The sequence below is a fragment of the Sus scrofa genome, chromosome 12 (assembly GCF_054392235.1).
Source record: "Sus scrofa isolate SSC_HxYL_T2T_F1_AM1 chromosome 12, Sscrofa_HxYL_maternal_Yorkshire_Landrace_v2.0, whole genome shotgun sequence".
In the NCBI taxonomy this organism is placed as follows: Eukaryota; Metazoa; Chordata; class Mammalia; order Artiodactyla; family Suidae; genus Sus; species Sus scrofa.
Genome location: NC_139394.1, coordinates 22,474,381 through 22,753,438, shown reverse-complemented (window position 1 = coordinate 22,753,438; position 279,058 = coordinate 22,474,381). Strand labels below are relative to the sequence as shown.

The 279,058-nt window shown below is 50.1% G+C and overlaps 13 protein-coding genes, 1 non-coding gene and 1 pseudogene across 89 annotated transcripts in view; 8 read left to right on the top strand and 7 right to left on the bottom strand.

Annotated features, from left to right (window-relative positions):
• IKZF3 (IKAROS family zinc finger 3) overlaps positions 1-10,692 on the bottom strand; it is a 96,241-nt gene extending 85,549 nt beyond the window's left edge. Inside the window, exon 1 of the mRNA XM_005653923.4 lies at positions 10,485-10,692. Coding sequence (XP_005653980.1) covers positions 10,485-10,491 — 7 coding nt within the window. The 5' untranslated portion in view covers positions 10,492-10,692. The remainder of the gene's footprint in view (positions 1-10,484) is intronic.
• A 3,547-nt stretch (positions 10,693-14,239) lies between these two features.
• On the top strand, positions 14,240-22,949 carry ZPBP2 (zona pellucida binding protein 2). Of its 8 annotated transcripts, none has more exons than XM_084982575.1 (8): positions 14,240-14,353; positions 14,568-14,633; positions 16,220-16,345; positions 17,392-17,553; positions 18,180-18,398; positions 18,968-19,050; positions 19,904-20,011; positions 21,706-22,949. In XM_084982575.1, exons 3-8 carry the CDS (start codon positions 16,267-16,269, stop codon positions 21,826-21,828), a joined length of 774 nt encoding a protein of 257 aa, XP_084838701.1. In that variant the 5' UTR covers positions 14,240-14,353; positions 14,568-14,633; positions 16,220-16,266; the 3' UTR covers positions 21,829-22,949.
• Positions 22,950-41,038: 18,089 nt separating this feature from the next.
• On the bottom strand, positions 41,039-58,433 carry GSDMB (gasdermin B). Of its 3 annotated transcripts, XM_005653922.4 has the most exons (11): positions 58,346-58,433; positions 56,667-56,939; positions 50,915-51,086; positions 48,432-48,603; positions 47,215-47,299; positions 46,807-46,842; positions 45,157-45,183; positions 44,235-44,395; positions 43,973-44,111; positions 43,532-43,602; positions 41,039-43,058 (listed from the first exon to the last, which is right to left on the bottom strand). In XM_005653922.4, the coding sequence occupies exons 2-11, from the start codon at positions 56,902-56,904 to the stop codon at positions 42,918-42,920; spliced, it is 1,242 nt and encodes a 413-aa protein (XP_005653979.3). In that variant the 5' UTR covers positions 56,905-56,939; positions 58,346-58,433; the 3' UTR covers positions 41,039-42,917. The 3 variants fall into 3 exon arrangements, with proteins under 3 accessions (XP_005653979.3, XP_084840802.1, XP_084840801.1); XM_084984676.1 differs by lacking the exon at positions 47,215-47,299; XM_084984675.1 differs by lacking the exons at positions 56,667-56,939; positions 58,346-58,433 and adding an exon at positions 51,695-51,795.
• A 965-nt stretch (positions 58,434-59,398) lies between these two features.
• On the bottom strand, positions 59,399-65,981 carry ORMDL3 (ORMDL sphingolipid biosynthesis regulator 3). Of its 4 annotated transcripts, none has more exons than XM_005653921.4 (4): positions 65,786-65,981; positions 62,411-62,610; positions 61,369-61,520; positions 59,399-60,963 (listed from the first exon to the last, which is right to left on the bottom strand). In XM_005653921.4, the coding sequence occupies exons 2-4, from the start codon at positions 62,582-62,584 to the stop codon at positions 60,828-60,830; spliced, it is 462 nt and encodes a 153-aa protein (XP_005653978.1). In that variant the 5' UTR covers positions 62,585-62,610; positions 65,786-65,981; the 3' UTR covers positions 59,399-60,827. The 4 variants fall into 4 exon arrangements, with proteins under 4 accessions (XP_005653978.1, XP_003131546.1, XP_084840815.1 ...); XM_003131498.7 differs by having other exon boundaries at positions 65,861-65,981; XM_084984689.1 differs by lacking the exon at positions 65,786-65,981 and adding an exon at positions 65,312-65,511.
• An 11,512-nt stretch (positions 65,982-77,493) lies between these two features.
• On the top strand, positions 77,494-78,333 carry LRRC3C (leucine rich repeat containing 3C). The gene has a single exon (XM_013979562.3). It carries the CDS (start codon positions 77,522-77,524, stop codon positions 78,284-78,286), a length of 765 nt encoding a protein of 254 aa, XP_013835016.2. The 5' UTR covers positions 77,494-77,521; the 3' UTR covers positions 78,287-78,333.
• Positions 78,334-98,070: 19,737 nt separating this feature from the next.
• GSDMA (gasdermin A) lies at positions 98,071-112,689 on the top strand. Of its 2 annotated transcripts, XM_003131497.4 has the most exons (12): positions 98,071-98,124; positions 100,271-100,489; positions 100,656-100,836; positions 103,404-103,569; positions 104,673-104,769; positions 105,803-105,850; positions 106,751-106,777; positions 108,122-108,142; positions 108,570-108,724; positions 109,472-109,586; positions 111,234-111,307; positions 112,128-112,689. In XM_003131497.4, exons 2-12 carry the CDS (start codon positions 100,276-100,278, stop codon positions 112,368-112,370), a joined length of 1,341 nt encoding a protein of 446 aa, XP_003131545.1. In that variant the 5' UTR covers positions 98,071-98,124; positions 100,271-100,275; the 3' UTR covers positions 112,371-112,689. The 2 variants fall into 2 exon arrangements, with proteins under 2 accessions (XP_003131545.1, XP_013835135.1); XM_013979681.3 differs by lacking the exon at positions 106,751-106,777.
• Positions 112,690-116,629: 3,940 nt separating this feature from the next.
• Positions 116,630-132,391, top strand: PSMD3 (proteasome 26S subunit, non-ATPase 3). Its single transcript, XM_003131496.6, has 12 exons — positions 116,630-116,991; positions 120,996-121,186; positions 122,861-122,998; positions 124,458-124,594; positions 125,684-125,874; positions 126,044-126,147; positions 129,834-129,948; positions 130,050-130,169; positions 130,312-130,415; positions 130,630-130,785; positions 131,674-131,724; positions 131,926-132,391. The coding sequence occupies exons 1-12, from the start codon at positions 116,772-116,774 to the stop codon at positions 132,001-132,003; spliced, it is 1,605 nt and encodes a 534-aa protein (XP_003131544.1). The 5' UTR covers positions 116,630-116,771; the 3' UTR covers positions 132,004-132,391.
• Positions 132,392-132,445: 54 nt separating this feature from the next.
• On the top strand, positions 132,446-143,703 carry CSF3 (colony stimulating factor 3). Of its 7 annotated transcripts, none has more exons than XM_084982897.1 (8): positions 132,446-132,725; positions 133,881-134,007; positions 134,236-134,461; positions 141,261-141,346; positions 141,472-141,626; positions 142,008-142,115; positions 142,202-142,348; positions 142,699-143,703. In XM_084982897.1, exons 4-8 carry the CDS (start codon positions 141,334-141,336, stop codon positions 142,861-142,863), a joined length of 588 nt encoding a protein of 195 aa, XP_084839023.1. In that variant the 5' UTR covers positions 132,446-132,725; positions 133,881-134,007; positions 134,236-134,461; positions 141,261-141,333; the 3' UTR covers positions 142,864-143,703.
• Positions 143,704-144,948: 1,245 nt separating this feature from the next.
• Positions 144,949-181,488, bottom strand: MED24 (mediator complex subunit 24). Of its 50 annotated transcripts, none has more exons than XM_084984571.1 (29): positions 181,328-181,488; positions 174,184-174,368; positions 168,735-168,843; positions 167,610-167,820; positions 167,435-167,517; positions 159,328-159,366; positions 158,916-158,989; positions 158,318-158,550; positions 158,118-158,174; positions 156,559-156,670; positions 156,280-156,430; positions 155,890-156,003; positions 155,533-155,580; positions 155,054-155,136; positions 154,678-154,764; positions 153,867-153,978; positions 153,265-153,407; positions 152,444-152,481; positions 151,923-152,005; positions 151,384-151,562; positions 151,169-151,268; positions 150,705-150,880; positions 148,019-148,283; positions 147,565-147,746; positions 147,290-147,380; positions 146,862-146,961; positions 145,955-146,035; positions 145,570-145,772; positions 144,949-145,482 (listed from the first exon to the last, which is right to left on the bottom strand). In XM_084984571.1, the coding sequence occupies exons 4-29, from the start codon at positions 167,737-167,739 to the stop codon at positions 145,366-145,368; spliced, it is 3,081 nt and encodes a 1,026-aa protein (XP_084840697.1). In that variant the 5' UTR covers positions 167,740-167,820; positions 168,735-168,843; positions 174,184-174,368; positions 181,328-181,488; the 3' UTR covers positions 144,949-145,365. The 50 variants fall into 50 exon arrangements, with proteins under 50 accessions (XP_084840697.1, XP_084840705.1, XP_084840700.1 ...); XM_084984579.1 differs by having other exon boundaries at positions 145,570-145,718; XM_084984574.1 differs by having other exon boundaries at positions 167,610-167,798.
• LOC146398137 (small nucleolar RNA SNORD124) lies at positions 152,085-152,188 on the bottom strand. The gene has a single exon (XR_014822190.1). It is a non-coding gene; the product is annotated as a small nucleolar RNA SNORD124 (small nucleolar RNA).
• On the top strand, positions 181,017-205,831 carry THRA (thyroid hormone receptor alpha). 6 transcript variants are annotated; one of them, XM_021066243.2, is made up of 9 exons: positions 181,017-181,145; positions 192,314-192,666; positions 195,042-195,109; positions 195,659-195,759; positions 197,943-198,090; positions 198,985-199,190; positions 200,114-200,260; positions 201,218-201,476; positions 202,316-205,831. In XM_021066243.2, exons 2-9 carry the CDS (start codon positions 192,614-192,616, stop codon positions 202,564-202,566), a joined length of 1,233 nt encoding a protein of 410 aa, XP_020921902.1. In that variant the 5' UTR covers positions 181,017-181,145; positions 192,314-192,613; the 3' UTR covers positions 202,567-205,831. The 6 variants fall into 6 exon arrangements, with proteins under 6 accessions (XP_020921902.1, XP_084839092.1, XP_084839093.1 ...); XM_084982966.1 differs by lacking the exon at positions 192,314-192,666; XM_084982967.1 differs by lacking the exon at positions 195,659-195,759.
• Positions 205,832-206,000: 169 nt separating this feature from the next.
• Positions 206,001-214,072, bottom strand: NR1D1 (nuclear receptor subfamily 1 group D member 1). 2 transcript variants are annotated; one of them, XM_021067027.2, is made up of 8 exons: positions 213,422-214,072; positions 209,988-210,332; positions 209,614-209,702; positions 209,366-209,510; positions 208,384-209,027; positions 207,927-208,112; positions 207,199-207,409; positions 206,001-206,505 (listed from the first exon to the last, which is right to left on the bottom strand). In XM_021067027.2, the coding sequence occupies exons 1-8, from the start codon at positions 213,450-213,452 to the stop codon at positions 206,306-206,308; spliced, it is 1,851 nt and encodes a 616-aa protein (XP_020922686.1). In that variant the 5' UTR covers positions 213,453-214,072; the 3' UTR covers positions 206,001-206,305. The 2 variants fall into 2 exon arrangements, with proteins under 2 accessions (XP_020922686.1, XP_020922687.1); XM_021067028.2 differs by lacking the exon at positions 209,614-209,702.
• A 26,328-nt stretch (positions 214,073-240,400) lies between these two features.
• On the top strand, positions 240,401-253,095 carry MSL1 (MSL complex subunit 1). 2 transcript variants are annotated; one of them, XM_003358056.5, is made up of 9 exons: positions 240,401-241,483; positions 244,010-244,233; positions 245,364-245,746; positions 247,650-247,697; positions 248,146-248,210; positions 249,008-249,075; positions 249,706-249,830; positions 249,996-250,068; positions 250,476-253,095. In XM_003358056.5, the coding sequence occupies exons 1-9, from the start codon at positions 240,716-240,718 to the stop codon at positions 250,564-250,566; spliced, it is 1,845 nt and encodes a 614-aa protein (XP_003358104.2). In that variant the 5' UTR covers positions 240,401-240,715; the 3' UTR covers positions 250,567-253,095. The 2 variants fall into 2 exon arrangements, with proteins under 2 accessions (XP_003358104.2, XP_005653965.1); XM_005653908.4 differs by lacking the exon at positions 247,650-247,697.
• A 3,055-nt stretch (positions 253,096-256,150) lies between these two features.
• CASC3 (CASC3 exon junction complex subunit) lies at positions 256,151-278,489 on the top strand. Its single transcript, XM_021067024.2, has 14 exons — positions 256,151-256,452; positions 256,829-256,856; positions 257,870-257,907; positions 269,212-269,370; positions 269,460-269,611; positions 270,150-270,326; positions 270,497-271,182; positions 273,277-273,341; positions 273,879-273,993; positions 274,236-274,334; positions 274,590-274,804; positions 275,424-275,546; positions 275,733-275,796; positions 276,769-278,489. The coding sequence occupies exons 1-13, from the start codon at positions 256,222-256,224 to the stop codon at positions 275,754-275,756; spliced, it is 2,112 nt and encodes a 703-aa protein (XP_020922683.2). The 5' UTR covers positions 256,151-256,221; the 3' UTR covers positions 275,757-275,796; positions 276,769-278,489.
• LOC146398136 (ATP synthase F(0) complex subunit f, mitochondrial pseudogene) lies at positions 264,279-264,562 on the bottom strand (annotated as a pseudogene).
• Positions 278,490-279,058: the final 569 nt, after the last annotated feature.

The following is a 279,058-nucleotide window of genomic DNA, read 5'->3' as shown; positions in this document are numbered from 1 at the left end:
GCTTTCTGGGAATATCCAGAATAAGCTGTTACTCAAAGGCTACCACTCAGTTCCCTAACCATGATGAGAGCTTTCTTCTGAATCTGGTTTTGTTTGCCTGTGGTCCTCCAAAAATGTGGCACCAAGCACTTAGCCCAGGAGAGTAAATGAGACTTCATATTATCTTATAGCATTTCTGGGAGACAAACAGGTGCAATGGCATTTATTAAGAAAATAAATTAGCAAATTACAGACTCAGAGAAAATAGCTGCAGTACACATATGGCAAAATACATGCTTCTAAAAAATTATTATTATTAGTTTTTGCTTTTTAGGGCCACATCCACAGCATATGGAGGTTCCCAGGCTAGGGGTCTACTGCTGCCAGCCTACACCACAGCCACAGCAATGCCAGATCTGAGCCTTGGCTGTGACCTACACCACAGCTCATAGCAACACTGGATCCTTAACCCACTGAGGGAGGCTGGGGATCGAACCCACAACCTCATGGTTCCTAGTTGGATTCGTTTCTGCTGCGCCACGACAGGAACTCCTAAAAGTTTTTTTTAATGCCTACAAAGTCAGTAAAAAAAAAACACAAACGATCCAACTTTTAAAAAAAAATGTATGGAAGATTTATAGTACTTCAGGAAAGAGAATATCTAAACAGCCAACAAACGTACAAAAATGTACTCAACAACATTACTCATCAGGAAAATGCAAATTAAAACCACAATGAAATACCACTATGCACTCACCAGAAAGGCTAAAATTAAAAAGACTGACTGACAATAGCAAGTGTTGGCAAGACGTGGAACAATTGGAACTCCCAGACATTGCCAGTGAGAGGGTCCAATGCTAGTCTTGGAAGTGTTTAAGCAGAGGCTTTAAAACCCAAAAGTAGAAACTTTTTGGCAGTATGTGTCAAAGCTAAATGTACACCTATTCTACGACCCAGAAATGCTAGTCCTAGATGTATACCCAAGAAAAATGAATGTATATGTCCACCAAAAGACCTGTATAAGAATGTTCACCATTTATACAACCACTGGAAACAAGCAAATGTCCATCAATAGTACAATGAATAAACAAGCTATGCTATGTTCATACAACTCAACAATAAAAGAGAATGAACTACTAGTAAATGTAACAATATGGATGGATCTCAAAGGTATGTTGAGCAAAAGAAGCCAGACACCAAAAAAAGTGCGTACTGTATGATTTACAAGACAATCAAGAAAATCTGAATGGTGTTTTACTTGGGCTAAAGCAAGGTATTATAAATGGGCACCAGGGCACCTTCTGGGGTGATGCAAATGTTCCATATCTTGACCTAGAAGGTGCGTACAGAGGTAAAAATTAATCGACCTATATATGTAAGGACGTATACTTCATTGTATAAGTTATTCCTTAATTTAAAAAATCTATTAAACTCATTTTCAAATATCTAAAATCCAAAACTTTAGAAACGCAATTATGGCAATAACTTCCCACTTTTTAAAAAAGTTTGAATTTCAAGCGTTTCTCATGATTCTTCTTTTTTCTTTTTTAGGGCCAGGAATCGAACTTCCACCTCATGGATACTAGTTGGGTTCATAGCTTGCTGAGTCACAATGGGAACTCCTCTCATAATTCTGCTATAGAGTCCTTATAGATTATAACTATACTAACACCCACTGAATAGGCATTATACAAAAATTCTCACAGTGAGGAAATTTATTTACATGTTACATGCCAAATAAATATGAAGATATTTTCAGTGATAGCAAATTCTCCAAATTTCCTGAGAATTGAGATTTCAAGATTTGTTTCAATTTTGATCTTTGATTTTTTTTTTTTCAGTGAACTTAGGCTACAGATAGTTTGTGTCTTTCATCTTTGGAAAACAAAAACAAACAAATAAAACCTCTGATCCACATTTCTCTCCAACAACAGCCCCGCTTATTTCTCCACTTCCCCTCCCAGCTAAACTTGGGGGGGGGGGGGAGAAATGGCTGGTATCAGTGTTTCTACTTCCCCTACTCCCATTCCTGCTGTAACTGTTTCCATCCCCACCACTTTGCAAAAAGCACTTTTGTGAAGGTCACTTGCAAGTTTCATGTTGTCAAAACCAACCCACACTTTTTGCCCTCACCTTATCTGATTTTCCAGCAACCTTCAGCAGGGCTGATCACTCACTCCTTCATGAAACCTTCTCTCTTGAATTCTGCTACACCCTACTTTCCTGGTTTTTCACCTGTCTTGCCACTGCTGTTTCTCTTATGCTGGCCCCTCCTCCTCTACCTGACCACCTAAATGAGATGCTTCTCAGGGTTCAATCTTGAGCCCCATTCTCACAATACATTTCCTCTATGACTCCAATTATTCCCATTGTGCTAAATATCATCTATGTGGAAGGATGACCAAATTTCTATCTCTAGCCAGATCTTTTTTTTCTGGAGGAGAGGTTCACCAGCGCTGCCCTTGACCATTACCCTTCATTTTAGGACTTTAATTTCCTTCATAATATTTAGCATAGTTTTAATTATTTCATTGGGGATTTATTTGTTTGGGAGCCTGTCTTCTTCTTGGACTGTAAATCCCATGAGGGCAAAAGCATTGTCTTGTTCATCATTGCATTGCCAATATTTTGCATATATGGCACATAAAGGACATTCAATAATTATTTTTTTTTGGCTGTGCACACGGCATGTGGAAGTTCTCGGGCCAGCAATCAAATCCATGTCACAGCAGCAAGCCAAGCTACTACAGTGACAACATCAGTTCCTTAATCCACTGCACCACAAGGAAACTCTTCAATGAATTTTTTTTGTTGCGAGCCACAGGGGAAGTCCAATCGATAAATATTTTTGCGAATGAAGAATGAATGAATAAAGATTTCTGACTTTTGGATTATACTGTGTTATAAAATGTATTATAAGGGAAGTCAAAATTAGATTTATAAAACTTTCATTGCCCAGCTATCTTTTAAAATCAGCATTTAAACAATAAAAAAATACATTCTAAGTCCATATATAAAGATGATCCAGGAGAGTTCCTGCTGTGGCGCAAATAGATCAGTGGCATCTTTGGAGCACTTGGATGCAGGTTCAATCCCTGGCCCAGCACAGAGGGTTAAGGATCCATGCTGCCACAGCTGCAGCATACATTACAAGTGTGGCTTGGATCCCTGGACCCATAGTCTCTGGGGTGGCCAAAAAAAAAAAAAAAAGGCAATCAACCACTAACCCAACTTGTGCTATGAAAATGGCAATAAGTTTCCCTGATACATTTCAAACTGTGGGCAATGCTTATCAGACTTCAGCACGAACAAGAATGTCCTAGAAATCCTGTTAAAATGCAGATTCTGATTCAGCAAGTCCCACCTGAGATTCCACAATGCTGCTGGTCCGCAGACCATACTTAGCAAGGATCTAAAGCATCCTTGCAAATGATTTACAAATTAAACTGAACTTTGCTGGACACTAACTTTGCATCTAGCAGAATGCAAGGTGATTTTCATACACATTTTCTTACACTGCGGCCGGTCTCTCGTAGTATAGGAAACTTAGAGTTCTCAACCTTAGCAAGACCAAGTCACTATATTTATTTTTCAATACGGCAAGAGAGATTTATTAAGGCATCTGAAGTGGATGGGCAGAGCTCAAGATGGTGCCAGCTGCCCCTCACTTTAGAAAAAATATTTTATAATACCTCTTTGTCATCGTAAATTAAATATAATCTCTCCACACATATGTTTTCTAAAATTAAAGCCCTAACTGTAACATAATAGTGAAATAAATAATAAATTAATTTTAACATGTAAATATAAAGCACAATTATTCTAGAAGACACAATAAGAAAGTAGTCAGGTGTGTTTATAGAATCACCATGAATGCAAAAGATAAAAAATGCAGGATACAAGGGCTGCATCAATAATGGCAAAAGTCTTGGCTCTCTAAACAAAGACTCATCTCTTAATTTACACAGCAGTTGCATTCTTAAACAATTTAGATGGCTTTAAAATCATGAGAGCACACTTTATGTTTATACATAAAATGGAGTTTGAGTCTAGAAGTCATTAGATAGATATAAAGTGTTACTAAGTTTCAGGAAAGGGAAAGATTCCACCTTAGAATGAGGAACAGCTTCCTAAAAGACAAGGGATTTCAGACAGACTATAATGGATGAGTGAGGATTTCAATTGGCACAGTTGTGGTGATATTAGTGTTGAGAAGTCAGAAGTTGGTTTGGGTTGGAGAGACAGTGAGTTCACTTTTGGACTTGCTGAGTTTGAAGAGCCTAGAATGGGGGTTAGGAAAAGCAATGTGCTCAGGGAACACTGAGCAGTCCAGAATAACAACTTTACAAGATAGGATGCCACTGACAAGGTATACTGAAGCCACACTGTGGATTATTTTAAATGCCCAACTAGGAAATACTTAAGATGTTTGTTGAGCAGGGGAATAACTTGATATTTCAGGAAGATCATTCTTGCAGCAACCCTCAAAATGAATTCAAAGAGGCAAGTCTAGATACAGGGTTACCAACAGGAAAAACATGTAACAGTCTGAATCAGTAGTTTTCAAAATGTGTTCTATGGAAACTCCAGAGTTCCAGAGGGCTGCCAGGGGCTGATCAGGGCAAGGAAAGCGGCAACAGCTAGGTAGGTCTAGCAGTAGTCTCTCTTTGATATTCTTATTTAAATAACTCTACATGAGCAAATTGGCACAGGAAAAAAAATACCAGTGTGGAACTACAATCTCACATCAAATTTTTAGTATTTTCAAGGAGTTGGTTCAAAAGTTTTATTTTGAGGTCGGAATGTAAATTTATATGTGGATAATCCTCAATGCATTAAAATTTTGGTAAATGATACACATAAAAGTCAAATGAAATTTAAATCAAGCCTCTGATGTACATTTGTGATACTATCTGCACTGTACTCAAGCATATAATCAATCAACTAATAGTGAGTATTAGTAAGTGATTATTTAACTACAGAGATAAATGGCAAAAATTAGTTGTTAAATGTTATAAAAATTAGTTCTTCAGACCAGACCTATTATAGTTTACATCCGCTATCATGTAACTCCATAGCTATAAAAAGTATTTATAGATTAGTGAGCATAATCTTTTTTTTCATATCCATAGAGTCTATATGATTACTACTACAGGAAATTGTTCTGATGTGCCAAATATTCTGATATGTTAATAGCTTCTCAAATAGATAACACTTTTCAGATAAACTGATCATGCTGTGATAGAGAGCTCAAATTAAGTAAAATATATTATTCGCAACTTTAAGAATCAGAACATAAACAATTTGGCTTATTATGGGGTATGCAGTACTACACTGAAACAAAGAATGTAGCAAAATTTTAAAACGAACCCAAGTTAGATTTCACTATATTATTTCCTCCATGGTAGAGGCAATATTGGATTAGAAAAAGGTAACAGCATTCATCGTGTTGGATTAAGCCAATATTCCAAACTTGTCTACCAAACCTTTAACGGCATCTCGACAAATTAACCAGCAAATTTAACTTGTTTCTATGTCACTATTTTCCTTACTCTCTTTACCATAAGAGCCGAACAAATAAATGGTCAAATTACCAAACACACTGGCAACTCATTCATTAATTTATTCTATGAATATGACTGCAGCCCTACTATGTGCTGGGGATCTGGCTGGGTACTAGCTATCACTGGAGATAAAAAGATCCCTACACTTTGGAACCTGACAGTCTAGATGGGGCTACAGGTGTAGTAATGACCAAAATAAGCAAGAAACCTGGTTAAGTAATCTTTGGGCAATTAAGAGTTATGAGTAGAAACATAGTTTGGCATTGTTTCATCAGTGATGCTATTGAAATGTTTTCTATTTCCCCTATTAAAAAAAAAAGTTTCCTTTATAAATGCATAAATAACCTGATGTGCCAAAAATGCTATCTCTAAGTATACTCATTAATAAATACAATGTGTGATATGTTGCCAATTCCATTGATATAAAAAGTTATAAGGCAAGCTGATTTTGACGATAAGTAAAAAGTACTGTTCCATAAATGTGTTTTATTCTGTTTCATATCCATTAATAAACACTTAGTTTGTCATCTCTCCTAAATGGGACATATATCCAATATAATATGATATCAGCTCCAAATTATTTTTATTTACCCTACACCACTTTGGATCCTACAAACTTTAATTTTGGATGCAGATTTAAATTAAGGATGAAAAAATTACCTCATTCAAAGTAATTATGGATTAAAGTAGTCTGATATTGAGTAATAATTACTGAGTTATATATAGACCACTTTTCAACTAATCCACATATATTAGAGATATAATTACTGTTTTATTATTTCATCTTTTTTAAAAAGTGGTTCAAAAAGCCTTGGGGTCATCCTTATGATTTCTAATTTTTATGAATGTACCAGTTAATGGGAGAGTTGTATTTTTAAAAGGCTTGAGAGCAGAGTGTACTCTATGTCCTTGTGATATTTAGAATCTCTTTTCGTAATAATTAATGAATCTTTAGCACACACACAGAAATATTTATTGAGCACTTACTATAGGCAGGTTTCAGTTAGTCACTCAGTTCTTCTCCTATCTGGTCTAGAACTACCGTTTGAGTCAGGAGCCAATTAATATTGGGTGTCTGATAAAGGATCTACCAATAATCTTTGAGTCCTAAGTAAGTATAAATATAGACATTTATACATTAACGACAAGTTTATAACTATGTATTAAAAAGGTATCATTGGAAAACGTACGCTAATTTTACGGCACCACCTATATATCTTACTGATTGACAAAACAAATTTCTGTTCATATTTGATCCATACGTTAATGGACTAATAAGACATGATCCTGAAATCGCAGATATAAAGTTAAAAGATAAGAGTTAGCAATAAATGATATTCTAGCCAAAAACCAATAATATTTTTTGGTTTTCTAAGTTTTCTTTTTCTGTTATATCAATGGTACCACTTAAAGGACTGTCTAAGTACTTTAAAATTTTTCTGAGACCTCTCTAACAAAGAATCACTAGCACCAATCCTTATTCACAAATATTAATTAAATAAAAGTCATCATAATAAACAGAATGAAAATTACATGCAGCATCATTTTTTAAACCGAATGCAACAAAGTCTGAGGGTCTTCTATGAACCACAAACTGTTCCTAACACAGAGCATAGAAAAATAAGGCACAGTTTCTGCCCTCAGAATCTTAAAGACCAATGGGAGAACACACTTAAATCAATAAATAATTTCAATATTGTTGGCAGAAATAGGCACAGTAAGGAAAGGCCCTTAGCCTAATTGGAGAGAGGCAAAAGACTGGGTAGAATGACCAACAGAAGGCACTAGGGAAATTCATGAGAGGGAGGTCCTTCATGGTGAGAATGCCTGAGAAAAGTCTGAAAGATGAGTAGGCATAACTAGGTAAAGAATGGGGTGAAAACTGTAGCACAGACATGCAAGTGTGAAGTAGCATCTCGGATTATAGGGAGCACAAAGAGGAATTTTCTAAAATTATGTTCTACTACGACCCCATGGTCTTTCTGTGGCTTTTGTTCCTTTGAACTTTACCATTTCAGTCTTCACATGTTCGTAATGGAGGGCTAGTCAACCCCACCACCTGGAGGCTTTATTTCTGTAAATCCCAACCATTCGGAGCATAGAGAAGGACCTAGAAATGAAAAATGGCTACCACAAAAGCTGTGTGGTGCGAAGGAGAAGCTGACATCAAGAAGGAGACAAAAATTACACAAGAACCTGTGATTATTTAGTGCAGGGACATTCAGTTTCACACAGTTCAACCCTCCCCCCGCCCCTCCCCCGGCTGCCGTGAGAATATACTATAGAACCACACATTACCTGATGGTCAGAATAGGGACCCTAGGTCACCAAGATAAAGTTTTTTTCCTACGTACCTTTTTAAATAAAGAAAAGGGCTGTGTAATAAATACTCTTAGATCTCTATCCAATATTGTTTAAATAAAACATTTTATATTAAATGACAACTATGCCAATACCTGTGAAATTCATATTTATGAACCACCCATTTCTCAACCATACCAGACAGAAAGGATATAATTAAGCACAGATAACAAACGTTAGTAACATAAAGAACCTCCGGATAGAAAATATTTAAGATCACAAATTGTGAAAAAAGAAAAAAATTACAGCTTTTGATTTATTAGGTGCCTTAACTCTTTTCATTTTTACATGACAAGCTTCCTCTTCAAAAGCTTATTCATTTGACATCTTCAGATATAGAAAGCCTCGATAAATGTCTGGTGATGATAAAAAAATGAATGAATTTTTTAAAAGAGTTTATATGCTGAAGGAATGATTGACTAAATAGCATCACATTTCACACTAAACTATAGCATATTAATTCAACCCCCAAATTAGGCAGAAAATAAAAGTATTCCATAAGGTAATAACATCACACTGTTCATTGATTTAGCATTTAGCATTCTACTTTCTTACATTGCCAAGAAATGAGAGGTATACACTACAGGTCAAATTCTAGATTGAGACCAAGATATCGAAATAATATAAAAGCACTTTATTTTAAATATCAAACACATGAGTCAGATTAGTCAATCTTGGGTGGCTATAATGAATCAGATATTTTACTACATCAAATACTCTGGTCCTCAGGGACCTGATGTTAAAATAGCCAAATTCACAGCAATAAACTTTTTGTCAATTTTATCTTTTGCTTTAAGTACTGAAGTATTTGCATTAAGCATACCACATAAATTCTATCTCTATGGACCTATGAATATAATCTACTTGCATAAATTTACAGCTTATCACTGATTCATATTCTATATTCTATCTCTTTCCTCTTACAGTCTGTACATTCCAAATCAAATCCTACCCAACTTTTCACTCCTTTCTTATTCAGGCTTATCTAAAAGTCAGGGCTTTAATATCCTAAATTATGCTATTTAGTTAATAATTTATTTCATCTTAAATAAGTGAACTCAGAAATATAAACATTTGCAGAGAAACATTCCAGTTTCCACTGTTTTACACTACTCTGTACGTTATTCCTGAGAAGTGAAATGATTAATACTAGGGAAAAAAAAGTGTTGGATTATTGATTTATAATTTCACAAAACAAATTCAGCAATTAATTTATAAGAACTAAAGCATGACAGTTTTTTAAATTACTTGTTCATAGTGTACAGCAACCTAATTTTTTTTCCTGTTCTTGGCCAATGAAATCTTTACATGTAAAAATTGCACATCATAAATCACTTTTCAAATATTCAAAGTGCAAATTTTTAGACTTGTATTTTCAAATGTAAAGCATAAAGAGTTTTTCATAAGAGAACTTTGAAGTATTATTCAATAGTCATTTAAATTTTTCTATACACATACTAAATACACACTGTTCATTGATTTAGCATTTAGCATTCTACTTAGACGGAAAAAAAATGTTTATAAAAGCCAAGTCAGTTTAAAAAAAATTGTAAACATATCCATGTACAAATTGAGGACTTAGTACCCCAGTATTGTACTCAATTACATTATGAAACAAAAATCTATCTTATATTCCAAAGTATTCAATTAGGTTTTAATAACTTCATATACTCTAGACCTAAGGCAGACAAAGATCAAGGTTCCCTGGCAATAAGAGAGCCTTAGATTACTATGAAGAAAATATCCATGCTATTCATAATATTTACCAAGTGAACATTTTATTTAGGTGTCAGTATCTCATTTATCAACAGAATGAATATATTCTCACAAATTCTGGTTTTCTGTCACTACCTCCCCCAATCTGAGATGCATCTGCCATTTTCAAACACTTGTTGAACAGACTATTGCAAAGTTTAGACTACCAAATAGTAGTGGGAAATTTTAGTTATCCCAAGGAAGTACATACTGAAACATTTTTGAGAAGCGAAGAGTTTTATGACTTTCAAAATTAATTCAAATGAAACTCAACGCGAGCTTGATTTTTGCTTTGAGTAAAGTTATCATTAGAAGATGGAGTTCCAAAGGAACCGCTAAGTGCCAATACTTTAACATTTACCTCCCCATATGACAGCATTTGCCTTTAGGAGGAAAAACAATCTCCTTTCATTCTAAAGAAGTCGCTCATATTAGCCTAATTCCAATGGACAGTAAGGCCATGGACGGAAAAAAAATCATCCAAAAGGATTAGTTATTCCAACTCAGGTTTGCTGCCAATTCAGGGACACCTCGTCCTAAGTACTCTTCCTCTGCAGACTCAAGAACTGACCCCTGACAACTCCTAAGAAATGAAATTGCGGAGAAGTTATCACTTTCCAAAGTTAAGTGCGGGGAGGGGGTAGGGAGCAAATGGGAGATGTATGAAAGCCGGCACACGCTTTGCCCTCTGAAATGCCTCATATTTACTTCTGACAAAAGAAATAAATAGAAGCAAAACCGAGATTCAGAAGGAACTCTCTCTGCTGCGTGCACCGGTCGAGCATTTCAAAGATCCCTTAGAAAAGAAGCGGGCTGGAGGCTCACCTTCCATCTCGCCGCCGGGCTGGGCTGGGCTGGGCTGGGCTGGAGCGGCGGCTCTGGCTGCCCAGTGGCTCCACGTGCTCCTGCCGTTGCCGGGACGCAGCGCGCAGCTGGCGGGAGATTCCCAGCTCGGGGAGTCCCCGGGAGCCGGCCGCCGCGTCGGCGCAGACTGAAGGGGGCAGGAGCCGGCGACCCGCCGGTGCGCGGGGTTACAGCGGCGCTGGCTGGCGGCGGCTTTAAAGGACGCTCACCGCGGAGCGCCCGGAGGTACCGCGCCTCCAGCACCCTTTTGAATGTCACAGCCCAGAAGCCGGATAGGATGGAAAGGCACCACAGTAAAATGGTCTCAAAATGTCTCTTGGCGAAGGATGTGAGTTGAGAGCGTGCTATCACGTGGAGGGGAGAGGAGGAATCTGGATAGCTCTCTTCCAAGTTTGAGTTCAGAGAGGTGTGGCAGGAATTGAGCAAAATCTGGAACTTTTGCTCTAGATTCGAGGATGAAAACCATGAAGATCATCAAGGAGCATTCACTTCACTCGATAGGTTTTTCTTCCTCACATTTTCGTTTCACGTAATAAAGTTTATTGGTCCAAGTTTTCAGAAAGTTCTAGGATAGCTTAAAAGAATTTTGGCACTTTTATCAACTCAACTTTTTCATTTTTGGAAGCAAGTCTCTCACTTTTATTTTCCCTCCTGGGAACTGCTTGCTGTATTTGTCACCACTCACAAAATACTACGTGATCTACGTATGTGTGTTTATTTTCTACTACCCTGCCTTCTTCCAAATAAGATGTGAGACAGCCTACAAAAACCTATGTATAATGTATTAGTGCTAAGTGGTGGTGGTGGTGGTGGTGGGGAGACACAATAAGATAATAACATTAACTCAAAGATGTTAACAAGCAGAGCTGTACCAGTCAATATCTATTTCCAACATCCTCCACACTTTATAGAGGTCAGCACACTTTTGACTACAGGGAGAAGAAAAGGGAAAGGACCACATAACAATTTTTCAAAAGCAGAATTTTTCTCCACACTAAGGTCTAAGGGACATTGTTCAAGTGAGTCCTTCCTTATAAAGTTACTAAATATGCTGAATTGGACAGCATGTAAATGATTTTCAAAAAGACCACTGTCACCCTTGTTAGAAACATATTGTTAGTATACAAATATATTTGAGACTTAAGGTTGGGGGTTTGTGCATCAACAAACCACATAAGAATAAACCCACACTTAAAGTGTGCATATTATAATTTTATGCATGTTTATTTTAAACATGCTTTGGTGTAGGAGATATATATGATTTTTAATGAATTAATAACTTGTATTGGCTTTGTTTTAAGATCATGGCACCATGAAAGCATCTCTATAGCTTGTTTGGGTTGGAGCTCTACAGGATAATATCAGTTTCAGAGAAATACTCTAAACACTAGGTCTAATTTTAGTATTGAAAGGGGAAATTTGTTGTTTGTTAGTTTCTAAAAGCAAAAATAGCACATCAAAAGTAGCAGAAGAGGAACTGTAAAATTACACAGGGATGGTATAAGGATGAGTAGTTATTTGATTAAAGAGTTATAGAAAACTTTTCTACTACAATGTTCTTTATACTTAACAATGGCATATGTCACTACTCTAAAGAATTTGTTCAGTATTGAGTATTTCGGACTCAAGAACGTGATACCTAAGGGGAAAGATAAAAAGTACATGGATAAAATAATTTATGCAGCTACTTCACCCTCAAGGAGGTGGTACATAAATCCCTACTCCATAAGTGGGATTCACATAGTGACTTCCTCCCAAAGAGTACACTATGAAAAGGGGGGAGAGAGTAACTTTACAGCAGAGAAACCAGACAAACACCACCACAGCCAGGTGATCAAGGGAACAGTGTGATGTTAAGGCATGTTGACAGTATGTACCCTTGATATGACGTGGTGAGAATGGCACTTCACCTCTGTAGTCTTCCACCCCAAAATCTATAGCCCCAGTCTAATAATGGAAAAAAAAAATGAGAAAAATTCCAATAGAGAGGCACTCTGCAAAGTATCTGACCAGTTCAAGTCAGGTCAATGTCATCAAAACTGTCACTAACTGTCAAGGTCATCAAACCCAATTTGTCACAGCCAAGAAGACCTGACGACTAAACGTAAGGTGGGATCCTGATTCGGATTTTGGAGCAGAAAAAGGACCTTTAGTAAAAACTAAGGAAATCTAAATAAAGAATGGACTTTATTATCAATATTGGTTCATTAATTTTGAGAAATGTACCATAATTAACGGAAAATGCTAACAGTAAGGAAGTAGGTGGAGGTACATGAGGACTTTCTGTACTATCTTCACAACTTTTCTGTAAATTTAAAACTTCTAAAATTAAGTTTATTTTAAAAGAGTGGACGATACTTTGAACAAATAACTACCACTCATTTGATTAAAGTCGCTTCTCAGTGTTCCAAGCTGATCACACAGGATTTACAAGGATCAGTTAGTTATGCCCGGGAAGCTATTAAAACGCTGTGGATTTACAATGTACTTGAACTAAAACTGGATGATAAACTTCCAGGGAAGCAGAGAGGATGCCTAAATTTATCTTCTTTATCCTCACTTTAAGAAGGAAACAACAGTTGAGACTGAACCATGAATCTAGACACCGTAACTGACATGGGTGGATCTGACTCACTGAATCACATTTCATGGCTTAGGCTATGTAGGTAAAATTAACAGTGACTAAAAATGAAATCACTGACAAAGGTTGCTCCTGGACCATCTGAGATAGTCCAAGTACTGACTCGGCTCAAAGGAAATAAAACTGAAAACTCTTGATCTCACCCCAAATAATCATTTTGCACCCTGTCTGAACCTTGGGCTCTCTACCCACCAGCCTACTCAAAACCACGACTGCGGGTGTCCCGCTGCTAAGAAACAGACAATACACAGGGCTTTCCAGGCCACCAAATTAGTAGCCAAGAAGGGACCCGTGAAAAACGCTGGCACGCTTTATTTTGGAGCTCGCTGATCTTGACCTAACCTCCCTTCCGACCGGAAAAGCCGATGTGGGGACCTTGCCTTTCAATTGGGCCCTTTTTCAAAGCAGGCTGACTTCTCAACCCTGGAGAAATTTGCAAGCGGGGCGGGGGGTCTCTCAACATCGCTGATACTCGAAGATGAAAATGAAGATGAAATGTTCCCATAAAGTGAAGGCCTGGAGACGCCTTGTTGGCGCAGTAGCGGTTCGCTGACTTCTTCGTTTTGTGGGTAGAATACAGTTCAGCAAAAAACGGGTGTTAAAGAGTTTGAAAAAGATTGTGCCCACAGTTTCAGCCAGTTCCTGAGAAGAAAGGCACAGAAGTTCCCACGTGGGGTTCTCTGCTTCCTATGAGGTGGAAATTTTCACAAGCTTCTCCCTCTTCGGTGCTAATTCAATCGCTTCCCCTACCCGCCCTACCCCATTAGAGCCATGGTGTTCCTCCTGTGGCTTTCTTGTCCCTAGACTAAGTAAGTGACAGAACACTCAAGGCCCTGGTTTCTTCTCCTGTACTCTTTTCTTCCCTCTGGGCCCTCGCAGAGAACTAAGCCGCCCAGAGCGCAGGGATATGGCGCCAGACGGAAGGCGCGAAGCATCCTAACGACGGCGGCCGCGTGCGCGCAAGGGTCCTGCCCTCTGCCCACGCCCCGCTCTAGCCCCGCCCACGTCCCTGCGCCCCGCCCACGTCCCTGCGCCCCGCCCTCGTCCCTGCGCCCCGCCCACGCGCGCGAGGCCCGGTAGCACGCACGCGCTGTCCGGCGCGTCCGCTCCTGCGGTAGCTACGGACGGGTAGGGAAGCTGCCTCTCGGCGGTTTGGTCAGCAATGAGGAGGCGTTGCGCAGGGGCTGAGGTAGGAAGGTGCCCGCCCCTCGACGCCTCCCGCGACGCTAGTCCCTGAGCCACGATGCGAGCTTGGGTCCTACTCTCCGCGGTGCTCTGGTACCTCACAGGAGGTGGGGCTCTTCCCGCCCGCCCCCCGGCCTCTCCCCTCTTCCCTGTCCTGCCCCACGCTGAGCCCTGGCTCCTTTTCTACGTGAAAAGTCAGTGGTTTCTTTTCTCCGCAGTTGGATGGCAGCGTTCCTCCGAACGCAATGAGAAAGGCTTCATTTATGGCAAGCCGGGACATCCAGGTAATAAGGACCTCGTCACCTGCAGAGTCGATCCGAAGAGCCAGGTGTGCCTGGCTCTGCTAAGGTGCTTCCCACGGTGGGAAACGGAGCGAACGTTTATGGAACATCTGCTGTGTGCTCCGCACTTCCCGAAGGTTTCGTCGTTTCATCCTTAGAGCGACGCCACTGAGCCTGTGTTGTATCACCTTGTCTAAAGCCGCACAGCTCGCGATGAGCTAGGATTCAATCCTGGTGTCTTTCTCCGAGGCCACCTCCCTGCCAGGGGTCCCTGCTTCTTTGCAACGTGCAAGGGCCACTCAGAGGAGTGATTTGCCGGGCTGGAAGTCCCTCTGTTCGGAATGCCCTTATCCCTTACCTTATTAACTAGAACTCCTTCAACATCCTTTACGGCCTCAATTCACATATCATTTGTCACTGCGATGAAACTTTCTCACACTCCCCAATGAAAGTTAGTCTCCTGGCTAACTTAGATAACTTTGGGCCAGTCCAAGGCCCAAAGGCTTTGGGCTTTGAGCTCCTCCCCCCACCGCCAAACTGTAGGACAGTGTTTTGTTTTTTTAGAAGGCAGAATTGAAATCCTTCTCTTTATTATTTTTTTAATAGCTATTTCCCCAATGCAATTTTTTTTCTATTGTACCGCATGGTGACTCAGTTCCACGTACATGTACACATTCTATTTTCACACATTATCATGCTCCATCATAAGTGACTAGGCATAGTTCCCAGTGCTACACAGTGTCATCTTTTTATGTTTAGAGCCTGGCATTCAGTAGGCTTTAAAATTAATATATTATGAAACAGTGTTGGTTCCAAGCACATTACTGCTGTTTCCATCAAATCTGAAACAGAATAGGTAATTTCAGAAAATCTTCCTTGAATGTGGCACATAGGCTTAGTTATTGTTCTAACAGAGGACATTTATAAATATCAAGTTTGCCTTGAAGGTGACAATGATTATCTTTAAAATAGTTTTGTAGCCAAAAATACTGACCTTCAAATTGATTCCACTAACCCTTCAGAATTTTTTTATTCTAGTTAGTTCTGCACATTAAAATGAACTTCTAAATGTATTATATACCTTTTTTATAAACAGCACTATAATATCACAGAAAAAAGAAAAAATACTGACTCTCCAGTAGAACAGTTTTTTAAATCTGCAAGAAGCTAAAACACTCTAAATGTTATAATCATATACTGATTTTTAAAATAGTGAAATCCAAAAACAACTAATTGAAGTAACTTTGGGGAGTTCCCACTGTGGCTCAGTGGGTTAAGACCCTGACATAGTGTCTGTGAGGACACGGGTTCAATCCCTGACCTCACTCAGTGAGTTAAGGATCCGATGTTGCCACAAGCTCTGGCATAGGTTGCAGATGCAATTGGGATCTGTTGTGGCTGTGGCTGTGGCATAGGCCTGCAGCTATGGCTCCAGTTTGACCCCTAGTGCAGGAACTTCCATATGCAGCAGGTACTGCTGTAAAAAGAAAAAAAAAAAAAAGTAACTTTGGCATAAAATGGTAGGAAGCATATTTCTTAATTTAATTTTGCTGTATAAAGTACTTATATATTGTTTGATTTTGTCACAGTGAAAGTATATGTAAAATTACATCACAGTAGCCCAATTCTTGTCTGTATGGATTTTAAACTTGCTGAAAAAGAAACAGTGGACCCCACTTACTTATGGATTGGACCCAATGAAAAGCCATTAACAGGTAAGTCATTTGATTTTAATATCTTTTTTAATGTTGAGGAATTTTTTTTTAGAAAGGCTCTGTCACTTATTGGAATGAACAACTTGAAATTTAATTTTAACTGCAGTTTCACTTACTCCATACTTAAACCATATTCTTGGTTTGTGCCTTATTTTCTCTTTATGCAAAAACTGAAGCAGTAAGTTTTGTACCCTACTTCCCAGAGCTATATTAGTTTAGTTTTTATGAAACCTAAAATTTATCCCTGCAACACCTGTGATAGGAGATGAGGTAACTAATATGTAATTTTCCAGGATGTTAGAAGGTGTCTTGGAATATAAACATTATTAATTTCTGTCTTATGTGAAGAAATTGCTATATTATAAGGCAGTATCATCTCCTTCACTGAATTACATAAATCAATCGAAACTAGATGCCAAGAAATGAATTAAAACCAAAAGAGGAGTTCTCTTGTGGTGCAGTGGGTTAAGTATTTGGAGTTATCATTGTGGCAGCTTGGGTCACTGCTGTGGCACAGGTTCAATCCCTGGACCAAGAACTTCCACATGCCCCAAGTGTGGCCAAAAGAAAATAAAAATAGGAGTTCCCGTCGTGGCTCAGTGGTTAACGAATCCAACTAGGAACCATGAGGTTGCGGGTTCGATCCCTGCCCTTGCTCAGTGGGTTAAGGATCTGGCATTGCCATGAGCTGTGGTGTAGGTTGCAGACGCGGCTGGGATGCCACGTTGCTATGGCTCTGGTGTAGGCCAGCAGCTGTAGCTCCGATTAGACCCCTAGCCTGGGTACCTCCATGTGCCGCAGGAGTGGCCCTAGAAAAGGCAAAAAGACAAAAAAAAAAAAAAAAAAATCAAAATATATTTCAGAAGTGCACTTATCGCCTGTGTTTTTCCATTGAGTAATATGACAGAATAAAAATTTTGTTGAATTCTTGAAGTTAAAAATATTCCATTAATTTTTAAATGTGTTTATTTGTAACCCTAGGTTTACCAAATAATATTTGAATTGTGACATGTTAAATAACCAAGTAACTTACTATTTCTCTTTAGGAAATGATCGAATAAATATAACTAAAACAGGAAAGCTGATGGTGAAAGACTTTCTGGAGCCTTTGTCTGGACTTTACACATGCACTCTTTCTTATAAGACTGTCAAAGCAGAAACCCAAGAAGAAAAGATGGTGAAGCAGAGATATGACTTTATGATCTTTGGTAAGAACATGGCCACACTTTAACTTACTCATTTAGTTTAGATCATAATTAAGTATATGGCTTCTTCATTTGGTGAAACTGTCTATTATATATAATAATTATGACTTATAGAGTATTTTGGGTGTATTTAACCAGGTAAACTCTTAAATTGATAATCAAAATAGTATATCCTCATTAATCCTTTTTCAGCCTCCCACTTCCCACTGCCTAGGTGTATAGGCATAATCTACTTTTTCAGTTTTTCCAACTAATTTAAAAACTGATGTTCAGTTCTCTAAAAGCAAATTAATGATCCTTTTCACTAGACTATGCTGACAACAACACTTCTGTAAATTAAGACTCTCGCTGTTGAAGTCTTGTTTTTTCCTTGATAGTTTTAACTTCTATATATGTAACCAGCTCACAGAAGCTGTATCTTTTCTTATACCGAGTAGATAATATAGCAGAGGAAAATAACCTCTTCTCACTATTGGTTTAAATCTTTTTGTGAGGACAAACTGTTAAAACGTTTTATTAGATAAATTAAGTTTCTGTGCCACTTTGCAAGATTTATGGGATTTAATATTACATGTTATTTGAAAATTAAGCTAGGCACAATTGTTTTTATTCTCATCTTTTTTTTAAAGCCTATAGGGAACCTGATTATTCATATCAGATGGCTGTACGTTTTACCACAAAGTCTTGTGTGGGAAAATATAATGATCTGCTTTTTAGAGTGCTGAAGAAAATCTTGGATAATTTAATCTCTGATTTGTCATGCCATGTCATAGCACCATCATATAAATGCCATTTTGTTAAACTTCCAAAACATGGCCTCGTTCATGAGCTGTTTATAGCCTTTCAAGGTAAACACATTTAACATATTTCTTTAATTTTATGAGTTTAATCTTGATTACAAAGTTAATTACCATATACCATATTAATATGAGACAGCTTACAAATAATAGGCCTTACATGTTTGTTAAGCACTAAAACATATTATTGTTCTTAGCCTGTTTGTGGCTTTAAAAATTAACACATTAATTATTTACCTTTAACTGTAATACATTGCTGCCTCTCTTTTAGAAGTCAGTATCATTTTATAAATCATTTTATGATGCACAGCTTTAACTGTGCAGCTATTATTTAACTTATAACTTCTTAAAGAACTTTAAATTGTATTTTTGAGAACTTAAAAGGGAGGCTCCAAATTTATTTTTATTCATTCTAAAGCCTTGTAGTTACCTCCATTAACCCCCAGATGGAGTGAAATCATAATGTATAAATTAGTCAAATTGTGCACCTCTATTACTAGGATTACATAGATTAAACATATGCACACACATGCATAATGAATTCAGCATTTGGAGCTTTATTGAAATGTTTGGAACTTTTTAGAATCCTTTTGTGAAGATGTCACTTTTTCCCCCTCCAGTTAACCCTTTTGCACCAGGGTGGAAAGGTACATGCAATGGGTCTGTTGACTGTGAAGATATCACTAATCATAATATCCTCCAGGTGAGAATTTCAGTGTAAGGGGCAATTATTTGAATAGTCAATAAAGCTATTTAAAAATTTAAATATGAAATATTATTGATTTTTGGTTTGTTTTATAAACCAAGATTGTAAAGTAAACATCTTCAGAATGTAAAGATGTTTTGTTTTGGAATAGTATATCTGAAATGTTATATAGCTCCCCCAGGCTAACATTATATGTTTTTCCTAAGACAGGAGGGTAGATCACTAGTCTTTGTTCTCCAAATGGTAACTAAGCAGCACCTTGAACAATTTTACAGTCATGTCATCCTAGATTAAACCAGTAGTTTTTCCAAAATTGTATCTATAGTGATCATAATAGTTGCTTTCTCCTCTGTCTCTTTAGAAGTTAAGGACATAGTCTAAAAAATTCCTTCGCTCTCCCAGTCTAGCCCCTGGGCCCAAATCCTTAATGGTATATATGGTTGATGGGAAGCACTCAGTTATTATTAGTTATTATTTAAACCCTATCCTCAAAAAATAAAATTCATCACATCATTAGTCTGTAGTGCTGATTAGAGAATAGTTTGGGTTTCCATTTTGCTTGGCTCTTTGGAATTAGAAATAATGAACTCTCGGTTATCTGCATATGGAATAGGCATAATTCAAGTGTTTTTTTAACCTCAATTTAATTTTTTTAACCATTGTACATAAAAATTGAAAATGATGGGTCAAGGTCAAGGCTAGACTAATTTTAGTATTAACATGCAACTTTTCGGGAGTTTGCTGTGTAAAGTATGGCATGCTTATACTACATTTCATTACCTCTGATACAGGAGGAGAAACAATTCTTAGATTAGTGATTGTACTTTTCTCTGGTGTTTTTAAATCTTAGGCAAGAGATCGAATAGAAGAATTTTTCCGGAGCCAAGCATATATCTTCAACCATGACTTCAATAAAACTCTACCAGCTATGCATTTTGTGGATCACAGTTTTCAAATAGTACGTATGGATAGCTGTCGTCCAGGCTTTGGAAAAAATGAAGGTCTACACAGCAATTGTGCTACCTGTTGTGGTAATTATAAAATATAAATATATCTAAATATTTAGATTGTATAGTGAGAATTCACTTCACATAATTGAATTGAATCTAATATATAGTGATTCTCTTGCCAAAAAACATATTTAAAGGGAAGTAAAAATTCAAAGCCCAAATTTCTAAATATAATTACCTTTATGTATTCTTTTGTTTTAAAAACATTTCTATAGTGTTCTGACTTAGGCTACTATACTATGAAAGAAAACAAAACGGTCCTACCTAGGAATTGGAAATTGTAATTAGACAACGAGAAATAGGAACTCATAAATGGAGCTCCATAGATGAGACTGTCAAATGCTTATACTAGAGGAAAAAATAGCAAAGATTCTAACTTTCTCCTACTTTTAAGATCATCAAATAAGCTTATACAACTCAACAGCAGCAACAACAAAAAAAAAACAAACAGCCCAACTGAAAAATGGGTAGAAGGCATAGACATTGCTGCAAACAAGACATACCCAATAAGCAAATGAAAAGATGCTTAACATCGCTGATTGTTAAAGAAATGGAAATCTGTGTACCACCTCACACTGGGCAGAATGGCTATCATTACAAGTCTATAGGAGTTCCTTTCTTAGCTCAGCAGTAACAAACCTGACTAGTATCCGTGAAGATGCGGGTTCAATCCCTGCCCTCACCTAGTGGGTTAAGGATCTGGTGTTGCTGTGAGCTGTGGTGTAGGTTGCAGATGTGGCTCAGACATTATGGAAAACAGTATGGAAGTTCCTCAGAAAACTAAATAACTACCTATGACCCAGCAACCCCACTCCTGGGCATATATCCAGAACAAACTATAATTCAAAAAAATACATGCACCCCTGTCTTCATAGCAGCACTATTCACAATAGCCAAGATATGGAAACAACCTACATGTCCATCAGCAGATGAATGGATACACAAAATGTGGTACATATATACAGTGGAATACTACTCAGCCATAAAAAGAATGAAATAATGCCATTTGTAGCAACATGGATGCAACTAGAGATTATTATACTAAGTGAAATCTGTCAGAAAAGAGAAGGAATACCATAGGATATCACTTATATGTGGAATCTAAAATAAGACACAAAAAGACCAAATAAATAAATAAATAAGACGCAAATGAGCCTAGCTACAAAGCAGAAATAGACTCACAGACAAACACAGACCTGTGGTTGCCAAGGGGGAGGGGATTGGGAGAGGGATGGAGTGAAGGTGGGGGTTGGCTGATGTCAACTATTATACATGAAGAGGGTAAACAACAAGGTCCTCCTGTACTGTACAGAGAATTATACTCAGTGTCCTGTACACACATACGTGTATGTGTAAGTGAGTCGCTTTATAGCAGAGCTTAACACATTGTAAAGCAACTGTACCTCAATAAAAAAATAAAAGCCTCATCCTAAGAAAAAGAAAAAGGTCATCAGATAACAAAGTTTTAAGCTCATAAATAATCTTCCACAGCTTAATTGGCTGAACTCAGTATAACGTAGATATAAAATAGATATAGAATTGGTGTGACATTGATGACAATTTCTATTATTGGTGGAAAATACCTCTAACTTACCTCTAACTGAAATTATAATAATCTATTCCATTGTGTTTTCCTCTGCAGTGGTTTGTGGTCCTGGGACTTTTAGTCCCGATGTTGATGTTACATGTCAGACCTGCGTTTCTATCCACATCTACGGAGCTAAATCTTGCCCATAAACTTCAGAAATCGCAACATGAAAACTAGAGGTGGAAGCATTGCTACTTGCTTGTGGAGGTGGTGGACATAAGATAATTTGTTCATATCCCAGAGCATCATAGATAGTTTCATTAAGTATGATCACTAAGACCAAAATATTGGAAACATACATTTTAGAAACCTTGAAACGATAGTCGACCTGGCATTTCTAAGAAGGCTTTTGATGTAATATCTCCAGTGTGCAAAAGAAAGTGTAAGTAGCAGTGGATGATTTTATGTTTGTTGTTTACAAACAGTCTCTTGCTCTGTACTTAAGACTATATTAAGGTCAAGAAGGTTAGCAAAGTATAATATAATAAAAGCTTTGTACTTTTCATGTATTATTTTGTTTGAAATCACTCTTGTATAATATAAAGGCGTATATATTACCTCTACAATTAGAACCAAAAAAAGTTATTCTTTCAGTTTCTTTGCTTTTAGTTTGTCTTTAGAATAGTAGACTTTATCTTTTAATGTAGTTTTAGGACTACAGAATAATTGAGCAGATATTACACACTCCAGCCCACACCCTCAGCTCTCCCCAGCTTCCCCTATTATTAACATCTTGCATTACTGTGATATGTTTGTTACAGTCAATGAACCAGTGTTGATACATGATTGTCAGCTGTAGTTTATAGTTTATATTAAGGTTTATTCTTTGTGTAGTACAGTTCCATTGTTTTGACAAATACTTAATGACGTGTCCACCCTTACACTTTCATACAGAATAGTTCCATACAGTTAGAATGCCCTGTGCTTCACCTGTTCATCTCCCCACCCCTGCCCCAGAGCCCTTGACAGCCGCTACCAACTTTTGGTGCTTGTAGTTTTTTGGAATTTGGTCATTCTAATAGATATATAGTGATATTTTATTATTTTAATTTTAAATTCCCTATAATGACATCTCTATAGTTTCACCTTTTCCAAAATGGCATATACTTGGAATCATACACTATGTAGACTTTCGAGACTGGCTTCTTTCATTTACCAATATGCGTTTAAGGTTCCTCCTTGTCTTTATGTGACTAGATCATTTTTTATTGCTGAACAATACTCCATCCTATGGGTGTATAAAGGTCATCTTCGTTAATTCTGGTTTTTGGTGGTTATGAATAAAGCTGCTATAAATATTTGTGTGCAGTTTTTTGCATGGACATAAGTTTTCAAATCAATTGTGTAAATATCTAAGAGCATGATTGCTGGATTGTATGATCAGATTATGTTTAGTTTGGGGTTTTTGTTTTATTTTTATTTTATTTTATTTTATTTTTTTGTCTTTTTGCCATTTCTTGGGCCGCTCCCACGGCATATGGAGGTTCCCAGGCTAGGGGTCTAATCGGAGCTGTAGCTGTCAGCCTACACCAGAGCCACAGCAATGCAGGATCCGAGCCATGTCTGCGACTTACACCACAGCTCACGGCAACGCCAGATCTTTAACCCACTGAGCAAGGCCAGGGATTGAACCCACAACCTCATGGTTCCTAGTCGGATTCGTTAACCACTGAGCCACGATGGGAACTCCTTGTTTTATTTTTTTTTTTGTCTTTTGTCTTTTTGGTTCCCAGGCTAGGGGTCTAATCGGAGCTACAGCGGCTGGCCTACACCACAGCCACAGCAATGTAGGATCCAAGCTGCATCTGCGACCTACACCACAGCTCATATGGCAACGCTGGATCCTTAACCCACTGAGCGAGGCCAGGTATCGAACCCACAACCTCATGGTTCCTAGTTGGATTCATTTCTACTGTGCCACAATGGGAACTCCATGTTTAGTTTTTTAAGAAGTTGCCAAACTATGTCCCAAATCGGTTTATTGTTGTACATTCCCACCAGCAATGGATTTGTTTCTTGTCATTCCTCATCCCCACCAACTTTTGGTACTTGTAGTTTTTTGGAATTTGGTCATTCTAATAGATATATAGTGATATCGTATTGTTTAATTTTAAATTCCCTATAATGACGTCTGATGTTGAGCATTTTTTGATAGGTTTATTTGTCAACTCTGTATCTTCTTTGGTGAGGTGTCTGTTCAGATCTTTCTCCATTTTTTATTGGATTGTTTATTCTTAGTTCTAAAATACAAGTATCTTGTATATTTTAGATACAGGCTCTTTATCAGGTATGTGTTTTGCAAATATTTTCTCCCATTTTGTAGTTTGTCTCTTCATTTTTCTAACAATGTCCTTCACTGAGCAAAAGTTTTCAATTTTAGTAAAATCCAGTTTATCAATTTTTTTCTTCCATGGGTCATGCTTTTGGTGTCATACCTAAAAATTCATCACCAAACCCAAAGTCATCTTGGTTTGCTCTTGTTGTATTCTAGAAGTTATGTAGTTTCATGTTTTACACTTAGTCTCAGATGAATTCGTTTTTGTGAAAAGTATGAGTTGCATGTCTAAATTCTTTTTTTCCCCGTATAGGAGTACAATGCCAGCACCATTTACTGAAAAGACTATCCTTTCTCCTTTGAATTGCCTTTGCTTCTTTGTCAAAGATCAGTTGACTTCATTTGTGTGGGTCTGTGTCTGGGTTCTCTGTTCTACTCCATTTGTCAAGTCATCTGTTTTTTCATCAATATAATGCTGTCTTGATTACTGTGTAGGAATATAGTAAATACTGTATAGTAAATATTAAATTTGGTTAGTATCAATCCCCTGAATTTTTCCTCTTCTTCAGTATTGTGTTAATTATCCTGGGTCTTTTGCCTCTTCATATAACATTTAGAATTAGTTTGTTGATAACCACAAAATAACTTACTGGAAGTTTGATTGGAATTGCATTGAATTTATAGGTCAAGTTGGGGAAAATTGACATCTTAATGATTTTGAGTCTTCCTATGTAGGAACATGGACTATCTCTCTGTTTATTTAGATTTTTCTTTGATTCATTTCATCCGAGTTTTGTAGTTGTCCTCATGTAGATCCTCTCCATGTTTCTTAGATTTATGCCTAAATATTTAATTTTTGGAGCAAATGTTAATGGTGTGTGTGTGTCTCTGTACACACTTGTGTGTATGTGTTTTGTTTTATGGTTGCACCTGTGGCATATGGAAGTTCCTGGGCTAGGGGTTAAGTTGGAGCTGCAGCTGCTGGCTTAATGCTACAGCCACAGCAACGTGGGATCCGAGCCAGATCTGCAGCCTACACCACAGCTTGCAGCAACACTGGATCCTTAACCCACTAAACGAGGCCAGGGATTGAACCTACATCCTCACAGAGAATGTCAAGTCCTTAGCCGGCTAAGCCACGGCAGGAACTCCCGGTCTTAGATTTTTAATTTCAAATTCCAAGTGTTTATTGCTGATATTTAGGAAGGCAATTAACTTTTGTATAGTAACTTTATATCCTGTGATTTACTATAACTGCTTATTAATTCCAGGAAGTTTTTTGTGGATTCTTTGGATTTTCTTCTCAGACAATCATGTCATCTGCCAACAAAATGGTCTTATTTCTTCCTTCCCAGTCTTATGTCTTTTATTTCCTTATCTCATCTCATTGCATTAGCTAGAACTTCCAGTATGATATTCAGTAGAAACAGTGAAAATCTCCTAGTCTTGTTCCTGATCTTAGAAAGCATTGTTTCTCATTATTGCATGTGATGTTAGCTGTAGGGTTTTTTTTTTTTAATAGATGTTTTTTGTTGAGAAAGTTCTCCATTTCTAGTTTGCTGCAAGTTTTTATCATGAATGAGTATTGGATTTTGTCCGATGCTTTTTCTGCATTTATTGATGAGATCATATGATTTTTCATCTTTAGTCTGTTGATGTGATGGATTACATTAGTTGATTTTCACATGTTGGAACCATCCATCTATATTCAAAACAAATCCCTTTTAGTTTAGCTGTAGTGTATGGTTTTTATGCATTGTTGGATTTGATTTGCTAATATTCTGTTGAGGATTTCTGTATTTATTTTAGGAGACATATTAGTCTCTAGCTCTCTTATGATATCGTTACCTGGTTTTAGTTTTAGGGTTATTTTAGTGTTAATATTAACATTGTAGGAATGTCAGTCAGGATCCAATCAGGAGACAGAAAACACAAGGTAATTGAATAGGGAAGGTTTAATATAAAAAATTATGGACCATAACGGGATTAGAATAACAAGGAATTGGAGAGTAAGATATAAAGAAAGCCCTAAGGAATATGGGAATAGCAGATAAAAAGAGCACCTCCTACTACTGGGGCTGAGATAGAATGAACAAGAAAGAGCCAGTGTTTCCCAGAGATCTAGACCTTATTGAAGAAGGCACAACCATGGGTCACTGGTTGACAGAAAAGTTTCTGATGCTGGAAATTTATTCTCTGGAACTTTCTAGAGATATACCCTCTACGGTGCCAAGGGAAGCTCTTCGTGGGGGAAATTTCTTACTCTGCTACAACAGGGGTTGTTGGTGACACTGCTGGCCACCATGCACTGCAGGGTATAGATGCTGGAGGCATTGCCCTTGGTGCAGGAGCCTGCCGAGGGAACAACCCAGGACTAAGGAGAAAATTCCTTTCCTTCTATAGTGTATTTCCTACATCATCTTCTGAAAAAATTTGACATTGGACCAGCTGGGGAAAGAGAATATTTACAAGGCCCAGATCCATTTTCACAAAGCAGGCAAAAAGGATGATTTGGAGCTGAGAAGCAATAAATTGATAACTGGCACAGTCCAAGCCTTTGACTGCCCAACTTTCGTATGTACCTTTCTTCATACATGTGAACTCTTGTACATTGACAAAGCAATTTTATATTTCTACAGAAGATATACCCATCCATCTTACAAAAACGTCTCCATTTCCCCAAAATACAGGCACACATAGCCCCGACAGTCATTGTTTCTATTGCTAACTCTATTAATTATTCCTCAAATTCAGTCACACTCTCATTTTATTACCCAAGGACTAACTTGTAAAAACTTAACTTCCAACAATTTGTATGTAAAATGAAAATGGAAGAGAGAAGATGAAGATGTGTCATGTGTTAGAACATATGAACAGAGTTCCCTGGTGGCTTAGCAGGATAAAGATTCATTTTCACTGCTGCAGCTCAGGTCACTGCTGTAGCTCAGGTCACTACTGTGGCATGGGTTCAATCCCTGGCCGAGGAATTTTCTGCATGCCACAGGTGCAGCCAAAACAAAAATGTATGAATGGAGTTCCCGTTATGGCTCAGCAGTAATGAACCCAACTAGTATCTGTGAGGATTGGGTTCGCTCTCTGGCCCCACTCAGTGGGTTAAGGATCTGGGGTTGCCATAAGCTGCAATGTAGGTCTCAGACTCAGCTCAGATCCCACGTTGCTGTGGCTATAGCATAGGCCGAAGGCTGCAGCTCTGATTTGACCCCTAGCCTGGGAACTTCCATATGCCACAGGTGCAGCCCTAAAAAGAAAAAAAAGGTATTAATATAACAAGCAAAATATGCAAAACTACTTTGTTTCTGTCATTGGTCATGAGGTTGTAATTGATACCAATGGCTTCCTTCTTGAGCTAATCATTTGATACTTTTCTTGCCCTCAGCCAATTGCTCTGGGTTTTTTATTTGGTGGAATAACCAAAACTTTCATTCCCCAAAGGTGTGAGTCTTTGTGGTTCTGCCCTTTTATATGTTGCTATGTGGTTTTCCTTTTATCTTTACTATTAGGCCTGGAGGAACTGAGAGGCCCTCCAGAGAATCTCCTGGGTTTCAGACACTGCCCTCCTTGATGCCTTTGTGTAGCGACCCACTTTCCCTTGGTAATCAGAATCAGTCACTTCCATCTGGTAGGTCAACACCCCTCCTTTTTTTTTTTTTTGCCCGTTGATTTAGTGGCATACGGAACCCAAAATGTTCAGGTGGCAGTCCATCTCTCAATTCAGGGAAGAACCACTTTCGTGTCCCCAGGTGGAAGCATCTCCCATTAGGAGACAATGATCTCCAGCCAGCAGAGCTCAAAACTATCAGGATAGGAAGCAAAGATTCTGCAAGTGTGTCTTAGGTGAGAGGATCCACTCCCACTTCCACCTTTGATTCCTGGATTATTCTGGCTCTGAGGGAGACAGCGCTGTATGTTGGTCTCTGATTCAAAACATATGTTGCATCCTGTAAAACAGAGTCCTCTCATTTTAGGGTGGTGCCTCCCAACTGACACTGTAACTGGGATTTTATTTTATTTTTTATTTTATTTACTTACTTATTTGCTTTTTAGGGCTGCCCCCGAGGCATATGGAGGTTCCCAAGCTAGGGGTTGAATCAGAGCTGTGGCTGCTGGCCCACGCTACAGCCACAGCAATGCAAGATCTGAGCCACGGTCTGTGACCTATACCACAGCTTATGGCAATGTCAGATCCTTAACACACTGAGCGAGGCCAGGGATCAAACCTGCCTCCTCATGGATGCCAGTCAGGTTGTTTCTGCTGAGCCAAGACAGGAACTCCTGTAACTGGGATTTTAGTAAGCCATTTCTTTCTTTCTTTCTTTTTTTTTTTTTTTAACTTTTTAGGGACTCACATGCAGCATATGGAGGTTCCCATGCTAGGGGTCCAATCAGAACCACAGCTGCCAGCCACAGCAACGCCAGATCCTAGCCACGTCTGCGACCTACACCACAGCTCACAGCAATACCGGATCCTTAACCCATTGAGAGAGGGCAGAGATCGAACCTGCAACCATGAGGTTGTTTCCACTGGGCCACAATGGGAACTCCAAGCAAGCCATTCACCTTTGAGTTAATGCCAGTTGCTTCCGGGTCACGAGGTTTGCGGTAAGACTATCTAACTCCATGGTTATGATCTTCACTTCCTTTGCTCTCAAGCGAGTTTCTTGATACAGAGTGCTGTGTACAACGACAGGATGTGGATACGGCATTCTGTGCGTCCACTGGTGACAGTGCTGCTGGAAGCATTCTCAGCGTGGAAGGCATATCCACGTCCAGAATATGTGTCTCTTCCAGTAAGGATGAATCTCATTGTTTGTACAGTTTTTTTCTGTTAGCATAAAAAATAGGCACACACGTGAATGAATGTAAGGTAATCCTGAGATAGACTAAAGCATTTAAAAAATTTTATTTACAATAGCGTGTCTCATTTTGAAACAGTGGAATTTTATAAACGTGAGAAACAGAATACAAACTATTTTTTTCTTTTTTGTCCACATCCATGGAAGTTCCCAGACTGGGGATCAAACCTGTGCCTCAGCAGCAACTCAGGCTGCCACAGAGAAAACAGCAGATCTTCAACTTACTGTGCCACAGTGGGAACTCCCCAGAATACAAACATTTTAATGATAGAATTTAAAGGGAAACTTTTGTCTCCTGAAGAATTAAATGTCTCGGAGTTCCCATCACGGCTCAGCCAGGTTTATGTATTCAGAACATAGATAAACTGACAGGTTAGTATGATTATCTTTGGCTCTTTGAGTGGTAATAGTTTTATAGTCAAAAACAAATACTAGTTAAGAACCTGACTAGTATCTGTAAGGATGTGGGTTTGACCCCTGGCCTCAATCAGTGAGTTAAAGGATCTGGCATTATTGTGGCTATGGCATAGGCCAGCAACTGCAGCTCTGATTTGACCCCTAGCCCAGGAACTTCCATATGCCACAGGTGCGGCCCTAAAAAAAGAAAAAGAAGGGGGAGTTCCTGTCGTGGCACAGCGGAAACGAATCCGACTGGGAACCATGAGGTTGCAGGTTCGATCCCTGGGCTCACTCAGTGGGTTAAGGATCTGGAGTTGCCATGAGCTGTGGGGTAGGTCACAGACACGGCTCAGATCTGGCATTGCTGTGGCTGTGGTGCAGGCGATTCAGCCCCTAGCCTGGGAAACCATATGCTGTGGGTGAAGCCCTCAAAAAGACAGAAAAAGTATATATTTTGGACGTATTTATTCTCTAGTTTTCATTTGTTATCACAGTAGGCAGATGCTCTAATTATTCACATTTTACAGTGTGCAGAGGCACATAATTGTACGTAATTTGCTCAAGGTTACACAGCAGGTAAGAGAGTTGGCATTGAAAGTCTCCAGGATCTAGGCTCTTAATTACTAATTCTGTCTTTCACAGTGAGTTTTACCTTAACAGGTAATAACTATTCTAACATTTTATATGAGCTCTTCAAACAAAACTGTTCAGTGGGAAAGTGCCCACTGGGCAAATAAAATACAGCAAAATACAAATTTTAACCCCAGTGAAGGAAAACTAATAGACTAGATTAAAGGGTGAACTAGTGATGAAACTGCTTTTTGATGACGCTGCCTCCGGTTTGACGTTTCCTCCCCCTGCTTAGAAAATCCCACAGGGTGTAGGCACTCCTCTTGAGTTGGTGGATTTCTTTTTTTCCCTAAGGCGGGAAGCTATTTTCTCCCTCTATGTTTTGTTTTTTACCCTCAGTGCCCTTAAACTCTTTAGGTTGCTGCCATATTTGCATCTTAACTGTGTTCGCCCTTGGCAAGCTTTCCTTACCCACACGCATCTGATAAATGTTTCTCAGGCCCCTCTTGACTTCCTCCTTCAGTTTCACAAGTTTCTTCAGTCCCTCGGAAGGAAGCACATAGATAAACTGACAGATTAGTATGATTACCTTTAGCTCTATGAGGGGTAATCGTTTTATAGTCAAAAACAAAACTGGATCTCAAGAAAAAAAGTAATTTTTAAGTTACAATCCCTGCTGGGTTTGTGCAGAGTCAGTGACATAGAGTGGAAATTATTTTCTTACGGTAGCAGGCTTTTTATTTCACCAATAATCCATTTCTCAGGATTGAAAATTTACATAGCCCAAGAACTGTTGTATTTCTTACTGAGCCAGAGATTGTAGCTATCAGGAAGGAATATAACTTCAGCAGCTATGGCACAATAATGAATTATGCAGATCCAGAGGACCTTTAAGGTTGCAGAAACATGACTGGTGCCAAGGTATAGATCCTTGCTAGATATGTGACCTGAAGTTTGGATGAACACATGTCATGCTATCACTTTGGATCATTCCTGGGTAACACGCTGATACCTAGCCGGGGAAACAAATGGAGCAGTGAGGGTGTTTGGAAAACAAAGATAAGAAACAGGAAGCAAAGAGAAAAGAAAGTGCTTCAAACCAGCCAGCTATTGACTAGAAAAAGTTGCATACAACTTAAGGCGTAGAGGAAGCACATCTCAGTCCAAACGAGCCTGAGGTCCCTTTCTTGGAGATGCAGGGCCCACAGCTTTGAAGAGTTCTCATGCAGGCTCCTGGACCCTGCCTCACCTCTGTGGAAGTTTTCTGGAATGTGGTTCACACAGACGGAAGTCAACCGGATTTTTTTAATGCAGAGGGAAGACTAAACTGGGGGTGGAGATAAGTGCATTGGACTCCCCCTTCTTTTTTATGGCCCAGCTGTTTGAGTCTAATATCCAGTGGTTTTCAAAGCATCTTGCAAGACGTGTCTCCCCTGAATGACAGAAAGCGAGTGAGGAAGACACCTGCAGTTTGCAATGGAAATGGCTTCCTATTCTAGTCCTGACTCTTTATCATTTTCTATCTTTGGCAAAGACAGTTTTGTCATCCCTGCTGTGGGGAAACTAATACCAGTTTCAGCCTCATTTATAATGTAACTCCATGTAATCATATAATTTGTATGAAAGAGCTGTGTAAACCATAAAACACCAACAATTCTAAGGCTCTGTATTAGCGTGTAGGGCCTGTGATAGACGTAGTGATCCTACACGGGCAGGAATCCATCGCTTTTCATGGTAATTTGTATACATTCAATTAATAAGTTTTTATTTCCTGCAGGTGCTATGCTCAGTAGTCTTGGTCTCTGTCACCAGGGAGGCACAGACAAATGTCTGAGACAGATAGGATACTCTGATGAAGTGCCATTGTGACCTAGGTAGCAGCTTAAGACCCTCTGTCCCTTGGGTATTTAGGTGGTAGATTTGACACAGATTTCAGAAGGTGGGTAGAGGAAAGATTTACACCAAAAAAGCTTACAATGAGGCAAACATCACTACTTTTTTCTTTTTTTTCACCGCTTTTATTGTGAAATATAACATACTTACAGAAAAGCACATTAACCACAAACTTACCTCTTAACAAATAATCATCACATAAACATCTGAGCAACCCACGACCCAGGTGAAGAAATAAAATATTTCTAGCATCCTAGAAATTGATTCCCTTCCCAGGTGCCTGTCCCTGATCAATATCATCCCTCCTCTAAAGAGGATGAATCACAATAATTATTTCCTCCCTTTTCTTGGAGTTTTACCACCAAAGTGCAGATCCCTAAGTCATATCCTTTCACTCTTTTTGAACATTACGGAGAGAATCATAATGAATATATCCTTTCATGCCTTCTTCCTAAAGATTAACCTCCTGTAGATCTAGTTTGTTTGTATCCACTGCTGTACAGTATTCCATCATATGATATACACAGTTTATCCATTCTGTTGTTGGCGAACTTTCAAGTTGTTTCCAGTTTTTGACTGTCACAACATCCTACCATAAAATTCTTTAAAGGATATCCCATGTGGAGTTCCCCGATGGCCTAGCAGTTAATGATCCCCTGTGTTGTCACTACGGTGGCTCAGGTCACTGCTGTGGCATGGGTTGATCCCTGGCCTGGGAACTTCCACATGTTGTGGGTGCAGCCAAAAAATAAAAGAAAGTATATCCAATGTGATGCACATGTGCACAAGTTTCTCTAGAGTTTATGCCTAGCAGTCACATTTCTAGATCATAGGGTAGGTAGGTAAATCTCCCACTTGTAATGTCCAAATGTTATTCAAAGTGATAGTACTAATTTACCTTCCCTTCTCATTGCTCAGATACTTACCAATATTTGATATTGTCAGACTTTTAACCTTTTGCCAGACTGGTAATGATATCTCACATAGAGTTTGTTGTTTTTTGGTTTTTTTCCGGTCTTTTTTTTAGGGCCGCACCAGTGGCATATGCAAGTTCCCAGGCTAGGGGTTGAACCAGAACTGCAGCTGCCGGCCTGTGCCAAAGCCACAGCAATGCCAGATCTGAGCCACATCTGCAACCTAGGCCACAGCTCACGGCAGTGCCGAATCCTTAACCCACTGAGCAAGGCCAGGGATCAAACCTGGGTCCTCATGGATTCTAGTCAGATTTGTTTCTGCTGAGCCACATTGGAACTCCATCATATAGGTTTTAATTTGTGTTTCTCTGATTACCAATCAGGTTAATCATCATTTCTTGTTTGTTAGCCATTAGGATTCTTCTTTTCCAAAATTTCTGTAGAAGACTTTTGTCTTTTTCTATTGAGTCATCATTTTTTTTTTTGTTTGGTTTGTACAAGCTCCCTATACTAGACATTATTGCTGTGTTAAGTTATATGTTTTAAATATCTTCTCCTATAATTTGTCTTTTTACCTCTTTATGTCTTTTGATGAACAGAAGTTTTTCATGTTATATGGACTTGCTTCTCACATCTAGATCTAAATTCTAATTGGAATTAATTTTGTCTATAAAGTGTGCTAGGCATCAAATATCATATTTTATCCATGTGGTTATTTGGTTGTCCTGGCGCCATTTATTGAAGTCTAGCCTTTACCCTGTAATCTGCAATGAGACTTCTCTCACATAGCAAGTGTTCATTTATGCATGAGAATCTTTGTCTGAGCTGCCTCTTCTATTTTTCTCTTTGTCTATCCCTGCTCTAATGCTGCACTAAGCTTTAATAATCCATTCTGATATCTGGCAAAGCAAGTTTTTCCACCTGTTCTTCAAGAGTATTATGGCTATTTTTGCCTCTGTGTACTTCTATATGTGTGTATGTATATATATATATATTTTTTTTTTCTATTTTCACAGCCACACCTTCAGCATATGTAAGTTCCTGGGCTAGGGGTCTAATTGGAGCTGCAACTGCTGAAATTAGCGTGTAATTTCACCACACCACAACCACAGCAACAGTTATGCCAAAGTCAGGCCTCATCTGCAGCAATACCTGATCCTTAACCCACTGAGTGAGGCCAAGGGATCAAACCTGCATCCTCATGGGTACTAGTCAGGTTCTTAAACCAATGAGCCACAACAGGAACTCCCATATAAGGTTTAGAATCAGCTTATTAAGTTATGTACACACAGAAATGTTAAGATTTTTGTTAGGATTGCATTGAATCCATAAATTAATTTGGGAAGATTTCATACTTTTACAATATTGTGTCTTCTAATCCTTCAGCATAGCATTCCTTCTTTTGTTTAACTCTTCTCAGGTCTCGCAGAGATTATAATTGGATGTATTGAACTCTTTCAGACCTTTTGTTAGATATATTCCTAGGTATTTTACATTTTTGGTGCTATTACAATTGGTATTTTTTAATGTAATTTTTTGTTTGTTGCTAATGTATTCAAAAATTAGCAACACTGGTTTATATTGATTTTGGCAAATTGCTAAATTATTTTAATAATTTATAGATTCTTTTGGACTTTCTATGTACAAATTAGATCACCTACAAATAATGCAATTTTCTTTTAAAAAATATCTTTCGGAGTTCCCGTCGTGGCGCAGTGGTTAACGAATCCGACTAGGAACCATGAGGTCGCGGGTTCGGTCCCTGCCCTTGCTCAGTGGGTTAATGATCCGGCGTTGCTGTGAGCTGTGGTGTAGGTCGCAGACGCGGCTTGGATCCCGAGTTGCTGTGGCTCTGTTGTAGGCCGGTGGCTACGGCGCTGATTAGACCCCTAGCCTGGGAATCCCCATATGCTGCGGAAGCGGCCCTAGAAAAGGCAAAAAGACAAAAAAAAAAAAAACTTTCTATATTTTGTTTCCCTTTTGGCTTACTATACTTGCTAGACCTTCTATATCATGTCAAATAGATAGAGGCAGTGACAGTAGGCATCCTTGTCTTGTTTCCGATTGAGTGAGAAAGCTTATAACATTTTACCATTAAATATGACGTTTACTATACATATTTTATATATGTGTGTATATCAGATTGAAGATGTTCTCTTTTACTCCTAGTTTTCTAGGAATTTTTTTAGCGTATTTTTTTTTGCTTCAAAACAGTCAACTTCTTTAAAAGTATAATTGATTTACAATATTGTATTTGTTTCAGGTGTATAGCAAAGTAATTCGGTTATATGCATACATATATCCTTTTTCAGATTATTTTCCACTATAGGTTATTACAAAATATTGACTATTGTTCCTTTTGCCATACAGGAGGTCCTTTTTGTTTATTTATTTTATATACAGTAATGTGTATCTGTTAATCCCAAACTCCTAATTTATCCCTCCCACACCCCCTTTCCCCTTTGGTAACAATAAGTTTGTTTTCTATGTGAGTCTATTTCTGTTTTGTAAATACATTCATTGGTATTTTTTTTTAGATTCCAGATATAAGTGATATATGAATTTTTCTTTCACTTACTTCATTTCATATGATAATCTCTAGGAATTTTTATCATGAATGGAATTTGAATTTTATCAAGTGCATTTTCTGTATCTATTGAGATAATCACATCATCTTTCTTCTTAAACTGTTAATGTGTTAAAATACATAAATTTATTTTTCACTTTTTTTTTTTTTTGGTCTTTTTAGGCCTACACCCATGGCATATGGAAGTTCCCAGGTTAGGGGTTGAATCTTTGAATCAGAGCTGTAGCCTCTGGCCTACACCACAGCTCACGGCAACGCCAGATCCTTAACCCGCTGAGCAAGGCCATGTATTGAATCTGCGTCCTCATGGATGCTAGTCCGATTCATTGCCACTGCGCTACCGACAGGAACTCCAATTTTTCACTGTTAAAGCAACCTTGAAATCCTAGATAAATCTAATTTAGTCAATGCATTATTTTTTTGGCCACACCCACAGCATGTGGAAGTTCCCAGGCCAGGGATCCAACCCAAGCCGCTGCAGTAATAACGAACTTATTCTTTACTCATTGCTTGATTTGGTTTGCTGTTTATTTTCCGGTTTTGCATCTAAGTTCATTGAGACTGGCCTGCATTTTTCCTTCTCCTGTTCTTGTTAGGTTTTGCTAGCATTATAAATGCTTTAGAAAGTGTTCCCTCTTTTTCTGTTCTCTGGAAGAGTTTGTATAAGGTTGGAACAAATGCTTAATTGAATTTATTGGAGAAACTATCTGGGCTTGGAATTTTCTTTGTGGGAAGGTATTTTACTGTTGATCTAATGTCCTTTGTGGTTATAGGATTTTTCGTATTTTCTATTTTTTTCTTGATTTATTTTTAGCAAGTTATACTTTTCAAGGCAGTGCTCATTTTATCTAAAATGTTAAATTTATTGGCATAATATTGTTCTAATATCCTTTTATCTTTTTAATGCCTGTAGCATCCATAGTATCGTCCCCTTTTCATTTTTGAATTTGATTGTATGTACTCTTTCTCCCGTTTTCTTTTTCTCACTCTTCTCAGAGTTTTGTCTGTTTTATTAATTGTTTCAAAGACTGAGTATCTGTCTTTATTTCACCTCTTTTTTTTTTTTTTTTTTTTTTGTCTTTTTGCCTTTTCTCGGGCTGCTCCCACAGCATATGGAGGTTCCCAGGCTAGGTGTCTAATTGGAGTTATAGCTACTGGCCTACGCCAGAGCCACAGCAACGTGAGATCCGAGCCGCGTCTGCAACCTACACTACAGCTCACGGCAACACTGGATCCTTAACCCGCTTAGCAAGGCCAAGGGTCGAACCCTCGACTTCATGGTTCCTAGTCAGATTCGTTAACCTCTGTGCCACGATGGGAACTCCTGGACCTCTTTATTATTTGTTTCCTATTTTATTGGCTGTGCCCTTTCTTTGTTTTATTTCCTTCCATTTATTTGGATTTATTTGGATGTGTTTGATTGTTTTTGCTCCCACAGCATGTGGAAGTTCCTGGGCCAGGGATCAAACCTATGCCGCCATTGTGATCTGTGCCACAGCTGCAGCAATGCCAGATCCTTAACCCACAGCACCACAGGGGAACCTCCTATTTGGATTTATTTTGCTAACATTTTTTTCTAGCTTCTTGACATAGATACTTAACTTTGATTTCATTTTCTTTAGCTTTCTTCTTTTCTAACATAAACAAGCTGATACATATTTTTTCTCTAAAAAATGGCTTTAGCTTAATCCCACAAGTTTGATATATACGTTTTTATTGCTAAATTTTTGTTCTCATTTCCATTAACATTTCTCCCTTAAGTCTTAATTTACTTTAAAATGTATGTCTTATTTCCCTAACATATGGTGATATTTAGCAATGTTTTTATTTATTGATTTCTAGCCTAATTTTACTGTGGTCAGAGAAGATGCCATATATGACTTCAATCCTTTAAATATGTTGAAATTTATTTTATGTCTCAACACATGAACAATATTTATACATGTTCTGGGAGTATAGTCTTCAGTTGCTGTGGGGTATAGCTTTCTAAATATGTATATCAGGTCAAGTTTGGTTCTTTTTTTTTTAGGATTTTTTTTTTTTTTTCGGTCTTTTTGCCATTTCTTGGGCCGCTCCTGTGGCATGTGGAGGTTCCCAGGCTAGGGGTCCAATTGGAGCCGTAGCCACCGGCCTACGCCAGAGCCACAGCAACGCAGGATCCAAGCCGTGTTTGCAACCTACACCACAGCTCACGGCAACGCCGGATCATTAACCCACTGAGCAAGGGCAGGGACCGAACCCGCAACCTCATGGTTCCTAGTCGGATTCGCTAACCACTGAGCCACGACGGGAACTCCTCAAGTTTGGTAATCATGCTATTCAAATCATCTGTATTACTGACATGTTTTAGCTGCTTATTCTATACATTATTAAGAAGAGTGCGTTAAAACCTTCACTATGGTTTTGTATTTGACTCTTTTGTCTTCTGATCTGTCAATGTTTGCTTTCTACATTTTGAGATTACATCATGTGCATAGCGATTCAGAATTACTGTATTTTCCTGGTGAATTCAAACTTTTAGTGTTGTGAAGTGACCTTCTTTGTCACTAATAATGCTTTATGCCTCAAGTTTATTTTGCCTGATATTAATATAACTATACCAGTTTGCTTTTGGTTAGTATTTACATAGCCAATACATTTTCATCCCTGTATTTTCAATATTTTATATCCACATATAATTTAGATTTGTCTCCTAAACCGTAATAGATAAATTTATCCAAATTTCTAATACATTTGGATTTCAGTGAACCATTTTCTTTTTTTTTTTTTTTTTTTTTTTTTTGTTGTCTTTTTGCCATTTCTTGGGCCACTCCCACGGCACATGGAGTTTCCCAGGCTAGGGGTCCAATCGGAGCTGCGGCCGCCAGCCTACACCAGAGCCACAGCAACGTGGGATCCGAGCCGCGTCTGCAACCTACACCACAGCTCACAGCAACGCCGGATCATTAACCCACTGAGCAAGGTCAGGGATTGAACCCGCAACCTCATGGTTCCTAGTCGGATTTGTTAACCACTGCGCCATGATGGGAACTCCTGAACCATTTTCTTTTGGGCTATTTGTTTCACCTGTTCTAGGTTTCTCTTTCTCTTTTTTCTTGTGTTCTTTCTGTTGATAATCTTTTTTATCACCTCATTTTTTCCCTCCACTAGTTTATTCCTACTCTTTCTGGTTACCTTAAAAATTATAGCATTTATACTAAATTATAAAAGTCTAAAATTAAGCAATATGTTTTTTCCCAGATAAAATATAGTCCTTTAGAACACTTTAAATTCATCATGTTATTTTATCTTATTATGTTATTGCTATCATGTATTTAACCCCACAAGATATTATTAATATTGTTTTATTTTTATATACAATTATTGTTCATTTAGATGTAACCATATATTTACCAGGATAATAAATAACCTAGCTCACTGTTACCAGAAACAAGATCAGCATCACCATTCTTTTCTTTCTTTCTTTCTTTTGTTTTTTTTTTTTTGTTTTGTTTTTTGGTCTTTTTAGGGCCGCACCCACGGCACATGGAGGTTCCCAGGCTAGGGGTTGAATCAGAGCTGCAGCTGACAGCCTACACCACAGCCATAGCAACGCAGGATCTAGGCCACGTCTGCCACCTACACCACAGCTCAGGGCAACGCGGGATCCTTAACCCACTGAGCAAGGCCAGGGATCGAACCTGCATCCTCATGGGTGCTAGTTGGGTTCGTTAACCGCTGAGCCACAACAGGAACTGCAGCATCACCATTCTTGAATATTCTTCAGCTATCTCATATCTAGAACTTTTTATTACCTCATCTAGTCTCAGCCTCCCTCCGTCTTGCTTGTGCTTCTCTCTATGCTCCCTCCTCTCAGTGTCCTTCTCCTCCATCTTCGGAGTAAAATCAATAAATTCCTCAATTTGTTGCCTGCACAGTAGTTTTCCCTCTTCTCTAAGACCTGTTAACATCTAGCCCTGTAGGATCTTATCTATCCCAGGGTAGCTAAGCTAGCTTTTCTCCAAAATGGTTTCCTTCTCAACAGGGTCTCTAACTCAGACTGGAAAGATAGAGACACTCTCCGAAGGGGGTATTGCTTGGGCTGAGAGTTCTAAAGAATGAGTAAGAGGTCGTGGAATCTCCCCCATCCCTCCAAGTTCACTCAGTGGTTGTCCCAACTATCCCCATTTCAAAGCCGTCTCCATCACCAGTTTCAGCTTCTGGAGAGGGCAGTTCCTTATAGACGTATACAATTACTGTATTGAACTTCACTCTGGAATCCGAAATGTGAGATGAAAAGGGAGAAATCAGCAAATCGAATATGAGCCTCAGGTTTCCGGGTTAGTTTAATCTCCCTTTAGACAAGTAGGCCCTTGCTGGCACTCTGAGAAGACAGAAAAAAAGGCAGCCTCATGAAATTCTGGATGTGTCTCCCAAACTCTCCCCGATTCAAAGGCATCTTTGAAGCAAACAATGTGTACTGGACCCTAGTAAAGTAAAACTTAGAGTAATCCCTCTTCTCCAGAAACTTTCACATCAATGGAACAGACATTTGCAACAATAACTTCAGTACAATATGATAAATGCCGTAACAGAAATGTATTCACATGCGATGGGCCACTCAGAGGAAGAAGGAACCAAATTTTTTTGGAAACTGGGATAACTTCTGAGGAACTGATATTTGAGCCACAGCTTAAAAGATGAACAAGATGAGGGGGAGGCAATCCAGTCAGAGAGAGAGTGCAACCTGTTTTTAAAAAGTACGTCATTGTAAAAGTACACGACATGTTTAAATGAAAAAATAAAAAATAGCAAATTCCCTCTGTGCCTCAGCAGTAGCAAGCCTGACTAATATCCATGAGGTTGCGGGTTTGATCCCTGGCTTCGCTCGGTGGGCTAAGGATCTGGCATTGCTGTGTGCTGTGGTGTAGGCTGCAGATGTGGCTCAGATCCCACGTTCCTGTGGCTGTGGTGTAGGCCGGAAGCTGTAGTTCAGATTTCACCACTAACCTGGGAACTTCCCATATGATGCAGGTGTGCCCCCAAAAAGCAAAATAATAATAATGATAAAGAAAATTTTAAAAAAAGAAAATCATTTTAATGAAAAACACAACAACAAAAGGACGTGACGTGTTCAAATAAAAGACCAATAGTTTGGCGTGGCTGGAAGCAGAGTTTAAAGAAAAGGAAAAGAGACAGTGTCGGAGGTGAGAGGGACCCACCCCGTTAACTTTTATTAACCACTCTTATAGCACCCTGTATTTTTATAGCACTCTTCCCACTTTGAACTTCTTGTTCAGTGTCTTTTTTTTCACAGTATTCATCCTTAATACTGAGGAGTCAATAAATACTATCTAAAATTGATAAATCAAGTTGTGGGAGTTCCTTTCATGGTTCAGTGGTTAACAAACCTGACTAGTATCCATGAGGATGTGGGTTCGATCCCTGGCCTTGCTCTGTGGGTTAAGAATCTGGCGTTGCCATGGGCCATGGTGTAGGTCGCAGATGTGGCTCAGATCTGGCATTGCTGTGGCTGTGGTGTAGGCCGGCAGCTGTAGCTAACACTTAAGATCAGTATATTTTACAGTAAGTATATTATACATCAATAAAAAAGGTTTTTGAAAAGGTACGTCGTATATAATTTCATGTAAATGAAGTGAAAAACAAGCAAAACTAAATGATGGTGGTAGAAGGTCCCTAGCCTGGGAACTTTCATATGCCATCGGTGTGGCCCTAAAAAACAAATAAGTTGTAATAGAAACAAAAAGAAAAACTAAAACGGTTAATGTGACTCTTGAGGAAGTGGGACTGCATTATAAGGTTAAGGGTTTGAGAGGAAACTTTTACTTAATTTGTTCATATTTCTCTGTGCTTTTCAAATATGTTTTCATATACATGTTTTTAAATTATTTTTATTGAGGTAAAAACTCACAGTAAAGTGTGCAGATCTTAATTGTTTAGCTTAATCAATATGTACACATATAAACATCCATGCAGCTATCATGCAGATCAAAATATAAAATATTTCCAGGGCCCCAGAACATTCCCTCAGGCCCCTTCCCAGGCACGACCGCCCCCACTGTGATAACCACTACTCTGACTTCTCACAGCTCAATGAATCTTTATATATTTCCATAAGATTCCCTCGTGCCGCTCCCTAATCAATACCGTCCCCCTAAGGTAACCACTCTTTGGACTTCCACCAGCATTGCTTAGGTTGGCCTGCTCTTGAGGCTCAGGTAGGTGGAACCACGCAGCATCCCGGTGGCCATGGAAGGTACCACCCACGTGTTCTTTAGGAGAACCTGCTGTGTGTGGGAAGCAGAATTGATGGAGAGCCTCTAGCCCGCCCCCTCCCCGGTGGCTCCGCCTCCTGCGCCGCAGCGCCCCTGGGCTGCTCCCACCCAAAGACTGAGCAGGAGACACTGGAGCCTGGCCATCCTGCCTGATGGGGAGGCCTCCGGCAGACCCCCTCTGCCCAGATGGGCTTGGCTGAGACCCCCCCACGCCGTGCTGCCATCGGAGACTCTTCCTCCTCAGTCTTTCCCTCCTTCCCTCCTCTCACAAGTTTTAGACCTGCATTGGGATTTGAAGGTTTGTCAAGCCTATTCCTACTCCCTCTCCCTTTCATCTTCCCAGGCTTTTCCCTTAATAAGTCTCTGGCCTGTCTGGTTGCATTTTGGCACCTACTTCTCAGAGGACCCAAATTAAATACATGGTTTTGTGTTGGCTTCGTTTGCTCAGCATTATGTCTGTGAGAACGATCCATGTTATGTTTGTTACATGTAGCAGTAATTTGCTCTCTTTTATTGCCTAAATATAACACAGTATATATATATCCATCCTAATGTTGGACATTTGAAGAGTTTTCAAGCTTGGGGCTCTTATTTTAGCATTTTTGTACATGCAAGTCTTGTGGTGAATATGCGGACTCATTTCTCTTGGGTATATCCTGAGGAAGTGGAGCTGCTGAGTCATAGGCATATGCTCAGCTTTGGAAAACCGTTTGACAGTATCCACCAAAGTGGTGGACCAATCTACACTCCAGCCGCCCATACGAGAGTTCCTGCTGCATATAATATTTCCACAGATTTAAAGGCAAAATCACCCTAATTCAAAAGTTAGAAACAAATGTTATATCATCCTGGCTTCATGTATAAATCTCCATTTTTAAAACTGCTCCATAGGAAAATGTTCACCTCCCCCCATACGTTAACAGCGTCTATATTAGAGGGAAAAGGGAGATCACAGGGTACCTTTACTTTCGACTTTGAGAAATATCTGAAATGCTTTACAAGCGTTTTTTCTTTTAATTACATCGTCTTAAGATATATGCATATTAACTAGAACTAAAAGGCTTATGATGGAAACCAGCAATCTCCTACCTCCTCCACACCCCTTCCCACGCCTCCTGGCTTGCACTCCTCTCATTGCTTTCTTGCTTCCAAAGATGTGTTGAAATCCCTTATCTGCTGCCTAATTCCCTTTATCCTTGTGGGTTTCTATATGTTCCATCGCTTTACTGTCACTTGGTGAGATGGCAAGAGGGAGAGGAAACTAATATGGTCAAACTGCCACTTTTAATCAGAAGGTCATGCATACAATCCAGGCTGATTTTTGGACATGATCTCAAAAAATGGGGTGTCTCAAAAACCAGCCAGCGGCTTGTTTTAAAGACATTGTTCTGGTGACTGGGAAGCGGGATGGCGAGGATAGACCGGGGCGAAGACCACCCAGGGGCTTGTGGGGAGCATGGTTAAAGAGCTACCAGCGTGTTAGGAAGACACAGAGGTAGGCTTCTCCAGCTGCAGCAGGATGGAGACAACCACGTAGAGGGCCCAGAGAGTTCGTGCCTCGGGGTCAAAGCCCTCATCACCCAGCTTCTCACCCAGGTTCTGCTCCAGGATAGACTCCATCTGGAAGGAAATCACCCAGACTGTAAAAGCTAGGGACAAGGAAATATGCCAGAAGTGGCAAATACCTGGCCACACTCCTGAATCCTGAGCCCATGGCAGATGCAGTAATCCATCATGGCGCCCTTTCAGCCCTTTCGTGCGGAGCCCGGAGAGCCTCATGCACCCCATGTATCAACAGGAGCTGCCAATCAGTGTTGGCCCTCTAGATGGGGGCCACTGACCTCCCAGGACTAACAATTTTCCACCCCCTCTCTTGCCCCATAGGCAAGCAACAGAACCTACAAAGCCCATCCCAAATTGTCCTGGAAACTGTATGTCCAGGGCATTGCAGCAAAGCAGCTGCATAGACCTGAGCTGACAGAGGACTATGAAGTAGGAAGGGACTGGTCCCCGGGACTTCTGGATCCCTCGAGAGCCTGGGCCTTCAATTCTATGGGCCTTGAGACCTGGGCCCTCAGCCCAGGCTATCTTACCTCGCCCTTCAGCAGGGGCAGGGTCCTGTTTTCTAGGGCCTCAGCCACAAACCGCCGCTCCTCAGACAACTCTGGGGGCAAAAAAGAGGGTGGTTGGCAGAGAGGAGGGGCACATAGTAGGACACGGTTTCACGGTGTGATCGGACCTGGGGCAAGCATCACAGAAGGTTCCGGAGAGCCCCCAGGCGTGCTGGATGGAGGTTATTCCAAATGGGCTCTCTCCTTCCTTGTAGCCTGCAGGAGGTCATGGACTGAGCCGCAGGGCAGAGGAGGCAGCCGCTCAGTCCCTGGACTGGGAAAGACAGCCGGTTTCTGGGATGCGAGGGTCTATGCCTCAGAAGATGTAAGAGACAACGTATACCCCTTTCCTCCCAAGATTTGATTCCACACAGGCCCCGCAGCATCTCCTCCACCCCAGCCGACGTCCAGAGCCCTCCTCACCCTCCAAGGCATCCAGGACATCCCACAGGGCTTCCACGCGCGCCTCTACCAAGATCCCAGCTGTGTTAAAAAGGCTGCTTATGAGAGGATCTGCTGGGCCCTCCATCCGTAGCTCTCCGGAGCACTGGACCTCAGACACCTGGAGCCAGAAGTCGAGGGAGATGAGCCCCGTCCCGCTGCAGCAGGTGATCTTCAGCGAGTCCGCTGCCCTCCCCACAGGCCGCCTTCCCTCTCTGCCCTGGGTCCTCCATGGGCCTCTTACTCTTTGCTGTAGATCCCGGAGCTGTTCATCCTCAGTGAGGCACTTAGTGAGGCAGCTCAGCACCCATTTTTGCTCCTTCTCCGTCAGATCCTGGAGGACCCTCACCAGGTCCTGCACCTTCTCCTTCATGCTTCTGGAACCCTCCAAACTCAAGGACTTCCCTGTAGAGGCAGAAATTAGGAACCCAACCTACCCAGCCCAGCAAGCTCCATTACCAAGGGCCCTGGAGACCCCATCCTTTGTCGGTCTTTCTTCTAGAGACCACCTCCCCGCATCTTCCCTTCGTTAGTCTTTTCCTGTAAAATGAAGCATCCTTCTTCCCAGACCCCCACCGTCATTGCCTCCCAATGACACCCTTCCACCCTCCCCCAGCCTAGCACCAACCCCCAATTCTTCTCTACCTCTAGGAAATCCAAGCTTACTTAGTCCTTGCCATTCAAAGTGCAGTCTTTGGACTGCAAAAGGAGTGGTGAGGGTTTGAAAGAAGTTAGAACAGTGGTTCACAGCCTTCACTGTGCATGCGATTCACCTGGGGAGGAATTAAAAATCCTGACGCCCACACCAGGCCACACCCTCAGATCAATTAAATCGGAAGTTTCTGGAGGTGGGATTCAGGAATCACTAATTTTAAAGTAAGCCCCAGGTGATGTCTATGTATGATCAATGAGAATCACTGTGTTTAAAGTCGGATGTAACCTCTAAATTTGAAATTTGCTGTGAGCGCTGCTCTATCCTCCTCCCAACACACCCCACTACCACACACACACACACAAACACACACACACACACACACACTCTCTCTCTCTCTCTCTCTCTCTCTCTCTCTCTCTCAGCTACCCCACCCGAGCTGCACACCTTGAGGCCAGAGGGCTCGAGGGTGAGGAGTGCAGCTACCCCGAACTCAGCTGCCTCCCATCCTTACCTAAGCAAGATGCACCACCATCTTTCTCTGCAAAGAGAGGAAGAATGATCTCAGAGAGCCTTCAGGTCCCTTCCACCCCACTGTGGACGTTCTTTCCCCAGTGGTGGAAGTTTTCATATCTGGACCCTGAGCCCTCACTGTCTATGCCAGGGAGCCTCCCTCCCCATCACTGTGTGTAAATGACAAAGCGCTCTATTTGCAGACCCTTCCTGCATCCTCAGAAACAGGCAGCCAGAGGATGGCGCCTACAGGATCGAAGGAGAAATGAAAGCCCAGAGAGGGTGCACTGAGCCCTCAGCCACTCCGCAAATTTGGATTGGGGCAGGAAGTGGAATCTATCCCCTGACTCCTCAGTTATGGCACTTTATTTTTATTTGCTTTTTTTTTTTTTTAAGGGCCACACCCGCGGCATATGGAGGTTCCCAGGCTAGAATCAGAGCTACAGCTGCCGGCCTACACCACAGCCACAGCAATGTAGGATCTGAGCCACATCTGCAACCTACGCCACAGCTCATGGCAACGCCAGATTCCCCGACCCACTGAGTGAGGCCAGGGATGGAACCCGAGTCTTCATGGGTACTAGTCGAATTCGTTTCCACTGCACCACAACGGGAACTCCTGTTACGGCACTTTACAGTGACAAGGAGTCTCTTTGGAGCTAGCAAGACTTTGCCAAGACTGAACCTGCAACTTCTACGACTTCCAGACATTTTCCTGGAATTTTCTACCCCATCTAGACCTCTCTCTACGCCTTCACAAGACCTCTTGGCAGTACAGCCGTTATAGGATTCAGGGAAAGACTCTGAAATTCCAGAGGAAGCCACATTCTGAATGATAGGGATCTTCTAGACTAATCCTAATTCATTTAATTTAAAAAAAATTTTTTTTTTTTTTGTCTTTTTAGGGCCGCACCCGTGGCATATGGAAGTTGCTAGTTCATTTTAAAGTTGGTATAATCATAGCTCAAAAGGCTATGGAGCTAGTGGATGGCAGGGCCAGGACTAGACCCTTAGACCATCTGAGTCCCAGTCCAGTGCTCCTTTCCCAGCTGGTGCTATTCTGTCAGAACTGGCTGAGCAGCTCCATTGTGCTTCCCAGGCCAACAAGCCTTCTTAGGGTTCTGAGCCCAGGATCCAGCACACTGACCTACATAGAGCAAGGAGCCTGGAAACCCTAGGCCAACATGCAATCCAACCCACTTCCATAGGCAGATTTTTCTCCTGCCCTTACCATAGTTCCCACGTGGGTGAGTTCCATTACATTCTCAGCACTAACAAGTCTGTAATTCCAGGCCATTTGATATCCTCTTTTTTAAAACTAGTACGCTTGGGAGTTCCTGTTGTGGCTCAGCAGATTAAGTATCCAACTAGTATCCATGAGGATGCAGGTTCGATCCCTGGCCTCGAACAGAGTTACGGATCCAGCGTTGCCGTGAGCTTTGGTGTGGATCACAGATGCAACTTGGATCCCACATTGCTGTGATTGTGGCTGTGGTGTGGGCCGGCAGCTGCAGCTCCAATTCAACCCGTAACCCAGGAACTTCCATATGCCGCGGGTGCAGCCCTAGAAAGCAAAATACAATAAATAAATGAATAAAAATAGTACCCTTGCCCATACTGGAATGAACAGAAGGCCCAGAAGCTCACTCACCGTGTGGAAAGGATTTTGTTTTTTCAGAAATAATATCTAAACCAGTTAAAGGAGAGAGGGAGAGAGAGAAAAAAAAAAAAAGCAGTTATCAGAAAGCTCAGTTCTCTCTCTGCAAGTTCCTCTTCTAGTTTCTCCCCAATCTTCCCACTCTTCCCCCTACCAAAAAAAAAAAAAAAAAATTTGTAAAAATACCGGGAGAGAGAGTTAATACCTCTAGGGAGAGTTAGTGTCAGGCTGGGGCCAATCCTGGGTTGGTGGCGTCTGAGCAAGGACCCTCCACCCTCCTTCCCAGGGGAACTCCCCCCAACCTTTGATCACACCAGGGCCCCTCCTGGTTGACACAGAGCCTGGCTAAAAGGACCCCCAGCCTCCAGCCCCAGCCCCACCGCCCCACCAGGCTTCCCTTACTCATGCTCTCCTCGTTGGGGAAGACGAGCTGCTTTAGGCGATAGCCCAGGACTGTCCCAGGGGGGACGGTCACCGCCTTTTGACGCTGGGAAAAAAGAGCTCATGTTGATTGATCCCTAGTTATCTCGCCTGACCCCCCAAACCATCCTGGGAGGTGCATGTTTTCATCCTCATTTTATGGATGAGAGAACCGAGGCTCCGAGAGGGTCGGTGGATGGGCCTGTTTCATAGCAGCAGGGCTGAAACTTGGACCTGAATTTAAGCCCAGAGCTCATGTCGTTTCCACTGCATTCAACAAATTTTTTTTTTTTTTTTTTTGTCTTTTGTCTTTTTGTTGTTGTTGTTGTTGCTATTTCTTGGGCCGCTCCCGCGGCATATGGAGGTTCCCAGGCTAGGGGTTGAGTCGGAGCTGTAGCCACCGGCCTACGCCTGAGCCACAGCAACGCAGGATCCGAGCCGCGTCTGCAACCTACACCACAGCTCACGGCAACGCCGGATCGTTAACCCACTGAGCAAGGGCAGGGACCGAACCCGCAACCTCATGGTTCCTAGTCGGATTCATTAACCACTGCGCCACGACGGGAACTCCTTTTTTTTGTCTTTTGAGGGCCGCACCCACAGCCTATGGAGGGTCCCAGGTTAGAGGTCTAATCGGAGCTGTTGCTGCCAGCCTACGCCAGAGCCACAGCAATGCCAGATCCGAGCCGCGTCTGCGACCTACACCACAGCTCACGGCAATGCCGGACCCTTAACCCACTGAGCGAGGCCAGGGATCGAACCGGCAACCTCATGGTTCCTAGTCGGATTCGTTTCCGCTGTGCCACGATGGGAACTCCTCATTCAATAAATATTTACTGAGGACAAAACATGGCTGTTTTGTTCCAAGCGTTGTGGCTCCTGCCCTCCCGCCTCCTAGAAAGGAAGGCAGATGAGGAACAAGCAAAAAACACCCGAGTAGTTATGAAGCATGGGAAGCGCCATGAAGCAAATGAAAACAGAACATCCCTAGAGAGTAACTAGGCAGAGAGTTAGTGATGCCACCTGCACTTTCCTTGGGGCAAGAAGAGAAGTTGTAAGAAGGCCAAGGAGCACGCAAACCGCTGGGAGAGGTGGAAAGAAAGGGCTGATGAGCCTGGCATCTGGGCTGGCATCCCCCCTATCCTGCAGCTCTGAGCCACGTGGGCTCTCCCAGAGTCCCCGCCTCCCAGGACCCCAACCTTGCGTCTGTATCGGAAACCCAAACAATCCACCAGGAGCTGAATAACACATCCTTGTTCGCTTTCCAGGGTTTCAGTCTTTGTCGTCGTCAGGGTTTCTGTCACCAGATACAGGTCTTCTCTCATTGCTCGGATCGATTGGAACGAATCGGGCAGTTTACGCTTCAGCTTCCTGGAGGGAGTCAAGGGGGAATGAGAAGCCCACTCCCTCCCAAGGACGCTCCTCCCTCTCCACCAGCGAGTTCCTATGTGAGATTAAGCATTTCTGAGGCTGGAAAACCGAGGAACACGGCAGCCCCAGCACAGTTCACTTCACCCACGGGGGCAGTGGGCAGGGAAATCTGCAGGTCTGGAAGATTCCAGTGTGCCAGTTCTATGAATATGTCACCTGTCATTTCACTTAACCCTCACCCCAACCCTAGGATGTAGGCGGGACTGCATCCATTTGTCATAAGAGGCTTAGAGAAAGGTCCTGAACGGTCGTAGTTCACGCAGCTACTGAGTACACAGCGGGGATGCAAACCCTGGTCTGTATGAGACCAAAGCTGATGCCCTTCCCGGGGCCCTGAGATAGGCATCCCCCCGGCCCACAACACCCTCTTCTCTGAGAAGGGGCTCCAGCTCCCCGCTTGGGTCTCTGGGGCCTGGCCGCAGGATCCACCCTTGCGGTGCAGGAGGCATCTCCGATTCCATAAGGAGGTTCAAGCTGCGACATAAAACAGCCTGATGCAACTTCGGTTATTGGTGACCCAAAGACCCGCAAGAAAGACCTACAGCCTTGGCAATTCTGACCTTCCTCTGCTTAGCCAGCAACCTCCCCACAACCTATAAACACCGCCACACAATGAGCATTCTAGAAAAAAATGATTTCCCTTAGAAAAACTCCAAAGGTCCCTCACCAGCTGTGCTATGGTAGCAGGGAGAGGCCAGAGGACCAGTAAAATTTCACCGTAAGCCTTTTGGGGATTGTTTGGTTATTTGTTTGTTTTTGTCTTTTTAGGGCCGCACCCACGGCATTTGGAAGTTCCCAGGCTAGGGGTCCAATCAGAGCTCCAGCTGCCGGCCTACACCACAGCCACAGCCACATCAGATCCGAGCCGCATCTGCAATGCCGGATCCTTAACCCCCTGAGTGAGGCCAGGGATTGAACCTGCGTCCTCATGGAAACTAATCAGGTTCGTTACCACTGAGCCACATCAGGAACGCCAGCCTTTTGGTTTTTAATTGAAAAGGAAAAAGTGAAGGCATTTCCCCCCCCCGCCCCCCGCCCCCAGCTCAGGAAGAGCCAGCCGGGCGGGCGGGGCCCCTCACCCTGAGCCATCCACACTGTCTAACACACCACCAGCTCAGGAAGAAAATCCAATACCAACAACAACAGGACTGGAGGGGGAAGGCTGGTGACATCCTCTAAGTCCCTTGGAAGGACCACGCCCTTCGCTATCAGAACCTCTGTGGCACTTGATTGGTGCCACCCTGGAGGGGAGGGGTGGTGGCACTTCCTGGGCAGGAAATGTTCCCTGTGCTTCACTGGAGCTCTCTTACTGAGTAGTGTGTGCTGGGAGAAACAGGTTAGTCAAGTCAGTTCCTGGGCACAAGCTGTCCTTGGTGCAGTGAGAGAGAGGGGACCGGGAAACCGCTGGCTTGCTGCAAGACGGAGTGCAAATACAGATTTGGGCAACGGTGTAGGAAAACAGGGGAGAGCGGCCTCTTGAAACCAGTTGGTTTGGGTCCAAGCCAGAGTAGCCAATCACCCTAGAGTCTAGCAAGGAAGTGAGTGAATTGGAGGCATCAGAAGAAGGGTTCCCAGAGGCTGATGCTGGAAAAATGAGAAGGCGAGGGAAGAGAGGAGGGCACTTACAATGGGCCTGAATGGTATTACCTAAACTTGTCAAAGCCATCGAAAACAAGGAAAGCGTAAGATATTGTCACAGCCAAGAGGAGCCTAAGGGGACATGACAACTAAAAGTAACATGGTGTCCTGGATGGGATCCTGGAACAGGAAAAAAAAAAAAAAAAGACACCAGATAAAAGACCTGGGAGTTCCCGCTGTAGCTCAGTGGTAATGAACCTGTCTAGCATCCACGAGGACATGGGTTTGATCCCTGGCCTTGCTCAGTGGGTTAAGGATCCAGCGTTGCCATGAGCTGTGGTGTAAGTTGCAGACATGGCTTGGATCCCATGTTGCCGGGGCTGTGGGGTAGGCCATCAGCTGTAGCTCCAATTCAGCCCCTAGCCTGGGAACTTCCATATGCCTCAGGTGTGGCCTTAAAAAGCAAAAAAAAAAAAAAAAAAAAAGCTTCAAAAAAAGACCTGAATATGGAGCAAGAAGGACATGCTTGAGTGAAAGGAATGGGCTGGGGAAGTGCTGGGTGTAGGGAGCAAGAGGCTGCACCAGCCGGGGACCCCCCACCTCAGATGCCCTTGGGGCCCCAAATGGGCTTCTCCTTCCCTCCTTCCCCACTGCTGCCCACATCCAGCCTCACGTGTTCTCAAGGGCAGCCAGGAGTTGCCTGGGTGTCCGGGACCCCGAGACCTCAGCGTTGCACTTCCTGGACCTGTAGGTGGCCACTTCAAACATCATGTTTTCAGGTAATTTCACTGTCAAACCTCCCTTTGAATCCACGTTGTCTGTAACTCGGAACGGAGCCTTATGGTCTAGAAAGAGAAGGGTAAACATCACACAGAGGCTGACCCAAGACCTCTCGGAAACCCTGCCTGGGGCGCCCTGTCCTGGGCTCCCCTCCGTGATCGCCGCCCCTTCTGAGGACGTCTTCCAGCTGTGGCTCCCCAGACAATACCCTTCTCACCAGGAGTCATTGTGGTTGGAACCCACTCTGCCACCTTCTTACCAAATGACCTTGAATAAGTCCCTAAACCTCTAAATCTGTTTCCTCCCCATAGGAGAATAGGAGCAGTACCTACTTCCTGTGCTTGTGGAAATTAACTAACAAGGCAGTGAAGCACTTAACAAGCGCCTGGGGAGTTCCCACTGTGGCTCAGCAGTAACAAACCCAACTGGCACCCATGAGGACCGGGGTTTGATCCCTGGCCTCGATCAGTGGGTTAAGGATCCAGTGATACCATGAGCTGTGGTGTAGATCACAGATGCAGCTCGGATCCTCTGTTGCTGTGGCTGTGGTATAGGCCAGCAGCTACAGCTCCAATTCTAGCCCGGGGAATTTCCATATGCTGTGGGTGCGGCCCTAAAAAGACAAAAACAAAAACAAAACAAAACAAACAAAAAAAGTGCCTGGTACACTTACAAAATGCTCAAAAGATGTAAGCTCATCCTATTTAATTCTCTGAGAGGCTAGAATGAGATAAGAAGTAAAGCGAAAGACTCAGTGCCCTCCCCCGCCCCCCGAAGATTGGGAAATAAAAATTATGCAGAGTTCAGTCTCTGGGTTTATGTGAACTGTGCCGGTGTAAAATGAGGCAACTCTGGAAAGTTGCCCACCCGTGTGGACTCTGCCTGGCCTTACATAAGGCCTTGCGTAAGGGCCTGGATCCCAACTCAGTTGCTGCCCCGGAGTTAGTGGAGCAGGTGTGGAGGTGCCGCCCGGCTGAGCGCCTTTCTCTCACACCTCCCAGGTCTGAACCTACAGAGGAGGGAGAGTTTCTACGGTTGGATTTTAGAGGCAGGGATGGATTTCCAGAGGAAAAAAAAATGCATTTCCAAACTCGTGGAAACATGTCAGCCCTAGAAAGAGTGCCTGAAACCCACTGTTTCTTTTTCTTTTTATTTATTCATTTTTTTTTTTGGTCTTTTCTAGGGCCGCCCCCATGGCATATGGAGATTCCCAGGCTGAGGTTCTAATGGCAGCTGTAGCTGCCGGCCTACACCACAGCCACAGCAACTCGGGATCCGAGCTGCGTCTGCAACCTACACCACAGCTCACGGCAATGCCGGATCCTCAACCCACTGAGCAAGGGCAGGAATCAAACCCACAACCTCATGGTTCCTAGTCGGATTCGTTAACCACTGAGCCACGATGGGAACTCCTGTGACCCACTGTTTCTTGAGAAACATACAAGTGTGTGTATATTTTATCAGAGAGAAAGAAATATCACAGCTTATGCATACGAAGACGACAGTGTGGAGAGGGGCAGGGGAAAAGAGTAACTCTACAGTGGAGGAAGCTGCCAGGCACTACCTCAGTCAGGAGACCAAGGTCAACTTCCATAGTGATAAGTCAAGTTCATAGTACGTAGCCTTGACATGATGCGATGTGAACGGCCCTTGACCTCTGCAGTCTTCCTCCCCCAAACCCATGACCTAGGTCTAACCACGAGAGGAAAGCATCAAATTCCAGTATAGGGGCAACCTCCAACGGGCTGAGCAGTATTACCTAAAACTGTCAAAGCCATCAAAAACAAGGATAGTCTGGAAGTTCCTGTTGTGGCTCAGCGGTAACCCATCCGACTAGTACCCATGAGGACACAGGTTTGATCCCTGGAGTTGCTCAGTGGGTCAAGGATCCGGTGTTGCCATGAGCTGTAGTGTAGGTCACAGACATGGCTCAGATCCAGCGTGGCTGGGGCTGTGGTGTAGGACAGCAGCTGTAGCTCCAATTCGACCCCTAGCCTGGGAACCTCCATATGCCAAGAGTGCAGCCCTAAAAAAAGACAAAAACAAATACAAAACGCACACATGCACACAAAGGAAAGTCTGAAATATTGTCACAGTCAAGAGGAGCCTAAGGGGACATGACAACGAAATGTAACAGGGTGTCCTGGATGGGATCCTGGAATAGAGGGAAAAAAAAAAAAAGACACTAGATAAAAACTAAGGAAATCTGGAGTTCCCCTCGTGGAGCAGCGGAAACAAATCTGACTAGGAACCATGAGGTTGGGGGTTCAACCCCTGGCCTTGCTCAGTGGGTTAAGGATCTGGCGTTGCCATGAGCTGTGGTGTAGGCCAGCGGCTACAGCTCCGATTAGACCCCTAGCCTGGGAACCTCCATATGCTGCGGGTGCGGCCCTAAAAAGACAAAAGATAAAAAAATAAAATAAATTAAAAAAATAAACTTAAGGGAATCTGAATAAAGGACTTCAGTTATAAAAAAAAAAAAAAAAAAAACAACAAAAAAAAAAACACCTATGTAGGAGTTCCTGCTGTGGCACAGCGGATAAAGGATCTGACTGCAGCAGCTCAGGTCACTGCAGAGGCACAGGTTGGATCCCTAGCCTGGCACAGTGGGTTAAGGTTCCCGTATTGCCACAGCTGTGATGTAGGTCACAGCTGAGGCTCAGATTCAGTCCTACCCAGGGAACTTCCATATGCTGCGGGTGCAGCCAAAAAGCAAAAACAAAAAGCAAACAAAAACACCTATGCACACCAAACTGAACATATAGTTGAAAAAATAATAATCCATTCGAAAAGAGAGCAGGCCAAGTTGCTGAAAATCAATTTAAATTACCAGTTCACCTCATTCTTAAGGATTTTTTTTTTCAAGTTTTTAAGTTTCACCTTTGCCTCTGAAGTTTTTATGCAAAGAAACTTTGCCTGAAAGGAAATTAACTGACTTAATCAAATTAGTTTTTCCATACCTAAACTTTGCCCCGGCCCCTGGGGAGTTATATGATCATTGCAAAACATCCTAGTGGGTTTAGAGTTTTTCTCTGTTTTCAGTGAACTTGTTTGGCCAACTGATTTTTTTTTTTTTTTTTTTTTTTTTGAGACCTGGCATTTAGTATTTTGACTCTGGGCAATTCTCTTTTTTAGAGAATTGACTCAGAGCCTGAAAAATGCTAAGCTGAAATTTTCCTAAAGGCCCTGCCTTGCTTAGTTAAACTCCACTTGTGGGGAGTTCCCACTGTGGCTCAGCAGAAACGAATCCAACTAGTAACCAGGAGGTTGCAGGTTTGATTCCTGGCCTGGCTCAGTGGGTTAAGGATCCAGCGTTGCCATGACCTGTGGTGACCGCTGTAGCTCCAATGTAACCCCCAGCCGGGGTACCTCCCTATGCCATGGGTGCGGCCCTAAAAAGCAAAAAATAAAATAAACTCCACTTGTGGAAAAGCCCCCACCTCTGGGTAATCTAGGCACCTTCTTGGCCATATTAACAGCAGCGCTTGGCACATGGCAGGAGCTGTAAACCTGTACAGTGGTGGTGGTAGAAGTGTTTTCCATCTCTGGGTGAGACCCAAAAGGACTTTGCCAGGGACGTCTGAGCTATAAAACTCCTCACCGGAGCGGGGGGTGGGTGGGGGGGGCATGAAATGCTGAAATAAGTCTCCAAGTGAGTGTTCATCAACACCTACCCTGGGGCTTCTGAAACCGCCAGAACCCCAGGAATCGCTGAGCTTGGATGCAGGGGGATGGAACAGACTCCTCTGCTAAGGAGCCCTGAGGGAGTTGTGCTCACCAGCAACTTCCCATTTCAGTCAAGATCTCCAGGGGACAGGAAGGAATAATAACCGCCAGCAGCAGAGTGACTGGGGCGAGCATCTATGAAAAGCTCCCTCTGTGCAGACACAGTGGTAAATGATTTACAAAATTTATATCATTTGATGTTTGCAACAGTCTTCTCCAGTTGATAGATGAGCAAACAAACTTAGATAAAGCAACTTGTCCAGAGGTCACACAAATGGTTAGAGGCAGAGCCAGGCTATGGAGTTCCCGTTGTGGCTCAGTGGCTAACGAATCCAACTGGGAACCATGAGGTTGCAGGTTTGATCCCTGGCCTTGATCAGTGGGTTAATGACCCAGCGATGCCGTGAGCTGTGGTGTAGGTTGCAGACGAGGCTCGGATCCCGTGTTGCTGTGGCTCTGGCGTAGGGCGGCGGCTGTAGCTCTGATTCAACCCCTAGCCTGGGAACCTCCATGTGCCGAGGGAGTGGCCCAAGAAATAGCAAAAAGACAAAAAAAAAAAAAAAAAAAAAAAAAAAAGAAGTGAGATGCCCCCAGCTCTAGCCTGAGTCCTTTCTTAGTCACTAAGCAAACAACCTCCCTTTATTTACCCATTTAAATGATAAACATAAACACATGAGAAGACTTCTGCTAATTTAAAAGAGAATTAAGGAGTTCCCACCATAGCACAGCACAAACAAATCTGACTAGCATCCATGAGGACATAGGTTCGATCCCTGGCCTTGCACAGTGGGTTAGAGATCCAGCGTTGACATGAACTGTGCTGTAGATCCCAGATGCGGCATGGATCCCACGTTGCTGTGGCTGTGGTGTAGGCCAGCAGCTATAGCTCTGATTCGACCCCTAGCCTGGGAACCTCCATATGCCTCGGGAGCGGCCCTAAAAAGACAATTAATAAATTAAGGTGAACTATTCACAAAGGGGAAAAACTACTAAAGAAGACTATTTAGGAAGCGTTTCCCATAAAAATGTTTCCCACTGTTGTGTCTCAGTGGGTTAAGAATCCAACTAGTATCCATGAGGATGAGGGGTCAGTCCCTGGCCTCGCTGGGATCAAGCTTCCCATAGTCTGGGAACGTCCATATGCTGCAGGTGCAGCCCTAAAAAAGAAAAAAAAAAAAAAGAAAAGAAATTTCCATGATTCCTTTTCCCTTTTCCTCATGCAGATCTTCCATACAGTTTTTTATCGTTTTTCTTTTTAGGGCTGCATCTATGGCATATGAAACTTCCCAGGCTGGGGGTCCAATTGGAGCTGCAGCTGCCCGCCTGCCACAGCCACAGCAATGCCGGATCTGAGCTGCACCTGTGACCGACACTGTAACTTGCAGCAGTGCCTGATCGAGGCCAGGGATCGAACCCACATCTTCATGGATACTTGTCAAATTCTTAACCCTTCTGAGCCACAATAGGAATTCCTCTTGTGCACATTGCTTAAATTGAGGTGTATGGACGCATACGTATGAACTCCACAGCGTCTTTTTTTTTTTTTTTTTTTTTTTGGTCTTTTTTATCTTTTTGCCTTTTCTAGGGCCGCTCCCTCGGCATATGGAGGTTCCCAGGCTAGGGGTCTAATCGGAGCTGTAGCCACCAGCCTATGCCAGAGCCATAGCAACATGGGATCCGAGCCATGTCTGCGACCTACACCACAGCTCACAGCAACGCCGGATCCTTAAGCCACTGAGCAAGGCCAGGGATCAAACCCGAAACCTCATGGTTCCTGGTCAGATTCATTAACTGCTGCACCACAACAGGAACTCCTCCACCGTTTCTTTGCTGACTAGTTGACTTAGTGGATCGCAATGGGGAGTTGAGAGTCGGGTTGGGTAGGAGTTGACAACGTCTCTCAGCCATTTGGTACTGACCTTGGAGCCCAGACACCAGCTTATCAAAGAGCTCGTCACCCTCCTGCACCTCCAGGATGTCCAGTAGGCTAAGGTCTGCCTTGTCGTACTGGTGGCCAAAGAACCGTTTCTTCTTCTTCACCAGGTAGAGGCAGTGGAATCTGTCAGCATCAGTGAGGCTTCGGACGGCAATCCAATCCCCCTGAGGATCCACCTCTCGGACTACAGCTCTTGTGGCTGCCTCAAACTCCTTGGGCATTGTGCCTGGGCCAACTGGGGAAAGGATGCCAATTTCTGTTGAGGGGAAGGGGATACAGGTTCAGGTTTTTTCACCTTCTATCTTTGGCAGCCTGGGGGTCAAGCATGAGCCAGAAGTTCTAGGACCACCCGAACTTGCAATGATTTGCCTTCCCTGTTTCTGGAGGGTGTGGTGTTCCCTACCCACTCAGGTTCCCCTCTGGCCCTCGTGGAACCCTTCTGGAGGAAAGACGGAGCGCTGATGGCCCCGTAGGAAACTGAGACCTGTTTTCTGCAGCTTCCACAGCAGAGATGCCCCCTTGCTCAGAGGGGCCTGACAGGTGGGGAGGCAGGCCCAGCAACCCCAGCCAGCCCCCAGCCAGTCTCTCTCCTAGGAAGAGGCAAGGGGCCTGGCTGCCAGACCTCACGTTATGGACCCCAACAGATCACTTCTCCCCTGGGTTCTGACTGCTGGGCTTCCCTCCCTTCCTTTTCTGCAAGGCAGCAGAATGGGTGGCCCCACCCACCATTTTCCAGTGATACATTGGCCTCAGAAGGAAAGAGAAAGTACAAGAGTGGCTTGGAGCTGGGCGCCCTGGAGAGTGCCCCCCACCCCCAAGTCCTGTCACCTCAGTTTCTAGTCACGTTCTGAAGGGTCTCCTCACACTTGGTAAAATAAAATGAACCCCAAAACCCCACCTGGGGCATCTCCTCCTACCCACTCACCCCTTCACCCTCTCCTGGTCTGCCTGTAGCCTCCACGGCACCTGCCCTGTGGGACCCTCTGTAGGCCCATCGCCAGTTCAATACCTCTAAGCAGCAGCTCTTTTTTTTTTTTTTTTCTTTTTTTTGTCTTTTTAGGGCCACACCTGAGGCATATGGAAGTTCCTAGGCTAGGAGTTGAAGCAGAGCTGTAACTGCTGGCCTACCTATGCCACAGCGACGTGGGATCCAAGCCATGTCTGCGACCTATACCACAGCTCACGGCAATGCTGGATCCTTAACCCACTGAGTGGGGCCAGGGATCGAACCCCCGTCCTCATGGATACTAGTCCGGTTCATTACTGCTGAGCCACGACAGGAGCTCCAGCAACAGCTATGTCCTCACCCCGCTGGACCCTCTGGGCTCTCTTTCCTCCAGCTCCTATTCTCTCTCCTTCCATCAATCACTCTACAACTCCTTCCTTTTGAGATCGCTTTCCCTTTCTTTAGACTCCTTTGCCTCACTCCTAGGGCCAGGCCACCCCTCACAAGCTTCCTGGCCGCCTCCCCCAAGTCCTTTCTGGCCAGCCCAGGCCCTTACTCACCCATGCTCCCCTCTCTGTCCCTGCCCCCATCATGGTGGCCGACTCCCAACTCACTCCCAACCTAGGAATTCTTCTGGGTGATGGAAAGGCAGGGCCCAGGACCCCCAGGTCCAGCTCAGGGGCCACCCAACCTCTTTTCTGTCCTCAGCAACTCACCAAAACTGGAGGTTGTCCGAATCCCCTCTGTGTCAGATCTCTCTGCACAGTTCCTGGCCACTGTCTCAGGAAGCTATAATGTGGAAATGAAAAAAAAAAAAAAAAACTGGAAAGCTAGGTGCCCCGCCTCTCAAGGTTTTTGATAAGCCAAATTGAGGCTGGGCTGGAGGCAGAGAGGCCAAAGGTAAGAAACCCAGCAGAAGGCGTTCTTGTTGTGGCTCAGCAGATTAAGAACCCAAAAGAGTGTCCGTGAGGTTGCAGGTTCGACCCCTGGCCTTGCTCAGTGGGTTGAGAATCCAGTGTTGCCTCAAGCTCAGCGTAGGTCACAGATGCGGCTCAGATCCCATATGGCAGTGGCTGTGGTGTAGGCCAGCAGCTGCAACTCTGATTCAACCCCCTAACCTGGGAACTTGCATATGCCACAGGTGCAGCCCTAAAAAGAAAAACAAAACCAAGGAGGGACCCAGGGAGCAGGTGCGAAGTAGACATATTCACACAGATGACAGTGCCCGGAACACACTGGAAGGACCCCTCCCTCTTCCAGCCATGTGAGACTGAGTAAGTCCTCTGCCCCTGGTACTCCTGCTTGGGGCGGGGAGGAGGAAGCAGGAAGATTCCTCTAAAGACACAAAGGCCAGGAGGAGATGCAGCCCTTATAGAAAGGAAGTGAGGCAGGGGAGGGATTCAGAGGAAAGGACTGGGCAGCCCTTGGGCCTCTGGCTTCTTAGTGAAGCCATTGCCGAACCGATGCCCTCCCAGGCCGTGGCACAAGCTATCCATCCCTCTGCCAGCCTGGCCTGGCTCAGCCAGCCGGTGGAGCCCAGAGACATCAGTTCTGTCTGGGGAACAGCCAGGCCAAGCCCCAAGCAGAACGCTGCTCGCTGGCTGGCTGGCTTGCTGCCTCTGCCAGTTTCCCCACAGCCCCTCCAGCTTGCTCTGCTGGGGGCAGCAGTCCCAGGTAGCCCCCTCCATCCACTGATGCACCCGCCCTGCCCTCACCCTTGCCCCCTCCCCCAGGGCCCTCCAGGAAGCAGAGGCCAGACTCTGGGGAAATAGGAACACACGGTCCTTTATTTGCGTTTCTCAGAATACTGTACAAAGGGAGTAAAAATCCTATTCACACTTTGCTTAGAAAGATTTTGAGGTGAAAGTTCCCTATGATACATGGGGTGGGGGTTGGGGGGACCAGGAGGCTGAAAATAGGGCCGGTGACCTCCCCCACTTCCCCCGAGGCCCTGGCACCCACACCTCAGAAGGAGCACAGACCCCAGTCAGAGCCCAGCCACCTCCTCAGCCTGAGCTGGGAGCACCGTGAGGTCGCTCCCATCACTCCCTGCTCCTCCAGGGACCGTGCAGGACTCTGCAGCCCAGCAACCCTGTCTGGGATGTGGCCTGATGGCCCCCGATGTGCATGTCACACGAGAGGCCCTGCCTCAGTCTGCACCAGGAGGTTACAAACGGGCCACCATTCATCGTTTCAGTCCCAGTGTCCCCACGCCCCACACACCACTGCAGAGACAGCGTCAAACTGGACCTGTGCTTTCATGACTCATGGGCCCTTCCCACCCATCTCCACCCCCTCACGCCAACCCAGGAGCTTCCAACCCACAGCAGCCTCCCTTCCTATTACCCGATCTGTGCTATGGGTACAGGACCCCTCCAGGCCTGCCCCCCTCCCAGACTGCTTCCCAAAGAATGAGGTTGAGTCTCTCCCCCACCCCTCCCACGCCAACCCCTGCTGCCATGTGGCCCCATTCCTCTAAGTCTAAATTCACCATGCCCACCCCGGCCCCAAAGCCCCTCCCCACCTCCACCAGGGCCAGGATGGCGGCAGCCCTGGCCCCCCCACCCCTGGGACCACGCGAGCCACACTCAGCCCTGCTCTCCTTCTCCTCACCCTCCCCACTCGCACCCAGTACCCGGGGTGGGCTGTACGGGAGCTCTTTGACCTGGCTTAGACGATTCGCTACCCAGAGGGATGAGGCGTGTCACACACCTGCTTTCATATATATATATACATAGAAGCACGCACTGAGTGTCGTTCTAAAGACTTAAGAATTAAAGTGAAACAAACTAGAAGCTGTACCGTCCCCTCTGCCCCCGTCACAGGGGGTAAAGTGCTTTAGCAGTCTGAGGATGAGCAAGGGAGCCGGGGCGTTCCCTGGCCTCTTGCCTCAACCTTGCAGGTCTGTGTCCAGCCCAGCGGCCCAGCCCATTCCAAGACCACCCTGCAGGGTCTCTATCCAAAAGGCAAAAGGAAAAGATCAAAAAAATCGCAGGGGTCAGAGCCCCAGCGGGGCCCGCCCCAACCCACTACAAGCTACTTCGAGTCTGCTAGCGGGGGAAGAGAGGGGGAAACTGGGGCCCCGAGGCGCCACCTCCATCCCTGGCGGTACCCAGAGGCTCCTTCCGTCATCGTCAGCCTCACGGCACAGGCTTCTGCCCCTCCCTGCCATCCCGGGCAGGGGAAGGGGCTGCACCCTCAGTACTTGTTGATTCCAAAAATCCGCACGCCGTGGAGCTGGGGCAGCTTGGGGATGAGCACGCTCATCAGGGACACAGTGTTGAGGATGAAGTGGATCTGGTCGTACTTGGTGTAGAAGCTGGTGAGGAAGTACCTGGGTGGGGAAGGGCAGGGAAAGACGTGAGACTGTCCGGACGACCCCCTTCTCCTGCACTCCCTGGCGGGGGCAGGGGGAGAGAATCCTGACAGCCGAGGAGGTATGGAAAAGACGCCCAGAACAGATGCAGGGTGGCCAGATCCCCCCTCCCCCGGCTCTAAAGAAGCCCCTGCTGACTCGGCCCCTGGCTCTCCCCCAGGCCTGTGGGCCCAGCGCACTGGGGGAAAGGAAGCCCCAACCAGGACCAGGGAAGCACAGGCCTGTACCCAGCAAAGGACCCAGGGATGCTCCCCCCCTGCCCCCTGCCCTCCTGCTCCTGGCGAGGGCTTAAGCCTAGCGGGCCCCAGGGTCCCCCAGGCCATGGCCTTCCTGCTGGCATCCTCCTCTACCCAAGCCACTCACAGCACGATGGGGGTGATGGTCAGGAATTTCCGAGACGCCGTGAACTGGACCCCATAGTCCATCTGCTCCCAGTGGGTCAGCAGCCTTGCCTTGCCCTGGTCCGGGGTCTCAAAGGGTGTCCCCTTCACCGTGTGCAGGAAGATGTACATGCCCTGGAGCGAAGGGTATTGTCAGAGGACACAAGAGGCCAAAGGCCCTCCAGCTCCGCTCCGCCCCCCGAGCCACACACGTAGGCTCCAGGGGATCTAGAGCCCCCTTTGCTGGGCAGGTCAGGCCGCAGGTCAGGCTGGAGCAGCCAGGAGCCTGGGTGGAGAATAAGGGGACCCACCAGGTAGAGGGCAGGCCTGGCATGAGGAGAACTCACGGGGAGGAGGCAGGCACACAACCAGCATGGCGGTGCCACCCCTCCAGCCCAGGGCCAGCCTCCCTGGGCCAGCTGGGAGGGGGCAGGCTGACAGGAAGGAACTGGTGCCCTGCTTGCCCACCAAGAGCACCAGGAAGCGAGCAGGCAGTGAGGGAGCAAAGAGGGGCAAGAGGGAAAGACGCTGTGAGATCCGAGCTTGGGAAAGGGGTACTTGTGCCCCGGGCTAGGCACCTGGGGCCTGCAGACTCTTTGGGGCTCTTAGTTCAGCTCTCAATGGCCCATCTTCCAGACCCACAAGCCACCCCATCCTCGAGGTGTGGACACATCTGCAGATCTTTTTTTTTTTTAGGGCCACACCTGTGGCAAATGGAGGTTCCCAGGCCAGGGGTCAAATCAGAGCTACGGCTGCCGGCCTACACCACAGCTCACGGCAATGCTGGATCCTTAACCCCCTGAGTGGGGCCAGGGATCGAACCTGCATCCTCATGGATACTAGTTGGGTTCATTACTGCTGAGCCACCACAGGAACTCCCAACATCTGAGTTCCAATAAGGGGGAGTGGGGCAGAGACAAGAAAGCTGGGTCTGGGGTCTAGTGATGGGTATGTTGTCACCCTGACATGTGGCCCCCGTCTGGGGGGCTCCTCCCCCTCCTTGGCACCCGAAGGCAGGCCCTCACCATGTTGTGGATGAGGTTGGTGAGGGTCCAGACAACGGGGACGCTCACAAAGGGGATGCTGAGCAGCACGACGTGCAGGAGCCCGATGGCCAGCACATAGGACAGCCAGATGCCGCGGCTGTTCATCACCCGCGTGTTGGGGTTCACCTCGCTGTGCGCCGTTCCCACATTCATCCTGCCGCCCCTCTCCTGCTGCTCTTCTGCGGCACAAGCGGCACAAGTGAGACAGGTCATACCACTTTCCCTGCCCCCTCATGCCCTCGGATCCTGCGGGGAGGGAGGCTCTACCCTCCCCACAAACTCTGAGCACGTCTACTGTTTTGATTCTCAAGCAAGTAGACGTAACTCTATTCAGGTCCCACTGCCGGGTTGAGATAAACACAGGCTGCTCCACACATCATCCAATCAGGACGGTGCCTTTCCAGGGACTGGGACTGCCTGGGTGGCCAGATCATCCGAAAGCATCCAGCCCCAGCGCGGGGAAGCCACTGCCCATCCCACAACCTCATCCTCCAGCGGGCCCTCTTCCCACAAAGCCCAAGGGACCAGAGAGGAGGCCTGTCCCCTGAGAATCACTCAGCATGTCCCCTGCTGGACCCATCTCGCCGCGGAGGGTCCAATGTGGGACACTGCCACCTCTGAGGCCCCCAGCCTCCCCATGAGCAGGAATCAAAGGAGGGGAGAGCAGGGAGTGATAGATGAAATATTTGGGGATCACGACTTCTGCCCATCTTCCCTAACGCTCCTATCCTGGGTCTCCCCCCGTCATGACCCAGCAGGACTGGTGGGTAGAAAGAAAGAGAAAAAGAGAAAACAGACTAGAGACAACCTTTGCCTAGACCTGGAAGCCGTCTTCTTGGTCATATGAAAACAACCCGTCCAGATGTTTTACCCATTTGGCAGCCACTCAGCTAACCCTCGTGATGACACCCACTTGGCTGCCACACCAGCAGGGCGCTTTTCTCCACCAGAGGAGACGCAAGGAGGGAGAACGCGGCCAATGGCTCCAGCTCCCACGGGTGGCTGGGGCCCACGTCAACACAGCTCTCCCAGGGACACAAAACCACACCTGTGGCCTCGCTCCTACCCCCTTTCCTCACTGCCCACCCGTCCTCGCCTTGGCCTCCTTGCCCAGCACCTGTTTCCAGGTGTGAGTTAGCACCATGCCTTCCCCTGCCCAGCTCCAAGGGCAGAAGCCCTGCAGCAGGAGGAATCAGGAGGGCTGCCCCTGATGCCCAGGAAACAATGCAGCCCAGCTGCATTCCTGGATGCAGGTAAGAAGGGGAACGAGCAGCCCCTTGTCCAGAGCTCAGCTGTCCCCGGATCCCTGTGACCAGCAGGAGGTTTGAACAGGTGGCACGTTTGTACTGGCTCACCTCCCTAGCTGAGGGAAGATCCTACCTGATAAAGACCCTAAGGTCACTGCCATGGTAACAGCCTCATCTTTCCTGGGGATACAGATGGGGGGATCCTGGAAGCACCCAGAAGGCCACCCCCCTCACCCTGCTGCAACCAACAGACCCACCCGCAGGCTCAGCTGCCCTCAATCTCTGGCTGGGATCAAAGAGCCTGCATGGGAGCTGGAATTCTCAAGGATCGGTTCCCTACTTCCGGGATAATGGGAACGATGTTCTCTTCTTAGGCGGCTCCAAACTTAGAGACCCCAGGGGAAACATGACCCACAACACACCTTGCCAGCATACAAACAGACAAACGACAGCTAGGACACACCCTAGCAGCAGTGATGCTCCTGCGGCCCATCAGCTCAACCCATTAAGCTGGATAATTGGGCCTCACAGAAACCCAAGGAACTAGAAAACCAGGACTGGCTCGGTTGTTTACCTCCCCAGGGCTTAGGGCTTCAGTTACCCTAACACAGCTCTTGGGACACCTACCATGCAAATGCTTCCACCAGGTGGAATGTTGGGGGGGGGAAGAGGGGGAAACTCGCTAAGAAGTAAGGGCTCTGAGGACTTAACTACTGACTAAGGAGAGAGAAAGAGTTCCCTGAGTCTGACCAGAAACCGCTGCCCTCCCCCACTTCTCCCTAACCTTGACCTACAAGGCTGTTAAAGTAGCGAGCAAGACCTCTAGCCCTCCCTGGTATTTTGCCCAGGAGCGCCAAGAGCCTTGCTGAGTCCCAGATCATCCCATACTCCTTCCTGGCTGTAACAGGGCATCCAACAAAGCCTGATGACTCTAGGAAGGACTCAGACCTATGACTTAACCGATTCCCAGGGAAGCTTCTTTCTGCAGCCTGAAACACTAGATGCCCTGAAAGCAGAATACCCCAGGAGACGCCCCCCCCCCACCCCCAACAGACAGATGAGGTCAATAAACTAAGAAAATGACAGGCAGCAAGAAGCACTCTTGAGGCTTCTGTGTGACTAAGGCTACATATCACTTCCATTAGTGAAATAACCAACTTCCCCCAGCCCAGACGGGAGAAGTGGGGAGAAGCTGGCAAAGACAGAAAAGTGTACATACAGCAGCTGAGGCTGAAAAGTTCTACTGCCATAGCTGGCAGGTGGCTGTTCGCGTCAGTCCCTGATGTGGTTTCATAACCTGCCTCAAACCAGAGCCTGCAGCAACTCTGTTCTGTTAACCACTTTCTCGCTGGTAGTTCTTTCCTACTCCTTCCCTCTCTTCCCCTCTTGCTCTGAACACAAATATCCCTGCCCAGCCTGTCAGACACCTAAGCCAAGGCCACAGTGCCAGCAGCCAGGTGAGCACTTTCGAGTCTCTCCCCCAAGTCAGGGCAGCAAATCTTTCTCTGGGTGAGGAGCACAAAGCATCCAAGCCTGCAACCTGGACCCCAGCGGGGAGTCCCTGGCAGCACGCCAGAATGCCATTCTCATTCTGCCCACCCCCTAACCCGGAGGGCTACCGTCGCTCGCTTACCTCTCAGCTCTGGCCCTGCCTCCGGGACTCTGGGGGGCAGTGGGAACGGAAAGATGTCGAGTACAGCAGCGAACCCCTAACTAGCAAGGGGAGAGGGCGAAGCGAGGAGGCGGAGTCCTTACTATTGTTGGGGTTTTTCTGAGTGAGACTGCAAGCCGAAATGGGGGGCCTCCGCTCCGTTCCCCAGCCTGGGACCTCTCACTCGGAGCCTGGCCCGGCCTGGAGCCCCACCCCCCGCGTTCACCCAGCCCTGGAAGCTGCCAAACCTTTATCCCCAAAGCCCAGCTGCTCCCCGCCCCCCACCCCCAGCCCGAGCGCTCCTCCTCGACGCTCCATCCCCGGCCTCCAGTCCCCACTTGCCCTTTTCCCCATCCCTTCGAGTGATGCACCCTTCTCGGCTGATGCACCCCCTCAACCTCCGCTCAGCCAGTCCGGGACCCCTCCAGTCCCAGACGCCTCCTTAACAGCCCCCACCTTCTTTCCCGTCCCGCCTGCTAGCCCCCGGAGGCTCCCGGTTAAGCCACTTGGAGGCCGCTCCTCCGGACTCACCGTGCGGGGCCGGACGTCGAGGGCCCGGGAGGGGTGCCCGGGGGCGGGGGCCGCTGCTGCTCCAGCAGCTGTAATAACCCGCGGCGGCAGCCACCCCGCTGGCAGCTCGGGCCGAATCAGCGCCCGGCGCCGGCCCCCATTACGTCACCGCTCAGCGCCTGCCCGCCCGACGCCTCCTGGGAGTTGTAGTTTTTCTCCCCTGCTCCAGCCCAGGCCGCTGGGGCCGCACGGAGGTTTTTAATAGTACGTGCGCGTCACAAAGTTCAGATGGTATCGCCTTGGCGCATAACAATTCCTGCCTTGGCATCCGCGCTCCTGTGGAAATCACTCTTGCCGGGTTTTGCAGATGAAGAAACTTGGAGTTTTAAGTAACTTGCCATAGGTCCCTGCTCGCCCCCAAGCTGGACCCGAACCCAGAAATTCTGACCCCAAGTCAGATATTTTCAATTCCACCTCTCTGCCTCTGCCCTGGCCCTCCGTCAAACGACTAGCCTAGCTGTTTGCCTTGCTGGGCCCTCCTGGAAGCGGGTTTTTTCACGATGTTTTTTAGGATAAGAGTCTGGCGGGTAGAGAACGCAGTCTGTGGGCAGACTGTCTCCTGCTCAGTTGCCTCTGACCCGGGCTGGCCTGGGACCGGCCACATCCTGGGCTTCACCACATTAGATGTGGGAAGAGGACATGTGACTTGGGAAGACTCCCTGCTGAATAACTACAACCCTGAGTCCCAGTCCCAAGTCAGCTGTGTGGTTTGGGGTGGGAGGGTCTCTAGTCTGTAGTTTTCACATCTGCAGGCTCTAAAGGCTAAAGCACAGGTTTCTCCTGGCACAGATTTACCAGGTAGACTTATCAGGCACTCCTCACCACCTGCATAACCCTAGGCCAATAACATCTCTTAATCTCTGATTCCACACCTGTGTAAACCTACCTCTGAGGTTGTGCAAATTCAAAAGAATGTATCTCAACAGAGTTCCTGTTGTGGCTCAGCGGCAACAAACCCAACTAGTATCCACGAGGACATGGGTTCGATCCCTGGCCTCGCTCAGTGGGTTAAGGATCCGGCATTGTGGTGAGCTGTGGTGTAGGCCGCAGACACGGCTTGGATCCCACGTTGCTGTGGTTCTGATGTAGGCCGGGCGGCTACGGCTCCTATTATACCCTGAGCCTGGGAACCTCCATATGCCCAGGGAGTGGCCCTAGAAAAGACCAAAAAAAAAAAAAAAAAAAGTCTTTCCCCCCTCCCCGAAGTGAGCCTGCTTAACTCCTTCACCTTTTCTCTGGGATTCTTCCAGCCTCTCTGAAGTTGATCAGGGCTCTGCTCTTTGCCAGTTTCCTTACTCTCTGTGAAGTTCAGTAACCCAGACTGGATCCACCTCACAAACAAGGGCCGACAAACACATAGTCTAACAGAAAGATTGCTGGATGTGCTGTGCGCTATTAACAGCTTTTGTTATCAGGTCAGTTTTTTTTGTTTGTTTGTTTGTTTGTTTGTTTTTTCACAATGGGAATGAACAGAGTAAATGACTCACACACTACATTCATGGTAAATAGTGGATCACTTTCTGCTTAATTTAGCCTGAGTCTCTGTCATCATCTTTCTTCTCTAGCTCTCTGCCCTCATAATTACTACATCTTCACCAAACATCCTTCAGCCTTTTTTTTTTTTTTTTTTTTTTTGGTCTTTTTAGGGCCACACCCAAGGCACATAGAGGTTCCCAGGCTAGGGGTCGAATCAGAGCTGTAGCCACCGGCCTATGCCACAGCCACAGCAACAGAGGATCCGAGCTGCGTCTGTGATCTACACCATAGCTCATGGCAACGCTGGATCCTTAACCCACTGATCGAGGCCAGGGATCGAATCCTAGTCCTCATGGGTGCCAGTTGGATTTGTTACTGCTGAGCCACAGTGGGAACTCCCCAGGCGCTTGTTAAGTGCTTCACTGCCTTGTTAGTTAATTTCCACAAGCACAGGAAGTAGGTACTGCTCCTATTCTCCTATGGGGAGGAAACAGATTTAGAGGTTTAGGGACTTATTCAAGGTCATTTGGTAAGAAGGTGGCAGAGTGGGTTCCGACCACAATGACTCCTGGTGAGAAGGGTATTGTCTGGGGAGCCACAGCTGGAAGACGTCCTCAGAAGGGGCGGCGATCACGGAGGGGAGCCCAGGACAGGGCGCCCCAGGCAGGGTTTCCGAGAGGTCTTGGGTCAGCCTCAGTGTGATGTTTACCCTTCTCTTTCTAGACCATAAGGCTCCGTTCCGAGTTACAGACAACGTGGATTCAAAGGGAGGTTTGACAGTGAAATTACCTGAAAACATGATGTTTGAAGTGGCCACCTACAGGTCCAGGAAGCACAGCGTCGAGGTCTTGGGGACCCGGATACCCAGGCAACTCCTGGCTGCCCTTGAGAACACGTGAGGCTGGATGTGGGCAGCAGTGGGGAAGGAGGGAAGGAGAAGCCCATTTGAGGCCCCAAGGGCATCTGAGGTGGGGGGACCCCGGCTGGTGCAGCCTCTTGCTCCCTACACCCAGCACTTCCCCAGCCCATTCCTTTCACCCAAGCATGTCCTCCTCGCTCCAACTCGGGCCTCTTTTTGAAGCTTTTGTTTGTTTGTTTGTTTTGTTTTGTTTTTAGGGCAGCACCTGTGGCATATAGAGGTTCCCAAGCTAGGGGTTGAATTGGAGCTATAGCCGCCAGCCTACCCCACAGCCACAGCAACTCCGGGTCTGAGCTGCATCTGCAACCTACACCACAGCTCACAGCAGCACTGGATCCTTAACCCACTGAGCAAGGCCAGGGATTGAACCCCCATCCTCATGGATGCTAGTCGGGTTTATTAACCACTGAGCCACGATGGGAACTCCAAACATCCTTCAGCCTTGAATTGGCCTAAGAATTGTTCAGAATGAGTAGGTACTCACTGACAGTGCTCTTATGTGGTGTGGGGACTGCATAACCCCTTGGACAAACAACTGTAACTGTGTGCCAAGAGGCTGAAAAATCGTTCAGGCCTCAGAGCCGTGATTACATTTCTGGTAGCATGTTCTGAGGAAGTACAGCCTATATATTGAGGGTGACGTTCCAACATCATTTATAGCAATGGAAACCCGAAAGCCACCTAAATACCCCAGAAAAAAACATTACAGTACTATCCATTGGATGGCAAAATGGGAAGCCACATAGTAAATGATTATGAGTACCATGCGGCAGTATGGGAAAATGTTTTCTAGGTTATATGAAAAGATCAGGGAGTTCCCATCGTGGCGCAGTGGTTAATGAATCCGACTAGGAACCATGAGGTTGCGGGTTCAATCCCTGGCCTTGCTCAGTGGGTTAAGGATCCGGCGTTGCCATGAGCTGTGGTGTTGGTTGCAGATGCCGCTCAGATCCCGAGTTGCTGTGGCTCTGGCGTAGGCCGGTGGCTACAGCTCCGATTGGACCCCTAGCCTGGGAACCTCCATATGCCGCGGGAGTGGCCCAAGATATGGCAAAAAGACAAAAAAAAAAAAAAAAGAAAGAAAGAAAGAAAGAAAAGAAAAGAAAGAAAAAGTCAGGATGTAAAATCTCATGAGCATTCCCCAGGGATGCAGTCAACCAAACAAACACCCCATTCCCTTAACAAATAAATTGGAGAAGCCTTCCTGTTGTGGCTCAGCGATTAACGAACCCGACTAGAATCCATGAGGACATGGGTTCAACCCCTCACCTCGATCAGTGGGTTAAGGATCCGGCGTTGCTGTGAGCTGTGGTGGAGGTTGCAGACACGGCTCAGATCCCACGTTGCTGTGGCTCTGGCGTAGGCCGGCAGCTATAGCTCCGATTCGACCCCTAGCCTGGGAACGTTCATATGCCACGAGTGCGGCCTTAAAAAGACAAAAAAGGAAAAGAAAAAAAAGAAATAAACAAACTGGAGGAGTTCCCTTGTGATGTGGCGGGTTGAACATCGGGTGTTGTCGCTGCAGTGGCTTGTGTTGATGCCGTGGTGTGGGTTGATCCCTGGCCCAGGAACTTCCATGTGCCTCAGGCAAAGCCAGAAAAAAAAAATTGGAAGAAAAAAAGGAGAGGGAGAGACTTAAAAGAAATTAAGACTCAGGAGTTCCCATCGTCACTCAGGGGTAACAAATCTGACTAGTATCCATGAGGATGGGGGTTCAATCCCTAGCCTTGCTCAGTGGTTTAAGGATCCAGCATTGCTGCAAGCTGTGGTACAGCTCGGATGTGGCATTGCTGTGGCTGTGATGTAGGCAAGCAGCTACACCTCCGATTCCACCCCTAGTCTGGGAACCTCCATATGCCTCGGTGTGGCCCTAAAACACACACACACACAAAAAAAATCTTCCTTATCTTTTGGAGGTGTCTGCTAAAATGTGGAGGAAATGATATGGTGACTGGATTTGCTTCAAAATAATCCGCACTAGGGATGGGGGACGGGAATAAAAGAAACAGGTCAGGCCCCGAGGAGATAATTATTGAAACTGGGAAATGGGGATATGAGATTCCTTACATCATTTTCTCTGCTTTTTTATGTTTGAACTTTCCATAATAAAATGTTCTTATAAACCTGCACATGCAATAAGCATTATGTTGAGACAAAAGAGAGCAACACTGGTAAGATCCTGGCACCAAGGTAAACTCCCAGCTCCTAGAGTTCCCAGCTGTGTGACCTTAGGCAAGTTACCGAACCTCTCTGTGCTGCACTTCCTAGAAATGAAGGATGTTGATGCTCACGCTAATGCCTACCTCATGTTGTTGTGAAGATTAAATGGGTCATTAAGCGTGAAGCACTTAGAACGATTCCTGGCATATAATACATGCTCCATATGTCTCACCTTATGTTAATCCATTCCACATTTGAATGATATCTGAGCATCTACTTTACCAGGCTGTGGAAATTCAGTAAAATAAAAACAGATCTTGTGTTAGGATGGAGGGGTTGGGGGTGATCTTTTTCATTCTCTAGTTTCAAACTTTGTGTAACATGAGATTATTAGTTTTAAATTTTTGATGGAAAGTGTTTGTGTTTTTAAAACCGAGTGAGCCACCTTCACAGACCCTCCCTGCCCTCTGAGAGCTCCTTAGTCTGCTCAAGTAGACGCGTTCCCCGCCTTGGGGTGTTTCCATCTCGCGGGGTGGCATGGCCTCTGCTTGCGGTAGATACACCCGTGTGGACCAAGATAGCAAACACGGGCGGAGTTTAAGCTGGGAACACATTCCTGGGGTGATGCCGTGGTGGGAAGGGAGGAGGTGGGGCATCGAGATTCAGAGCCCCTTCCCCTGACCACTGGGGCATGACTGGCACCCCTCCGCTCTTACCATCCCCTACTCCCCTCCAATTCATTCCTTCCACCCCCTGCTCCCTCCACCTCACCTCCCTCCTTCCCGAAGGGTTGGTATTGAGGTCACACCCAGAGCAAGTGCAAGGACGTAAAGAGCTGTTTATTTCTTTGGCAGTTATGTTTATTTTTTTGAGGGGGGGGGAGGGCATCCCAGACATGTGATGGCAGCGGAAGAGGGTGCAGTGATGCAAGCAGACAGAGCACTGGTGAGAAACAGGAGGAGGTGCCAGGCCAGGCAGCATGGCCAGTAGGCAGTCCGCTCTCCTCCCCTCGCCCAGCCCTGTGGTTCGCTATTTTGGGCTGCAGAGGGAAAGGGCTGAGCTGGCCAGGGCCTCTAGGATCAAAGCCAAGGCCAGGGAACCACAACCTCCGTCTGGGAGCCAAGAGCAGGCTCTTCTTTGGGAACCCCTCAATCTGCACACTCTTTGATACAGACAATTGAGATTTTCTCCCATGAAAAGAAGCAGTTTAGAAAACTGTAAATATTATAGATCAAAAAGTCAATCATTGGATATAAAAACAGTAGCTTTAAGAAAATCTCCCATAAAAAAATTTTTTTAATTAAAAAAAAATAATTAAAGGAGTTCCTGCTGTGGTGCCACAGGATCAGTGCCATCTCTGCAGCTCCAGGACACAGGTGCAGCCCCCTGGCCTGGCACAGTGTGTTAAAGGATCCTGTGTTGCCGCATCGGTTCCTATTCAATCCCTGGCCCAGGAACTTACGTAGGTTGCAGGTGCGGCCATAGTATATATATATAAATAAATGATTAAAAAAAATTTGTTTTAACTTGATAAATTTTATTACATTGATCGTTGTACAATGCTCATCACAACCCAATTTTACAGCATCTCCATCCCAAATCCCCAGCCGACCCCCCCCATTTTTTAAAATTAAATTTGTTTTAAAAAGAAAGGAAAGCTCTCCTAGCACCCTTCCAGTTGCATTACTACCCCAGGAGGCCCCACCTCGTTAGAAATTCTGGACGGCCACCTCTCCAGAGCACCTTCCTCCTTCCTCTCCTGACACCAGCTCCTCCTTCGGTAACAATCACAGCCAACATTTTTTAGCATTTGTTCCATTCCAGGCACTGAGCAAAGGATTTTACATGGATAAACTCTTTTAATCTTTAAAACAGACTGTTGTCCTATGATAAACCATAATGGAAAAACAATATTTTTTTAAAAGAGTACATACAGGAGTTCCCGTCGTGGCTCAGTGGTTAACGAATCCGATTAGGAACCATGAGGTTGCGGGTTCAATCCCTGGCCTTGCCCAGTGGGTTAAGGATCCAGCGTTGCCATGAGCTGTGGTGTAGGTTGCAGACGCAGCTCGGATCCTGTGTTGCTGTGGCAGTGGCGTAGGCTGGTGACTACAGCTCCAATTCAACCCCTAGCCTGGGAACCTCCATATGCCACGGGAGCGGCCCAAGAAATGGCAAAAAGACAAAAAAAAAAAAACAAAACAAAACAAAAAAAAGGGTACATACGTAAATGTAAAACTGAATCATTTTGCTGTATGGCAGAAATTAACACAATATAGTCTATCAACCATACTTCAATTTAAAAAAAGGAGTGGGATGGATGGGGAGTTTGGGGTTGGTAGATGCAAACTATTCCGTTTAGAATGGATAAGCAATAAGCAATGAGGTCCTACTGTACAGCACAGGGAACTACATCCAGTCTCTTGGGATAGACCATGATGGGAGATAATAGAAGAAAGGGAATGTATATATATATATACACACACATATATATGTATGTATGTATGGCTGGTTCACTTTGCTGTAAAGCAAAAATTGGCATGACGTTGTAATCGACTATAATGTTTTATTATTTATTTTTTTATTTTATTTTCCATGGCACATGCAAGTTCCCGGGCTAGGGTTTGGGTCACATCAGAGCTATAGCTGCCAGCCTATGCAACAGCCACAGCAATGAGGGATCCAAGCCTCGCCTGCGACCTACACCACAGCTCACGGCGACACCAGATCCTTAACCCACTGAGCAGGGCCAGGGATCAAACCCACACCCTCCTGGATACTAGTCTAGTTTGTTACCACTGAGCCGCCTTGAGAACTCCTTATACTTTAATTTTTAAAGTGCTATAAGAAAAAGAAATAAATAATCAAAGTGCTATAAGAAAAGGATGGATAGTTCACTAAGTAAAAATAAATAAAATAGGCCTGTGTAGATATTTTTACTGTCTCCTCTTTACAAATGAGCAAACTGTCATACAGAGAGTTTGAATAGCTTCCCAAGGTCACACAGCTAGGAAGTGGCATTTCTCCCAAAAGCCGTTCCTGCCACACATACCCCTCCGACCATATAGCCCTCATGCTTCCACAGGTGCTTGCAAAGACTCTGACCCTGTACTGAGGGCGCTGTATGCAAGTGATTTCTCACACATCTGCTTCCCCTGTAGGCTCTTTGCTCCATATTTGTCTTACTCCTGTTTGCATTTCCTAAATATAGCGGGTTCTCAGTAAATGTTAGCTGAAGGATATCACAGACCCACACAGGCCAAACTACAGCCACACCGAACCCCTCCCACTCTTAGGAGGCACCTTGCTTTTTTTTGCTCTTGTCTCCACCTATGATGCCTTTGTCCATCTGGGAGACCCCTATTTGTCCCACAAGGCCATCCCTCACCTGTTGCTTTCTCCAGCTGTCCAAGCAAAGTCCACTGCTTCAGCCTCTGGGCTCCTCTGACACCTGCAAACACCCAGGTGGCCTAGAGTCTGTCAGGCGGCCATATCCGTGTACATATCCATGTTCCCCCATTATCCGGGGGCTGCTCTACTTCTCTCTGCCTTCCCAATGCCTGAGAGGCCCAGAAGGTGTGTGTTGAACAAATGAGCACAACTGAGGCCAGGAGCACCAGGTGTGTACACCCTTTGTCAGTTTCCATAGGAACGAGAATAGCGAAGGCCTTTGGTGCCCTGCCCCTCTGCCCAGAGACTGGCATTAGATGGGTCTCTGGCTGATGTGATGGGTAAAGTAGCAAGCCCTCCTCCTTTCAATTTTGCTTTTTTTTTTTTTTAGGGCCACACCTGCGGCATATGGAAGTTCCCAGGCTAGCGGTCAAGTTGGAGCTGCACCTGCTGGCCTATGCCACAGCCACAGCAAAGCCACATCTGCGACCTATACCACAGTTCATGGCAACACTGGATCCTTACCCTGCTGAGCGAGGCCAGGGATCGAACCCATGCCCTCATGGACATTAGTCGGGTTCGTTACCACTGAGCCACCGTGGGAACTCCAGTATCAATGCTAATTTTAAAACTCTTCACTCCATTGCCCACGGAACCAAGTCCTAATTCTTCTGTGGTAGGAGTTGCCCTTGTGGCTCAGCAGGTTAAGAACCAGACTAGTATCTATGAGGATGCAGGTTCGATCCCTGGTCTTGCTCAATGGGTTAGAGATCCCATGTTGCTGGGAAATGTGGCACAGGTCAAAGATGCAATTTGGATCTGGTGTTGCTGTGGCTGTTATGTAGGCCAGCAGCTACAGCTCCAATTCAACTTCTAGCCTGGGAGCTTCCACATGCCACAGGTGTGGCGCTATAAAGAAAAAAGAAAAGAAAATTTCTATAGTACACACAGGGATCTGATCCCTTTCCACATTTTTTTTTTTTTTTTTTGTCTTTTTAGGACCGAACTCGCAGCATATGGAGGTTCGCAGGCTAGGGGTCCAATCGGAGCTACAGCTGCCAGCCTACACCACAGCCATAGCAACGCCAGATCTGCAACCTAGGAGAGCTCAAAGGATTGTTTTGGGCTAAAGGCACGTATAAAAAAATAAAGAAAAAGAAAAGAAAACAACAGGAGTTCCCGTTGTGGCAGCGGCTCTGCACTGCCAGGACATAGGTTTGATCCCCCGCCACCGCCACCTGGCACAGTGGGTTAAAGGATCTGGCATTGCTGCAGCTGCAGTGTAGGATCAGATCTGATCCCTGGTCCCGGGAACTCCATATGCCGAGGAGTGACCGAAAGAGAAAAGAAGAAAATGTGTCTTATCTCATTCCTTGGACAAATGTTGAGTCTGAGAAATGACTCTGTCAATGTCACCAGAATGAGTCAGTGATGAGCACCTCCCCAGAGATGACATCATCCAGTTACCTACCCTCTGATTCTCGCTTCCCTCACGCTTCTGAAATTGCTTGTTCAAAAGTCACCTTCAGGGGCATGCAACCTGTGCAGTCCCCAGGCCCACAGGCCCTGCATTCAGAAGGCCCTGCGCTTGGTTTTGTGACCTGCTGCTGTCGCCGTCTTGAAATTCGTAATGGTTTTGAACAAAGGAGCCCCCATTTTCATTTTACACTGGGCCCTGCAGTTGTGTCTGATCCTGGTCACCCATAGTCTCTTACAAAACCCAGCAAGGTTTTCCTTCTCAGAAATGTCTTCACAGCATGTGACCTCAGGGCCCTTTGTGCAAATCTCTGGGACATCCACTGGCCTCGCCCACCGGGTTAAAGATCTGGTGTTGCCACAACCTGCAGCATAGGTCACAGAGGCGGCTCAGATCCAGAGTTGCTGGGACTGTGGCGGAGACACAGTTCTGATTCAACCCCCAGCCCGGGAACCTCTATGTGCTGCAAGGGCGGCTGTAAAAATGAAATAAAAGAGTACCAACTTGGAGCTCAAAGCCTCGGGCAACCTAAGAGAGCCTGACTCAGCTCCAGGCCAGAACAGAATATCAGTGAGCAAACTTGTAGATGACCAGGTCAGTCGTCAGAAGCCTTGAAGAACCCCTTCCATCTCCTTAAGGGGCCATCTAGCAACAGAGTAGAGAAGTAACCACAGCTGAGCCACAGTGTCCCCCACCCCCAGGCAAGAAGGGAGCCAGGAGGCGAGATCCTCGGGAGAGATGTACGTTTTCCAAGGCGAAGTCTGAGGGAAGTTTATTCACCGAGGAAGAAGGGGCCACAGGGCACCCTAGGAGAGCAGAGGGCAGAAGAGGATGGGGGAGGTGGGAGGGGCAGGTTGCTGGAGGCAGTGGATGTACGATGGGGCTGCCCCTGCACGGTCTCCCCAGGCCTGCCACGCAGGGATCCTTCTGCTCAGCCAGGCTGTGGGCAAAGGGCAGAGGTTCTAGAAGGCAGTGTCTCAGCCTCAGCTGGGCGAGCCAGGAGGGAAGGTGGCAAAGTCAAGGCCTTGGAAGGGGAGCCTGGGGCAGGGAGTGGCACTGGGGCCTGGTCTGCCCATGGCCAAGTTCATCAGGGTCCAGGATCTGCCCTCTCCTGGCATCATCTGGCCAGGCCAGGGCTCAGGTATCCGACACCTGGGGCCCAGAGTCACATGCCAGGAAACCCAATACTTGGTCCCAGCCCCCAACTTCCAGCAGCTACGAGCGAGCAGGGCTTCTGGTGGAGGAAGCGGGTCTCCAGAGCCGAGCAGCAGGGAGGTGCTTCCGGGCAGAAGGCAGCACAGGAGAAGGCTCTCCCACCAACAGGGGTGAGAGGCTGGGAGGAAGAGGGAGAGGACGGGGGAGGAAGCGTGGGGTGGAGGGGACAAAGCTGGGATGGGCAGAGGGGCGGGTGTCCCAGGAAAAGGGGGCGAGGGGCACAGAAGGTGGGCCTGAGTCACCTAGCCTCGCTGGGTGCCATGAAGTCCAAGTGCTGATCTGTCCTCCTCAGCTCCTTCACACAAGTGCCATTCGGGCCCTCTGGGGGTACCTGGCCCGCCTGGCAGCCACCCAGGGAGGCTGGCAGGAAAAGCCTTTATTCCAATGAAGGAAATCAATATGTGAGCAGAGGCAAATGCTTAGCAGCCCCCAGATCCAGAAGGGCCAACAGGACCTTGGGCTGAGAGCCAATAGATCAGCCGTCCAGAATCAAAGAGACTCTAGAAGAATCTCAGGCCCAGGAGACCCTTTACCCAAAGGGCCCAGGAAGGAGTCTTACACCCCAAAGAAGCAAAAACATCACCCAAAGGAGAAGCCCCAGCAAGAGAGAGCTGGCTATAGGGAATAGCATTCTCTCTATCTTTTTTTCCTTCTTTTTTGTCTTTTTAGGGCTGCACCTGCGGCATATGGACGTTCCCAGGCTAAGGGTTGAATCAGAGCTGTAGACGCAGGCCTGTGCCAGAGCCACAGCCGTGCAGAATTGAGTCTGCAAGCTATACCACAGCTCACGACAATGCCAGATCCCTAACCCACTGAGTGAGGCCAGGAATCGAACCTGCATCCTCATGGTTTCTAGTAGGGTTCATTACCACTGAGATACAATGGGAACTCCTGGGAATGGCGTTCTCTTGACTCACTCTTCCTTTATGGGGCTTTATTCTTCCCCAGCTCCTGCTCCACTCCAGGACTATGCCAATCTGTGGCCATGCTCCCACCAGCTGGTCACCTCCTGTCCCTGCTGCTGGTGATAGGCACAGGGGGCAGTGTGCCCAGCCACCCAGCATCTCCCCAAGGCTGCTACGTGGCAGAGGAGGCTGGGGAGCGGACATTCCGCTGTAGCCAGGCGGGCCTGAGCGCCGTGCCCACCGGCATCCCCAACGACACCCGCAAGCTCTACCTGGATGCCAACCAGCTGGTGACAGTGCCCGCGGGCGCCTTTCAGCACCTTCCTGTCCTGGAGGAGCTGGATCTGTCCCATAACATCCTAGCCCACCTCTCGGGAGCCGCTTTCCAGGGCCTGGCAGGCACGCTGCGCCACCTCGACCTCTCTGCCAACCAGCTGGCCTCGGTGCCCGTGGAAGCCTTCATGGGGCTGCAGATCCAAGTGAACCTGTCTGCCAACCCATGGCGCTGTGACTGTGCCCTCCAGGAGGTGCTCAGGCAGGTGAGGCTGGCACCAGGCACTGGGACGGGCATCGTGTGTGGCCCAGGAGCCCGACCAGACCTCGTGGGCCAGGAGTTCCTGCCACTGGCAGGGGAGGAAGAGCTGTGTGGGGCGGGGCGGGGTGGGGCCCAGAGGAGCACCGACGTGGCCCTCCTGGTCACCATGGGGGGCTGGCTGGTGCTCGTGGTGGCTTATCTGGTCCACTACGTGTGGCAGAACCGAGATGAGAGCCGCCGTCCTCTCAAGCGGGTCCGCATGCTGCCTGTGCGCTCTGAGGACTCCTCCATCCTCAGCACAGTAGTCTGATGACCAAGGCCACCCCTCTGGCCCCGTGCCCTTTGCCCTCTCCTCCCTTCGACCCCTCCCCCCTCCTCTGCAGCCCCTTCCCATCCCCCAAGGCCATCCCTCTTCTCCCTCTGTCTCCTGGAAAGGTCTGCTCTCTCTCACACCACCAACACCATCTTTGGTGCCTACTCTGGGCTGGGATTGTGCTAGACTCAGATGCCCAGAGCCAAGTCGGGGGACAGGGGACGACAGAACAGAGAACGGCCGCAGGCAGGGTGTGTGCCAACTCAGAGGAGGAGCGGGCAGCTTGAGAGCGTAGCAGAGGTAATCTCAAAGCTCTACTTATGGATGTTTGATCTGACTCTTCAAGAATGAGGAGACCCAGGAGGTCCTGTCATGGCTCAGTGGTTAACGAATCCGACTAGAAACCATGAGGTTGCGGGTTCGATCCCCGGCCCCGCTCAGTGGGTTAAGGATCTGGCATTGCCGTGAGCTGTTGTGTAGGTTGCAGATGTGGCTCGGATTCGGTGTTGCTGTGGCTGTGGTGTAGGCCGGCGGCTGCAGCTCCAATTAGACCCCTAGCCTGGGAACCTCCATATGCTGTGGGAGCGGCCCTAGAACAGGCAAAAAAACAAACAAACAAACAAACAAAAAATAGAATGAGGAGACCTGGAGTTCCCATCGTGGCTCAGTGGTAATGAACAAAACTGGTACCCATGAGGATGCAGGTTCAATCCCCAGTCTCTCTCAGCGGGTTAAGGATCCGGCATTGCCGTGAGCCATGGTGTAGGTCACAGACACAGCTCAGATCTGGCGTTGCTGTGGCTGTGGTGTAGCCGGCAGCTCCAGCTCCGATTCGATCCCTAGCCTGGGCATTTCCATATGCCGTGGGAGTGGCCCTAAAAAGACCAAAAAAAGAAAAAGAACAAGGAAGATTTCCAGCAGAAGAAGGAAGAGAACAACAGTGAAGAAGATGGAAAAGAACTTGGACTGTCCAGGCAGCGGCAAGACCCGCCTGGGAGCTGGAGCAGAGGGTGCAGAGAGGCAAAGGAGATGGTGGGACTGCTTCTCGCCTCTCTCGTGGCCCCAGGCTTCTCTCCCTGTACCTTCTCTTGCAGAGCCCCTGGCTCAGGGTTCTCTGCTTCCTTTTCCAGACATACTCTATCTGTCTGCTCTCTCCTTTATGCACAGAAGGGCTTTCCCTTGGGAGAAAAGCGGTCTCGGCTACACCTGGGCTGGAGATGGGTCACTAGAAGCTGGAAGCAGGATGCAGGGGTTGTGGGGATAGGGGGTTTTCCACCCCCAGAATATCGCTGGACAATTCAATAAAGTCCCTTCATCAATACCCCTGATCTCTTTCTTGTTTTTTGTTTGTTTGTTGCTTTCTCTCTTTTTAGGGCCACACCCACAGCATATGGAGGTTCCCAGGCTAGGGGTTCAATCAGAGCTGCAGCCGCTGGCCTACAACAGAGCCCCAGCCATACCAGATCTGAGCTGCATCTGCGACCTCCGCCACAGCTCACGGCAATGCCAGATCCTTAACCATTGAGCGAGGCCAGGGATGGACACTAGTCGGGTCCTGTGGACACTAGTCTGGTTTGTTACTGCTGAGCCACAGCGGAAACTCCCCCAACCTCTCTCTTACTGTTCATTTCATTGAACACAGGTGGCCCTGCAGTGAGGAGAGGGAGGGGGCTGACTCCTTCACTGTCACCTCCACCACATCTTTGGTGAGAGAGGCTCCCGCTGGGCTGGGTGCAAACTGCTCTCTTCCCCACAACCTCCCGGCTCCTGAAACCAGAGTCTATGGCAGGGCTCATGCATTAATGATGAGAGACCAGGAAGGATGAGGGCTGGATGGAGACCTGGAGGGAGGGCAACCAGGGAGGAGAAAAGGAGGGCAAAGCCCGGGCATCAGCCTCTAGCCTGCCGGATGGGCCCCAGAGAGCAAAGCGAGAGGGAGCCGCTGCTCTCGTAGCCATCAGCTCCTCTGGGTGGGAGTTGGAGCAGGCAGTCCAAGTGGGCGGTAGGGAGAAACCAGAGGTGCTCAAAGTCACTAAAAGAATTCCTGGCGTTCCTGTTGTGGCGCGGCAGAAACAAATATGACTTGTATCCAAGAGGCTGTGGGATTGATCCCTGGCCCTGCTCAGTGGGTCAGAGATCCAGTGTTGCTGTGATCTGTGGTGTAGATCACAGACGCAGCTTAGATTCCACATTGCTAGCCTGGGAATTACGTGTGCTTGCTGTGGATGCAGCCCTAATAAGAAAAAAAAAAAAAAAAAAAAGTTCCTGGATAGAGGGGGAGGGGCGGTGTGAGAGATCCCTGTCTCCAAAGAGGTTTCTCAAGGGACCCAAAAGGGCCAAAACACCCTGTCCCTTGCCACCCCTATGGGGTGACTCACCCGTGTGGCTTCTATGGAGGAAACAGCCACTTTAAGGAAGCTCATGGGAGCCCCAGTAGGCACTGAAGATACGAACCACCGAACCAGGGTTCCCCCCAACTTGTGGCAGAGCCTGGGGCAGACTAGGAAGGAGCAGCAAAGGAGCAGCAAAGCGAAGAGGCGGGTCCTTCTGACCCATCCTGGCTTCCCTGTCTCCTCTCCAGCCCTGCCGCCGCCTCCCTCCTCCCATCACTCCAAGGCCGAAAAGCCCACATCATCCGGAAACCTCAGCTTAGCTTATCTCAGGAAAACCTGGGACACCCCGGCCCACACACTTCTATCTTCTTTTCTCAGGAGACCCGGGCCTCCCTCTCCAGAACTTGGATATGAGACGTTTGGGGTTGTACCTTTGATCATCCATCCCAGCCACATCCTGCCCTGGCCTTGGAATCCTGGCCCCATCCCTACCCAACCCTGCATCAGTCCCTCTCCTGCCACTCTCAGAATCTGTCCCACCCTTTCTGGAATCAGGCTGGGACACATCTCACCGGGTTCTGGGAAACAGACTGTGGCAACCTGTGGGGATAGAAGGTGGGTGACAGCTGGGGCCCCATGTCCCTTTCATTGGTGCCCATTCCTGGAGCCTCACTTAGCTCCCATCATCCTGAGCAGCAGAGATAGCATCTTTAAGGCCTGCAAAGAGTGGGCTCCCCTACCCTGACCCCAACCCCAATTCTCAAAGGTGAGTTCAGGATGGGAAAAATCCAGGAGGGACGCTTTGCCTGGAGCCCAGATCAGGTTGGGCCCTGGCTCCCTGGATAACAAATGTCCCACTAGTTGTCCCCATGGCTCCCATCTGGCTCAAATTCTGAGCTAGGACAAGAGGGAAGGGAAGAGGGAGGACAAATGGGGCAGAAGATCCAAGTTGCATCTGCAACTTACACCACAGCTCACAGCAACGCTGGATCCTTCACCCACTGAGCGGGGCCAGGGATGGAACCTATGTCCTCATGGATACTAGTTGGGTTTGTTACCACTGAGCCATGACAGGAATGCCCCCACCTGCTGCTTCGTAACTGCCTCCCTCAGCTCCCTCATACTCAGTTTGATCTCTATCCACCTTCTTTGGTAGATAACCAGGTTTTACAGGTGCTTGGTCTCTGGGTCTGAGAGGCATCTTGGTCTCACCAGCATCAGAGCTCCCCAAAGAGAAAGGACCTGCTTCCTTCCATTAGTCCAAGAGTTCCCTGAGAATTAGGGTCCTCACTCTCCTCTGTAGACTGAGGCTTCCCTGAGGGCAGCATCTGCTTTCTCTGCTGCTCCAGGCTTGGCTCCACAGGGCCGGAAGAAGCTGGTGGCGGAAGGGCTGAGGGAAGGGCTCTCCTCTCCTGCCTCCCCACCCCACCCCAAGCCTGCTGGCTACAGGAGCCATGCTGCCAATGGTGCCAAGGCAGGGTCAAGCCTTCCTGGGTTCTTGCTTCAGAGCTGGACTGGGCACATGGCTGGGATCTCTTGGTACCTGGCCGCTTTGCTCCTGGCTCCAGGATATGCCGCCGGGACAAGTTAGTCTTGACATGGTGTGTCCCCCTCTTCCTCAGCACCAGGCAGGAGGTCCAGGAGCAGGCAACAAAAATGAGGCCACCCAGCTGCCTTGCCTGGGCCAAGGTGGCGTCTCGGAACACTATCCTATGGCCACGGGTCTCTGGCAGAAATAAGGATGGAGGTAAAACTAGGAACACCACTCCTTCCTGCCTGCCCAGTGAACAAGCACAACCTGGATGCCAGGGTGCCGAGGGAAGGTCTCAGGAGACTGTCACTGCAGCAGGAGCTTCTTTGAGTCTGTGAGGCTCCCACTTTGTCCAGTCTCCTGTGACAAGCTGAGCTGAAGCTACAGCTTCTGACATCCCAGCCCCCAACTGAGTTCTAACTCAGTTGGCTCAGATGAAGGGGTTTCTCTGCATCCTGGTGCTGCAGAGATGCTGCCGAGCCCATTGGGCCACAGCAGAAACTCCTATTTTACCCATTTTTATTTTTACTCTTTATGGCCACACCTGTAGCATATGGAAGTCCCTGGGCCAGAGGTCAAATCAGAGCTGCAGCTGCAGCCTATGCCACAGCTTGTGGCAATGCTGGATCCTTAACCCACTGAATGAGGCCAGGGATTAAACCCACATCCTCACAGAAATAATATCCAGTAAGCCAGAACAGAAACTCCATATTCATTTTTAAAGTCTTATTTTACGTAGAGTTCTAATCATTTTGGAACTATGGTGTCCTGTATACGACAGGTTAGAAGAAGTATATTTGAAGGAGGTAAAAGTTCATTACAGACAGAATAACAGCTGTGAGGGACAACAGCCGGGAGGGACATTATTAAACGTATTTATAGGAGTCCCCATCATGGCTCAGTCATAACGAACCTGACTAGGGTCCACGAGGAGGCAGGTTCGATCCCTGTCCTCACTCAGTGGGTTAAGGATCCAGCATTACCATGAGCTGTGGTGTAGGTCACAGATGCAACTCAGATCCTACATTGCTGTGGCTGTGGTGTAGGCCGGTTGCTGCAGCTCTGATTTGACCCGTAGCCTGGAAATTTCCATATGCTGCGGGTGCCCTAAAAAGACCAAAAAAAAAAATGTATATATATATATAACTCAAAAAGCAGTGCATTCAGGCCCTGGAGGGTCTTCTAAATGGCCCTGTGTGGACAAAGGGGCCTATGGACACTGGCAAAGTGCACAATCTTTTTTTTATTACTCAATGAATTTATCACTTCTGTAGTTGTATAATGATCATCACAATCCAATTTCACAGGATTTCCATCCCACACCCCAAGCACATCCCCCCACCCCCCAAACTATCTCCTTCGGAGACCATAAGTTTTTCAAAGTCTGAGAGTCAGCATCTGTTCTGCAAAGAAGTTCCGTCTGTCCTTTTTTCAGATTCCACACATCAGTGAAAGCATTGGATGTTGGCATCTCATTGTATGGCTGGCTTCACTTAGCATGATAATTTCTAGGTCCATCCATGTTGCTAAAAATGCTAGTATTTCATTCCTTTTAATGGCTGAGTGATATTCCATTGTGTATAGATACCACATCTTCTTGAGCCACTCCTCTGGCGATGGACATTTAGGTTGTTTCCATGTCTTGGCTATTGCAAATAGAAAGCACACAATCTTTTTTTTTTTTTTTTTTTTTTTTTTTTTAACTACAAGAGAACTCAGTAACAGATTAGATGTATACATTGCCTAAGGTTCCCAGGCACTTGTCCACAAACTGGCCTGCACATATCATGGGGAAGGAAAGATAGAAGAAAGAGGTAGACCACTCCAGATTGGCAGGTGGTAGTTTTTTTGTTTTTTTGTCTTTTTGCTATTTCTTGGGCTGCTCCCGCGGCATATGGAGGTTCCCAGACTAGGGGTCCAATCGGAGCTGTAGCCACCGGCCTACGCCAGAGCCACAGCAACGCGGGATCCGAGCCACGTCTGCAACCTACACCACAGCTCACGGCAACGCCGGATCGTTAACCCACTGAGCAAGGGCAGGGACCGAACCCGCAACCTCATGGTTCCTAGTCGGATTCGTTAACCACTGCGCCACGACGGGAACTCCAGAAAGCACACAATCTTAATCTCATTGACTTACCTGCCAGAAAGGTCAAATCTCGGAGTGTCTACTCTCAGGGACAGGGAACAGGTGATACATTTGAGAAAGTTTCCTTCCTGTCAGGGCAGGAGAAAAGAATGCAGAGCGACTGTTGGAAAATGCTCATTCTGCCTGGCTGCCTCCCTGTTCCTTCCTCCCACCGGACGGGAATGTGCCCTGGGGCTGTGCCGAGTAGCCCAGTCTCCCTGGGACACAAGGGCCCTTTGGATGAGTGAAGATGGCTCTGGAGTCTCCAGCCCCTGAGTCAGCACATCACTGTCCTTCTCTGTCCTCATCTCTGAGTCCCTGAAGAATGTCCCATGACCACCGTCACACCCACGCACATGCCTCGGGTTCCTGGAATCCAGTTTATCTCCTCCAGGTCACAATACTCATGTCTGCACTTCGGATGATCATTGTCCTCCTCTTTTAGAATGTTAAAAAAAATAGGAGTTCCCGTCGTGGCACAATGGTTAACGAATCCGACTAGGAACCATGAGGTTGCGGGTTCGATCCCTGGCCTCGCTCAGTGGGTTAAGGATCCGGCGTTGCCATGAGCTGTGGTGTAGGTTACAGACGCAGCTCAGATCCCACGTTGCTGTGGCTGTGGTGTAGGCCGTCGGCTACAGCTCCGATTCAACCCCTAGCCCAGGAACCTCCATATGCCCTGGGAGCGGCAGAAAAGGCAGAAAGACAAAAAAAAAAAAAAAAAAAAAGAATGTTAAAAAAAATAATTAATTAAATACAATACCAAAAAAAGAAAAAAACTTCTCAAGTCTTCATACTAAAATTAACGTCTGAGGTCAGCCGTCAATTCTCATTCACTTTTGGGGTCAGGGCCATTTATCTTTTTTTTTTTTTTTTTTTTTTTTTTTTTGTCTTTTGTCTTTTTTGTTGTTGTTGTTGTTATTGTTGCTATTTCTTGGCCCGCTCCCTCGGCATATGGAGGTTCCCAGGCTAGGGGCTGAATCGGAGCTGTATCCACCGGCCTACGCCAGAGCCACAGCAACGCGGGATCCGAGCCGCATCTGCAACCTACACCACAGCTCACAGCAACGCCGGATCCTTAACCCACTGAGCAAGGGCAGGGACCGAACCCGCAACCTCATGGTTCCTAGTCGGATTCGTTAACCACTGCGCCACGACGGGAATTCCCCAGGGCCATTTATGATGCAGAGTCAAACCATTAGGGAAAATTCCCTCAAGGGATGTGTGGGAAGAAGCACCAGGGCAGGGTGTCTGTCCAGGAGAACAAAGAAATTCTCTGAGATTACCAAGACTGCAGTCCTAGGGCTCCTGCTAAAAATCTCTGTCACAGTCAACAGCAAATGTCAGAACTCCCTGGATATCCCACACTTTAGCCTTGCGAATGATCTGGAAAATCTAAGAACAGGTGAGCTGCAGAGCAGGGAGGGGAGAGGCAGGTTGAGGATTCCAGACCAGCCAAGGATGCTGACACCAAGGGCCACGTCTCCATCCAGAACAGAGCTGGCAGGGATCTTCAGTTTACAAAATGGCCCAGAGGAGTTCCCATTGTGGCTCAGGGGGTTACAAACCCTACTAGTATCCGTGAGGATATAGGTGCGATCCCTGGCTTTGCTCAGTGGGTTAAGGATCCCAAGTTCCCGTGAGCTGTGCCCTAGGTCGAAGAGGCAGCTCTGATCTGGTGGTGCTTGGGCTATAGACAACCCCTTGCCTGGGAACTCCCATATGCCGTAGGTGCAGCCCTAAAAAGCCACAAAAAAAAAAAAAACAAAAAACAAAAACAAGGCCCAGAGAGGGATGGTGAGTCATCCAAGGTCACAGAGGGAGTCACGGAAGAACCAAGAGGAGCAGCCACAGGCTGCCTGTCCCCCTGAGATACACACACACACACTCTTCTCTGCCAAGGGTGGACCCAGGGGTGCCACAGAGGGAGCTGGACACAGACAGGAAAAGAGCCCCGCCCACTCAGAGCCAGCTCTGCCCCAACCAGCACAAAAAGCTAAAGAAGCTCCAGGAGCATGGGGTGAGCCCGACTATATGTGGTGACCGAGCTGGGAGATGCTGAAGGGAGCCACCCTGGAGAAGGGAAGCAAGACTGCAGGGGCCATTCCACCCCCCCCTCACCGCTGCCGGGTTCAGAGTTGCAAGTCTCCAAGATGCTTTCTCGGCCCCACCCCACCCACACCCACGCTTGCTCCTGGCTCCTTCCCTCCCACAGCCCTTGAGTCTCCCTGCAACCTCGCCTGTCATTAGGGCATGCTAACGGACCTCTCCCTTCTATGCCAGCCTCTCATCCAGTTCCCCTAATAATGGCATTTTCTTTCTTTTCTTTTTTTTCCTGTATTTTTAGGGTCGCACCCATGGCACATGGAGGTTCCCAGGCTAGGGGTCTAATCAGAGCTGCAGCTGCCAGCCTACACCACAGACACAGCAATGCCAGATCCAAACCGCATGTGCGACCTACACCACAGCTCACTGCTACGCTGGATCCTTAACCCATGGAGCAAGGCCAGGGATCGAACCCGCAACCTCATGGTTCCTAGTCAGATTCGTCTCTGCTGCGCCAAATGGAAACTCCTTTTTTTGTCCTTTATTTTTATTTTCATTTTTTTTGCATTTTCTTCTTTTATGAAAATACCACTCTTCTCTTTTCTAAGGACTTTTTTTTTCATTACTATGTTGTTATTCAAAAACATTTGTATTGGTACCGTGAAACCAAATTTTAGAGACAGTGGATGTCGTTAGTATGGATATCATTAATTTATTATAAAAGAGAGACAAAAATAAAAGAGAGGCATAAAAATTAATTACATGATGAAAAGATCTCAGAACTTCAGTGGAATGGGCAGCTTCAGGTGATGCCATTTCAATCGTGGCTTATTTCAGCCTACATACTTTCCGAGGACATCACCAGCTCTAAGTAAGAAATAATCCTTGTCGTCCAGAACTGCTTTGGAGCCTCCATGTTCTGACAGAAGAACTTTATTTCCAAGTTTCACACAACTTGTTGACTCTCTCCACCCTTTCCTTCAGAGCCTGATCCAACAGCTACTGCTGTTCCTTGCAGTACTTTTCCTTGAGATTTTTCTGGGTACAGAATGCATCCTTTGATTACAGTTTCAGCTGCACTTCTTTCAACTAAGACCCGGTCAAAGAGAGAAAGAAACTTTCTTTTTTTTTTTTTTTTTTGATCTTTTTGCCATGTCTTGGGCCGCTCTCTCGGCATATGGAGGTTCCCAGGCTAGAGGTCGAATCGGAGCTGTAGGCACCATCCTACGCCAGAACCACAGCAATAAAGGATCCGAGCCGCATCTGCCACCTACATCACAGCTCACGGCAACGCCAGATCCTTCACCCACTGAGCAAGGCCAGGGATCGAACCCGCAACCTCATGGTTCCTAGTCAGATTCGTTAACGACGACGAAACTTTCTAAATGCCTGCCCTGCCATGACTCCAGCCGCCGCAGTCCGTACTCGGCTCTCATCCTGAAGTTGCAAGGAGAGACCTGCAGTCTGGACCTCCAGACACGTGAACTTGGGGAAAAAAGCTCTAAGGACTTTTCCATCTATTCCCTCCCATGACCTGTGACGTAGGCTACATGGCTGTGGCAATCCGCCTCTTAAGTGTTTGGGAAATTACCCTGGAAAAGTCCAGTGGCTGGCCAGCTCCTGCCAGCAACTTGGTGGTGAATACTGTCAGCAAAACCCAGGCTTTGAGACTCCAGCAGGTGCTTTCCCTGCACAGCTCCTCCCCCTGCCAGAGTTCTCACCCCCTCTGCCAAGTTCCCCCCTCTTCATTTCTCTCCCATCTTCCCCCCACCCCCACCTGCCCTTTGATGGCCTGTCTTTCCCCAGGGCTCTCTCAGTTCCAACACGACCATCAGCCTGCCCCAAGCAACAATTACTGGGGAGAACAGCTGGGCTGCCAGCAGTGTGAATGTGAGGGAGAGGGAGGGAGGCGGGTGGCCCATATTTCTAGCCTTGGGGCTGAAATCTAGGAGGTGGGGATCTTCCATTCCTCTTTCGGCTCTGCCCCCTCCCCAACCAGCTGGCGACCCCAGCCCCCTCCTGAGCCCCTCCCAACCCCCTCTGTGTGGCTCCCTCATCCCTGTACCTCCCACCCCTCCTCCCCTCTGGAGACCACACTATTGGGGTGTACGTGATGCGCAGAGCTGGCCAGGAAGGCAAGAAGGAGTCAGGCGGTCAGTGACAGCCTGCTCCCCATTTCCTTTTTTTTGTATTTTGTCTCTTTAGGGCCACACCCACTGCACACGGAGGTTCCCAGGCTAAGGGTCGAATCCAGCTGCAGCTGCCGGCCTACACCACAGCCGCAACAGCAGCCAGCGATCTGAGCCGCATCTGTGACCTACACCACAGCTTATGGCAATGCTGGATCTTTAACCCACTGAGAGAGGTCGGGGAATCGAACCCATGTCCTGGTGGATCCTAGTCGGGCTTGTTAACCGCTGAGCCACGACTGGAACTCCCTGTTGCCCATTTCTGGCCCCCAAAGACATCCTCCCATTCAAGGACCAGAACCTGAAAATATTCCCCTTGGAAGAATTTCTTTCCCCACCCCCACCCCGCCCTCCCCCATCATGCAATGGGGCTGGGAAAGGGTGGACAAAGTCTTAGAAGGCAAGAAGGACACAAATCCCCTCCTTCTCCAGCGAAAGAGAGAAATCAGTCAAGTATGGAACTGAAGCCCACAGCCTTCTCTCATCACCACAGCATGATGGGCAGTGGGATGCAGAGCAGTCCCTCTGACTTGGACAGGATGCAGTGATGACGGGGGATCCCAGACACGGGTACCTTAGGCTTTTAAGGGCATCCTCCTCCTGCCCTCAGCCTCCACCAGGATGAGGCTGAACCCACCCAGGGCACTGCGGGACAGGAGGATGCCTTTTGCCTTGGGGCTCTCAGTCCTCGTGCTTCTGTCCTCCATCTCCATCTACCGAGGTCACCCGTGCTGTCCCTTTCCCCCAGCTGAATCCTCAACACCCATCGGAAAATACTATAAGGAGCCGAGCTCTCCTGTCACCCCACAGCAGACCCTGCCTTGATCCTCTTTCCCTGGGGAGGGTGCTTGAAGGAGACACAGGACTCCAAGCCCCGGAAGGGGGCCTCTGTGCCTGGGGGGTGGGGGACCCTCTGAGTGAAGTTAGGTGGAGGCAGATGGAGCCGGGTAGGGTCCTGGTCACCCCTGTCCTGTACATAAAGCTGTCAGGGCCTGAACCAGTCCCCCGGGAGCCCATGGGGTTTGGGGAGCTGCAGGCTGAGGGGACGGAGGAGCTGCTGGCGCTGAAGGGCCTGACCGGAAACGACGGACCGCCAGTCTGTGGGAAGGAGGGTCGCCGCTGGGCCAAGCGCCGAGGCTGCAGGAGCGGCGGGACACCACAGGGGCGGGGCTCGACTGCCGGGTGCGAGGGGCGGGGCTTAAGGCGGCTGGGGGGGCAGGGTTGTGTCCCTTGGGGCGGTGTTGGGAGCTAAGGGGAGGGGCTAAACTGGTGAGGGCCTCACCAAGCGTGCAGGGGGCGGGCCCGGGACAATAAGGACGGGACTACGGAAGCGAGGGGCGGGGCTTAATAGCCTGGGGGCGGAGATGGGCCGCCTGGGGGCGGAGATGGGCCGCCTGGGGCGGGGCTCCAGACAGGCAACATAATTTACAGACGCCAGTGCAAAACAAAAAATACAGGGCTCCTTGCTAAAAATTCATTAAGAATTATTTTTTCAGGATGGCAATAAAAGAGCACTAAACCAAGCATGGGGCCCAGTGCAGCTGCACAGAGGATGCATGCCCATCAAGACAACTCTTGACACCAAGCTAAACAGTGTCTCACGGTTCAAACCCAGCTGTCCCCTCCAAGGAAAAGGTCAGAAGTGCAGGCCCTCCCATTTTTCCCAAAAGAAAGGGGAATATACCCTTTGAGGAATCTTCTCTCATTGTCTTCTGGAGGGGGGTGAATCCGCTGCCCCCCCCAACACACACACACACACACACACACACACACACACACACACACACACACACGCCCCAGCTCCCAGAGCTACTTTGCAATCCCCTGCCCACCATAGAGAGAGCACGGCCCTGTCCCTCATGCCTCTCCTCTCTTTTACCCTCTGCAGAGCTGAGCAAGGAGCACCACCAGCTGGCCATGTCCCTGGAGAAAGAGTTGCTTCCCCAACAGGCAGAGCTGGTGAGGACTCTGAGGGTTGAAGGATGGGTGTCAGGGATGACAACTACGGTAAAATTGAGCACTAGGGAGGATGTGGGAGCTCATCCAGCCCTACCCTCCTTTCGTGGATGAGCACTCTGCACCAGAGAGCGGAAGGTACTTCTGGGTCACACAGCAGACTCCTGGCAGAGCTTTCTACAGAACTCAGCTCCTCCAGATTCTTTTTTTGTTTTGTTTTGTTTTGTTTTTTCAGAACTGCATCCTCCCCATATGGAAGTTCCCAGGCTAGGGGTCAAATCAGAGCTGTAGCCACTGGCCTACACCACAGCACAGCAACACCAGATCTGAGCCATGTCTGCTACCTACACCACAGCTCGTGGCAACACCAGATCCCTAACCCACTGAGTGAGGCCAGGGATCGAACCCACGTCCTCATGGATGCTAGTTGGACTCATCACGCTCAGCCTACAATGGAACTCCCTTTTTGCTTTTTCTTCCCCTGGTGTCTTAATCAATGCCCGTTTCTTCTCTACTCTAGCAATAATGGGCAGGAGAGGTCAAAAATGGGGGCAGGGACTGAAACTGAAAATTTTACTGCAGACCATCTCTGAAACTGATGGATTCCCAAATGCAAAGCATCTTTTTTTTTTTTTTTTTTTTTTTTTTGTCTTTTTGCCTTTTCCAGGGCTGCTTCCCACCGCAAATGGAGGTTCCCAGGCCAGGGGTCTAATCAGAGCTGTAGCCACCGGCCTATGCCACAGCCACAGCAATGCAGGATCCAAGCTGAGTCTGCGACCTACACCACAGCTCATGGCAACGCCAGATCCTTAACCCACTGAGCGAGGCCAGGGATGGAACCCGCAACCTCATGGTTCCTAGTCGGATTCGTTAACCACTGCGCCACGACGGGAACTCCACAAAGCATCTTGTGATATTTATTTTCTACTGTGCAGGTGGTGACCATCCTGGACCCAATTCTTCCCAGGCAGGGGGAGGCAGTCTTCACCTCAGGCTGTGCAAAGGCTTTTACAGTGAGGAGCTGAAGGTAAACCCCCCCTGGTCAGACTCTACAGCCTTGACATACAAGGGGATGGACCCCACTATACCTGGGAGCCCAATGCCTTGTCACCACTCTGTGCCCTCCATGCCAACCTCCCCCATCTTTCAGGTGTGGCCAACAACACCTGGAACTGGGGGAGGTAAAGTGGGGCTTGGAGCAAGCCTGGGGGAGCTGGTGAAAGGGAGATGAGGCTCAGCTCCAGGTTCTATTAGGAGCAGAGCTCCAAAGGCTTCATCCCGGACCCAGTCCCTTTAACAAGGATCTGGAGGCTCTGTCCCATCAGGAGGACCTAGCAGTCATAGCTGAGGAGGAAATCTTCTCTTGCATCAGCTGTCAAGTGGACACGAGCTCCAGCACCTGCTGCGGCTGCCTCTTGAAGCTGATGGGTAGAGGGACTGGCAGTGGGGGGGCCAGGGACAGTGAGGGCTGACACCTTGAGGTTTAACATGGAGTGTGCTTCAGGTCTTCAGCACAACTTAGTTGAGTGTCACGAGACACTGAACAGTGTCTGCTCAGCCAGGACTTTGGAGAGGTCTTGGGCTCCAAAGCTGATCGGGGAATTTGGGAAGAAAAGTTAAATTTTTGGTGGGGGGGGGAGTAAGAAAAGAGTCTGAAGGAGTTCCCATTGCAGCTCAGCGGAAATGAACCTGACTGGTATCCCTGAGGATGCAGGGTCGATCCCTGGCCTCGCTCAGTGAGTTGGGGATCCTTGGCGTTGCCGTGAGCTATGGTGTAGGTCGCAGACATGGCTCAGATCCCGTGTTGCTGTGGCTGCGGTGTAGGCCAGCAGCTGTAGCTCCAAGGAGACCCCTAGCCTGGGAACCGCCATAGGCCCCGGGTGCAGACTTAAAAAGCAAAAAAAAGAGAAAAGATTCTGAACGTTTTACCGTGTTCAGAAAGGAAGTATTTATTTATGAAAGTGCAGCTCACCATCTGCAATCTGCACCCCAAAACTTTCAACCTCTCTCTCCCGAGATATAAAACGCAAAGCCTTCAAGACACAGTCTTCCTTCCACCCACTCAGCCTGTCCTCATCCCTCGCTTCTCCACCTCCTTTTACTCCTCTGAGGTCTGAGAGTATGTTCGTGCAGGGGGTCACTTTCCAGCCATCCCACACCCCCCAAGAGAGCTCTGTCTGCTACAGATATGGTCCCCAAACTTCTCCCTGCCCTCATAACTCCCAAAGTGACAGCTTCTTCCTGTCCTTGCGAGGATCAGTGGCCTCCACCCTCCTGAACTTCACTAGCCTATCTCTCGCTCTCTCTTTCATCTTTGGCCCCTTCCTGAGAAGAAAATCAACAATAATGAAGAAAATGGGCAGGGAAGCAATGCCCTGTCCCAATGTGTCTGTGTCTGTTTGCAGGATCTGCAGTGCACTCTGTGGGTCAGGGTCTTAGAGAATGGGAGACTGGGGCTTCTTGCCCTATGTCTATTCTCTTCCCTGAACCCCATTTCCTAGCAACTACACACAAACCACAAGCTCGGGGCAAACATCCAGGTGATTATCGCCCATCAATTCCCTCAATTGACCACCAGAGGGAGATAGAGAGCAAAGCCCGCCGCCTGCATCAGCACAAGGCACCACCCAGCCTCCTGTTTCAATAAATCCCTATTAATTGAGCTAAAGAGTTCTTACATATTAATCCAGCCAAAATTTCTTCCAGAACAGTTTGAATTGTGTCCCAGATTCCCTTGAATGTAGACGAGGATCCTGAGGGAAAGGAGACTGAACTGTAAAGGGAGTCTGTGACCTCACCCTAAGTCCCTTACTGGCGGTTTTCTCAAGGAGCTTATGATAAATAGGGTACAGGGGTGACAAAGAGATGATAGGATATTCTGGGTGGTGGGTGGGAAGAGCAGCACAGGAACAAGGCTGACATAGAATTTTTTTGGTTGTTTTTTTGTTTGGTTGGTTGGTTGGTTTTTAGGACCACACCTGCAGCATGTGGAAGTTCCCAGGCTAGGGATCGAATCAGTGCTATAGCTGCCAGCCTACGCCACAGCCAGCAGGATCCAAGCCACACTGGTGATCTACACCACAGCTTATGGCAATGCTGGATCCTCAACCCACTGTTCGAGGCCAGGGCATTGAAACTGCATCCTCATGACATGGATGTTTTTATTCCAAAAGCACAAGCCCTTCAACTTGGCTGACCTCACAAGCCCTATTTCCTCTCTATGCCATGAACCCTCAGCCTCTCCTGCTTGAAACACCAGGAGATGGGAGATGGTGCAATGGGGCGGAGGTGGGGCGGGAGTAGGACTAGGATGAGGACAAGCCTGGTAGAGTTTAGAAAGGAGGGCAAGAGAAATAAAGGGGCAAGATTTCTAGGTCAGAGGAAGGAAGGCTGGCTAGGTGGACTTTGTGGATCCTTGGGGAGAACAGATACACGTGTGACTTCTGGAAACCACTATTCTCCAGATCTTGGGAGGATGAGCTGAACTGGAGACCTTGGCTTGCAGTCAGTGGGAGGAAGACAGACACTAGGAAGAAACTCCCAAAAGTCTGGCTGAGGCAGTGGTGGGCTGGGGAGAGGATGGGGTGTGGGGCCTCCTTCTCTGGAGCTGATTAAGGAATGGGAGACAGCACAGCCCCAAACCATATGCTGGATTACTGTGATATCACATCAATGTAGTGAATAAGCAATACAGAGGGGAGTTCCCGTTGCGGCTCAGCGGTAAAAACCCGACTACTATCCATGAGGATGCGGGTTCAATTCCTGGCCTCATTCAGTGGGTTAAGGATCCAGCGTTGTCATGAGCTGTAGTGTAGGTCGCAGATGCAGCTCGAATCTGGTGTTGCTGTGGCTGTGGTGTAGGCCAGCAGCTGTAGCTCTGATTCGACCCCTAGCCTGGGAACTTCCATACACCACACCTGCGGCCCTAAAAAAGCAAAAAAAAAAAAAAGAGAGAGAGAGAGGGAGAGATGGAAATCCAGGAAGAACCAGGAAAACAGAGATGGAAAGGCTATTACACAGACACACACTTCTGCATACATGTGCACATGTGACAGTAGCTGCATGACTAATGGCAGCCTTCTTCCCACACGCCCAGGTTCCCACCTCTGCTTCTCCTGAGGAGAGGGGATGTTTGCTTAGGCTGACGGTTAGAGCTGTCTAGGAGCAGGTATCAGACAGCAGCACAAGATGTTCCCCGGGGCAGGTGGGAAGGGAGGTGAACCAAAAGACTGGGGGCAGGGACCAGAGCAGGGGCAGGGGCTTGTTTTATTTCAAGACGCAGAGGAAAGGAGTTCCCTGGTGGCACAGCAGGTTAAGGACCTGGCCTTGTCACTGCTGTGGCTCTAGTTACTGTTGTGGTGCAAATGAGATCCAGAGTGGGGCCAAAAAAAAAAAAAAAAAAAAGCAGAGGGATTTGGGGAAAGCTGTCATATTAAATGAGACTTTGAGGACAAAAGAAGAACTGTTTTTAGGAGTTCTGCTGAGTGCACTATGGTCCAGTCTCCTCCACTCACTACCAGCCCCTCAAGGAAATCTCCAGTAAAAACCTGACTTACTCTCCACAGATTTCAAGGTCACATTTCATTTTCTTTTTTTCTCCTCCTTTTTTTTTTTTTTTTTTTTTTTTGCTTTTTAGGGCCACACCTGTGGCATATGGAAGTTCCCAGGCTAGGGGTCGAATCCGAGCTAGGCCACAGCTACAGCCATGTAGGATCTAAGCCACGTCTGTGACCTACACCTCAGCTCATGGCAATGCCGGATCCTTAACCCACTAAGCGAGGCCAGGGATTGAACCACATCCTCATGGATCCTAGTCCAGCTCGTTAACCACTGAGCCATGAAAGGGACTCCCCATATTTCATTTTCAGTGGGTGGTACTGAGGAGAGCCTCAAGGTGAGAGCATAAAGGCTCAGTGGTGTTCAGGTTATGCAAGCACGCGTTCGGACGGACATATCCCAACTCCTAGGAGCCTTGCTTGTAAATCTCATGATTCATTGTCCAGAGACCTGCCTTGTATGTAAACTCCCCTTTAAAATTCCTCCCAGGCAGGGATTTAAGATAAGAGCAAGACCTTGGAGGGAGAAGGATAAATTAGGAGTTTGGGATTAGCAGATACAAAATATTATATCTAAAATAGATAAATAACAGGACTTCCTGCTGTGGCTCAGTGTGTTAAGGCTCTGACCCTTGTCTCTGTGAGAAATGTGGGTTGGATTCCTGGCCTCACTCAGTGGGTTAAGGATCCACCATTGCCAAAAGCTTTGGCTTAGGTTGATCCAGGGTACAGGGAGGTAACCCACCCACCCAAAGAAAAGGCAACTGGGCAAAACAGCACTGCCTCCCAGGGCCCGCCCTCAGCACCAGTGGTGGCTGCCTCCCTCCCTCAGACTCCCCGGGTCCTGGCTGTCACAGTTCTCTGTGGGCTTCGCTGTGTGAGAGAAGCTTTCCTGCCACAGCTAATGAAATGTTCCAGGTAGGTTCCACGTCCATGAAGAAGGTGAGCGGGGAGGGAGAAAAGAGCCCTTGACAAAGAAAGGGGAGATGGGGAGTTCCCATCGTGGCGCAGCGGGAGGTGAGTCCGACTAGGAACCATGAGGTTGCGGGTTCGATCCCTGGCCTCCCTCGGTGGTTTAAGGATCCAGTGTTGCCATGAGCTGTGGTGTATGTGGAAGACATGGCTCAGATCCTGCGTTGCTGTGGATGTGGTATAGGCCGGTAGCCGTAGCTCTGATCAGACCCCTAGCCTGGGAACCTCCATATGCTATGGGTGTGGCCCTGGAGAGCAAAGGAAAAAAAAAAGAAAGGGGAGGTGTGTCTCTAGGGCGAGCTGATTCAGCTTTCAAGGCCTCATGTCCTCATCACAAAACAGAGACCCCTGGAGTTCCGACTGTGGCTCGGTGGGTTAAGAACCCGACAGAGTATCCATGAGGATGCAGGTTCGATCCCTGGCCTCTCTCAGTGGGTTAAGAATCTGGCGTTGCCACAAGCTGCAGCGTAGGTCACAGATGCAGCTCGGATGGGGCGTTGATGTGGCTGTGGTGTAGGCCGGTGGCTACAGCTCGGATTCCATCCCCAGCCTGGGAAATTCCATATGCTGCGGGTGCGGCCATAAAAAAGAAAAATAAATAATAAAATAAAATAAAATATATAAATAACAAAGTCTTTTTGTAGAGCACAGGGAAGTATATTCAATAACCTGTACTAAACCATAATGGAAAAGAATATGAAAAAGAATATGGACATATGTGTATATACTGTCATTCATAACTGAATGACTTTGCTCATCACCTAATACCAACACCGCATTGTAAATCAACTCTTTCAATTTAAAAATGAAAGGTAAACTATATCTAGTCACTTATGATAGAGGATAATGTGAGAAAAAGAATGTATATATGTATGTGCCACTGGGTCACTTTGTTGTACAGTAGAAAATTGACAGAACACTGTAAACCAGCTGGAATGGAAACAATAAAAATCATTGTAAAAAATAAATAAATGAAATAAAAAGAGGCGTTCCGGGGGAGTTCCCGTCGTGGCGCAGTGGTTAACGAATCCGACTAGGAACCATGAGGTTGCGGGTTCGATCCCTGCCCTTGCTCAGTGGGTTAACGATCCGGCGTTGCCATGAGCTGTGGTGTAGGTTGCAGACGCGGCTTGGATCCCGCGTTGCTGTAGCTCTGGCATAGGCCGGTGGCTACAGCTCCGATTAGACCCCTAGCCTGGGAACCTCCATGTGCCACTGGTGCCCTTAAAAGGAAAATAATAATAATAATATTAAATTTTAAAAAATAAGAGCAAGACCTGAGATGATGACATATGTGAATTCGCACGGCAGATGGGCGCATTGGGCTTTTCCGCTGACTCTGCCATGCCTTTGCCTAGGGATACGGGTGTGTATGTACGCTGCTCCAGAAGCAGCAGAGACGCTGAACAGGAGACAACAGGAACCAAGTGATCTCGCTCCATCTCTGCTACACAGACATGCGAATATGTGCCTGGAGCCAAGCCACATGGGCTGCGTGGTCATACGCGGGCCGACACGCGGAAAGATGGGAGAACAACTTCTCAGCTGTGCTGCCTGCTGCTGCTGCGGTCGGAAGACACACAGGATTTCTTACGCCCGCGTCACGCCCGCAAGACCTCATCATGAATCCTAGATGCTTCCTAATGACCGTGGCGGAAGAGAAGCCTTCCCCATCTACACATGCACGCGCGCGCACACGCGCGCACACACACACACACACACACACACACACACACACACCCCAACCCCGCCGCCTCTCTCTGAGCCCCCTCCAAGGTGCCTTCTTTCCTCTCCTCTCAGCCCATCAAGCCAAGCCTCCATGGTCACCTCTCCTTCAGCCTTGGCTCCCCCACCCACGCTGGCACCTGCCTGGCATGCACCTGACCCACCCCCTCAGCCCTCAGGAGGCCAGGGCCCAGGGCCTGGGGCAGCGCCGGCGTGGAACAGGTTGATGCTGTTCTCCCGGAAGTGGAGCAGGAGAGGGGTGGGGTCACTGGGGCAGGCGGGGTCCCCGGAAGCCTACATCCTTGCCTCCACGGAGGCATAAAGGAGCAGCCGGTTCTGGTGAGGGAGAGTCATTCTCGCAGCCACAGACCCAGCTGCTGGACCAGACCGAACACCCTGGTAAGAGCTCCCTGGTAAGGGCTTGATGACAGCGGGGGAGGCTGGGGTGTTCTCGGAATGAACACGAACATGAGTGGAACAAGAAGGGCCTAGGAGGCCGGGAGAGCCCAGTGCAGTAGGAACCTTGACCAGCCTCGGGGAGAGAAGGGAGCAGTGGCCCTGGAGAGGTGAGCACTTCTCTGATGAAGACCATACAGCAGTCGCCTGAGCCCTTCCCAGCTGCATTCGGCTGCTCAGGAAGTTGTCCCACCCCATCAGGCCATCCCAGGAATCAGGGTGCTGGAAGCACACTGAAGCTTGTGTGGTTGGCAGAACAGCCCCATGAACCTGTGCATGTGCCTCCGGCTTCCCTGATGCTATGAGGTGCCCACAAGGGGCGTGAGGTGGTTCCAGACCTGCTGGCATGAACTCTTCCACCCCTGGGGCGATCCAGCTATGCCAGCTGGCTGCCCAGCCAGAGCACCTTGGCTTGAAGCTCAAAGACAGAGACTGTGAACCTCAAGTTCTTGCAGGTTCCACGCTCTCCAGGACCCTCTCACCCCAGCTTATGTCTCCCAGGCTCCCAGGGCCCCATTCATTCATTCCCTTGATGGTTTTTTGTCTTGTTTTGTTTTGTTTTGTTTTTTAATTTACGGCTGCACCCATGGCATATGGAAGCTCCTGGGCCAGAGATTGAATCCAAGCCACAGCTATGACCCATGTCACAGCTTCGGCGACACAGGAAATTTACCCCACTGCGCCGAGCCTGGAATCGAACCTGTGCTTACTCAACGGCCTGAGCTGCTGTAGTTGGATTCTTTTTTGTTTTTGTTTTTGTTTTTTTTGGTCCTTTTAGGGCCGCACCTGCAGCATATGGAGGTTCCCAGGCGAGGGGTCAAATCGGAGCTGCAGTTGCCAGCCTATACCACAGCCACAGCAATGCTGGATCCAAGCCACATCTATGACCTACACCACAGCTCATGGCAACACCAGATCCTTAACCCACTGAGCGAGGCCAGGGATCAAACCTGCATCCTCATGGGTATTAGTCGGGTTCGGTAACCACTGAGCCATGACGGGAACTCCAAGCTGAGGCCGCAGAGATGATTAAGACCCACTTCCTGCCCTCTGGGAAGTCACGGTGGAGTAGGCGAGACTCAGGTGATCAGATCACAGCAGGTGACAGGTGTTTAAGAGAGGTATGTACACAGCGTTTCGGGAACACGGGGTGGAGTCACCAGCTGCCTGAGGGGGAGGGGGAGGAGTCCCAGAGGAATGACTGGAAGTGAGTCTTGAAGGATGAGTAGGGATTCTTCAGATGGGGAGGGAGGTACTACAAGCAGAGGAGCAAAGGCAAAGAGCATCAGAGTGCCTGCTTCTGTTGGGCGGTGCCTGGAGGGAGGTGGGTCTACCCTCTGAGCCAGGGGGGCACAAAGGAGGTAAGGGTACAGGGAGGTGACCCACCCACCCAAGGAAGAGGCACCTGGGCAAAACAGCACTGCCTCCCACCCATGGTGGCCGCCTCCCTCCCTCAGACTCCCGGGGTCCTGGTTGTCACAGTCTCTGGGGGGGACAAGTGGGCTTAGCTGTGTGAGAGCAGCTTTCCCACCACAGCTAATGAAATGCTCCAGGCAGGCTCCACGTCCATGAAGAAGGTGAGCGGGGAGGGAGAAAAGAGCCCTTGACGGAGCAAAGAGGGGGGTGTCTCTAGTGCGAACGGTTTTAGCTTTTAAGTCCTCATTTCCTCATCACAAAACGGAGACCCCTGGAGTTCCCTCTGTAACTCAGTGAGTTAAGAGCCCGACTAGTATCCATGAGGATGCAGGTTTGATCCCTGGCCTCACTCAGTGGGTTAAGAATCTGGCATTGCCACAAGCCGCAGCGTAGGTCACAGGTGCAGCTCGGACCTGGTGTGGCTGTGGCTGTGGTGTAGGCCGGTGGCTGCAGCTCCGATTCGACCCCTCGCCTGGGAACTTCCACGCATTTTGGGTGCAGCCCTTAGAGAAAAAAAAAACAACAGAGGAGCCTCTGGTTCCTTTCAGGCCTGATGTTCCAAGAATCCAGGCGTTTTTAGGGGCACCCCCTCCCCCAGAGCCTGGCGACTTCTTTCCACAGAGGAGGCTCTGCTCTCCTACCTTGTCACACACCGGTCTCCCTCCCCCCACAGAGACAATGACCATGTTTGAAAATGTCACCCGGGCCCTGGCCAGACAACTAAACCCTCGGGGGGACCTGACACCCCTGGACAGCCTCATAGACTTCAAGCGCTTCCACCCCTTCTGCCTGGTGCTGAGGAAGAGGAAGAGCACGCTTTTCTGGGGAGCCCGGTACATCCGCACCGACTACACCCTCCTGGATGTGCTTGAACCCGGCAGCTCACCTTCAGGTCAGCCTCTGGCCGTGGCTTGGGGACCGAGGGAGGGGACCAGGCGACGAGGAGGACCCAAAGCTCCCTGTTCCTAGGTTAGGAGTCCTCCAGCCCAATGTTCCCGCAGGAGGCGGGGAACAGGGGGGCCTCCCCGCCCAGCCCCCTGCTCTTCTCCCTCCCGCAGACCCAACAGACTCTGGGAACTTCGGCTTTAAGAATATGCTGGATGCCCGAGTGGAGGGAGAGGTGGACGTGCCCAAGACAGTCAAGGTGACGGGGACGGCGGGGCTGTCCCAGAACAGCACGCTGGAGGTCCAGACACTCAGTGTGGCCCCCAAGGCTCTGGAGACCTTGCACCAGGAGAGGTGAGACTGGGCAAGGCGCAGGGCTACTGGGGTAGGGGGAGCGGGGCGTGGGAAGGGTACTTCGGCCCCTGAGTTAAAGGGCAAGGACCTTCCTATGTGGTGACCTTCCCAGCCTATGGGTGCATCCAGGCCACTTCCTAACCACTGCCTCACCCCACACCCATCGCTCCATCCCCTCTAGTGCCAGCTCCCCATCATCACACACACAAAGATGATGTGTTCACACCGACGTGTTGTGTGACCTTAGAAAGGTCACTTCTCCTCTTGGGACTTCAGTGTTTTGTTTGCTTTTGTTTTTACGGCATAGGGAAGTTCCCAGGCAAGGGGTCGAATCAGAGCTGCAGCTACCAGCCTCCATCACAGCCACAGCCATACCAGGCCTGAGCTGCATCTGTGACCTCTGCCACAGCTGGTGACAACACGAGATCCTCAACCCACTGAGCAAGGCCAGGGATTGAACCTGCCTCCTCCCAGAGACTCTGCTGGGTTCTTAACCCACTGAGCCACAGTGGGAACTCCTGTTTTCTTTAGACTTCAGTTTTCTTCCCTGATGGTGTTACATGAAAGTCCCTAAGGTTCCTTCCTACCCTCAGACTCCATGAAATACACTACCAGGGGAGGGGTCTTGAGCACAGCATTCTGCTCCCGTAAAGGAAGCCCTCGCCCAGCTCCACACCCACACCGAGCAGCCCTGGGAAGGCTGCCCCAGCAGTGCCAGGGGCGTGGCAGATGCCACATCTGTGCTGGGCTCCTCAGCTGTTTTGCTTTACAGGTGAAGTGACTTTTAAGTAGTTAAGCAGTGGTTGAAAGGAGGTGAGGGCTGGGGAGGCAGGAAGGAAGGGCTGGGCCTTGAGACATAAACATTCTGCAGCCGCCCTGAGTGCAAAGCGCCTCCGAGGTGCTGGGCGGTGCAGGAACATCTTTGTCCAAGACCCGCGTGTTCTCGGACTGGGGGGCGAAATATATAGTATAGAGTAAATATATAGGAAATATGAAAATATATGGTAACCATAAGCTAAGGCAAGATGTGATAAATGCCCCAGGAGGGCTGTGGTTGAGTTTTCTGGCAGGTCAAGGGGACTTCTGTCTGGGGAAATGAAGACAGACTTCACAGAGGAGGCAGCCCGTGACCTAGGCCTTGAAAGATGAGTGGAAATTGGACAAGCGGGAGTTCCTGTTGTGGCTCAGAGGGTTAAGAACCTGATCAGTATCCATGAGGATGCAGGTTCAATCCCTGGCCTTGCTCCGTGAATTACAGATCCTGCGTTGCTGCAAGCGGTGGCATAAGTTGCAGGTGCAGCTCTGAGCTGGCATTGCCGTGGCTGTGACATAGGCCAGCAGCTGCAGCTCCGATTAATCCTTTAGTCTGGGAACTTCCATATGCCGCAGGTGTAGCCATAAAAAGACAGAGGAAGGAAGGAAGGAAAAAAAGAAAGAGGAGTTCCCGTCATGGCGCAGTGGAAATGAATCTGACTAGGAACCATGAGGTTGTGGGTTCGATCCCTGGCCTCGCTCAGTGGGTTAAGGATCCAGCATTGCTGTGGCTGTGGCGTAGACTGGTAGCTACAGCTCCGATTAGACCCCTAGCCTGGGAACCTCCATATGCTGTGGAGGCCCTAGAAAGACAAAAAAGAAAGAGAAAAAAGGAAAGAAAGAAAGAGAAGGAAGGAAGGAAAAGAAACAAAAAGAAAAGAAAAGAAATGGACAAGCAGGGCTAGGAGAATGGCATTACAAAAGCACACAGGTGAGGAGTTCCCGTCGTGGCTCAGTGGTTAACGAATCCAACTAAGAACCATGAGGTTGCAGGTTTGATCCCTGGCCTTGCTCAGTGGGTGAAGGATCCGGTGTTGCTGTGAGCTGTGGTGTAGGCTGCAGACATGGTTCGGATCCCAAGTTGCTGTGGCTCTGGCGTAGGCCGGTGGCTACAGCTCCGATTGGACCCCTAGCCTGGGAATCTCCATATGCCGCGGGAGCGGCCCAAGAAATGGCAAAAAAAAAAAAAAAAAAAAGGAAAGAAAAAGAATATATATATATATATGTATGTATGGCTGGGTCACTTTGCTGTACAGCAAAAATTGGCCCAACATTGTAAATCAACTATAATTGTGTGTGTGTGTCTTTTTTAGGGCCACACCCATGGCATTTGGAAGTTCCCAGGGTAGGAGTCAAATCAGAGCTACAGCTGCCAGCCTACACAGCCACAGCCGCAAGGAATCCAAGCCTCATCTGTGACCGACACCTCAGCTCATGGCAATGCTGGATCCATAACCCACTGAGTGAGGCCAGGGATTGAACCCGCATCCTTAGGGATACTAGTCGGGTTTGTTACCACTAGGCCACGACGGGAACTCTGACCTCACTTTATAGATGAGGCAACCCAGCCTCAGGGAAGCTGCCCTGCCCGTGAGCGGCGGAGCTGGGTTTCAACCAGAGTCTTACTGCAGAGTCCTCACGCTTCCCCTGACCCCGCCATGCCTCGCTCCTGGGGAGGACGGGCGAAAAGGGAAGGGCATGGCCCAGATGAGAAGATGCTCTCAAATGGTGCCCTCATGGATCTCCTGCCACAGGAAGCTGATGGCCGAGCACCCGTTCCTCAAGGAGATGCGAAGTCGAGGAGAGAACCTGTATGTGGTGATGGAGGTGGTGGAGACGGTGCAGGAGGTCACTCTGCAGAGGGCTGGCAAGGCGGAGGGCTGCTTCTCCCTCCCATTCTTCGCCCCGCTGGGGCTACAGGTTTGATTCACAGATAGACACACACACAGCCTATCCCAGAGGCTGCACTGACTTTGCCCCATCAGTGTCCATGCAGGACACTGAAAAGGACCCACTGGGAGTTCCCATCGCGGCTCAGTGGTTAATGAATCCGACTAGGAACCATGAGGTTGAGGGTTCAATCCCTGGCCTTGTTCAGTGGGTTAAGGATCCAGCATTGCCATGAGCTATAGTGTAGGTCGCAGACACGGCTCGGATCCCGCGTTGCTGTGGCTCTGGCATAGGCCGGCAGCTACAGCTCCGATTCGACTCCTAGCCTGGGAACCTCCATATGCCACAAAAGCGGCCCTAGAAATGGCAAAAAGACAAAAAATAAATAAAAATTTAAAAAAAAAAAAGGACCCACTCCTTCTTCCCGCTTTTCCACCTCCAGACCCCAGCTGGCCAGAAAGAGATCCTCTCTCTGGTCAATGGCACCCAGGTGGGTAGACCCCCGTGCCCAATGCCACGGGAACATATCAGGGAACAAGAAACTCCCAGTCACGGGTGTTCCCTCGCACCGACCCCCATCTACAGCAGAGACATCCTTGCTGTCAGAAAGTGCTCGGTCCCATGAAGGCAACAGAGGTTCAAGGCCAGAGAGCGTAGGCATGGCGAATTCACTGTAAACAAGTAATGCTTTACATACCTCTATCTGTATTATATAAATATTCAAAGGATGAGTGGGAACAGGAGTAGGGCTTAGTCATGGAAGCTTCCTGAAGGAGGTGAGGATGGGACAGACAATGAAGAGGAAGAAGGAACCAGGGCCTGGATGGACGCTCTAAAGTGAGGCAGGGGTGGACAGGCAGCAGATGGAGCAGGTCTGCCCAGTTCCCTCGTGGGTCTGAACCAGGAAGAGAGAAACGGGTCGTTATGGGATGAGCAGCGGAAACGAGCAGAAGAGCACTGAAGCTCACTCCTCTGGGGGGAAGGCAATCAAGGACACCGCTGAAGCGTCCCCAACTTCTTATCTCCCCAAAGGCTCTCGGGCCTGGCCCTCCCCTGGCCTCCTAGCCCCTTGCTCCCAATGTCTCGCCCTTAGGATCTCTGCAGAATCACAAATCCTCCTCGTCTTATCCTAGGGATCTATAAACCACAAGGAGGCTGTGACCATCCCCAAGGGCTGCATCCTGGCCTTTCGAGTGAGACAGCTGGTGGTCAAAGGCAGAGATGAGTGGGGTAAGCATGTTCTCCCCTCAAGGCAAGACCTCCTTGCACCACTGCTAGGGCATCCTGGTCCCCCCTTGCAGCAATGTCAGGGAATGAGTGAAGGGTACTGTACTGTGGTCCAGCTGCCAGAGACAGCACTGCTGGGGCTGCTCTGGAGAGGGAGTGAGGAACTCCCAGGTTCTGAGCACCTCCTGAGGGCTAGGCACTGGGTCAGCGGGGGGAGGGGAGTGCCAAGATGAGCAAGCACAGACTTTGCTCTCAGGATGTCTGTGGGGGGAGTTCCCTGGTGGCTCAGCAGGTTAAGGATCAGTGTTGTCACTGCTGTGGCTTGGGTTGTTGCTGGGGTGCAGGTTTAATCCCTGGACCTGGGAACACCCGCATGCCACAGGCATGGCCAAAAAAGAGAAGTCTGTAGTTGATGGAGGAAACAGATGCAGACCCCAATACTAGAATGCAAGGTAGAAAATAGTGGTATCTGAGTTCCTATCATGGCTCAGTGGTAAGGAACACAACTAGTATCCATGAGGACATGGGTTGGACCCCTGGCCTCGCTCAGTGGGTTAAAGGATCTGGCATTGCTGAGAGCTGCAGTGTAGGCTGCAGACACGGCTCGGGTACCACAGCATTGCTGTGGCTGTAGTATAGGCAGGTGGGCAGCTGTAGCTCTGATTGGACCCCTAACCTGGGAATTTCCGTATGCTGCAGGCACAGCCCTAAAAAGCAAATAGAAAGAAAGAAAGAGAGAGAGAGAGAGGAAGGAAGGAAGGAAGAAAGAAAGAAAGAAAGAAAGAAAGAAAGAAAGAAAGAAAGAAAGAAAGAAAGAAAGAAAGAAAGAAAGAAAGAAAAGGAAGAAAATAGTTATCATAGGAAAGGATTTACAGAGGAAGAAAAGATTACTTCCAGCAACAGAGGTGGAGCAAGGGATTCTAAGGCATTCAAGGGCATGACCCTAGCCCTTAGCAGAGCCCTAGGGCTTGAGACTAGACAAGGAAAAGTGGGGCTGCTGTTAAGAGTCCTCCCCTCCCTTCTCCTGCTCTTACAGATATTCCGCATATCTGCAACGATAACATGCAAACCTTCCCTCCTGGAGGTAAGTGAAATTGCTTCCTTGCTCTGCACGTCTTCTCCCCTACCCCTGACATTATCTGCTGAAAGCCTGCCCCCTCCGATAGAGTATACCACAATCCTCCAGGGAGCCCCCTGGTTTTGTTTCCCAAGTCCCTAAAAATATTGATCCTCAGAGTTCCCATGGTGGCACGGTGGGTTAAGAACCGGACTAGTATCCATGAGGATGTGGGTTCAATCGCTGGCCTTGCTTAATGGGTTAAGGATCCGGCATTGCCATGTGCTGTGGCATAGGCCATAGATGTGGCTCAGATCCCCGTTGCTGTGGCTGTGGTGTAGGCTGGCAGCTGCCGCTCCAACTCAGCCCCTAGCCTGGAACGTCCATATGCTGTAGGTGTGCCCTAAAAAGGAAAAAAGAAGAAGAAAAGTATTTATCCCCAACTTCCAGAAAGGCAGATAGAGGCGTATAAATATGCCCAAGAGAGACAGAGAAATAGAGAGACCCAAAGGAACCATCGAAAGCAGAAATAAGACCTGGAGACAATGCCTGTTCCCAAATTATAGGGGCGGATGAGCTAATATCATTCTGTTTTTATAATGATTATAATGATCACTGAGAAGGGGTTCCCACTGTGGCTCAGTGGTAAGGAATCCAACTAGTATCCATGAAGATGCAGGTTCTATCCCTGGCCTCGCTCAGAGGGTTAAGGATCCGGCATTGCTATGGCTGTAGCCTAGGCTTTCAGCTGCAGCTCCAATTCGACCCCTAGCCTGGGAACTTCCTCATGCCTCAGATGCCACCCTAAAAAGCAAAAAATAAAATAAAATAAAATCGATCACTGATTAAGCTGCCTTGATAACTGCTCTAGATAAAAAGGCACAAAGAGGTTTTCTGCTGACATATGCGCATTGTTTCTGTCTTCAGAAAGGCCAGAAGAGGAGAAGTTCACCCGTAAGTGCTTCCTGTCCTTCTACTGCAACTTTCTTGACAGTTTTATTTTTATTTTTATATTTTTATTTTTTGGTCTTTTCAGGGCCATGCCCGCAGCATACAGAGATTCCCAGGCTAGGGGTTAAATTGAAGCTGTAGCCACCAGCCCACACCACAGCCACAGCAACACCAGATCCTTAACCCACTGAACGAGGCCAGGGATTGAACCTGCATCCTCATGGATACCAGTCATATTCGTTTCTGCTGAGCCACGACGGGACCACTTCTTGACAGTTTTAAAACTCCAATTTTTTTCTTCCCTTCTCTCTGGGACTGACCAGGAACGTGGCAGAGCAGATCTTAGCAAACTGTGGTCTCTGAACTGTTGCAGGAATGCCAATAGCTTAGGAAAAAGCAGAGGAAGGGGAAAGTCTTGGAAAAGAGGCCTGGGTGGTCTGAGCCCTCCCATCTCTGTCCTCAAGGCCTTGGTAACTATAACCTGTCATTCTTTTTTTTTTTTTTTTTTTTTTTTTGGCCTTTTCAGGGCTGCACCTGCAGCATATGGAAGTTCCCAGGCTAGGAGTCTAATCAGAGCTGTAGCTGATGGCCTACACCCCAGCCACAGCAATGCAGGATCCGAACCTCATCTTCGGCCTACACCACAGGTCATGGCAACGCTGGATCCTTCACCCACTGATCGAGGCCAGGGATCGAACCCGCCACCTCATGGTTCCTAGTCAGATTTGTTTCTGCTGTACCACGACGGGAACTCCCTATAACCTGTTACTCTCTGGCTGCATCTCGGCCACCTGGCACCCAGGATGGGAGCTGCAGAGTCACAGTGATGACAAGCCAATCCAGGTGCCCCCTTTCATAACCTATTAGCTTTTCTGCTGCTCTATTCCTGCCTCCACGAATGGAACAAGAGTATCCTTAAGAAGGCTGGGAGAGGGAGTTCCCGTGGTGACTCACTGGTTAACGAACCCGACTAGGATCCATGAGAATACAGGTCCAATCCCTGACCTCGCTCAGTAGGTTAAGGATCCAGTGTTGCCATGAGCTGTGGTGTAGGCCAAAGATGAAGCTCGGATCCCACATTGCTGTGGCTGTGGTGTAGGCTGGCATCTGCAGCCCGATTTGACCCCTAGCCTGGGAACATCCATATACCTCAGGTATGGCCCTAAAAAAAATAAATAAAATAAAATAAAGTAAAGTAAAATAAAATAAAATAAAATAAAATAAAGAAGGCTGGGATACCCCAGGAGACAGGATATATTTCCTAACCTCCTCCATTCCTGTCTCATCCCCTGGGTATGGCTACTATTTTGGAGGATTACATTCTAATTGATTTTTTTTTCCCCTCAGTTATCCAGGCATCTGATGTTGGTAAGGAATTTTGTGTTTCTCCCCAGATTTTGGCAAGGAAGGCCGTGGAGGGAGGGGTTGAAGGGAGGGGAGGACAAATGCTGAGTCCCAGGTGCCGGGGCTGGAGCCACTTCCAGAAAGCCAGTCTTTCTAAAGGGGGCTGGACATTTTCCTAGGATGCCAGGCCCCCAGAGGGTCAGGCCAAGGATCAATCTGTCCTGATCCACCCCCATGCCCCTGGATTTAATCAGCTCCGATTCAAACTTCCATATGCCCTGGGTGTGGCCCTGAAAATACAAAAAAAAAAAAAGAGAGAGAGAGAGAGAGAGAGGCCAGTCTCCAGCCGAGAGCAGAGCCCGGGGCCCTGAGTTGGACTGCGGGAAGGAGGTCTGCAGGGAGAGTGGGGATTGAACTGATGGGGAGGGTGCCATGTCTACTGTGCCCACAGGGGAGGTACACGAGGACTTCAGGACACTAAAAGAAGAGGTTGAAAGGGAGACCCAGGAAGTGGAGAAGCTGAGCCCAAGAGGAAGGAGCTCCCTGCTCTGCTCCCTCAGCAAACTCCTTGGGAAGAAAAAGGAGCTACAAGACCTGGAGCTCACAGTGAGGCCCCGTTGGAAGGGTGGTGGGTGCAGGCAGAAGGCTTTCGGTAGACGTGCCTGTGGGTGGCGCAGCCGGTGCGGAGCTGGCAGATCTGGCAGAAGTGGTCAGTGGCCAGGGTCCCCGAGGGTGGTCAAGTGCCTACCCCACCCCACCCGCAGGCTGCCAGGCGCCACTGCTCCCTGTGCCCCCTTGGAGAAGGGCAAACCCATGCAGATTCCCCCAAAACACATGCTCCCTCTGGATGAACAGAAGGCAGGCAGAGGGCCAGCCGGACCCTCATTGGAAGGGGGCTCAACCTCCCCTTTCTCAACTCCAAGGCACAGCAATCAAGGAACTCAGGAGTCCAATCCATTTCAGGATTTGATAGCATGGAAAAGAAATGAGGAAATGGAGTTCCCATCGTGGCTCAGCCGTAACAAACCCAACTAGTATCCATGAGAACTCGGGTTTGATCCTTGGCTTTGCTCAGTGGGTTAGGGATCCGGCGTTGCCGTGGGCTATGGTAGAGGTCGCAGACGCGGCTCAGATCCACATTGCTGTGGCTGTGACATAGGCCAGCAGCTGCAGCTCGGATTTGACCCCCAGCCTGGGAACCTCCGTATGCTGCAGGTATGGCCCTAAAAAAAAGAGAGAGAGAGAAAGAAATGAGGAAATAGAAATAGTTAACATCTCAAGCAGTTGCTATGTGCCAGACACTGGGCTGGGTCTTTTACCCGTGTCATCTTTGTCACCCATCTCTCCCCACAGCTAGAAGGGGCTCTAGACAAAGGGCATGAAGTGACGCTGGAGGCCCTCCCAAAAGATGTCCTACCATCAAAGGAGGCTATGGGTGCGGTCCTCTACTTCCTTGGCGCTCTAACAGGTAAGCGGGGAGTGAGCGCTTCATTCACTTGCCTTTTCAGTGGTGGGAATGGGTCACTAAGTGAATTCCCAAATGAATGAACGAATGAATGAATGAGTAAATCCATACATGCTGGGCAAATTATGTCACAGGTAAGTAGTTTACATCCACATCTTTCTTTTCTTTTTGTGTTTGTCTTTTGTCTTTTTAAGGCCGCACCCGTGGCAGATGGAGGATCCCAGGCTAGGGGTTGAATCGGAGCTATAGCCGCTGGCCTACACCAGAGCCACAGCAACGCCGGATCGAAGCCGCGTCTGCAACCTACACCACAGCTCACGGCAACACGGGATCCTTAACCCACTGAGCGAGGCCAGGGGTCAAACCCAAAACCTCATGATTCCTAGTCGGATTCGTTTCTGCTGTTCCACGACGGGAACTCCCCACATCTTTCAAAACTGGTTTCATTCCTAAGGATTCACTTGGTCCCCGCAGCCTCATCTTGCCAAGAGGTTGGGCCATAACCCTAGTTCAATCAGTCACATATTTAAACCTTTGGCATCTTAGCTAAGCTCATCATTTTTTGGACCAAGCCCAGGGCATGCAGAAGTTTCTGGGCCAGGGATCAAACCTGCGCCACAGGAGTGACCTCAGCCATAGCAGTGACAACGCCAGCTCCTTAACCTGATGAGCCACCAAGGAACTCCTATTCATCATTTTTATATCAATACCTGTTAGCTTTTTTTTTTTTTTTTCTTACAACGTACCTGTGGCATTTGGGAGTTCCCAGGCTAGTGGTCGAATCGGAGCTGCAGCTACAGGCCTGTACCATAGCCAGAGCAACACTAGGTCCAAGCTGCCTCTGAGACCTATGTCACAGTTTATGACAACAGCAGGTCCTTAATCCACTGAGCAAGGCCAGGGATCAAACCTGCATACTTACAACTCTATGTTGAGCTCTTAACCTGCTGAGCCACAGTGGGAACTCTGATGTCTGTTAGCTTTAATTTGAGGATAATACCTTCTGATCTTGCCCCTGAATTCTCATTTTCCCTCTGCAAAAAGCATTCGCCAACTTTGAAAAACTCTCAGGGGAGTTCCTGTTATGGTGCCGCGGAAACGAATCCATATCTTTGAGGATGTGGGTTCGATCCCTGGCCTTGCTCAGTGGGTCAGGGATCCGGCACTGCCATGAGCTGTGGAGTAGGTCGCAGACACAGTTCAGATGCCATGTTGCTGTGGCTGTGGTGTAGGCCAGCAGCTGTAGCTCTGATTCGACCCCTAGCCTGTGAACTTCCATATGCCTCAGGTGCAGCCCTTAAAAAAAGCAAAAAAGTGAAAAAGAAAAACTCTCTGCTCCTTCACATGGAAGCTGAGGTGCTTGTTCCTTCGGAAGCCTGCCCTCAAGCACCAAGACCAAAGTAGACCCCTCCACTACGCTCCCGTAAGAGAACTTACATTGTAATCGAATTTCTTTGTCTTCCCCACAAGCCTGGAAGTTCTCCAGTGAAGGGAGGATGAATTTTTATCTAACACACCCAGCAAAGGTGCCTGGCACGGAGCAGGCATTCAACCCCGGATGAATATATGACTCAATTAACACTGAAATTCTGGAAGTACACCCATTTGGACCAACACCACACATCTCTTTCTCTGCTTTTTTTTCTCCAGAGCTAAGTGAAGCCCAACAGAAGCTTCTAGTAAAATCCATGGAGAAGAACATCCTACCGGTGCAGCTAAAGTTGGTGAGCAAAAATGGCAGATGTGGGGGAGAGTTTGAAGGGAAAGATACAATTAAGCCTAATGACAGACAGAACCGTCTTGCTGGGCCTCTGCCTCATCCCAAGAGCTCATGCCCACTTCTCATTTCTCTCCATGTTGCTTCCTCTTCGTTCTTTTGCAACTAGGGGTAGAAAAGTGCATTTCGGGGCCATCACCTGGGTCTTTCAGCCTGATCCTGGCCGAAGAGACAGAAAATTCTGGCTTGGTTTATTCCCAACTGAGTGACATGAGCAAATCTTTTTTTTTTTTTTTTTTTTTTTTGGTCTTTTTAGGGCTGCACCTGCGGCATATGGAGGTTCCCAGGCTAGGGGGCCCCTTGGAGCTGTAGCCGCCGGCCTACGCCAGAGCCACAGCAATGCAGGATCTGAGCCGAATCTGCAACCTACACCACAGCTCACAGCAACGCCAGATCCTTAACCCACTGAGCAAGGGCAGGGATCGAACCCACAATCTCTTGGTTCCTAATCGGATTTGTTTCCACTGCGCCACAACGGGAACACCTTTTTTTGTTTTGTTTTTTTGGGTTTTTTTTTGTCTACATGAGCAAATCTGAACATCTGAGTCAGCCTCTATTCACTCCTCTGTAAAATGGGTCTAAAAATAAATGGGGTGCCCCCTGTACAGGGTGGTTAAAAGGCCCAGATGGAGTTGCAATGTAACGTAACAAAAGGAGTGATAGTAAGAGAAAGATAGTCCTCTTTCTGTGGTTTTCATGAGTTTGGAGAAAGGAAGAAAGGTTTCCAGATCTTTCTTTTTCATGCTCTTTTGGTTCTGGGCTTCCAGGTGGAGAGCACGATGGAACAGCATTTCCTACAGGATAAAGAAGGTGTTTTCCCCCTGCAACCTGAGCTGCTTTCCTCCCTTGGGGAAGAGGAACTGACCCTCACAGAGGCCCTCGTGGGGCTGAGTGGCCTGGAAGTGCAGCGATCAGGCCCCCAGTATACGTGGGACCCAGACACTCTCCCCCATCTCTGTGCCCTCTATGCTGGCCTCTCCCTCATGCAGCTACTAAGCAAGGCCTCCTAATTTGCAGTTCCCTTCCCTACCTCACTGTGCCATGTCCTAACACCCAAGGGCATTTCAGAGCCACCAGGCTGAGGATGGTGGAAACCCTAGCTGATCACCCAAGAGAACCAATTTCCACTTGTCCAACTCTGTGTATTCCCCTGCCCCTATGGCTCCACAACCCACCCGCTGGCCTAAATCCTCTAAAAGTGGAAACTTTTGAAACTATGAATCATTTCAGCAAAGCCAAAAATAATTTCCTATCCCAAGCCCTCTCACTTCTGATTCCAAAAATGAAGCTCTACTGGAATTGATGAAACATATTATTTCACTTTGGGTGTGACTTTTGGTGTGTTTCTTTTTTTTTTTTTTTCTTTTTTCTTTTTGGCCATGCCCACATCATGCAGAAGTCCCCAGGCCAGGGATCAAACTTGTGCCACAGCAGTCACAGCACCAGGTCCTTAACCCACTGAGCCACCAGGGAACTCCTTGGTGTGTTTCTGTAAAGAATCCATCAGAAGGAAATTATCAATTTGTGCTAAAAAAAACCAGACATTATCATACTACACATAGATTACACGTACATGAATACGCTTAGGCTATCCTCAAGCAAACGCTCTTGGAAAAGAACTACGAGGGTGTAGAATGTGGAATCCAGATTATAAAGTCAGAAGATGATCAAAGCAGCTTGTCTTCAAAGAGGAAGCTTTGGGGTTCTCTGGACTTGAGGGACTGGAAAAGGCAAAGACCTAGAGATGCATGGGACAAGCCCCAAACAAGAGCAAGAAAACTTCCAAGTTTATTGAATGGAAAATGCAGATAAGCCAAAAGAATAGCACCCAAGAATAAGACTGACCCAAAACTTTAAAAAATAAAACATAGGCGTTCCCGTCAGGGCTCAGTGGTTAACGAACCCGACTAGGAACCATGAGGTTGCTGGTTCGATCCCTGGCCTTGCTCAGTGGGTTAACAATCCAGCATTGCCGTGAGCTGTAGTGTAGGTTGCAGACGCGGCTCGGATCTCAAGTTTCTGTGGCTCTGGCTTAGGCCAGCGGCTATAGCTCCGATGAGACCCCTAGCCTGGAAACCTCCATATGCCCCGGGAGCAGCCCAAGAAATGGAAAAAAAAAAAAGAAAATATACTGGAGTTCCTGTTCTGCCTCAACAGTTAAGAACCTGACTAGTATCCATGAGGATGCTGATTCAATCCCTGACCTCATTCAGTGGGTTAAGGATCCAACGTTGCCTCAAGCTGTGGTGCAGGTCACAGATGTGGCTCGGATCCCGCATTGCTGTGACTGTGGTGTAGGCCGACAGCTGCAGCTCCAATTCAGCCCCTAGCCAGGGAACTTCCATATGCCTTGGGTGTGGCTCTGAAAAAAAATAAAAAATAAATAAAATAAAAATAAAATAAAATATATTATATTCTCATTTCAACTTTTCTTCTTCTGCCTTCAATTCAGGGAGATTGTAGGAGGAAGGGATGTCTGAAGGCTTGACATATGGACAGGTTAATACAGATATTCAGTCTCGTAAAACTGCTGGGTTCATGCAAGCCTCCTCTGCCTAAAGCTGGTTTTTAGCATCTTTCACCAATCTCTTTTAAAATAATCCTTTGGGTGGAATAATTCTTCCAAGGTTTTTGGCCTCAAGAGTCAGACGCTCCCCTTTCTTCACCACCCCTGCCCAGGCTGGTTCCCTCACTCACCAAGAATTCATGACCAAGCGCCAAAGGCTTTGGGTTAAGCCATCCTCCCCCATCCTGGGGCATCTTCCAAGGCCTCACTCTATTGCCCAAGGACATAGTGGGTAGTTATCTGCTGACTTGAGTGTTTTTTCCCTTGTGATGTAAACTTAATAAAGAGGTGAGCTAACACCCTCACCATCCAGAAGGGTAACTTCATAAAGATGAAACACAAAGCCTGTCTGTCTTCTTCCTTTACCATTCTCGCCCACCTTCAGTCACAGATATGATGTTACAAAGAAGAGGCCTACTAGATTCATTCCAGTGATGATTCAAAAGTCCTGATATCCATCTCCCAGCCCCAGGGACGAGGAGGACAGTTAGGGAGGAATTGGTAAAGGCCTCTTTCCCTAAAACCGGAGAATGCACTTGTCCATTTAGCAAATGGTTGTTTAGTACAAGGAGCTGTTTGCTGCAATAGTATAAAGGGGGAGGATACAGAGAATAGTCTCTCTCTGTATAAAGAAGAACATGGCTAAAACATATTCTCTGCCCTCTAGGACCTTACCCAGGGCTAGGTTGTCTTACAGGATCTGACCTGGTCTAAAACTTCCATTTATGGAAGAGACTAAAGTTCCAAGAGGAGTTCCCATCCTGGTGCAGTGGGTTAAGAATTGACTGAAGTGGCTCCAGTGGCTGCAGAGGTGCAAGTTTGATCCCGCAGCCTGGCAATGGGTTAAAGGATCCTGCATGGCCACAGCTGCATAGGTCATGTCTCGGATTCAATTCGTGGTCCGGGAACTTCCATGAGCCGCCAATGCAGCCATAAAAATTTTTTTAATAAGTTCACAAACCTCCCAGGTCACTCTCCCTATCCAGGGTGACCCACTTTCTCTGAGGGCAAAGTAAAACTTGCTGTACACTGAAAAAAAGAAAAAGAAAACCTCCAAGATAGGAAAGGAGTTTTTGTTTTGTGTCTTTTAATAAATTGGAACCTGTATCTTCCTCTTGAAAAATCACTAGAGGATTCCTTTGAAAAATAAGTAGACTGTGTTTCTGGTCCAAATTTTTCCCCTGGGGGATTCTTTTTTATATATATTTATATATATATATATATATATATATATATATATATATATTTTTTTTTTTTTTTTGTCTTTTTGCTATTTCTTGGGCCGCTCCCGCGGCATATGGAGGTTCCCAGGCTAGGGGTCGAATCGGAGCCGTAGCCATTAGCCTACGCCAGAGCCACAGCAACGCGGGATCCGAGCCGCGTCTGCGACCTACACCACAGCTCACGGCAATGCTGGATCGTTAACCCACTGAGCAAGGGCAAGGACGGAACCCGCAACCTCATGGTTCCTAGTCGGATTCGTTAACCACTGCGCCACGACGAGAACTCCTCCCCTGGGGGATTCTTAAGCCCACCTTAGGTAGACTATTATTCTGTTCCCCATTTCACTACAGTGAAGAGTCTCCATCATCATCTTCCACCCTCTTGTGTCCAGCATCACAATACATGGCAGCCCAGAGCAGAGCTTCCAGCAGACCACGCTCTGGAGCTGTTTTTCTGGGTTGTTTTTTTTCTGGCGCGCGGGGGGGTGGGGAGTGTTGGTTTGCGGGGTTTTTTTTTTGTTTTTTGTTTTTGTTTGCTTTTTAGGGCTGCACCTGCAGCATATGGAAGTTCCCAGGCTAGGGTTGGAATTCGAGCTGCAGCAGCCAGCCTACACCACAGCCACAGCAACATGCCAGACCCGAGCTACGTCTGCGACCTACACCGCAGTTTATGGCAACGCCAGATTCCTAAGCCGCTGAGCGAGGCCAGGGATTGAACCTGCATCTTCATGTATATTAGTCGGGTTTGTTACTGCTGAGCCACAAAGAGAACTTCTGGAGCTGTTTTTTTTTTGTTTGTTTGTTTGTTTGTTTTTTCCACCACCCTGCCCCCTGAAATGTGCTAGCCCTGAGCCTCACATAGAGTGGACCCCTAAATTTTACTAAATTATAAGTGATTATACGCAAATGCACTCTCCCCGCATCCGCACTCCCAGGCTGCAGAGATTTTATGCCTTATTTTCAGCACTAGCTAAAATCGGACAAGAAAGTCTGAATCCCATGGGGTTCTTCCTCGTCTCCAATTCGGTGTAGTTTTCAGCCCAACAGCCTAGCTCAACATCCCTTCGCAGCTTCTTTTCTTCTCTCGCGCCAGTTGCATCAAGCGGCGGTTGAGAACTGCAAATTGAGCGAGTTTAGGCATGAAACTCGCCTGGCAACTCGTGGCGTCATCACGCTCTGCGCTTGGATAGACCCTACCCATTTCATCGAAGTTGGGTGCTTAGAGTCCGCAGTGACCCAGTGGGGGCCTGAGGGGACCTCATGCGGACATACATAGAAATACACCGGAAAGGAACACAAAGGAAAAAAACACACAGAAACAGTTCAAAACAAGCCGGACAAACCCCTACAGGCTCCTCCCCGCTCCTCCTCGAAGATCCGCCTCCATCCGCACATCGGCTGTTGATTTTTCTCCCCTTTGTGGACTCGGCAATTGGCCCACTCGGCCTGGCATTTCCCACAAGGCCCAGCGCCGGGAAGGGGTTTGCAGCTGCTCCGTCATCGTGCGGCCCGACGCGAGCCCGCGCTCGTGTGCAGGCCCGGCTCGGTTCCTGGTCTCCGGTGCGAGGATTCACCCGAGGCCCCGGCCTCGGTCCCCGGACTAGGCCGCGACCCCGGGCGCCATGAAGCAGGAGGGCTCGGCGCGGCGCCGTGGCACGGACAAGGCAAAGCCACCGCCCGGCGGAGCGGAGCAGGAACCACCGCCGCCCCCAGCCCCTCAAGATGTGGAGATGAAAGAAGAGGCAGCGGCCGGTGGCGCATCAACCGGGGAGACCGATGGCAAGGCGGCAGCGGCGGCGGCTGAGCACTCCCAGCGAGAGCTGGACACCGTCACCTTGGAGGGTACGAGAGCGCGGGCCGTGGGCATGCCATGACCACGGGTGACAGCGCCGCGGTGATCCAGCGCAGCCTCTACCACCCCTAGTTCGTTGAGATCACCCCCAGGTGCCCGCCCCTACTTCCCTCACACTCCGACCCCAGCCTCACTAGCCGAGCCTTCTCTCCGGGCTCAGGCCCTTCGCACACACCTCTCCGCAACCTGGGGTTGCGTCCAGAACTAGATGTCATTGGGCCCGTAGACTCCCTTTTCTGAATTCTCTCCTCTGACGTTATTACTCCTTTTACACTGATTCTGGCGTCCCCAGTGTATGATTGACCTCTCTAAAAACCAGTGTAGTCATGTGCGAAGGAGGTCAGGATGACGCAGAATACTGGCCCCGAGTTTTAAGAATGGTTTGTTGTCTTAACTACCTTTAGCAAACTGCCCTAAAAGAGCTCTTTTTACATAGCATCTTGCTTCCTAGTTGCTGTAATTGAGATGCCCGCGCGATCCCCTTTGCCCTGTTTCTCCTCCTCTAAGCCCAAACTCCTACTGTTTCTAAAGTTTAAATATATTACACACCTTGTTTGAGTTCCTCGTACTTGCCTTCCACCTAAACAACCCCCAGCCCATTTCTTTTCTCCTCGGCACCTGTTGCCAGTTTCCTATCATTCTCTCGTTCCTCCAAGTTCATATTTCGCTTTTCTTACTCAGAGCTCCCTGTCCACATTCGGAGTGGGTAGAGTGAGAGCTTCTCATTGTGATCTTGATGTTGTTTTTCTGTTCTGGATCAAATAGGACCAGACTATTTATTGATTTTCTCTGTACTTAACTGCATAAGAACCTCGCTCAAAAACATTGAAGTAGGAGTTCCCGTTGTGGCTCAGAGGAAACAAATCGGACTAGGAACCATGAGGTTGCGGGTTCGACCCCTGGCCTCACTCAGTGGGTTAAGGATCCAGTGTTGCCGTGAGCTGGGGTGTAGGTCGCAGACACAGAGTGGATCTGGCATGCTGTGGCTGTTGTATAGGCTGGCACCTACAGCTCCAATTCAACCCCTAGCCTGGGAACCTCCATATGCCATGGGTGAGGCCCTGAAAAACCAAACAAAACAAAAAACACATGGAAATAAGCAAATTGATGCACCTGAGTGGTGTTTTGAGAGTGTGATAGTGTTGACTGCATGAGCTCCTACTCTAAAGTTGGACAGCAGGAGTTCCCGTCGTGGCGCAGTGGTTAACGAATCCGACTAGGAACCATGAGGTTGCGGGTTCGGTCCCTGCCCTTGCTCAGTGGGTTAAGGATCCGGCGTTGCCGTGAGCTGTGGTGTAGGTCGCAGACGCGGCTCGGATCCCGCGTTGCTGTGGCTCTGGCATAGGCTGGTGGCTACAGCTCTGATTCGACCCCTAGCCTGGCAACCTCCATATGCCACGGGAGCGACCCAAGAAATAGCAAAAAAAGACCAAAAAATAAAATAAAATAAAATAAAGTTGGACAGCAGACTTATTATCTAAATAAGATCCTTTTTTGCGGTTTATGAGAGTCGACTATATGCGAAAGTTTCCAAGCCAGTGATCGAACCCACACCACAGCAATGACAATGCCAGGTCCTTAACCTACTGAGCCACCAGGGAACTCTCATGTTTCTTTTAAACACCTCATTTAATATGAAAGCTCTGAAGTAGAAGGGGGTAAAAACAGCCATGGTTAACATTTTTCCCATGAATTTTTGAGCTGTTCTCCCATAATGGAGATCAAGGCTATATAACCAGTTAGGAACAGGGCATAACTAAATACAGATGGGTTTGTGTGCTTTCATGTAACACATCCGTAAACATAGCACTCAGTGTATTCCAGAAACATTTATTGAATACCTGACATAGTGGCAAAGAATATGAGCTCTGAAATTAGTTTTCTTATCTCTACAAATGAAAGTACTAGTGTTTACTTAATTGAGTTATTGTGACGATTCAAATGCTTAGAACTAGGAGTTCCCACTGTGACACAGTGGGTTAAGAACCTGATTGCGACAACTTGGGTTGCTGCAGAGGCACTGGTTCGTTCCCCAGCACAACTCATTGGGTTAGAGGAGCTGGCTTTGGCCCAGCTGCAGAATAGATCACAGCTGCAGCTCGGATTCAGCCCCTCGCCCAGGAACAGCCATTAAAAAAAGAAAAAAGCTTAGAATGGTGCCTAACATAATAAAGGGGAGTTCCCTGGTAGTCTAATAGTTAGGATTCGGCACTTTCATCACTGCACCCCAGGTTCTGTCCTTGGTCTGGGAACTAAGATCCCACGTCAAGCCACCACATGATGTGGCCAAAAAAACCCAAAAACCTAGTAAAACCCTTCATAAATATTAGCTGTTATCATTAGTATATATCATTAATGTGACCCAGGCACCATATGCTGAATTTACAAAGGTAACTAAGAAGCTACCAATTGATTGCACTCCAGTATTCTTAGACATTTGTTTCCATTTTCTTCTATTGTAAACAGTTTTGCACCCATCATCTCTGTGCCCTAGTTTCTCTCTCTCTTTTTCTTTTTTTTGGCCAGGCCCAAGGCACGTGGAAGTTCCTCAGGCTAGGGATTGAATCCGTACCACAGCAGTGATCCAAAGCGCTGCAGAGATAATGCCAGATCCTTAACCCACTGCTCCGTAAGGGAACTCCATCTGTGCCCAAGTGTTTGGTCTGCCTTTATGATTCTTCCTTCCATATAGATCCATAAGTTGAAAGGGAAAGTTTTTGTTTTTGTTTTTTGTCTTTTTGCTATTTCTTTTGGGCCACTCCCACGGCATATGGAGGTTCCCAGGCTAGGGGCTGAATCAGAGCTATAGCCGCCGGCCTACACCAGAGCCACAGCAACGCCGGATTGAAGCTGCATCTGCGACCTACACCACAGCTCACGGCAATGCTGGATCGTTAACTCACTGAGCAAGGGCAGGGACCGAACCCGCAACCTCATGGTTCCTAGTCGGATTCATTAACCACTGCGCCACGACGGGAACTCCTGAAAGGGTAAAGTTTTTGGTAGATATTGTCCAGAAAAAACTGTGCTGATGTACAGTACACCAGCAGAAATGTCCTGTTCACCCTTATGGTCTTTGTTACCATTTTCAAGATATTTCTAGTTTAGTAATTGAAAAAGGTCTTCATCTGCAGTTATCTGAATACTAGTGAAATATATTTTTCACATCCATTGTTTGTTGTTCCTCTTTTTTGTATTGTCCATTCAGGTTCACATTTATTTATTTTATTTTGTTTATTTATTTATTTATTTATTTTTGTCTTTTTTGCCATTTCTTGGGCCGCTCCCGCAGCATATGGAGGTTCCCAGGCTAGGGGTCCAATCGGAGCTGTAGCCACCGGCCTACGCCAGAGCCACAGCAACTCGGGATCTGAGCCGCGTCTGCAACCTACACCACAGCTCACGGCAACGCCGGATCATTAACCCACTGAGCAAGGGCAGGGATCGAACCCGCAACCTCATGGTTCCTAGTCGGATTCGTTAACCACTGCGCCACCACGGGAACTCCCACATTTATTTATTTTAATCAATGTCCATACAGGCTCCTTGTAGAATATGAATCTTTGGTCACATTTGTTGCAGGTATTTTTGTTTACAGTTATTGGGTATTTTTAATCAAGTTCATGGGTATTTTTAATCAAGTTCATCAGTTTTTGCGGATGTGTGATTTCTCCCGTTGTTTACATGTAGAAACTCTTTTCGTATTTGAAGGTCTGATAAACCTCCATGTGTCTGTTTTGTTCTCTTAGTTTTTTTTCCTTTTCTCTCACCCTCTATTCCTTCCCCCACCCCAGCTTTATTTTTCCTTGTCTCCTGGTTATGTTTTTAAGTCAGTGTATGGCATCCGTAAGTATCGTTCAGCCCTCTTAGGGTGAAAGAGGCGACTGTGTGCACCCTGCCCTTTTGTAAGAGGCTCCCCAGAACTGCTTGGCCGGAGCAGCGGGAGAGTAGGCGGAGTTAGAAGTAACATTTTGTCCTCCTGTGGCCTCCGCAGACATCAAGGAGCACGTGAAACAGCTGGAGAAGGCAGTGTCGGGCAAGGAGCCTCGGTTCGTGCTGCGGGCCCTGCGGATGCTGCCTTCCACGTCTCGCCGCCTCAACCACTATGTTCTGTACAAGGCCGTGCATGGCTTCTTCACCTCAAACAGTGCCACTCGGGACTTCTTGCTCCCCTTCCTGGAAGAGGTGAGTGAGTCAGGCCAGTGGAAAGGGTGCGGGCTGGGCCTGAGACACACGCCGACACACTCATTCTGCCCAGTGTAACTTTCCCATCCTGAAGGCCTGTCTTGTTCCTTACTGTAGCAGAGTCGTGGAGCATAGCAGCCCCTTTTAGTTTTTTGTTTTTTGTTTTTTTTGTTTTTTTTTTTTGTCTTTTTGCCTTTTCTAGGGCCACTCCCGTGGCATATAGAGGTTCCCAGGCTAGGGGTCTAATTGGAGCTATAGCCGCCAGCCTACCCCAGAGCCACAGCAGCGCGGGACCCCGAGCCACACCATGGCTCCCGGCAACACCGGATCCTTAACCTACTGAGCAAGGCCAGGGATCGAACCTGCACCCTCATGGTTCCTAGTCAGATTTGTTAACCACTGAGCCACGACGGGAACTCCATAGCAGCCCCTTTTAATACTCTTTTGTCCTCCAGCCAGGGGACCGTCCTTCTGCCCTGGGGGGTGGATTTTCCAAGTCAGAAGAAGGAGCTAGAAATCAGGACCCCTCCAACTATACTCATTTCCCGCTACCCCCAACACACACTCTCTCCTCCAGTTTGCTGATGTCTCTCTGTTGGCCTCAGAGAAGGTCCCACCACCTTCTATATGACATCTATATGTGATGACGTATAGAACAGCAGTTAGGAGCACAGGTTTTGGAGCTAGAGTTTAATTTGAAGCCAGAAATTCTATCATTTGGTACCTGTGGGATTTGGGTAAATGACCTAACCTCCTTGGGCCTCATTTTCTTCATTTGGTAAATGTGATAATGAACAGATTTGGGGGCAGTGGGAGGATGGGGGAGAGAAGCCCTAGAACAGCGTGTGGCTCATGGTGCATGTTGATGACGTTAGTTTGCTGGCGGTAGTGGTCTTGGTGCCGGGAGAAACCTCTCCTTTTCCTTTCAAGCTGTGAAACCCCCCTTATCCTCCATGATCCCATTTGGGTTCTGCCCCTTCTCAAACCTCATTGACCCTTCAGCCGCGATCATCTTCCTAAAATCCTATATGTGTCGTAGATGTGATGACTCAGAAAACCCCTTGAGCTGCACAGTGAAGACTTCATTGTCTGGGAAGGAGGAAAAGCACCCTCCCCCAGCCCTGCCTGGAAAGCACCCCCAACCCCAACCTAACCTTTACATCACATCTCTAAATTCACCCAACATGATCGTTTGGGGGGCTGTTACACATTATTCCAATCTTAGTGACTAGGTCTGGAAAAAAGTGGTATGTATATGTCAGTTTCCCCCAAATTTCCCTTGTTCCCCCCAAAAGAAAAAATTGTTTTGTCTCACTATTCTTGATGTCATCTCTAGAATTATATCACTTTATTAAACTCTGCCTGATAGAATCTGCAGTGGTCCCAGGTATGGTGGTTTAACCGCTACTTAGATTGTAGGCTCTTGGGGGGGTCCTTACATCACCCTTTCTGTCCCCCTTACATTCTGTAAAGATACTGTACTCCTGCAACCCTTTTCTGCATTATATTGCCAGCCTCCTTGACTCCCTTTGGAAAGAGACTATGGCATCTTTTTTTTGCACCTAGGAAAATCTTGGCACGTAGTAGGCATCTAATAAGTACTTGTCGAAATACATAAAATCTAGGTTGATTATCTGACTGAGCTTTTCCACGGTGACCCCTGTCCTCTCTTAGCCCATGGACACAGAAGCCGATTTACAGTTCCGGCCCCGAACAGGAAAAGCTGCGTCAGCTCCCCTCCTGCCTGAAGTGGAAGCCTATCTCCAGCTCCTCGTGGTCATCTTCCTGATGAACAGCAAGCGCTACAAAGAGGTACCCAGGTCCAGCGGGAGAGAGTAACGTGCGGTGTGCCGGATTTGTGGGGGAGATTGCCTCCAGCAAAGAAATATATTGTCACTGGGTTATTAACTGTCCCCCGGACTCTTCCCCCACGTGGGAATACGCCCAAACCCACCTCCGGGGAGACCCCCAACTCCTGCTTGGGCTCTGGGAAAGGGCTGGCAGTGGTCATTCTGTACCTGTGTGGTGCAACGCTAGTATAGGGGATGCTTTCTTCTATTTTCTTCTTCTTTTTAGGGCCACACCTGCAGGTTCCCAGGCTAGGGGTTGAATCAGAGCCCCAGCTGCCGGCCTGCGCCACAGCAACAGCCACAGCCGCACAGGATCTGAGCTGTGTCTGCGACTTTACACCACAGCTCACGGCAACACCAGATCTTAACCACTGAGTGAGGCCAGGGATCAAACCCACATCCTCAGGGATACTAGTTGGGTTTGTTACTGTTGAGCCACAACGGGAACTCCAGTGGATACATTTGAGAAAAGTAGATCCTGAGACAGAAAGACCTGGGTCCCAGTTCCATCTGTACCTTAGTCAAATTAATTTCTCCTAGCTGTGTGTAAAATGGGGCAGTGTGTGTAAAAGATTATGGTTGGTATTAAATGTATTTTTAAAAGTTCCTTAGCACAATGGCCTGCCCATGCAGTAAGCATTCCCAGCATTTTAACAAAGGGCAGCTACTGTTGTGGAACTGAAGGACCCGCTTTTGGATGTGACTCTTGCACCCCTCCCCCAGTGAAGGCCAGCTTCTTTGTCAGTCTTAGCTCTTGTCCCACTCTCGCACCAGAAGGGACAGGTCTCACTTCTCAGTTCTGTTTTGTTTTTCCCTTGTCATGTCATTGGTTGGCTTTCGTTTGTTTTAGATATAATTTACCCCCTTGAAAATGTACAGTTGATCGGGTTTTGATATATTCACAAGGTTGTGCAGCCGTCATCCCTAGACCAGTTTAATCAGTCCCACCCGAAAAAAACACCCTGCCAGTCAGCAGTCACTCCCCATTCTCTCCTCAGCCCAGCCCATTGATCTATTTTGTGTCTCATGGATTTTCCTATTCCGGACATTCCACTTAAATGGAATTATATAATTCATGCCTTTTGCAGCTGGCTTCTTTGTGTAGCATAATGTTTTCTAGGTTTATCCACGTTGTAGCTGGTGTCTGTGCTCTGTTCCCTGTTACGGATGAGTAACCTCCACTGTGTGGATGTGCCGCGTTGTGTTTGTCCATTCACTGCGTGATAGACACTCGGGTTATTTCCACTCTTTGGTTGTGGTGCATGATGCTCATGCGAGTGCTCGTGTGCACGTTTCGATGTGAACTTGTTTCCAGTTCTCTTGGACGTACGCCTAGGAGGGGAGCTGCTGGCTCATGTGCCAGCTTCCTGTTTAACTTTTTGAAGAACCGCCACTTGACTCTCTTTTGGCTGCCTCCCCAGGCACAGAAGATCTCGGATGACCTGATGCAGAAGATCAGCACTCAGAACCGCCGGGCACTGGACCTCGTGGCTGCGAAGTGTTACTATTATCACGCCCGGGTCTATGAGTTCCTGGACAAGCTGGATGTGGTGCGCAGGTACTGGTGGCCAAGGGTCTGGCTGGTGGCCCTGGGGTCAGAGACGTGGTCAGTCACTGCTGCGGAGCTGTGGGCCTGCAGAGGGCAAGGGGCTGGGAGGTGTCAGGTGCCCGTCAGGAAGTGAGGGCGGTGATTAACACACTCTGAGCCGAGTGAGAGCTTGGGAGAGGGACTGAGACGAGATGAAAAAGCAGAGATGACCACCGGGCTGATAGGTCCTGTCCCCCAGGCCCTTCCTTCATGCCACATCAATGGAGGAGTCATTAGTGGGTCAAAGGTACGAGAGGACAGGCTGGAAAACCCTCACGCCTCCGCTTCAAACCTGCAGGGGCTCCCCATTTCCCTCAGGGAGCAGCCAGAGCCCTCAGGATATAAGTGCATGAGGCCCAGCAGGATCTGGCCCCCATTACTGTCTCCTGCCTTTACCCCCGTTGCTGCCTGATGCACCCACTCAGGCGCCAGCACCCTGCCCTTCTGCGGGAACATCAGCACACTCTCCCTCGGGGTCTTTGCGCTGGCTCTTCCCTCTGCCCCCTTCAAGCCTGACTGCTTAACCGTTTCCTTCTCAGTGAGTCCCCCTGACTGAGCTCCATAAAGTCACAGCCCCACCCTTCTCCCCTCTTGCGGTCCCCATCACACTTACCTTGATTTCAGCATCTCCCCTACCACCTGCCATCACGCTGTGCGATAGGCTTATTTACCGCGATGGATGTCTGTCTCCCCCCCGCTAGAATGCAGGTTCCTTGAGCAGAGTTCTGTCCCTTTTGTGCACGTGGACCAGTGCTCCACAGAGAAGGCCCGCAGCAGCCGAATGTTCAGTGACTAATCAGCAGAGCAGTTTGAATCACTTTTTTAGAAATTGAGAGAGAATGGAGAGGACAGAGGCAGTTGGTTTGGGGCAGGGCCAGGAGTGCTTGCAGCATGTGGAAGTTCCCAGGCCAGGGATCGAACCCATGCCATAGCAGCTGCGGAGCTACAGTGGTGACAATGCCAGATCCCTAACCCACGGCACCACGAGGGATCTCCCAGAGGCAATTTGAAGAGTTATTATTTGAGGCCCTTGACCTCTTGTGTCCTTCCTTCACAAAGCTTCTTGCATGCACGGCTCCGGACAGCCACCCTGCGGCACGACGCGGATGGGCAGGCCACGTTGCTGAACCTCCTGCTGCGGAACTACTTGCACTACAACTTGTACGACCAGGCCGAGAAGCTGGTGTCCAAGTCCGTGTTCCCCGAGCAGGCCAACAACAACGAGTGGGCAAGGTACCTCTACTACACAGGTGAGCAGGGCCCGTCGCCCCCGCCAGAAGGGGTCTCAGGCTCCCTCGGCGCAAATTTTCTGAGAACGTGGTGCCTGTGGTGCAGAAGAGGCCCATTTGGCACCCTGGCTTTGCGGGGGGTTTGGGGGATGCCATCCTCTTGACCAGCTCGCCTCCTCTCCACACCCAGGGCGGATCAAAGCCATCCAGCTGGAGTACTCGGAGGCCCGGAGAACAATGACCAACGCCCTTCGCAAGGCCCCTCAGCACACAGCTGTCGGCTTCAAACAGACGGTGAGCACAGTTCTCACTCCTTGGATCCGCTTACACGTCTGATGTTAGTGCTGCTTCCCTGTCCAAGGAGTTGGGCAGGCATCCTGCAAATCCGTTACCCCGAAGCTGGCGTCGGGTGTCTGGTTGCCTGTAGCCTTGTTCAGGGCACATTAGCTGACACCACCTGCACCTCTGGCAGTTTATGTTCTTGGTAGGTAGGTTTAGAATATTCCTGATTCCCCAGCACTGCCTATAGTCCTTCCAGGAAAGCGCCTGGATTGCGTTGATAAACCCCAGGCTCTGACCTAGTCCCTCACCTGCCCCTTTGGGGGCAGTGTTGTCTGCGGCCAGGGAACCCCGAGCTCTCCCTAAGGCTGCCTGACTCAGGGGGAGGTAAACCATGGCCACGCAAGAGCTGTCGGTCACCAGGCATCTGTGGCGTGCCGACCTTGATGTTGGGCATTGCGGAGGATAGAAAAGAAGGATAAGGAAGTTCCCCTGTGGTGCAGTGGGTTAAGGATCCAGTTTTGCCGCAGTCATGGGACAGGTGGTAACTATGGCACGGGTTCGATCCCTGGCCCAGGAAGCGCCACATGCCAAGGGTGCAGCCAAAGAAAGAAAAAAAGGACAAGAAATGGCATTTGCCTTTAAAGAGATGCGTAAAGAACTTTGACTCTGAAAGCCTTGAGGGTCTGTTTAAAGTCACAGAGCCTGGAAGCCAGAATTCAGATCCAACTTTCCCAACTACAAACCTCTGCTCCCACCTTAACAGACCTTAGTGCCCCTGAAAGAGAGCGGCATGAACCTGTGCGGTGCTGAGCTCCGCATGAGAGGTTTGGCTTGTCTCCGTTCACAAGTTCAGAGAAAGGATTAGTTGTGGTCAAATGATTAAGGAAATCTTACAGAGTTAAATTTGATGTGGTTTTTGAAAGATGAGTAAAATTTTCATGGAAAGACTTAGACACACAGGCACATTGCAGGATGTGAGGTTGCTTACGAAATAGGAGACACACTCTTCTAAAGTTCACTGCAAACACAGGTGATGAATGTGCAGACTCTCCTGCACTGGGGAGAGGTCTTGTGGGGTAAAGCAGTGTTTTCAAACCAGGTTTTGCTGGGGATGGGTTAGGTTCCAGAGCTTTCTAGGGTGGCGCCAGGTGGCAGGAAGGAGGGAGCAAAGGTGAGGTCTTTGGCCTGCGGGCTGTTGGTGGGGGAGCCCGGAGAGAGATGGAAGAAGCAGAGTTGGGGGAACTGTCCGCCCACAGAGGCTTAAGCAAGTAGGTGATGGGCCCAGGCCTCGGAAAGAAGGAGGAATGGAACGAGAGCACAGACGGAGAAGCCACTCTCGGTCAAAGCGGGGCGGGTGAGACGGGGTGAAGAGGGACGTCGGGTTTAACGTGGAGCCCGTGGCAGAGCACTTGGAAAGCCTGCACGTGTGCAGTCAATGCACATTCTCTCCTTGGGGAACCTTGCTTTCATAGCTCTGCTCTGACCTCCACGATGGGGTTGCTGTAACAAGACTGGGTGGCTTAAACAGCAGAAATTTATTTCATCGCAATTCTGGAGGCCAGAAGTCCAGGATCAGGATGTTAGCATGGTTGGGGTCATTTGAGGGCTTCCCTGTAGGTGGCCGTCTTCTGACGTCTGACCCTTCTTTTGAGCACACGAGCAGTGTTGGCCTAGGGCTGCTCGCATGACGTTATTTGACTTTAATTACCTCTTTAAAGGTTCTGTCTCCAAGTACCATCACATTCTGAGGTACTAGGGGCTTCAGCGTATGAATTTGGGATTTGCAGCTCAGCCTATGACCAGTTCTGACTCCCTCACAAACCCAGACCTGCAGATCTGACTCCCCGCCACACAGCTTTGTATAGATACCCGCTGACTCCGCACTGAGCTTGTCCAAAACGACCCTCCTGGGCGCCTCCTGCTCTCCTGATCATGGCAGGAGCCTCGGGATCATCTCAGCTCCTCCCCACCTTCCTGCGCCATCACCGGCTTGTCGATTTGCCTCCGTGGCTTTTGTATTTGTTGTTCTCTGATGTCGCCAGTGCCCTAGTTCAAGCCACTGACATAGCTGGTCACCCTCCTCCCGTCCACCAGGCTGCCTGTCCAGGCAGAGCACCGAGCCCAGCTGCCTGGCCCAGGGAGCTGGCTTTGCCGCCCTCGCCTGCCTTGTAGAGAATCCTAAGTCTCGAGGAAGCACGTGTTACGTGCATTTTAGGGAGGAGGAAGCCAAAGGTTGAGGCGCTGGGCATTTCGTAGCTGGCAGAGAGTAGCATTCTGGGGCCTCCCATTGTGCTCAGCGGGTGACAAACCTGACTAGCATCCATGAGGATGTGGGTTTGATCCCTGGCCTCACTCAGCAAGTTAAGGATTCAGCATTGCCATGGCTGTGGTGTAGGCCGGAACCTGCAGCTCCGATTCAACCCCTAGCCCAAAAACTTCCATGTGTGTGGGTGCAGCCCTAAAAAGAAAAAAACATATATATATATATATAGCATTCTGTCTCCAAACTCAGAACTCAGCCTGGCATTCGAAACCACACCTCCCCAGACGGGCCCCAGTCGTCTCTCCTGGTCCCTCCATGCCCCCTGCGTGCCCGCCTCTTCTCCAGCCTGTTTCTTTGTCCTCCTTCCTCTGCTTCCTCAGAATCCTTACAGCACCTGCTAACTTCTGCCTCCTCCGTGGCTTCCCCCAGCTCATGGAGTACGCGGGCACCAGGGCAGCCTCATGGGCATGTGTGGAGGGGCGAAGAATCCTTGCCCAGGTGTGGGCGCAATCACCCGCCACCCATTTTAACCCCTTACCTCCCTCGTGACCCTTGCTGTCACGCAACTTGGCTGTCTCTGCCTCTGCTCGGTGGAAGCTCCTTAACTACTGGGCAGCATCCCGTCCACCATAGTCCTCTTCGCATGGCGCTGAGTCCAGTAGGCGCTGATGAGGGAGACCTCCATTTTGTGGATGAGGAAGGGCCAGACTTTTCCAGCCAATCTTCTACATCCCTACACGGCTCACTCACTGAGGTCCTGCAGGCCTTTTCCTGTGCTTCTGCCTCTACCCCGCTGACAGTTTTACTTGTGGTTCACTTCCCTAAACAGCATTTTTGGCCGACTCGCATTCCTTTCCCTAGGCCTCTGGGTCCTGCTTCCTCACTGTTTCTGGGCCGTAGAACCTGCCTTCCGGCATGTCCCTTAGAACATTGCCTTTTCGGGGCACTGTGCACTGAAGTGGAGTGAGGGCTTAGTGAGGGCAAAGGGTCAGATGCTCCCAGGGCCTGGCTCCAAAGGCAGAGCTTGGATTCCAGGCCCAGCACAGGTTGAGGGGTTTTGGGTGGAGTTTTATTTTGTTTTGTTTTTTGTCTTTTTAGGGCCCTACCCTTGGCATGTGGAGGTTCCCAGGCTCGGGGTCAGCTCGAAGCTACAGCTTTCAGCCTATACCACAGCCACAGCCACAGCCACGCCAGGTCCTTAACCCACTAAGCGAGGGCCAGGGCTCGAACCCACATCTTCATGGATACTCGTCGGGTTTGTTACCACTGAGCCACAGCAGGAACTCGAGAGGGTTTTTTTCCTCTCTCTGCGGGCCTGGTCCCCGGGCCACCTCCCCCTTTTCCAGCATGTCTGGCTGACTTGAAGCCCCATTTCATTCTCTCCCCCACCGGCTGGGGCTCCCTGCCCACTGTGTTCCTGTGCCCACTCTGCCAGGTGCACAAGCTGCTGATTGTGGTGGAGCTGTTGCTGGGGGAGATCCCGGACCGGCTGCAGTTCCGACAACCATCCCTCAAGCGCTCGCTCATGCCCTACTTCCTCCTGACCCAGGGTAAGGCTGGTCCCCTCCCAGAGCTTGCCAGCCCCCCAGCACTGTGCCCCTCTGATGTGCATGGCCTGTGCGGCATCTGATCCTCTCCTCTCCCCCTGCAGCTGTCCGGACGGGAAACCTGGCCAAGTTCAACCAGGTCCTGGATCAGTTTGGGGAGAAGTTTCAAGCAGATGGGACCTACACCCTCATCATCCGACTGCGGCACAACGTCATCAAGACAGGTGGGAGTCAGTGTGGGGGCCCCTGAAGGAGCAGGACCCAGACCAGGCTTCTCTAGGAGGCCAGGGACCGGCCTGTGGGTGTCTGCGGGCAGGTGAAGGGACTGTGCCCGCCCTGACCCCCCGCCGCTACCTCCTCTCCCAGGTGTGCGCATGATCAGCCTCTCCTATTCCCGAATCTCCCTGGCGGACATCGCCCAGAAGCTGCAGCTGGATAGCCCAGAGGATGCCGAGTTCATTGTTGCCAAGGTGGTCCTGGTTCAGGGACTGTGGTTGCCCCCTTCCTGCCTTACTTCAGGGATGGAGCTGGGAGGAGGTATCCAGGGAGGGGACTGGGGAGGCAGCGGCATAGACTTTGCAGGGAGCGCCAGTCTTGCAGTGGAGCCAGGAAGTTGCCAGAGGGAGAGAGTGTAAGTGAGTGCGAAGGTGGGCTTTCTGGTGACTCTTTCTTGGGGACCCCCAGGCCATCCGCGATGGCGTCATTGAGGCCAGCATCAACCATGAGAAGGGGTACGTCCAGTCCAAGGAGATGATTGACATCTATTCCACCCGAGAGCCCCAGCTGGCCTTCCACCAGCGCATCTCCTTCTGCCTGGACATTCACAACATGTCTGTCAAGGTGAGTGAGCAGCAGAGGCTCCCTCCACACCCACCTGATTCCTCAGAAAGGATCGTCTTGGTTTGGGGCCCAGTTCCTGGACAACCTCTATAAAATCACTGAGGGCGCAGGAGGGACAAAGGCTTCTGCTTGTGGGACTACAGCACCTTCTCTTTGCCTTTAAGGATCCTGTTTGCCGGGGGGTAGGGGGGGGTGTCAGGTGGGGATCGAGCGTGCAGGGTTCTGGATTTGCTTCCAAATTTGAGTCATTTCGCTTCCGTGAGCCTCTGCTTCTCCATCCGTGAGGCTGACAGTGAGACAGTGCCTGTCCTGCCTGACGAGGTTAAATGGTCACTGTCTTGGGGCACTAGGCTCTGAATAGCATCTCCTTCCACGGAAGGCTCTGAGCCCTTATCCTGGGTCAGGCGCTAGCTTAGGAAACCAGGGGTGTCACTTGCATCTGGTCCCCTGCACCTCTGGCCTCACTGCCCTCAAGGACTACCCCCCCTTCCCCACATTCCCTCCCGCCTTCCTCTTCTCCTCCACCCCGCACCCCTCCCAAGCTGGACAGGCCTTCTCACCCCTCTACAGGGGGCGCCCTTCCTTCACTCCCACAGCCAGTCCATTCTCGCCCCGCCTTCTTCTCTCTGCCCAGTCCCCTCCCTGCCCGGTCGGGACAGTGCACCACTATACCTCCAGGTTCTCCTAACGCTCTCTTAAGCATCTGTCACCTGATGGCCTGATAGCCTCCCCCTGGCTCCCCCTCTGGCCTGAACCTGAATGGGGGTGCAGCTAAGCGGCTAACACAGGTCCTGTGCCTGGGACACACAGGAGCACGATGAGTGTGTGTGACACTGCGGGTGAGTCGCTGCCTCCTCCTCATCTTGCTCCCTCTCTGTTGTGCCTCAGGCCATGAGGTTTCCTCCCAAATCGTACAACAAGGACCTGGAGTCCGCAGAGGTAAGCTGCCTTCTGCTTTGGGTCAGATTGAACGATGGAACTTCCTTACAGAAAGGGAGAAGGGAAGCCTTCCGGAAGCGCTAGGGGCAGCTGCGAAGCCTTGGCAGTCCCTGGCCTCGAGTGGGTCGGGCCGGGGGTAGGCGGAGTGAGCGAGCCCCACGGGGCCTCAGCAGCCCGGCCCTCGGCCGCCTCTTTCCCCAGGAACGGCGGGAGCGGGAGCAGCAAGACTTGGAGTTTGCCAAGGAGATGGCAGAGGACGACGACGACAGCTTCCCTTGAGCTGGGGGGCTGGGGAGGGGTGGGGTGAGTGGGCGCTGGCTCCTTATCTTTCCCCCTCAGGGGTCCCATGCCCGGGGAACTGGCCCCTTCCCACACGCAGCACACAGACTGTGCCTGTGCAGGGGATAAGGGGTGCAGGGAGCAGTCACCCCCACCTCACCCAGGGCCCCTCCCCAGCCGGTGACTTAGCACACGTGGGCAGGAGGGCGGGCGGGGGGCCTCCCCAGGGCAGGGTCCTGGCTAGCGGTGTGGGCGGCGAGCTGGGAGGGACTGGCCCCGTGCTCTCCTCCAGGGAGTAGGGGACAGGAATTGGGACACGTGTTGGGCTCTATGTTTTTTGAAGCTTCGCAATTATGATTTTTAAACAATAAAACATTCTCCAAAGCTCTTTGTGCATCAGTTAATTACTGTGTTTCGCTCCCATATGGTGCGGTATTAACAGGCGCAGATTGTTTCCCGGCCGCCGAGTGCCAGCCCCAGGCGCGATCCGAGGACGCGATGCAGCTGTAGAGGAGGAGGAGGAGGAGGCCGAGGGCGGGATGAAGGGCTCTGAGCCGCATCCGTAGGGCCTGGGCTTGCTCTTGCGTATCTAACCGGCTCTCAAATAATTAGGCCCCTCTCTAAACCTCTCAGCTCCTTCCCCACATCGGTCAAATAAATGATGTGGCTGCGTGACCTCCCGGCTTCCAGAGGCTCAAAGAAAAGGGGGATCTGACCCTCAGGTGAGGTTTGCAGAGGAGCGGTTTCTCCAGTGAGGCTGTGGCCGGTCGAGAGCAGGGCTTTGCCGCAGTGGCCCTTGCGGAATGGGGGTCAGTTTCTTCCTGAGCAGAGTGGGGATCAGGCGGGAGGGGTTCCCCAGTGGCCCCCAGCCTACCTCCAACTGCGTGTGGTGGGAAAATACACCTGCCGGCAGCTGCTGGGGTGCTCCCCACATTGGGTCATTTGAATCCTTCCTGTTCCCTGGCTGGCACCCGGGCCGTGGCCGTGCCTATGCTCCTCGTTCCTGTTCCCGCCGAGCTCTGCTCTCCGAACACTCCGCCTCCCCTCAGCTGCATTCCTTCTCCTGACTGTACACATCCTCCAGGCACCCTCCCTCAGTGATTCAACTCCCTGGCTTCTGAACAACTCACTTCTCTTAGGTAGTTGGTATGAAAGCCTTCCCAACCAGATTGTAACTTTTTTTGCTTTTTTTTTTTTTTTTTTTTTGCTTTTTAGGGCCTCACTCGCAGCATGTGCAAGTTCCCAGGCTAGGGATCGAATCAAAGCTGTAGCTGGCAGCCTATACCACAACCACAGCAACATGGGATCGGAGCTGCATCTGCGACCTACACCACAGCTCACGGCAACGCCAGATCCTTAACCCACTGAGCAAGGCCAGGGATTGAACCTGTCCTCATGGATACTAGTCAGGTTCATTAACCACTGAGCCACGACGGGAACTCCGACTTTCTTTGTAACCATAATAATTAGTTGTAATTAATATTTTTCCCAATGACAAATCTCAAAGTCAGCATCCAGCCCAAAGTGCTTCAGGCCCTTTCTTGGTTGGCAATGGACAGGAGAGGTATCACTCTCCTACACAGAGTTGGGGTCATTTGCCGTTGAGTTGCTGGTTCTCATCCACCTTGAGTCTATGGACCATTTTTCTGTCTGCTCTACTGTCTGGAAATTTCTTGTAATTCATTCCCACCGGCTTGGCTTTCTTTGCCTGGAGAAGTTCAATGTTACTTTTCATGCTTGAAGCATTTGCGGTGTTCTCTACCTTCCAGGTAATGTTTTTTAATTAGGAAACTACAGAGAAGTACAAAGAATAGCCTAACAGACACCCATGGACTTTCCACCCAATTTACATTTTTTTTTTTTTTTTTTTTTTTTAGGGACCTTCCCAGACTAGACGACCAATCAGAGCTGTAGCCACCAGCCTACACCACAGCCACAGCAACGCCAGATCCTTAATGCACTGAGCAAGGCCAGGGATTGAACCCGCGTCCTCATAGATCCTAGGTGGGTTCACTACCGCTAAGCCAGAACAGGCGCTCCCTCCCCCCAATTTAATCAATGCCAACATTTTGTTACTGTGTCAAGTTTTTTCATCCAAGAAAAAAACTTGACCGCTGCGTGGGAAACTCTTCTTGCTCCTTTGCCAGGCCCCTTCCCTCTTTCCCTAGAGGCCGCCACTCTGATGAATTCAGTGTGTAACCTTCCAGTTTATGTTTTTGTATTTTATTACAGAATATTATTATGAGGAGTTCCCATTGTGGCACAGCGGGTTAAGAACGTGTCATAGGATGCAGGTTCCATCCCTGGCCTCGTTCTTTGGGTTAAAGATCCAGCATTGCCATGGTCTGTGGTGTAGGTCACAGATGAAGCTCGGATTCTGAGTGGCTGTGGCTGTGGTGTAGACTGGCGGCTGCAGCTCCCATTGGACCCCTAGCCTGGGAACTTCCATATGCTACAGGTGCGGCCCTAAAAAGGAAAAAAAAAAAAAGAATTTTTTTTTGCGTTTGTTGTTTATTTGTTTTGGGGGGGTTTTGACTGTGCCCACAGCATGTGGAATTTCCTGAGCCAGGGATCAAGCCTGTGCCACAGCGACCGGAGCCACTGCAGTGACAATGCCAGATCCTTAACCTGCTGAGCCACAGGAGAACTCCCATTTTGAAGGGTTTTTTTTTTTTGTTCTTTATTGGTCGCCTATTAGGATCGCCCCCTGTGCCAGGCTGGGAATCAAACCGGCATCCTAGCGCTCCCAAGACGCAGCCAATCCCATTGTTTCACAAAACTGAGAACTGCCTGTTTTGAGTTTTTTAATCTCTGTAAATGATGTATCATGTGAATATAAGTTGCTCTGTTCACTCATTGTTAGTTTTGAGATCTAATCGTGTTGACACCCATGCCCAACCCTGTTCAGGGGGCAGATTCTTTTTTTTTTTTTTTTTTTTAATTACACAATGAATTTATTACCTTTATAGTTGTGCAATGATCATCACAGTCCAATTTTATAGGATTTCCATCCCACAACCCAAGCACATCCCCCCATCCCCTGAACTGTCTCCTTTGGAAATCGTAAGTTTTTCAGTCTATGAGTCAGTATCTGTTCTGCAAAGAAGTTCAGTCTGTCCTTTTTTCAGATTCTACACGTCAGTGAAAGCATTTGATGTTGGTGTCTCGTTGTATGGCTGGCTTCACTTAGCATGATAATTTCTAGGTCCATCCATGTTGCTAAAAATGCTGGTACTTTGTTCCTTTTAATGGCCGAGTAATATTCCATTGTGTATATGTACCACATCTTCTTGATCCACTCCTCTGTTGATGGACATTTAGGTTGTTTCCATGCCTTGGCTATTGAAATTAGTGCTGCAGTGAACATTGGAGTACGTGTGTATTTTTGAGTCATGGTTTTCTCTGGATAGATGCCCAGGAGTGGGACTGCTAGATCAAATGGTAGTTCTATTTTTAGTTTTCTGAGGAGTCTCCATACTGTTTTCCACAGAGGTTGCACCAATTTATAATCCCACCAACAGCGTAATAGGGTTCCTTTTTCTCCACACCCTCTCCAGCACTTATTGTTTGCAGATTTTTTGATGATGGCCATTCTGGTTGGTGTAAGATGGTACCTCATAGTGGTTTGATTTGCATTTCTCTGTGTTTTGTGGCCATCTGTATGTCTTTTTTGGAGAACTGTCTGTTTAGGTCTTCTGCCCATTTTTTTGATGGGGTTGTTTTTTTGGTATTGAGCTGCAGAAGGTGTTTATAAATTTTGGAGATTAATCTCTTGTCAGTTGATTAATTTGCAAAGTTTTTCTCCCACTCTGTGGGTTGTCTTTTCATTTTGTTTAGGGTTTCCTTTCCTGTGAAGAAACTTTTAAGTTTAATTGGGTCCCATTTGTTTATTTTTGTTTTTACTGTCATTACTCTTAAGAGGTGGATCTAAGATGTTGCTGTCATTTATGTTGGATAGTGTTTGGCCTACGTTTTCCTCTAAGAGTTTTATAGTGTCTGGTCTTATATCTAGATCTTTAATCCATTTTGAGTTTATTTTTGTGTATGGTGTTAGGGAGTGTTCTAGTTTCATTCTTTTCCATGTGGCTGTCCAGTTTTCCCAGCACCACTTATTGAACAGGCTGTCTTTTCTCCATTGTATATTCTTGCCTCCTTTGTCATAGATGAGTTGGCTGTAGATGTGTGGGTTTAATTCTGGGCTTTCTATCCTATTCCACTGATCTATGTTTCTGTCTTTGTGCCAGTACCATATGGTTTTGATGATTGTTGCTTTGTAGTATAGTCTGATGTCCAGGAGCCTGATTCCTTCAGCTCCATTTTTCTTTTTCAGGATGTCTTTGGCTAAGGGGGAAGATTCTTAAGTACAACTGAATAAAAAACCAAACTCCTTTCCTCCTGGATTTTTCTTTTTCTTTTTTTTTTGGTCTTTTCAGGGCTGCACCCGTAGCACATGGAGGTTCCCAGGCAAGGGGTCTAATCGGAGCTGTAGCCGCCGGCCTACACCAGAGCCACAGCAATGCCAGATCTGAGCTGAGTCTGCGACCTGCATCACAACTCAGGGCAACGCCAGATCCTTAACCTACTGAGCAAGGCCAGGGATCGAACCCACAACCTCATGGTTCCTAGTCGTGTTCATTAACCACTGCACCACGACGGGAACTCCTCCTCCTGGATTTTTCATTCTGGAGGCCTGGGCAGGCACATCTGGTATAAAGGGTCCACAGTGTATTTATGTATTAATTTATTGGTGGCCACAAACATGCTGCAGAGCTTTTCTCTGTGTGTCTCCTCATGCATATGTCCTGTGTACAGAGTTTGCAACTTTTCTTAAAGGGCCAGATGGCACATTGTTTAGGCTTGTGGGGTGCATGGTCTGTCACCACTACTCACTTCTGCCCTTTTTTTTCTTTTTTTTTTTTTTTTTTTTCATTTTATGGCTGCACCTGTGGCACATGGGAGCTCCCAGGCCAGGGGTGGAATCCAAGCCACAACTGCAACCTATGCCACAGATGCAGTAACACAAGATCCTTTAACCCAGGGCACTGGGTCAGGGATCAAACTCATACTTCCGCAGTGACCCAAGCTGCTGTGGTCAGAGCCTTAACCCACTGCACCACAGTGGGAACTCCCCTCTGCCCTTCTTCAAAGAGGCCTTACATAAAGAATATGTCAGCAAATTATTTATGAACACTGGGGTTTGAATTTCATGATTTTGGCATGTGATAAAATATTTTTATTTTTCGACTGTGCCCATGGCATGAGGAAGTTTCCAGGCCAGATTCAAACACAGCCCCAGCAGCGACAATGCCAAATTCCTAACCGCTAGGCCACCAGGGGACTCCTCCAGAACCTTTATAAAGATACTTCAAGCCCAGTTCCAGATGAAAACAGGAAGTATAAGAGGAAGCTGCCCTCCCACTCTGGCTATTGGAAAATACCTGGGAAAGCCTTTAGGAAGCTGGAAGGATGGATAACAGCTAGGGGTCTCTGGAGCCAGGCCCTTTGCCAGGAGATCATTTTGGTGAAGTCAGCCCACATGTGTCAGGACTAATGACCTGTGCTTTCTCTCTGCCTGATTTTTTTGTTTGTTTGTTTTGTTTTGTTTTGTTTTTAGGGCCACACTCAAGGCATATGAAAGTTCCCAGGCTGGGGTCAAATCAGAGCTGCAGCTGCCAGCCATAGCCACAGCCACGCAAGATCCGAGCCACGTCTTCGACCCACGCCACAGCTCATGGCAACGCTGGATATTTAACCCACTGAGTGAGGCCCGGGATCAAACCCGAGTCCTCATGGATGCTAGTTGGGTTGGTTACCACTGAGCCACGACAGGAACTCTTGGTCTTTATTCTCCCATGGGTGGGGCTGAAGTCTGGATTGAGCCATCATCCAAGAAGGACAGCTCTGTGAGCAGGAAGAGAGTGTAATGGCAACAATGGGGGCTTGGGTGGCCTAACTCCAAATCCTGCCTGGCTCCACCACGACTCGTTCCGTGATCTTGGGCTGTTTGCTCCTCTGAGGCCATCCCTTGTCTGTAATGGGAATGCTCCACACTGGGTTGATAGGATGAAATGACAAAAGTGTAATGAAGGTGCCTGGCATGGAAGAGGCACCCCATAATTGCCAGCCAACATTCGGATTTTCTCCCTGTGGGATGGCGGCCAGGACCCTTCCTGGGTCAGACAGTTCACTTCTTCTAGAAGCAGCTATTAGACAGTTCCTTCCTAGGGAGTTCGCATAGTGACTCGGTGGTAACCAACTAGGATCCATGAGGATGTGGGTTTGATCCCTGGCCTTGCTTAGTAGGTTAAGGATCTGGCTTTGCCGTGAGCTGTGGTGTAAGTCACAGACATGGCTCGGATCTAGTGTTGCTGTGGCTGTGGTGCAGGCCGGCAGCTGCAGCTCCGATTAGACCCCTAGCCTGGGAACTTCCATAGGCCATGGGTGCGGCCCTAAAAAGCAAAAAGCAGAAAAAGGAAAAAGCTCCTTCCTCGAGCTGTAAACCAGGAGCCCTGACTTCCACTCCCTGTCCCACCTGTAGTCCTTGAGACCACACAACAACCCCCTTCTTGTTTCTCAGACAAAACAGCCTGTTTTCTTCAAATCATGGTCTCGAGTCCTTTCCCTGTGCCGGCCACCCTTGTTAGAATTAGCATTTTTTCAAGCCAAATATCTGACACACTTGAACTGTAGGTGTAAATTAAAAGTTGTGGTGTAGGAGTTCCCGTTGTGGTGCAGTGGTTAACAAATCTGACTGGGAACCATGAGGTGGCGGGTTCGATCCCTGGCCTTGCTCAGTGGGTGAAGGATCCGGCGTTGCCGTGAGCTGTGGTGTGGGTTGCAGATGTGACTCGGATCCCGTGTTGCTGTGGCTCTGGCATAGGCTAGCGGCTACAGCTCCGATTAGACCCCTAGCCTGGGAACTTCCATATGGCACAGGTGTGGCCCTAGAAAAGACAAAAAAAAAAAAGTTGCAGCGTAGACCTGGCATGGTCGTGGGTTACTAGATTCAGTGGTTAAGAGCTTAAGACTCAGTGTTCTTGATGTGGCTCAGTCAGTGGGTTAAGGACCCAACATTGTCTTTGTGAGGATGTGGGTTCGATCCCTGGCTTCACTCAGGGGTTAAGGATCTGGCATTGCTGCGAGCTACAGAGTAGTTGACAGATGCGGCTTGGAGCCACTGTTCCCGTGGCTGTGGTGTAGGCTGAGAACTGCAGCTCTGATCTGACCCAGAGTTGAAGACAAGGCAGACCGTGGCTCTGCTATTTGGGCAAGTTGCTTAACCTCCCCAAGGTCAGGTTCGTCTTCTATAAAAGCAGAAATGGGGGAGTTCCCTGATGGCCTAGAGGGTTAAAGATCAGCGTTGTCAGGAGTTCCTGCTGTAGCTCAGTGGAAACAAATCCAACTAGTATCCATGAGGATGAGGGTTCAATCCCTGGCCTTGTTCAGTGGATTAAGGATCCAGCGTTGCTGTGAGCTGTGGTGTAGGTCGCAGACACAGCTGGGATCCAGTGTTGCTGTGACTGGTGTAGGCCGGCAGCTACAGCTCTGATTCAGCCGCTAACCTTGGAACTTCCGTATGCCTCAGGTGCAGCCCCCAAAACAAACAAACAAAAAATCAGTGTTGTCACTGCTGTGGCTCAGATCGCTGCTGTAGTGGTGGGTTCGATCCCTGGTCCAGGAACTTCCCCATGGCACAGACATGGCCAAAAAAAGAGGGGGATGGCTCTGGTACCCTCCTCATAGGTTTTTTGAAAGGAGTGCATCTGCCAGTGTATAGAGTGTGCCTGATATAATGTCTGGAGCAGGGTTGTCCTCTGGAGGTTCTTGGGAGGGAGAGGAGGCCCCTCACGGTTCTGTTAAACCCGCCCCTATATTCCCATGGAGCTGGGCCCAGGGATGGGCTCAGTCGGGGCCTGGTAGCCAGTTGCCTAACCTAAGGTGTTGTTGGGGGCCAAGGCCACCCTGCAGGCCAGGGGACCAGAGGCAAGAAATGACTGGATTAGCCGGTGACGTCCCTTCCCGTTGTGGCCACCAGGGGGCCCCGTCTCCGCAGAGATGGCCTGGCCCAGTCAGACACACCCACTCCTCATCCAAAGGCTCACTGTTCTGGCACCTTGTAGGGTAAATTGGGACAGAAAGTGACAGCCTTGAGTGCAGTTGGTCAGACTTCCCCAGGTAGGCCCCATGGCCTGTGGAAAACTCTCAGGCGCCAGGCAGAGGTCCAGGTTATAACTCTGACTCTGCTGCCCATGACCTTGGGCAAGGCTCTGCCCTCACTGGCCCAGTTCACAGGGTTGGAACGAACTCCAAAGTCCCTTCCAGCGCTCACAGTGCATGGTTCTCCAGTTTGAAGCCAGGCACTTTCTTCTTTCTCACCCTTCTCTGCTCAGGACAGCACCCATACTCTGGCTGGCAGTGAACCTGGCCAGGGAAGCCCCATATCCCAGATCCTCAAGCCCCAAAGCACTAGGACATTGTCGGGGGAGGGGTAGTGCGGGGGGAGGAGGAGGAAGGGCAAGGTCAGGTGAACTAAGAGGCTCGAAGGGTCTTGCTTCATCAGGACAGTCATCCGGTTTCCTCCAGTCTCTGCCAGGATTCCGGGGGCTTAAAGGAATGAGTCATGGGGGGGATTGGGGAGTTCCCAGCTACCCAGTTCAGAACAGGAACCTGGGATGGTGCCTATCACAGTGTGGGCTGGGGACAGGAGGCAAGACCCCCATGTCCTTATCTCAGGCTCCAGCCCCTCCGAAGGGCACTCAGGGAGGCAGGTGCCTGGGAATTTGGGGGATAGAAACGGGAGCACCTAGCTTCTTCCTTCTCAGAGCTGGGGCTGAGGGAGCAGGTGGCTTGAGAATCCCAAGAGAGAGTGGCAAAGGGGGCTTCATGGGGACATGTGCCGGGGGAGGGAGGGAGGCCCTGCCTCTGCCCTGAGTTCTGACCTTACTCCAGCCCCCAAGGCCTCTATCACTGGCTCAGCTTTTGTTTAGCGGTTCAAACACCCTGGGGCAATGCAGGCCTGGGTGGGGCTAGGGGAGGAAGGGAGTCCGAGGGGGACCAGACGTCAAAGAAGAATCAGAGATTCCACAATTTCACAAAACTTTCGCAAACAGTTTTTTTTTTTTGTTTTGCCCCAACCGCCCTGCATTGTCCTGGACAACAAATTTGCATAAGTCTTGGGAAGTTATTACTAAGCCTTAGTCGCGGCACCAGGTAATTTCCTCCCAGGCCTCCATGGGCTTATGTATAAAGGCCCCCAGATCTGGTCCCTGACAGAACCCAGAACCTACAGACCCACCCAGACCCTCGGCTGAGCCTGCTGCCCAGAGCCCCATGAAGCTGATGGGTGAGTGTCCGGGGCCCTGGACGTGGGGAGGGGCAGAGGGGCAGAGGACTGGGGGTCCCTAGGATCCTGGAAAGGGACTCAGGTGGAGTGGACGGCACGTTCCCTGAGCCCCTGTCTGCTCCCAGCCCTGCAGCTGCTGCTCTGGCACATTGCACTCTGGATGGTGCCCGAAGCCGCCCCTCTCAGCCCTGCCAGCTCCCTGCCCCAGAGCTTCCTGCTCAAGTGCTTAGAGCAAGTGAGGAAAATCCAGGCTGATGGCGCCGAGCTGCAGGAGAGGCTGGTGAGTGAGGGAGGCCGGCAGCGGAGGGTCAGGGAGGGGACAGAGGTGCTGCAGGAGGGGGCACAGAGGAGAGGTTGGGGGAGAAGGAGGCGAAGGGACCCTTGGGAAAGAATGCCTCCAGATTGGGAGAGGAGAGACTGGGGGGTAATGGACTGGCAAGGAGAGGTGGAGCCCTGGGCACTGGCACAGAGCTGGGGGCGGGGGAGAACTTCTTGGGGACAGTGCTGGGAGGGGCTGGCTGCGGAGTGGACGGAGGAAGGGGAGCAAGAAGCCTGGTGGGAGGTGGAAGGAGGAAAAGACCTCAGAGAGATGGGGGCGCTCGGAAGGGAGGACAGCCCAGCCCTGTCAGCCCCCCTCACTCGGCATCCTTCCCGCCCCCAGTGTGCCACCCACAAGCTGTGCCACCCCCAGGAGCTGGTGCTGCTCGGGCACTCTCTGGGCCTCCCCCAGGCTTCCCTGAGCAGCTGCTCCAGCCAGGCCCTGCAGCTGGTGAGTTCCGGAGGGGAGAAGGGAGGTGAGGGGGTAGGAAAGGTGATCTGGAAGGAACACCCCCTGACTCCTCCCCATCCCCCCAGACTGGCTGCCTGAACCAACTGCATGGCGGCCTCGTCCTCTACCAGGGCCTCCTGCAGGCCCTGGCGGGCATCTCCCCAGAGCTGGCCCCCGCCCTGGACATACTGCAGCTGGATGTCACCGACTTAGCCACCAACATCTGGCTGCAGGTGAGTCTCTCTGGGAGCAGCAAGCATTGGGGGCCTGGACCCAGATGGTCTTCAAAGGCCGTGCTGCCAGCCCGGGGATCCCGGGGTTCTTTAGGGCTGGGGCAGGAGCCTTGCAGGGCTGGGAGGGGCAGGGGGCGTTGGAGGTATGGAGCTACCAGCCCATCCCAGGACCCTCCCCCATTTCCCCTAGTTGGGGGTGTGAATCAGTTCACAGGACCTTGAAACAGTCCTGGGTTCTGGTCCTGGCTTCACCACTAACCCTGACCTTCCACGGCCCACCAGCCCTTCCTTCTCGCAGTGGTAATGCCCACTCGGCAGGGTCTGACGGCTGCTCTCATCTTCCCCCACAGATGGAAGACCTGAGGATGGCCCCGGCCTCGCTTCCCACCCAGGGCACCGTGCCGACCTTCACCTCGGCCTTCCAGCGCCGGGCAGGAGGGGTCCTGGTTGTCTCCCAGCTGCAGAGCTTCCTGGAGCTGGCGTACCGTGTCCTGCGCTACCTCGCCGAGCCCTGAGCAGAGCCCTCCCCTTCCAGTGTATTTATCTCTATTTAATATTTATGCCTATTTAAACCTCATATTTAAAGCCCGGGGGTGGGGGGGGACAGAAAGGAGTCCCAGTCTCCTGGGTCCTTCCCTTCTCCTCCAAGTTTCATTCTCCCGCCTGTAGCAGGGAGAAAAATGCCCATCTTCCCGTCCCCTGGACTGGGAGGTAGTTGGTAAATACCAAGTATTACATCCGGTGACTGCTCCCTGCCTGGCTCCGCGGTGGGCACTGAGTGAACCCCTACCCTAAGGGTGCCCACCTGGGGCCTTGGAAGCATTGGGAAGTCTCCCACGTGGGAGACAAGACAGCCCTGTTTAATATTTAAACAGCAGTGTTCCCCGACTGGGTCCTAGTACCCCTTCCTCTTGGCCCCTGCTGCCTCCCCGCGCCCCCTTCGCCCCCTTCGCGATGGGCTTCCTGGCAGAGGCAGCTGGAGCTGGGACGGACTGGGACACTTGACCCTGGGGAATCTCATTCTCCTTCTTAAGATTTTTTCTTTCTGACACGTTTTGACCCCTCGTGTGGGGAGCCCAGGCATCAGCGCCGCCTCTTGTTTTTCTGGACGCGCTATAGACACCATCAGGCTCATAACACCGCCCCACCCTGCCGGGGTCGGGATCCGGACTCCCTTTAGGGCCGGGCAGACGGTCATGGGTCATGTCTCTGCCTTGCTGGACGGGACTGGGACGGTGGGAGGGAAGAGCCGCCGAGGGGTGTGAGAGGGACGCTCGGCTGTTCACCTTCCGCCTCTGCCCCCACTTTCTCGCTGGAGCCAAACTTCACGATAATAAAGTGTTTGTCTCAGTAAATGTCCTTCCTCCTTCTTGAGTCCAGCTGGGGCCTGGCCAGGGGGTGCGGGCAGGAGCTGGATGGCGGGCGAGGCCGGGGCGGGGTGGGGGAAGAGGGGGTGCGGGGAGGCCGCCTGGGCAGTCATTCCACGGGCAGGTCTTCATTGCGCACCTACTGGGTGCAGAGGGGGTGCAGACACTGGGTGCGTGGCAGGGAACAGGCAGGCGTGGTCCCTGCCCTCATGCAGCCACAGCCTAGTGGGGAGGACAGAAGGCAGACGGGTCACCGGTACCAGGAGAGGAGAGAGTGGGGGCGGGGGCCAGGAGGGCCCGAGTCCAGACACAGATGGACGCTGGCCCGAAGCGGGGGAGGATTTGCCGTCTGCACGGGGCTTTGTCAGGCGACCACCTCTCATAAACCACCTCCCATCCACGCTCCTGGCTGCCCACAAAGATAAACTTGCGAGGGGCCTTTTGCGGATTAGGAAGCTGAGGTCAAAGTGACAGCGTGGGTCAGACCCCAAGTTCTAGGCTCTGCATGTCCCTCCCTTCGTCCAGCTCTGCCTCCCATCTGGCAGGGAGCCTGCCGCCTTCCTGCCCTTCTCGGGCCTCATGGGCTGAAGAGGCCTGAGCCCCCATCCAGGGAGACCGGAGTGGCCGCTGCACAGCACAGGCTCCAGGCAAGGCTTTCTGTGCCTTCAGTGGGAGACGCACGTGTGCTTCCTGGGTGCCCCCACCAGACCCAGGAGACATCCAGACCACCCATGTGTCCCCAGACCCCCTCCCAAGATCTCCCCCATCCTCCACTTCCCTTCCCCACCTGGCTCCGCCGAGGCAGGGTCTGCAGCAGCTCAGGGTCCCCCCGCCCTGTTGGGGACATGCAGAGCAGGCAAGGAAGGGTTAAATAGGATTGCTGCCCTTGAGCCCCCCCGGTCCCCTTCTGGAGAGGGCAGATCAAACTCTGGGCCAGCCAGGCTCTGGGTGGGGCTGGGCCGGCCTGGGGCACATGTGAACAGGATGGCCTACCCCAGGCCGACCCCGGCACCACCGGGCCTCGTGCCAAAACCTCTCCCTTTTCGGAGTAAGTCTGGTTGCGCGGGTGGGGGCCGCAGGGCAGGTATGAGGAAGGGAGGCCGCTCCGGTCACCTCGCCCCGCCCCGACTGAGTGGACAAGCGCGGGACCGAGCCGGGCCTCCTCCGCACACCTCTCCTCCCTCCGCGACACGGGCTCCCGCCCCGTCGGACACAGCCACGGAGAGTCAGAGGGACCGATGAGGATCTTTATTTACAAAGTGAGCTGAGGTGAACACTCCTCACGTAAAAAAAGAAAAACACACATATATACACACACAGCCTGCAGCTATCAAACTCCCCAGAGGTAGCGAACCTACTCCTGCGTGGGAGGCTGCGGGGGGCAGTGGGCACAGCGAGGCTGCTCTGAGCTGAGGAACCAGCTGCTCACATGCTGCTCACAGTGGGGAGAGGAAATTATGAAAGAAACTGGGAGCTGTCTTAGAGGTCAGAAGTCAGGAGCAGGGGAAAGATCTGGAAACTGACTGCGGGCTATTACGTCATGTGGATATGAGCAATGATGGCTCATCTCTCCACACGTTTCCTTCTAAGGCGCCCGAGGGAAGGGGCTGGGACCCTCGCCACCAGCCCCCTGCGGCCACTCTAAGCCCCTCAGAGGGCGGCAATGGCTTTGGCAGCCACCTGGCGGCCCAGGGGCAGGCTGAGGTCCGTGATGGCCAGAACCACCCTGGGGCTGGACATGGCCGACACCTTCACCAGCTCCGACACCTGCCAGACAGACAGACAGACGGAGGTCGGCGGGCTGCCGCTGGGTGGGCACGACGTCGGGGAGCAGGGAGCCCCGAGGGCACTCACGGTGGTGAAGGGCATGAACTGCAGGATGCTGCCGCGGCTGCCCTGCTCCAGGCAGTCCACACACTCCTCCATGAACCACTGCACGAACTGCGTGTGGGGGCCGGCGGTCCGCGAGCCCAGGATGGAGGAGATGAGCAGGAACAGGTTGGCTGTGCCGCAGGCGGCGGGGGGAGAGGAATTCCGTGAGCAGGGCCTGGGAGGAGCTCAGCGCCAGGGAAGGAAGAGACCGACGTGCTCAGGGCGGCCCCCAAAAAGGGGCGTTGAAAAGAAGGAGGAAAGCTGGGGGCGAGCCAGAGGGCGGGTGGGAAGGAGCCTGGGGGAGACAGGGGAGCAGCCACCGGGGGAGCTGAGGAGAGAGCGGAGGGACGGGGGGCGGGGGACTCACCCAGGACTCGGTTCAGCGGGTCCCTCATGTTAACTGTGTGGAGCTGGGAGGCCGACAGGGAGCTGCTCATGGAGCGGTCGGCTGTGGGGCCAAGGGAGCGAGCACTGAGGGAACGGCCTCCTGGGTTCCAAGCCGCCGGCCCAGGGACGCTGCACCCCTGGGGTGGGGGGGACTCCCCCCAAGAAGGTTCTTGGGTGGGGTCATCAGGGCCCCGGATACAGACATCCCCACAAGCAGGTAAGACAGAAGAACCAACATCTGGTGGCCCCGCCAGGAGAAGGGGGCCCATCTGCGGACGGCACAACCGCTAAGCCTCACGACTCCATTTTACAGACAGAAAAGCTGAGACCAAGGTTTGCTGAGTAACTGGCTAAGGGTCACAGGATGCACAGGCGGCAGACCCAGCATCTTTCCTCTGCTCAAGTGCAGAGTCCCTAGGTGGCCTCAGACAAACTTCGGGGCTCGGGAGAAGTCTCTAGAAACTGGAAACATTAGATGAGGCAGCAGAGCTCCTGGCAGAGGGGGACAGTGACATTGAGGGCAGGGGGCGGGGGAGGGGTGCTGTCCCAGCAGGAAGGGTGGGGAGCAGCCCCGAGTTGCCGAGTTGCCCCCCGGGCTGCTCTAGGCCTCAGGCCTGCCTGAGGGGAAGGAGGGTTAGAGCCGGTGAGTCAATGGCACTGACTGTGCCCGAGGCAGCAGTGCCCTAAGTGACGGGAGAGGGAAGAGGAAGGGACCACAGAGGGCCACCAGCTGGGATGGACCCCGGCAGAAGAGCGTCGGCCGGGGCGGGGGGACAGAACGGCGCCGACTCCCACCCACCCTCTCTGACCCAGCGCAGGGCCGCCCTCAGGCAGGAGGGAGCTTCCGGACAGGACGCAGCCCGCCCAGCCCCGGTCCCCACACTCACTGGGACTCGAAAGGATGTTGGCATCATCCTCATTGGAGCTCAGCAGTCGCATCAGCTTCGAGGGCTGCATGTCGTCCAGGGGGAAGAGGCTGATGTAATCCTGGAGGGCAGGAGAGGCGCTGTGACCCACCCCTGGGTCCCCCAATCTCCCCTTATGGCCAAGAAAGCTGCGCTGAGGCCGGAGTCAAGTCCCCCCAGGCTGCAGGCTGCATCTCAGCGGGTTCCTTCCCTTTCCTCGGGCCTCTCACTGTCCTGGGGAGAGACCCACCCTCAAGTCACCCCTGACACAGCGGCCCAGGGGCAGGGACCGGGCCTGGCTGCCTGTGCCTGAAGGGGCCTCTCACCAGAAGAGGCTCATAAGGGGGCTGCTCAGTAAGACGGGCTGCTGATCAGCACAGGGCAGGCGGACGCAGGAGAGGCCCCCCTACCTCGATGTCTTCCCGGTGCCTCTTCTTTTGGCGGGAGGACGCCTGCCCCTTGTGGGAGGAGTAGGAACTCAGGGCACACCAGACAGCCAGCCTGGCAAAGGGGTCCAGGAAAGGGTGTGACATCAGCAGACTCCCACCCAAAGGGTTTCAGTGCCCAGGCTGATCAGACCCCACCCAACAGGGCATCCCCGGGGCCCGGCTCCTAGGTGGCCCAGGTGGGATGCCTGACTGCAGGCTGGGTCAGGGGTGGCTTGAGGGTCCACTCAGAATCCTACTTGGCGAGTGCGGTGCCAGGGGGGTCCATGAGGCTGTGCCACTTGGAGGAGTCGGTGAGCAGGCCAGGCAGGATGTGGCCCAGCAGGACCAGGGTCACCTGCTGCATGTCCAGACAGAAGATGGAGTAGAGCAGCTCCACCGCCCGCAGCGTGTGCTCCTTCCGCGTCTCCTTCAACAGCTCCTGGACGGGCGGCAGGCTGGGTGAGGAGCTGAGGGCAACCAGGCTCTGACGCCCTGCGGCTCTGCTCAGAGCCCAGGGGCTCCCCAGGCGAGAACCAGCCTCGGGGTTGCAAGGAATCTTCTCGGTGTTCACGGGGCCTCACGGAGAAGCCTGGCTGACCAGGCGGGGGCGTTGGGCAGCGAGAGGACCGGACGGAGCTTGGTCCTGTCAGGCGTTTTCTCAGCCGTCTGAGGATGCCTGTGCCCCCGCCCACCCCCACCCAGCCCCGGTACCTTAATCAGGTTGTTGCAGAACCAGTAGACGCCTCCCATGTGCAGCAGGGTGTCAAAGACGTGGATGGAGCGGCTGTCCACCCAGCCCCTCTCCAGCACCTTGGCAAACACGTCCGTCAGCACCTCCTTGATGGGTCGCTTGGGGGGCAGCAGGTTCCAGTAGGGCATGCTGTCCATGCCCATGGCCGGGAACTTGATCTGCGTGGCGGTCTGCTGCAGCACGTCCGCACACATGTGCTCCAGGATGGAGCTCATGATCACCACCCTGGGGGAGGGGGCTTCAGGTCGGGCAGCGCCAGCTTCGACAGCCGGCCTGGGGAGGGAGGCCACATCCAGCCCCGGCTTTTCCCGGGACTTGGGTTCCGGAAACATTCCGGGGGAAATCAGCCCCGCTCCGCGCCGTGGGAGGAGACAAGGGGATGTTGAGAACCCCTGGGAGACCCGACCCCCCCCAGCGCTGCTCCCAGCACCAAGCCTATGGGGGCGCGGGGCTGGCCAGGTCTTTTCAGCCATGGATTCGCACTTCCTCTCACTCCCTCTCTCTGCAACTTCCCCCAGGCCCCGGCCCTGCCAATCTCCTGGCAGAAGATAAGTACAATCACTTCCCTCTCGGCCGAGTGCTGGGGGCGGGGGGGTGTTCCCCATCCAGCCTTGGCCTCCTCCCAAAGTAAACTCTTACTTCCAGGACAGGGGCCCGAGGGCTGCCCCACCAGGCTCTTCCCGGCCCTCGGGAGCGGGGCAAACCTAAGTGTGGATCCAGGAAAGTGCCTGTGAACCCGGGCCTGGGCCTGAGCACTCGCTGTTCGAGGAACACGCGGTGACTCTGGGAAAGTCACTATGACTTTCAAGGCCCTTTGCCCACCTGCTTGACGGAGCCACGGATTTCCCAGACAGGAGTCAGGGTGCTCAGTGTGGACCGTGTCAGGGGAAGCACGCCATTACTTGGGGGAGGATGATCGGGGGCGGGGGGGGGGGGAATAAAGAAGGAGGCGAGGGAAGAGGAGGAGATGGGATTCTAAAGACCCTCCCGAGCTCATTTCGGCTCAGCGTTTCCACTTCTCCCTTATATGACATCCCAGCGGCCACCTTGTGGGTCATCACTCATCACTTATGGCAGCACTAGTCGCAACAGCCAAGAAGTCGAAGAAACCCATGGGTCCACCAACCGGAGAACAGATAAGCAAAATGCAGTACATACAGACAACGGAACATCATTCAGCCTTCAAAAGGAGGGACACTCTAACACATGCAGTGACATAGTTGAATCTCTGGGGTATTACGGAAGTAAAACACGCCAGTCACAAAAAGATAAACACTAAGAGTTCCTGCTGTGGCTCTGTGGGTTAAGAATCTAAGGGCAGGAGTTCCCGATGTGGTGCAGTGGGATTGGTGGCATCTTGGGGATTGGACATGGGTTCAATCCCCAGCCCAGCCCAGTGGGTTAAGGATCCGGTGCTGCTGCAGCTGCGGCTTAGGTCATCATGGCAGCTCAGATCTGGCCCCTGGCCCAGAAACTCCTCTGGGCGGCCAAAAAAGAAGAAGAAGAAAAAAAAAGAATCCAACCACAGAGGCTCAGGTTGCTACGGAGGCACAGGTTCAATCCCCAGCCTGGCCCAGTGGGTTAAAGGATCCACCAAAGCTGTAGCATAGGTCACAGTTACAGCTTGGATTCAGTCCCTGGCCTGGGGACTTCCATATGCCACAAGTGCAGCCATTAAATAAAAAATGAAAAAAAAAAAAAAAAAGACAAATCCTGTATGATTCCATTTACATGGGTACCTAGAGTAGTCAAATCCACATAAACAGAAAGTAGGGTGGTGGGTGCCTGGGGCAGCAGGGGGAGGACAGGAAGGAGAGTTGTTTAAAGGATCCACTTTCAGATTTACAAGATGAAAGAGGTCTGGAGAGCTGTTTCACAATGTGACTATAACTAACACACTACTGAAACTGAAACCGAACACTTGAAAATGGTTAACATAGTAAATTTTACGTACTTTTTAACCACAATTTTTTTTTTTTGGCTGCACCCGTAGCATGTGAAAATTCCCGGGCCAGGGATCAAATCCAAGCCACGGCTGTAACCAGAACCACAGCAGTGACAACACTGGATCCTTAACCTGCTGAGCCACCAAGGCACTCCTTACCACAGTTTTTTTTTGAAAAAGCTTATTAGATGGGTAAATGAACCAACATTACTGAACTCAACATAGCTGAAGTTGCTAGGGAGGTCCTCCAAGTCCCTAAAAAGCTAAGGCAGGAAAATGTCACAGAAAATAGCCGGGCCCGGGGTGGGAGTGGGTTCAGGACGGGGTAGATGGGCCCATGAGGGTTTCTGGACAGTGATACGGCGACGATAATCACTTCCCTCCGCCAAGCTAGTCGCCCAGAACTTGAGCTCTTGGAGGGAAGTTATCATAGCTGCTCGGGGTCTGTGGTTCGGGCACAGACACGGCAGGTGCTGGATTAGAAACACTCCTGGCACAGCACAGAGACACACACTAAGTGCTGCCGAGTCGGCGAGTGAACGTGTGATTAAGAACACGAGCGAGGAAGGAAGAGGGTGAGCGGGCGGCAGCGTGTGTGGAAAAGGTAAGGGGAGAGGCAGAGAGGGCTTCCCTGGGGGGCTGGGGGCCGATTCTTAGGACAGACCCGCAGAGGCCCAGAAGGGAGTGGCTGGGTTACTGACCGCTCGTTGTAGAACTGCAGGGTGTTCTCGCTGTTCAGCGGCCCTGCCAGCTGGCGGATCATCTGCAGAGACTTCTCACGCTCATCCAGGCCCAGCATCCGCACGTGGGCCACGAGCCAAGCCACAGCACACACAGCCAGACTGCACACTTTCCCCTTGATGTTATCTGTGATTTTCTGCAATAGGGGAAACGGGTGACTGAGGTCCCTGTCTCCCCTTCCCTGGCCCCCATGGGCAACGATGTGCGGCAGTGGGGTCCAGGGCCCCAGGCCACAGCTCTCTGCACCACAAGTGGGCTTTTCCCTAAGTGACCTGGGTGGGAGCGGGTAGCTAAGGCTATGACTACAGGGAACATCAAGGTTCACGCACGGGCTCCCGGATGCAGGGTCTTTTTTGTTCTGACCCAGTCCCAGACGGGCGCCGTGTCTCAGGGGAGCGTGCAGGCTGCGGGAGAGGGCGGCTACCTGGATGGACTCGAAGGCCAGGACCCCGTTCTCCCAGGCGTTGAGGATTTCCAGGATGGCCGCCGAAATGCTGAGACAGGCTTCGTTCCACTTCATCTGCCTACGAGGGGGCGGGGGTGAGGAAACATCACCACGGGGCACGTGGGATGGGGTGAGGGAGAGGGTCTGGGCCTGTCCCCACCGCCGCCCTGGGAGTGGGCGTCCAGGCCACTGACACCAGCTTCATCTCGGAGAAGTTGTTGAGCAGAGCCACCAGGGACTCCACTTTGGTGGAGTCGGGCCGGAAGCAGGGGTGGTCAGGGTTCAGGATTTTGCCTTCCTCAGGCATGCACGTCTGCATCCAGGTCTCAAAGAAGAACACCTCTGCTCCTGTGCTCGAGTCGGACAGGATCACCTGGGAAAGGAAGAGGGGGCACCGTGCCCTGCACCTCTTTTCCTGCCAGGCTGCCTCCCCCTTCCCACCCAGCCTGAACAACTGGGGACAGACCAAGTGGTCCAAGGGAGAAAGACAGGGGGCTGTGCTGCCACCTAGTGGTAGGTGTGAGTGTGGCACCGAAGGATTCAGGACGTGACAAGGGGGCAATCTACTGACTTGGAGGGAGTGGGCACCTGATTTCCGCAGCAGCCGGGAGAAGGGGCTTGGGAGACCGCCAGGGGCCAGGGTAGGGGTATGAGGTGGGGAGGGTCACTGGTCGTCGTCTTCCCCTCTGCCCCACAGTTGGCGCCCCAGTCCTGCCTGCTCCTCGTCCCTCACCTCCGAGCCATAGGTCTGGGCCACGTGGCACAGCATGAGGAAGGAGATGTCAAAGAGCAGGGCTCGAACCGAGGCCGCTTTGGCTGAGAAGGATGAGAAGGCTGACGCCGCAGCCCAGGGCAAGGGCCCAAAAGTCCTGCCTGGGTCGGGAGGGGATCAGGATCTGCCTCGAGGAAGGTCAGGGACCGAGTGGCTCCTTCAAAGCTCGGAGGCTCAGAATCCTTTTCTTGAGTCTCAATTAGAACATCATCCCTTCCCTGGAGTCAAAGACTCCCGATGCCCTCCGTCCCCAGCACGGGACCGAATGGTGATGGGGGAGCCAGAGAGACAAAGGGCGGTTTGGGAAGAATTCTTTTCCTGGCATGACCCCCCTTCAAGGCTCCCCCAAAGCCTTGGTCAGTCATCCCTAGGGGAGAAAACGGCCTCTGAGGATGAGCAAAGGCCGCCTCTTCCCTCTGCTATCCTCTCCCTCCACACCCCTCCTTCAGGGCCATGGGTCTGGGCACGTAGAGCTGACTTACTGCTTTCTTCGCTGCCGTGTGTCGTGAATTCATTCAAACTGCGGAAGCAACGCAGACAGGTCACAGGTCACATCAACCAGGGCAGGAGCTGCACAAGGGCTGGGGCCAGGGGCTCCACCCACTCAGAAAGGCGGCCACTAGAGTCTGAGTTACAGGTTCGACTTAAAAGGAACTCCACTGCTACTGAAATAAGAACTCTGTTTTGTTGTTTTTGTTTGTTTGTTTTGTCTTTTTAGGGCCACACTCGAGGCATATGGAGGTTCCCAGGCCTAGGGGCTGAATCTGAGCTGCAGCTGCCAGCCTACGCCACAGCCACAAAAGCAACGCAAGATCCGAGCCATATCTGTGACCTACACCACAGCTCACGGAAACACTGGATCCCTAACCCACTGAACCTACGTCCTCGTGGATACTCGTCAGGTTCGTCACCCCTGAGCCACGGCGGGAACTCCAGAACTCTATTTTTAGGATTTCCAAGGCCTAGAGAATGGCTTGCTGCGTGAAACATTCTATACATCAGATTCCAGGTCAGTCCAAAAAGTCAGCAGAATTTGACAGCCCCTTAGTAGCGACTGTGAACGCAATCCCTCCACGTCTCCTGTTCAACACGGCACCTCACCAAACACCTCCGCTTCCTCCTGAGCTGAGGAGAAAAGAGCACTTCCCGTCCGGAGAACCAGCCCTTCCCCCAGGTCTCCAGCTGGGCCGCTCTGCCTTGGCATCTCTGGGGAGACCCAGGGCCCAGTGCCGGGCCCTTAACCTGCTCCCTCCTCCTGCAGACATGCCTCCTAGGCCCCGGGCAGAGGCTCGGCCGTCCTTACTTGATGAATTTCCGGGCGAAGGACTTAAGCTTCCCAGTGGCGGCGGCAGCGGCCAGCAGCAAGTCGAGGCTCTTCCCGGACAGCATGTGGCCCAGGACCCCCAGCAGCCCCTCTGGGGACTTGGAGTGGTCTGCATCCATGGTCTGGGGACAAGACAGGAAATGAAGTCCTGACCGACACCGAAGACCCACCCAGACACAGCCTGGCTGCAGCGTCTCTCTCTGCATGTCTCCATTAAATGGGATCCCACGACCTGCCATTTACTGGGCTTCTTTCCGACTCCAATCTCCAATTTGTTCCTAAGGGTCCTCGCTCTCTGATCCGTCCCTGTCAACTAAACTGGGACGATGGGGGGGGGCTCTTTGCTGTGACATCGGCACTGTCTCCGCACGAGCAAGTGAAGCGCCTACCGCAGCACCTGGCTTACCAGCGATGCTCAACAAGTACCTGCATCCAGAGGCGCTGCCCTCACCTTCCCTTTCTCTACCTCCAAAGTAACGGGGAGAGAGAGAGGTCTGTGGCCTGTTTATTCATCTGGAAGTAGAGGGAAAACTGGAAAGAGGGAAGGGAAGTCCCGGGAGGCGCGGGAAGAACGCACTCACTTTAAGGATGTTGGTGACGGTGGGCTCCGCACGGAGGATGAGCCCGGGGTTGGGCTGGATGTTGGCGTTTTCATCGGATTTCAGCTGGGGTGCGTGCTCCCGGTCTGCTTTGCTGTGGCCATAGCCAGTCGGTCAAGAGAAGGTAAGAGGAACAGAGATCAAAATTTTTTTTTTTTTTCTTTTTAGGGCCACGCCCGCGGCACAGGGAGGTTCCCAAGCCAGGGGTCGAATCAGAAGTGCAGCTGCCGGCCACAGCCACAGCCACAGCAATGCAGGATCCGAGCCGTGTCTGCAACCCAGACCACAGCTCATGGCAACGCTGGATTCTTAACCCACTGACCGAGGCCAGGGATCGAACCTGCATCCTCATAGATACTAGTCAGGTTCGTTAACCACTGAGCCACAAGGGGAACTCCCCCTAGAGATCAATTCTTGACACGCTCCCTGCAGCAGAGGCACTGAGAAGGCGGAGACACACAGGAACCACTGGGGGAGGGTGATGCTTGTGAAAACATATCCAGTATCACAGTTGCTTCCGTTTGTCACTGGTCATTACATCTATTTTGAAAGTTCATTTGATACTAAAGGAGGTTTTAGGATTTCTCCTTGGATCACAAAGGAGGGCTGGAGTTAAACCCCGGTCTGCAGAAATCAGTGGCTCCCGTCCCTGGAGACCCTCGGCATGGTTCCTGTGCCCTGCAACCCAAACTCTACACAGGAGGGGAAAGGCACCCAGAGCCCAGTCTGGACACGGGCCAGCGGGGGCGGGCTGGTTAAGGGGCCCCGGGCCAGCCAAGGAGCTCACACTTACCGCTTGGCCATGAGGTTGTTCATGCTAGCTTCAGACAGAAGCCCCTGCTTGCTACATTCTTGGAGCAGGAAATTTGTACAGTCACAGCTGTGAGGGAGAAAGGTGACGTGGGGCCTGGGCATTCAGCAGGGATTACTGCGAGGGGGAAGCAATGGGGCCTCCCCGGCTGGCAACCTCCCTCCTCCAGGATGAAAAATGTGTTGAGTGCCCGAGGGAAGGCCAAGCTGAGAGCTGTCGGCAACCACGGGGCTGCTGCCTCCTGCCCCTACCGGGAGGAGCCAGCGAGGAGATGGTCCCCAGTGCTTAGCTGGCACGTGGAGCAGGGGAAGAGCCACAACTCCCTCCAGCAGAGCAAGGCTGAGCAGGGACCTCATACTTGCAGCGCTGGTCAGCTTTGTCCAGCAAGGGCGTGAGCTTCAGCAGGAACTCAAAAGCGGAATTGACGTCCTCGGTAAAGTCCTGCAAAGAGCCAGAAACTGCCGTCCAGCTTCCAGACCCCCAACGCCACCCACAGCCTGTGATGCAGGCTCTCGAGGGCATCCTGCTGGGTGCACCCTACGAGTTGGCCGTGCCCACCGCTGGGCTCCAGCGACTGCAGCGTGAGAGCGGGGGGCCTCGCTGCTCCCTGCCACCCTGGCCCTGGTCATCTCAGGCAACCTCGCCTCTGGGGGTGGCCTGGCCACCCTCTATCGGGAGACCAGGAGCACATGCATGGATGCACACAGATGCACAGGCTTCCCACGCTTCCAGCCCTCCTCCAGTGGCACCAAGAGCACTGCCCAGCAAGGGCCAAGCGACCCAAACAAGGACTCACCTGCTCCCACGCCCACCCTCCATCTCATTTGTTTAACTCACCTTGTCCCCATGGGAGTATTTCTTCAACTTCACCAAAACCTGTGGAATCTAGAAGGTGAGACAGGGGGAGAAACAGGAAGCATAGTTTCCTTTCTCTTTTGCCCAGGTCGTCCCTCCATCCCCCTGCTCTGGGCAGAGACCAGAACCCCCCTGGCCTGGAAGTGAAAGCGCTCCAAGAGCTGAATGAGCAAGCTGCCTGGCACCCTCAGCCTGCGGGGCAGGAACCCATCCCTTCCGTGACTAAGGAAACGCCGTAAGCGAAGGTGGGCTCCCACGGCCACCCTGAGCCACCCCTGGCGTCACCTCTCTGAGAACCCTCCCCAGCCTGGCTCTCTGGGGCCCCCACATCCCAGGTACCTTGAGGAAGGTGAAAGCTGTCCACTTGAGCTCCCCAGTGCCCTCAGGAGACTCGATGAGGCCCACGAAGCAAGCTTTCCAGATCTCCAGGACAAAAAGTGGGGTGGGGATATGCTGTGGGAAGACCCGAAGGCGAGGCATGAGGGCATCTGCCCCCTCCGTCTCCTGGCCCCTGGGGCTCAAGTGGGTCAGAGGCCACGCAGCACGGGCACCTCCCCCACTCGTGTGCGAGAGGCAGGGGTGGCAGGTGACACTGCAGAACCACTGCACCTGAGAGATCCGCGCAGGTCTGGGAGAAACCCCACTTCCCCCAAGAAAGACCAGAGGTCTCCCTGCTGCCTTGCCCGGGCGGCCCACCTTGGGGCCAGAGATGCCCCCGTGGCCTCCCACCTGCATGCGTTTCACCATCATCAGCTGTTCCACCAGCGGCTGGGTCTCGCCTGTCAGGTTCATGGTGCCCTCGAGTAAGACCAACGCGTGGACTGTGGGGAAGCCAGTCTTGTGCAGCTGCTCAGAGTGCACGGACAGCATGGTGGGGATGCTGAGGGGACAGACACACAGGGGACGGTGTGGGGAACACGAGGAAGAGTCGGAGAGGGGGTGAGAGCAGAGGGGCGGGGCCAGGGCCTTTCCCCTCTCCCTTCACCAGGGTCACCCAGGAGCGGGTACCTCCTGATGAGCGTGCCACACTGCTCGGCCTGGCTGCGGAGCTGAGGGTTGCTGAGGTTGGCCAGGATATCCCCAAGCTTCAGGAGGGAATGCTCGATGGCAGTCCAGGAGGCTGGCAGAGAGAAGGCAAGGCAGCGAGTGATGGGCGACAGAGGAGAGGGCGAGACTGGCCCCACACCCCCCAACTCTGGCAGACCCGGGGCCCACGAAACAAGAGACCCGAGGCTTCCCCTGAGGATGGCGTGGAGGCTGGGGGGCTGAGGGCAGCATGCACTGTTTCCAGAAGGGGGTGAGCACCCGTGACGCAGGCGCTAGGAGCTGTTCCCAGGGGTCACTCGCAGCTGACTTCAGAGACTAAGTACGGCACACACAGGCAGTGACAGAAAGAGATAGGGGTGGGGGCTGCAGGCCCGTGACCAGAACAGCAAGGGGCCGCAGGTCACTTCAGAAGGGGGCAGGCCTTGCAAGTGGCCACCGCTCTCCACCCGGGTCAAGCTAGATTCCAACACAGCCTTCTGCGTTGGGCCACTCCCCGTCGGGGCCTTTTCTCTCGCTGTTCCCCTCTTCCGAAATCCATCCCCTTCTCGGCTGCACCCTCACACTCTCCACTATCTTTCCCCTCTCTGTTCAAGCCCCAGCGTTTTTCACAACTTGCCCGACTGGCCCAACCCACTGATCTCTTACCCCTAAATAAATGCCTGAACTCATGGTCCACACCGCATAATTGGCCCTTAATTATAAGTCACTTATCCTAGTTACACTTCCAAAGGGTCAAATGATGAATAATGGCACCAACTAGCCCATTAACCTCCATGTAGCACAGGGAAAAAAACAAAAACAAGAAGACCTGAAGTCCGATCAAATTAAGTTAAATATTCATTCATTTTTCAGCCAATAAACACTGGTCAAGTGCTCGAGATAGATAAGAAACTGTCAACACAGCCCACTTTTACACAGCGATCATCTTCCTGGACTTCTCACAAGCAATAAGCCGTTAGTTTGAGAAGCAATAAAAATACTAATCCTGTGACAAGTTCTCCAGCCAGGTCCTAAAGGCCTGAGGGTAACCCGTTCCAGCATGCCAGTTACTGGAGAACAAGAGATCCCAGGTGGTCCCAAGCCTAGGCCTGAGCAGGACCGCGGCCCGCCCGAGGGGCACACGCCCAGGAGAACCACTCCTCCCTCCCAGGAGGTGATCTGTCTGATCCCAGCTCTGGAAGACTCCAACATGTAACCCCTGCACTTGAGTCAAGAGGCAGGTGGCTCAACAGGCCCCGCCGCAGACGGGGACCGCGTTTAAGGGGCTGTTCTAGGCAACATTCACACACAAGAGTCATCTGCTTTCAGATGATGAGCAACATGGAGACAAACACAAGGATGGATGGTGTGCTTGTCCTGTCCTCTCATTTCCTCCGTGTATTTGGTACTAGTCTTGCTCCCCACTAGCTCATGTGCTGGTTGAGGGCAGGGACCCTGCCCCATGCTGCTTCAGTAGCCCCCCACCCCCCGCCCCCAGCACCTGGCACAGTGCTGGGCATACAATAAGGCTCAGTAAATACCTGTTGGTTGATTGGCTCGGGTGCCACCCTGCCCAAGTCCCTGGGATGTATGCAATGCTTATGGGGAGAAAAAAAAGGAAGTGGGATGATTTCAGATCCTCCTGGAAAAAAGTGGGATGGCATCCTGCCTCTCCCCTCTCAATTACAGAACGGGCTATGGGAGCAGTGGCAGGTGGGGCTCGGGGAACCAGGGGACATACAGGCCTCCTCTAGTTTGGCGATGTGGAGCAGGGCCCGGTTCTTGGTGCTGCTGAGGGTCTTCTCCAGGCGCTGCAGGCACATGGCAAGCTGCTTCTCGCCAGCGGCTGGAGTGCCAGCCTCCAGCCCCTCCCGGAGCCGCTCTGCAGAGGCTGCGGTGCAGCGCAGCAGCCAGTGGAGGGCGCTGAGAAGGGCCCGGCACAGCCCGATGCACTCCTCCGCTTTGCCATGACAGCTATCGGGAGAGGATGCAAAGTCTGTCTCTGCTCCAAAGGCTGAAATCCGACCCACACCAATGTTCCCGAGTGCCTGGCACCCCCTTACTATGGAAGAGAGCTGGGAAGCCAGCCAAGGCCTGGGGAGGACTGCCCTGCAGGCTTCCACTGATAGGATTTCAAATGAGCTACTCCAAATAAAGAGGCATTTTAGTCCCAAGGGAACAAGGAGAAAAAGAAGCGGATGGGTGGATGTGGGTGGGCAGGTGGGAAGAAGTGTGGGAACCCCCAGAGGTGGCCTGAGCCTTTGTGCCGACAGGTTCTCCTTCACACTAAGGAGAAGGACTTCACTGGAAGGTTAAGAGCCCCTCACCCCTGCCATTACCTCAGCCGGTCACAAAACATGTCCATGATGTCCAGCAAAGCCTGGACACACAGATCCCGGGAGAAGTCATCAAACTGCGGAAAGAACAGTGGAATGCCCCAGTCGCCGCCCAGGCTCACACGTGAGGCAGCTGGCGCTTCAAGACTCCTGCTCATCTTTCCTCCAACCTCAGGCTGCAGACCCTGCGTCCCTTCAGCCTTGGAAGTTGGCTCCTACCTGCCAGCCCCCACGGCCCAGGATCCCCCTCCCTCTAATGGAAGGCAGCCAGGCCAGCCAGAGGCAAGCTGTGCTGCCTGACCAGCCTCAGAGGTCACACGATCTCGGGGCGGTCAAGGGGGTGGGGCCCCATCTGTCACCACCCTGTCTCTGTCTCCCCGCCGCCCCCCTCGCTGGTGAGTGGCTGTGGTCATACCTTACTGATAGCTGTGAGGACGGAGGAGTAGGACACCATCTGGAGGGAGAGGAGAAAGATAAAGTTCAGGCAACCGGTGTCCCACAGTTGAGAGGAACAAACACGGACGCTCAGAGTTACTGCAGCTCTCCTAAGATCTCTACCCCTTCGAGAGGCCTTCCTCACGCCCCAAAGAGAGGCAGGAACACCAGGCAAGGTGCCCATTCCTGCGTCTACCAAACTCACAATGATGGACAGCACCGGCGTAAACCCACTGAGAAGGGGATGCGAGGTATTCAAGGGGCCACGTTTCGTGTCCACTTGCCACTCGCTGTCCACCAAAGAGGACAAGGTCTGACAGCTGGTGGGTAGAACAACGGACAAGAGGGTGGGCACGTTACTCTACTCCCACACCTGCTATCAACGGTGAGTTTATTTGGGCAAGAACTGGAGCCATTACAACCTTTTTCTGCAATGAAGAGGGAGTACCGACACTTTGAAATAAGGAGTGAATCCCATTATACATAGTTCTCTAGGACTTCTCCAGGCCACCACCCAAAGCAGAAATCCTGCCCCCACCCCTCATAATACCCTTCGACTCATCGTTACACTGTGGGTACCTACTGCCACCTCCACACTAGAAGCTCCTTGAGGACAAGGCTGCTTCAACACAGCGACCTCCATTAATAAGGTCTGCAGAATGAAAAAGCAAGATACCCTTAGAGCAGTAGTTCCCAAAGTAGCTTCCAAAGCTGCACTGTCCAGCAGGGAAGCCACTCAGCTGCATGGGGCTAAGTTTAAATTATTGCTGAATAACTTTAAAAATTCAGTTCCTTTGTCATGTTAGTCATATTTCAGGTGCTCCACAGCTACATGGGGCTGGCGGCTACTGTAACGGACAGCACAGATACAGACTATTTCCATCACAGTGGAAAATTCTATCGGGCAATGGTGTTCCAGATGTTCCTCGAGATGTGAAGAAAAGAGGCAGACTATCACCTTGGGAATGGATAAGCAATAAGACCCTGCTGTGTAGCACTGGGAACTACGCCTAGCCACTTACGATGGAGCATGATAATGTGAGAAAAAAGAATCTAAACAGGAGTTCCCGTCATGGCGCAGGGGTTAACAAATCTGACTAGGAACCATGAGAGGTTGCAGGTTCGATCCCTGGCCTTGCTCAGTGGGTTAAGGATCCGGAGTTGCCGTGAGCTGTGGTGTAGGTTGCAGACACGACTCAGATCCTGTGTTGCTGTGGCTCTGGCGTAGGCCAGTGGCTACAGCTCTGATTAGACCCCTAGCCTGGGAACCTCCTTATGCCGTGGGAAGCAGCCCTAGAAATGGCAAAAAGACAAAAAAAAAACAAAAAAGAATCTATACATGTATGTGTGACTGGGTCGCCATGTGATACAGTAGAAAATTGACAGAACACTGTAAACCAGCTGTAATGGAAAAAATAAAAATCATGATAAATGAAAAAAAAAAAAAAAGAAAGCCAGCATTTGATACCTGAGCTTGCCCCCCCGAAAAAAAAGAGGTGAAGAAAAATTTTACACACGCACACACATCCACAGCTTCTGTGTGACACGACTCTGAGAAACCCTGAAACGACCATATACAAAGAACTTTCTCTGAAGTAAACGGTTCTTAAACAAAGAGCTTCATCACCACAGGACTCCTCTAAACCATAAAAATATTCTTGTACACAATGAGAATCTCTGAGGTGACTGGAGATGAATCAAGCAGTATTTTTTCAACCTATTTGACCAAGGAATCTCATTTAACTAGTATTTGCAAAACATATTTTGAGAAATGCTCTCTGAACAGGGAGCTCCCCGAAAACAGAAATGGTGTTAAGCATATGTTGCCCTAGAAACCCAGCCTGGGACCAATCGCATAGTCGGCCCTCAGTAAGTTCTTTTTTTTTTCTTTTCTTTTCTTTTCTGGCTGCACCACAGCATATGGAGTTCCCAGGCCAGGGATCAGATCTGAGCTGCAGCTGCAACCTACGCTGCAGCCGCAGCTGCAGCAGTGCCAGATCTTTAAACCCACTGTGCCGGGCCAGGGATCGAACCTGTGTTCTAGTGCCACAGAGATGCCACCAATCCCCTTGCACCATAGCAGGAATGCCCCTCAGTAAGTTTTTATTGCTTTGGATTGATGAATTCTCATAACTAGCTCTCTGAAAAAAATTTTACCTTAAAACAAGTTTCAATGAGTAAAGCCTATTCATCACCATCATAAGATTGGCGGAAAGAAATCATCTGTCCTCAAGGAAATCAAACCCTACAGAGAGCTTTTAAGTTGTCATATTTAAAAAAAATAATGATAGCATGCTGCTCAAACATGAATAATACTACAGCAAATGGTCACAACTGTACATTCAAAACCACTGCCAAAATATACCAAGATCCAAAGCCGAACGCAATGACTGACAACATCAGGATAATCACCTGCCTCGTGGGTTGTCTTCACTAGAGGAAGAGAACTTTCCAAAGATTTAAGAAGAACGCTAAGTCACCCTCAATGACTCAGGATGGTGACGTTTACACGCATGGCGATGTCTTCCTTGTATGATTTCTCCGTCGTGTGAACAGACGGCCCTCCGTTCAGACATTGTTAACTAGCGTTCTTGGATAAAGAGAAGTGAAACACACAGAGGACTTAAATCCACAATGAGTGCTGAGTGCCACTCTCGGCGGGACATGCTGTGAAGCCGGAGCTGGTGTCTGACAGCGATCAGAAAGTTGGGCGCCTGCCTGGGCAGGATGACCGTAACGTTCCAGGCGACTGTTTGTTTATTTATAACTGAGGTCCCCATAGCAAGAGCTTGGCAGTGAACTGAACCTTGCTGGATACCAACCTGAAGGGGGAGCTGGATGTTCCCACTCGACCCTGACCCCAAACTGCTAGAGAAACCCCCAGATCTCTAGGTTCTAAGGGAGGCCCTTCGTTACTCAGAATTTACGGTCTCCAAATTCAGAATTCTGTTCGGCACGTTTCTGCTGACGGTATCAATAAAGCACTGCTACTCCAGAGACTTAAAAATGCTTTCCTCGGGGTGAACTGTTTTTCACAGTAAGGATTAAACCTATCTCAGTCCTAACGTACCTCTCCACGGAGAAGCTCTGGACTCCCGCCAGTCCCCCAGCCAGAGCCCGTCTACGCGGCCCAGGGCACACCTGGCCAGCCTAGAGTGACCCTGGAGCTGCTCCCTAATCCCCTCTACGCTTCTTCAGAGTCAACGCCCTTAGCAACTCCTGAGTGCCCTCTGCCCGCACAGCACTGGCCCAAAGAGCCTCTTGACGCTGAAGTAAGAAGCCGTTGCTAATTTTGCACCACACTTTCCAAGTCATGGAGGTCTGTCAGATACATGTTTACTTCTCGATCACTGGTAATTCAGCCTCCTCCTCCCCTCTCTTGCCTTTCCCATCAGTCTACACATCTCAAGATGCTTCTATTTTTAAAAGAACCTCCCACAGATCCTGTACTTCCAATTAACCACCACGCTCTTCACAGACGTACAAGTGCCCTGCACTCTATCTCCCCACGTTCCCTTCACACTGCGACCCACTCCAATCACCTCTGTCCTTACCACCGCGTGAACCTCTCATTAAGCTCATCAACAAACTTGTTGTTAAACCCCAGGGATGCGTCTCAGTTCTGGTCTCATGGACCTCTCAGCAGCATCTCACACCAGGCAACACCTCCTCATCCTTCAGTCCTCGCCTCCCTGGGTTTTCTTTTCTTTTCTTTTTTAAATTAAAGTACGGTTGATTTGCAGTGTTTGGATCAATTTCTGCTGTACCGCAGGAGTTCCCATCATGGCTCGGCAGAAAGGAATCTGACTAGCATCCATGAGGACGCGGGTTCAATCCTTGGCCCCACTCAGTCGGTTAAGGATCCGATGTTGCCGTGAGCTGTGGTGTAGGCTTGGATCTGGCATTGCTGTGGCTGTGGTGTAGGCCAGAGACGACAGCTCCGATTTGACCCCTAGCCTGGGAACCTCCCTATGCTGCAGGTATGGCCCTAAAAAGACAAAAAAATAAATAAATAAAATAATAATAAAATAAAATAAATTTCTGCTGTACAGCAAAGTGATCCAGTCATACCTATGCACACATTCTTTTTCCCATATTATCTTCCATCATATTCTATCACCAAAAAATTGGATATAGTTCCCTGTGCTGTACAGTAGGATCTCATTGCTTATCCGTTCTACATGAATAGTTTGCATCTACTAACCCCAGACTCCCAGTCCATCCTACTCCCTCCCCCCTTGGAAATCGGTCTCCTTGTCTCTGAGTCTGTTTCTGTCTTGTAGATAGGTTCATTTGTGCTACACTTTAGATTCCACGTTTGATATCATACGGTATTTGTCTTTCTCTTTCTGACTTAACGTCACTTAGTATGAGACTCTCTAGTCACATCCATGTTGCTGCAAATGGCACTTTTCATGTTTATGGCTGAGTAGTATTCCATTGTGTATACAACATCTTGTTAATCTACTCAGAGATATTTAGGTTGTTTCCATTTCTTGGCTATTATGAATTCCCTGGACTGTCCTAGATACCACACTTTCTTGTTCTCCTTCTCTCCACACGGGCCCCTTCTTTTCAGACTCTGATGAGGAATTCTTTTCCTATGTATGCTCCTTAAATGTGACTGGTGCCTCAGAAACATGGCCTGCGTCACTTCTTCGCTCCCTCTCCACTCTCTCTGGGTAATTGCATCCATGCCCATCGCTTCAATTACCACCTGCGGCTGACAAAGCCTGAACCGTAGCTCCAGTCTCTGCCTCTCCTTCTGAGTCCCACACACATATGTTCCACGGCCTACTGAGCACGTCTCTGACAGGGCACACAGGTGCCCTCAGTGAAACAAGCCCAGCATCAAGCGAGCCCTCTCCACCCTTATCTGCATCCCAACCCTAACACCAGTCCTGCTCCACTCCCCGTCTCCTTATGATCCCATTAACCACCACAGGCCAAACCAGAAACCCAGACACCAGCCTTGATTTCTTACTCTCCCTCACACCCTTCGTCCACTTAATCGCCAAAGCCTCTCAATGCCACTTCCTAAGTTCTTTTTGTTGTTGTTGTTTTTTGCCTTTTCTAGGGCTGTACCCACAGCCGATGGAGGTTCCCAGGCTAGGGGTCTCATCAGAGCTACAGCTGCCGGCCTACACCACAGCCCACAGCAACGCCAGATCCTTAACCCACTGAGCAAGGCCAGGGATGGAATCCGCAACTTCATGGTTCCTAGTCGGATTTGTGAACCACTGAGCCACGACAGGAACTCCCTAAGTTGTTCTTGAATTCATATTTTCTTCTTCCTGCAAATCGTTTCTCAAGTTTATGCTAATACCCTCTCTTACCTGAATCACTGCAACAACTGAAATCGGGGGGCTGGAAAACTACAGCTAGCAAGCTAAATCTGGCTCATCACCTTTTTTTGTAAATAAAGTTGTATCAGGACATAGCCATCCATGTCCATTTACTTACATACTGCCTATACGTGCTTTTGAGCAATAACGACAGGACAGTGAGAGTGGAGATATACAGCCTGCTAAGCTGAAAGTATTTGCTATCTGGTCCTTTACAGGAAAAAAATGCCAGTCTAACTATTTCCCTGCCTTCTGTCTTGTGCCCCTCCAACTCATTCTTCAAACTACAACCAGAGTGATCTTTCTAAAATGAATCCACAAATTCTCCAAATCCACAAAATCAAGGACACCGCATCAAAACGTAATGGGTTATTTAAAGGATCTTAAGTTTGTCAACAACTGTTAATATTTACATAACTTAGTAATGGATATCTTCCGAATGACCAATCATGGTATTATAAAACCATGCACCCGTTGTGGTGCAGTGGTTAACGAATCCGACTAGGAACCATGAGGTTGCAGGTTCAATCCCTGCCCTTGCTCAGTGGGTTAAAGGATCCGGCATTGCCATGAGCTATGGTGTAGGTCACAGACATGCCTCAGATCTCACGTTGCTGTGGCGGTGGCGTAGGCCGGTGGCTACAGCTCCGATTCAACCCCTAGCCTGGGAACCTCCATATGCCGCGGGAGCGGCCCAAGAAAAACACAAAAAAAAACAAAAAAAAAGAAAAAAAAAAAAAAGAAAGGAAAAAAAAACCATGCAAGGGTAAAAGTGTAAGAGAGAGGAGTTCTCGTTGCTGCTCAGCAGTTAGTGAATCTGACTGGCATCCAAGAGGACATAGGTTCAATTCCGGTCTTGCTCAGTGGGTTAAGGATCCAGCGTTGCTGTGAGCTATGGTGTAGGCCACAGACTTGGGCTCAGATCTGGCACTGGTGTAGCTGTGGCACAGACCTGCAGCTACAGCTCTGATTCAACCCCTAGCCTGAGAACTTCCATAACCCTAAAAAGCAAAAAAAAAAAAAAAAAAAGTGCAAGAGAGACCAATGGATTTTAAAAAGACTATAAGAAGTTCATTGAGGAGTTCCCGTCGTGGCGCAGTGGTTAACGAATCCGACTAGGAACCATGAGGTTGCGGGTTCGGTCCCTGCCCTTGCTCAGTGGGTTAAGGATCTGGCGTTGCCGTGAGCTGTGGTGTAGGTTGCAGACGCGGCTCGGATCCCACGTTGCTGTGGCTCTGGCGTAGGCCAGTGGCCACAGCTCCAATTCAACCCCTAGATTCCTAGCCTGGGAATCTCCATATGTTGTGGGTGCCGCCCTAAGAAGACAAAAGACCAAAAAAAAAAGAAGCACAGATGAGAATTCAGCTGTATTCTTTTTTTTTTTTTTAAGGGCTGAACCCAAGGCACATGGAAGTTCCCATGCTTGGGATTGAATCAGAGCTGCAGCTGCTGGCCTATGCCACAGCCACAGACAGCAACGCCACTAGATCTGAGACACGTCTGTGATCTACACCACAGCTCACAGCAATGCCAGATCCTTAACCCACTGAGCGAGATGAGGGATCGAACCCCGAGTCGTCATGGATACAAGTCGGGTTGGTTACTGCTAAGTCGTGATGGGAACGCCTCAGCTGTATTCTATATATTAAGCCAGAATTAAAAGAGATTTGCAAAAAATGTAAAACAATGCCAACTTTCTCACTAATTTTTTTGGTTTTGGAAAATAGTTATTTTTCATTAAAATGTTATTTATATTAGTATATTATGGGTTTAATTTTTTGTTACTTTTAAATACATTAATAAGTTTAAAATTTTATCTTTCAATATCTAAAATGTAAATATGAATAACTATGATACATATAAACAAAAGCTGTATGGGAGTCTCAATTTTTTTTTTCTTTTTTTTTTTTTGGTCTCTTTAGGGCCGCACCCATGGCATATGGAAGTTCCCAGGCGAGGGGTCAAATCGGAGCTGTAGCCACTGGCATAGTATGCCACAGCCACAACAATATCAGACCCGAGCCGTGTCTGCAACCTACATGACAGCTCAAGGCAATCCTTAACTCACTGGGCAAAGCCAGGGATCGAACCCGCGACCTCAGGGATGCTAGTCAGGTTCATTAACCACTGAGCCAGTATGGGAATTCCAGGAGTCTTAATTTTTAAGAGAATTAAAACGTCCTGAGACCAAAACTGCTGCTCTATCATATCACATTATTTCCAGTTCCTAAATATCATGTGATGTTTGTCTCCCAGCCTTTGCATGTTTTTCTCTCTGCTGTGTACATGCTCATCAATCTGCCTGGTTAACTCCCACTCAACACTCATGATTTGGTTTAAACATCACTTCCTCCCTAATCACTCAGACTGGATTAAGCATCCCTCCCATGTACTCCACAATACTCTGCCCTAGCCTAATCATAATCCCATCCTGTGATTGGCTGCTTATTTACATGCTTGTACTACCTAATAAATTCATTGTGTGCTGGGATTAGCTCTGTTCACAGGTAAATCCCCAGTGCCTATAGCATTGCCTGGCACATACAAGCATTTGTGAATGTTTATTCAGAGGACAGTGAATGCAATATTCATCACAACAAGTGAAAGATGACATTTTCAAGAGAAAACTGAGGCTCAGACAAATGATGTGTTCAGGCACATTCACCCAGAAAGTGTGAGCTGACAGACTCCAAGTCTTTCACCTCCAAACCCTCACTTTTTGGAATAAGGGGAACAGTTTACCTGGGAACTAATGGCATACTTCAGGTAGGACAGGATGAGAGGATTGGGGGACGGTCCAATCATGGCCTGCTCCAGTAGTGCTTCTGCAAGGGCAATAACAAAGGAAGACTGAGTGGTTACAACATTTCTGGGGTTAGCCCTCCCATCCATCCTTCCTTCCTACTTCACACGAGACCTGCTAGGTTGAGAATGTCCCAGGTGGCTCCTTTGGGAAAGAATTTCTTCATGTTGATTGACCACTGGTAGTCACTCCATCGCTCCTTCCAAGCTTGCAAAATGGCTTGCTTCAGGTTCACCACCTTCATGATTTCACTCTGAGGCGGCGGGGCCGGTGGAGGTCAGCTTTGAGGGGGGAGAAATCGAGCTAGAGGAGGGGAGAGGAGATTCTGAGGAAAAGAACGGGGGGGAGGGGCAGAGTTAAATGGAATGGAGAAGATACAGGAAGATTTAACGAAGGCAGAACTAGAAATGAGAAAAAGGGGAAAGGGGCAAAGTAAGGATCCTGTCAGATTCTTTCCTCCTGAACCGTCCTTCTTTAAACTGGAGCACTAACTAAAAAGAGGGTGTCAAAGGGGTTTAATACAAAGAACGGGCAGCAAGGGGTTAAGCCGGTTCCGGATGCCTGACTACGCCCTTAGCTCTGGCTGCGTCCCTGAGCCGCTACCGTCTCAAATCCAGATTTTCCCCCCATTTCCTCCACCCTCCCCAACCCTGAAACTTTAATTCCCTGTTCACATTTCATCCATCACCTCCCCAAATTTAAGCCTACCGGACAACCTAGTTCTAGATCCTACGTAGCGCCATTTTGGCACTTATTAAAGAGCTAATTTTCTATTGGCTGAGAGTAACAACCATGAACCAATAAGAATGCGATAAGAGACTGGTTACTCCACGATGCCTTCTGGGAATTGTAGTTCTGTGGACTCCGTTGGTAAGGAAGCTAAGGAACGAAGCTAGTCAGTCTGCATTTTCTCTCCTTCAGGGAAGGACGTGTGGGAGCTCGGGCATCACTGAGATGCTGGGAAAGGCTCTCTAAAGGCCTCTCGCAAAGGCTTCCTCCAGTGACGTCACTGTCGACCGAGCATTTAAGTTACCTTAGGATGGGCTTTCATTACCTGCTGGTTAGTAGGCAACACCAAGGGTATGGTTTACGTTCATCAGTAGATTTTCTCTCTCCCGGACTTTTTGTTGTTGTTGTTGTTCTCCTAAATACCTGAATCTACCAGGGTGTTTGGTTGGTTGGTTGGTTTGGTTTTTATTTTTTTGGCCGTGCCTACCAGAGTTCTTCTCATTTCCATACCTGTATTCCAGAAGCAACGTTGAGGTTCTGTCAGTTGCACACACATCACCCACCACTTCAACCCCCAAATCTGGCGATCCTTCCAGAATCTCCTGGCCCAGCATACTGCCTGAAGACAGAAGTAAGGAAGAAACTGAGGTTTAGGTTATCAAAAATAAGGACAGTCTGGAGTTCCCATCGTGGCGCAGTGGTTAACGAATCCGACTAGGAACCATGAGGCTGCGGGTTCGGTCCCTGCCCTTGCTCAGTGGGTTAACGATCCGGCGTTGCCGTGAGCTGTGGTGTAGGTTGCAGACGCGGCTCGGATCCTGCATTGCTGTGGCTCTGGTGTAGGCCGGTGGCTACAGCTCTGATTCAACCCCTAGCCTGGGAACCTCCATATGCCGCGGGAGCGGCCCAAGAAATAGCAACAACAACAACAACAAAAAAGACAAAAAAAAAAAAAAATAAGGACAGTCTGAGAAACCTTCATAGTCAAGAGTCCAAGGAGACATAATGACTAAATGTAACTTGGTAACCTGGATGTAGTCCTGAACCAGAAGAACATTAGGTGAAAACTAAGCAATCTGAAAAAAACATGGACTTTAGTTAACAATAATGTATCAATAGTGTATAATGGAGTTCCCGTCGTGGCGCAGTGGTTAGCGAATCCGACTAGGAACCATGAGGTTGCGGGTTCGGTCCCTGCCCTTGCTCAGTGGGTTAACGATCCGGCGTTGCCGTGAGCTGTGGTGTAGGTTGCAGACACGGCTCGGATCCCACGTTGCTGTGGCTCTGGCGTAGGCCAGTAGCTACAGCTCCGATTAGACCCCTAGCCTGGGAACCTCCATATGCCGCGGGAGCGGCCCAAGAAATAGCAAAAAACACAAAAAAAAAAAAAAAAAAAAAAAAAAAAAAAAATAGTGTATAATAATGTTAACAAATGTACCACACTAACACTAACATAAGATGTTTAAAAAGGGGGGGGGGGAGTTGAGTGTGGGGTACATAGAGACTCTCCACTATTTTCATTTTATCCCTATAAATCTAAAACAATTATTTTAAAAAATTATTAAAAACAATAGGGAGGTGCCATTGTGGCACAGCGGAAACGACTCCGACTAGTAACAATGAGGTTGCAGGTTCAATCCCTGGCCTCGCTCAGTGGGTTAAGGATTCGGCATTGCTGTGAGCTGTGGTGTATGTCGCAGACAGGGCTCAGATCTGACCTTGCTGTGTGGCTGTGGTGTAGGCCGGTGGCTAGAGCTCCGATTCAACCCCTAGCCTGGGAAATCTCCATATGCTGCAGATTCAGCCCTTTAAAAAAAAAAGAAAATGGAGAAGTTCCTGTCGTGGCTCAGCGGAAATGAATCTGACTAGTATCCATGAGGAGGCAGGTTGGATCCCTAGCCTTGCTAAGTGAGTTGAAGATCCAGCATTGCTGTGAGCTGTGGTATAAGTTGCAGACGTGGCTCAGATCCAGCTTTGCTGTGGCTGTGGTATAGGCCAGCTGCTACAGCTCTGATTTGACTCCTAGCCTGAGAACCTACATGTGCCACTGGTGCGGCACTAAAAAAAAAAAAAGTACATATATATATATATATATATGTGTGTGTGTGTATGTGTACATATATATATATATATGTATATGTGTACATATATATATATGGAAATTGGCACAACACTGTAAATCAACTCTACTTTGAAAGAGTCAACTAAAAAAGAACCCCATTAAACTGGAAAAAACAACAACAATAACAACAAACAGAAAACACTATGGGGGTTCCTGCGGTGGCACAGTGGGATTAGCAGCATCTCTGGAGCACTGGGAAGTAGATTCAATCGTTGATCCAGCACAGTGGGTTAAGGATCAGGCACTGGCACAGCAGCAGCAGCATCTTAGGTCACAACTGTTGCTCGGATCTGATCCCCGGCCTAGGAATTCCATATGATTCTGGTCGGCCAAAAATGAAAAACAAACAAACAGTATGTCTTGTCTTATGCCATAAAACCATATTATAGATAATTATGTCCAGTGTTTGAGGGTATTAGCCCTTCTCTCCCCTCCTGCCAGCCAGTGAGAAGCCAAAAGCAAATGCTACTCACCTCTGACTCCAACATCTGAGCTTCCCTATACACAGCCCTCATCCCTGTCCTGTGGACAGGTTGTCCCTAACATTTACAACTAGAACTACATGGAAGCCCTCCCCAGTATCCCGCCACCCCTATGTTCATCCCCCAATCCCATACCGTGAGGAGCCTCATATCCCTACCCATAAGTCCAAACACCAGCCATATCATCCAATCACCATTCTTTGGTCACCCTTTCAGCGGCGGAATCAGTTCACAGAGGGCTATATCTGGAAGAGCAACCCACTCAGGCTCTGGAAGCAAACCTGAGGCACTCAAGGCAGAGAATAACAGGATCCTGGGTATCTGGAGCATAGTCTATACAAGGAGACAAGAGCTCCTGCTCCAAAGAGAAGAGTGCCGCTGGAGGAGAGCCAGATCACATCCCTCTAAGGTCATGACTGCCTATGGCCTTCCTCCCTCTACATTCAGCCACCCACAACCCCCTCCATTCTGCTCCCTCTAGTGCCCGCCCAAGTGACACCACTGGGGAATAATGTTTACGCAAAACAGCCGCCAAATATGTGTAGCCAAAGCTTCCAAACCAGGATGGAGGGAGAACCCAGACTCCTCACACTTAACCTCCAAACTCCCTCCAGACACACACACACACACACACACACAAACACGATGGCCACAGACGCTGTTTCTCAGCAGACTCTCACACACCTGGCATCCCTTCTCCCAGGCCCCTCCCTCTACCATTGCTTGCTTCTCTCCTCTCATTCCTGTCCTATTACTGAAGCTTAGGGCTTCCTGCCTCTACCCATCCCTGGATCCTGCAGCTCCCCTCCCATCCCTCACACCCCAAACTGCCCTCTTGGAGAGAAGCTGCCAATTTGTGACTGCTCCTGACTTAGTGGGTACTGAGTCCTGTTCCCATGGGAGTGGAGAATGTTTGGGTCCTGAGGATAGCAATTTTGTTGTTGTCGTTTTGTTTTTTTAGAGCCACAGGTGCAATATATGGACGTTTCCAGATTCCCAGACTAGGTAGGGGTTGAATCAGAGCTGCAGCTGCCGGCCTACACCACGGCTCACAGCAACGCTGGATCCCCAACCCACTGAGTGAGGCCAGGGATCAAACCTGAATCCCCATGGACACTAGTTGGGTTTGTTTCTGCTGAGCCACAATAGGAAATCCTGCTATATTCTTTTTCTAATTTTTTTATTAAAAAAAGTTGGGGAGATCCCGTGGTGGCGCAGTGGTTAACAAATCCGACTAGGAACCATGAGGTTGCGGGTTCAATCCCTGCCCTTGCTCAGTGGGTTAACGATCCAGCGTTGCCATGAGCTGTGGTGTATGTCGCAGATGCGGCTCGGATCCTGCGCTGCTGTGGCTCTGGCGTAGGCCAGCGGCTATAGCTGCGATTTCACCCCTAGTCTGGGAACCTCCATATGCCACGGGAGCAGCCCAAGAAATGGCAAAAAGACAATAATAATAATAATAATAAAAGTTGGGGGAATCTGGGGTTAATAGTTGCAAACTATTGCATTTGGAATGGATAAGCAATGAGATCCTGCTGTATAGCACTGGGAACTATATCTAGTCACTTGTGATGGAGCAGGATGGAGGATAATGTGAGAAAAAGAATGTATAGGAGTTCCCGTCTGGGCGAAGCAGAAATGAATCCAGCTAGGAACCATGAGGTTGCAGGTTAGATCCCTGGCCTCCCTCAGTGGGTTAAGGATCTGGCGTTGCCATGAGCTGTGGTGTAGATGCAGCTCTGACCCCATGTTGCTGTGGCTGTGGTGTAGACCGGCAGCTGAAGCTCTGATTGGACCCCTAGCCTGGGAACTTCCATATGCTGCAGGTACAGCCCTAAAAAGCAAAAAAGAAAAGAAAGGAAAAGAAGAATGTATGTATGTATGTATATGTGACTGGGTCACTTTGCTGGACAGAAGAAAATTGACAGAACACTGTAAACCAACTATAATGGGAAAAATAAAAATCATTTAAAAATTTTATTAGAGTTGATTTACAATGTTCTGACAATTCCTGCTGTATAGCTATGTGGCCCAGTCATACATATATATACATTCTTTTTTTTCATTTTACCCTCCATCATGTGCTATCACAAGTGATTTGGATATAGTTCCCTGTCTATACAGCAGATGGTGATTTTTTATTTATTTATTTATTTTTGGTTGTTTTGCCTTTTCTAGGGCCTCCCCCATGGCATATGGAGGTTCCCAGGCTAGGGGTCTAATCAGAGCTGTAGTCACTGGCCTACACCACAGTCACAGCCACGCCAGATCCAAGCTGCATCTGTGACCTACACCACAGATCGCAGCAACTCCAGATCCCCAACCCACTGAGCAAGGCCAGGGATCAAACCTGCAACCTCATGATTCCTAGTCAGATTTGTTAACCACTGAGCCACGATAGGAACTCCTTCTCTTTTTTTTATTTTAATTTTTTTAGGACTGCACCCGCGGCATGTGGAGATTCCCAGGCTAGGGGTCCATCAGAGCTGTAGTCGCCAGCCTACGCCAGAGCCATAGCAACAAGGGATCCAAGCCACATCTGTGACCTACACCACAGCTCATGGCAACACCAGATCCTTAACCCACTAAGCAAGGCCAGGGATCAAACCTGCGTCAGGTTTGTTAACCGCTGAGCTATGACGGGAACTCCAATAGTGATATTCTGAACTCAAACCATCCCCCTCTAACAGGAAACTGGCAGATCTGGGTGGGGGGATGCCATCTCTCCACTTCACAGTGGCAGAGAGGTGGCTTTTGTCATGAGGTCACCTGTTTTTCCTGTCTACCCCCCGCAGCCCCCGACCAGCAGCCCTCTCTCTAGGCTTGGCAGGGTCTCCCCAAGGACTGGACTCCTGAGGGAGTACAAGGACTCCCTTAGCTCTGGGCAAGGGCTGTTTCTAATTTCTCTATTTTTTTTTTTTTTTCTTTTTCAGCCACCCTGCAGCATATGGCGTTCCTAGGCCAGGGATCAGATCCAAGTCCCACTTGCAAACTACACCACAGCTGCAGCAAGACGGGATCTTTTAACCCACTGTGCCATACCAGGGATGGAACCTGCGTCCTGGCGCGGCAGAGACTCCACCAATCCCTCTGAGCCGTAGCGGGAACTCCCTAATTTCTCTATTTTGTCCTGACTCTCTAGTGTGTAAGTTTCAGTCAGAGACACCCTTTCCTACACCATCTCTTCCCTCCACACCAGAAGAGCTTCCTAGGACCCACAAGCTCTCTGGCTTGCCCACCATAAGGATGGGATCCCATGAGAATCCTCCAGAGGCTGAGAGAAGAGATGCTGACATCCCCTTTGAGTGTAGACAGAAACCCTCCCCACACACCCCCTTGCAACCATCTCCCTTACTTAATTCCACTTTCCTTGGCTGTCTGTTTCTTCTTCCTCAGCACTGGAGGAGGCTGAGTTCCCACTTCTGCTCTCTTAGCGGCGAGCCCCAAGCTCTTTATCTTCTTAGCTGGTTGGGCTGAGGAAGGGGTCCAGCTGGAGAAGAGGGGGCGGTAGAAGCCAGCCAAGCAGGGGACATGGTGTCACTGGAGAAATGGCAGAAAAGGAGCTAGATCAGGGAGTTCCCGTCTCGGCTCAGTGGTTAATGAATCCGACTAGGAACCATGAGGGTTAAGGATCTGGCATTGCCATGAGCCGTGGTGTAGGTTGCAGACATGGCTCGGATCTGACATTGCTGTGTCTCTGGCACAGGCCAGGCCAGTGGCTACAGCTCCGATGAGACCCCTAGCCTGGGAACCTCCATATGCCGCGGGAGCGGCCCTAGAAAAGACAGAAAAAAAAAAAAAAAAGGAGCTAGATCAGAGTGAGGACTTGGGGTGTGGTAAGAGGCTATGAGGAATTGGGATTTTGGTACCCAAGGAAATGGGGACATTCCTTATCTAGGCTGGAAAGATGCATACGGTAAACTAGCAAGTCTAGATCCAGAAATGCTAAAATACTTGGTAAGCATACCACACACAAAGGGTTTCATCTTCCCTTCTCTCGATAGGGAAACTGAGTCGTTCCCTTCCCCTAACTGGAACGTTTTCCTTTGGAAGCTTGCCTGGGCACCCCCACTATGGGGAGTTAATTGGCAGCAGGTGGATGAGGAAAGAAAGCGAGTCGTTCCCACACATTCATGCACAGCTGGCTCCAAACCAGTTCCCTCCCCCCCCCACCACCAGTCCCCATATCAAAATCCCCTCTCTTTGTGTATCTGGGGAAGAGGGAGATAGGGGAGAAGGCTACAGGTAGCCCCCCTTCAGGGACACTTTATGGATCCCCCACCCCCGGGAAAAGCCCAGAAAGAGACCAGCCAGGGAGCTCTCTTGTGGCACAGCAAGTTAGGGATCTGGCCTTGTCACTGCAGCAGCTTGGATCAAGGCTGTGGCACCAGTTCGATCCCTGGCCAGGGAACTTCCACATGCCACAGACATGGCCAAAACACTGAGACCAGCCAGGACAGCGAAAGGCAGAATTTGAAGCAATTCTTAGCTGTTTCCTATCTAACACCCTGAAGGATGTCTTCCCTCTCCACACCCTCCAGCATGTTGAAGAGGGTGCTGGGATCCTGAGGCCTGGACAGTGGTGGGGCAGGAAGGCCAGCCACCCCTCCCTCTGTGCCCTGAGAACCACTCTATACTTTTGGCCTCCACACCAGTCTGTGCCATCACGGTTTCCTTTACCTGGAGGGAGGGGGCTGCAGCGTGGTAGGTACAGGAGACTGCCCCCTGCTCCTCCCCTCCTCTCTCCTCCCAGCAAAGCAGGTTGAAGGGCTTCCATGCAGGAATGAAACCAGAAGCTGAGAAAGCTTAGGGAATCCAATGCATGGCACGTATTCGATGCTCAAAAAAAAAAAAAAAGTCAGAGTTTGCATATGTCTCAGCCGAAACGGATTCAACTGGTATCCATGAGGTTGTGGGTTTGATCCCTGGCCTCGCTCAGTGGGTTAGGGATCTGGTGTGGCTGTGAGCTGTGGCGTAGGTCACAGACACAGCTTGGATCTGGCATTGCTGTGGCTGTAGCGTAAGCCAGCAGCTGCAGCAGCTCTGATTGGACCCCAGCCTGGGAACCTCCATATGCCACAGGTGTGGCCCTTAAAAAAAATGTCAAATGAATAAAAATAAAAGAAACTCTGAAAGACAACCTGGAGAAGGTGCCTGCTTCTTTTTCCACATCTGGCCTCATCTACCAAAAGCAGAGCTCAGGAGTTCCTGTCGAGCCTCGGCGGGTTAAGATCCTGATATAGTATCCACGAGGATGTGGGTTTGATCCCCGGCCTTGTTGAGTGGGTTAAGGATCCAGCATTGCCACAAGCTGCGGAGTAGTTCTGAGATGTGGCTCAGATCTGGCATTGCTGTGGTTGTGGTGTAGGCCAGCAGCTACAGCTCTGATTCAACCCCTAGCCGGGGGTACTTCCATATGTCACAGGCGCAGCCATAAAATGAAAAAAAAAAAAGCAAAACCCAGCCAGGCCCAAAACACTTCCCAGGCTCTCTTTTTTGTGACCCATAACCAGGGCACCTAATGGGACAAAAGTGATTGATGGGGGGCAATAAGTGGCCACTTTACTCTTAGCAGGACAGTCATTTGCTAATTGCCCAGTCTCTCAGCTCTGCTAGCCACTTGATCCCCAACTCCTGTGAACTGACTCCCTTTTCTTTCCTCCACTTCCACTATCTTTTTCATTTCTTTTTTTGCTATACCCCCGACATGACATGCAGAAGGGCCATGAATGAACTCGAGCCACAGCAGTGACAATGTTGGGTCCTTAACCCAATGCACCACTAGGGAACTCCTCCAGCTTTCTTTCTTTCTTTCTTTTTTTTACCGGTAGGCCAGGCCGAGACACCATAGCCATGGCAATACCTCATCTGTGACCTACACCGCACACAGCTTGCTGCAATGCCAGATTCTAAAACCACTGAGCGAGGCCAGGGATTGAACCAGCATCCTCGTGGACCTATGTTGGGTTCTTTTTGTGTGTGTATGTGTGTGTACCATATGGAAGTTCCCAGGCTAGGGGTTGAATCAGAGCTGTAGCCGCTGGCCTATACCACAGCCACAGCAACGCCAGATCCGGGCTGTGTCTGTGACCTACACCACAGCTCATGGCAATGTCAGATCCTTAACCCATTGATTGAAGCCAGGGATTGAACCCTTGTCCTCACAGATGCTAGTTTGGTTTGTTTACCACTGAGCCACAGCGGGAACTCCTATTCTTAACCTCCAGAGCCACAAGAGGAACTCCCACCACCACCACCTTTTCTTGATTAAAAAATTGATAAGAGGGAGAAATACCTGGGTTTTAGGTTCTCTTAGTCAGTGATACCTCAGTTTCCTCTGCTTTCTAGAATCTTCCAGGACTCCCCAATAAGTGGGGCTGTGTCTGCAGAGTCAAAGGGTGTCACTTGCTGACATCACCCAGAGCCCAAAAGGTCAAAAGGAGATGGGCAGGAGAATTCCTGAGGCCCAGGCCCTTGAACTAGGTTCAGGGCTGGCTGGGCAGAGCCCTTGTTCCCTGTTCCCCCAAACTGCTCGGGGATTCTTGGCAGGGGATTGGGGGGGGGGAGAACCCTGTGTGGGGTCTTGGCTTCCAGCCTTTGGGGAAAGCTGTTCAGAAAGCTATCTGGATCCCCTGGTTTCTGGACCCTTGAGAAATCTTGGGGTGCTTCCTAGCAACAGTCTGGGAGGGAGAGAAGGAAGAAGGAAGAGAGGGAGGGGCCTGGGCATAGCTGCTCCGATGGGAGCCCAGAGAACAGGCTGTTCCTGCTGCCTCCTTGGCAACCAAAGTCTAGGAGGGAGGGGGCCGTCAGACAAATCCCCTTGCAGGGTCTCTACCCATCGCACTCACGCCCCACCCTCCTGCTCTCCCCTTGGACTCAGCCCTGAAGCGGAGGTGAGGGGGATGGGAGGAGCGGCCCCGGGAAGGGTTTCATGGCAAAGAGGGGCCAGGAGCTGAGGACGAAATGACTCTGAGCTGAGCTAGAAGCTTCCAGAAACAGGGATAGACAGGGCGAGTGGGGTGGGAACGGGAGTGACGCAACCCAGAGCCAGGGGCTGTAAGCCCAGACCTGGGCTGCATCTTGGCATCTGGCAAGTTGCCTGCTTTGGAGGCCGTGCGCCCTTCACTTTGCCCTTGCCCAGGTCTGTTACAGCCCACATTAAGAGCTGAGGGAAGGGAGGTGGCGCAGCGGAAACAAATCTAACTAGAACCCGTGAGGGTGTGGGTTCGATCCCTGGCCTTGCTCAGTGGGTTAAGGATCTGGTGTTGCTATGAACTGTGGTGTAGATCGCAGATGCAGCTCGGATCCCACATTGCTGTGGCTGTGGTGTAGGCCAGTAGCTGTAGCTCTGATTTGACCCCTGGCCTGGGAATACGCCTCAGGTGTGGCCCTAAAAAGTGAAATAAAACAAAAACAAGATGAGGAAAGGAAGAGAGATAAGGAGAAGATAGAAATGGTGAAATTTGGGAGTTCCCATCGTGGCTCAGTGGTTAACTCATCCGACTAGAAACCGTGAGGTTGCCGGTTTGATCCCTGGCCTTGCTCAGTAGGTTAGGGATCCAGCGTTGCTATGAGCTGTGGTGTAGGTCACAGATACGGCTCGGATCCTGTGCTGCTGTGGCTCTGGCGTAGGCCAGCGGCTATAGCTGCGATTTGACCCCTAGCCTGGGAACCTCCATCTGCCGTGGGTGTGGCCCTAGAAAAAGACAAAAAAAAGAAAAGAAATGGTGAAATTTGATCTCTGAGTTTAAGGTGCACACTCTGGCCATGGGGAGAAAAGGGGGATCAGGAAGCACCTCATTTTCTGGGGCTCTGGGTCTAGAATTTCAAAAAAATGTCCCTCGTCCAATAAAACTTTAGGGCCTTTCATCAAAGAGATGTGGTGGGAAAGCCAGAGTGGAGGAGAGAAAAAAACCCTAGCACTTTCACCTTCTCCCCCGGACTCCATCTCCCCGCCTTAATCCAGATTACGGCCAGACCCTTCCCCTGCCTCCTGGTTCTTGCTGGGCTGACCATTGCAGAGGATACATGTAGCTCTTCTCAGAAATATATCTCATGCACTGAGAGTCTCTCCCAATTCTTTGGGCAGCCCAATCCCAAGAGACTATTTCCAGACACCATATGGCATGTACCCTGAGCACTCCACACCCCGGGGTTTCAGCCAGACCAGATCACTGAGGAGGGGGCATCAACTGGCAGACAGCCACCCTCAGTGCAGCTCCCACTGCACTCTGCCCTGACCCTGCGCCATCAGCCTCCTGTCCCACATTGCAGCTGTTGTATGTCCACCATGAGCCCAGGCGGAACCCGCAGGTTCACTTACTGCACGCTGACTCTGCATGCTGCAGCCCCAATTCCACACTGCAAGTATCCGCCCCCCAGTGCAAACCCCTCACCACCACACTCCATTCTGCATCCCATGGGTTTCATCCCAACTACCCTTCTCATCCCAGTGATTCCAGGGGCTCCCAAGAGAGGCACCCTCCCCTCCATGCACTGCAAACCCCAATACCCCTGTAAAAGAAGTGGCTCCGACAAGGCTGCAGATGCAGGTGGCTGAGACTAAGGTAAGTGAGGGCAGCCCAAATCCATATGCTGCTAGGCTGTTGTTCAGAACCCCACACTTGGCAGGTGATTCTGCCCAGTACGAACTGGGAGCAGGTCCTTTTCACACACACACACACACACACACACACACACCTCTCCAAGAGCAGGCTGTGAAGACAGGGCCCCGCCCTGGCCTTGGGAGCCGTGGGAAGGCTGTGGCCCCCGCTGGTAAAACTGGGCTAATGACAGCGGGGGAACCGGCGGGGCCAGGGTGGGTGCTGGGGTAATTAGAGCTCTGCCTGGCGCTGGGAGATCCTGAGATGAAAGGGGCTCTGGCGTCACTGGGTTGGTTTTATGTCCATGAATGCAGGTGTGTGTGTGCGTGTGTGCATGAGCAGTGGGGCTAACAGGAAGGAGACCTCTCCTTTGGGGAAGGGGATCCTTTTTGTTGTTGTTGTCGTCTTTTTAGGGCCGCACCCATGGCATATGGAGGCTAAGGATTGAACCGGCGCTGTAGCCTCTGGCCTACACCACAACCGCAACAACCTGAGATCAGAGCTGCGTCTGCGACCTACACCACAGCTCACGGAAAGGCTGGACCCTTAACCCACTGAGCGAGGCCAGGGATGGAACTTGCATCCTCATGGATGATAGATTCGTTTCCGCTGAGCCATCAGGGGAACTCCAGGGGATTCGTTTTTATGCAGCCCACCCTCCTCTTTAAATGGGCCCTGGATATTTGGATGTGGGTGGGGCAAATGTGGGAGGAAAAATGGCCTGTGTGAAGCTGAGAGTTGAGGGGGCAGGGCAAGCCTTGCCCCGTCCCCAGCTCAGCAAGAGGACCAGATTGTTGAGGAAATGACTGGTGTCAGTGAATAGAAAAAGCCTATATTGGGGTGACATTTTTGAAAGAGAAGGCAGCGGATCAGGTAATGATGTTAGAAATGAGAGCGCAAGGGGGGGTAGTGGAGAAGCAAACCTCCAAAAGGATTAAAAAAAAAATAGGATGATGCACGTTAAAAGGACCTTAAGGTTTAAGGTTGCACCGTCCTCAAACTTTCAGGTTGAGGAAGCTTTGCCACCTCAGAGAGGTGGTGATTTGTTCAAGGTCACACAGTGAGTTACTGGCAGACAAGGGACCCAGACTCAGAAACTAACTCTAAACCTCCTGGGGTTTGGTATTCAGACTGTCTCCTCGCCTTCTAAGGTGCAGGCGGCTCGAGGATACCCCCTTCTCCATCCCCGTGGTGCAACCCCCCCCACCCCAAACCTCCAGTTCTTCCAGCAAGCAAAGGCTATTTTTTAAATGACATCTCTTCCAAAATATGTCACCAAGCGCCACTCCTGCCGGAGTCGCCTGGAGTGGGGCGGGCGAGTTGCAGGCGGGGCGGGGGCAGAGGCAGCCGAGGGGTGGCCGGGCGGCTGGCCCGGGTCCCGGGGCGCGGCGGGGGGCGGGGGGCGGTGGCCGGCGGCGGCCGGCGGCGGCGAGGCGGCCTGCAGGGAGCAGCCGCGAGCTGGCCGGGCGCGCCGAGCTCGAGCCCCAGCCAGAGCGGGGCGGGGGAGGGAGGAGCCAAGAGCGGCCGCCGCCTCTGCCGGAGGAGCCGCGGGGCCGCCACACTCGCCCCCCGCCCCCCCCGCGCTCACTCGCACTCACACCCGGGCGCAGGAGGCGGGCGGCCCGGGCCCCACCGGCCCCCCATGGACGCCCCCGGCACGGGGCGCTGAGACCCCCGCGTCGCTGCCCAGCCCGGTCCAGCGCGCCACGCCGAGGTAAGGGGGAGGGAGCGAGGGGGCATTAATATGCAAATGCCTCGCGATTGATTATGCAAAGCCGCGGGGCTCTCTGGCCAGCTCCCAGGCGGGCCGGGGGCGCCCAGGGGGTACCGGCCGCCAGCCTCAGCCTTCCCGGGCGCCCCTGTGACCCTGTCACCGGCCGGGAGCTTGCAACTTACGCCCTGGGGAAGGGAGGTGTTGCTGGGAGGTCGGTGGGCCCCGGGGTACGCCGGCGGAGATGGCGTCCGGGCCTCCCCCTCGAGGGCCCGCCCGGCCTCTGTCCCGCCCGTCCGCTGCGCATTCCCGGGCCGGGCCCCGCTGCCGGCCGCCGGAGCTCCCCCGCCCGCCGCGCCGCGGTTTGTTTACGGTGCGCCGGAGGCCTGCCCCCCCAGCTCCCACCCCTAGCCTCCCAGGCCGAGGCCGAGTGGCCTTTGCAAAGCTGCCTCCAGCTGCGGAGGGCGGTGGGAGTGCCGTGGAGGGGGGGTGGGCTTGCAGGGGCCCGGGGAGAAGGAAGTCCCCCCCCCCACTTCACCCGCCTCCCCTATTGAACATGGCTCTCTGGTTGCAACACTCCTAATTGCAAAAACGCGGCTGGGGGTGGGTGTGGGTGTAGCGGGGGGGGGGGGTGTTGGGGGGCGCTGTATCTGAGGGTCCCTCGACGATTAGGAGAGTTGCAAGCTAGGGTGGTTGGGGAAGAGTGGGAGCAGTGGACCTGTGTTGTGTGTGCCACCCCTTGTTTCCCTCCCCTTGCAACGTGTCTCTGGTGCCCCTTCTCTGCCTGGGGCCCTGGCTTGTCCGGGTGTGAAAGAAGAGCCTGGGAAGGGTGGGGGATTATTAGGGCAATGGAGAGGGCCACATGTTTCCAGGAGGTTGCAGAAGGAAAGCCAGTGGGATGGCAGCCCACCCCTCAGTGCTGGCTCTGGCCCCAGGAGGGGGAAGGGATGAAGGGGGCTGTTGTCCAAGATGAGGGGGGAAGCACATGTGGCATGCAGCCACAGAGATATGTTCACACGGGACCGCCACATGTACACCCAGGGACACCTAGGCAGACTCAAGGACAGGAGCTGCTGGACACACCCACATGGGGACAAGGCAAGAGGCAGGTTGCCGCTGCACAGGGGAGCTCCGAGGGGTGGGACACACCCACAGGAGACCGAGAGCAGGGAGACCGACCCATGCACATACCCACGCACGGGGTCACACGGAGATGCTGTCACACAAGGGGGCAAGGAGGCGTCGTCGTCGTCACCCACACAGAAAAAGTCACTATTGCACGCATGCATGAACACAGAGCAATTGCACACAGCCTCACATTACAAAAGACCCTGTCACTCACAGGCACACACGTGCTCGCATGAGCCCAGTCACACAGGCATCATCGCCTTGCCGTGACAGTCGCTGTCACTCAGTCAAACGCAAACGCAGTTACACATCAACACACGTACACACAACTCAGCAACAAGTCTTTGCCTGGACTCTTCCTGGGGAATCTCTGAGGTTCTGTATACAGCAGAACCCCTGCTCCCAGGAAAATTAAATTTGCCTGGGTGAAAAGACTCTTCCATAATGGTGTAAGGCATGCGTTCACGATAACGTTCTCCCTGTCTCTCATTTGTCATCCCACTCTAAGCTATGATGAGCTCCTTGAGACCTGGGAGAAGCTCTGGAAGAGCTCTGGAACCCACCCAGAGCCGAGCACAGGAAGTGCTCTGTAAACACTTGTTAATTGATTGACTGTGGGAACTGCAGACACAGGTGCATTCATTTGCGCACAGTCCCAAGGACTCAGGTGCAGCAGGATTCACAGGACTCAGGTCCACACAGTCCCAGATCTGCAGCCCCAGATGCACCCACTGCAACTGTGCAGTCAGGCACACCCCTGGATGCATGCATAGGCGTAGACTTTTCCCCTCAAGCTTCCTCCTGTCTTCTTTTTTTTTCCAAGGCTCTTTTTTCTTGTGAGGGACTGAGAAATTTGAGCAGAGAGTGTAGGGGGTAGGGGGGTTCTAGAGGGCCGAGTCCTGGGCCTGCAGCAGTGTCCGGCGACTTGGCAGCTGGGATGATCCTGACTGCCGAGGGGAGGGGGGTCTTGGGGAGACCTGATTCCTGGGAAGCAGTCCCTGTCCCCACCCCAGGAGCACAGAGGGCACCTAGCAGCCACCTGTCATTGTCTGAGCCCTCCCTGGGGATGCTCACTTGCCTCTAGCTGAGTTCCCGCCTCTCACCGTTGAGTCTGGCCCCCTTTCCCACCGCTGCCCTCCTGTCTAAACTTGGAAGCCTCCCTTAGGAGGCTGTATGCTGGTGAGTGTCTGGGTGACTGATGTGTATTTTTGACCTGGAATTTCTCTCCAACGCCGACTCTCTGTGGCCCTGTCGCACCGTATCTCTCCTCCCTCTCCTTGTTTCAGTCGGAAACTCTCTCACCCGGGTCCCTACCCCCGCCGCCGCCGCCAAGGAGCCCCTTTCTGGTCTCCGTTTCTGCCCCAGCCTCCTCTCTCCGAGCTGGGAACTGGCAGTGATGTTCTTCATTCTTCTCCAGTTGTTAATACTCAGGCCCCGCCCCCTCGGCCGCCGCCTGTCCTGCCTCTGGGGTCAGCGAGAGGTTGGGGTGGGGGGCCGGAGGGGGGGGGGCTCGGCTGGCTGCTCAGGACATCCTGCGCTTCCTCAGTGCTGCAGCCACAGCTGCAGCGGCCAGCAAGTTTGGGGGGGCAGGCGGGAATTGGGGGGAGGGAAGGGGGTCAGCCCCTGCCCATGCTGACCTCTCAGGCGGGCAGGCTCAGCCAGGGGGACCCCAGCTGGCTGGAAGGCCTGGGTGTGCAGGCTGAGTTAGCTAGCTCCCCGACAGGCCCAGCGAGGAGGCTCCCGCTATAGTGTGACCCGCTGGAAAAGAATGGCCCCCTTGGGCAGTGGCGGGAGTTGGCAGGACCCGGCTGAGCCAGTCCGTGGCAGGACTCACAATGGCCTTTCTCCACACCCCTGGCAGCTGAGACCCACCTCAGAGATGCCCAACAGCTGTGTCCGCTTTGCCCAGCCTCAGAGCCTGGTTCTGAGGGTACAGCTGCCCAGACTTTGTGTGGGGCTGAGCGAGGGCCTCTCCCATGAGTGCTGACTCCAGGCTGGAGTGGCGGAAGGGGTGGCTCTTCCAGGGAGGGGATTCGAGTAGGGGGCGCCGACCATTTCTGGCCATGCAGCCCTCTCACTGTGGCCTCAGTGATGGATGAGGCAGTGGCACTGGCAGGGATTCTGCCACAGAGAATCCACGGCTGCTACAGAAAGGGAAACTGAGGCCAGGTCACAGGGCACACGGAGCTGGATGAAAGCACAAGGTATTTATTGTTCCTTTAGCAGGCGATGTTGCCGTAATGGTTAAAAGCAGGGATTTTTTTTTTTTTTTTTTTTTTTGGAGCTAGACTGCCTAGGTTTGAATCCCAGCTCTGCCCCTTGCAGGTTGTACAATCCTGGGCAAGTGATTTAACCTCTCCCTTGCCTTACCTCTGAACTGAAGATGGAAATACCTACCTCATTCAGCTTTTGGAGGATACAAGGAGTCAGAGCACGTCACATGCTTTCAGAAGTGCCCGGTGCATACCAAGCATTGTATGTGTTAGCTGTCGCCATGAGGAAGTCTGTGGGTCTGGGGCCTCCCGGATGTCTGGGAGAAGCTTGGTGAAGAATTAGATCGCCAAGACATCACAGGAGTGGGATGGGCTGAGGGGTGGGTAGCAGGATCGTTCCTGATCTCTAGCCTCGCCACCCTCGAAGTCACCTCTCTCTCCCCCATGGGTTTTGCAGCCTGGAACCCCTCTGCCTCGCCCTCCTCTGACCCGCCCCGTTTTTGCTACTTCTCAAAAGGAGCCCTTGGCATCTCAGCCTGGGACACACCTCCCTAGTGAGGGGCAAAGGCATGAATGTTTGGGCATCACAGCATCTCTGTTGGGACAAGTCTGAGCACTGGGAGTCGGGGAAAGTGGGCTCCTCTCCACGACCCCTCTCCCTTCGTAAGTGTAGAGTGTGGCCCCTTCCTCTCCCCTGGGACCCAGCATCTCAGCTACCTACCACTGATCCCTCAACGAAAACCCACTTCTCCTCACAGAGGAGGCATTAGTGTGGAGGTGGTGGTGCTGAATTAAGACAGTGCTGGGTGTGGCACCCGAGATCCAGGGTCTGGCCTGGGTTGCTTCTTTCCCTTCCTGAGCCTGGTGTTAAGACTCCTCTCCACCCCCACCCAAATCCCTTTATATACAGCTCCCTACCCCAGGACAATGAGGGCATGCCTCTGATGGGTCGCTGGGTGGGTCACTGGGGAGCCTCTGGAGGGGGGAGTCTAATCTCAACTAGTTTTCATGGCTGCAGAGGTGCCTGGGGGGCTTTTGTGCCTCTTGGGAAGGGAGGCAAGCTCGACCACAGTGGAAAGAGCACTGGCTGGGAGGTGGGAGGGTGGGTTTTGGCCCTTCTCTGGTTGCTGACTTTGGGCCTGGGTTTTTATAATCTGGAGAGGTTGGTGCCCACTTCAGGCAGAGTGAGCATTGATAACATAATTGGGAGGACGCCTGTGGTCACTCTGTGTTGCATCTTGGCACAGTGAGCAACGCCCATGGATGCCCCTTTCTTCCCAGGGCCTGGAACAGTCCGGGGTGGGGATACACATGCCCCTTGGAACCAGAGACCATATTCAGTCTTTCACAGAGACATCTGGGGCTGGCGTGTGCTGGGGAGCATGTGGTTTTCAGGCCTATGGTGTTGCTTGGCCTCCTCCCTGGGGCACCAAGAGAGGGGTCAGAAGTTCTCTGGGTAGGAGTTTCCCCTGTGGCTCAGCGGAAACGAATCCGACTAGGAACCATGAGATTGCGGGTTCGATCCCTGGCCTCACTCAGTGGGTTAAGGATCCGCCGTCGCTGTGAGCTGTGGTATAGGTTGCAGATGCTGCTCGGATCCCACATTGGCTGTGGCATAGGCCAGCAGCTACAGCTCTGATTTGACCCCTAGCCTGGGACCCTCCATATGACGTGGGTGTGACCCTAAAAAGACAGAAAAAAGAAGACCTTCTCTGGGTAAAGGGTAGCAAGATGGAACATATTGGCACTCAGAAAATGCTATCCTTGGAGTTCCCTGGTGGCTCAGCAGGTTAAGGATCTGCTGTTGTCACGGCAGCAGCTCCGGTCGCTGCTGTAGCACTGGGTCTGATCCTTGGCCTAGGAACTTCCACATGTCGAGGGTGTAGCCAAAAAAAAAAAGAAAGAAAGAAAAGAAAAGGAGAAAGAAAGCAAAGAAAATGCTACCCTTGCTCCTCTCCTTTGGAAGTGGGCACGCAATCTGGGCACCAGGGACTGGGGTTAAAGGTTCGGGCCAAAGGCACAGCCACACCCCCAGCAGTGGCAAAGAGCAGCCTGATTGGACCCAGCCCCCAGCCCTCTTCCTCCTCTCTTCCTCTCGTAAGGAAGAGATGAGCTCCTGGCTCCCAGAGCCTTAGCTGCCTGTTTCATTTTCTCTTTTATCCAGGCGTGTGGGCGAGGGAAGGGGAACGGGGACTGAGGCTTTGGTGGCTATTGGCGTTTTTTGTACACATCAGTGAGTGGGTGTGTTGTGTGCGCATCCATGTGTGCGTGTTTTGTGCATGTGTGGGCTGGGGAAGGCTCTGAATATCTGCTGGAATGGGGTACCCGGAGCCCGCGGCTCTGCGCATGCGGGGTGAGTGTGTGTGTCTGCACGTGTCCGTGTGTGTGCGGGAGACTGAGCTGCATTTACTTGCTCGCTCACACGCTCTCTCTCCCTCTCCCCCCTTCCCTCCCTCCCTCCCTCTCCCTCTCTCTCTCTCTCTCTCTCTCACACACACACACACACACACACACACACACACAATTTTCACTCTCTCTCTCCCCCCTCCTCCTCCCTCTCTCCCCATTCCCTCCCTCCCTTTCCCGGCTCTTCTCTCCCCGCTTCTCTATCACCCGCTCCGGCTCCCCCCTCCCCGTCTCTGCCAGTTCTGCCTGGGTGGGGGCTATCTCCCGCCTCTCTGGGTGCCTGGGAGAACATCTCTGCTTTTCTCTTCCCCTCCACCATTCCCTTCCCTTCGGGGCGGTGCTCCCCAGGGCTGGCAGACAACTTGTCTCTGCAGCTTCTTCCTTGGAAGAGGGGAGTGGGGAAGGGAGGACCCCGAGCCCTGTGCCCACGATGCCATCTGCAGTGAGAGCCTTGGCCCCGTGACATTCATGCCTCCAGCCTTCAGCTGCCCCAGCTCCCAGCTCCGATTACCCGCTGGCTGCTGGGGGGGGGAAGGGGGGGAGCCTGTGCCATGTCCAGCGGGTGGGGGGGGTGCTCCAAGCTCTGCCTTCTTGGCTATTTGGACCCCCCTCCTCATTCCCGCGGGGAACTGGGGCCGGGGACACGAAGTTCTGAGGGTTGGCAGGGAAGGGGTTGAGCTCTTGAGCATGGATGGGGACACAGCCATCGTCACTAGGCATGGGGCATGGAGGTGAGCCCTAGACTTGGGCACCCACCTTGACGCCTGACTGGAGCTGGCCTGGGGTGGGAAGAGGGACAGGAGAGCAGCAGGTGGGTGAGGTGGCGGGGGGGGGGGGGGGGCTGCTGGGAAGCACAATCTTTGATGTTCATACTGGGCATCTGGCCCAAGTCAAGGCTGCTGTTTATGTCTTTCTGCTTCTGACCTGCAGGGGTGAGTTTCCTGTTATATTCTTTTGGGGGGAGAGGATCCTTTTGTTTAAGTAACCAGTCTTTCCCCTTATATTCTGTCCTCCACCCCCATCTCCCATTCTCTAGCCTCCAAGACCCCACAATGGCCAGGAGATCAGACTTCAGGGTCACTGCCCTTAAGCTCCAGAATCCCATCTCCTGGGGGCCCAGCGAGAGCCCACCGAAGAGTGCTGCTTCCCACCCCTACGCTCCCTCCCGCCTGCCAAGCTGGTGCCTGCGTCTGTGTACTCCTCTGCCATCTCACACCTGCCAAGTAGAACCTTCCTTCCCTTCTTCACTCCTCCTCGCTCTCCTGGCACCAGGATAACAGCGAGTTGGGTGGGGCAGTCCCTGCTCAGCCCATACCTGAGAGTAGAACAACAGGGGATCTGGGAGAGGAGAAAGAGGCCCCAGCACTGGCAGACCTCAGCCCCTCGGTGTGGGGGCCTGCGTTGCTGCTGCTGCAGCCTCTACCCTCACCAGACTCTCAGGGGCTGTGGGTGCTTGTGGCTGCCCATGGGAGCCCACGTTGGCACAGGCGGCTGCGTCTGCACACAGATGCCTGTGTTTGCCTGTGCATGCCCGTGCGCGTGTGTTTGGGCTACAGGGGCCACCTGGGCCCCTTCACGTCACCCTTCTTGGCCCCCGTGGTGTGCACTCAGGGCATCGGGCATCAGTGCCAGATAATGGGGAGCAGGGGCGACATATCTTCCCCTACCCCAGCAGCAGGCCAAGGGGAAGGGGAGAGGGAGGTGTGAACCTCCCCACAGCACTATTAATAGCCCACATGCCAGGCCACCAAGAACCAGCTGTCACCGTGGAAACCATTTCTGCTCTCCCCTCCCCCCCAGCCTCCACGAGGTGGGACTTAGGCGGGGCATGAAGCAACCCCCACCCATCTTTCTTTGTTACCTTTCTCTCTTTGTCCCTCCTCCCCTTCCCTGTCCTCCTCTCTCCCTCACCCTTCTCTCCCTGCCCCATCCCCCTGCCGCCTCTCTTCCTCTCCCTCCACGCCATTGTCGTCCGTGGCTCTCCCCCCATCCCCCCGCCCATCTCTTTGTTCCTGCCCCTCCACATCTTTTCCTTCCTTCTTCCCCCATCCTCCCTTTCACTCCTCTCCTCCTCCTCTTTCTCCCCTTTTCTCAGCCCCCCCCCTTATGTGTGTGTCTTTCCCCTCCTTGGTTGGCAAGGAGGAGGGCTGGGCTTTCCTTAGAGCCTTAAGGACAAAGTTCAGGGGCCCCGGAGAGGTGGGGCTGGAGCCGGGCGCTGTCACTCAGGAGAGTGGTGTGTGGAGAATTGGGGGCTAGATTCTGGGGGGGGGGGATCAGGGGCAGAGAGTCCCCTCTGGGGGCGTCCCTGGGGTTGGCAGGACTGCGGAGTGGGCCAGTCCAGCAGCGGGGAACCTGGCACAGGGCCCGTGGATGCCGCAGTGGCCTCTTGTTTCTGTCCCCCCGTGGCAGAAGCACTTAAGCTTAATGAAATGCTTCCCCCTCCGTGGGCACCTTGCCCACACTGCCACCCGGCAGCTCTTATCTGACAAAGGAGTGGGTGGCTAGGCCAGCCGACAGGTGGGTCTTGCCGTGCGGCTGTCCAGCCCAGGCTTCGAACCCCAGAGCTCCACCCCCTCTGCCTCCTTGGGGGCTGCGCCTCTTCCTCGGCAGGGAGATGTGCCAGGCGGGAGCTTGGGGACTTGAATAAGACTCCAGGAGGAGGGGAAAGAGGCCACCGGCCCTTCGGGATGGGTATCCCTGCCCCGCCCCCTTTCGCTGCTAACCTTCTGCCCACAGCTAACCCCGGCTCCGGGCTGTGTGCCTCCCCATGTGCTGGGTCCTCTGCTCGCCCTGTCGCCTCAGAGGCCCAGGTATGTCCCCAGAGAGACAGCCAGGAGTCCCCAAGGAGTCCCCAAGGGTTCCAGCCTCTTGGTCGGTGCCAGGCGTGGATGCCTTAAGTGGCGAGGGCAGCACCTTGCCCTTCTGCCCACTACCCACTACCAGGGGCTCATCGGAGCCTGGGCGGCACTGAGAGACATCAGGCAACTTTCAGCCCAGCACAGAGGTGGGGCAGAGTGGGAGCCGCCCCCCCCACCCCCAGCAGGCACGTGCAAGCCCCTGGCAGCGCCCAGACACATTTGGAGTTAAGGCTGGGCCGGGGAGGGGGAAGGGAAAATAAACATGGTAGCTTAGGTTGGCACTGCCCCAGGTGTGCCCTGTAGCAACTGGCAGTGGCAGGAGGGAGGGGGGAGGGGGGTCCTCCAGAGCTCTGGCCTGGAGCAGGAGCTGCCCAGGCCCTGCGGGGGGCCGCTGGTGTTCCCTGCCTGGCCCAGGCCCGCCAGCCACTGCTGACACCCATTCCCCACAGCCTGGCCCACTTCGCCTGCCCCCAGGGCCCGCTCCGCAGGGCTGCCCCTCTCAGCATGCCCACTCCTGTGCCTGCCTCCTCCCCTCCCCGGGGGCGCTGGGGCCTCAGGCTGGCGAGTGGATTTTTCCAGCTTCTGTAAACAAGTGGTGGCAGCATGCCAGGTGGGCAGGAGACAGGCGGGGGCAGCACCACAGCCAGGGTGTGCTAAGCACTGAGGCACAGCCTTGGGGCTGGGGGGAGACACCCAGACCCGAGGGGGAGAGAGAGAGAGACATTCAGATGCAGAAGGACCTGACCAAAGGCAGCCTCCCGGGGCAACAACGAAGAGCGAAGGGGAAACAGAGGCGACAGAAAATAGTCTTCTGTTGTCCAGCCCCACCCCCGCGACAGCCCCAGGGCCCCCCTACCCCTCACTGCTCTGGCCGAGAGCAGCCCGGCCCGGCCCCGGTGCCCAGGCCCTGGGCATCCCCACCCATTCTGTCTCCCCCACCTCCACCCCTCAGGGCTGGCTACGCCATTATAAATTTATAACAGGAATTTCTCCACAAGCCAAGAAAAACTTGACCTACTTTCTTGACGGCTCCCTGGGCTTAGGCTCCCCGCTCGCACACCCCCCCCCCACCAGTGTCTCCTGTCCGGCCCCCAGTGCCCGGTCCTGGTCGGTGCGAGGATCAAAGGCAGAATGGACCACGCTTCTGCACTCTTGCCGGGCTCCCCAGGCGGGGGGCTGGCCTGAGCGCAGAGGCCCTGTCCCGCTCCCGCTCCCGCCGGCCCTGCCCAATGGCCTGGCTTATCTCTCCTTTCCCCTCCCATCCTGGCTCCTTATCAGTTCCTGGGGGTGGGGCCTGGGGGCCCCCGGGGCAAGGTCTCTGGGGAAGCAGCCACAGGAGGGAGGTTGTGTGTGGGGAGCTGCGCCTCTTGGCCCCTCTCACGTGCCCACACCTGCCTGGGTGGGCAGTCACCGAGCCTCAGGTGTGTAGCCTAGGGTCAGAGGTGCAAACCTGGAGGGAATGGTCGGCCCAGGTGGGCGGTGCCCTGGACCCCAGCTGGCAGAACAAAGCTAGCATTGGCGGCAGGCTGTTTGCAAGCTGTGTGAACTTGAGTGAACGGGCAAGCTTTCCGAGGCTTCTTTTTCTCACCTGCGAAGTTCTGATGCCCACCTGGGTGGACATATACTCTCTATTCCCTTAATGCCTGTTGGTTTCCTCTCGCCCTCCCTGTCCATCCCAGTGGGTGGCAGCTCAGCTAAACCAACTGGGAAGTCTGGTCCTCAGACTGGGAAGTGTGACTTGGGACCTTGTATGGGAAGCTCCTTGGGGGGCCGGGGTTGGAGAGGCCTAAGTCGGCCAGCAGCAGGGGAGGTCGGCTGGCTGCTCTTTTCAGCATCCCTCTCCATTGAGGCCCTCAGGTGGGCGCTCACACTTCCTTCACCGGGACCCCCCCCATGCCTGGGCTGAATGAAAGCTGCTCATCTCTGGTCACTTCTTCTTCTTCTTTTTTTTTTTAAGGGCCACACTCTCAGCACATGGAGGTTCCCAGGCGAGGGGTCCAATCGGAGCTCCAGCTGCCGGCCTCCACCAGAGCCACGGCAACACGGGATCTGAGCCGCGTCTGCGACCTGCACCACAGCTCACGGCAACACCGGGTCCTTAACCCACTGAGTGAGGCCAGGGATCGAACCCGCCTCCTCATGGATCCCAGCCGGGATCGTTAACTGCTGAGCCACGGAGGGAACTCCATCTCTGGTCACTTCTTTCCCTGTGATACTAACGACACCTTGGCTGAGGGGTGGTAACAAGGGCTGATGTGTAATAGACGCGTATGAAGGGGCCAGGCCCTTGCTTGACTGTGAGGCTTGAGACGTGCTACGTGGATTACCTCATTCTTTCCCTCCATCCCTTTCCATGTCTGGGGACCGGGATGTGAATCTCCAGCCTTGCCTGCTGTCTGTCGAGCCGAAGGGCTTCCCGGTCCTCTCCCGATGCCTGCCCTCCCTCCATGCCTACCACCATCTCGTGATAAGCCCCAAGAGCCCAAAATGTTGGCGCCGAAGGAATCCTATTCACCTCCTCCCACCACGGCGCCGCCTTATCCCTGCCTCTCTCCTCTCTCTGCAGGGACCTCCGGACAGGACAAGATTCCGAAGCTACTCCCCCAGCCCAGGACCCCCCCCACAGACTCAGCTTGCCCCCCAGCCCTACCACCTGCCACTCCCTGGCCCCCTTCTCACCGCCCGCTCCCCCCTTGGGGTGCAGGGCATGGTGTGAAAGGCCAAGTGCTGAGGCGGGCACCATGGGTGCTGTGCCCTAGGGCCTGGGTGGCGGGGGGTGGGTGGCCTGTGGGTGTGCCGGGGGGGCCAGTGTGCCCACCCCAGTCTCTTGGCGTGCTGGAGGGCATCCTGGATGGAATTGAAGTGAATGGAACAGAAGCCAAGCAAGGTGGAGTGTGGGTCAGACCCAGAGGAGAACAGGTAATGGGTCCGGCAACTAGGTGTCGTGCAGCAGTCGCTGGGCTGGGCCAGAGAGCACTGAGCTTGGGCCTTTTAGCACCCCTGGGGGGATGGGCCTGAGGCCGGCAAGCCTGCTGCCTACCTTTGCCCAGGAGATGAGGTCATGTTCCCATGTGGCTGGGAATTAGGCACCTGGAGGGAGAGATGCCCGTTTTGAAAGGGGGAGGGCGTGCAGCACAGAGTAATTACAGGCAGCAGGCATGCGGCCCCTCCCTTGTCAGTGCTCGGAGTCTCCAATGCCCCCCAGCTTCCCCTCAGCCACCCTCACCTGAGCATGTGGAATCCAAACAGCCTGGCCATTTTCCTCCTCTCCCTCCCAGCCTCTTCACGTCTGACCACTAGTGTGAGGTCCAGAAGCCATGGTGCGTGTGACATGGCATTTCAGGGCACCATGCACCAGTAACTGTTGATCACAACTCACGCTTATATTTGGAACATATTGGGAGCCTCACAAGCTCTTCCTTGTTCATGGGCAAGGGCGGGCAATGCCATGGGGCTCCTCCCAGGAAGTGGAAGTGAATGCCAGCTCTGAAGATTTGCTCCCACGTGGAGGAAGCATCAGCCCTGCACACACAGCTGGGGATGGGTTCCCTATGATCCGCATTGCGCTTCGGGCGTCCAGAGGGTCTCTGCCTCTCCCATCAGTTCCAAGTGGCACAGAGCTCGGTCTCAGTTGGCGTGGTGCCTTGGGAGCTGGGTACAGCCTGTGCCTATGGCCAGGGAGAGGGTGGGGGAGGGGTGCTCTGGGGAGCAGTGTGGCCGTTGCCTAGGAGACCAGATCCTGAGCCAGGAGGCCGGAGGCCTGGCCAGGCAAAGCCCTGGGGCCCAAGATTGGGTCCCTGGAGGGGTGGAGGAAGTGGATGGGGCTGGCAGTTGGGTAGGGCAATGGGGGTATCCCCCCCTCCCCAAGCCTCACCCCAGGGGGGCTCTGAAAAAAGATTTGGCCTGTCATCGTGAAGCTGTCACTTGCAGCCCCTGTTCTTTCCCGCCCACACTTCCATGGGTCTGGGAGGGTCGGCTCCTAATTCAGAGAAAGGCGGGAATGCTTAGTTCCTGTCCCCCAGGACTGCAGCCCCTCCCCGTCAGCCTCCCCTCCCCCATGTCCCCGCGCCACCTTGTGGCTGTCTCTGGGACTGCACCCAGAGGCTTTGCGTCTAGCTAATTGCTAAAGACCCGCAGCTCAACTGGGCTGGGGGAGGTCCCCTACACCCACCCCCCTCCGGAGGCAGGAGGGGGAGATGTGATTCTCCAACCGGTGTAGAAACCAGACCGGGTAATCCCCAGGGGATGTAGAGCACAGAGCTCCCTGTGACTGTGACCCTGGCCAAGGTCACTGTGTCAGTGTGCTGGGAGCTGCATCAGGCTGGGGAGTCGGGGGTAGGGCCCTGCAACATGCCACACACAGGGTGGGGGCGGGAGGTTATACAATCCGTGTGTGCATGTAGAAGGCTTATGTAACCTGTGTGTGCCAAGGTTATGTAACACGTATGTGGGGAGGCTGGCGACATATGTGTGCAGGGGCTGGGGGGTTGCTAACTCCTTATTTGGCGAGGCTTGGGGTCCTTGTCGCGGCTCTGACTCTAGCACACAGTGTCACCAGGCACCAGTGGGGCCTGGGTTTACTGCTCTGTTAAATGGAGGCCGTGGACAGAGTGGCCGTGGAAGTCCCCTCCTTTTCCCATATTATACTTGGTTTAGGTTCTAGTGGGCCACTGTGGCTGTGACCTGAAAATCAAGCGACATGTTCACTGGCGGGGGGAGGGGCATGGTATTATTAGGTGCCTGTCCGGAGGGTTGTGTAACACGTGGGCATACCCTAGAGGTCATATAACACATTTGAGAAAGCCCTGAAAGTCGCATAGATAGAGATGGTAGAGCCTGCTGCTTATTTAACTGTGCTTGGGTTTAAACGGCAGGCGGCGTAGCTCTTCATATGCGCTAGTCTTACGGTGCAGATGTACGTGTGTATTCGAAAGCTTGCATCGCTTTAAGCCCGTCCTGAAGATTCTTTCTGCTTGTGTGTCATGTACTGAAAGCTTAAATAGGTGGCTATCTTAGAGACGATGGGCGCCGAAGGTCCTGTAGCGCGTGCTCATGTGTGTATATAGGTGGGGGCCCTAGATCATGCTTGTGCCCCAGCCGAGCCCCTTATCTCTCACCCAAAGCTTCTAGATAGCCAGACCTTTTCCAGTTTTGTCAGCTGACCTGGGGGTGGGAGGTAGAACGAGGACCCGAGCTGGAGGGAGTCGGGCCTGGGGGAAGACCTCAGCCTGTTGAATGAGAAGGGGGCTGCCCAAGGACTGCTCTCTGATTCTGCCCACTTTGCCCCCATCCAGTGCCAGGTCACCAGATGGAAAGCGAAAAAGAAAGAACGGCCAATGTTCCCTGAAAACCAGCATGTCAGGTGAGCCTGGCTGCGTGTGCTCTTCCTCCCCACCCTGAACCCCAGCAAACCAGGCCAGGGCTCTTCCGGGGCCTGGGCGTGCACCCGCAATTCCTGTGTCCCGTGGGAAGAGCCTCTGAGAGAGCTTGGGAAGGATGTGTCTGGGATGAGAGGGGAGATGCGAGGCGCGCCTCGCCCTTTGAGGATGGGTTTGGTCAGGAAGGGCCTCTTCCCTTCTCACGTAACCCTCTTGCCTGAGGTCCCTGAGGCCAGCTGCTGCTGGCGGGGGCTGCTCCTTCTCCCATATCCCCTGCCCCTTGGATGCAGCAAGAGAAAAGCCCTAACTGGGCAGTCGGAAGAACTGGGATTCTGGTTATCTTTAGGGAAGGGGCTGGACGAGATGACCTCTCGTGTGTCTCCAGGATTCTACCTGGAGGCCAAGAACCCTTCAGGGAAGCTGGGCCAGGGGATGGGCCAGGAAGGAAAAGCTGGGGGATGGAGAAAGCGTAGGAGCCTCTTTGCTGGGGCCCAAGCCATGCCTGCCTGCCTGCCTCCCTTCCTCCCTCCCAGGGTATATCCCTAGTTACCTGGACAAAGACGAGCAGTGTGTCGTGTGTGGGGACAAGGCAACCGGTTATCACTACCGCTGCATCACTTGTGAGGGCTGCAAGGTATGGACCAGCCAGCTCCTGCCCCTCTCCCACCACCTGAGCCCCCCCCCCATCTCGTTCCCTTTCAGTCCCTCAGCACCTGGCACCAGAGACAGCTCTATAAACATGTAACCTAAAGCCTACCTGTTAGAGCATCATTCCTCTTCTCTTATTCATTCATTCATTCCTTCATTCATCCATTGACCATCCCTGCTCTGTTACTCATGGGTAAGATGCCTAATCTCTTTGCGCCTCAGTTTCTTCATCTGTGAAGTGGGGTTCATCATACTACCTACCTCACAGAGCTGTTGGGAGAATTAAATGAGATCGCGCACGTAGAGTATTTAAAACAGTGCCAAGCACATAGGAGGCACTCAATCAATGTCAGCTTTCATTCATCCACCCCATGTGTGAGTGTGAGAAGAGTCGTATATGCCCTGCCCTCAGACTGCTCACAGCCTGCCAGAGAGAGACAGACATCCGTTGAAAGCCACATCAGTCTTTTACAAAATGTAGTTCCTGGACCACCTGCGGTACCTGTTCATTGTAGATCCCCAGGCCTCATGCCAGCCCCATTCAGTCAGAATCTTTTGTGGTGGAGCCCAGGAATCTGCCTTGGAACAGGCTCCCAGTTGCTTCTGCTGATCCTGAAAGGGTGAAGACCAGTGCTGAGGCTGGGGGGTGGGGGGCGTGATGGAGCCCAGAAGAGAGGATGGCAGAGTCTCCCTGGGCAGAGAGGTCAAGGGCATAGACCTTGGGTGGACAAGGTCACAGACTATGGAGCTCTCTTTGGACATTTCAACCCGCGTGGTTTTTCTAGGAGCCTTACCTCCTGAAAATGTGAGACCTTTCAAGAAGCAAAAAGATTTCAGACTATGGAGTTCCTGTCGTGGCTCAGTGGCTAACGAATCCGACTAGGAACCATGAGGCTGCGGGTTCGCTCCCTGGCCTCGCTCAGTGGGTTGGGGATCCGGCGTTGCCTTGAGCTGTGGTGTAGGCTGTAGATGCAGCTCGGATCCCGTGTTGCTGTGGCTCTGGCGAAGGCCGGTGGCTACAGTTCCAATTAGACCCCTAGCTGGGGAACCTCCATATGCCACGGGTGCAGCCCTAGAAAAAGACAGAAAGACCCAAAAAAAAAAAAAAAAAAATTCAGACTATGTTAAGGCTTCAGGTTCCTCTCTTTCCAGGTGTCAGTCAAAGCAAGCCCACCAGGGGCATAGCATCCCTTAGCGGTGTTCCTGGAAGCAGTGCCGACTGTGTCACATAGAACAAGGAGCCTCCCCCTCAAGGATGTAGGGCAGAGTTGCCTGGGCCTCCCTCTTAGATGTTCTAGGTCTAGAGTGAGGCCCAGGGATCTGTATTTTTGGTGGGTACCCTTGGTGACTTTCATTGCACCCCAATCCCAAGAGCCCAGACCTCATGTCTCATGCTGGCTCATTCTGGTCCCATTCTGGCTCTGCTGCCCATTTAGCCATATGACTTTGGGCAAATTGCTTAATCTCTCTAAGCTTCAGTTTCTTAGTTGGAAAATGGTGATAATAACAGCTCCTCCCTCATGGAGCTGAGCATTACATATGATACCTGCAAGAAAAGGCTTGTAGGTACCTGGCCTGTAGTAAGTATTCAGCAGATGTCAGCCGTCTTGATTCTTGAGGTTTTTCCTTTAAAGCAAAGACTAAACCCTATATGTAAAATTGAAAATGTTTGAATGCTGGTAGAGTTCACACCCCATGTCTTTTCCTGACTTTTTAACATACCCCCCCCCCTCCACACACACACACTTTTCGTGAATTCAGCCTGCCTGGGCAACAGGCAGCACATGTAAGAATGTTTTGGGGACCAGCGTTGTTTTTAGAGTCGTTTAGCAGGACGCAAAATCAGGTATTAAGTGGACATCCACAGCTGCTCTTCCTTCAGGCCTCGTAGCACCTGCCACCATCCCAGGCTCAAATCTCCTCATTGTGGTCACCATCCATACCTCTGCCACCACCACGACCCATGCACTCCTCCCCCTCAGCGGCTGGGGGTGCTGAGGGTGTATTTCTAAGTCCTGGCAGAGCCCAGCGATCCTGGGCGTTGCTGCATCAAGAGGCTGCCAGGTACCCCCACTAATTCCCCAACACCCCCCACCCCCAGAGAACTGCATGGTTGATTGAGGAAGAGGGGATCGTGATTACAGCATGCTCCTTCTCCCCCCACCCCAGGGCTTCTTTCGCCGCACAATCCAGAAGAATCTCCATCCCACCTACTCATGCAAGTATGACAGCTGCTGTGTCATTGACAAGATCACCCGCAATCAGTGCCAGCTGTGCCGCTTCAAGAAGTGCATCGCTGTGGGCATGGCCATGGACTGTAAGGGGACCGGTGGGGGGGAACCGGGCTAGGTGGCTGCGGGTGGGGGTGCGTTCAGATACAGCAGCTCCCTTTCCAGGGTCCCCACAGGGCAGAGTGACGATCCAGGTCAGGCTGATGGTAGAGTGAAAGCTCAGAATCTTGGTGCCTTCTGTCCTTGACCCCAAAGAAAAGGAAGCAGGATTCCTCTCTGAGCCCTGTGCACAGACCCCTGTGCCTACCTGCCTTGCACCATCCCAGGGCTTTAGAGAGCTTTAGCTAGAAACAAGGCCTGCGTACCGCACCCTAGCACCGTGCCTCTGACTATGAGAGAAAGCACCCCACTTCCAGGTGAGAGAGGGCATCTTTCATTGGCTAGGGGTCAGATGGCAGGGTCTTCTAGTAACTATATCCTTAGAACCCTTTTGTGTGGGGGGGGGTTTTGTCTTTTTAGGACCACGCCCACAGCATAGGGAGGTTCCCAGGCTAGGGGTCGAATCAGAGCTGTAGTTGCTGGCCTACCCCACAGCCACAGCAGCTCGGAATCCGAGCCTCATCTGCGACCTACATCTCAGTTCCTGGCAATGCCAGATCCTTAACCCATTGAGCAAGGCCAGGGATCGAACCTGCATCCTCACGGATGCTAGTCAGATTCGCTTCTCCTGAGCCACGACAGGGAACTCCTGCAACTATATACCCTTTAGACCAGAATGTGATACTCCTCTGGATCAGCCCAAGGTGAAGTGCGTGTGGTCCCAGTCTTCATCGTGACCCAGGTGGCCCCACCCGACTGCTAGGTGATCTGGGTGGCCACCTAACCTCTCTTGACCAGCCTGTGCACCCGGGAAGCGTAGTGTCTGAGCGGGTGACGGAGAGTGCCGTGCGAAGGGCATCGCGTCTGTCTGTTGTTGACAGTGGTTCTAGATGATTCGAAGCGGGTGGCCAAGCGCAAGCTGATCGAGCAGAACCGGGAGCGGCGCAGGAAGGAGGAGATGATCCGATCACTGCAGCAGCGACCGGAGCCCACTCCGGAAGAGTGGGACCTGATCCACGTTGCCACGGAGGCCCATCGCAGCACAAACGCCCAGGGCAGCCACTGGAAGCAGAGGAGGAAATTCCTGGTAAGGAGAGAGGGCACTCCGGGAGATGAGAGTCTCCATGACCTGGCACCTCTGATTTGTGCACCTGTGTGTGTGTCACTGCCATCGGAGTCCTGCCTAGTCCCTCTGCTTGGGAGCTCCACGCAGGCAGGGCCTTGCCACCCTCGTGGAATTTCCAATGAATGGGGGTGATCCCTCCTCTTCTTCCTGTCCCCTTAACTGAGAAGGGGGGGGTGGGGACACAGTCACGTGACAGTGTTTGGGGACACCTGCTGGGTAGCAGGCATTGTTTTAGGCTCTGACAAAACTGAGCACCAAGTGAATGGTCGGCTTGGGAGGAAATAGACATTGGGTTGTGTATGATGGAGGAAGGCAGAAGACCTGCTAGAGCATCTTGGCAGGTGGAATAGTGCGCTCTTAGGAGCAGGGCCCCAATACCAAGCACACGTGTGTGTAACTGTTGAGCATCAGGCTGCCCGGGTTCAAATCCTGGGTCCACCACTTACCGGTCAGGAGACCTTGGGCTTCTTACTTAGCCACACTCTGTCTCAGTTTCCTCATCTGTGAAATGGTGATAAGTACGACATCATCCAGCCAATGGTGCTAAGTTGTGGTTGAGGATTAAATGAGATAATGTGTGTAAAACACATGGCCTAATGCCTGGCTACAGAGTCAGTCTTCAATCAGGAGATCGTCCATTACGATGACGTGACCTCTCCTGCTGTCATGATCCGTGTTATTATGAGCCAACTTGGAGCTCTGGTGCTGGTCTCTTCTCTGCCCCGAGACCTCCCGAGGCCTGGGGCGCAGGAGGCCCCAGGTGCTGGTGGCCCCCTCTTCCCCAAGCTGCCTTGGAGCTCCCCCTGGTGGGCAGGGAACCTCAGTGAGAGGTTGAAAGGGGTCTGCCGCCCCAGCTGACCACCCCCCGCCATCTCTCCCTCCAGCCGGATGACATTGGCCAGTCACCCATCGTCTCCATGCCGGACGGAGACAAGGTGGACCTAGAGGCCTTCAGTGAGTTTACCAAGATCATCACCCCGGCCATCACCCGCGTGGTGGACTTTGCCAAAAAACTGCCCATGTTCTCCGAGGTGAGTGGCTGACGGGAGAGGAGACATGGCGCCATGCTGGAGGGACACCTCGGGCTGCTCCCCAGGTCACTCAGTCCCAGCTCGTGCTCATATGAGGAATTCCTGTAGGTCAACACACCCAACACACACACACACACACACACACACACACACACACAGGGTGGGCTGATCCTTGAAGAACCACCAAGCTCCCTGGGCCCAGCCTCCCCAGCCCTCCCTGCCCATCTGCCCCCACGTCTGCATGGCCAGCCTGACTATAGGCAATCTGAAAGTTCTCTCTCTTTTTTTTTCTTCATCTTTTCAGGGCCTCACCCGCGGCATATGGAAGTTCCCAGGCTAGGGATTGAATCAGAGCTGCAGCTGCCAGCCTACGCCGCAGCTCACAGCAACACCGGATCCTTAACCCACTGAGCAAGACCAGGGATCGAATCCATGTCTTCATGGATACTAGTTGGATTCGTTGCTGCTGTGCCACAATGGGAACTCCAAGTGCTCCTCGTTTTAAAGAACAGTAACTCAGAGTTCCATCATGGCTCAGCGGTAACGAACCCGACTGGTATCCATGATGTTGTGGGTTCGATCCCCGGCCTCGCTCAGCAGGTTGGGGATCCGGCATTGCCATGAGTTGTGGTATAAGTCACAGACATGAATCAGATCCCACTTTGCTGTGGCTATGGTGTAGGCTGGGAGCTGCAGCTCTGATTTGACCCCTAGCCTGGGAACTTCCATACACCACAGGGGTGGCCCTAAAAAGCAAAGAGGAAAAAAAAAAAAAAAAAAAAGCATAGTTATGAGGCTTAATGAATCAGGGCAGGTCCACAGCCCAGCACAAGGGTAGCAGTTCCGAGGACGTATGAACGACTGGTAGAGGCCCTGCAGCTCCCCGGGAGGCGGGGCGGGCTCCCGCAGGGGATGCTGATGGGGAGGGATGTGCTGAGTGTCCCTGTGGCTCTGCAGCTGCCTTGCGAAGACCAGATCATCCTCCTGAAGGGGTGCTGCATGGAGATCATGTCTCTGCGGGCGGCTGTCCGCTATGACCCCGAGAGCGACACACTGACGCTGAGCGGGGAGATGGCCGTCAAGCGGGAGCAGCTCAAGAATGGCGGCCTGGGCGTCGTCTCCGACGCCATCTTTGAACTGGGCAAGTCACTCTCTGCCTTTAACCTGGACGACACGGAAGTGGCTCTGCTGCAGGCTGTGCTGCTAATGTCAACAGGTACCCATGGCTTGGCTGGGAGGGCTCAGAAGCTTCCAGGGGCCCAGAGCTTGGCTGGGCCCTGGGCCTGTCACTGTCCTTAACCCCAATCTCTCTGCTCATTGGCTTCTCTGCTTGGAAAGCCCACCTCTTCCTCCCCCAGGCTTACCTCTGTCACCTAGGTAACATCTCCATCACTGGGCCCTGCCCCCTGTTCTGTCACCCATCCCCCCTCTGTTCTGATGTCCAGGCCCATCTCTTGCCTCCCCATCCCTCCTCTGCTACTATCCTGGCTTCACTCCATTTTTTTCTCTCTCTGCCATTCTGCTGTCTCCCACAGTCCCCTTTGTTCCCCAGCCCCCACTCTGTTCCCATTCTCCTTCTATCCCCCATCACTCCTCTGTTCCTGACCTCTGCCCTCTGTGCCCCCTCCTTGCCCCTGACCCCCTCTGTACTCCTTCTCCCACCCCAGCTCTCTGCGCCCTAGTCCTGCCCTGTCTCCAAGTCCCCTCTCTTCCCAGGCCCACCTCCCATCCCTCTGTCCTCGCTACCTGACCCCCCCCACCCCCGAGTCCCCTCCACCCCCCAGCACCCCTCCACCTCCCAGTTCCCTCCTCCCCCCAGCGCCCTCCACCCCCCAGTCCCCTCCACCACCCAGCACCCCTCCACCCCCAGTCCCCTCCACCCCCAGTCCCCTCCACCCCCCAGCGCTCCTCCGCCCTCAAGTCCCCCCCACCTCCCAGTTCCCCCCCCCAGCACCCCTGCACTTGCCCCAGACCTCGAGTCTCTCCCTCCCCCCAGCCTCTCCGCCCCTGCCTCCCTTGGCGCCCACTCACCCACGTGCCCCTCCTTCCCCGCAGACCGCTCGGGCCTGCTGTGCGTGGACAAGATCGAGAAGAGTCAGGAGGCGTACCTGCTGGCGTTCGAGCACTACGTCAACCACCGCAAACACAACATTCCGCACTTCTGGCCCAAGCTGCTGATGAAGGTGACTGACCTCCGCATGATCGGGGCCTGCCACGCCAGCCGCTTCCTCCACATGAAAGTCGAGTGCCCCACCGAACTCTTCCCCCCACTCTTCCTCGAGGTCTTTGAGGATCAGGAAGTCTAAAGCCTCAGGCGGCCAGAGGGTGTGCGGAGCTGGTGGGGAGGAGCCTGGAGAGAAGGGGCGGAGCCGGGGGCTGAGGGAGACCCCCACCCCTCTTCTCTCCTTCCTCTGGTCCTCGGATAGAGTCCGCTCCCACACACACCCCCGCACTGCCCCGTCCCTCCTCAGACCCTCCAGCCCTGGGACAGGGCAAACCAATGAACTTGCTATGACAAGGACAGTGTGGGAGGCGGGGGGACCGTGTCCTGCAGTGCCCGGGACCCCCGTCCTCTAAGAAGGTAGGAGAAGGGAGGGAGAGCTCAGAGGGGACGAGCCATCTTGACCGTAGGGGATGGAGGACCGTGGCGGGGGAGATGCCCTCAACGCACCCCCCTACACACACACACACATACACACACACGAGAGAGAGCCCCCCGCCCAGTTTCTTGGCCGAGGTTCCCCTCCAGGCTAAGGGCCTCTCGGCTTCCCCAGATGCCTGGGTGCAAGGAAGGGCTTGGCTTGGCTCCTCCCCTGGAGGTTAAAAATTACAGTCATTCTAACTGCACTTTGGAAACCAGGCAAGGGGAGAAGATAAATGAAGAAATACTAGACAGAGAAAAAAGAGAGAGCAAGCGACTGATAGAGAGAGAGATGATATTAAGTTATTAACTGAGGCTGGCCAGAGGGGACGACCCCCCCTCCCACCCCAAGCACTTTGAGAACTGCCCCTCCTCCCCCCAAATCAGAGAGAACTGCCCCCCCTCCGACACCAGGTCCCCAAGGGTAGGGCTGCCGATCAGAGCTGTGAGTTACTCCAACAGGGTCCTGGCCACCCCCACCCCCCTGCCTTGCCCCTCCCTCCGTGCCCCTTTGGCACCCCCCCTACCCCAGTACTCCCTCTGCTCTCTGCCACTCGTGCCCGCTGAGTTCCATCTACCTCTCACGCTGGATGCCAGCTGGCCCCTCACCAGCCTGCCCTGCTGCCCGCACAGCTCCCCTTTCAAGTGCCCAGCCCCAGGGGCCTCTCCCTGTGCCCCCCCAACCCCTTTCCGCACCTTGGCACCCACACAGGAAAAACTGTGGCTCAGGCTCCCGCCCTCCTCACATCCTGCAGTATTAGCTACAATCCAGATGCTGCTGCACTGGGGGGCCAGGGAGGGTGTGCGCGAGCTTCTCCCAGAGCCTCCACCCCCTTAGGCCCCTGTTTCCATCTGTCTGCCGGGCTCTCTCTAACCCCTGCCCTCCTCCTCTCCCGCGCCCACTCCATGCACTAACCCAGACTCTGGGCGGGCAGGCACCGGAATGGGGTGCTCAGATAAATGGCACTTAGTCGAAGCCCCGGGGGAGGGGGCGGTTGGTGCTCCTCCTTTTTTCCTTTGAAGCTCTTTAGGCCAGCCGCCCCTGTGCCCCTGGGACCCCTCTCCCCTCCTCTCTTCTCTAATTCAGGGACTTTGGCTTGAGCCACCTCCCACCCTCCTGGTGAGGAGTGCTCTGTTGGTCTGCACTTGGGTGAGCTGCCCTCCTCCTCCTCCTCCCTTTGGCTGTCGCCCCCGCTCCGCAGGGGAGAGAGGGAGGGAGGAGGTAGCCCTCTGTAGGTGGGGGGGGAAGGGAGGGAGGGAAGGGACAGAGCAGACCAGAGGGCCCTGGGCTCAGGGCTGCACATCGGCAGGGATGGATGGGTGGACATAGATGCCCCCGGAAGCCATGGGGAATGGGGCAGGGGGCGGGGGGAGGGGTGCCAGGGCTTCCTGCGCTTTGCACTATTGGGGCAAAAATGTCTTAAGCAGTGGGGAACCTGCCACCCCACCTTGACCCTCAGCCTGCCACAGCCCCCTCCACACGTGCACACACGTGCACATGTGCGTGCATACACACAAACACACACACACACACACACACGGGAAGGCAATGCTATGCTGCCCATCAGGGTGTGTTCTTCCCCCACTGTTCAGGTGTTGCGACAGAGGTGGAGGGCCTGGAAGAGCACCCGCTATCACCTGTGCATGTGCCTGCCCCGCCCCCCCTTGGGCTCGAGGGCTGCCCGTGCTGTCTTTGTCTGTCTCTATCCTCTCTCTCTCTCTCTCCTGGGGTACTGATTCCTGTATTACTCTAGTCCCAGATAAGCCCTCCTGTACCCTCCTTCCACCCCGTGGGGGCCCAGTGGAATTCCTGACCTGTCTGCTGTCTTCCCCCATCCCTGCATCCCCACCTCTGCCTCTCCCTTCCCAGTCTCAGCCATGCACATGGTGGAGAAAAGGCCCAGAAGAGTCTTGGCCTCTTAACAAGCGCTTGGGAATCCACCCCCCCCCCTCCCCAGTCATATGAGCTGTGATTCCCCTACTCCGCCCCAGAACCCGACCCCTTCCCCCCCCCCCACCTCGGTGATGTGGGGGATGTGTGTGTGTGTGTGTGTGTGTGTGTTTCACTGCGTGAATGTGTGAGCAAGTACACGTGGTGGGGGCGGAGCCGGGGGGGGGTACTCAGGAGCGTCACGCACCTGCTCTAGAGAGGCAGCCGTCCCAGTCCCTGCTTTGGAAGTGGGGGACAGGGCCCTCTCCTGGGGGCCATTGGTGCTAATGAGGGGGATGGCCTTGACGTGGGTGCTTAGCATGCCTCCCCAGTATTGGCCCGGGGCACTAGGGCAGGCAGAGTGGGGCAGTGGGTGCAGTATTGGCGGGGGGAGGGGCTGCTGGGACTAGGAGAAGGGGGGCCAGGCCAGGACAAAGGGGTGCCAGAGCCATGACCACTACCCCGCCCCCACCACCCGCCTCTCCATCTCAGTATTCCCCCTCCCATCACTCATAACACACATACCTCATCCAGCCTCCTCCCTGCTCAGACTTGGGGAGGGTGGGGGTGGAGGAGCCCCTACCCCTTCCCCTGGTGGCGGGTCTACAGGGCTGGGAGAGGGCAGGGCGTGTGACATAGACACCGTCCATAAGGGGGACAGTAATTCCTGCCTTGGGAACTCCTGGGCGGGAGGAGGGGGACACTTCCCTGGAGGCGCTACTGAATGTATGAGAAGCTGGTGCTGGGGCCGGAGGGAGAGGGGTTGTGGCCAGAAACAGGGAAGGAGGTAGGGCCCTTCCCCGGGGAGGGGTGGGGCCAGTGGGGGTGACTTGCGGGGGGCTCCTACTCCTGCCCCACGTTGACAATCAGTATGTCTGTTATGTGCGATTTTTCACCCCGTTGTGTTTTGGGTCAGGATTTTAAAGAAAGATATTTTTATGGTAATTGTTGCTCGTCTATTTTACTATATATTTATGTAATAAATATATGATGAAAATAATCCCCTTGGGCACCCCCCCTTAGACTTGCGTGCTGTTTCCCAGAATCCTCCCATCTGCTGGCAGAGTACCCACCCCACAAACTGACCAGATGGAGAGGTGTGCCCCCAGCCTTGGCCATATTTCCACCCCATCCCACCCCCAAAACGAGCACACACCACAGAAGCCAGCTCAGCTGTGAACTATTGGATTTGAGACAGGAAGAGAACAAGTCGGGGGGGGGGGGGGAGAGGGGGGCGCTAGAGAATAAGGGGGGGGAGTGGTTTAAATAGGGGAGGCCCGGGGAGGTTCAGTGATGGGGGAGGGAGGCAGGTATTTACAAGAAGGCTCGGGGGGGCCAGAGGCTCATCTTGGAATATTTTATAACAATATAAATAAGATTCTGGTTTGCTTTTCCTTTTCGTCTCGTAAAGGAGAGAGAAGTGCAGAGTTCGATTCTGTACAAGGGGGCAGCGGCAGAAGGCCGGCCGGGCGGGTCACTGGGCGTCCACCCGGAAGGACAGCAGCTTCTCGGAATGCATGTTGTTCAGGGTCCGCAGGTCCGGCAGCTTGAGCAGCAGCTTGGTGAAGCGGGAAGTCTCCGAGGGCCGGTTCTTCAGCACCAGAGCCCGAAGAGCCCGCAGCAGCGTCTCCTGGAGCTGCTCCACCGAAGCGGAATTCTCCATGCCCGAGCGGTCTGTGGGGAAGACGACAGCAGTGAGGCAGGCTCCCTGACCTCCTCTGACGAGGACCCCGAGGTCTGCGAGGACGCGGCGCAGGCGACGCAGCCTCTCCCCGAAGCCCCTCCGAGGGCCGATGGGGAAGGAGGAGGAGGGGGGTCGTGACTCCCTCTCCCCCGGCCCGCTCCCCCCGCCCCGCGGGGGGCCTCTGACCCCAGAGCGGGAGGCGCCCCCGCCAGCTGCTGGGAGTGGGAGCACAGGCTCAGCAGGGCTGGTCCCCTCCCCGCCTCCAGGCCACTCTCCTCCCCCCACCCCAACCTGGCCAAACACGCCCCGGCTCCCTTGCTTTTCGCTCTGTCGGCCCCTCCACCTGGGATGCCCTTCCCCCTCTCTCTGCCTGGCAGTATCTTTCCGTGTCCTGTGAGGCCCCACTCAAGTGTCACCTCCTTCCCCAGCTCCCCAGGCAGAAATAGTTGTGTGTGTGCTTCCAGAGCCCTTGGTTCATGCTTCTACTGTGACACTTATCTCACTGTTTTATAATTAGTTGGGCATGAGTCTGTCTCCCAAGCTAGACTGTGTCTGAATCATGTCTGTATCCCCAGCGCCCGGTGCGGGGCCTGGCATAGAGTAGGTACTCCATAAAAGGTGTGTTGAATCCAACTGCGTCCGCCTCCTCCCCGGGGTCAGGCTCAGGTGAGAGCCTGACCTACCTGCCGAGACGAGCACCACCGCGGTGAAGAGGCCCAGCTCCTCCTCGGTAAGCGCCAGGGAGTTGAGCTTCTCGCTGAAGTCGAACATGGCATTGAGCAGGTCGCCCATGCCCATGGCGCCGAGCTCCTGCAGGCTGTAGGTGGTGCGGCTCAGGAACATCACCGTCTGGTCCTTCACGTTGAACAGCGACGCAAAGCGCACCATCAGCACCTGAGGCGGGACAGTCAACCCGGGTCGGGCGGGAGGGCCACCGGCCACATCGCCCCGGAAGTTTTCCCCCAGGGGGGGTTCCTGGTGCTGCCTGACATTTCTCAGTGGAGACTGGGGCTAGTTTCTGAGTAAGCATGGGGGGGGCACCCCAGAAGAAGGATGGGGAACATGGCCCTGGTTTTGGAATCCAGCAGGCCTGAATCTGAGTCTCTGCCTTGTCACTCACTCCCTGTGACCTTGAGCAAGGCACCTCGTCATCGAAGTTAATTTGCTCAGGTCTGGTACGGGGGGGTGGGGGGGGTGGCAGCGCCGTACCCTGAAATGTCACTTTGAGGTAACAGGATGTGATGAGACCCCAGCTGAGACGACAGAAGTCCCAGCCATCCACTGGCAGGACTGGGAAGGATTCTGCCCCCTCCTTCATCGGTCAAGAGTTAAGGTCAAAGACCCTGAGGTTTCAGAGCCTCTGCTGGATCCTTCCCGAGGTCAAGTGCAGGGAGCACAAAGGCTCACTCACCTCAAAGGTGCCAGCCTTGAGCAGGGTGACCTGGTCGTGCTGAGAAAGATCACGGAAGCCGGGGATGTGCTTGGCAAACTCCACCACCTCCCGCACGGCAGGTGTGAAGCTCATGGAGAAATCCTCCCAGATCTCTTGCACGGTTCGCCCACTGCGTCCGTGCGGGTACATGTTCATGGGACATGCCTGGAGGAGGAAAGAATTTGGGGAAGGGAGTATCAGCCAGGCTGGCTCAGACGGGCTCCCCCAGCAGGGCTGGGCCCCAGATTCTGCTGGGGTTAGAGTTGTGGCCCCGGAGGGTGGATCTTTCAGGTAAAGTAGCGATCAGGTGCCAGGTGGAGATCAGGGATTCCTGGGTAGAGCCCTTGCCTGTACTTGGCCTCCAGGCACACCTGCGGCCCTGTGCTAAATCCAGTATCCAGGTCCCCTGCCCGCCTCACCCCCGCCACGCCCTCACCAGCAGAACGTTCTTGGAGTTGCCCTGACGCAGACTGTTGGCGGGTGCTTCGCCTTCTGGGGCTGGGTACACGTGGGTGGGGCATAGACGGTGCCCATTGCTGTTGGGCTGGTGGCAGCTGTGGTGGGCAGGGCCAGGATGCCAGGCGGGAGGGTAGGCGGAAGGAGCCTGGCGTAAACCGTTCAGGGCCTCATTATGACGCTGGGCAGCCATGATGTTGTTGTCATTGGGGGCGGGTGGGCAGCCCTGACTTTCCCAGCGATGTGGGGTGGTGGCCAGGGGGCTGCCTGAGGCATGGTTGGCATTGAAGTTGCCAGGTGAGGTGCCCAGCTTGTCATGGGCGTAGGTGAAGATCTCTCGGTGGGCCCGGGCGACCTGCGATATCACATCCTCCACTGTGGGCTCAGGACTTGGGGATCGGGGAGGCGTCAGCTGTTGTGGGAACTGCGAGAAGCCCACCAGGGGTGAGGGGGCTGGGGCTGGGGGCGGTGAGGGGCCCAGGGGGCCTGGGGTGGGATGCTGGGTGGGTGGGGTCTCCAGCGGGCACTGGCTGCTCAGCTGGTTGTTGGCCAGGTTCATGGCACTCTGCATCTCAGCCAGCATCCGCTGCTTCTCTCGTTTGGGGATGCGCCCAAAACGCACAGCTGTGACAGGATGAGAGCAGTGTCAGGAAGTTCTCATACGCACTCACATGCTTCTCTTCCTTCCTCCTCAAAGGGCAAGACCCTGAGGGCTTGGGGTTCCCCGCAAGGCCACACCCATCGAGGGGGGTTCCTAAATAGGGGTTGTGGTTGGAGGTGACCAGAGAGACAAAAGGGAAAAAAGAGTGTGTCTACCCAAAAGGGTGAGCTTTGGGTCCCCCTCCCATACAAACAAGATGCACCGTGGTGGGACTTTTTAAGGGAGGGATTAATTCAGAAACTTCGAGGGGACAAGAGGCGGAGGGCACGGGGATGCTCGTGGAGCAACAGTGCTGCCTCACCATCTCGAGACATGCCCACGGAGAGACACTTCTTGAAGCGACACTGCTGGCAGCGGTTACGATTGATGCGGACGATGGAGCAGTTCTCATTTTTCAGACACCTTTTGTACTGGATGTTCTGCTGGATGCTTCGACGGAAAAAGCCCTGTCGGACAGGGGCAGCCAGTGAGCATCTCCGACGCGGCCAGGCCTGTGTGTCCTGGGGGACAAGGTCACCTGCCCCTGCCCTTACCCCCTCCCTGCCTCACCTTGCAGCCCTCACAGGCATGCACGCCATAGTGGAAACCCGAGGCCACGTCCCCACACACTTTACAGAGCAGCACCATGCCATTCAGCTCTGTGGGAAGACAGGGGCAGCGGGTGAACTGGTGGGGTTTCTGAGTGGCCAGGGAGGCGGGGAGGCTTTCTGGGCTGGAGACGGGTAGGGAAGCTGAGGAGGAGCTTCGGTATCTGGAGGACACTCAAATGACCAGACTGGGCCGACAACGGCTGGCGCAACTCTAGGAGGCACCCCTGAGGCCAGAGTAAGCCCTGGGAACGACGGTCTCATCAACATCAACCCCCAGCCTAGGCCTGGACACCTTCCTTTCCCCCAGATCAGATCAGCTGGAAATGGACTCACTGGTGATGTTGCTGGTGCTCTTGCTGGGGGACACGCGGTTGCTGTCTTCCAGGGCCACTTGTAGCCCGCCAGGGGGGCTCCCATTATAGAAGGAGGAGGAGGAGGAGGACGATGAGGAAGAGGAAGAGGAAGAAGGGGAACCATCGTCACTCAGGCTGGGTGGAATGCTCCCAAAGGAGCGAGCTGGGTCCTGGGTGAGGGAGCCAGTGGGTGATGGTGGGAAGTAGGTGGGGCAGCCTGGAGTCAGGGACTGGAAGCTGCCATTCGAGCTGTCACTGTAGAGGGACTCGGGGCTGGTGCGGCTCGGGGAGGAGCCGCTGGAGCCAATGTAGGTGATGACGCCACCTGGCAGGAGAACACAAGGGAAGGGGACGTCAACCACCATAGAGCTTTGATCCCAGGGCACCACTCTGCTCACTCCCCGCCTGCCTCTCCAAAACACTCTTGGACACTCAGGAGTTAACCATGTGGAGCCCCTAATCCTGACACCCCCAGAAGAGCCACAGTAAGCCACTCCCCGACCTATATCAGACCTGGCCAACCAACCCCCACAACGCTCAGCAGGTACATTCGGCTTCTGCCTCGGGTGCAAGATACCTCCCCAGAGGCATTACCTCTGTGATGCTCTGTATCTCACACATGTACCCTCCCCCCTTTAAAGACACCTGCCTTTAGAATATCAGCTGCAAAAAAAAGAAAAAAACATATATATAGAGAGAATATCAACTGCAGCTAATGACTTAATCGTCAGCAGCCAACCTGGGGATGGGATGAGCAGCTGAAAAACATTCAGAATACCCGGGCTTCAAAAACCAGCAAACAAAAACCCCCAAACGACAACAACAAAAACCCAGCTGCCAATTTTAATTTTAATACCAAGACCAGACACTATTAGGGGGAGGGAAGAATTGGGAGGGTGGAATAATATATACATACTACTGTATAAAAATAGATAATTAACAAGAAGCTACGGTATAGCACAGGAAAACCTACTCAATAGTCTGTAACAATCTCTATGGGAAAAAAGAATGGACGTATTTATATGTATGACAGATTCACTTCACTGTATACCTGAACCTAATACAACATTGTGAGTCAACTCTACTTCAATAAAATTAAAAAAAAAAAAAAATACCGAGACCATTCCAGGGATGAGACCCATGGAGGGGCAGCTAGTCAACAGCAAGGAGAGGAGGGTGGAGGTCCTACAAGAGTAAGTCACATTCCCTGAAAACCGGAAGACATCCTCTCTGAAGGTACTGAAGGTATTGAACCTGTTCCCCTGGGCTGCAAGGTCAAGAATCAGAGTGAACACTCTCTCTGAACCCAGGAAGGGCGGAACAGTGAGCCGCCAGAAGCGGAATGAAGGACAAACTGTTCAGCCCAAGGCTTTGGAATTCCCCCTTCCAGATCTCTCAGCCTGGTGACAATGACCTTGGCTCTCTGGCCACTCAGGGACTTTGGCCCTCTAGTTAGACCGCCGACCAGGTGGCCGTGTTCCCACTGCACTGGCAGGGGGAGAAAAGGTGAGCTGCCTGCCACACCTTTGACAAGCACCTAGCTCCGCCTGCCATGAGTTGGGTGGAGGATCCCAGGACACGTGTGAGGTGACACAGGCCATGCCACCATGGAGGCACATGTCTTGCTCACCCACTGACACACACTAAGCTGGGCAGGGCAACCTTAAAATAGCTCAAGGTTGGTCAGGGTGAACCCAGTTCCCTGTAAAATAGTTGCACAACCTGTCAGCTCCTACAGTTTCAGGGTTGAGGTGGGGGGATGGGATACTTATTTGGTGGTAAATGAACCTGACCTAGTTCAGCCATCTCCAAAAAGGGTGTAAGACTTTCATCCAAAGAGACTCCAACCTGGGAGTCGGGGGCACATGCAAGAGTTTCACTTTAGATCTGGATCTATCACCACCAACTTGACCTGTGACCTACAGGAAATCAACTCCCCTCTCTGGGTCCCAGTTTTCCTTTCTGGGGAAAAAAAAAGAAAAAAGGTAAAAAAATGAAAGAGACAATATCCTTTCAGCTATGCTTCTGGAATGTAGTTGTTTGGGAGAAGTCCTTAGGGAGCAAACCGCATCTCATTCGGTGCCAGTAGGGGTAAAGCATTATTTGCAAGACTAAGAAAGGAGATGCTTGGGAAGCAGAAAGAATTTGTAAGGTGGAGAAGCTGGGTCTAAAGGTAGTACAGTGAGGTAGGTGCAGAGAGAATAAAGGGGAAAGGAGTTAGGAGAAAGGTAGCTAGATATGGTTCCTTTGAGGGTGTAAACATGAGGGCACGAGAGGTCAGGGATGGCTCCATCATACGCTTCATCGGTTATAGGGAAGGGCCCCCCCCCCGGCCAGGAGGACAGGAAAAGGAGGCAGGCGGGGGCGGTGAGTCAGCCCAGCTTCACCCAGATCTCAGCGGGGCGGGGCGGGAGCCAAGCCCTCAGCCGGCCTCACGTCCCAGCTCCACGTGTGCCTCTTGCACGTGGCTCCCCAACGAGGAACCCCAGAACCCTAGGCCCCGCCCTCTCCTCTTCCTGTCAATCCGAAGCAGCAACCCCGCCCTCGCCCCGCCCCTCCTCAGCGTCCGGGGTCCGAATCTTGGGCTGGGCTCCGAACGCCAGCTGGGCGGGGATTACTGAGGGGAGGAGAGAAGAGAACACGCGTTGCCTGGGCAACCTGGGAGGCGGAGCTCATTATGTAACGGGGCCGGGAGGCAACCACCAATGGGGTGGCGGCCACGGCTTCAGCTGAATGAAAACAAACTCAGCACGTGGGCCCGGCTCCGCAGCCATGTGAGCGCTCCGGGCGCTTGGGCGCTCTGGGTGTCCTCCCTGGGGCAGAGCACCACTCTTGGGGCTCCTCAAGTGCCGCTCCCTACTGTCACTGAGGATTCCCCAGTGAGATCGTACACATTCCCCCAGCCCCTCCTGCCTGGAACCCAGATCGCCCCAATGCTCCTTAAGTTCTTTCAAGCCTGCAGGAGCTAAGGAAGAGGAAGAGAGGAGGGGCGCGCGGGGGGGGGGTCCTCCTGAGAAGTCCAGGCATGCCATAACTGCAGGGGGTGGACAGACGGGGGCGTTTCGGGGCACTGCTCCAGAGCTCCCAGTTCCTTTAAACTGTTCATCTCAGCACACGTACCCGCTCTCCATTTCCTCCTTCCTCGCTATACGAGTGCTTCAGGCTAAAGGGAGCTTTGGGACTCTGAGGGGGTGATGGTTGGGCGCCTCCGAGGGCATTCCCAGGCCGAAGAACCTGTTCTGGAAATCCCAGTCTAGCAAATCCTAGCGTGGCCCCCATCACACTAGCAAATCCCTAGGCGGAGGGAGTCCCCAGTCCCTTACAAAGTTCCTCTTGTTCTAAGGCGTAAGGCGTAGATGGAGGAGAGGAGACAGCAACAGAGAAAGAATGATGGTAGCAAAGAAATCTTAGTACCTGTGTTGTTGTTGGAGTCCAGGGTCGTCATGTCTTCACCGGCTGACAGCGGTCATTCAAACTGGACCTTGACACAAACTGGAGGTTAGAATTGTCACTGTCGCCCCCTGGGCACTGGCTGAGGGCCAAGAGTGGACCCGGTTCGCGATCAGGATCTGAGGCACCCTGCAGCAAGGTCTTGGGTTGGCCGGACTGCAGTCCTGCAGAAGGGTAGGACGCTGAAGCAACGGAGATCTGCTTTGCATGGGAAGAGCAGAGAGAGTGTGGGGGAAGGGGCGGGGGGAATCAGCCTGCGGTAGTTCTGGCCAGAAGGTAGCAAGAAGGGTCGGGTCTCTGCAGTGCACGGGATGCCACTGCCTGACGGCTCCGCAGCGCTGCAGGGTAGCGAATCTGGAGCTCCCGGTGCAAAAGTCCCAGAGGGAGAGAGGTTGCAGTCAGGAAGTAAGTAGGTGATGGGGAGAAAGGGGGCACCCAGGCGCGAAGAAGCGAGACGTGTGCCCTGCTACGTTCCCTCAGCAGCAATATTTCACTCTGCCAATCTCAGCCGCCTTTTGCCCCAGCCTTTTTCCCTGGGACAGAGGGCTCTGCGCAGGCGCCAGCAACCCAGGGTTCCCGGGCCGCACGCGGCACTGGAGCAGGTACCATGTGATCCCAGGGAGCGCCTCGTGCCCCAGTGACACACTTTTCCAGCAGCAGGCACGTTGAGCTCCGTGCGCCTGCGTAAACCCGAGGCTGTCGGGATATGTAGTCCGCTGGCAAAGTGGGCGGGCTGCGTTATTTCCCCACTTCCTCCTGCAAAAGCTCTTGCTGGGACCGGGGAGGAGCTGAGAGCCGCATGGGGTGGGGTGCGCTGAAGGCTCAGGGTGGCTCGTTTGGAAAGCCTGTATGGCAGAGGCATGTGAATTCCTAAGGAGGGACTGGCAAGCTTGGCTGCTCCCTGGGAGATCAAAGCTAACAGCTCCTTTCTGCAGACCTTGCAAACGTGAGGGCTTCACGTGATTGCAGGACTGACCTAGCCTTTGAGGTTACTGTTAACAGGAGAGAGATGACAAGTAGGGGAGGGTGACACCCCCAGGGTCAGGAACTTAAGCTGAACTTCTGCTGCTCAGGACCAAGTCCTGAGATGGAAAGGAAACGTGACTCCTTGTAGGGAAAAGAGTTGCCATGGGGGTGAGGATGTCCTTGGGGACTCCCTGTTTGCTTGTATGACACCACCCCACCCACTCAAGTTGACTTTGGGGTGAGTCATTTCCTTTTGTCTGGGAAATAAAAAAGACAAGGAAGGGGAACTGTGGTGAAAGTGCTTTTCCGTCCTAACGTAAAGGAGCCAGAGGTGAGGCAAGAGCCTGGGAGCAGAGTGACACCTCCACCCCCAGTGCTTCAGGGTAGCGTGGATTCCACAGAAGGGCACACAAAGACCGCCTTACCCTCCCTCCTTTGCTGACAGGAGAATGAGGCTTAGAAGGAGCGATTGGCCCAAGGTCAGACATCCCTTGCTAGTTTCATTTGCCCACCGTTAGGGAGGTGGGTGGCTGTGAAAGTGAAACACTGAACAGGGGTTAGAAACAGCCAGCATCTCTCTTTAGAGGAGCAACTGCCCCATTGGTGCAAACCTGTCCTGGTCTCAAGTAAAGTAGAGAGAGGTCTATTCTGTGGTCTATTCTGTTTGAGGTTTGGGCTACGTAGAGAGCTGGGAGCCTCTTTTTTTTTTTTTTTGGCTTTTTAGGGCCACACCCACGGCACATGGAAGGTCCAGGGCTAGGGGTCGAATTGGAGCTGCAGCTGCCAGCCACAGCCACAGCCACAGCAACATGGGATACAAGCCATGTCCACGACCTACACCACAGCTCATGGCAACGCCCGACCTTTAGGCTCAGGGATGAAACCTGAGTCCTCATGGATACCAGTCACTAGTCGGGTTCATTACTGCTGAGCCACAAGAACTCCTGGGAGCCTCTTGCAGCAGGCGAGTGAAGAATGAACCTGGGCCACCTGCTGCTTCCTGCTAATCCCTCCCAGTCCCACTGCCTTCTAAGGAGAGTTTGTTTTTTCTTTTTTCTTTTTCACACAGGAAGCCCTTCTCCACTTGCACACAGGGAGCTCCTGCGACAGCATGGATAGATGCCTGGAAAGGCAACAGCCACCAAAGAGGCAGAGAAAAGGGAGGAGTGCAAACACCAAGGAAGGAGTGAGCTGGGTGGTGAGGAAGCCGAGAGGACTGAAAGGAGGCGGCTGGGCAGCTGGCCTGACCACTCACTGACCCTCTGACTCCCAGGGGAAGACAGACGGGCTCCCTGGAAAGGCCTGGGCTTTCCCTTTGTTCCCCTGCCCCCAAGGAAAGTGGGGGAGAGAGATGGCAGTGGGCTCTTCCTTGGCCTGTCCCGGCCCCTTGGCCCAGAGCTGGGAAGCTACAGCAAGCAGAGCATGGGAGGACCTGGGAGGGGCCAGGACAAACCAGGAAAGAGGCTTTTCAGGAAAACTTGCTTCTCAACTCGGCCTCTTCCTCTCCCTCCTCCCGCTGGGCTCTGCGGGGAAAGATGGGGAGGTGAGCTGCCATATCCAGCCCTGCACACTCTCTGTGCCCTTCCTGAAGCGCCATCAGGGCCAGGGACAGGACTGCCAGGGCTGGACTCAAAGTCAGGGACCTTGGCATGACCTCTAGCTCCCCACCGGCCTGGCACCCTCCTTGGCACACTCCCTTTGCTTGCCCTGGTTGGTACCTACAGCTCTGTTTGCTGTTGCCATGCCCCTGCCCACCCCTGGTCCTGCTTGCTGGTGTTTATCCCTATGCGGGGAGGGCCAAGGGTCAAGACTGCCTCCCTGAGTTTACAGCCAGTGAGAGGGAGGAGGAAGCAGAGGCAGCTGAAATGCAGTCAGCCTAACTCTTGGCAAGAAGCTGGGTTGTTTTGCAGTCTGTGTGAGGTATGAAGGCGGAGGCCGGGAGGGAGGAGGCAAAAGAGGGGAGTTAACTTCTTCTCCCTCCTTCCTCTGCACTTCAGAGAGGGCCTCTCCTTTTTTCTTCCTGACAAAGAAGAAACTTTGGGATCTTTTTTTTTAGGGCCGCACCCGGGGCATATGGAGGTTCCCAGGCTAGAAGATCTAATTGGAGCTACAGCTGCCGGTCTACACCAGAGCCACAGCAACGCAGAATCTGAGCCTCACCTGCGACCTACACCACAGCTCACAGCAATGCCAGATCCTTAACTCACTGATCAAGGCCGGGGATCGAACCCGCAACCTCATGGTTCCTAGTTGGATTCGTTTCCGCTGCGTCATGGCGGGAACTCTTTTTTTTTTTTTTTTCTTTTCTTTTCTTTTTTTTTTTTTGGTGGGATCTTCCTTCTACCACTGGAGTGGATACAGAATAATGAAGAGGCAGGACTCTCCCTTGCCCCAGAAGCTTCTATTTATCTACCCTGCTCCTCTCTCTGTTAACAGCCGCTGGGAGAAGGTCAGAGACTACAGGACTCAGAGCCACCAAAGGAAGGGAGAAAAGTCTGGGTTGTCTGGCCTTTGGGGACCTGGAATAGAATCTAGCTTTGGCCTCTTTTTGACCTCGACCTTGACCTCAAGACAACAGGTGTGTCTCAACACAGCCTCCCACCTCTCCTGCCAGCTGGACATTCCAATTAACTTCTACACACACACACACACACACACACACACACACACACACACACACCACCACATGTCTCCCTTAGCCAAATACAGCCCAAGAAGGAATTGGACCTTTAATAAACAGTGCTCAGGAGTTCCTGTCATGGCTCAGTGGAAACGAATCCAACTAGGAACCATGAGGATGTAGGTTCAATCCCTGGCCTTGCTCAGCGTTGCCATGAGCTGTGGTGTAGGTCACAGACAAGACTCGGATCTGGTGTTGCTATGGCTGTGGCATAGGCCAAGAGCTGTAGCTCTGACTGGACGCTAGCCTGGGAACCTCCATGTGCCGCGGGTGTGGCCCTAAAAAGCAAAATAAAGGGAGTTCCCGTCGTGGCGCAGTGGTTAACGAATCCGACTAGGAACCATGAGGTTGCGGGTTCGGTCCCTGCCCTTGCTCAGTGGGTTAACGATCCGGCGTTGCCGTGAGCTGTGGTGTAGGTTGCAGACTCGGCTCGGATCCCGCGTTGCTGTGGCTCTGGCGTAGACTGGTGGCTACAGCTCCGATTCAACCCCTAGCCTGGGAACCTCCATATGCCGCGGGCGCAGCCCAAGAAATAGCAACAACAACAAAAAGACAAAAGACAAAAAAAAAAAAAAAAAAGCAAAATAAAAATAAACAGTGCTCAGATAGAACCGCAGGGGACAGATGCATCTTCTAGGACCTGGCACAGCAAAGCACTTCTGGCTCCATGTTGCCCGCACTGGTACTCAGATTCCTCGGAGACTGGGATTCTGGGGAGCGACCTCACCCTTTAGGGGCAGGGTGGGATCCAAGTGGCTGTATATGTTTCCAACTATGTCTTAGATTCTCTCTGATCTCTTTGGCCCGGGGAGGGGGGGACAGCAGAGGTCGAGCAGAGGAAGGGAAGAGAGGGAGAGCTCTGAGCTCTGGGCAGAGAATGTGTGTGATCATATGGTTGTGAGTGAAAGAGAGCATGTGTGAGTGTGTGTGATTGGCGTGAATGTGTGTGCACGTATGTGTCTGGATCTATTCTCCTTGTCTGTAGGTTGTTCTGGGTAACAGGGCAACACCCTGTGCAAATCCTGGGTGGCCTAAAATCTTGGGCCAACTGCTTGACTGACTGACTGACTGACTGGCTAGGGTGGGTCCCTTACTGGAAACCAGGTCAGGCTTCAGTCGGCACCTTCCTCCCCACCTTCTTTCTCACCGATCGTACCATTGTCCCCGTGAAATAATCTGCCTGCCCAGATGATGCAAACCCGGGACGGAACCCCTGGGAATGCCCCAGACTCGGGAACCAGCCCGGGGCCTGGAGAGACTCGTTCCCTGCCCTCCCAGATACTTTTCCTGTTCTCTAGAAGGCCAGCCAGCTTTCCCTAACCCACCTAATGCTCCGATGGCTTGGGGAGAATTTCAAGATGATGAAGCAGGAGGGTCAAAGTCTGGCTTAATTTGTTCTTTGGGGGAGATGGAAAAACACAGGGGGAGGCATGATCCAGGGCTGGTTCCATGATGTGTTTTGCCTCAGATTCTGTCTTTACCTCCCTGCTCCTTTTTCCAAGGAAGGGAAATAATAAATATACATTAAGTACCAACTGTATGCCAGGCACAGGGCTAAGTGTATTACATACATTATTTCATTGACTATCCACAACAATTCTATGCTGTAGTCTCGTTCTTATTTTAGAGGTAGGGAATCTGAGACATAGAGACATTTATTTATTTTAGGGCCACACCTGCAACATATTGAAGTTCCCAGGCTAGGGGTCCAGTTGAAGCTGCAGCTGCTAGTCTGTGCCACAGCCACAGCAACACTGGATCTGAGCTGTGTCTGTGACTCACTGCAATGCCAGACCCTTAACCCGCTGAGCAGGGCCAGGCATTGAACTTGCATCCTCGAGAATACCTGTTGGGGTCTTTACCACTGAGCCACAGTGGGAACTCCTATTTATTTCGTTATTGGCCACACCCTAGACATGCAGAAGTTCCCTGGCCAGAGAGTGAACCCACACCATAGCAGTGACATTGCCAGAACCTTTAACTGCTACGCCATCAGGGAACTCCTTAGAGACATGTATTAACTTGCCCAGGATGCTCCAGAGACCAGGCAATTTGTCTTGAAGCTGTGTTTATTTATTTATTTATTTGCTTTTCAGGGCCACATCTGCGGCATATGAAGTTTCCCAGACTAGGGGTCAATTCAGAGATGCAGCCACTGGCCTACACCATAGCCACAGCAACGAGGGATCCGAGCTGCATCTGAGACCTACACCACAGTTCATGGCAACACCCGAGCCTTAGTCCACTGAGGGAGGCCGGGTATTGAACCCGCATCCTCATGGATCCGAGTTGGGTTCGTTAATCACTGAGCCACGAAGGAAACTCTCCTGAAGCTTCATTTAAGGTGAGGCGCTTAAGATTGAGAAGATGTCACATTAAAGAATGATGGACTTGGGAGTTCCCATCGTGGCTCAGTGGTTAAGGAACCTGACTCGGATCCATGAGGACGCAGGCTCGCTCCCTGGCCTTGCTCAGAGGGTTAAGGATCTGGCGTTGCTGTGAGCTGTGGCGTAGGCCACAGATGTGGCTCAGATCTGGCGTTACTGTGGCTGTGGTATAGACCGGCAGCTGCAGCTCCAATTTGACCCCTAGCCTGGGAACTTCCATATGCCAGAGGTGGAGCCCTAAAAAGACAAAAAAAAAAAAAAAAAAAAAAAAAAAAAAAAAAAAAGAGAGAGAGAGAGATATGGACGTAATGAAGATTATTGGTGGCACTAAAGCTCTCCCAACTACCTCTTGAACTACCACTATCAATGGCCATGTTGGGAATTCAACACCAGGTCTGTGGATGAAACTCTTTCCACTAACAAAACTGCCCTTCCTGGAGGGAATAATTACTCCAGGTGGAATGTCTGAGCTGTAAACTCATCTTGGTTTTCCCTAAGAACTGATGGTGCTGGAAATGGGATGTGTCCCCAGAAAGGGAAGCCTGAAGCACCCCTTGCTCCTGCCCCCACAAGTACCTTAGCTTCCCAGAGCCTCTAACTCCAACTCTGTTTCCTCTTCCCTTAAACTCCCTGCCACCTGCCCCTCTTCTGGTTACATAGAAGGAGGCCAGAATAGGGTGCAACAAACAAACACCAAAACCGAACTTCCACATAGACTGCATCTGAACGCTCTTCCTTGATTCCCTCACTTTGGGATCTGTAGCTGGTGATGAGAGGAGAGGGACATGTGGGTTTGAGCCCCTTTAAGGGCCATGGTGCTTCCTTCCAGGGGATGTATCAAGAATGGATGGATTGGGGGAGTTCCCGTCGTGGCGCAGTGGTTAACGAATCCGACTAGGAACCATGAGGTTTCGAGTTCGATCCCTGCCCTTGCTCAGTGGGTTAAGTTTCTGGGCATTGCCGTGAGCTGTGGTGTAGGTCGAAGACGTGGCTCAGATCCCGCATTGCTGTGGCTGTGGGAAGGCTGTCGGCTCCAGCTCCTATTAGACCCCTAGCCTGTGCCGCAGGAGCAGCCTGAGAAATGGCAAAAAGACAAAAAAAAAAAAAGAATGGATGGATTGGGAGTTCCCACCGTGGCTCAGTGGGTTAAGAACCCGACTGCAGGGAGTTCCTGTTATGGAACAGTGAAAATGAATCCAAGTAGTATCCGTGAGGATGCAGGTTCAATCCCGGGCCTCACTCAGTGGGTCAGGGATCCTGTGTTGCCATGAGCTGTGGTGTAGATCACATAGGTGGCTCAGATCCCACATTGCTGTGTCTGTGATCGGCAGCTGTAGCTCTAGTTCAACCCCTAACATGGGAACTTCCATATGCCGTGGGTTTGGCCCTAAAAAAGTGGAAAAGAAAAAATAGAGAGAGAGCAAGAGAAAGAATTCGACTGCAACAGCTCAGGCCACTGCAGGAGTTCAAGTTCAATCCCTAGCCCAGAAATTTCCATACGGCCCAGGTGCGGCCATAAAATTAAAAAATAAATAAATAAATAAATAAATTGGTTGAATGGCAAGGGGGTCCTCAGGGCCGCATGGATATGGGCTGTGTGGACACCCCCTCTCCCATGGGGGCTGTGTGCGTGCAGAGCCTATGGTGAGAACAGTATCTACACATGGGTTCATTGCCAGTAATGACCTGTTGCATGCATGGTTAACTTTATAATTAATTTAGTTGATCGATTTTGCCAGTGAACCAAAGTTCGTTCTTTCTATTTTGCTGCATCCACAGCATGTGGAAATTCCCAGGCCAGGGATCAAATCCGTGTTGCAGTTGCGAGCTGCACCACAGCTGTGGCAATGCTGGATACTTAACCCGCTGTGCCGTATAAGACCAAAGTTCTCTTTCTTTGCTAACATTTCAATACAAGTTTCAACTAAAAAAAAAAAAAAGGTAATTCCCAACGTGGCTCAGCGGTTAACAAATCCTACTAGCATCCATGAGGATGAGGGTTCGATCCCCAGCCTCATTCAGTGGGTTAAGGATCTGGTGTTGCAGTGAGCTGTGGGGTAGGTCACAGAAGAGGCCCAGATCCCGCGTAGCTATGGCTCTGGTGTAGGCTGGTGGCTACAGCTCCGATTGGACCCCTAGCCTGGGAACTTCCATATGCCTCGGGTGCAGACCTAAAAGCAAAAAAAAAAAATTTCTGCTGTGGCACAAGTGGATTGCCTACACGCTGGGACACAGGATCTGGACCAGTTGGCGGTACAGTGGGTTGAGTTTCCGTAGTTGCCGCAGCTCCAGTGTAGGTCATAACCAAGGCTCTCATAGGATCCCTGGCCCGGGAACTCCATGTGCCACAGGGTGGCCAAAAAAAAAAAAAAAAAAAAAAAAAGAATGGAGTTCCCTGGTGGCTCAGCTACTTAAGGATCTGGGGTTGTTACTGTTGTGGCTCAGGTTGCTGCTGTGGCATGGGTTGGATCCCTCACCCAGGAACTTCAGCTTACTGTGGGCTTGGCCAAAAGTAAAAAGAATGGATTGGTTAAGTGAGAGTGTGGAAGGCCACCAAGGACAGACAGAAGTTGTATAAAAAGCCGTAACTAAACAACATCCCCGAAGTTCCCACTGTGGCTCTGCGGAAACGAATCTGACTAGTATCCACAAGGATGCATGTTCAATCCCTGGCCTCGCTCGGTGGGATAAAGGATCCGGCATTGCCATGAGCTGTGGTGTAAGTCGTAGATGCAACTGCGATCTGGCATTGCTGTGGTTGTGGCATAGGCCAGCAGCTATAGCTCCAACTCAACCCCTACCCTTGGAACCTCCATATGCTGCCCTAAAAAGATGAAATAAAGAAAGAAAGAAAGAAAACATCCCACTTCCCCATTTATCTCCTTGAGAGATGTGTACTTCTAAAACGAGCCCTTGGAGAGCCACCCACTTTCCTGGGTCAATACTTTTTTTTTTTTTTTCTTTTTGCCTTTTCTAGGGCCGCACCCATGGCATGTGGAGGTTCCCAGGCTAGGGGTTGAATCGGAGCTGTAGCCACCAGCCTACACCAGAGCCACAGCAACACGGGATCCGAGCCACGTCTGCGAACTAGACCACAGCTCACGGCAACACCAGATCCTTAGCCCACTGAGCAAGGCCGGAGATCGAACACGCAACCTCATGGTTCCTAGTCGGATTCGTTAACCACTGTGCCACCAAGGGAACTCCACGGGTCAATACTTCTTCAACAGATGCTTTGGGGAACCCAAAGGAGAGTTCCACTTTCTGAGCCGGGATCCCACCGGAATCACAGTATCAGTGAGGTGGCATGGACTGCCCTTGGCAGCGGAAGACTAAGTCCTAGAATGCCCTCTTTCTGGCCTGGGGTTCCCCCTCCTGGGTTGGGGGATGGTGGCACTCAGCACATGCTATGCTAAGGCCATCCTGTCCACTTTGCTATGCTGCCACTGGAGCCCGCAGGTGGTGTTACCTTCCGGGTGTCTGCACCTGCCTGTTAGCTGTCTTTGAGCCTCCCCAGGACTGAGATGCAGAAGAATGTGTATGGGGAGTGGGGGCTGGAGGGTGCCTGCCTGCCTCCACCTCCATCCCTTACCCCAAACTCTATCTCAAACCCTCTGGTCCAGCATCTCCTCATCCCTTGGGCCTCTGCAGATCTCCAGGCAGCTGCCTGGGGAGGCTGGAGGCTCATGACAGTCCTCGTGAGAAGTATGGACCTTGGAGGAACTGCAGCCTGGGCAGGCATTGAGGTTCCTTTGTAGCTTCTGGGAGGCTTACATAAACACTGGCTGGGATGCGGAGGGGAAAAGGGATGCAATGGGCTGCCCAGGAAAAAAAGCAAACCCTGCCCGGCCAGCTCAGTCTGAGTGGAAAGAAGGAACGAGGCTGACTTTGCCTCCTCCCTTCCCGCTGTCCTGGTCTGCAGCTGTTAGTTGGGCTGGAAAGACTGCAGGATCTTGGGGGAGGGGGGAGGGGAAGGCGAGAGAGAGGATGCGACTTCACAAATTTGGGATCCCTCCCCTTTTTCTAAATTGAGGATGGGGGTGGGGAGAAGCAATTTGCCAGAGATTTTCAATGCCGCAGGAAGGAGCTCTGGCTCATTAGAATGCGCAGTTTGCACCCTGAAAAAAAAAATCTGTGCTCGTTGCAAAAATGCAGACGTGTGTAGGGGCCCAGCCGAGAATTAAAAAAAAAAAAAAAAAGCGCTAGCTCTGCAATGCAGGATCTGCGAAGTTTTGGTGCGGTGAGGAAATGTGGGTCGTGCTCGTTTCACTTGCTTGTTCCTGCTAACCTACTGTCCGCCTGACTCCAGCACAGTCTCACATCCCAGCAAGAGGCGCTGCTGCTCAGAAACAGGGTCACGGACGGGGTGGGGGTGGGGGGCCCGGAGCAGAGGGCTGGAAGCCGGGGTCTGGGGTTAGAGTGCTGAAAGAGGGCTTTGTGGGGCGGAAAGAGCCAGGCGGATGGGAAGGGACACTTCCACCAGGGAGAGGAATGGAGGCCGAGCTTGTCTCTCGCACGGAAGACTTTGTTCTCCAGCTGGACGGGGTTAGTGGGAAGTTCTTCCAGATCTCACTCCCCACCCCCACCCCCACCCCACCCCGCAGCTCCTCCCCGTCCCCAGCTGGCAGCGGGATTTTTCCCCTTCCGGTCCACTAACCCCCAGAGACCACTGCTGCAGAAGGAAGAATCCTTGCTTCCTGTCCCTGACTCCACAAATCCCCGACCTCTCCTAGTTCTGATCCTGGAATGGGCACTTGCTGTATCTCTGTGCGGCATCCTCCTTCCTAGAAAGAAGGGACCAGGCAGCTGGATGTGGGGAGCCCAGCCTGCAGGGAAACCAAGTCTTGGCTCTGGGCTGCCACTAGTACATCAACTGGAGGGCTGGAGGGCTGGGGCGGCGTTCTTCGCTCTTGGCTTGGGGAAGACCTTTGTTCATCGGGGCCCCGGGTTGTGTAAATGCCCCGGGGGCTGCCTGGGAGGAGAATATGCCTGGGGAAACCGTGTTTCTTTCCTGGGTGTTGGCTCTCCCGATGACTCGGGAGAGACAGAAGGAGACGAGCCTGGAGACGGGGGAAGGGAGCCCAATGCCCTTCCACTCCGTCCCCGTCTTTCCTCTCATTTCTCGGGCCGGGGGAGGACAGGGCCAGTGTGTCTGTGCCGGCTCGAGGCTCACGCGGGATGCTGGGGTCACATGGCCCGGGCATGTGCAGCCTGCTCCATTTCTACCACAACAACTCGCTCATAAACAGCCGCTGCTGCGGCGGTGGCGGCAGAGACATGTGCAAGCGAGGGGGTGGGGCACGTGGCCCGGCCCCAGCCAAGGGAAGGCGCTCGCTCAGCGCGGCCTGTCCCCTCCCCACGCTGGCGCAGCCTCGCCACAGGAAATTCCGAGTGCTCCGCCGCTGCTGCAAAACATGTTTTTGGGAAGTGACTTTCAATAAGGATGGAGTCTTTGGACCATTTCAAAAGAGATAGGAGGGATAATCAGCCGGAGACTGATTTCTGCTTACCGGCCCTTGCCCCGGCTTTCGGGGATCCCTGTACACGTAGGGGTGGAGGGCTGAGCAGGAGTCACGTGTTCCCTCTTCTCACCTGTTTCTCCTAAACTGTATGAAATTGGAACCAACCAGGTCCCCATGGTGAGCACTGGGGTGAGGGGCTGTGGTGCCCTAGGACAGTAGTTCTCAGGATCCACTGGTGGTCCCAGGATTCGTGGAAGGGTCACCATTACCTGGGCACCTGTTAGAAATGCAAATTCTTGGGAGTTCCCTTGTGGCCCAACAGGTTAAGGACCTAATGTTGTCACTGCAGCAGCTGTGGCATGGATTTGCACTTGGGCCCGGGAACTTCTACGTGCCCTGGGTGTAGCCATAAAAACAAACAAGCAGGAGTTCCCTTCATGGCTCAAGCGGTTAATGATCCTAAGCTCCATGAGGATGCAGGTTCAACCCCTGGCCTCAGTGGGTTAAGGATTTGGCGTTGCTGTGAGCTGTGGTGTACGTCCCAGATGCGGCTTAGATCCCGTGTTGCTGTGGACGTGGTATAGGCCTGCCAGCTACAGCTCAGTTTCAACCCCTAGCCTGGGGACTTACATATGCCTCAGGGGCGGCCCTAAAAAGCAAAACAAACAAACAAAAAAACCCCACAAAAAATCTCAACTAAAAATAAAAAAGAAAGAAAGAAATGCAAATCCCAGGCCCCATCCCAGGCCCATTGAATCAGAAACTGGAGGTAGAGCAGAGCAATCTGAGTTTCAACCAGTCCTGCAGGTGATTTTGATATATGCTGAGCTGGGAGAAGCATTGCTCTGAGTCTCTGTTCCGTAGCAATCAGTCCTGTAGGAGAATCTAGCCCAGGATCTAGGGAAGGTCTGCCTTCCCCCTTTGGGCTTCTTCATCTCAGCATTTAGCTAGACAGCATAACTGGATTGGATTCAGTTTGAGTAAAAAGCACTTATTGAATGCCTACTGTGTGAAAGGATTCTGAAAATTAGAGCAAATGAGTAGTGAAAGGATATGAAAGGATAAATAGTAGAGACCTGAAGCGGGGAGGTAAGGTTTTGGGGGAAGAATGAGGGAAAGAGAAAGCTAAGACTGTGATTATTTCTCCTTTCTCCATCTTACCTCCTTTTCTTCCTGTCCTGAGACTCCTATAAAACCAGTGATTATGGCTTAATTTTGTTTTGAGTCTGAAGGTAGAAATTGGTCCCTTGTTTGTTTTTGCTGGCCATGGAGACCCCAGGCCAGTTACAGCCATGGCCCTTGACTCCCCATGCAAAACTATGAGCACCAGAACAAAAAAACAAAAACCCAAACCATGAGCACCACACACACACACACACACACACACACACTCTCTCTCTCTCTCTCTCTCTCTCTCTCTCTCTCTCTCTCTCTCCTTGGGATCCCAGAGCAGGGAGAGGAGGGAGAGCCAAGAAAAGAAAGGAGGTCCCAGAGGGTTGGAAGGACCCCCAGGGGCAAAATGAGTTTAACAGAAAACCAGCAGGAAGAGCCTTTCAATGGGGGAGGGTGGGGACACCCCTGGCCTATTCTAGCTTCCTGAGACCCAGAAACTGTGACCAGAGGAAGCAGAGGGTCTCTAAAGCAAATCACAAAGGCTCCTGAGAATGAAATCTGAGCCTTGAATGCAAAGCGCCTGGAGAATGGGGGATGGACACCAGATCAGAAAGGTTTCCTTCTATAGGCAGACAGAGCCAGGGTGGGGCATGGGAGCCAAAGCCAGGGATGGGCCCAGGCTCAGCCCCTCTGCTCTCCCTTCCCTCCTCCATCCCATGCAGCCTCTCTGGGGACCAGAGCCCCCATTACTGTCTTAAATGTGACCGTTGACTCCTGGCCTCTCCATGCTTCATTTTTTGAGTAATGTGCTTTCCTCTGATTCTCATAGAGCCTTTTTCTCTCACTTCTCTGCACGGTTTCCTCTCTGTGCCTAAAAGGCTCTGAGCTCAAGGAGCAGACAGCCCTGCAGGCCCAGCTGCAGTGACCTACATTGGCTCTCCCCTAGGCCCTGGGTGTGGGGGCTGAGGTTTCAAGATAGGAACTTGGGAATCTGGCACAGGTTAGGGATGACAGGCTGCAAAAGCAGCACAGAGGGACCTCAAGGCAGGGGGCGCCACAGGACTGAGTTCTCACTTTGTCATTTGTGGACAATATAAGACTTTCAGCCTCCAAGTGCAAAAGCATTTCTGAGCAGTGACCCCCACCCCCACCCCCCAGAAAGGAGCCAGAGGTCTCTGACAGGCCTGGTCTCTATTCATTAGATTTGGGAGTGGTTTCTGCCTGCTCCCCATTCTCACTGAACCCACCCCAGTCGGCTACAGCTGGCTGGAAAGATTTCCTTGGCCTTGATGTAGACCAGTGAGTTCAAATTTCAGCTGATTTATTTCAGGAACATGGAAGCTGAGTAGAGGCGGTCAGATATGCAAAAATTCAGTCCCAAGCTTTACTATATAGAGACTAGTTCCTTAGACCCAAGGACTCTGGGAAGGATCCAGAAGGAGCCCCAAGGCTGAACGACCATTTACGAAATCCTCACCTCAGGACCCTGATAGCTGAACCTCTCCTTCCAGCTCTAGGCCTTCTGGGACAGGGAAGGCAGGTTCCGAAATAGGGTTTTTTCCCCTTTTCCCACCATAAACCAGTGTTTAGGATGCCCACCGCATCCAGATTGTGGATGTTTTGCCCTGGCAAGGAAATCCTCTTGCGGGGGCGTGGGGGTGGAATTAGGTGGTGGTGACAGAGAATGATAGATGAGCCTTTTGCTTAGCAGAGAGGGAGAGAAAGAGAGGGAGAGCGCGAGCAGGCTCTGCAGGATTGGGTGGCTCTCCTGTCCAAAGGGCTTCCCCTTGGCCAAGCCCCACCCCAAAGCCCAGGAAGTCCAGAGCTTGGCACGTCGCCAGGGTGAGAGCATTCCGCAGGACTCTGACGGGCTGTGGGGGAGGGTGGCGGTGTTCCGACCACGAGGATGGGGGAGGGGGAGGAAGCGCGCAGGGGAGGAAATGACCACGGAGAAGAGGGTGAGGGTAAGAGGCGGGGACCTAGTTCCCAGTCCCACGAGCCCCTTTCAGAGAGAAGGGCTGAGGCTGGACGTCTTTCCAACGGCCATGCGAAGGGGCTGCAGCTTCGGAGCCAATGACCCTTAGGTCACCTCTCTGCTCAGGGTCACAACTGACATCCCAAACTGTCCTCGGGAGAGTCTCTCCCCCCTCCGGAACCCTGGGACTGCGGTTGAGCTCGGGAGCCCCCGCGTGGCGAAAATCTGGAACTGCGGCTGGGCTGGGGGCGGAGCCCTTCGGCTCCGCCTCGGTCTCTCCCCCAGCGCCCCGCCCTTTTCCCCCACTAGGCCCAGGACTCTGGAAATAGCACCTGGTAATGGGAGTGCTGACAGATGCTGAGTTATAGGGGAGCAAGTGTCCCTGGCCCTTAACGTTCTAGCTTGAGGACTTTGGAGCTGTTTCTCCTGAAACTAGGTGCCCCAGGACTCCTCCCATTCCCTTCCACACAGGGCTCTTCAACATGCCCCTGGGTAGTGTGCTTCTTGGCTACAATGACGTCCCCTTCCTGTGCCCCAAGATTTGCAGCTCGGGGGTTATCTACTATTCACAACCCGCTATGACTTTGGAGGGAGAAATGGCCCCTGAATACTCTGATTTGATTTGATTTTTTATTTATTATAATTATTTTCTTACTTTTTAGGGCGGCACCCAGGCTTATGGAAGTTCCCAGGCTAGGGGTCCAACTGGAGCTGCAGCTGCAGGCCTACGCCACAACCACAGCAATGTGGGATCCAAGCCACGTCTGCGACCTACACCACAGCTCACAGCTCACGGGATCCCCGACCCACTTATCGAGACCAGGGATCAAACCCGCATCCTCGTGGATACTAGTCCATGATTTGTTTCTGATGCGCCACAAGGGGAACCCGCCTCCCAATACTCTGATCTTAAATTTACCCTTCGCCACTCTTCCTCCTCTGAGCACCGCCTCACTTACAACTCCTAGTCTGCCTCCAACCACATACTTTCCATCAGCCCAATTCCCTACCCCATCTCTGAACCTCACATCTCATGTGAGGAAAAGAAGTGGAGAGGAAAATAGACAAAGCCTAGGTCAGAATTTTTCCCAAGGAAATGGTTTCCTCTGTTTAGCTTCACTTGACCTATTTTCTAGCTTTTTTAGCCCAGCTCTGTGCATCAAGCCTTTTCACTGGACTAATTTTTGGTGTCCTGCCCTCTCCACCTTCCCCCAACATGATTTCTGAGAGGCTCTTCCCATCCAGGACAAAAGTTCTTAATTCTGAGAGAGGAGGATTCTCCATTTTGGAAATATCTCCCAGCTTGAGGAATCTGAGCCCATAGAGGAAGAACCAGCATCTCTGGGGAAGGAGCGGTGATGGAAGTGGCAAGAAGCGGAACACTCACTGTAGGAGAGAGGTCACGCTCCCTTATCCAGGCCACATTTAAAGAACTGGTATCGGGGATCTCAGAGAGGTCTGCCAACAGCATGAAGAACTCTAGGGGGAGTTCCCCTTGTGGCACAGTGGGTTGGGAATCGAACTGTAGCAATTCCATGTGCCGCAGACGTTCGGGTTGGACCCCCTGCACCGTGCAGTGGGTTAAGGGATCTGGCCTCGCGGGCGTCGGCTACTCCACTTCGATCCCTGGCCGGGGGAACTTCCATACGCCACGTGCACGGCTATTTAAAGAAAGAAAGAAATTAAGAAAGGAAAGAAAAAGAAAAACCTCTGGGGAAATGGAATTGGAGTAGAGGTGACCAGCTTTGCAGTTAAGGATTAAAACCCTACTCAACTCCACCTCCAAACCAGTTTTCTTCAGCGATATCCCTCCTCCTTCTTTTTCTTTTCTTTTTTGGCTGCACGCACCGCATGTGGAAGTTCCTCCGTCAGGGATCTAACTGGGCTCCTGCAGTTGCAGCAACTCCGCAGTTGCAGCAAACGAGATGCTTAACTTGCTGCACCACAAAGGAACTTCCATCCCTCCTCTTGAATTTGCTTTATCTTCCTGTTGCATGATTCTTAAAATTATTAAACGGGGAGTTATGTGGGTCTGAAATCTTTTTAAGCAGAGGCAGCCTCGTTCCCCTACTGTACTCGAGCCCTTGATCAACTTTCCTCTCCTCCCCAAGCTGCTGCTCCACATTTATCCTGAAGGGGGCACTTTTGTTCAGTTGTTAGTTGGTGCCAGCGAAAAAGGAGCCCCAGGAAGGAAACATAACAATTGGTCACGTGTTGGAGGTGGGGTCCTCGCAGAGGTTGCTGGGACGGGGAAGGGAGGTCCACGTGGAGTGGGCGGAACTCGCTGAAAGTTTTGGCGGGGTTGGCAAAAAGAGAAAAAAAACCAATTTGAGCTGTGATTTTGTTAAAAAGGAGGAAAAAAAAGGCAGCAGAGAGGGTGTGTCTTGCCCTCGGAGGGGCCCCCGCAGAAGGGAGAAGGGGAGCTGCACATGAGCATCTGGCTCGCGGAGGCCTGGGAATGCAGAGGAGAGTTTGTGCCAGAAAGAGCACGGAGCTGGGGCCGGGCTTCAGAGCCGGAAACCTCTGTGGCTCCGTGCTGGTTTCCCATCCCCCAACCTCCCGAAGAAGGGAAAGGTAGCCTCTCCACCACTGGTCTCTTTTCGGTGCCGTGTGGAGCTGGGCTGATGCCAGCCACGCAACCTCAATCTTATTTACCTTTCCAAGAGCCTCAGGAAGCCGCCCAGATGAATCCTCTCTCCTGGGGAAGAAGCCAACAGGTCTCTCTTTAGTACCTAGGTCTACTCCACTATTTGCAGAAAAATACAGCCTCATACGGTCTTAAAGATGCTCTAATTCAATCTTCCTTTTTGTTGGGGAAACCAAGACCTAGACTGGTAAGAGGGCTTGCTACATGCTCTCTCCACGCTATAGACGTTCCCTTCAAAGAATAGAGGTCGTAGAAATGGAACTCTGTTGTTCCAAATGTCTTGGAGGGGGGAGTTTCCAGTGTGGCGCAGCGATAATGAATCCGACTAGGAACCATGAGGTTGAGGGTTTGATCCCTGGCCTCCCTCAGTGGGTTAAGGATCCAGCATTGCAGTGAGCTGCGTTGTAGGTCACAGACGCAGCTAGGACCTGGCCTTGCTGTGGCTCTCCTGTAGGCTGGCAGCTGTAGCTCCAATTGGACCCCTAGCCTGGGAACCTCCATGTGCCACGGGTGTGGCCCTAAAAAGCAAAAAAACCAACAAAACCCAAAAGTCTGGAGTTCCCGTCGTGGCACAGTGGTTAACGAATCCGACTAGGAACCATGAGGTTGCGGGTTCGGTCCCTGCCCTTGCTCAGTGGGTTAACGATCCGGCGTTGCCGTGAGCTGTGGTGTAGGTCGCAGGCGCGGCTCGGATCCCGTGTTGCTGTGGCTCTGGCGTAGGCCGGTGGCTACAGCTCCGATTCAACCCCTAGCCTGGGAACCTCCATATGCCGCGGGAGCGGCCCAAGAAATAGCAACAACAACAACAACAAAAAGACAAAAAAGACAAAAACAAAACAAAACAAAAAAAAAAACCCAAAAGTCTTAGAGGAATGGTGAAAGTGTTGGCTTTAACTCTATCGGTACACTTTAGCCAGAGGGCAAATGGGAGCAGTCATTATCTCATTAGGGATGAGTTATGAAGAGAGTTGTTCAGGGACTTGATTTATGGGTCCAATAGTTTTCCTGAGGCTCCCTCTTAGGACCTAGTAGGTCCACTTTCTCTCTCTTGGCCTTTACTCTTTGACATCTCATGTCCTTATATGTCCTAGTTCAGGAAGTATCACAGTTTAAAACCTAATGATTTAGAAGCAAAAATTCTTCTCCCTTTTTAGAGAGCTTTTCCTTCCAGGTTTCAGTTTCCAGGTGGCTTATCCACCTCATCCTGTGAATTGAGCTCAAGAAGATCAGACCTTGAGTCCAAAATTCCAGCCTGTTGGCTTTGGGGGAGAAGAGCATGTTTACTTCGTCTGGAGCAGTGAAATCCTAGAGTTTGAGTTTTCAGAGCTGTAAAGTTTTCAGGAAAAAAAAACTGTGAGAGACTGATATAGGATTGCCAGTTCTTTATTTTGCCAAGTAAGGACATTAAAAAACTACCACCACCAATTGCCAGAGGCAGGGAATGGGAGTCGGGCAAAATGAGTGAAGGTGATTAAAAGGTACAAATTTCCAGTTATAAAATAAGTCATGGGATGTTATAAATAAGTCAAGAGCATAATGACTATAGTTAATAATACTGTATTGTTTATCTGAAAGTTGTTAGAAGAGGAAACATTCCTTTTTTTCTTTTTTTCTTTTTTTCTTTTTTTCTTTTCTTTTTAGGACCACACCTGCAGCATATGGAAGTTCCTGGGCTAGAGACTGAATCCGAGCTGCAGCTGCCAGCCTATGCCACAGTCACATCAACGCCAGATCCCAGCTGTGCCTTTGGCCTACACTGAAGCTCACGGCAATGCTGGATCCTTAACCCTTTGAGCAAGATCGAACCTGCATCCTTGTGAACACTAGTCAGGTTCTTAATCCGCTGAACCAAAATTTTTTTTTTTTTCCTTGGCTGCATGTGGTGTGCAGAAGTTCCCAGGCCAGGGATCGAACCTGCATCACAGCAGTGACCCAAACCACAACAGTGACAACACCATATCCTTTTTTTTGGGGGGGGGGCTTTTTGCCTTTTCTAGGGCCGCACCCTTGGCATATGGAGGTTTCCAGGCTAGGGGTCCAATCGGAGCTGTAGCCACTGGCCTATACCACAGCCACAGCAACGCAGGATCCAAGCCACATCTGCGACCTACACCACGCTTAAGGCAATGCTGGATCCTTAACCCACTGAGCGAAACCAGGGATCAAACCCGAAACCTCATGGTTCCTAGCTGGATTCGTTAACCATTGAGCCACGACAGGAACTCCATAACACCATATCCTTAATCCACTGAGCCATCAGGGAACTCCCACAACAGGTTATCACAAGGGAAAAAAATGTGTAACTTTGTGGTGATGGATGTTAACTAGACTTATTGTGATGATCATTTAATAATATCTTAAAAAATTAAGTTGTCGGAGTTCCTGTCATAGCATAGCAGAAATGACTCTGACAAGCAACCATAAGGATGGGGGTTTGATCCCTGGCCTCCCTCAGTGGGTTAAGGATCCAACATTGCTGTGAGCTGTGGTGTGGGTTGCAGACTTGGCTTGGATCTGATGTTGGTGTAGCTTTGGCCATAGGCTGGCAGCTATAGCTCCACTTTAACCCCTAGCCTGGGAACCTCCATATGCTGTGGGTGAAGCCCTAAAAACAAGCAAACAAACAAAAAACCAAGTTGTACATCTGAAACTAAGATGATATTATACGCCTATTATATCTCAATTAAAAATAATAACATCCAAAGCATTAAAAAAAAAAACTACCACCACCCATTGCTATTTACTGTCACCATCATTTCACAAAAGAAAGTACATTTTTTTTTCTCTTTTTTTAGGACCACACCATGGCATATGGAGGTTCCCAGGCTAGGGGTCTAATCAGAGCTGTAGCCGCTGGCCTACACCACAGCCATAGCAACACCAGATCTAAGCCGCATCTGCAACCTACACCACAGCTCAAGGCAACACCGGATCCTTAACCCACTGAGCAAGGCCAGGGATTGAACCCGCAACCTCATGGTTCCTAGTCGGATTCGTTAACCAACTGCGCCACAACGGAAACTCCTCTGCTAAGTATTTTTATTTTTTTTTTCTTTTTTTTTTTTTTTTTGGTCTTTTTGTCTTTTTGTTGTTGTTGTTGTTGTTATTGTTGCTATTTCTTGGGCCGCTCCCGCGGCATATGGAGGTTCCCAGGTTAGGGGTCTAATCGGAGCTGTAGCCACCGGCCTACGCCAGAGCCACAGCAACGCGGGATCCGAGCCGCGTCTGCAACCTACACCACAGCTCACGGCAACGCCGGATCGTTAACCCACTGAGCAAGGGCAGGGACCGAACCCGCAACCTCATGGTTCCTAGTCGGATTCGTTAACCACTGCGCCACGACGGGAACTCCCTAAGTATTTTTAAATAGTTGAAAATCTAAAATAACAGCCAAACAAAACCAAAAACGAATGAAATAATATTTCATGAAACATGAAATTGAAATATCAATGTCTCTAAATAAAATTTTGTAAAATGGTGGGACTGTGATTGCTGCTTGCAGTGTCACCAGAGCCTTTACTTTTAACCCCTGAGTTGTCACCTCTAAATCCTCATACCACTAGTACCTTAGATTAACCTCTCCTCATCAGCCACACACATTCATTTACACATCATCTTTTGTGCTAAGATGGTAGAGTTGAATAGTGCAAGAGACTTCATGGCTGTCAAAGCCTAAAATATTTACTGTCTGGCTCCTTAAGAATGGGTCTGCCAGTGGAGTTCCCTTGTGGCTCAGCAGGTTACGAACCTTGGCTAGTAACCATGAGGATGCAGGTTCGATCCCTGGCCTCACTTAGTGGGTTAAGGATCTGGCATTGCACTGGATGCAGCTTGGATCCAGTGTTGCTGTGGCTGTGGTATAGGCCAGCAGCTGCAGCTCTGATCCCACCCCTGGCCCAGGAGCTTCCATATGCCATAGTGAGGCTGTTAAAAAAAAAAAGAAAAAAAAGGGAGTTCCCATTGTGGCACAGCAGAAAGGAATCTGACTCATATCCATGAGGATGCAGGTTTGATCCCTGGCCACCCGAAGGGCTTGTTAAAACACAGACTGCTTGGGAGTTGCCATCATGGCTCAGTGGTAACAAGCCAGACTAGTATCAGTGAGGACTCAGGTTCAATCCCTGGTCTTGCTCAGTGGGTTGAGGATCTGGCATTGCTGTGAGCTGTGGTGTAGGTCTCAGACTCGGCTCAGAACCCATGTTGCTATGGCTGTGATGTAGGCCAGCAGATACAATCCAATTAATTTGACCCCTAGGCTGGGAATTTCCATATGCCGAGGGTGTGGCCCTAAAAAGCAAAAAAATACAAAAACCAAAAAAATTCCCACAGACTGCTTGAGTATCACCCCAGATTTTCTGATTCATTAGGTCTAGAGGGGGGGTGTCTAAAAATTTGCACTCCTATCAAGTTCCCAGGCGCTGCTGATGTCGATGCCCTTCTTGGAGTACACTTGGTCTAGGGAGGAAGAAAACAGTCACAGTTTGTTCATGGAATTGTCATCTGCCTGGCTTTAGAAATCTTGACCACAAAGTCCTTCTTCCTTACCCCCTCCTCACACTTTCTATTGATCAACAAATTCTGCAAATTAATAGTAATATGATAACTACGCTCTCAAGCATTACCAGGTGCCATAGGACATGATAAACACTTTGCCTGGATTATCTCAGTGAATCCTCACACTATAACCCTGGGAGGCAAAGTCCTGTTACTGTCCTCTTGCAGATAAGGAAACTGAGATAGAGGTTAAATCACACAAGCCAATAAATGGTGGAAGTGTGATTGCCGCTTGCAGCCTCATACCTGAGCTTTTCCCTAATCATGGCGTCTCTTGTCATTCCCTCTATATCCCACTAGGGAATCTACTAGTGCCTTAGATTAACCACTCATCTCTCACCTGGACTAACAGCCTTCGGTGCAAATGTATAAATTTCTTTTTTTTGTCTTTTTGCCATTTCTTGGGCCGCTCCTGCAGCATATGGAGGTTCCCAGGCTAGGGGTTGAATCGGAGCCGTAGTCACCGGCCTACACCACAGCCACAGCAACGCAGGATCTGAGCCGCGTCTGTGACCTACACCACAGCTCACGGCAACATCGGATCGTCAACCCACTGAGCAAGGGCAGGGACCAAACCCACAACCTCATGGTTCCTAGTCAGATTCGTTAACCACTGCACCACGACGGGAACTCCCAAATGTATAAATATTGAAGCTAGACTTCAAAAACATAAGTCTGATCATTCCACACTTTGCTGGAAATCCTTTCATGTTTCACCTTGGCTGATAAATTAGTTGTCCTTCAGTATCCAAGGGGCGTTGGTCCAGGCAAAATCCTTGAATGTTCAAATTTTATATAAAATGGCATATATTTGGAGTTCCCTGGTGGCTTAGTGGTTAAGGATCCCGAGTTGTCACCCTGGCTCCGGGAACTTCCGCATGGGTAGGCTTGGCAAAAAAAAAAAAAAAAAGGTATATTTGCATATAACCTACACACATCCTCTAAATATCTCTAGGTTACTTTTACTAGTTAACAAAATGTAAATGCTATGTAAATCATTGCTGGGTATGTGACAAATTCAAGTTTTGCTTCTTGGAACTTTCTGGAATTTTTTCTTGCAGATTTTTGAGCCGCAGTTGGTTGAATCTGCAGATGTGGAACTTACAGATATGGAGGGGACTTTCTATTTCTTAACTTGACCTTCAGACCTTAATAATCTGGTCTCAACACACCTTGCCTGCTTTATCTTCTATACTCCTCACTAGCTAAACTAAACTCCAGCCAGCTTCTCCCATTTACTCCAATACATCCTTTTATCCTATGTCTTTGCAATGTTCTCACTTCTGTCTGAAATGTCCTCCTATGGCCTCAACCTTCAGTTGTCAGTTTCTGAATTCCCTTAGTTAATGTGTTCTGTCTTCTCTGTGCTTCTCGACAACTTCATTCTTCCCTAGGTTTCATTAATTTTTACACTCTATTAATGTTATTCTCAACCAAGCTAAAGTTTAAGGGTAGATGCTTTCTCTTAATATATCTAAACAGCTTATTTACTCACTCAGTGAATATTAAACTTTCTGCTTTGTGCCAGGTATGGTTCTAGGGGCAGTGAGCAAAACAACACAAAATTCACATTCTAGCGGGAGAGGACTATGAACAAGGTAAATTACAAGTTAGGGTTTTTTTGGGTCTTTTTAGGGCCGCTTGCATGGCATATGGAGGGTTCCCAGGCTAGGGGTCAAATTGGAGCTACAGCTGCCGGCCTACGCCACAGCCACAGCAACTTGGGATCCAAGCCGTGTCTGTGACCTACACCACAGCTCATAGCAACGTCAGATCCTTAACCCACTGGTCGGGGCCAAGGATCGAACCTGGGTCCTCATGGATACTACTCAGATTCGTTAACCACTGAGCCACGACGGGAACGCCCCACAAGTAAGATGTTAATAAGTACATAAAAAAAATAAAGCAAGAAAGGGGGGAGGGAATTTGGAGGAGGTTGTGGGTTTTTACAGGGTGGCCAGAGAAGGCCTGATAAAAAGATATTTAGTAAAAGCTGAAGGAAATGAGAGGAAGGTATGTGAATATCTGAAGGAGTGAGGGAGTTCCTGTCGTGGCTCAGTAATTAATGAACACAACTAGGATCCTTGAGAATGCGGGTTCAATCCCTGACCTCCATCAGTGGGTTAAGGATCTGGTGTTGCCCTGTGAGTTGTGGTGAAGGTTGTAGATGCGGCTTGGATCCCAAGTTGCTGTGGCTGTGGCGTAGAGTAGGCTGGCAGCTGTAGCTCTGATTTGACCCCTAGCCTGGGAACTACCATATGCTGCAGGTGTGGCCCTAAAAAAAAAAAAAAAAAAAAAAAAAAAAGACCCAAATGGAGCGAACAGCAAAAGGCCCTGAGCAGACACATGCTGGGTGTTTTTGAAGGACAGCAAAGAGGTGAGTGTGCCAGAAGGGGAGTGAATAAGGGGGAGAGTAGTAGGAGCAAAAGTCAGAGGGGGCTGGATCTGGATCCTATAGGTCACGATGACTATTTTGATTGATTGATTGCTTTCTTTAATGCTATTTAGGGCCATACCCACAGCATATGGAGGTTGCCAGGCTAGGGATCCAATCGGAGCTACAGCTGCCGGTCTACCCCACAGCCACAGCAATGCCGGATCCTTAGCCCACTGAGTGAGGCTGGGGATCGAACACCTCAACCTCGTGGTTCCTGCACCACAACAGGAACTCCAAGAAGCAGCAGGATTCGGGTGAGAGAAATTCAGGAGTGTGATTTATTTTTATTTATTTATTTTTGTCTTTTTGCTATTTCTAGGGCTAATCCCGCAGCATATGGAGGTTCCCAGGCTAGGGGTCGAATCAGAGCTGTAGCCGCCGGCCTACACCACAGCCACAGCAACATGGGATTCGAGCTGCATCTGCAACCTACACCACAGTTCATGGCAACACGGGATCCTTAACCCACTGAGCAAGGCCAGGGATAGAACCCTCAACCTCATGGTTCCTAGTTGGATTCGTTAACCACTGAGCCCCGACGGGAACTCCAGGAGTGTGATTTAGATGTAAGTTTGAAATGTCTGCTAGGCATGCAAATGGATATGTCTCCTAGGCAGTTGAATATATGATTTTGGCCCTGACTGTGGCCTATTCCCAGACCAGGGATGGAACTCAAACCATAGCTGTAACAAAGCCAGATCCTTTACCCAAGGCACCATCAGGGAACTTCTGAATACATGATTTTGGAGTGAGGGGATGAGTCTAGAAAGAAGATATAAATTTAGGACTTGCCAGTGTAGAGATGGTACTGAAAGCCTTTTTTTTTTTTTTTTTTTTTGGTCTTTTTGCCTTTTCTAGGGCCGCTCCCGTGGCATATGGAGATTCCCAGGCTAGGGGTCTAATCGGAGCTGTACAGTGGCCTACACCAGAGCCACAGCAACATGGGATCCGAGCCGAGTCTGCAACCTACACCACAGCTCACAGCAACGCCGAATCCTTAACCCACTGAGCAAGGCCAGGGACTGAACCCGCAACCTCATGGTTCCTAGTCGGATTTGTTAACCACTGCACCATGACGGAAACTCTGGTACTGAAAGTCTTGACACTGAAAAAGATCACCACAATCTATGTGCCTCTTGCCATACAACCCCCTCTCCCCTTCATTGGTATCCCTAACTTCAATAAAATCCCCCTTGCAGATCTGAGGCCATAAAGTCTGGTAGAAGAAGGCTGGGGCTCTCTTGGCTTCTCAACACATTCACACCTATTTATCTCAATTTTCCAGTGCTTTATGCTTTGGGCCCACAAGGCAGAGATACAGTTTTAATTAGAGGTTTTCACATTGGGCCAAAGAATGTTAGTCATCTCCCTCTCCATATGGACTGAAGAAAAAAAAAAATCCCACCTCAACAGAAAAGAAAAACAATCAATTAAAACTATTAAGAGTTTTTCCACGAGGAATTCTGTGAGGATTTGTTGGCTAAAGTTGCCTGGAAGTTAAGACGGACAGACACATACACACAAGGAACACGGAGAAGATGAAGTGCTCAGCATAAAATACCCTAAATTATTCCTATTCTGGGTAAAGGTAAAAATGCCTTCCTTTCTTCAGTCTTTCATGAACCCCCAGAAGATGCTAGAAGTGACTTAAGAAGGCTGGGGACATGGCCGTTGGGAAAGAACTGTTGGTAGCTGGCAATACTTCATTTCAGGGAGGTGGTGGCAACAACTCCCCAGGCAGCAGACAGCAGGGATTTTCCTTCCTTGGGGAACCAGAGGTCCCCTCCGTTTCTGGTCTGGATCCCTTAGAGACAAAGAACTTCATTCTCTCCCATACCAGTGTGGGGCTGCTGGGGAGTGCAGGGGGTGGAGGGGTTAGAATTCTATGCCCAGAAAACACCCACAGGAGCCTGCATCCTGACTCCGGTCCAGGAGGCGTGCGGGGCTGCGGGGGCCGCAGGGCCCCTCTGGCGAGGGCCAGACGGGTTGCCAAGGTGCCCCGGGAAGGGGCCGCCCAGCGCAGGGCGGGTACGTGGAGCGCTCGGTACACTTCCACGGAGGGCGCCTCAGCCTCCCGAAGCCCCCTTCCTTGCTCTCAGCCCCATTCTCTCGCGCTCCTCTCTCCCGGGGAGCCTCCGCAGTCGCCCTTTCTTCCCTCCTCCTGGCCCTCCCCCGGCTCGCCCCTCCCCCGGCAGCCCACCTTCACCCCGCCGCTCCGCCGGCTTCTGGGTCCTCGCCCCTCATCCCCGGCCTCCCCTCGCCGGCCCCCCGCGCCCGGCGCCCCCGCGGCCCCCTCCCCGCCCTCCTCGAGGCGGCGGCGGCCCCTTTCACAATAGCGCGGCCCGCCTCCCTCCTCTCGGCTCCCGGTTCGCTCCCGCCCGCGTCCCTCCCAGCGCATGCGCCCTCCTGCCGGCGGCGGCCGCGGCGGCGGCGGCTCGGAGCGGCTCCGTTTTTTTAAAGGGAAACGCTGAGGCGCCGGGGGTGACAGTGGGGGAGGGGGACTCGGAGCCCGGAGACCCCCAGGGGAGGCGACAGACCCCCTCCCGGAGTAGGAGGGCTTTGGGCGGACCCATCCCTCCCACCCCCTCCTGAGGAGGAGAGGGGGGAAAATGGAGGCTCGGGGCGGCTGAGGCGAGCTCCGGGGCGGGGGGCCGGGGCGGGGAAGGGGGGGTGTGGGGTGGGGAGACGAGGCGGGCCCGGCCGGGCCAGGGGGGGCCGAAGCGAGCTCCGGGGATGAGCTCGGGGGCGGCTGGGTGCGAGCTCCTGCCTCTGAGGCGAAGGCGGCGGCGGCGGCAGCAGAGGCGGCGGCGAGGCCCCCATGGGCCGGCGGCGGGCCTCAGCCGCGGCCTCCACTTCTCCGCACGCCGGCGGGATGGCGCCCGGGCCCCGGAGGAGCCGCGCTAGCCGAGGCCTGCTGCCGCGCTGCTGAGGCGAGCCCGCCAAACTCCCCTCCCCCTCCTCCGTCCTCGACCCCCAGCACCTCGCCCCTTCCCCACCCCCTCCTCCGTCTCGGTCCCCGGCGCTGCTCCGGACCACTATGACCATGAGATCCGCAGTGTTCAAGGCGGCCGCGGCCCCTGCCGGCGGCAACCCTGAGCAGCGACTGGACTACGAGCGGGCTGCGGCGCTGGGCGGGCCCGAGGACGAGCCCGGGGCGGCCGAAGCCCACTTCCTCCCCCGGCACCGTAAGCTCAAGGAGCCGGGGCCCCCGCTGGCCTCCTCCCAGGGCGGGAGCCCCGCGCCCTCCCCGGCCGGCTGCGGCGGCAAGGGCCGGGGCTTGTTACTCCCGGCCGGGGCGGCCCCCGGGCAGCAGGAAGAGAGCTGGGGCGGCTCGGTGCCCTTGCCCTGTCCGCCCCCGGCCACCAAACAAGCTGGCATTGGGGGGGAGCCAGCGGCAGCCGGAGCCGGCTGCAGTCCCCGACCCAAGTATCAGGCGGTGCTGCCCATTCAGACGGGCTCTCTCGTGGCGGCGGCCAAAGAGCCTACGCCCTGGGCTGGGGACAAGGGTGGGGCGGCTCCCCCAGCTGCCACCGCCTCGGACCCGGCGGGACCCCCACCACTACCTCTGCCCGGGCCGCCACCCCTCGCGCCCACCGCCACCGCCGGGACCCTGGCGGCCAGCGAGGGCCGATGGAAGAGTATGAGGAAGAGCCCTCTCGGGGGTGGCGGCGGCTCGGGAGCCTCCAGTCAGGCCGCCTGCCTCAAACAGATCCTTCTGCTGCAATTGGACCTCATCGAACAGCAGCAGCAGCAGCTGCAGGCCAAGGAGAAGGAGATCGAGGAGCTGAAGTCAGAGAGAGACACGGTACGGGAGGGGTTAATCTGCGTTCGGGACGAGGAGCGAGTTGTGCGCATGCTCGGGGGAAGGGGGCTGTAGAAGGTTAAGGTATCCCTGGGTTAGGGTTAAGGAGGTTGGCCACCAGCAAAGGCGTCATCTTGGGTGCCGGGTCCCTGGGAGCCGGGCTCACAGACACGCTGGGTTGGAGGGAAGGGTTAAAGGGCAGCCTACTGGGGGAGGGGAGGGTTCAGGTGCCAAAGGGTTAATTTAAAATGACAGCCGCAGACTTGTGGGAAAGACGTTTAGAGTGGGAAAAGACCTGATTTGTGAGGGGTTGAAAATGAAAAGGTGGGATGCAGATGTGGTGGCTTTGTGGAAGGGGTTAAACTAAAGAGCTTTGCGTTGGACGTGCATTTTGGAGAAGAGGGCCATAGCAGCTGTTGCTCCAAGCACTGCTGTAGCATCTTTAGATAGAGTACAGCAGGCCTTTTAATTGGCAGAGGGGTAGAGGTGATTCACGGTGGAATCTTATTTTAGTTTTTTAAGATGATATTAAAAGAATCATGGCCTTTGATTTCAAACAGTTTTTAACAGGAATTTGAGTTATAAAACATGACCTACTGATCAGTTCCCTTGTATCATAAGCATGGTGTTTAGAGGATGGAAGATTTTCACGGCATCAGGGGAAATTAAGCTTATTAAATGTATTAAGTAGACCAAAAAATTTCCCCTATTTTAGCATCTTAGGGTCGTAGAGGAGTCATTTATTATTTCTTTGTACTTCTAAGGAGCATGACTGTATAGGCTTGCTTTTACTGCAGCAGTAGTTAAGGGCACCTTATGTGATAAAATATATTCCTTCATATATCAGCAAAGCTGTGGTGGTGGGGTGTTATGGTGCCAGCATACCTTACAGCTGCCTAAAAATAAACATGGTTTCTACAATTGTTGTGTTCAGGCTGCAGCAGTCTCTCTCTCTCTCTCTCCCCTCTCTCCCTCTCTCTCTCTCTCCCTCCCTCTCTCCCTCCCTCTCCCTCTGTCTCTCTCTCTCTCTCTGGCGTTTTTTTGTGCGCCAAGGGCTGAGCAAGGGAGCAGAGGCTATTCATTTTGTTTGCTTTCCAAATGAATCTCTTCAGGCAGCAACTGTTTAATTGGAGAATGCATTCTGCGAGGTGGAATGGGAGCTGGGGCAGGTCTCATTAAAATATCTCCTGGTGTTGATTTGTGGAAGTTACTCAATATGGAGGTGGCACTGCTCAGCTACTGTACTGCAGTCTAGGGGGGTGATGGTACTGTAATTACAACACAACATGTCCTTACTTGGGGTGGGGGGAGGCGGGAAGAGAACGACCAGTAGAGGAGAAGAAATCAAGGAAATGTCACCCACAAACCGTGGTTAAGTAATGTTAAGGCTGTGAATCAAAACAGAAGGAGATGAAATGAGAGTATGGCTGACAAGGGTGCTCTCTGCTGATTGTGGAGGTTTCTGCTTAGTTCCTGAGGTAACGGCCCCTTTGCAGACTTTCCTAGGCAGGAAAAGTGGGGTGAGTTAAGGATAGAGTGTCATTGTGAACTTGGCATTCACTTCTTCTGTTGTGTATTGCAGTCTTAGCGTTGCTTAAGCTTGTTTCTCTTAGTCCAGTTGTTGTTTGGTCTCTCATGAAACCTATGCAGCTAAGTGGATGTAATGAAGTCAACATTAATGCACCTGTCTAACCCAAATAAAATTCTTATTTAGGGTATAAGTAACACAGTTGGCACCTTTTCTCAGGACATTTTAAGGTGAAGTTTTCAATGATAATAGACTTCCATTTTCTGTTTGATTACGTGGTCCTCCCCTTAATTAGAATGAAAAGACTTTGTTTTTAATATTTAGATAAATGGGTATAATTTTTCCTGTTATCTCAAATGCAAAGCAATATGCATATTTGATGTTTGATGGGATTTATGGGTACTGGTTCTTTTTATAATTCTTTCAGATTGAGTGTTCATTGTTTAGGTGGCACCTCCCCACCCTCCCCTCCCCTTTGAAATAACACTGCAATCCCTAGTGACACTGTGATTGTGTGAGCTTTTAATTCCTTCTCAATGTACTGTTTGGACTTTGCCCTTGTGTATAGCATTTTGGAGTGGAAGTAGAGAGGATACAGTTTGGAGAAATTTATGGCCTCCTTAAAAGAACGTTAAGGTTAATTCTGGAAACTCCCAAACTGACTTGGAGCCACATGGTTAGCAGCAGCAGAGACCAGGCCATTTAAAAGGCATGTTGTGTCCCTCCCAGTGAAGAGGTTTTTCTTTCAGAAGAATGAACTGCACATTTCCCCATGCTTCTCCCCAACTAGGTTAGCCCTTAAAATTAAGTAGTGTAACCTGTCTTCTCTATTGTGTTTAAGGAAATCTATTCAGATTGACGTCTGCCTGTTAAAAATAAGTTGAATTGCTGTGGTTCATGGAAAGAGGCAGAAGACCATACTGATTCCAAAATGGGGCTAAGTTATCTGTGTTTAATTATTTTCATTTTTTAAGCCTGCATTTTGCCACTCTCTCTTTTAGCTCCTTGCTCGGATTGAACGTATGGAAAGGCGGATGCAGTTGGTAAAGAAGGATAACGAGAAAGAAAGGCACAAGCTGTTTCAGGGCTATGAAACTGAAGAGAGAGAGGAAACGGAGCTATCTGAGAAAATTAAACTGGAGTGCCAGCCGGAGCTTTCTGAGACATCCCAGACTCTGCCTCCCAAGCCTTTCTCGTGTGGGCGGAGTGGAAAGGGACACAAAAGGTGTGCTGATAACTTTGTTACACTGTCTGGACATAAGGACACCTGTTTCCAGTGACAGAGAGTAGAGAATTAGGACTTATAAATTAGTTTTAATACAACTATATCTTGAATCATGAGGCCTTCTGTGCTGAGAAACTGTCTTGAAACATTCTTGCACAGGCTATAAAAGTCTGTTAGGAAAGTTTTGGTCACAGTCATAATTACAGAATGCAGAGTACATCATAAAGAGAATGGACAACAAATGTGACAGCTGAGTTTCTTAAAGAAAACTATAGCCCTTCAGGTTAGGAACAGTTGAATTCCTTTATTGTGTTAGGCACTAGCAGGCATTAAAATGAAAGGTCTAATAGTCCTTGGACTCAAAGAGATTACTCTGGCTGTAAAGATGGCATGAATTTTGAAAACTCAGAATTCAGCTGTAATAAAACATGCAGATAGATAACAGAGATACAAACTAAGTTTTATAGAATTCAGAGATACTAAAGATTATTGTGAGTTAGAATAGTGAAACTTTAAGGAAGCAATGGATCTTGGAAAAGAAGTATGGAAGTTTAGGTTGGTAAAAAGGAAAGGAGATGGCATTCTGGCAGTGTGTGTGTGTGTGTGGCATTCTGGCAGTGTGTGTGTGTGTGTGTGTGTGTGTGTGTGTGTGTGTGTGTGTGTGTGTGTGTAGTGTGGTGGGAGAAAGAGCCAGGAAATAGCAAAACAAACAAACAAAAGCCCTCCTAACTCAGAGGTTGAATTAACATGGTATAGGATTGTGGGGGGAATAAGAGACTGGTCTCTGGTTGACAGGAATGAAATAGACCACAGAGTAGAGGCATCTGAAATTAGCTAAAGGATCTTGAGTAAAATAGGAACCTTTTTAGATTTGGTAGGCAATAGGATACTAGTAGAGGTTCTTAGGCATAGAAACTCACTTGTTCAACAAACATTTACTAAGGGCCTATTATATACACTCTTAAACATATGGCTGTTCCTGCTCATGACAGCCAGATAAACCAGACATTTAGATGTCTGAACACTGGTCATTTTTGCGGCAAGCTAGTTCTTTTGCCCCAAAATGTAATCAAATCGGGTTTCATTCAAGAGTCAATAAATTTTATAATGTTTTCTTCCCTATCTAATAGGAAATCCCCATTTGGAAGTACAGAAAGAAAGATTCCTGTTAAAAAGCTGGCTCCTGAATTTTCAAAAGTCAAAACAAAAACTCCTAAGCACTCTCCTGTTAAGGAGGAACCCTGTGGTTCCTTATCTGAAACTGTTTGTAAACGTGAATTGAGGAGCCAAGAAACTCCAGAAAAGCCCCGGTCTTCAGTGGACACCCCACCAAGACTCTCAACTCCCCAGAAGGGACCCAGCACCCATCCCAAGGAGAAAGCCTTCTCAAGTGAGATAGAAGATTTGCCGTACCTTTCCACCACAGAAATGTATTTGTGTCGTTGGCACCAGCCTCCCCCATCACCGTTACCATTACGGGAATCCTCTCCAAAGAAGGAGGAGACTGTAGCAAGTAAGGCATAGAGAACACTTGCTCTTATACCCTAGTGGTGGCGGTCAAGCTAACAAGTGTGAAATGCCTTTGGCATTTTTAAAAAAGTGCAATCAATAAAGCAGAGTTCTGTCAAGAATGAGTAAGTTAACAGCCAGAGACAGACACTGTGCAGGCATTGCAAATAGATGGAATTACAGCAAAATGTGCTCAATGTTTTTGCCTGCTTACAACACTGGGAGATGTGTTTGCCAGTAAGTTGCTCATCACAAGAGCACCAGACTTGGGGGTGTAATCTCCGGCAACTTGCATGCCCTCTGAAAGAAGGGTTTTCTGTGCTGTGAAATGCATAGAACTTATACTTTGCCATGCACGACTGTTCCTGCAATTGATATTGTGTGAAACCTGGGAGGGTGGTCTTTGGGTGTTCTCAGGGGCCAATGGTAATTTTCTGGTTGGGAAGCCAGCTTGGGGTGGGGAATTTCACCTGGGCCTCCGCTCTTTAACTATATAAACATTTATCTGTATCTCTATGTCCCGGTCTGGGGGGCAGGAGGAATCTGCCAAAGACCAACAGTCTTACTTTATCTTACTATACTTCACAAAGGTTCTAAATGTGAAGAGTTTACTTGGATTGCAGTAGCCCATTGGTTGTTCATATATTTAAATAAAATGGTCTACAAACTATTTTTCAAACAATAAGGACTATCTTGGGATATCTGAGCTGCTTGGGATGGGTGTGGGGTATGGGGCCTTGGTCTTCATTCCCTTTTTTTTCTTCATGGCTTCCACACAGAGATGTTCCCCTATCTCCTACATCAACCAGTAACTGGAATGTGCCTTCAATCGTGTAATGTTAGTCTGTGACAGTCACTGTGGGTGCCGCGGGGTGATGGTGGGGCAGCCTTCTTGGAAGCCACAGCCCTGAGTTTTTACTGCTGTGTCTTGCCCTAGTAGGGATGGGGATGGGAATCCATTCCAATGAGACAAGAGCATTCTCCAGGCTTTGTTTGGCTGTTCTGGTGACAAAATTAAGTGGGAAAGATAGAGTACTCTTCTTAATGATCTAAAACTCATTAGGCACACACTTGAGTACATGCGATAGACCAGGGCACTGATCTAGGTTCAGGTTTTTTGTTGATTCAGTCAGTTGAACAGGTTCATCCTTAATGGTTTAACTTTCTTGCTGCCATGGCAATGTGTAACAACTTAAGAGAAACCGTGAAGCAATTTCCCATCCGGGATTGGGAAATGGCTTGGTCCGGAGCTGTTCGGTGTGACTGGCTGTTTTTGAAAATCCTTTCCGCCCTAGTACAGAAAATTCCAAACACCTCTGAGATTGTGGGCCTAGCAGTACAGAAAGAGTCTGCCTGGGGGGATCCCAGCCCTTTGAGGAGCCTGAGTTGTGAATAAACGTATGAATCATTATTCTTGACACCCCTATCTCAAGAGGAAGTCTCAAAGGCTTGTTCTAAGGAAGCCAAAGTCTTTGTGCATGTTGTTCAGGCTGGACCAGCAAGGTAGTTTGTTTGGAGGGAGGAGGGAGCTGTTTAAGAAGACTACATATGTAAGTTTTGAGAACACTGAACTTGTATTTGAAAAATAGGGTCAACTTTTACTCACCTGCCATGTTCTGAGTTTAAGGTTTGATATCCATGGCCATCAACTGTTGCAGGGAAACCACCCTAAATAATGAAGAAAAGAAGTCGTCTCAGTGTAAAAAAAAAAGTGGTGGGCTTATTTTCTTTTCTTTTGTCTGTTGTTCCCTCTTCCCCTCCCCCAGAGAGAAATTCTCAAAAGAAAAACTCAAAAAACCAAAATGGCTTCCTAGTGAGAACTTCAGTGATGGTCCTTTCCTCCATTTTTGGGTATGGGCTTTTTTTCTTTTTACACTGAGATGATTCTTCTTTCCTGCATTATTTAGGGTGTCTGATGCCATCAAGTGTTGCAGGAGAAACTTCAGTCTTGGCTGGTGAGTAGAATAGGAATTGTGCTGGCTGGGCCTGGGGTGGGGGTGGGTGGGATGGTGGATGGTTGGGAGCTGTTTTCCCCATCAGTTGGATGTGGGAGAGTGAGAGTCCTTGGTGATCACACTATAGACTTCAAAATGACTACAAATTTCAGTTGTTTTTCAGGAACTGCAATAGCATCCATTATATGAATTGTCAGGTATTGGTTTAGGGTTTTTTGTGATCCTGTGTTTGGCAGACTGCAATGGCATTTTAGGTTCTTTTAATACCGTAGCGAGGACACTGAATATGGCTTCAGATGAGGCCGTAGAATGGATTCCTATCACTTGGTAACTTTGTCTTATCTGGGGAGAGACCTCTTGTCCTAGTGAATAGTAAATTGTATGACCTTGGATTTAAGGGTGGTTCCACCCCTCCTCCCTTTCTTTTTCTTTTTTTTTTTCTTTCCAGTTCCTTCTTGGAGGGACCACTCAGTAGAGCCTCTAAGGGACCCAAATCCTTCAGACCTTTTGGAGGTACGTACCCAAGACCTGTCAGGGGAAGGGGGTGAGAGACAGATGGAAGTGGGGATGTAACATGAATATGTTATGGTAACTGTATAGATGGGTTAAGAGAACCTTGAAGCCAGAAGGTAACTTGAGAAGTTATCCTTTGTTGTGTAGATGAGAACACTGAGGTCCAGAGTGGCTAAGTGATTTATTGAAAAATAAATAGCTAGGGAATGTTCAAAACCAAACTAGATTTCATTCTAAGTAGAAAAGTTAGCATGTGAGCATGTAACAGAACTACATATTCTGAGCTGATTTGACTCTTAAAAGTTTTATTTTATTTTTGCTTTTTTAGGGCCGCACCCGCGGCATATGGAGGTTCCCAGGCTAGGGGTTGAATAAGAGCTGTGGCCGCTGGCCTACACCAGAGCCACAGCAACGTAAGATCTGAGCCTCGTCTGTGACCTATACCACAGCTCACAGCAACGCTGGATCCTTAACCCACTGATCGAGGCCAGGGATCGGACCTGCATCCTCATGGATGTTAGATTCATTTCAGCTGAGCCATGGTGGGAACTCCTTGATGTGACTTTTACCTTGGAAAATTATAGAAATGATCTTGAAATATAGAAATTCTGCAGGGGGGTTGGGAAAGGAGTGTGTGTTTTGTTGCTTTTGTTACCAGGAGGTTTCCATGATATCCAGAGAACTCACAGACTCAGGTGGGCCCTGAAGTGAAATATTTTATATTCTTGGAAGCTGTAAATGAGTATGTGTGCATCACATGATGAGAAATAGCTTATCAACTGCTGTTCTCTACACAGAACCTGGATGACAGTGTGTTTTCGAAGCGGCATGCGAAACTGGAGCTGGATGAGAAGAGAAGGAAAAGGTGAGGCTAGGCCTGTCCATTCTGGGAACTACTGAGCCCTATAGGACCCTGACCTCTCTTATCTACACTGAGGAGAGCCCTGGAGTGCAAATACTTTGGTTTGTTTATTTATTTTTAGGGCCTCACCCACAGCATATGGACGTTCCCAGGCCAGGGGAATTGGACCTGCAACTGCCAGCCTATGCCACAGCCACAGCAACGTCAGATCCTTTACCCATTGAGCAGGGTCAGGAATCAAACCTTCGTTCTTATGGTTACTAGTTGGGTTTTTTAGCCACAGCGGAAACTCCCTTAATACTCTTAAATTACTGGCTTCCCAATTGGTTGAGTGTCAGAGTTTGAAATGGTTGTTATGGGGGAAAAAAAAATGAAATGGTTGTCATGTATGGGTAAAGATGTTTGGCCTCTTTTTCTTTAGAGGGAACACCAACATGTGCTCTAGACTGCTAGACCTTAGCAGCTCTTCCCTAAGCAAGCAGGCAGTTCTCTTTTTATCCTCCCCTCATCCTACCCCCATCTAGAAGACTCAGCAAAGATCTCCCTAGCATCTGGATTGGAATTGCTTTTATAGAGCAGGTTTTCAGTAATGTTGGGTTTGTTTGTTTTGTTTGTCTGGTTTGTTTTTCCCAGATGGGATATTCAGAGGATCAGGGAACAAAGAATTTTACAGCGACTGCAGCTCAGAATGTATAAAAAGAAAGGAATTCAGGAATCTGAGCCTGAGGTTACCTCATTTTTCCCTGAGCCAGATGATGGTAAGTTTTCTTTCTTGAGAAGAGTAGGTTTTTCAGAGAAGAAAAGGGTGCAGAGCTCCAGGATACAACTTGGTTTGAATGAATGCAATATTTTGGAACATTTATAATTGCTAGACATTCCCCATCTATGTCACTAACAAAGTCCCATTTGGCTTTCTTCCATAGTTGAAAGTTTGATGATTACCCCCTTCTTGCCTGTTGTAGCATTTGGACGACCATTACCAAAACTAACTCCACAGTAAGTATTGAGTTTTTTCTCCGCCTCCTCTCAGGTAGGCTGCACTTCACCTCCCACTTCATGGAAGCCTAGGTACACGGTAGAATGGCTGGGTTAGGGATATCTGTGGGTTTTTTGATGGAATGAGGCTGCTTGGACAAGTAACTTTTTCTGTGATAAGATTCCCAAGCCAGGAATTAGGAGGATTGTTTTTTGAGTTAGAAATAGACTTAACACTAAAGATCAATCATTTTAATAGCACACTGTTGCTCGGGCTTTGAGGGAGGAAAAGACACTCTAAACTTGGGACTTGGGAGTCAGGGCTAGGAGTGGTGAAGGGCATAATGTCTTTTTTCTGAGCTACTCTTACATTCGTACTGAATTTCTCTAGTCTTGCAAGTTGACTTTCTTACCCGCTTTTTTGCCAGGAATTTTGAGCTGCCCTGGTTGGATGAGCGTAGCCGATGCAGGTTGGAGATCCAGAAGAAGCAAACTCCTCATCGGACATGTAGGAAATAGCTGTGTTGGCAAGAACCTTCTGTCTTCAGATAGTTGTAGCATGCCATTCCCAGAGAGTGGCAGAGACCTGTATATGTGACCTATGTCCTCATGTATGTTACATTTGCTGATAATGCCCTTCCATACTCCCCTGATCTTGGTTTTGTTTTCATCACTCTGATTTCACAAAAACTCTTTCATTGGGCTAGTTGTGAATTATGGAGGGTGATTGGGATTTCTTTTCCCTTTTTGGGGAAATGAGCTCTCAAGCTCAATCTGCAGGCTGGCAGATTTGGAAGCTTCAGGGGTCTGGTTCTCTACATTTGCCTATGTTTAAAGGGGCAAAAGGGCTCTCTTCATTAGACTTGTGGAAGATGAAGCAACCCCTGCCTTTGGAGCTGTGCCTACATGGCACTCTTCTCGCCCTGGTATACCCTTCCTCATTGTTTGAGTAGAGTGGTATTTACCCTAAGCAAACAAACAAACAAACAAAAAACCATATCACCGTGAGCTTAAGGATCAGATGAGGAATAGCAAGTGACGTGATAAAGCAAGTCATCTTCACAGGGTAGAAGAGAGATTGGAGAGTTGGTAGATGACTATCTGAAAAGACAATTGTTCTCTGAAAACTCTTCTGTGATATAGCCATGTGGGAAGAGATATTTGGCTCTGATTATTTTCTTAGTTAATGGGTAACTGAATTTATTCCCCTACCCCTCAAAAAATAAAATCTTTGGAAAAGAGAATGAGGATGGTTAGTTTTGGACCAGTTATGGCTCTAAACAAAAGGAGTTGGCATTTGGAGATGGCATGCCAGAACCTGTATAGATGTCCTTGTGTCACATCACTTCTCAAGTATTCCTTAGTTGGGTTTTATCCTTTTAGCTGAGCTCTTGGTGGGGGGACAGACATTGAGGGAGGGTGGGGGTGTATGTGGAAACCCATGCTTCCTTTGGCTGGCAAATGTCTACATCTGGAAACAGGTGTACCTAATGAGCTTCTCCATTCACTTTGTAAAAATAGATTTGTGTGTGTACCATCTTGGCTCCCTCCCACCCCCCAAACCACTCCCCCTCCCCATTATTAAAAAAAAATTCAGGACAGCACTCCAGGCCACTTTGGTCTCAGTGTAAGATCCCTGTAACTATCTGGAAGGAAAATAGAGCCAAGACCTCTGGTCTTAAATATATAGGAATTGCCTTTCTTTAGTCTTCAGGACTATTGTGTGAAAACAAGTAGGGGTCTAATCTCCTAGAAGGTAGGGGCTTTTATCCTTGAAGAGAATATGTCCCCAGATTATTAGCACTTTTAGAGGAGAAGCCAAGGTATGTAGGGTGTGTGGCCGGCCCATCAGTGGAGCATGAGAGAATGGGATACCATTGTGGGAAGAAAAAAGTTCCTCAGGGGCCTCCCACTGCTAAAGCTTTTTGTGAGACGTTGATCTGTGCTCCCTGAGTTTGACTTTTAAAGGAATTATTCCGGCAGCACATGTAGTATTCTTGGATGATCTTGCTGCTCTTATTTTTCCTTTCTCGTGTGTGTGTGTGTGTGTGTGTGTGGGTGTGTGTGTGTGGGTGTGTGTGTGTGGGTGTGTGTGTGTGTGTGTGTCTATGGGTTTTCATTTGTAACTCCATCTGCTTAGGAGAGTGGGCTCTCCACAAGGGAACCTGCTGTGAACTTCATTGCAGCAAGAATGTAGAGAGAAATAGGACTTATTCCACTAGGGGCTCTCATCTCACACCTTAAGGAGAGGAAGGAGATTTCTAGAAAAACTGGGCCAGATTTTCTTTGTTCTCCATCATTTTAATACGGCAAGCTGTTTGGCTTTCCTACTCTGACCTATGTTATGTTCTTTTATAATGTACCCAAGAAGAAAAAAGACCAATCAGTGTCTCTTTATTTTAGTCCTTGATTCCTCTCAGTTCTTGATTTTCGGCATTTGTCAGATTCCTAATTTGGATATGGGTTAGCAGATTTAACCTTTATGTTTGTGCCTACCCAGGGGACTCCCCAGATTCTGAACTTGAGTTAGGCTAAGAGGAATCCATGAGGTGCTATCTGGGCAGACTTAAGTGGATTTTCTTTCCTTGGTTCTCCTTTGACCTAGGACTTCTTGTTTTATTGTCCCCTCTTCTAGATCAACTCTCCTTTGATTTGGATATGTTGAAGTTTTGTTGAGAAGGAGGATGGAGAGTAGATCAGCAAAGTTCCAAGAGCAAAATTACAGTGTGTTAGAGTGTGGGGGGAAATCAGTCGTATTTTTTCCCTACATGGGATACAGCACTGTGAAATCCCATCTTCAACTGAAGGCCCTACAGTTCTCCTAAAACATAGTTCTTTGTTTCTTTCTTTAACAAAGTTTAAGCTAGTGTTAATAAATTAAAAAGAGAAATTGCTTGTCTGTCCACTTCAGCTTTGTTTTATGCCCATTTCATATTGTTGTCTGTGTTGTAATTCATACTTTTGATACCATTTCTGATGTGTAAAATTGGTTGTCTTGTAAATATCTTATAAAGAGTTCAATTGTAAATAAACTATTGTGGCTGTTAATTTTTGAATTTTGCTTCAATTTATTAGACATATTGGGAAGCATTAAATAATGCTGTGTGTGTGTATATATACATATATATACATACACACATCATTTATACACATATATATATAAACACACATATATCCCCCCCCGGCCACACCCACAGCATGCAAAAGTTCCCAGGCCAGGGACTGAACCTGTGACAATCCCTGATCCTGTGACAATGCCAGATCCTTAACCCACTGTGCCACCAAGGAACTCCTCTGCTTATAAGTTTCTCTGCTTATAAGTTTTAAAAGGCTATGGCGTCCCCATCATGGCTCAGTGGTTAACGAATCTGACTAAGAACCATGAGGTTGCAGGTTCAATCCCTGGCCTCCCTCAGTGGGTTAAGGGTCTGGTGTTGCTGTGAGCTGTGGTGTAGGTCGCAGATGTGGCTCGGATCCAGCATTGCTGTGGCTCTGGCATAGGCCGGTGGCTACAAGTCGGATTGGACCCCTAGTGTGGGAACTTCCATATGCCGAGGGTGTGGCCCTAAAAAAGACAAAAAACAAACATAAGTTTTAAAAGGCTAGAAAAAGAAATCCACTTTCACAAAATAGAAAAACATACCTTTTCTCTTTTATATGAAGCATTCATCCCTCTGTCCTGTATTCTTCCTTACACATAATGCGCAACTTTAAAAACAAGAGATTATACTTGGTGCCTGGTGTCTAAATTAATAAAACCTCAGTTGGAAAGAACTTAGACATGATTTACCTTTGACAACATTCCAGACAAATGAAGTCCAGCTTCTCCTTTAACACATTTCTCCTATAACTTTTTTTGTAAATTTTAGGAAATCTTGCTTGTTGACAAAATCTAGCTGCTCATAACTTGAACTCACTAGTTCTTGCTTTGCCTTCCAGGGTGATTAAAAAAAGATCAATTCCTCCTTTCCTCATAGTCCCATGAATAGTTAAAGGGACTGTTTGCTGTGGCTATCCAATCTTCATGGTAGAGATCTTAAAATTGTTCCTCAAAAGAAAGACTTGAATGTTTCAGTTCTCCCTGGATGAGTGAACAATTTGCTTATGTCTATTTAAAAGCTGAACTCAGACCAACTGAAAGGCAAAGTGGCAGACTTTCCATATTTAGACACTAAACTTGGCAGCCAAGTTTATAAATTTACCTTGTGATCAATAGGATCCTCTAAGTCTCTCTTTTTTTTGTCTTTTTAGAGCCGCACCCAAAGCACATGGAGGTTTCTAGGCTAGGGCCTGAATCAGAGCCATAGCCTCCAGCCTATGCCACAGCCACAGCAGCGCTAGATCCCAGCTGCATCCACAACCTACACCTTGCAGTAACGCTGTATCCTTTAACCCACTGAGCAACGCCAGGGATGGAACCCCCATCCTCATGGATACCAACTGGGTTCTTAATCTGCTGAACCACAACGGGAACTCACTCTAGGTCTTTTTTGAGCCTGCAGCATGTGAAAGTTACCAGGCCAGTTGTCAAATATGTGCCACAGTAGTGACAATGCTGCCACCATGTAACTCCCTTAAAACAAAAAATTAAGTCATACATCCTCCATTTTTAACACAGGCAGTTGGTTTTTGGAGCTGTATTTACAAGTTGTCATATTGGTCACTTGTTTAACCAACTGAGATCTGTTTGGATACTGACTAAATATCTTAATTCATTCAGAAGGACTTCTAGTTTCATACTGCATATGAATTTGGTATCAGGACCCTTAACCATATTTGTAAAAATATTACACAGGACAGACTCCTGTGCTATCCCATAAGGACCTTGCTCTGGTGTGTGTGTGTGTGTGCATATATATACACACATATATTTTTTTCTTTCTAGGACCGCAACTGTGGCATATGGAAGTTCCCAGGCTAAGGGTTAAATTGGAGCTGCAGCTGCCAGTCTATACCCCAGCCACAGCAACACTGGATCCTTAACACAATGAGCCAGGCCAGGGTTTGAACCGGCATCCTCATGGATGCTAGTCGGGTTTGTAACCAGCTGAGCCACAACAGGAATTCCTCTGGTGTATATTAATGTGCACTCCTGTAGGTGCACTAATAGCTTAGCTGAGGCTTCTTGTACGTTACCATGGTCCAGAGATTCTTGTACGTTACCATGGTCTAGGGGTTTAATCTGAGCTGTAGCTGCCGGCCTACGCCAGAGCCACAGCAACGCGGGATCCGAGCCGCGTCTGCAACCTACACCACAGCTCACGGCAACGCTGGATCGTTAACCCACTGAGCGAGGGCAGGGACCGAACCCGCAACCTCATGGTTCCTAGTCTGATTCGTTAACCACTGCGCCACGAAGGGAACTCCTTTTTTCATTGCTTTAAAATGTCTTGCCAAATCCAAAGCATTCCCTCATCTACCCGTCTGGCAACCCTTAACAAAAAGGAAATCAGGATGTTTTACCAACTCCAGTTCCTGTGATTATCTCTTTTTAAATCGGCTCTAAAATCTTGGTAAGATTACAGTTATACCTGCTTGCACTTTGGGAGAGGTGATGGCTGGGGTGGGAAGACCCATGACGAGGGAAGAGGAAATGAGAATACAGGGATAACATTGCAGTGCTGCAACACTGAATCCTCGAGCTTCATTGCAGACAACTGGTTTCTCTTCCACCCTTTAGCTTAAAATGGACTGGTTTGACAAATCTGATGCCGCACTACGGCTCTAGAGGTTTACCTTGATTCGTGATTTTACAAACAAATGCAGTAAAACGATCTGCTTCAAACGTAGGCAGAAACAAGAAATGGAAAAAGAAAACCATGAAACAGCATTGCCGCTCTGAAGCTGTGACAGGTCAACGCTATCCATTGGCAAAGCCCAAGATGGCCGGGAAAGGAGCCGGAGGAAGCTGCGGGAGCACAGCTCCCCTCGCCCGGGGCCCTACCCAGGGGAAGTCTGGGACCATGCCACGCCCCCTTACGGCACTATTTGACGCAATTCGACTCGCCCGCAACGTGCCGCAGGGCGCCAGCCCCGCCTCCAGCCCCACCCCCTGAAAAGGGGCGACCAGCCCCACTAGTGAAGCATGCTGGGACCGACTCTCGAGCCTCCCGGCAGCCCCTGCGACGGGCGCGGTACGTAAGGAGCTGGCCAGCGGCGGCCGTTCTCCGTAAGATGGCGGACCGGCGGCGGCAACGCGCTTCGCAGGACACTGAGGACGAAGAATCTGGTGCTTCCGGCTCAGACAGTGGCAGTTCCTTGGCGCGGGGCGGCGGGAGCTGCAGCGGCAGTGTTGGAGGCGGCGGCAGCGGCTCTCTGCCCTCCCAGCGCGGAGGCCGAGTCGGGGCCCTTCATCTGCGGCGGGTGGAGAGCGGGGGGGCCAAGAGCGCTGAGGAGTCGGAATGTGTGAGTGCGTGCGGGCGGGGCGGGCCGGGAAAGGGGGCGGGTTGTAGGTGATGATGGGAGGCTGGGAGTTGATGGTAGATGGTGGGGTGTAACGTGTTCGAGAAGGGGAGAGCTGTCCCAGTGCGGTTTGCATCCGGAGCCCCAAGGGAATAGGAGGGGTCGGGATGTCTAGAAAGAGGGCAGAGCTGCTGTGGATGGAAAGCGGATGTTTATTCAGTAATCGGGACTGGAGGGGAATAGACTGGACCTTCCTCGGACGCAGTTTGTTAAAGATGTATCTTTCCTCGGCTCCCTTTGCAATCATTTTGTATTCAGTCTCCAACTCTCCATCCTCTGGAAATCACAGAACTAACCCATGTCTTCTCTTTTCCTTCAGGAGAGTGAAGATGGCATCGAGGGCGATGGTAAGTAGCATCGTGACAGTTTTTTGCTCATAAACGTAGGTCACCTATTTCCAGCAATTGACATCCTCTTAAACTTAAGGATTTGGGGCGGGAGGAGGAATTCCACAAAGAGGCTCTTGGTAGCATAGTGCTAAAGAGCATACGTTTTAGCAGTATAATCTTGAGAAAGTCATTCTCTGAACCTATTGTCTCTGCATATGGGGGAGTATAATTTTATCTACCTCATAGGTTGATGTCAGAATTTTTTTTAACTCAGTGATTTTTATTACATTCGTAGCTTTTTTTTTCTTTTTTCTTTTTTTTGTCTTTTTAGGGCTGCACCTGCTGCATATGGAGGTTCCCAAGCGAGGGGTCCAATCTGAGTTGTAGCTGTCGGCCTACGCCACAGCCGCAGCAACACAGGATCCAAGCGGTGTCTGCGACCTACACCACAGCTCACGCCAACGCTGGATCCTTAACCCACTGAGCGAGGCCAGGGATCGAACCCGCAACCTCATGGTTCCTAGTCAGATTTGTTTCCACGCTCCACTATGGGAACGTCTTGTTACATTTATAGTTAGACAACGATCACCACAACCCAATTTTTTTTTTTTTTTTTTTTTTTTTTTTTGTCTTTTTGTCTTTAGTTGTTGTTCTTGTTGTTGCTATTTCTTGGGCCGCTCTCGCGGCATATGGAGGTTCCCAGGCTAGGGGTCGAATCGGAGCTGTAGCCACCGGCCTACGCCAGAGCCACAGCAACGCAGGATCCGAGCCGCGTCTGCAACCTACACCACAGCTCACGGCAACGCCGGATCGTTAACCCGCTGAGCAAGGGCAGGGACCGAACCCGCAACCTCATGGTTCCTAGTCGGATTCGTTAACCACTGCGCCACGACGGGAACTCCCCACCACAACCCAATTTTGATGTCAGAATTAAATGAGAGTTTTAACTTCACCCACAACAAGCAGTCAAGAGATGTAATTATAATAATTTCTGTTGATTTTTTTTTTAATCTGTTTCTGTTTTCTTTCAGCTGTTCTCTCTGATTACGAAAGTGCAGAAGACTCAGAAGTAAGTGTGATAGGTTCTTTTTTCTATGGTGTAGGTTGGAAAATGTATTTTTAAAACTGTGCACATCTGTGGTTCAAAAGTACCGTGACCTACTTGGACCTCCTCTTGTGCATTTTTTCTTCGTTTATGCTTCTGAAAAACTATTATAAAAGGTCTTGTTTAGTTACATCAAGGGAAGCTTGGTGTAAGCCTCTTCAGGCTATATGTCTTACACTGTTAGCAGTTGGCTTTTCACCCTATTTAAAGAAAATAAGGTTCTAAATAAGAGAATGCGAACATCCCGAGCGAAGCCCTTCAGAGGATGTTTGACAGTCCCTTTTTATGATGCCTAAGTAGTGAAGCCAGCCAGTTGGATATTTTTTCTGAGTATATCTGAGACCTCAAAAGGGTAGGATTCTAAGTGGTTTGTGTCAGAAATATTTCTCAGTTGATCGATGAGGTTTTCTGTCTTTAACAGAAAATTTCCCTGAGCCAAACCTTTAGGAATTTGTTTTGACTGGATAAACTACTAGAGACACTATCAAAATGACTACTTGTTTCCTGGGGTCGTTAAATAGAGTCCGAAGTTCTAGACTTTGGTCATGGACTTATATGCAGGAAGAATTGGATTATGCATGAAAGTTTCATCCTACAAATGTTTCTTTCTTTTTTTTTTTTTTTCTTTTTTTAATATTTAATTTTATTTTTGGCCGCCCTTCAGCAAATGGAGTTCCTGGGCCAGGCATCAGATCTGAATCACAGTTTCAACCTGTACTGCTGCTGTGGCCTGATCATTAACCCACTGTGCCAGGCTGGGGCTCAAACCTGCGTCCCAGTGCTCCAGAGATGCTGCCAATCCCATTGTGCCACAGTGGGAACTCCTCATCCTACAAATTTTATAGAACTGTTACTACATATTAGACTTTTCACTAAGCTCTGGAGATGTAGCAGTGAACATTATAGTAAAATTTTTCCTTCAGAAGTCTTAAAGCTGGAGTTCCCACTATGATGCAGTGGGTTAATGCTTCACTGCATTGCTGCAGCCATGGTGTGTGTCGCAGATGCAACTCAGATTTGATCCCTGGCCCGGGAACTTCTGTATGCCTTGGGTGCAGCCGAAAAAGGGAAAAAGGAAAAAGAAATCTTTCAAGTTAGTAAGGAAGTCAGACAAACATAAAGGCAATTATAGCACTTGGCGACAACTGCTAGGGCATAGGCTTAAGTAGTGTGTTAATGGCTGGATGCTGAATCCATCTTAGCAGTCAGGGAAGAATAAATTGAGTTAGCCAGGCAAACCATGTTCTAAGCAGAAGGAACAACAGCTGCAGGAGCCCAGAGACAGGAGAGAAGATTGAAAGTAATTTGGTGTGGCTGGAACATTGTTGGGACAGGATGGATACCAGAAGTAGACGCAGATGAGTGAGCAGGGACTAAATCATGCAGGGCTTACTTGTTCTTTCTCTTTATTAACTGCCTGCTCAGTGCCAAGAGCTCTACTAGGCACTGGAATAAAAGAGACATGGACACAGGGACTTTACATTCCAGGTCAGAGGGGGAAAATATAGACAGGCAAGTAATTACAGTAATGTTTGGTAAATGCCATGGTATCAGGAGCATAGGGCGCTTTGAGAGCACATAGCAGGGGCAACTGATTGGGTTTAGGGTGTTTGAAAAACGCTTACAGGTTCCATTGTTCAAACAGAGACCTAAAGGATGAGTCAGAGTTAGCCAGGTAGAATTGTCTAAGCAGAGGGAGCCGTATGGGAGAAGGTCTAGAAAGGATGGACCGTATGGTCAGTAGATGTGAAAAATTTAGTATGACTGCTGGAAAGGAGGAATCTCAGTCAAAATCTTTAAGTACTTTACAAGCCAGGTGAAAAAGCATTTGGATTTTATTCTACAGAATTAAAAAAGCACAGCAGTGTTATATTTTATTTTTTTACAGCCGCACACACACTACATGGAAGTTCCTGGGCCAGGGATTGAATCCAAGCCGCACCTGTGGCAACACTGGATCCTTTAGCCCACTGCACTGTGCTGGGACTCAAACCTATGCTCCCACAGCAACCTGAGCCATTGCAGTTGGGTTCTAAACCCATTGTGCCAGGGCAGGAACTCCCATAACAGGATTTTAAACAGGAGTGTGATGTGGATTAGACTTCAGATCCAAGGAACACCTACGTGAAACAATCTTACTGAAACAGGATCTTGCAGAGGGAGGGAAGACTCGGATTTATATGCTGAGATCCCAGGTTGCCGTTTATTCACAGTAATATTTGACAGTTTCTATTTTTATGAGTTATTTTGTGTGCAGTGGGGAAGTTGATCTGATAGCAAGATTCGAGACAGAAAAGCTACTTAAGTAAGCTATTGTAGAAGTCTAGGAAAGCAGTAAGTATGGCACGCCATGGAGTGGTGGCAGTGAAAATAAAGGTGGACAGCACTGAAAGTTATTTAGGCTATGGCATTGGCAGGATGTGGTTGATGAGATGATTTATTTTCTCTGAAGTCAGCAGTAAAGTTGTCTACAGAGAGTAAAAGGGAGATGAGAGGACTTGGAGTGAGTGTTTACAGTAGTCATTAGAGAACGGAAACATTAGAAAGACTGCCAGGCAGTATGGAGTGATCACTGAGGTTTGGTGATTTTGGAATTTGTAGCAATTTACTATTCTGTGTATAAATGAGTTCGGAAGTTACTCTAATAGCAAAGAAAGAAAGGCTGCTGCTGGAGGCTTAAGTGTGAAGGTTGAATTGTGGATGAGGCCAGACCGGAGGCAGAGCACAATGTTAGGATGGTCCAAGGAGGGTGATGAGGCCCTAAAGAAGTGGCAGTGGCACTAACAAGACACAGATTTGGAATTCCCGTCATGGCGCAGTGGTTAACAAATCTGACTAGGAACCATGGGGTTGTGGGTTCGATCCTGGTCTTGCTCAGTGGGTTGAGGATCTGGCGTTGCCATGAGCTGTGATGTGGGTTGCAGACGCGGCTCAGATCCCGCGTTGCTGTGGCTCTGGAGTAGGCCAGCGGCTACAGCTCCGATTGGACCTCTAGCCTGGGAAACTCCATGTGCCTTGGGAGCGGCCCTAGAAATGGCAAAAAGACATAAAAAAAGACATAGATTTGAGAGAGATCTAGGTGGTGTTAACAGAACTTCTCGATTGGTTGAATGTGGAACCGGAATTGAGGGGTCAAAGGGATGCCCAGGTTGGAGAATGGTGGGACCACAGGAGGGCGATGTCAGGAAGGACAGTGTTGGGTTAAGTTTTGGATGTTTTGAGATTGAGGAAAATATGGAACTTTGAAGTGGCAACATCTAGTATATATTACCTGAAATTTAAGAGAGAGGTGTGATCCTGCCACGTTACATAAGATAGTCACCATCCAAATGTGGCTATTTAAATTAATTAAACTTAAAAGTTCAGTTCCTCAGTTGTAATAGCCACATTTTTAAGTACTTAGTAGCCATACGTGCACAGATAAAAATATTTCTATCATCCCAAAGAGTTTGTTGGACAGTACACTAGTCTAGATTAGAAAAGACACTTGATATCTTGCCTTTCATAGAAATCTGTTACTTGCTTGCATTTCTCCTTGGTTACTAACTGTGTATATCTAGACAGTGCACATTAGTCTTGTCTGTGTCTTTTTTTTTGGCTGCACCCACACCATGCGAAAGTTCCTAAGGGTCAGGGATCGAACCTGAGCTGCAGCTGCAACCTATGCAACAGCTTCGGCAACTCTGGATCCTTAACCTACTGGTGCCTGCTGGAGATCAAGCCTGCCCCTCAGCAGCTACCTGAGCCACTGCAGAGACAACACCAGATCCTTAACCCACTGGGCCACAACAGGAACTCCAGTCTTGGCTATTTCTTAAAATTTGATCTCTTAGTCTAGAGGTTAGTCTTTCATCCCTTCCTTTTCTTTACAGTGTATCAGTTGAAAAGATTTTGATGGTTGCTCACTCATGGTACAGCTCAGCATGCCTTCTCTCTCCTTTGTTTTTTTTTTCAAATTCTTTCCATGGACCTGGAAAATACCGATGTGAGCCAGAGCTTTTTATTTACATAAAACTGACTGGAGATCACCTAATTTTTTTCCCCTTATAGATCACTTGCATTTTTTTTTTTTTGGTCTTTTTGGGGCCGTACCCACAGCATATGGAGGTTCCCAGGCTAGGGGTCTAATTGGAGCTGTAGCTGCAGGCCTGCGCCACAGCCACAGCAAGGTGGGATCCAAGCTGTGTCTGCGACCTACTCCACAGCTCATGGCAACGCCAGATTCCTAACCCACTGAGCAAGGCCAGGGATCAAACACACAACCTCATGGTTCCTAGTTGGATTTGTTTCTGCTGTGCTATGGCAGGAACTCCTCACTTGCAATTTTTGTATAGATGGTTCCAGTATATTTTCTTGAAGGTCCAAAAATTCTGCTAGAATTTGTCTTGGAATTGGTCATTCTGGATCAGTGCTCACAGGTATGAGATGTGCTCTCCACTATGTTATGAACTTCTGTCCAAATACTATTTTCCTATCTTCAGTATTTGACCCTTTCTCTCTTAACCCTTTGATTCTGTTCCTTCATTTCCTTTTCATTTTTAAATGTTTTCTTTCTTTTCACTTTTTATTTTTCATAAGGCATTATTGTTGTGTTCATTAACTCTTGTGTTCTTTCCAGTTTCAGAATTTGTATTTGAAATGATCTTTTAAAGATTTCTAATACCTGGGGAGTTCCCATTGTGGCGCAGCAGAAGCAAATCTGACTAGGAACCATGAGGTTGCGGGTTTGATCCCTGGTTTCGCTCAGTGGGTTAAGGACCTGGCATTGCCATGAGCTGTAGTATATAGGTTGCAGATGCAGCTCGGATCCCACGTGGCTGTGACTGTGGCATAGGCTGGCAGCTGTACCTCTGATTCAACCCCTAGCCTGGGAACCTCCATATGCCACAGGTGCGGCCCTAAAAAGCAAACAAAAAAAAAATTTCTAATACCTTCCTGAGTTTTTTCATTTCATTTTTGAATTTTTCTAATTCTGATTGGTGTTCTTTCATGCCTTACGTAATATTCTTTTTTTAAAACATTTTTTTTAGGGCTGCACCCACGGCATATGGAAGTTCCCAGGCTAAGGGTCGAATCAGAGCTTGTGTTCTGAGATTTCCTACTTTTATTCCCTTCTCTAATTTGTTTTGGACCTTCTCTTTCCTTCATTCCTTTTGTCCCTCTTCAGCTGGACAAAATTTGATTCTCTTCTCAACAGTTTTATATGTTGGACCCTGTCTTGGAAGGGAGTCCAGGAATCAAGATTGGTTTTAAGATTTCAGAGGGGTTAGACTGCTTTAGCCCTTTCAGACCTTATTGCAGGACCTTTAAATTCACATTCTGTTGGAGACCATAAAACCCCTTCTGGTTTCAACTGTAGTTCTTAGTTTTGCTTTCTGTTGAATACCTGTTGTCTAGTTCAGGGTTTTCCTGTTTTCAGGTTCTTTTATTGCTCTTTGCTTTCTCCAGCACTGATGCAGATTTTGTGGCTATTGATGCTTCATTCTTATATGTTTATATTTTGGCGCCTGGGGGATACCTCATGACCTAGTTTTGTTGTAAATGCTGTCCAGAGGAAATTTTTTTTTTTGTCTTTTGTCCTTTTTAGGGCTGCACCCGAGGCATATGGAGGTTCCCAGGCTAAGGGTCTAGTTGGAGCTGTAGCTGCTGGCCTACGCCACAGCCACAGCAACGTGGGTTCCAAGCCGAGTCTTCGACCTACACCACAGCTCACGGCTGTCCGGAGGATTTTGATTTTGATTTTTCCATTTCATGTGGAGATTTGAAGATATGAAAAACTGTGCCGCTGTGGCTCTGTGGGTTAAGAACCCAACCTAGTGTCCATGAGGATGCAAATTTGATCCCTGGGTTAAATAAAGAGCCATGGTTGCTGAAGGAGCTCCTGTTGTGGCACAGAGGAAATGACTCCAACTAACATCCATGAGGATGCGGATTGCAGTCCCTGGCCTCGCTCAGTGGGTTGGGGATCAGTGTTATCATGAGCTGTGGTGTAGGTCACAGATGGGGGCTCGGATCCCACGTTGCTGTGGCTGTGGTGTAGGCTGGCAACCACAGCTCCAATTTGACCCCTAATCTGGGAGCTTCCCATATGCCGCAGGTGTGCCCCTAAAAGGGAAAGGAAAAAAAAAATGCTGCTACCATTTCCCCAGAATCCTCCAAGAAAATTCTTCAAAGAAACTAGGACTTCCATAAGGAAGCTAGAGGGAAGCTAGCTAGAAAGAAGGCTCTGAAGTCAAGAGAGGGTTTGGTGTTATTTTTTTACCAGTCATCTTTTATTGAATGTTAATTCTCCTTAGGATATGAAAGGACTCAGGGGTGCCAGGCAAGGGTCCAGGTCAGGAATGCAGGGTGCGCCCTCTTCGGTGGTACTTGCACAGCCGCTCATGTTTGAGTTCCTTGTCAGAATGACAGTAGTTGAGAAGCGTATAAGGCAGAATCACCATAGAAAGCCCAGCAATGCTCTGTTTGTTCACATTGACATATTCGTTGTAATACAGGCTATAACCTCTTTGAAATGTTCCTGCATTGCCTTTGGGGGTAAAATCCTGCATCAGTATCCACCTTAGGGGCTCCCATATTTGATATCCAGAAGCTTCTTCCCTTGCAGGGGCATGATTGATGCCAACAGTCCTGGCTCTGGTGTTATTTTTTAAGTTGGAAAATCGAATATGGTTGAGGAATGAAGAAATGAGTAGAAAGAGAAAGAAAAGGGAGGGGGGTAGGTAGGTAGTAAGTGTACTGGTGTCCTTGAGAAGCAATAGGAACCAGACAGGAAAAACATCTTCTGGAGTTCCCGTCATGGCTCAGCAGAAACAAATCTGACTAGTATCCATGAGGACGCAGGTTCGATCCCTGGCCTCATTCAGCGGGTTAAGGATCCGGCCTTGCTGTGAGCTGTGGTGTAGGTCGCAGATGCAGTTTTGATCCCACGTTGCTGTGGCTGTGGTGTAGGCTGGCAGCCACAGCTCTGATTTGACCCCTAGCCTGGGAACCTCCATTTGTCTCAGGTGTGGCCCTAAAAAGACACACACAAAAAATCTTCCACAGTAATTATAGAGAGGTGGGAAGGAAAGGTGTATAGGGAGGAAGCTGGTGTTTCTTTCTTTGTTTTGTTTTCCTTGTGAAATAGAAGGAGAGATATTAAGAATGATTGTGGGGAGTTCCTGTCATAGCTCAGTGGTTAACGAATCTGACTAGGAACAATGAGGTTGTGGGTTTGATCCCTGGCCTCACTCAGTGGGTTGAGGATCCGGCATTGCCGTGAGCTGTGGTGTAGGTTGCAGACTTGGCTCTGCTCCCGCATTGCTGTGGTTGTGGTATAGGCTGACGGCTACAGCTCCGATTCAACCCCTAGCCTGGGAACCTCCATATGCTGCAGGTGTGGCCCTCAAAAAAAAAAAAAGAATGGTTGTTGGTGGAAGGGCTGCTGTTACTGTGAGTAATGCTGCTATAAACATTAACGTACAAGTTTTTGTGTGCATGTATGTTTTCATTTCTCTAGAAATGGAGTTGCTGTGTCATGTGATAACTCTAATTTTTTGAAAAATTGCCATACTGTTTTCCAAAGCAGCTGCATCATTTTTCATTCTCAGAAGCCGTGTATGGGGATTCTGGTTTCACCACATACTCAGCAGCACTTATTGTCTTGATTTTTTGATTCTAGCCATCCTAGTAGGTATGAAATGGTATCTTGTTTTGGTTTCAAATTTGCTAATGACTAATGATATTGAGCATTTTTTCTTGTGTTTTTTGGCCATTTTTGGTCAGTTTTCCTAGGAGAAGTAGCTATTCACTTAACCTTGTCCATTTTTTAATTGGGTTTTTAAAATTATTGAATTGTAAGAGTTCTTTATATATTCTAGACACGAGTTTCTTCTCAGATATATGATTTGCAAATATTTTTTCCCCATTCTGTGGGTTGTCCTTTTTTTATTTTCTTTCTTTTTTTTTTTTGGTTTTCGGGGCTACATGAGCAGCATATGGAAGTTCCCAGGCCAGGGGCTGAATCAGAGCTGCAGATGCCAGCCTTCACCACAGCCCCACAGCAACACCAGATCCAAGCCGCGTCTGTGACCTACACCACAGCTCACAGCAATGCTAAATCCTTAACCCATTGATTAAGGCCATGGATTGAACCCACATCCTTATGGATACTAATCAGGTTCATTACCACTGAGCCACTATGGGAACTCCAAGGTTTCAATTTTGATGAAGTCCAATATATTTATTTTTTCTTTTGTTGCTTGTGCATTAGATGTCATATCTTCAGAAGCTTCTGCTAATCCATGCCAAAGCCAAAGTCAGGTTTTCTTCTAAGAGTTTTAGCTCTTACATTTTAGGTCTTTGATCCATTCTGAAGTTAATTTTTCTATAACAGATGAGGTAAGAGTCTAACTTCATTCTTTTGCATGTGGCAGCTTTGATCAAAGACTGTGGTATTTAAGATTTTTTTTTTAAGTGGATCAGGTTCACTTTGAAAACATATGTATCAGTTCCAGGTCAGACTAGTCTGAAGTGTGTACGTGAAAGTGGATGGCTAAAGTGGAGGTGAAGACTGAGCTCATTGCCAGAGTCTTCAGATCAATGACAGGATAGGCCCAGGCAGAGGGGTACAGGTTTCCCCCTCAGTCTGATAGTAGAATGTCCCCCATGAAAGCTTTAGTAGGCTGAAATGGCTTAAAGCAAAGAAGCAATTACCTTAGGACACATCTTGCCAAAGAATGCACAAAATACACCAAGATAAAGCACGAATGCTCAGACAGTTCAGTGCTATGACAGCTTGATGCTGAGAGGCTGAGTATAGTTCCCAGGGCTGGAGCTTGGTGGTACCACTCTTTCTACTTGGGGTACGGAGCTGCCTGTATGACAGCTCAGCGCAAAACAAACACTGAGTGCAATTTTCACTTTTGCCTTTTTTCTTAAAACAAAAGTCCTCCTCAAATTTCTTTTGAAAAACAGGCACTAATGTAGGTCTTTCATAATGCAAAGTGGTGTAAAGTAAATTTTTGAGAAGCCGGGGATACCTGTATAGCTAGGTATAAGAGCTTCGGAGGAGCATGAATTTAAAATGAGGTGGAGGGAGTTCCCGTCGTGGCGCAGTGGTTAACGAATCCGACTAGGAACCATGAGGTTGTGGGTTCGGTCCCTGCCCTTGCTCAGTGGGTTAACGATCCGGCGTTGCCGTGAGCTGTGGTGTAGGTTGCAGACGCGGCTCGGATCCTGCTTTGCTGTGCCTCTGGTGTAGGCCGGTGGCTACAGCTCCAATTCAACCCCTAGCCTGGGAACCTCCATATGCCGCGGGAGCGGCCCAAGAAATAGCAACAACAACAACAAAAGACAAAAGACAAAAAAATAAATAAATAAATAAATTTAAAAAAATAAAAAAAAATAAAATGAGGTGGAGGAGTTAGACCTGGAAGAGACACTGAAGATGAGGAAGATACCAACTCCTCCTCTTACTCTTGAAATGTGTGGGGAATGGAAAAATGAGCTAAAACTTCTGCATGGGAATTCTGCCAGGGAAGCAGAGCTAGGCTTTCAAATTGGGAAGGGTGTTCACTGCAGGAGTCAGCAGTAGGGGAGTTTGTCTCTGGAAAAGGGTTTTGACGCCAGCCCACAGTCAAAGAAGCTTGCTCCTAGGGTAGTACCTTGGCTTCAGTTAGACCAAGCTTGGACTCTAATTTGGAGTCTTCTCAGCACTGTGTTACTTGTATCTTTCTGTCCTGCCCAGGAAACAAAATTAGTTTCTCATTTAGAATAAAAGAGTTGCCTCATTTGACATAGACTAGTGGGATAGCGCATAAAACAAAGTTCTCTCATTAATCATGCTGATACTATTTTAAGATATCTGAATTTGGTGTGGGGAGGGAGTGTCAGGAGAGGGGAATAGTAAATTAAGGTCTCAGAAACACCAGTGAAGATTCTTGGAATTTCTGCTATAGAACCTGCAGGGAACATAGGCCCAAGGAAAGAAAAGCTGTGGGTGGGAGTTCCCGTTGTGGCTCAGAGGTAACGAACCTGACTAGTATCCATAAGGATGTGGGTTCAATCCCTGGCCTTGCTCGGTGGGTTAAGGATCCGGTGTTGCCGTGAGCTGTGGTGTCGATCGCAGATGCGGCTCGGATCCTGCATTGGCCGTGACTGTGATGTAGGCCAGCAGCTGTAGCTCTGATTTGACCTCTAGCCTGGGATGTGGCCAAGGGTGTGGCCCTAAAAAGTAAAAAAAAAAAAAAAAGAAAAAAAGCTGTAGGTAAAGCCCTCATTCTCATAGTGTGGTGTCAGTCTCTCAATTCTCTGGGTTTCATAAGTGTCACCTTTTTGAGAATCCTCACCCAAAACACTTAGAGGTGGAAATATCCTGATATGAAGCAAGGAATAAAGGGGAAGGGGACTTAATTGGCTTGTCTGGGGCCAGTCAGGCAGTCTTGACCCTGTTTGAAAAAAGGTCAGAAACAGCTTGAAAGCTTCTCCCTTCATCAGGAATCTCACAGAGAGTCTTTCTGGTCAGGTTCCTGAAACCATCCTGGGCTTGGAGTTAGGAGAGGGTCTGGTACAGATTGAGTGTCAGACCCAGTGGTAGAATGAGAGACCACGGCACATGCGTCTACCAGGTGGCAGAGGATCACTGGTCCCCTGATGTGTTAACCCACCACTGGGGACCAGACCATCTTCCCTTGAATCCATTTCTTTGTGTCTTTACAGGTCTCTAAACCTACCTCCTAGCCCATAGCTCTGCTGTGGCTGTGGCGTAGGCTGGCAGCTGCAGTTCCAGTTCGACCCCTAGCCTGGGAACTTCCGTGTGTTGCAGGTGTAGCCCTTAAAAAAAAAAAAAAAATGGAAAATTTTATTTTAAAACTTCTTGTTTATTTATTTTTGGTCACACCTGCAGCATATGGAGTTTCTCAAGCCTCAGTTGTAACCCATGCCACAGCTGCAGCAATGCTGGATCCTTAACCCACTGAGTGAGGCCAGCGATTGAACCTGCATCCTCATAGACACTATGTCAGGTTCTTCATCTGCTGAGCCACAATGGGAACTCCTTCTTTTTTGTTCTGTTTGTTTTGGAAAATTTTCAGATGTATTCAGGAGTTCCCTCATGGCTTAGCAGGTTAACAATCTGGTGGTGTCATTGCTGTTGCTTTTGTTACAGCTATGGCTGGAGTTCGATCCAGGCCTGGGAACTTTTCCATGCTGTGGGTGTGGCCAAAAAAAAAAAAAAATCACTGTCCAGATATTGTTTCCGTAGCTGACAGGGAAATTTTTTTTCAGGGTGATGAAGGAGATTATAGTGAAGAGGAAAACTCCAAAGTGGAGCTGAAATCCGAGGCCAATGATGCTGCTAATTCCTCAGCAAAGGAAGAGAAAGGAGAAGAAAAGCCTGACTCCAAAGGCACTGTGACTGGAGAGAGGCAGAGTGGGGATGGACAGGTTAGTACCCACCGAAGGCCTTCATTTGGGTTCTAGAATAGGCGCTCTTAACCTTGGAGTGAGTAAGGAGCCCTTTATCTGTCTGACAGGAAAGCACAGAGCCTGTGGAGAACAAAGTTGGTAAAAAGGGCCCTAAACATTTGGATGATGACGAAGATCGGAAGAACCCAGCATACATACCCCGGAAAGGGCTCTTTTTTGAGCATGATCTTCGAGGGCAGACTCAGGAGGAGGAAGTCAGGTAACAGCTCTGTAGTATGTTAGTACGTGTTCAGTGCTTACTGCATGCCAGGCACTTTGCTAAGTGTTTTAACCTGTATAATCTCATTTATGAGTCACAACATTTTGAGGTATGTACTGTGATTATCCTTCTTGTACAAATGAGGAAAGTAAAGCTTAGAATATTTAGGAACTCTGGTGGCGGAGCTGGGATCCAAACCCACATCTCCACCGCCTTCTTTAATCTGAGGCTCAATCTTCTGGGATATGAAATACCTGGCTAGGCAACCTTATAGGATAGAGGTGTTTCCAGAGTACTTTGAAGTAGTTTGAAGTGAAGTCTTTGCTCGTTTCTATTCCTGTTACGTTGGAGCCCAGCAGGCCCTGAGGTGCTGTGATTCACTCTTGCTTTTGAAAGGTCCGTTTTGTGTAACTTGTCTGGGAAGATGGAGAGACTACCTGAGTTCCTATTGTTTCCCTGCCCAGCCCTGTTTATTTCATGAACATCTTCACTCGGTAGAGTCTGCCAACCTGAGACACTTTTCCCTGGTTTCAACCAGACCCAAGGGACGTCAGCGAAAGCTTTGGAAGGATGAGGGTCGCTGGGAGCATGACAAGTTTCGGGAAGATGAGCAGGCTCCAAAGTCCCGACAGGAGCTCATCGCTCTTTATGGCTATGACATCCGCTCAGCTCACAATCCTGATGACATCAAACCCCGAAGAATTCGGAAACCCAGGTAAGGAACTTTTGGAACCTACACTATTGATATTTGCAGGAAAAAAAGCTCTGCTTTTTAAGGTGCCAGTCCAGCCCATAATTGAATGGATGAGGAATATGCAGAATCTCCTGACCCTCAGTTTATACCTCAGTGGCCCCTTTCGTTATTTCACTTTTCCATTTGTTCAGGTTTGGGAGTCCTCCACAGAGAGATCAAGGCTGGATTGGTGAGCGGCCAAATAAGCCCCATCGCCACCAGGGTCCTGGGGGCACCCTGCCACCAAGGACATTTATCAACAGGAATGCTGCAGGTACTGGCCGCATGTCTGCTCCCAGGAATTACTCTCGATCCGGGGGCTTCAAGGAAGGTCGTGCTGGTTTTAGGCCTGTGGAAGCTGGTGGGCAGCATGCTGGCCGGTCTGGTGAGACTGCTAAACATGAGACTAGTTACCGGTCACGGCGCCTGGAGCAGAGTCCTGTAAGGGATCCATCTCCAGAAACAGACACTCAAGTGCTTGACAGTCCTGAGAAGGAAGAGGCAGCCCCAGAGATACCAAATCCTGCTCCTGACACTACACCTCCGGCCCCTGACAGGCCTATTGAAAAGAAATCCTATTCCCGGGCAAGAAGAACCAGAATCAAAGCTGGAGATGCAGTCAAGGTTGCAGAGGAGGTCCCGCCTCCACCTGAAGGGCTGACCCCAGCACCTCCAGTCCCAGAAACCACACCACCACCACCTGCTAAGACTGGAAACTGGGAGGCTCCAGTGGATTCTACTACCGGTGGACTTGAACAAGACGTGGCCCAACTAAATATAACAGAACAGAATTGGACCCCAGGACAGCCTTCGTTCATGCAGTCACGAGAACTTCGGGGTAGGTACCTTAGGGTTAGTGACTAGCTTTTTTCCCTTTGCATCATTAGATTAGGGGCATGAAACTTATGTCTCTCAGGGATGTGGTGTTTGACAGTATCTTCATTTTCATTAACCGCAAGAAATGGATTCATAGCGATATTCAGTTAAAGACCTTGGAGCAGTTTTAGCTATTACACAAGGCTGTCCCACTGCTTTGCTTACTCTTAACTGATCAGTCGTCAATATTGAGCTCCTGAGTGTAGATTCCTTTACCATTCTCTATAGAAAAAGTGGATAGTTATTATTTGAGCTAATATTTAAATGGTTCAAGGCAGAAACTGCATTTGAATTTGGATAAGTATCTCTTTTTTATTTTTATTTATTTTTTTACTTTTTTGTCTTTTTGCCTTTTCTAAGGCCGCTTCCCGTGACATATGGAGGTTTCCAGGCTAGGTTCGAATCAGAGCTGTAGTCACCAGCCTATGCCAGAGCCACAGCAATGCGGTATCCAAGCCGCGTCTGCAACCTACACCACAGCTCATGGCAACGCTGGATTCTTAACCCACTAAGCAAGGCCCGGGATCGAACCCCCAACCTCATGGTTCACAGTCGGATTCGTTAACTACTGTGCCACGATGGGAACTCCTGGATAAGTATCTCTTAATCTCTAACTTCCTAAGTCTTCAATGCCAGTAGAATTTTCTGTAATGATCATGCTTTTATTTTATTTTATTTTATTTTATTTTTTTTTTGCTTTTTAGGGCCGCACTTGGCGGCATATGGAGGTTCCCAGGCTAGGGGTCAGATCAGAGCTACAGCTGCTGCCCTACACCATAGTCACAGCAACACAGGATCCGAGCTGCACCTTCGACCTACACCACAGCTCATGACAACGCTGGATCCTTAACCCACTGAGCGAGGCCAGGGATCGAACCCACAACCTCATGGTTACTAGTCGGATTCATTTCTGCTGCACCACAGTGGGAACTCCTGATCGTGCTTTTAAATACATGTAATGTGGCCAGAGTGACTGATAAACTGAATTTTTAATCTAAACAAAATTTTTTTTTTTTGCTTTTTAGGGCTGCACCTGTGGCATACAGAGGTTCCCAGGCTAGGGGTCTAACTGGAGCTACAGCTGCCGGCTTATACCACAGCCACAGCAATGCCGGATCCTTAACCCACTGAGTGAGGCCAGGGATCAAACCACAACCTCATGGTTCCTAGTCGGATTGTTTCCACTGCGCCACGATGGGAACTCCTGAATGTTTAATTTTAATTAATTGAAATGTAAATAGCCACATGTGGCTAGTGGATATCATGTTGGACAGCATAGTGCTAGAGACTAGGGCCTCTCTCTTCTACTCTCGTTTATCCTTTTTTATCCTCCAGTTAGATCAGATGATCTTTTCCTTAGTTTCTGAAATCTAACTTGAACTTAAAGGTGGGAAATCCTCATGTGGACTGGGGATTTCAGCATTCTTTTCTGGTGTATGTGATTTTTGAACACCAAAAACCAGGGTAGGGAAAATTGGACCGGAGTTGATCTTTGGACAGAGGAGTACACGCTCCTACCAGTACCTCATTATCATTGGAAGACAGTCTCTGAAACATTGCTTTTTTGTTCTGCGTCATCTTTGGCCGGAGGAGCATCTCTTCCCATACTTCTAGCCTAGACCTCTGTGGCCAGGAATAATCAGGAGGATTAAGAACATCCTCCCCTTTCCAGCTGTTACTCAGAAACTTTAGGGCTAAGGTCTTTCACTGTGTTTGATAGCGTAATATGCTAATTATAATCTCCCAGGGATTCAGTACAGGGAAGTATTTGATGGGACAATTTTGAACTTGCATTTTCTCCCTGAAGGTTTGTTTTTGTTTTGTTTTGTTTTCATGTTCAAAGGCTGTTATTGCTATGTTAAGGTGGCAGGCAGTGGGGGCAAATTTCCAATGCTGGCGTGACAGGAAGCAGAGATAGTTTAAAAGGAATTTTGTCAGTTTAAAAGAAGAAAGCCATTCCCCTTTTGGGTTCTTCAACCTGTCACTTGTTTGAGATAACTTTAGTCCCATTTACATCTATCTGCTCTGCAGCGGTGACTGTTTTGATGTGTTCCAGGTGTACCCAACCACATGCACATGGGAGCAGGACCTCCGCCTCAGTTCAACCGGATGGAAGAAATGGTACAGAAGGGGGCAAAGGGTAGATGGAGGAGGGTGCATGTCACAGGCCTCTCCACTGTTTAAACCAAGTCGGGTTTCCCATATTTATTTCTTTTTTTTCTTTTTCTTTTTTCTTTTTGGGCTGCCTCATGGCATATGGAGTTCCCCGGCCAGGGATCAGATCCAAGCCACATCTGTCATCTATCCTGCAGCTGCCAGATCCTTTAACCCACTGTGCTGGGCTGGGGATCAAACCTGTGTCCTGGCGCTGCAGAGATCCTTTAACCCACTGTGCTGGGCTGGGGATCAAACCTGTGCCCCTTGTACCACAGCAGGAACTCCTGCCATGTTTCTTTTAATCTGGGTCTCCAGAAATTTAGGGTCCAAGGTTTGGGTTTAGATCTTGATGCTTTTTATTAGTTTTTCAGTTCATTTTGCAGATACTTTTTTAACACTGCCATGTACCAAGTCAGGTTTTGTGGTACCTAAAGAAGGGTGGAACTTGGTATGAGAGTCAGCCCTCTGGAAGTCTTGCTCAGACCTCTTTCTTTATTTCAGGGTGTCCAGGGTGGGCGAGCCAAACGCTACTCATCTCAACGGCAAAGACCTATGCCAGAGCCCCCTGCCCCTCCTGTGCACATCAGTATCATGGAGGGACATTACTATGATCCCCGTGAGTTTATTTTTACTGTTGGGGTATCTTTTTTGGCAGGGGGACGTGAACTAAGAGACCAGCCTCCTGCCTCCCGAATTTCTCCTTTGACCTCTCACAGTAGTTAACAAACATTTTCCGGTTGCTGTTTTCTTCACATGGAAAGTTGAGAACATCTTTTCAAGAGTTTGGGGGACAAGGAGACTTATCCATGTGATGTGAAGAGTGAGGGTTTATGAGAGTCCCAATGTGATATCTTACAGTGCAGTTCCAGGGACCAATCTATACCCATGGTGACAGCCCTGCCCCACTGCCTCCTCAGGGCATGATTGTACAGCCAGAAATGCACCTACCCCACCCAGGTAAGCTCTGCACCTCTGCTTATATGCTTCCAGTACGTGAGGATATGTGTTGGGTGCTTCACAAACCTCATCCTCCTGAGCTCTATGCTGCTTGCTCTGAGGCTGGCCACTTTGGCTGCTTGGGCAGCAGCCCCTCTTGGGTCCATCCTGAGGACTTCCAGCATGAGCTTGTCTGTGCTGACCAGTCCAGCCAGGCCAGCCCTTGGGAATGGTGTTAGCTTTCATTTCAATTTTTGTTCTCCTCTCCTTGTCCAGGTTTACATCCCCACCAGACACCGGCACCTCTGCCCAATCCAGGCCTCTATCCCCCACCAGTATCCATGTCTCCAGGACAGCCACCACCTCAGCAGTTGCTTGCTCCTACTTACTTTTCTGCTCCAGGCGTCATGAACTTTGGTAATCCCAGTTACCCTTATGCTCCAGGGGCACTGCCTCCCCCACCGCCTCCTCATCTATATCCCAACACACAGGTGAGATGGCTAATGAGATCTTCCTAGGTACACATCCTTTAAATCAGACAGGAATATAGTATGGGGAGGATGCCCAAGGAATTTGAGAGAACATTTCAATGCCACTCCTTTGCAGGTGGCACCAGGATGCCTCTTTGTGGTCAAGAGCTGGAAATGCAATTTATGTAATGGCTAGCATCTGTTTATTCGCTTCCATTTTTTTAATGGTGTTTGATGCAAGTGTTTTGGTATGTCTTAGGAGGCCATGTCTGCTGTTTAGTCAACTGCATAAGAAAGCTGTATTCTGTTTACTAGCCCTATCCCTCCCTGTACTGTTTAACTCCCAACAGGTTGACACCATCTGGTATCTGGAGTGTCACCACTGAACTCAGTCTCTTCTGTTTGTCAGCTGATGGTAGGAATTAGATAAGAAAGCTGGCCTGTACTTTGAAGAAATAGGAACCGTATTAGGACAAATGAAGGCATAAATGAATAGCGCTTCATTTTAAAGGGGAACAGCTTAAAGATTTAAAAAATTATAAATTCCCAGTGCTCTTATTTTTGCACCTGAATGATGTTTTTCTGTTCATCATAGTTTGAATGAATTCATTCCTTTTTCTCCTTGCTTACTGGGTCCCAGGCCCCATCGCAGGTGTATGGAGGAGTGACCTACTATAACCCCGCCCAGCAGCAGGTGCAGCCAAAGCCCTCCCCACCCCGGAGGACTCCCCAGCCGGTCACCATTAAGCCCCCACCACCCGAGGTATGAGAGCTCCTCGGGAAGGAGCTCTAAAAGAGGGATGCTTAGGCCACGTATGACATTGGCGGGCTTTTTTTTTCCTTCAGATTTCCCTCCTTTTCTGGGTGTGTTTCTATGAAAAATGGTCTCTCTCTCTCTCCTTTTTTTAATATAATCACCTGATAACAGATTCCAACTTTATTATTTCAGGTTGTAAGCAGGGGTTCCAGTTAATGTGAATGTCTGAATATTTTAAATCTAACATCATATGAAAGTAAGTGCACAACTTACTGTGACTCTTAGAACATTCTTAAAACTAATGTTCATGCTTAACAAACAATCACCTAATTAATGCTTTAAGTTGTAATCATGGGGTAGCTTGGGTTGGGAGAGGCTTAGAGGAGACCCCACACTTGCCCATTTCTTTCTTTTATGAATGCAGTGAGCAGGGTTGAGTAGAAACCATTGTTAATTTGGCAGCATGTCATGTGGGAGCTGGAAGGAGGAAATGCAGGAGGGCATTCCTTATTGAAGAAAGGGGAAATCTAAATCTCAGTGAGAGGAGTTAACAGTAGAGCCAATTCTAAAGATCATGGAGGAGAAGGGCTATGAGGGTCTTGTTGTGTTCTGCTGTTTGGTTTTACTTTAAAAATACATTATATAGGAGTTCCTGTCGTGGCGCAGTGGTTAATGAATCCGACTAGGAACCATGAGGTGGCGGGTTCGGTCCCTGCCCTTGCTCAGTGGGTTAACAATCTGGCGTTGCCGTGAGCTGTGGTGTAGATTGCAGATGCGGCTCCGATCCCGAGTTGTTGTGGCTCTGGCGTAGGCTGGCAGCTACAGCTCTGATTCGACCCCTAGCCTGGGAACCTCCATATGCCGCGGGAGTGGCTCACGTAAAGGCAAAAAGACCAAAAAAAAAAAAAAAAATACATTATTTAGAAATGTGGCTTTTTTTTTTTTTTTAGGGCCACACCCACAGCGTATGAAGGTTCCCAGGCTAGGGGTCCAAGTGGAGCTACAGCTGCCAGCCATAGTCACAGCACTGCGGGATCTGCAACCTACACCGCAGCTCACCGCAACACGGGATCCTTAACCCACTGAGTGGGGCCAGGGGCCAAACCCTCATCCTCATGGATACTAGCTTGAGGAACTTCCAAGAATGTGGCTTTTTGAAAGTAGTTTGTAAATGTCCAAAAAGCCCACTAACACTTTGGTGGTTCTTCCCTTTTCCCACCCCCGTCAGGACAACAGAGGTGAGAACCCAGGAGAGAAGAAGAATACAACTGGCTGTTTGCTACCGGGAAGGCTTCAAGGATATAGGGTGGCTCCTACCAGCCAGCAGCTGAGTGAGGAGGACCCCACCTTCCTCTGAGGAGAGGCTCTGTTGGAGAAAGGGAGAAACAAGTGGACTTCCTCCCGTTTCCGGTCTTTCCTTGAGTTGGCTATGCTCAGAGGAGCCGGGATCCAGACAGCCCCAGCTTCTGAGACTACATCTAGGAGTCCACGTTTTTTTTGCTCATCTTCACTTTCTGCTGGGAAATTCACGTGTCTTCTGCTCCCAGGGAAGCTCCTTCCTGTTTATTTTGTTTTCTAAGGTGTTCATTTTTAAAGCCTGGCTTCTTGTTCTGAAATTAATGTTCTTTTAGTTTCCCTCTCTCTCTCTCTCTCTTTTTCTCTGTCTCTGCCTTTAAATGAAACAAATTCATTCTCTGGTTTGCTTGCTCCTCTGGTTTCCCTTTTGGCTCTTCCTTGCATCCCAGATAATTGAGAACTTATTTCCTGGCCAGTCTTCCCCCACCAAGTGTTCAAAGAGCTGGCCTTTCATTTTTGGTTGGCCCTTGTCATTGTACACTTGGACTCTCGTAACTCTTCTAACCCTATGGTAACAAAGCTGTCTGCGCAGAGTGTCCCATTGTGGAGAAAATTTCAAAGTGTCTGGTAGGAGCTCTTGTTCTTGACTTTGGTTTTTAGGACTCTGAGCCTCCATTAGTCTCTGTACCCTGGTAGGCTTCAGTCCTCAGCTGAGGGCAAAGTCTCAACAGTGAGGAAAGATGGCAAACCAGATGCTTTAGTGAGAAAAAGAAGGTGGAGTGGGAGCCTTTGCACCTTAGGGGTATGTATTCACACAGTCCTTGGGGCTCAGCCTCTGAGGTAAGTGGAACTAGAGGGCTCTGCTCTTCTTTCCATCCCTTCTATCACTCCCTCATTGCTGTGGACCAATGCATCTCTCAAGAGGCAAATATTACCCAGCAGGCAGTCTTCCTTGTCCTTTGCAATTGCTCTTCTCCATGTCTTTCCTGCTACAAGTGTTTTAAATGTTACTACCTTATTTTCCCCTAAGTTTTACTCCTCTCTTTGCAAACAGAAGATACCACACCTGGACTTAAAGTCTAAGAAAGCCAGTCACTTTCAGGGTAAGGGCTCCTCCCTCTTTTCCTCCCTCTCTGGCACTGAGCCACTCCCCTGCCCCCTCTGCAGAATGTTACTGCAGCACTTGTGTCTGCCAGGGGTAACTTGGCCACTGTCCTTGTCCTTCTACAGAACCTGAGGGAGAAGGTGGCAGCTGTGTCTCTCCCCAAGTAATGTCACTAATTCTGTTCCTTCTCTTTAGCAGTTGGCTTAACCACTCTTGAGTCACAGGTGTGGGGTGGGAGGGGAGAGAGGCACTCAAGCTGTAACCCCCAAGCATGAAATGACTGAGAGATTCTTCTAGGGGTAGCTGGTGGTTGTGCCTTTTGTAGGCTTTTCCCTTTGCCTTAAACCTGAAGATGTCTCCTCAAGCCAATGGGCAGCATGCCCAGATTCCCAGACCTTAAGACACTGTGACAGCTGTCTCTGTTGGTCCACTGTGTTTTGTTGCAAGAATTTCTCCACATGTATTGTTGTTGTTTGTTACTGTTTTAACGGGTGCACATATGTGATTGCCATTGTATCTTTGGAGATAATAAAATTTAGACATGTAAACTTGGCTCCTTCGCCAGTGTATTGCATGAATCTTAATTTGTGAGCAAGGGAAGCAGACTCCCTGATTCCCTAGAGTCACAGCCACAACTCAGACTTGTGAAATGGAGGCCCAGAGGGGATGAACCCCTACAAGGCCACAAGTGACTGTACTCCCTGTCAGTGAACTTTCCTAACCACATTGCCACCAGAATATGCGGTCCCTTAGATTGGGAGTGACAGGGACATAAAGACTAGTAAGATGCTGCTTACCTACACGAAGATCCAGTATCCCTCATGCCTGCCTTGAGTGTTTGGTAAGTTTTGCCAGGTGATGCTCCAGATGTCAGTACAGCTGTGCCAGGTCCTGGGAGAGGGAGAGGTGCCAATAGCTAGCTCTCAAAAAGGAAAAGTTGTGCTGGCACTCAAGTATCAGGGACCACAGTCTTAAGACGCTCCAAGCAGTCTTAGAACAGGTGAAGAGGGGCGGTTCAAAGACCAGCTCCAACTCGTGTTGCCGGTTACCTGGGCTGCTTGGGAGCTTTGAGCTTTTCCTCCTTTAGATCCTCCAGATTGTGGGTGGTGTGGACAAT

Bases quoted from the DNA above. Each gene is read 5' to 3' on its own strand.
- ZPBP2 (XM_005653912.4), top strand. From the start codon at position 14,408: ATGCGAGCTTGGGTCCTACTCTCCGCGGTGCTCTGGTACCTCACAGGA. The intron at 16,346-17,391 runs GTAAGTCATTTG...ATTTCTCTTTAG, and splicing joins CAATGAAAAGCCATTAACAG to GAAATGATCGAATAAATATA. The intron at 17,554-18,179 runs GTAAGAACATGG...TTTTTTTTAAAG, and splicing joins ATATGACTTTATGATCTTTG to CCTATAGGGAACCTGATTAT.
- GSDMB (XM_005653922.4), bottom strand. From the start codon at position 56,904: ATGCCCAAGGAGTTTGAGGCAGCCACAAGAGCTGTAGTCCGAGAGGTG. The intron at 48,604-50,914 runs GTGAGGCTGGAT...GACTCCCTCCAG, and splicing joins CTGGCTGCCCTTGAGAACAC to GAAGCTGAAGCGTAAACTGC. The intron at 43,603-43,972 runs GTGAGGAGGGCT...TTTTGCCCCCAG, and splicing joins TGTCCTGGATGCCTTGGAGG to AGTTGTCTGAGGAGCGGCGG.
- ORMDL3 (XM_005653921.4), bottom strand. From the start codon at position 62,584: ATGAATGTGGGAACGGCGCACAGCGAGGTGAACCCCAACACGCGGGTG. The intron at 61,521-62,410 runs GTGAGGGCCTGC...CCTTCGCTCCAG, and splicing joins CCAACCTCATCCACAACATG to GGCATGTACATCTTCCTGCA. The intron at 60,964-61,368 runs GTGAGTGGCTTG...TTCCCCACCCAG, and splicing joins ACCATCACCCCCATCGTGCT to GTACTTCCTCACCAGCTTCT.
- LRRC3C (XM_013979562.3), top strand. From the start codon at position 77,522: ATGCTCCCACCAGCTGGTCACCTCCTGTCCCTGCTGCTGGTGATAGGC.
- GSDMA (XM_003131497.4), top strand. From the start codon at position 100,276: ATGACCATGTTTGAAAATGTCACCCGGGCCCTGGCCAGACAACTAAAC. The intron at 100,837-103,403 runs GTGAGACTGGGC...CTCCTGCCACAG, and splicing joins GAGACCTTGCACCAGGAGAG to GAAGCTGATGGCCGAGCACC. The intron at 106,778-108,121 runs GTAAGTGCTTCC...TTTTCCCCTCAG, and splicing joins AGAAGAGGAGAAGTTCACCC to TTATCCAGGCATCTGATGTT.
- PSMD3 (XM_003131496.6), top strand. From the start codon at position 116,772: ATGAAGCAGGAGGGCTCGGCGCGGCGCCGTGGCACGGACAAGGCAAAG. The intron at 121,187-122,860 runs GTGAGTGAGTCA...GTCCTCTCTTAG, and splicing joins TGCTCCCCTTCCTGGAAGAG to CCCATGGACACAGAAGCCGA. The intron at 130,786-131,673 runs GTGAGTGAGCAG...GTTGTGCCTCAG, and splicing joins TTCACAACATGTCTGTCAAG to GCCATGAGGTTTCCTCCCAA.
- CSF3 (XM_084982895.1), top strand. The intron at 142,116-142,201 runs GTGAGTTCCGGA...CCATCCCCCCAG, and splicing joins CCAGCCAGGCCCTGCAGCTG to ACTGGCTGCCTGAACCAACT. The intron at 142,349-142,698 runs GTGAGTCTCTCT...CTTCCCCCACAG, and splicing joins CCACCAACATCTGGCTGCAG to ATGGAAGACCTGAGGATGGC.
- MED24 (XM_084984571.1), bottom strand. From the start codon at position 167,739: ATGAAGGTGGTGAACCTGAAGCAAGCCATTTTGCAAGCTTGGAAGGAG. The intron at 159,367-167,434 runs GTAAACTGTTCC...CTCTCCCTCCAG, and splicing joins AGTATGCCATTAGTTCCCAG to ATGGTGTCCTACTCCTCCGT. The intron at 151,563-151,922 runs GTGAGGGACGAG...TTCCTTTCCCAG, and splicing joins CCCAGACCTATGGCTCGGAG to GTGATCCTGTCCGACTCGAG.
- THRA (XM_021066243.2), top strand. From the start codon at position 192,614: ATGGAACAGAAGCCAAGCAAGGTGGAGTGTGGGTCAGACCCAGAGGAG. The intron at 198,091-198,984 runs GTAAGGGGACCG...TGTTGTTGACAG, and splicing joins TGTGGGCATGGCCATGGACT to TGGTTCTAGATGATTCGAAG. The intron at 199,191-200,113 runs GTAAGGAGAGAG...CTCTCCCTCCAG, and splicing joins AGCAGAGGAGGAAATTCCTG to CCGGATGACATTGGCCAGTC.
- NR1D1 (XM_021067027.2), bottom strand. From the start codon at position 213,452: ATGACGACCCTGGACTCCAACAACAACACAG. The intron at 208,113-208,383 runs GTGAGGGCGTGG...TTCCTCCTCCAG, and splicing joins ACTCCAAGAACGTTCTGCTG to GCATGTCCCATGAACATGTA. The intron at 207,410-207,926 runs GTGAGTGAGCCT...GTCCCGCCTCAG, and splicing joins TCAAGGCTGGCACCTTTGAG to GTGCTGATGGTGCGCTTTGC.
- MSL1 (XM_003358056.5), top strand. From the start codon at position 240,716: ATGACCATGAGATCCGCAGTGTTCAAGGCGGCCGCGGCCCCTGCCGGC. The intron at 244,234-245,363 runs GTGTGCTGATAA...CCTATCTAATAG, and splicing joins AGTGGAAAGGGACACAAAAG to GAAATCCCCATTTGGAAGTA. The intron at 250,069-250,475 runs GTAAGTATTGAG...CTTTTTTGCCAG, and splicing joins TTACCAAAACTAACTCCACA to GAATTTTGAGCTGCCCTGGT.
- CASC3 (XM_021067024.2), top strand. From the start codon at position 256,222: ATGGCGGACCGGCGGCGGCAACGCGCTTCGCAGGACACTGAGGACGAA. The intron at 269,371-269,459 runs GTTAGTACCCAC...TCTGTCTGACAG, and splicing joins GGCAGAGTGGGGATGGACAG to GAAAGCACAGAGCCTGTGGA. The intron at 271,183-273,276 runs GTAGGTACCTTA...GATGTGTTCCAG, and splicing joins GCAGTCACGAGAACTTCGGG to GTGTACCCAACCACATGCAC.